At 37.3% G+C, this 231,775-nt stretch overlaps 17 protein-coding genes across 28 annotated transcripts in view; 8 read left to right on the top strand and 9 right to left on the bottom strand.

Moving 5' to 3' along the window:
* Positions 1-31,125: 31,125 nt before the first annotated feature.
* Positions 31,126-41,421, bottom strand: LOC311284410 (uncharacterized protein). Of its 3 annotated transcripts, none has more exons than XM_084399436.1 (17): positions 41,001-41,421; positions 40,089-40,151; positions 39,920-39,984; positions 39,718-39,833; positions 39,569-39,629; positions 39,064-39,265; positions 38,889-38,969; positions 38,548-38,694; positions 38,024-38,463; positions 36,927-37,316; positions 36,165-36,746; positions 35,413-36,085; positions 35,122-35,195; positions 34,713-34,874; positions 32,359-32,519; positions 32,009-32,099; positions 31,126-31,747 (listed from the first exon to the last, which is right to left on the bottom strand). In XM_084399436.1, exons 4-17 carry the CDS (start codon positions 39,736-39,738, stop codon positions 31,653-31,655), a joined length of 3,180 nt encoding a protein of 1,059 aa, XP_084255562.1. In that variant the 5' UTR covers positions 39,739-39,833; positions 39,920-39,984; positions 40,089-40,151; positions 41,001-41,421; the 3' UTR covers positions 31,126-31,652. The 3 variants fall into 3 exon arrangements, with proteins under 3 accessions (XP_084255562.1, XP_084255560.1, XP_084255561.1); XM_084399434.1 differs by having other exon boundaries at positions 40,089-40,132; XM_084399435.1 differs by having other exon boundaries at positions 35,137-35,195; positions 40,089-40,132.
* Positions 41,422-41,983: 562 nt separating this feature from the next.
* On the bottom strand, positions 41,984-44,550 carry LOC311283696 (uncharacterized protein). Its single transcript, XM_084398282.1, has 7 exons — positions 44,293-44,550; positions 44,044-44,188; positions 43,831-43,944; positions 42,860-43,004; positions 42,618-42,766; positions 42,396-42,535; positions 41,984-42,291 (listed from the first exon to the last, which is right to left on the bottom strand). Exons 1-7 carry the CDS (start codon positions 44,390-44,392, stop codon positions 42,137-42,139), a joined length of 948 nt encoding a protein of 315 aa, XP_084254408.1. The 5' UTR covers positions 44,393-44,550; the 3' UTR covers positions 41,984-42,136.
* A 3,533-nt stretch (positions 44,551-48,083) lies between these two features.
* On the top strand, positions 48,084-49,473 carry LOC311283665 (cystatin-B-like). Its single transcript, XM_084398219.1, has 3 exons — positions 48,084-48,372; positions 48,461-48,562; positions 48,726-49,473. Exons 1-3 carry the CDS (start codon positions 48,301-48,303, stop codon positions 48,852-48,854), a joined length of 303 nt encoding a protein of 100 aa, XP_084254345.1. The 5' UTR covers positions 48,084-48,300; the 3' UTR covers positions 48,855-49,473.
* A 694-nt stretch (positions 49,474-50,167) lies between these two features.
* Positions 50,168-52,819, bottom strand: mix23 (mitochondrial matrix import factor 23). The gene is made up of 5 exons (XM_084399139.1): positions 52,431-52,819; positions 51,511-51,636; positions 51,211-51,357; positions 50,534-50,593; positions 50,168-50,445 (listed from the first exon to the last, which is right to left on the bottom strand). The coding sequence occupies exons 1-5, from the start codon at positions 52,479-52,481 to the stop codon at positions 50,395-50,397; spliced, it is 435 nt and encodes a 144-aa protein (XP_084255265.1). The 5' UTR covers positions 52,482-52,819; the 3' UTR covers positions 50,168-50,394.
* Positions 52,820-52,824: 5 nt separating this feature from the next.
* On the top strand, positions 52,825-57,669 carry fam162a (family with sequence similarity 162 member A). 2 transcript variants are annotated; one of them, XM_084399138.1, is made up of 6 exons: positions 52,825-52,900; positions 52,991-53,047; positions 54,612-54,707; positions 55,022-55,133; positions 57,177-57,285; positions 57,371-57,669. In XM_084399138.1, exons 2-6 carry the CDS (start codon positions 52,996-52,998, stop codon positions 57,482-57,484), a joined length of 483 nt encoding a protein of 160 aa, XP_084255264.1. In that variant the 5' UTR covers positions 52,825-52,900; positions 52,991-52,995; the 3' UTR covers positions 57,485-57,669. The 2 variants fall into 2 exon arrangements, with proteins under 2 accessions (XP_084255264.1, XP_084255263.1); XM_084399137.1 differs by having other exon boundaries at positions 52,861-53,047.
* A 1,249-nt stretch (positions 57,670-58,918) lies between these two features.
* kpna1 (karyopherin alpha 1 (importin alpha 5)) lies at positions 58,919-70,051 on the bottom strand. Of its 5 annotated transcripts, none has more exons than XM_084399131.1 (15): positions 69,933-70,049; positions 68,827-68,932; positions 68,601-68,737; positions 67,740-67,853; positions 67,542-67,641; positions 67,356-67,450; positions 65,151-65,282; positions 64,959-65,047; positions 64,783-64,882; positions 64,072-64,235; positions 63,478-63,556; positions 61,944-62,069; positions 61,723-61,850; positions 61,436-61,611; positions 58,919-60,592 (listed from the first exon to the last, which is right to left on the bottom strand). In XM_084399131.1, the coding sequence occupies exons 3-15, from the start codon at positions 68,724-68,726 to the stop codon at positions 60,405-60,407; spliced, it is 1,617 nt and encodes a 538-aa protein (XP_084255257.1). In that variant the 5' UTR covers positions 68,727-68,737; positions 68,827-68,932; positions 69,933-70,049; the 3' UTR covers positions 58,919-60,404. The 5 variants fall into 5 exon arrangements, with proteins under 5 accessions (XP_084255257.1, XP_084255258.1, XP_084255256.1 ...); XM_084399132.1 differs by lacking the exon at positions 69,933-70,049 and adding an exon at positions 69,695-69,926; XM_084399130.1 differs by lacking the exon at positions 68,827-68,932 and having other exon boundaries at positions 69,933-70,051.
* A 1,265-nt stretch (positions 70,052-71,316) lies between these two features.
* On the top strand, positions 71,317-73,140 carry LOC311284216 (thiosulfate:glutathione sulfurtransferase). Its single transcript, XM_084399136.1, has 4 exons — positions 71,317-71,549; positions 72,226-72,348; positions 72,437-72,599; positions 72,722-73,140. Exons 1-4 carry the CDS (start codon positions 71,417-71,419, stop codon positions 72,774-72,776), a joined length of 474 nt encoding a protein of 157 aa, XP_084255262.1. The 5' UTR covers positions 71,317-71,416; the 3' UTR covers positions 72,777-73,140.
* Positions 73,141-74,842: 1,702 nt separating this feature from the next.
* Positions 74,843-92,868, top strand: drd3 (dopamine receptor D3). The gene is made up of 8 exons (XM_084398115.1): positions 74,843-75,392; positions 76,157-76,457; positions 80,362-80,474; positions 81,636-81,772; positions 84,708-84,898; positions 86,135-86,206; positions 89,373-89,730; positions 92,553-92,868. The coding sequence occupies exons 1-8, from the start codon at positions 75,382-75,384 to the stop codon at positions 92,747-92,749; spliced, it is 1,380 nt and encodes a 459-aa protein (XP_084254241.1). The 5' UTR covers positions 74,843-75,381; the 3' UTR covers positions 92,750-92,868.
* A 16,139-nt stretch (positions 92,869-109,007) lies between these two features.
* Positions 109,008-121,017, bottom strand: qtrt2 (queuine tRNA-ribosyltransferase accessory subunit 2). Of its 2 annotated transcripts, none has more exons than XM_084398610.1 (9): positions 120,935-121,017; positions 120,443-120,687; positions 120,000-120,055; positions 116,838-116,914; positions 116,401-116,610; positions 115,214-115,413; positions 113,463-113,632; positions 110,313-110,409; positions 109,008-109,906 (listed from the first exon to the last, which is right to left on the bottom strand). In XM_084398610.1, exons 2-9 carry the CDS (start codon positions 120,640-120,642, stop codon positions 109,669-109,671), a joined length of 1,248 nt encoding a protein of 415 aa, XP_084254736.1. In that variant the 5' UTR covers positions 120,643-120,687; positions 120,935-121,017; the 3' UTR covers positions 109,008-109,668. The 2 variants fall into 2 exon arrangements, with proteins under 2 accessions (XP_084254736.1, XP_084254737.1); XM_084398611.1 differs by having other exon boundaries at positions 109,013-109,906; positions 113,481-113,632; positions 120,935-121,014.
* Positions 121,018-121,796: 779 nt separating this feature from the next.
* On the top strand, positions 121,797-131,692 carry ccdc191 (coiled-coil domain containing 191). The gene is made up of 16 exons (XM_084399376.1): positions 121,797-121,987; positions 122,427-122,465; positions 123,304-123,433; positions 123,532-123,690; positions 124,001-124,403; positions 125,085-125,229; positions 125,491-125,681; positions 125,879-126,122; positions 126,195-126,622; positions 127,177-127,268; positions 128,482-128,564; positions 128,647-128,748; positions 129,237-129,380; positions 129,958-130,110; positions 131,038-131,192; positions 131,313-131,692. Exons 1-16 carry the CDS (start codon positions 121,922-121,924, stop codon positions 131,482-131,484), a joined length of 2,706 nt encoding a protein of 901 aa, XP_084255502.1. The 5' UTR covers positions 121,797-121,921; the 3' UTR covers positions 131,485-131,692.
* A 1,203-nt stretch (positions 131,693-132,895) lies between these two features.
* On the bottom strand, positions 132,896-139,441 carry zdhhc23b (zDHHC palmitoyltransferase 23b). 2 transcript variants are annotated; one of them, XM_084398398.1, is made up of 5 exons: positions 139,143-139,441; positions 138,396-138,573; positions 136,932-137,624; positions 135,376-135,543; positions 132,896-134,187 (listed from the first exon to the last, which is right to left on the bottom strand). In XM_084398398.1, exons 2-5 carry the CDS (start codon positions 138,530-138,532, stop codon positions 133,914-133,916), a joined length of 1,272 nt encoding a protein of 423 aa, XP_084254524.1. In that variant the 5' UTR covers positions 138,533-138,573; positions 139,143-139,441; the 3' UTR covers positions 132,896-133,913. The 2 variants fall into 2 exon arrangements, with proteins under 2 accessions (XP_084254524.1, XP_084254525.1); XM_084398399.1 differs by having other exon boundaries at positions 133,198-134,187; positions 135,376-135,534.
* Positions 139,442-139,968: 527 nt separating this feature from the next.
* Positions 139,969-151,798, bottom strand: gramd1c (GRAM domain containing 1c). Its single transcript, XM_084398178.1, has 18 exons — positions 151,740-151,798; positions 150,989-151,087; positions 150,528-150,663; positions 150,313-150,413; positions 150,058-150,153; positions 149,893-149,973; positions 148,338-148,459; positions 148,068-148,227; positions 147,492-147,651; positions 147,265-147,402; positions 146,225-146,343; positions 145,112-145,254; positions 144,891-144,994; positions 142,894-143,064; positions 142,608-142,677; positions 141,548-141,667; positions 141,358-141,463; positions 139,969-141,092 (listed from the first exon to the last, which is right to left on the bottom strand). The coding sequence occupies exons 2-18, from the start codon at positions 151,076-151,078 to the stop codon at positions 141,024-141,026; spliced, it is 1,986 nt and encodes a 661-aa protein (XP_084254304.1). The 5' UTR covers positions 151,079-151,087; positions 151,740-151,798; the 3' UTR covers positions 139,969-141,023.
* A 1,631-nt stretch (positions 151,799-153,429) lies between these two features.
* On the bottom strand, positions 153,430-162,533 carry atp6v1ab (ATPase H+ transporting V1 subunit Ab). The gene is made up of 16 exons (XM_084399431.1): positions 162,377-162,533; positions 159,493-159,683; positions 158,003-158,095; positions 157,685-157,813; positions 157,366-157,580; positions 157,011-157,148; positions 156,769-156,920; positions 156,343-156,505; positions 156,145-156,253; positions 155,931-156,053; positions 155,727-155,841; positions 155,524-155,587; positions 155,188-155,391; positions 154,949-155,043; positions 154,671-154,842; positions 153,430-154,090 (listed from the first exon to the last, which is right to left on the bottom strand). Exons 3-16 carry the CDS (start codon positions 158,082-158,084, stop codon positions 153,998-154,000), a joined length of 1,854 nt encoding a protein of 617 aa, XP_084255557.1. The 5' UTR covers positions 158,085-158,095; positions 159,493-159,683; positions 162,377-162,533; the 3' UTR covers positions 153,430-153,997.
* Positions 161,721-167,712, top strand: naa50 (N-alpha-acetyltransferase 50, NatE catalytic subunit). Of its 2 annotated transcripts, none has more exons than XM_084399432.1 (5): positions 161,721-162,193; positions 164,972-165,108; positions 165,550-165,669; positions 165,905-165,971; positions 166,160-167,712. In XM_084399432.1, the coding sequence occupies exons 1-5, from the start codon at positions 162,186-162,188 to the stop codon at positions 166,335-166,337; spliced, it is 510 nt and encodes a 169-aa protein (XP_084255558.1). In that variant the 5' UTR covers positions 161,721-162,185; the 3' UTR covers positions 166,338-167,712. The 2 variants fall into 2 exon arrangements, with proteins under 2 accessions (XP_084255558.1, XP_084255559.1); XM_084399433.1 differs by having other exon boundaries at positions 162,039-162,193; positions 164,975-165,108.
* Positions 167,713-168,018: 306 nt separating this feature from the next.
* usf3 (upstream transcription factor family member 3) lies at positions 168,019-177,460 on the top strand. Its single transcript, XM_084398261.1, has 7 exons — positions 168,019-168,120; positions 168,809-168,893; positions 168,998-169,062; positions 169,397-169,428; positions 169,552-169,634; positions 169,742-169,838; positions 170,030-177,460. Exons 3-7 carry the CDS (start codon positions 169,016-169,018, stop codon positions 176,869-176,871), a joined length of 7,101 nt encoding a protein of 2,366 aa, XP_084254387.1. The 5' UTR covers positions 168,019-168,120; positions 168,809-168,893; positions 168,998-169,015; the 3' UTR covers positions 176,872-177,460.
* An 858-nt stretch (positions 177,461-178,318) lies between these two features.
* Positions 178,319-204,085, bottom strand: boc (BOC cell adhesion associated, oncogene regulated). Its single transcript, XM_084399191.1, has 19 exons — positions 203,829-204,085; positions 192,825-192,949; positions 192,146-192,427; positions 188,803-188,949; positions 187,941-188,084; positions 187,568-187,861; positions 186,477-186,749; positions 185,844-186,103; positions 185,561-185,726; positions 184,668-184,727; positions 184,277-184,486; positions 183,185-183,363; positions 182,974-183,073; positions 182,764-182,886; positions 182,466-182,648; positions 182,154-182,356; positions 181,934-182,022; positions 180,886-181,046; positions 178,319-180,560 (listed from the first exon to the last, which is right to left on the bottom strand). Exons 2-19 carry the CDS (start codon positions 192,931-192,933, stop codon positions 180,424-180,426), a joined length of 3,120 nt encoding a protein of 1,039 aa, XP_084255317.1. The 5' UTR covers positions 192,934-192,949; positions 203,829-204,085; the 3' UTR covers positions 178,319-180,423.
* A 25,802-nt stretch (positions 204,086-229,887) lies between these two features.
* Positions 229,888-231,775, top strand: part of LOC311284559 (uncharacterized protein) — a 6,621-nt gene continuing 4,733 nt past the window's right edge. Inside the window, exons 1-2 of one of the 2 annotated variants that reach the window (XM_084399635.1) lie at positions 229,888-230,235; positions 231,513-231,775. The exon at positions 231,513-231,775 is cut by the window's right edge and continues 28 nt beyond it. In XM_084399635.1, coding sequence (XP_084255761.1) covers positions 230,202-230,235; positions 231,513-231,775 — 297 coding nt within the window. In that variant the 5' untranslated portion in view covers positions 229,888-230,201. Of the gene's footprint in view, positions 230,236-231,453 lie in introns of both variants that reach the window. The other variant, XM_084399636.1, reaches the window with a different exon arrangement.

Below are 231,775 nucleotides of genomic sequence, written 5' to 3'. Positions count from 1 at the left end.
GTTTATAAATAGCCTAATTCCTGAAGCAACTTGAGGTTACTGTAAGTGCCATGCTCAAGGCATGTCGTCTGAGGAAAATTTGGAGACAAAATAATTTAATTAAAACACTGATAGAATTCATTATTCTGAATACAAGTCTGTAAGTGCAGTGATTAATATGCTGTTATGTTCCATTTTACACAGTGATCCATCAGAAAGCTGATGTAAACAGCCACTTTCAAATCAGAAATTACTGCAATTAATTCAAGTGAGCTTTTCAACACATACAATCAGCCTTAATTCACACACATTTTCCTGTCATATATATATTAGTGCATGATATTCACAATGTTGTTTGATGTTATTGCCAGCAAAATCATTGGATATATGTTGTAAATATTTATTATTTACATCTGCTGTGTCCAAGTGTTCCTCAATGAAGTTAAACTGAAATTAGAGACAATAATATCTTTCATCTGTGTGCATGTGAGGCTGGATGCAGCATCTCTTGTGATAAATAAGCTCATTTCTGTGTCTCAGAGCAGAACTCATTGTAATCATTTTCCATTTAAACTAACTAAATCACATTTAGAGAAAAATACTCACTGTAATATCTGTGTTGACACTGCTGAGGTTCTGCCGCCCCACTTTTGAATGTTCATTGATTTGTTATGCTTTCTCTCCCATGCAGATAATGAGAAACTGCCATTCTGTGCATGCAACATTTACACTGAAGCATGTTATGCATGTGTGACATCTCATCAAACACAATTTGTGGATCTATAACAGGGGGTTGGGAACCTATGGCTCATTGACAAAAGTCATGTGACTCGCCAGGTCTCTCACCCTTTACCAACAAATGATCGATAAAAAATTAGACACATCATTAGAGATCAGCTTTTTTGCAGAAAAAACAGCCATCACAATTCCTTTGTTGTACTTAAGTTAATGAAAAGTTACTGTTGCACGATGCAATAATATATAACTTTTCCCAAGCAATTTAATGGATAGTATGGAAATGGTACATTTTAAGGTCTGACCTAAGTTTATATGCAAGATCCATCACTCTAGGGTTTTAAGATATTACCGTCACTTGAAAAAGAGAAGCAAATGAGAATCCTAATTACATAACCATTCAAGGGTTGGGGCAGTGAGGGCAGGTGTATTCTTATGCAGATTTTTACCTTTGGATTACATTGTTCTTATTCAGATCTGACTTCAAATGGAAAATTATTTTTAGGCCATAATCTTCCCTTTCTATTGAAAACCCTTGACGTTCGCTATTTCAGTAAATGCAAATATTGGTCCTGGCACTGCTGTCATGGCTGTTCATTTTTCTTGTTGTTAATGAATAGCTATTTTCAAACAAACATGACGGCAGCACTTCCGGGTGGCACACCTAGAAACCAAGATAACAACAGTGTTGTGTCGGCCCAGATCCGGCCGACATCTGGTCTGCGTGGAAATTCACATCTGCCAGATGTGGCCCGGATCTGGGCCGACACTGTGTTGCTGTTTGGTAAAGACCAGTTTTAGATTAGAACTTCAAATTTTGCTAATTAATAGATTTTCTTTTCACTGAGACATTGCACAAAGTAACAAATGTATGATTTTACCTCTTACAACACAACCATATAGTAACAAATAGAAGGCTAAATACAAATGATGTGACACAGGGTGAATTCGGCATAAATACTAGCATATACCTACTCCTCCTATTTCTGAAATAGCTTCTGAAGGGTATTGTGTGATGGTGGATTTTTCAAATTAAGCCCCATCTTACAAAGCACCACATTGTGGCATCGAAACCTTTACAAATCTTCTGTTTCGAATCAGTGATTCAGAGCTTGTATCGAACTTGTCAAGTCATGTGATTTGAGTTTCAAACTTTGGTGGTTCGCCACAGATCATTAGAACTGCACCACTGTTCATATTGCCACTAAAAATTGCTCGGACCCGGAAGCGTGGTTTCTTGGTTTTCGTCATGGTCATTTCATCTTTTCCTCTCGTTCAGGAGACAAACTAATGAAAGGGTGATGTATGTCAAAAGCACTCAGTCAAATTGCTATATCGATGAATTATAACTCACAGGGCTCATGCTAAAGATAGATGAGACTGGCTTCTATTCCCTTGCATTAGTTTTCCATGAAGAGCTCCAACTTCAAAGAAGAGACGTATAGCCTATGTCACTCACTTCTATAGGAAGTTCAAATATGAGAAGGGAAGACTTCGCATTTTAATTGACATGGCCTTTCACGATTATGACCAAAATGTGGGAACAAGATTACTTTCTGGCAAATTTTCTGTTTGCCACATTTCACAACCAATCAATGAAACCTGTTCGGATAAAGTTCCTTTGAGGCTGAGGAAAGTGTGGGGATTTTGAGGTGCAAGACATTTTTTTTCTGCATCTCTGTTATTCACTGAAACGTCTGTTTCCTTGGAGAGTGAGTCAAAATTACACAGAACTTACTCTATAAAAGATCTGTTTAAATCCTCATGGAACGTCATTAGTGAGAATATTTCAAGGATTCAGTCAAAAGTAGCAGGCTTGTTTCTCAAGCTTTCACATGTTTCTATTGGGCATATGTGAGGAAGAAAATATGCCATTCCGTAATTAACAAAGTTTGTTGTGTGCTGGCAGATCATTACTCATTGCTGTGTAAAATCACTCACTGAGACTTGTAAATGGCTTGTAATTTTGCAGTAGGCTCCAACATGCTTGGTTTTAACAATCACTTAATTGTTACAGATTATTAGGCGTCAACTCTACGATCCTGGGTGCGGTAATGAGTAATAATGAACAAAAACTCTTTCACCATGCAGTGGTGTAAACTATCTGATAGAAAGCAGAGAAATATTTTTCACATGGTCTTTTATAGTCTACGTAGTCATGTATTTATTTAGACAAAAGCATAGTGGATTGCATTTTGTGTAAGAACTGTAATATTTCTAATTTCACAGTACATTATTATGCACCAAATAAGAAAATTGGTTAAAATAACCAATTAAACCGAAATAAACAGATGAGAAATTGTTTATAGAGTGAGGTGTGCAAATGATTAAGAAGAGTCCTTGACGGGGCTAAGCCTAATGTGTAATAAATGATTTGTATTACATCTAACCCTAAAATCAATTGCAAAGTGTATAAAAACAACATACTAAAATCAATTTCTATTACCGGGAACATATCAGTCTAGTTCCCTCGCTTATTAGCTGACAAACAATAGACAAGTTAATAAGTATATGGTCATAAGCTCCAGAGACTGAAGAGAAAAAAAAAGAAAAAAAAAAAGGTAATTGTTAATAAATTATTAAAGTACCCCTGTAGTCAATAATTGTATCATATTTAATCACCAAAATGACATTTAAACATTTTTTCCTTGAAAATAAATGTCTTCATGCTGTAAAATAGCTTGAATGTAACTTTACACCCTTGCTTCATTTAGTATACACGGTTCTATGAATATGTAAATTATCCCCACCTCCACTCACTCACACCAGCTCAGAAATCCACTCGTTGATGTTACAAGGTAGTTTGTGACATCAGAAACACCAGCAATTTTTTGAGACTGTCTTTGGTTCAATGCAGTTTTAAGGAGAAAATACTCAGCAATGGTGTTGACTTATGCAAAAACATTGCATAGACATACGTATACAATAAACAAAATTAAAAGCTTGATTTTCACCACTTTTGGTGCAAGTCACATTTATATGGATTTGTATGGTACAAAACAGTTCTACATATTCATAAGGATATAAATCTGTATTTTACTGTAAATATGTATGATAAACAAATTCTAATCTTTTTGCAGGTTACATCATTAAGCCAGTAGGTGGCAACAAGCAACTGACTTTATGGGCCCTATCATATACCCGGTGCAATGCAGCGCCTGGCGCGACGCAAGTGTTTTTTGCTAGTTTCAGCCCAACGCAGTTATCATTTTCACGTCCTGTGCCACATTGTTTAAATAGCAAATACATTTGCACCCATTTGTTCGCCCATGGGCGTGCTGGTCTGAAAACAAGGTGTGTTCAGGCGCATTGTTGGCGCGTTGCTATTTTGAGGCAACTGAAATAGACTGAGCCATTGACCAAATGAAACCTGGTCTAAAGTCAATGGCGCAATATTTATTTTTTGTTATTTAAAGAGCGCGTTAGTAATATGCGCCTATAGTCGGGTCCATAACGCGCGTACACTTTGTCCTGTAGATGGTCTGCTCGTGCGCGAGGTTAAAGTCGTGCGAACAGACTATCTACGGGACAAAGTGTACGCGCCAGAGAAGCGTTCAGTTTTTTTCCGCTTGCAAATTCCACCATGTAAATAGATGAATTTACCCGTCCCGAATGAATAATAGCATCCAAATAGCGAATAGCCAAAACACACCCATTACTCATCACAGTTTTTTTCAGTCGCTGACAAGCGTTTGTCCAACCAGTTGTCACTTTTTCAAAACTCTAAACACAATTAGCACAGTCTTTTGTGGCCATACCATTCACACATTTCATGTCGTTTTCACACAATTTGCAGTCAGTGAACACATTTCCACAATGCTTACATTTTCTTAACAGACAAGCTATACCTCCCAACAAAATTATGGATTGTTTTTGTAGTATTTACGAATGTTAACACACAACATCCCACAATAGCAAAAACAATATTCCAAACCTTAGATACAGTATAAAAACCTCTGCTTCTGCAATGATATCAGTTGCTGATAATAAACAAACAATTGAATAATTGACACACAGCTGATTTATGTTGGGTAAATTGGGCCAACCACAGCTGGCTTAGACTCAGTGGCAGGGGTTCTTTTTTTCTATTACATTGACACTTATACAGTAAAAGGAGGACTTTGAGGAGTGATGTTTTTGGAAACAGAAAGAGAAAAAGACAAACACTGTAATGTCTGGACGAGGAAGAGTAAGAGCAAGGGGCCCAGGGAGAAGAGCAGGCCCAGTGAGAGATGCAGTGAGAGGTGCAGGAGCAGTGAGAGGTGCAGTGAGAGGTGCAGGAGCAGTGAGAGGAGCAGGGCCAGGGAGAAGACAAGGCCCAAGGAGAGGGCAAGGTAGAGGTGTAAGAATGCGTGGTGGTGGCATTCCAAGGGCTGCAAGAACAGTAGTCAGTGATGAAATTCGTGCCACTATCATTGACCAAGTAATCAACCACGGTCTTTCACTAAGAGAGGCTGGTGAAAGAGTGCAGACCAGTTTGAGGCGGTCAACGGTTGCCTCCATTATACGCATCTTTCAACAAACCAACAGGTAAGTATTGCATTTTACATGGATTGTTTCTATTCTTACTAGACATGTCAGTAAGGTCATACAGTAATGCACGTTGAATTTTTTGTCACTCTAAAGAATGCAACGTCTTCCACCCTCTGGGGGAAGAGGAAAGCTCCTCAATAATGATCAAGAGCTTGCCATCATAGAAATGGTTGCAAATAATGCAATAAAACTGCATGAAATTCAAACTAGAATTGTGGAGGACCATGAGATATTTGACAATATCGACAGCATCAGCCTCACAACCATTACGCGGACATTGTCCAAACACAGAGTGCGGATGAAGCAGCTCTACACTGTTCCCTTTGAGAGGAGCAGTGAGAGAGTCAAGGAGCTACGACGACAATATGTCCAGGTATAGTGTATATTCAATTCAATGTCCAGTTCTATAAGCTTTGCACTTTGCAAGTAGGTAACCTACACAGTAATAGGTTACAGTACAGTATGGTATACAGTAATGACATGATTTACATAAACTTTGTTTCAGAGAGTTATGGATAGGCCAACCAGGCCCCTCATGAATTCATATACATACCTGTAGATGAGGCAGGATTCAATCTGGCCAAAAGGCGTCGACGTGGATGAAATGTAATTGGAAAAAGGGCCACAGTTGATGTGCCAGGACAGAGAGGGGCAAACATTACCATGTGTGCAGCAATTGCAAATGCAGTATTACTCCTTCACAGATGTCAGGTTGGACCCTATAATACCGAGCGCCTCCTTGCCTTTCTCAATGATCTCCACCAGCGCCTGGTTCCAGAGCAGGATCAGGAGGGTGAAAACATGAGAACCTTTGTAATTACCTGGGACAATGTGGCTTTCCATCATTCGCAAGCAATAACAACATGGTTTGAAGTCCACCCAAGACTGGTAAGTCTCTTCCTTCCACCCTATTCACCTTTCCTTAACCCCATAGAGGAATTCTTTTATGCATGGAGGTGGAAGGTTTATGACCATCAGCCACATGACCAGATGTCCCTCCCTGAAGCCATGGATGCTGGCTACAGGGACATCACAGTTGATGATTGCCAAGGGTGGATCCGACATACCAAGCGGTTTTATCCCAGGTGCATCGCCTTGGATAATATCAGATGTGATGTTGATGAAAACATGTGGCCTAACCATGAAGATCGCAGAGATTAGATACAGTAATTTTGTGTTTTTTTTAGTCCCACTTTTGTAATGCTTTTGAATGTGAACATTACTGTACATGTGGACATACAGTTCCCAACCAAGAAATTTAGTGTAAAAACGGTGGATTGCATGTTTTGCATGCAAATACCTGTAAAACTGAAACATAAAAGTCTATGCAGTTTTTGTAATGTCAACAATAGCCCGTATTTTGAAACCTGGTGTACTTTGATTGACTGCATGTACCTTGTGAAGTGAAAACAACATTTCATTTTGAGTCAGATTTCCAGTGTGTGCAGAGAAAGATGTGTTCTATTTTGAAATGAACAGTTAGTATATATTTAACAAAATGTGTTTTTGAGAAGAAAATTATCCATTTGGCCAATTGTGTTTTGTAGGAGTGAGTCTGTGTTAAGAGTTTAGAAAAAGTATCTGAAGTATGGGTAAGCGCTTGTTAGCGATTGAAAAAAACTGTAAGAGAATAGGGACAACCCCTTTAGACCATGCGACTACCATTTTTCCTGTCGTTTAACTAACTCACCCAAAGTGCACTTCCGCCGTGTGATGTGGACCATGCACTTAGATCGTTAAAATAGGGCCCTATTTGTGAGTTATTTAATCATTAATTCAACAGATTTGTTCAAAAATGAAACAAGTGTCTATTGCTTAGGTTTTTGAGTGTGTCATTGAATTGTTCACCTATCTGATTCGTCAGAAAACATTAGCTACGTTTACATGGACACAATCGGAATGAAATCAATACGATTGATGAATCCGAACAAGGTGTTTACATGAATGATAAATAAAGTAATCGGGTTGATGTGCGCGTTTATATGTCACAAGTTTCAAATCGGATCTGATGTTTTGACATGCGCACACTGCACTAATATACAGTTTCCCGCTTTTCACGCATAAATATTCTCCTCTATTGGTTCTTTATTTGTTTTAAACAGCAGACGTAATTTTAATTCGTCTCTGGTCATAATTTAGAGCATAACCGTTTTGCCATGCTGCTTATTGATCACGCAGTAAAAATGCCCCTCCCCGTGGCCAAAACCAGACGTCTGTGGATGAGAATCCAAAACAAGGACTGGTGGGACGTTGTCCTGCTTCACTTCACAGACGCGCGTGTGAAATGAGAATTTTAGAATGACGGGAAACTTAATATGACACTTTATTCAACAGGAAGAACAGCTCGTTCAGCGCGTCATACGTCATTATTACGCCAGTTAACGTCATTGCACATGCGCAGTCCTTTCAGTTTCGGTTTTCAATCCGATCAAGTGTTTACATGTTCTCTCGATCGGATTACAAAAGGGATAAACCACCCCTTTCAATCCGATCGAAATTTCATTCGGATCGAGCTCAATCGGATCGATTAAGGTGTTTACATGAAGGTTTTTTAGTCCGACTGACCCGTCAATCCGATTAAGTGTCCATGTAAACGCAGCTATTGATTGATTCAGGAACTCGACTACTGTGTGTTAATGTTGTTCATTCTGCAGTGGCTTTGTCTCTAACTCTTTTCGTTGATAGATCAAAAATAGACAAAGCAACTGACAATACTGTGTCTAAAATTTAAGTTACTGAATATTAATTACAGTTTGAACACAAAAAGCATAAAAGCAATATCTCTGTGCTGTTGGTCTTTTCAAATGTCATATCATTAACCCTGTATGTAACGAGAACACACTGATTTGGAAAAATATTGCATGCATGCAATAAAACATCTGATTCTGTTTTAGTATTGTTTTAAACTTCAGCACCATCAAATGTCTATATATAAATGTATGTATTTTTTTCTGTTTTCTTTCATTCCTCTCTTCTGTCACAGGGATGTGAGAGAAGTTGCAAGCAATGACATTTGTCAATGGCCATAAAGCTCCCATCACACACAACTCACACCTTTAAACAAAATTAGACTGGTTACACAGAGAAACAAACGCAAAGGCCCAAAAATACCACAGAACTGCCACTTTAGCAGAACTTTCAGCCTGTCTATTTATAGAAGTGATTTTATTTGTAGTAAGCACACAATTAGAGCTTAGTGGGCAATCAAGTAACCATAATAATATGTGTTTGTTTACATAATGGGGTTGAGGAATGAGGAGCCACAGGAGACACTATAAACCATCCGAAACAGCGTGCTTTGAAAAACACGACAACCTCGCACTTTACAGCACGGTACTTAATAAGCCTTGGCGGCGTAATGGACATTCAGGGGTGAATATATATTTTTAGAACCCAAGAGAGCACTAACATTACTCAGCACAGTTTGTCTTTATAAGAAAGTGTTGCATAGCTGGAATATTAAGACTGTGAATGTTTGAGACATTTCGTAATATATTAGGTCTACTTTTGGAGAAATGTGCACTTTATTCTACTAAAGCAACACTCATTTGGTTCTTAAACCCTGTCTCAAATTTTAAATAAGCAACACATTATGCAAGTCGGCATGAAACAGAAGTGTGATGTATAGACGAGTGAAACGGCTTCGGTTTGCTATTGCTGTGATCTCATGTGAGTGACAGGTTGTCAAGTTATATTGATTAAAGATTTTGAGGGCACCTGAAAAAAAAAAAATGAAAAAAAGATGTACATGGATAAATCGTTTTTAATAAATACTGCAATATTCCAATACTATTCCAAAGATTTTGCACTTTAAAGTCAACATGAAATGGCATTTGCAGTCCAGTTTACTTCTGTAATCTATATTTCCATGTGAAACAATATTTTCAATGAGATAAATATGTAGGACAGGACTGGATTTTTTCCCACTGGGAAAAAGGTGTTGTCAGTTGTTTCAGAGTCGGATAAGCCATATACTTGTTATTTTTGCAGAAATTTCTTGCAAATGGCAATGTATTGTGGGAATAGTGTGTGGGAAAATTGTTTTGGTTATCCTTAACCTGCATGAAACCTTTTGTTTGTTGATATGATAAACATGAATATTAACCAGGTGTGCCAACACACCTGTGAATCTTGTTATTTGATATCAATCCAAAGCAGATATATAGGTTATATCTCATGCAAGGATCGTGATTCAGAATATATCTCATCCTGGTTTGAGGTCATCTGGTAACACATCAGTCCTTTTTTGAAGTGATGGATGAGGTCAGAAGTGAGAATGATTTTATTCCATGTTGAGACTGCAACACCAAGAGAAGGATAACGCAGTGTAAACAATATCCTACACCTTTCCCAAGAAATGACTAGTAAATAAGTTCAGGTGTCATGGGTGCATCTATTTTATTTCTATACAAAAAAAAAAGAAAAAAAAAAAAGAATTCATAAAAGATCTCCAGCCTATTATTTGGCGACATGTATTTGAAGTTGCTGTTAAATCATTGTGGATTGCAGTCTTTTACCATCCATTCGCTTCCCAGCATCACTTCGGAACAAAAGTGACATCTGCTTTTGACTTTCAAAAAAAGCGACAGATCCTCCCAGAGGTCATTATCCTGCCTGCATGAGAGCAGGACCCCATAGCTGGCGTACTGCAGCATATTGAGTTTTTCAAGGGTACAGGGACAGCATGGTCACAGACCACACTCCTAAACAGTCTATTTATATGAGGCTAATTAAACTACAAAGCCCTGAAGCAGACAGAACCTTTATTTCTCCTCTCTGTGCGTAGCAATGTTAAGGGTTAGAGCATCTGTGTCAGGACCAACCCACATTACTGTTCTACCACCTGGTGTTGGGATCCCAGGGCACACGATACGGCTCCCTCTTGTTCTTGGCCAAATGCGCTAGTTTTGAAATCCTTCTTTTCTATTCCTAAAGTGTAAACTTGACAGGATGCATGTAAAATCAAATACAAATTGTTTGCCAACATGAAACTCGACTGCAGTGGGTTACTTGTTGACTCAATATTTCAGTACTTCCGTAACCTAAAAATACACCTCAGTGTTCACAGTGTTTCGCAACTATTGACTTCAAAAATCCATTGAATCTAACTAGCAAAGCTAAGATTAGCACACAGAGTGCTGTAAATCTAATAGGCCACTTTAATAATAATAATAACAAAACCTATAGTCTTGCTGACCAGAAAGCCGGTGCCCTTGGAGCCGCATTCATGACTCTGAGAACTGACAAAGTGACAGTGTAATGCTGCGATACTGGCAGCAAGACTTAAAAGATTTACTAAAACCCAATAAATCTTAAAAGGCTTCAATCCTGAAAGGTCTGATGTCGACTGAGGGACTACTTCAAGATGACAGGCAGTAGTTTTTGAGGAATTTTGATTTTGATAACATGCTGGGTTCTTAATTCTAAATATAAGTGCTCTTTAAAAAGCTTTACTGGCATGGGATCACACACTTGCGGCACAACAATTTTTATATATCTGGATATAATTCTAGAGATTAGACTGTGGATTAACCACCTTTATTACATGGCTTGGTTGAATTCCAATGTAGAATGCGGTCTGTTATTTCTTGATAACAGACCGCTGCGAAGTATAACACACCGTTGCCGTGAAAAACAGAGCGTTGCTATGGACGCAGAACGGACTATTTTCTTTAGCGGAAGCAAGTGAAGTCAATTAGAAGCTCTCACTTCCTGATGGCTGAGCGTACTGCACAGACTCAAACTGAGCTTGACGACGTAGATGTGACGTGAGCAACCCGTCTGTCTTCTAGTAGCTGTGCCAAGAGAAATCTAAATCATTCCCTCCCGAAACTTGCAGAGACGGAGAGTGTGAGTAGGAGGTGTCCATGAGCTGGAGCAGGAGAAACTTTTGCTATGTATTCTGATTAATTATTTTGTCACTTTGCCTCCACGTCCCTGCGATTGCCCGCAAGCTTCTCCTCCTGTCCATACGGTAATTCTCTACTGTGCGACAGAGAGTCGCGTGGTTATGACGCAATCGTTAGCCTATTTTTACAAAAATTGCTTCTACGGGGCCATAACGGAAGCTACAAGGTAATGGAGCCTTTTATACATTTTCGTGTTTCTTTAGAAATAAATAATGGACAAATGGAGTCTTTAAACGCCTCAGATGTGAAGTTATTCGCTGTCAGAGTGACGCCAAAATATATGGGAGTCAATGGGATGCTAACAGCAGGTGGGGGTCCGCTAGCCAATGGCGGCGCCCGGGGAAACTTCAAAATAATATGAAACCCTGCCCCCCTGGCCTGAAGGGGTTGTTATTCACTATAACAACCGCCTCGCTATACATTATCCCGCTTATTACATGGCTACCTATACAAAATAAATCAATAATTTAACACAAAATATTGATTTAAAAAGGAGTTTATTGATTTAAAAACGATTGTATTGCTTCCGCTAAAGAAAATAGTCCGTTCCGCTTCCATAGCAACGCTCTGTTTTTCATGGCAACGGTGTGTTATACTTCGCAGCGGTCTGTTATCAAGAAATAACAGACCGCATTCTACATTGGAATTCAACCAAGCCATGTAATAAAGCTACTTAAATGTCTTGAACTAGGGCCTAATCCTGGCTTAATCTAAGCCTTGTCTGTGAAACTAGGCCTAGATATTGATACCTAAGCCTCAATATTTAATGTTTAAGATACGTGCAAGAAATATACAAATAGTGTTGTACTCAATTTCTTATCTTATGAGGTATTTTCTTGTATTTATTCTTTTCGAGTATTTCTACTTGTCACATTTCTTTTTAATTGAATTAACTGTTTTTGTCTACTTAATAATCTTTCTCTATGATAGAACTGTTTGTGTGCATTTAGAGTTTAAATGAATTTAAATGGTCACTGCTATGTAAATTCTAGATTTATAAAAAGTGCAAAAAATATTACACCAAAACTGCTGGTTACAATTTATTCGAATATATTTATAACTCCTACTTTCCAAACCAATATAAAATAATAATCTAATCTAATAACAGAAAAAGAACTACAAAAACGAACGGCATCATTATTTTAATATTGTTTTTAGAGGATCAAATGCTTATGCTTTTTATACTTTTCTTTGTGATTAAGGAAATTACTAAAACATACTAAAAGTTTTGTCAGGGAAACAAATGATTGTCCTTTCTTTACTAAGAGATTTTATACTTTGTGTTGGATTTTTCAGCAAACTTTTCTTCATGAGCCTGAAGCAAAATTTACAATTCCAATGAGAAGCATTTTGAACTGTTCAGCACTGCTATTGTTAATAGACGCTGTTGAATATAAATGCCTGCTTTCCTGTTCACGATAACACCCAGACTCAAGCACAAAATAGATGCAAATGCTCTTACCATGAGTAGTGCAAAAAAAGTCTACATTTCACTATTTTATACCAAGAAATGCTGAAGATGATGTTCATTAATCCGAATTATCATGTAGAATGAGGTCAGAGCCTCCCATTGAACAACTCCCTGTCTCATTTGTTCCTCTGTGATCACAACCCCACACAGCAATTTGTAGGAAAATCTCTAGGAAAAGATATAAAAGGGAGAAACAAAACCGATGAGAAAAACTAGAATTATTTCTGTGCTGATAAAGAAGGCCCGTGCCTCAGTATGTGAATATGACACGTTTCTTGTTCGAACACAACTGAGAGGGTTAACACTCTATGAGATGCATGGTGCATTTTCCGTTCTTTAAAAAAAAAATCACATGGGCCTCACATTGAGTCAAAGTAAACTCAATTAACCTTAGAACACTCAGTTTCTCTAAACAAAATGTTATTTTTCTATTTCATCCAATAAAAGGATGTTTCCACATAGGAGTGTGCAGAAAATGGATTAAGACAAGTGGATAAAAGAACAATGAAAGGATTCGGCTTGTTCAGTAAAATGAATTTCTACTAAAAGCCCTTTTGATTGAAGCCTACAATGGCTTTATACCCATTCCAGCTCTGACTGTGAACAGTTAGCCCCTCCAGGCTAAATAAAGTCAGTGTGCCTGTGCCTGCACACAACTCAGTCATTTGCAACACTAAAATAAAATCACTGCTGTCTAAGGGAACAAGAGACTTGACAAGAGGAAAGATTTCACACGCCTTTTGACATCAGGCCTTTGGATTTGTAAACTCCGAATGAGCATATTCTCAAAGGAATACAAAATCGGCCTTTGACTTTGATGATTATTTTTAACTTCCAAACAAATGAATATTTCTGAGTGAAAAAGCAGTTTTTGCATCGTGAAACAAGTGCTGTTGTACCCAGAAAGGAAAATTCTGTCATCATTTACGCACCCTTGTGTCATTTGTGTCACCCGTACGACAAAATACATTTTTCATATTTTTCAAATTTCACAATATTTGGCCGAACTATCCCTTTAGGTTTAAGTCTTTCTTTTTCTAACTATGCATTTGTGTCACGTTTTGGGTTTGTTCTTGTCATGTTTCTGTGTCATGTCTTGTTTCCATGTCTGTCATGTGATTCCCTGTTTGTCATGTGATCCTGCCATGTCTTGTCATTGGTTTATTGTCTGATCATTGTTCACAGGTGTCCCTTGTTTTGTCATTAGTCTGTGTATTTAAGCCCTCATGTTTGCCATGTGTCTTGGTCAAGTATTGTTTCCTGTAAGTCTGCTGTTGTGCATTCATGTTCATGCTCTGGTTTCTGGTTTCTGGTTTCTGGTTTCATGCCACGCCATGTTTTTGTTTTTGTTTCATGTTTTGTTTCAGTTATAATAAACTGCATTTGGATTTTCATCTTTCAACTTGCCTCCAGTGGACCTCTTATTACAATTTGGACATATTTGGCAGCTTTTGAGGCTGTGTTTGACTTCATTCGGATGAAGACAATTAAAATCCCATCATTTGTTCCCTGGACTGATATTAAAAATTGTGCTATGCAATGAAATGCAGTTTACTCAGATTAGACATATGAGAAAAGAAGCACAATTTGGCATTATACCATTCATTATTTAAAACAGGCAACTTCCACAACTTATATAAATGTAAATAAAAGAAAACGGTGATATGACAAAATGGTAAAAGCTCAAAAAAGAATTATCCATGTTTACGTTATAGACTATGGACAAAATAACATTTAATTTGTCGTCGCTCATAACCAATCAATCACTTTTTATCTCTTGCTGCAGACCTGGAGAGTTATTTAAATACAATTTCAATTTCACTCAGGACAGAAATCAGCATATAAATGAAAGACCAAACCATCTGTGGGATCAAAAGGTTGAACATCAACAACATGCATGCATTATATCTTCCATGAAATAAGCACCTGATTCTGTCATGCGTCACCTTTGAGTTTGGAAGCCTAAAAATATTTTCTCCTCTCTCGTATTTGACACGTTTACACCCTGAGTTTTGATGCTGCTGGAAAATTTACATTAAATATGACTCATACTAATACCTTTGGCCAGGAGAAGCTTTTAAAGAGATTAGAGATTTTTAGAGAAGAGTGAATTCCATCAAGCCGTCAGGAGTTTCTCCAGTTGTATTAAACCCTTTTATTAGGTCAAACAGACTCTGGATTTATTGATACAATCTGACACAATATGCACACGACAATCCAAATTAGCTTCGTGATATTTGCCAGGACACTTTAATCTTACTCTCAGGAATAAATAAAACAGCACTGAAGTGTCCTTGTGTGCGTCTGCCTTTGCTCAGTATTATCAGAGATTGTGCCAAGCTCCTACACTGGCAACATGAAAGAGTCACTGCACCCACCACTGCGTCCTTTCACTGCTTGACTCCACAGGGACCCCCACGAGAGTCAATTATAGTATAGCCTCAGAAATTTACTAGTCACTTAGTATTTTTGCAAAGCCTATAAAGGATGATTCATGCCAGGGTCAGTCATCGCTTGCACTAAAAGCACACTCTCCATGGCTTTAAGTATTAAACAAGATCGTTTAGTCATTATTGCAGAACACAAAAGAAGATATTTTGAAGAATGTTTATGAAACTGTTTTAGGTTACACTTCATTTTGATGGTCCCCTTTAGACATTCTGTTGACTATAGTAATGTTGTACCTACAGTGTACATGTCAGCTAACTATCATTACAGAATTAGTTGAGTATTAGTAGAAGGTCAGAGGTTCGGGTTAGAAGAATAATTTGACATGTACTTGCAAAGTCAATTATAGTCAGAAGAATGTCTGTTGGGGGACCATCAAAATAAAGTGTTTGCATATATTAAGTAGACAGTTCATATACTGTAATGACAACATGTTTTTACATTGCTTTAACTCGTCAAAATAAGTTAAGCACTTTTCATCTTTTTTATACGTTATACAAGAATCATCAATTTTTTTTTAAGTCAGTGTAATGTCATGAACCCATAAAGTCCCCCTGTGATGAAAATCCAAAGTGTAATGTTGTTTATATGTCTATGTGGTGTTTAATATGCTTTAAGACAAGCCATGTGCATAAGAGTATTTTCTCCTTAAAACTGCAGTGAACCGAAGACAGTCTCAAAAACGCGGTTTGAAATCGCTGGCGTTTCTGATGTCACAAACTACCTTGTAACCAATCAGGTCAACGTGTGATCGTCTACGAGTGGATCTCTGAGCTGGGGGTGAGTGAGTAGAGGCGGGGCTAATTTGCATATTCATTGAACCACATATACTAAATGAGGAAAGGGTGTAGAGTTACATTCATGTTATTTTAAAATTGTTTTTCAAGGAAAAACGTTTAAATATGTAATTTTAGTGATCAAAGATGAGTTTCAAGGAATAAAATTTACTACAGGGGGACTTTAAACATCCAAGTTGATTGTACTTAAAAATTAAGGCAGCAAATTTTTTTTACAGTGTACTCTACTATTACTAAAGACTGTCTTCACAATTAAAGTCAATAGGGTCTAAAACAATATTGGATGTCATTCTATGGACATATTTCAACATGTCTTCTTTTGGGTTCCACATACAGGACATGCATGAGGGACAGAATATTAATTTCTGGCTGATCTAGACTTTTAAACGGGGTGGAGAGTCTCAAAATCAGTTATCATGTTGGGGGCCCTGATTTATTACAGTATTTACAAATGGATTAATCTACAGGCAATGACATCCTCGCAGTGGGGATTTCTTTAAGACTGTAAGGGAAGCTCGGCTTCCCCTATAATGTCAAAAAATTAATGGTCAAATATGCACTATTGTGTTAACATTTTGACTAAAAATGCGCTAGAAAACGTTCATCTCAAAGACGAGTTCGTTCAGAATCAGCTACATATAGCAGGTCGGCTGACTCAATTTCCTTTCTCATACATTCCCGTAGCGTCACAGTGCATTTCCCTGTTGAAGCCCAGTATGGCAAGCCGTTTATTAATTTCCAGGATATGAATTCTTGATATCAACAATTCAATTTTCACTTGTTCAAATTATAGTTACTGGTATCAGGAATTAGACTTATACTAGTAACAATGTCAATTTTTGATATCAGAAATTACATTTCCACTAGTAACAATGCTAATTCTTGATATCAACAATTACATTTTCACTAATTAAAATGCTCATTCTAGATATCAAGAATTGAATTTCAACTAGTAAAAACTATAATTCTTGATATCTGTAATTGTATTTTCACCATAGTCACCAATAGTCCCCAATGTCACCATAGGCTGCCATTCAAATTCAATTGTTGATATCAAGAATTTATTTCTTAGTTGAAATTCCGAATACACATATCAGCTTTGTATTTCTTACTAGTAGAAATATAATTTTTGATATCAATAATTACATTGTGAATTCCTGATATCAAGAATTACGTGGTTACTAGTAAAAATGTCTTTTCTAGATATCAACAATTGAATTTCAACTAGTAAAAACTATAATTCTTGATATCTGTAATTGTATTTTCACTAGTGAAATGTCACCATAGGATGCCATCCAATGCCATTGTTGATATCAAGAATTGATTTCCTAGTTGAAATTCCAATTTCACATATCAGAAATACAATTCTTACTAGTAAAAACCTTTATTTTTTATATAAAGAATTCAATTGTCACTAGTTGAAATGTCTATTCTTGATATCAACAATTGAATTGCTACTAGTAAAAATTTTCATTTTTGATATCTGAAAATGTATTTCTGATATCAATATAATTTCAGATATCTAAAATGGCTTTCTTACTAGTAACAATCACATTCATGATATCAGAAATTAACATTGTCACTAGTGAAAATGGAATTATTGATATAAAAAATGAACATTGTTACTAGTAGCAATTCAATTGTTGATATCAAGAATAGACATTTCAGCTAGTGACAATTGAATTCTTTATATAAAAAATAAAGGTTTTTACTAGTAAGAATTGTATTTCTGATATGTGAAATTGGAATTTCAACTAGTAGGAAATCAGTTCTTGATATCAACAATGGCATTGGATGCCATACCTATGGTGACATTTCACTAGTGAAAATACAATTACAGATATAAAGAATTATAGTTTTTACTAGTTGAAATTCAATTCTTGATATCTAGAATGAGCATTGTTACTAGTGGAAATGTAATTTCTGATATAAAAAAATTGCCATTGCCATAAATCTAATTCCTGATATCAATAACTATAATTTGAACTAGTGAAAATTTAATTGTTGATATCAAGAATTCATATCCTTGAAATTAATAAAAGTTAAAATGGCTTGCCATAGTCCAGCGTCCATTGACTTCAATGGGGCTGCTTCGAACAGTTTTTTTCATTGTTTCGAAACTGAAAATGCTACGATTATGTCCCACCCACGGACGCTCAGTGTCTCTGGGGGTGAATGAGGAGTGGGCTGGCTTGGACTCCGGGCTTCTGCGTGATGATTGGAGGGTCTGTCGAAAGGCTGCATCTCCTTTTGATTGACAGCGATTTCATACAATAAAAAGTCGCTGCCGCTGAAGCTATTGGAGCTCAGTCCCATCGCGGATTTTTCAACTGTAGTCGAAAGACAAACTGCTGCAACCTATTTCTTGGTATTTGCTTGTCGAAATTGCTTGCCAATTTTCATAATACATTTCACACAATTATATATATACCTTTATTATATTATTTCTTATATTTTTTATATTATTATTAGTAATAACTGAAAAATAATTATTAAAATAATAGTATTATAGTATAGTAGTAGTAGTATTATTATACTTTATTATATTATTATTTATACCTTTATTATATTATTACATTTATACAATTATATTTAACTCTGCTGGCCATTGAGAGGACACTGGTCAAGTCACTGGAAAAGACACCTAGTTAGTACGACTCTTGAAAAGGAGCGTAGAATTTACGTCAATGGACAGTTTTTATGATGTAGGCCGAAAATGAGCTTCCCCTCTTTGAAAATCCAGCAGCCGCCACTGCATCCTCGGTATGTTCGACATTGTGTAAGCATGTTTTCCAGTGTTTCATCAGACTATTTAAGGCAGTATATCTCTGGTTATTGCAGGGACAGCGCAAGCCCCATAAACACAGGTGGTCTGTGCTCTCCTCAAGCTGTTCCGCCAAATCACGAGAATGTGCGCACGTGAATCAGCTGTTTGAAGGTCACATGTATCCAGCACTTGTGTTTATTAAACAGCACCGTCTACGTTCCTTGGCCTCCATTTGATTGTGGTCCTTGGCAGAGAGTCTTAAATGTCTGTTGTGCTCTTCATTGGCGTGTTTCTAAGTGCTGATCAGTCTTTCAAGGCATTCCATGTGAAATTAACATATAGTAATACAAATAAATGATAAAAAAATGAAAGACTTACATCACTCTATTGGTTGCCATCTACAGCAGAGGAGAATTAAGGGACTCTCTCAGCTTCTTAATGACATATTCCATCTGAGAATCAAGAAAAGCAATTATGTCAGGTGATAATTTACCATAGCGTAAACAGAAATAAAATGCTACACAGTGATGATGTGCTAAAATGCTTTTGAAATCCCATCACTTGCTTATGACTCCATTGCATCTTCTGTGAAAAAGAAATAAATACTAATGTCATATTTAAGTGTCACAGACCATTACACGCATGTCAGTTTATCTTCTGCTTAGGCAAATTATAAGAGTGGAGAATGACAGTACATAAATATTTCAGGAAGAAAAGACTTACAGTTTGAAATTCTTAGTATTTTAGATATTTGAATTAACATAATGAACACATTTAGTGAAAAATGTAAACCAATGAAATGCTCAAGCAATTGAAAGTCTTTCACCATTTCCAAAAATAAAAGTGCAGCATCTGTGTAAATATATAGTGACAGCCAATGGTAGTGATTTTTCAAATGGCTTAAAAGGTGTCTTGAGTTCCACATGCATTTTGCAACCTGTCTACATTCTAATATGTCATTTAACATTAACATTGATAGTTGTATGTAAAACAGCTAATGAAACTAATTTAAATTTAAACAATTCCGTTGTGCTTAAAGTTTGATTCTGTATTACAGGATGATTCTGTATTATACGGGATGGTTGGCAACTCTGCTATGTACAGAAGTGTGTAAACGATGCAGAAAAAGTTCACAAAAATGGCTTGAGTTACAGTGCATTCTCAGGAGAAGCACCAACCCATAAACATTTATGGGTTTAATAATTCATAATCAAGCAGAAGGAGACCTCTCTCTCTGTATGTGTATGTGTGTCTGTGTGTATGTGTTTGTGTATATATACTGTATATATATACACACACAGAGAGAGAGAGAGAGAGAGAGATATACGTCAGCATCACATATAGGCTACAAAAGTCTTTGAGCTAATAGGGGGCATAGACCAAACAGCTATAAATGGCTGGAGGAAAAATAGGACTTACATGTTTCAAAGAGCACAGTCCCTTGAGCAATTACTCAAGTTAGCTGTCAAAGCGATTAAAAGATGAGGAGAGATATGAATCTGTATCTTCTGTCCAGGCTGACTGCACCTGATAAAGGCTCAGAGCATTTTACATATGGAGTGATATCAAACTGAACTGAACAATAAAGCACCACCATATCCCTCAAATATTCCATTACATTTGCTTATTTCAAGTCATGTCACAATAGGTTTAAGGTAAAAAATGTCAAATGTTACTGTGTTTTGTAACTAAACTCAATCAATTCAACTGAATGTATATCAGTTAACAAATGCATAATCGAATTGCAAAAAAAAATAGATTTGAGAACTATTGCGGAATAAAAAAACAGCTTAAAATAATATGATTATGGCACACCAGGCTGATATGTCACTTCACATAGCCTTTTTGACCTTGAGCCTTCAGCCCCTGGTAACCATTCATTTTAATTGTGTGAAAAGAGTGTAAAGAGTCTATCTAATATTTCGTAAGAAAGAAAGTCATACAGGTGACAGACATGAGGATAAATCAACTAATTATTTGTCCTTACATGCAAACAGATGAGAAACAGCTACAGTAAATTTAATTTAATAAATTTAATAAAAACAATGTATTTTTGAGTTCAAAACAGTATACATCCAAATGTTCCTGTTATTCTAAATCTGAGCTCTGTTCCTGATCAATAAAAGCTCATGCAGAGTAAACTCTTGGCAGGATTGGAGTAAAAAGATAAAACGAATATATCTGGGAAAACATTTTCATTTCCATGAAGCTTGTCTGCTATTTTTGCTCATCTCTCTTTTGCCGCCTTTGAAATCTCATCACATCACAGATGGCATTAGAGACATGTCTTCATGTCACAAACCCAGATGCCATACAAGCACCTTTCTGAAAGGTAGGTCTGATATCACTGACTGTTTACTAGATAACGTCTGCAGCAGCTAAAATTACTCTAGACCATCAAATGGTTCCCCTGTTGTATTTATAGATTCAGCCTCCAGTAAACAGCTCCTCCTGATGAACAAATGTGCAAAACTCTCAAAGGTGATAAATAGCAACTTGCACAATAAGCACTGTGGGTTGTGAGGATGTGTAATTCATATTAATGTAGCTCAGGGGCATTATGGACTACCTGCCTTACCTACCTACTTGCCTGTGTGCCATATTGGGACAAGGTTTATCTCTTTGGCCTTATTAAGCCAAAATATAGAGCCTGGATTCTAGTACCTCATGCAGAATGCTAACTTTTAGTTTTTTCAGGTTCAAAGCACCGGCCTTGTTACTGTAAATTTCACTCGCACACTTTGTGTTGATATTTTGCATACAATTGGTAGTGCGTAGATTCTAACGGTCACTAGTCACAATGTGCATGCACATACACACAACACCTCAGGCCACACAAAACAGCAGTAGTAAATAGCCATCTGAAGCCTGAAAGCCTTACGTAATAGACAGTTACTTTTATCACTTTCAGAGATTCTGTTTTAAAGCCTCGTGTCTCTTGTTCAACACTAAAAACGTCCCTGTGCCACACACTGGTTAAAAATGTCAGCGTGTTATTGATGATATCCCTGAAGCTTTTACATTAATTGGCTAGTTTACGACAGCAGCGAGAGGGAGGGCGATGGACATTCTGTCCAGAAGTCTGGAAAGCTCCCAGATCGAACATTGCATTAAACCAGGGCACTCAGCCAAGAAGCATTGAAAGAAATTCAACCGCTTTGCACTAAAAGTAGTTTTAAAAAACACTTTAGGATAAAAACACTTTAGAATAAAAAATGAACTAAATGTACTTTTTAAAAAGTTAGACTTAAAACACTTTGCTAATGAAGACTACACTGTTGTCAATGTGGATAGGAGTTTCCATTTATCAAGAATATGAGTGTCTTGATTCCCAGCAGAGTGCAACTAGTTCCTCACTACCACACTTAAATCATTTCATGAGACAACCTATGTAGTTGTGGTTAAACAACGTAATAAGATATTGGCAAAACAGCAGTAGTAAATTGGTAGTAAATTGGCAATATTGCCATTAAACTTGACATGTTACTACAATACTTAAATCAAATTGATGCAATTAAGCTCATAATCATGATAGTAACCATCATAGTAAAATATGTGGCATATGCAGACTTGAATGGCAATAAACAGGCATGTAAACACTTTATGTTCTTTTACGGATGTAAACACTTTAATCACATCTATTCAACTCTGACCAAGGTGTGCATGTGCTTGTGACATCATGCACAAATTCATAAACATAGAAGTAAAGAAGACATCGCATTTTTAGTGCTGAAGAGTTTATGTTGACAATGTTGCGCGGCATTAATAAAGTATAAAGTATCTAAGGACATGAACGTCACGGGTTGCCATCTCGTAATTGCGGTTATGACGTGGCGTGAACGCAGCATAAGCTCATTGTTTTGGTTCAGGAGGAACTGTAAATGGCACTTTTTTTCTCGGTTTATGTAGATATGTACATGTTTTCATATTTAGACCACTTCTAATATTGATACCTATCAGGATGATAGGAGTTGCAGAATAACAAAAAGCGTTTATGAAAAATTGCCTACCCTACCTTTAAAAGGAAACACACCTGACTGTCTGTGATCATTTGTGCTGTGCATTGGGGTATGCATATATATAATGGGGGTAAAAATAACCACAATTCTTAGCAAATAATCAGAATAATGAAAATTGCAAATGCCAAATGCAGAAATAAGAATACGAGAATCTTCCTTACATGGATGCCAAGCATTTTTTAGCTCATCATGGCATGACTAGACAGATTAGATATAACTTTGCACGTTTAAATGTTCTGATTATATTTTTGACATATGTGACCCTGGACCACAAAACCAGTCACAAGTAGCACGGGTATATTTGTGCCAATTATAGCCAACAATACGTTGTATGGGTCAAAATGATTGATTTTTCTTTTATGCCAAAAATCCATGCCAGTAAAGATCATGTTCCATGAAGATATTTTGTAAATTTCCTACCGTAAATATATAAAACATTTATTTTTGTGAGTGAGTGCAGCACAATCGTGACCATAAATGGACAACTTTAAAGGCGATTTTCTCAATGTTTTGATTTTTTTCCCCAGATTTTCAAATAGTTGTATCTCGGCCAAATATTGTCCTATCCTAACAAACCATACATCAACGGAAAGCTTATTTATTCAGACTTTATTCAAATAATTGCAGAAACTGAGGGTCATATCATAGTTATCATAGTTAGTTATTTTCATTAAGTTGCAAATATCTGAATGAACAATACTTCAAGGGAAAAGCAACCAAGGCCATCAATACCTAATTGTATTTAAAGGCTGACTGCATGCTTGGTTTAAATGTCATGTGTTCTGTCAGTCTGTGACTTCCTTTCTAGCGATGTTCATAATAATATCCTTGGCTGAACTTTTCAGAGGCCTTGGGCAACTTGTTAATTAAATATAGGCCTGCAATAACCCATGATAGTGACGGTCACGTCACCGCAAGATGTGATTCATTTTTCAAAGCACCTATAAATGGTGACTTTTTTTACAGGAAGGGTTTTCGTAAACAAGGCGCTAGAGTGAATATGAATGTGCGGGAACTGGAAATATCTCAGCACAACAGAGCAGTTTGCGATCGGATGAATCATGAGTCTAGTGATCTCTGTAATAACAAACTTCCCTGTAGCAATATCGCACACAGGGGAAATGAAAGTCGTTTCACTGACTGTTCACTATTAATAATGCAAAAATCCTCTGTTAATTAACGCCTCAGACTGTCGGCCAAAAGCAGCAATGCAACCTCAGACGACAGAAGCCTTTCTCAGAAAAAAGAACCTTCTAGCATCTGGAAATGTGTGGCTTGGGTGTTAAAATGGAAATATTGATATTTGATATCAAATATTGAAATATTGAACAGGTTGCAGTAGAATATTAAAAAGCAACACAATGTTTTCAACACTAATGCTAATAGAAAATGTTTATTGAGCAGCAAATTAGCATATTAGAATGATTTCTAAAGAATATGGACTCTGTGGAGCTCCTAAAAAACTGTTTTGGTGGAAGCAGGGGAGTCAAGGAGCGCATTTAATTCTGCAGTGAGTTGGTCAGCTGTGGTTTTATGTGTTTTTGGATACAATCCGGGTTAGTACCTGGACATCCCTTTAAGACAGCTTCCTCTTTCATCGACTACGTCCTACGTGGTGGTATGCCGACATTACCCTGGATACCATAGCTCTCGATACACCACAAAGACTTGCTGTCCTGGACACAGATGAGCTAGCGAGACGCGCATCAACAATTTGTCCTCAAAATCTGATATGTCTCCCATTATGTTGTGTGGATTGCAATATTACATGTACGGCTGTGCTGTTGCTCTGCTAATTCAACCTTCACACTCTGCTTACTGATGGAATATAAAATCAGTAAAGATTGGTTATCAGGCCACGCATATATAAGACGTGAAACCTCCAGCACTATATTGGCCAGAAAACTGTTTCAGTTTCATTGGCCAACCTCTGTATGTGTGTGTGTGTATATATATATATATATATATATATATATATATATATATATATATATAACAGTAATAAATATATTATGCAGTAAACCCCAGGCTTTCTCTCTTTCTGCAAAAATGACTTCAGACAGGAAAGGTCAGATTGCTGAAGAATAGAGAATGATGTGATGGCATTTATGCATGTCTACGTTTCTGCCACCTGCCCACTTCATTCCCATGCTTCCACGCATAAGGGGATTAGCTGTACCTGCTGACTAGGATTAAGTGTATGGGAACAATTTCTAGCAAACACAGACAAATAAACGTAGCATAAACAGTTTTCAATATTAGCCACCACGCTTATCAAAAAGTAAATCTAAGAACCAAATCCATGCAAACATAGCCGACATATGTGTAATTCTCAGCCTCTCAACAGCCTCACCCCATATGTGGTGCGGGATCACACCTTCTGTCATTCACCCCGCGGGTGGTTGTACATCAGTGCCGATCACGTGTGTGACAGAGCCATTGAAGCAGGAAAGTGTCTGTTTAGTCTCTCATCCGTTTTCTCAGCATCTCCGCCTGAGGATGCAAAACCAGAGTATGAGTGAACATATTCCAACCCTCAATTGGGACCAAAGAGGTATCACATATAAGAATTTAAATTCACTGTCAGTCACGGAAGCTGTAAGCGTGATTATATCTAGGGCAGAAAAAGCAGGCAGAAAACAATTCAAGTGAAGGGAGGATGTTAGCAACAGTGTGGCTTTTTGCAAAGCTTGTGAACAAGGTAGACTCTGAGGACAGAGAGGGCAAACTTATGCAATGCAGGTAAATTTGAGGAACAGCTAGGGTTCCCCAATCTTATAGCAATTAGCAGTTAGGCTAACATTAACAATTTGGTTTGTTTTAACTACAATTTTGTGTGTTTTAAAAAAAAAACCTGTGCTCACCAAGGCTATTATTTGATAATTACAAATATTATTACAATAAACTAAAACTATTGTAATTTTTTTTTATTCCTGCTGACCTGACAGTCTTCAGTCCAGTATTCTGTTTCTCTTGATCCTTCAGAAATCATTCAAATCTGAATTCTTATTATTACCAATGTTGAAAATAATTCGGTTTAATATATCTTTGTGGAAACTGTGATACATTTTTTTCAGGATTCTTTGATGAGCAGATATTTCAAAACAATAGCATTTATTTGAAATAGAAATTTTAGTAAATTCTTTCTTTATAAATGCATTTACTGTCGCTTCTGATCAATTTAAAGGTAGCCTGCACTATGTAGCCTAACTTTTGGCCCTCTAGCAGCTTTAAAAACAAAACTGCATGCTTTTTGTGGAAGAACATTGTTTTGGTTGTGCTTTGGCTCTGTGTGACTGTGCGGATGAATATGGTATTATCATCCTGCTCATAAAACTTTCACTACTAAGCTTAAGAGATACATAACCAGTTTAGAAATTATCTCAAGCTGATTAGTGGTAAAACAACTATAATGAAATAATACTTAACAATAAATAAGTAAGGAAGAATTGACAATGTGGTAATGCGGCCACGACACAAAGCATTATTTTTCCCCGAGTCAATTAGGCCTCCTCCGCGGTACTACTACACTCTGTGGTAAACTATGGTTACCACATCTCAAAACATTGTTCAAATTATGAATTTCAAGACGTTTGTCAGGTTTTTGTCCTTCAAACGCTCTTGTGTGTGTCTGGACTAATTTCTTACGCATTTCAATTCATCCCAAGCCTCCGTTGTCAATTCCAAAACTTCATTTTAGAGTTAGTAACGGAGATTTGAGCCACTGATAGCAGGCCAATGCAGCTATTACGTATTAAGTAAAGCCAATGTTGGTTTTCATTTTATTACCAGCTCTGTCAAATTCTCTTTTAGAGGCAGTCTTTTTTTTTTTTTTACGGGTGATTCCAGTTTCGATTTCGAGATTTAGCGTGCTCCATGTCAACCTTTCTCGCCGTCCCGCCCATCCGTAAAACCCCAAGTGGACCTCTAGGTTGAAAAATCGTCAATGCAAGTGAATGTGAGAAAAAATTTTTTTTCTGGTCCCGTTTGAATTGTGCCATGAATGTGAACATATGTTGTCTGTGAAATTTTTATATAATTTTTTCATGTTACGAGTTTGACAGTATATTGTATGATTCTTTGGCTAGCAGTTGTGGAAAAGACATAACGAGAAAGACTACATGACGCCTATGTGACGTCACCCCATAACACATTTTCCCTCCACTTGTCAAATCACGGTGCTAATGCTGCGATAATCTATGGAGACAGATCGAGATGCCTGTGTGTTTTGTACCCAAATGTCACCATTCAAACCAAATGGGCTGTTCTTTCTTCAGATTCCCGTCTGATGTAATCGAAAGCAGCTAAGAGTTGTAGTCCACAAAGTGCTCTCACACAAAGTCTAACCGTTACCGTATCAAACTTCTACCCGCTAAATTGTAGCATTCTTCACACGAAAAATTATATAAAAAATTCACAGACAACATATGTTCACATTCATGGCAAAATTCAAACGGGACCAGAAAATAACTATTTTCTCAAATTCACTTGCATTGACGATTTTTCAACCTAGAGGTCCAGTGGGGTTAGCGGAAGGGGCGGGACTTGAAAAATGTTCATACGTGGGCTTTAATGTTGTTTGGACCCCACTGACTTTCATTGTATAGACAAAAACAGTTGAAACATTCAAAATATCTTATTTTATGAAACGATCAATATGCATTAATAAACTAAATAGGCTAAATTGTCATTAATAGTTTGATATTGAAATCAATTGATTGAAGAATGGACCAAAGGCTAGTGGATCTTTTATTTTATTTAATTTTATTTAAGGTTTAACTTCAGATAACCACCTCTGTTTGGTGAAGAGAGAATCATTATTGCAGCTTTTGTAATCTGCACAGTTTGATGTCTGTATTATTGACTGTGAAAATGTGTGATCATTTCTTATTCTCTGGGTGTCTAAGGAGTTGAATGATGCTGTGCACAATCATGATATGCAGTGAATTATACATGTTGTGCATGTAGCTCAGTAATTGACTTTGTTTCTGATAAGAGGTGGGTAGGCTGTATCTTGCTGGCTGGCCGAGGTTATTAAATGAATTTAAATATTTTTTCTTGTCTACAGGATAAAAAATTGAAATTGAGGGGTGTAGTTTGTGCATCACCATAGGGTGCAACAATTGTATCGACAAGGACAAGGCTCATGTCCACTTTGGTCCAATTGCACCAAACAGCAATTGAAAATCAATTGTCATCCTACAATACAAAGTCAGCATTTATCTGTTCAGAGAGCAAAGTATCCAGTGGCCTCAAATATCAAACAGAAACGATATGAAAAATGAAAGTTTGTGATTAAATATATGAGCCGCTGAATGATCTCAAATCCTTGACTGACAAGAAAACATGACATTTATGGAGCAGTTTTCAAATTGACGGGGCAATGAACAATGAAAATGGAAGTTTTTTGGCTTTTAGTATGAATATGTTATCCTTACTTTCACCTATAAGTTAGTGTGCTCCAAAACAATGACAAAATTCGCATTTAAGAAGATATAAGCGATTTCGGTGTTTGAGAAGAAGGTAAAATGTGTATAGATGTAATTTCAAAATCTAAAAACAAGAAGTATTAATATATTTCTTTATTTATTGTTGTTATGTTGTAATGTACATGAAACTTTCTACAGTTGTGTTATGATGATATGTTGTATATGCTATTCATTAATAAAAAAATGTAATGAAAAAGAACACAAAAATACAAAAAAGTCCTATATTTTACTGTTTACACTCACAGAGACTATCACAAATCCATGTGATATGTGGGATTTTTCAACAGTTTTATCATCACAGGATAAAATCATAATAGCCCCCCTTAAAGACTTGAAAAAATATATTTAAAAAACGGACAATTTAAGTCTTAATTTGCTGTTATTTCAATACGACACATTTTTTTGTCAGTGACAACAAAATTATTTGGATGTAAAAGAATGTGATTTGCAGAAAACAAGATCATTTCCTGCAAATGAGGGCTGACCATGTTCGAAACATGAACATTGTTCTGTCACACAGCAAGGGTCTCAGTCAGATCAAAATGTTGCTGTGGTTTTGTGGCCTAAAGCTTCCTGGAACAACAGAACATGAGAGACAAATTTGACATTGTCCTACATACAGGTGTACAAACAAACACAAGCATAAACCGTCTAACACCACACTTCCTCTTGAACCTCATATTCACTGACTTTGATGCATTGCTCTGCTAGTTCACACAACTGTAAAAATAACTACATCCAAAAAAAAAAACAGCAGGTACAAATTTGACTTTTTCCTTAAAAGAAATCAGCTGCAGCACAAAGAGCAGAAAGAATCAGCATTCATCTGGGTAACAGATCAGTCTTGCTAAGTGTCTGACATTGGGAATTTCCTTGATTTGTTCAATGCTGCCAAGTCTGCCGTCGAGTTCTAAGCGACCGCTTTAGTAGAAGAGCCGCATTGTTTAGCTGATTTGATTTTAATGTGTTTAGTTAAAGCTAACAGATGTGTGCAGCACCAAGTGAAAGTCTTTCAACAATGGAAGGAAGTTACATTATAATATCCTTTGATAACGTGCGGTGCCAGAATTTTGCTGTTCATAAAACCATCACACTGCGATTAGCGCCGTCGTAGATATACAGTTCTTGGTAGACAATGGCATACAGAAAAGGAATGCATCATTTTAAACCATTAACTTGTCTAACTAAAGGTTAACAAAGTTGCATGACTTAGTAGTGACATATTAACTACCCCCCCTACCCATTTTAAAATTAAAATGTAGCTAACAAGACAAAACTATGCAAAACTCTCATCTAATGACCCCTTTATTCATTTTTATCAGGATTTTACCCTGCCAAAGTTCTACTTTTTTGGAAATGTTCTTTGGGGAGCAGTGATGGGTCCTCCTCCACATTTATAATTCACCCCCAGAATTTACAACTCACTGTCGCCTTGCGTCTGGTACCCTTTTAGAGCTTCTCTCTACCCTGAACCAAATCCTTCATCCATCTGCACTCAGATTCACTTAGCACCACAAATGTGAGAGCACAGTAATCAATGTTACCAAGCGAGGGAAAGGGTTGCAGCGTTTTAATGCATTAAGCCTAGAGTGCCTCCACAAGCTTATGAAACTACTGAAAACTCAGCAGCTTTGAGTTGTTTTCCCCTTTCAGCCCATGGCTAGTTGTCTTTGATTTAATTTTAGAGTTCCTCAGCAACTTAATTACATTTAGACTGTGAATACATGGAGAAAATACCAACCCAAGAGGCTCTTCATGAAAGCCCTCAGTCCAGATTATAACTTTAAGCAATATTTTGCACACTGAAGAAAAGCACCTTACCTTTTTCATTCAGCTACCCTTGTGGGCCTCTATGACCTTTACAGTGACACAGGAATACCAGATGTATGCATCAACAGCAGGATACAAACATTTGCCATTTTCCAGTTAGCCAGACGCAAAAGTCAATTAGAAATATGGAAAGTCATTCCATTTAACACTGCTAATCATTTAAGAAGGCACTGGTTTGACATGCTTGCTCTTGACATCAAAAAGCTCACTGATGTGTTTATCCAGGAATATACTCATTCCTCTGGGAAAAATGATTCCCTTAAAGCAGAAAGGCTGGATCCACAGGTGGACTTGTGAGATAAAGATAATGAATTGTTGATGCATGCAGCTAATGTTATTTCAGCACGATTCCAAGTGAGGCGGTATATTGTCGACCTTTTCACCTTTCTCCTGATTAGGGATTCAATATGATTAAACTGTAACAAAGTATGACTGGTTTAGTGGTTAACTGAAACTTCTCCAACCTTCACTAAAGATTTGACTGGACAAAGTAATCCTGAATTTACTGGAATTCGTGGTAAACAAACCATTTCTCTTTTTAGGCACACAATGAAAGAGGCTTTTGTGTACACTGGTTTGAAAATCTCCGGAGAAGGATGGGGGCATCTTAACTAGAACCATATGGCTGTTAAAAGCAAAAAATAACGTATTATCTTTACAAACAAAAAGTCTTTCAGTTATCAGTATGACACTCCTGTAAAATATTCTAAGTGGTGTCTTATGCCCAAGGGATAAATTTGTTTAAAGTGTCATGATTTGCTATGAAAAGCTGTTCTCATATTTTTCATGTTGTTCCTAATGCATGTCTGAGGTGAAAAGCATGTTTCATTATTAAACGATAAAAGGTCCCCAGGTCTTTACAAAATGGGTTTAGAGTGAGTGACCAGGGGGAAAAAATGGTGTGCAAAAGTGAATGTTAGACAAAAATGAGAATTAAAGTCTCAAGCATCTATCTGTAAAGATAATTTAAATAAAAACTGAAACATCTGATAACTGTTGGTATCCATTTTGCTTCTTTCAAATAAAATTTTACTTTGTAAAAAAACAAAAAAAAGCATATTTAGAGTGATATGGCAGCATCTGCACCTCACTGCTCTTTCAGAATTGATGGAACATCAAAGGAATGACAAGCTTTAAACACAGCAAAATTCAAACAAACATGTTTCTTACAGGTCTATACATAAATACATTCCCAGATTGGGCTGAGGAAGAGTTCATATCAATATTACAAAAACAAATGCAGTAAAATCACACACACAAGATTACACTGATGGAAACTGTGAGGCTGTTACTAATGAATTGAGTTTTTTTGCAAATAAACAGCACTACTTCCGAGTTGGACATGCAACAGCAATATAATATAGTAAAGGATCTGCTGACCCCTGCTGACCACCCAACACATTTGTTCACAAAAACTAGAGTTGCATTCCGAGAGGAAACATATTAATAAGGCCATGGTTTTGAAAAGCTTTTTTATAGCATCATAAAATCATGTTTTACTGTCTCTTCAATGTTGAAATTTTCTTTAAGCTATTTACACACAAAACACAACTAGCTTTGTTTTTGAGCTTTGCCAAACAACTACATGTGTAAGACTTTTTGAAAGAAAATCTACAATTTTATCTTTAGAAAAATTCTGCAGCTGAATATTTCAAAGGAATCAAAGGAAGCCACATCATGTCGATCCGCTCGTCGTATCAATCGACAGTGTCCTGTGGTAAATCAGCACTGCAGGCTCCTGACACAGGTTGTGGATGCTATACGCTTGTCCTGTAACACAAAAATAAAATAAAATTAAGGAAATCAAGAACACATGTACAAGTAATTTTATAGACACCTAACCCCAGCTGCTCCCGACGAGCTGGATGGCGCCTTGCATGGCTGACACCGCCGTCGGTGTATGAATGAGAGAGTGAATGGGTGAATGTGAGGCTATGTAAAGCGCTTTGGTGGCCATAGGTCTGTGAAAGCGCTATATAAATGCAGTCCATTTACCATTTAATTAATATTTAGTAATAAGTTTTCACTCACCAGAGGGTATCATAAACACTTCTCCACAATTGTAGACTGACTTTACACCGTCAATATTAACACGCACACAACTTGAGATGACGCTGAATACCTTATAAAAGAGAAACACAGTAAGGTTAAAATTGTATATGATGTAAATGTAAACATAAATTACTTGCAGATAATTATTGATCAAACTGGGCAGCTTGGGATGATGATAAAAGTAAAATGGGCAGAAAGGGGTTTTAAACATGTCATGTAACCTTCTCATGAACTTATTTTTACAATTAGATCTCAAACGGCTACAATACACTATTCCGGTTATGCAAATAACTGAGATAATAAAAAATAAAAAAACACTTTCTACTCACAGTAACCATATCACGATCCACCTGTGAGGGTTTCTTCATGAACGACCCCAGCAGAATCTTTCCGTGTGAGAAAGAGTGGCTCTGGAGGTCAACCGCGTGACCTATTGCTCGGCCTCCATGGGAGTGCCAGTGGAAGTCATCAGGACTGATAACTCGTCCGTCTAGAGAGGGAAAAAAAAAAACCTGCACATGAACGAGCTATATAAAACATTTTTGTCATTGAAAATAAGCAAAAATACATGCTGCAAAACGCATATGTAATTATATTCGATACAAACAACTGCCGACAGTATGATTGTGTCTTCGTCTCACATCCTGGGCTTTTATGTTTTATGTGATAAGCATTAAATGTGCTTCGCACCAAACCTCACAGCGAGCGAGGACCAATTATCTGTGTGGTGCACTGCATGACGCATTTGAATCCTACTGAGAATTTTCTACTTTAATGCGCTGTGGAGGAAGTCAAACATATCAAGCAGCTGGACAGCCACAGCATCATAAACAGTAATGACAAGGAAAAGAGAAGAAAAAAGGTCACATGTAAACTCAAATGCTTTTCAAACTACATAGCAACACCCTTTTTATTGACAATTTATCATGGTTTTACTGTGATAACACCAACAGTAGGAATTCGATTAGGGAAGAATACCTTGGTTGTAGTTATAATTTCTAAAATGTGTTTTACTATAGCTGAATACTGTTAAAACCATAGTTACATTGACCAAACAATGGAAGTAAGCCACCATCAATGGACTGATCTATGGTTATGGTATTGGACCATGAAATCAAAATTGACCATTCTTTTTTAGCGCAATTTTCCACCGGACAAAATTGCGATTGTTAACTCATGATTTCTGTTCTGTCTGTGCGCACCAATCTTGCACTTCTATCTACTCCTCAACCAGACCACCTAGAGACTTCGGGTTTTCGGCATTATGTTAAGGAAGGTCTAATCTCGGGAACGCACAAAAAAAATCCAGGAAAAGATATACTATCTCTTAGTGTTGTGATCCCATGACGTCAGAAAATTGCGCTAAAACACTCACTGAGTTTTTATTACTTGTTTGTTATAGAACACTGCAGAATTCATTATAAATGATACAAATTAATGTGCCCTCGTAATCTTTATTCAAAATAATTCCCCCTCCCATTTGTAGCAACATCTCTTCTCTTCACATGAGATCACAGCAATAGCAAACCAGAACCATCCAATAATCCAATCAATTCTAGATGGACAAAATCAAATTCCACCCTACATTTTGTCTAGTTTGAGAAGCTGATTCATTTGGATATATGTCACAATAAGGGAGAAAAGACTATTGCATCTTCTATTTCATGCCGACTTTAAAGATCCCATGTTGTCAAAACTGAAATTTCCTGGCTTTTTTCATGATAACAGAGGTCTAGTGGCTATGAAATTACCATATAAGTTTCAAAACAGTCGATCCACAGACAAATGCACACAGCCTGCATAAAGTAGCTGTGCTTTTTCATGAGCCGTTGTGACTTCCGTATAAATGTAATGTTAGAACTACTCAGTCACCACCCCCACCAATGTTTGGTCACTCGGAAAACAACAGGCCAATCGGTGGAGAAGCTCATGAATATTAAGTAGACAGACCAAAATCGACCTGTTCTTGGCAGAGCTCCTGAGAAAGGAGCTGTAAAAATATATTGAGATGGTTTTTGGTACTTATACCACAAATATATATTCTAAAAGGACATCAAAACCTAAAATAAAACTTCAGAAAGGTGTACAATATTGGACCTTTAAAGTATGGAAGACATGTTGTAAATATTCAAGCTATCACTTTTCATTATCTGTTCTGTTTTAATGCTTCATGTATGAAAAAACCCTGCTGACCATTAGATATTCAAATAGAAGATTTAAATCATTAATAATCTTGATGAAAAGAAAACAATATGTTAAGAGGTAGGAAAAAAAATATTTCCATGGAAGCACATTCCCAACTCAGTGAAGAGGTCCACTCATGGGTATAAGTCCCATGTAAACAAACTGTAATTTAAGTTAGTTTCCAGCATTTTGTACTTCAGCACTTGGAAGTAAAAATCTGTATGGATTTCAAAAGGCTTCTAATGTTTTAGACAATCAAAAATAACTGTTAAACAAAAAGCAAGCATGTTAATTAATGATTGTAGTTATGTAATCAACCAACCACAAAGTTTCCAGGTTCAGGCCCAAACAAGGGGGAGCTCCTGTCCTGCCACTATCGTGCCCATGAGTATGTCATTCAACACTAGGCTGTTCAGGCAATGTGTCCCTGTAACATGGCTACACCTGATATGTAAAATAGTCTTGCGTGTTGATTTATTTGTGAGTGTAATGTCATTACTTTTCGAGGCTGGGGGCCACAAGTGAGAGAACCACACATGTAGGTTGTCCCAGTCTTCATTTTCCAAGACGACTGGCTGCAACGGAGGCCCACAGAGATCACAGTGCGCCAACACCCGTGCAGCCTGTCGCACATGGGGTGTCACCCTAGACGATGGCAAATCTGAAAGAAAAGGAGTTAGTTACAAATCGTGCTGTTAAAGCTCTTAAATTGATAAGTGTAAAAACGCATGGTTCTGTAGAACTTATAATTATTGTTTGTTTTAGAGGCACAACAGAGTAACATTGGCTCAACCGGTCGTATGAGTTTGAACGCTTGGGTGTGTTTGGTAAACCTATTTTGCAATTCCATTTAGTGGCACAGAAATGACACACTGCAGATTTAAAATACATCGCACATGAATTCTCACCAATATCATCATCACCTTCATCATGTTGCTGAAGCTCAAGCATTGATGACGGCCCACTTCTGAAAGCAACGTCACTACACAACAAAAAAGCAAAAACTCAGACCTGAAGCACAGAATTTTAAACAGTGACTTTGTGCACTGACCTCACAAGTTATTTTTATCCCAATGGTCTGGTGCAGGGGTTAGACAATACTGTATATACTGCAAATCTGCATCTTTATTATTAACACTCGGGTGCAAATAGCATTTGTTTAGGCCAGACATACATCTGCATTTTATAAATCAACTTACACATCAGATAAAGTGTTGGGTCCACTGGATACTCGGACACTTGTTCTGTTTCTGGTCCCTGGCGGCTCCACGGTAACACCACTGGTGAAGCCAAAGGAGGCGCGTCTGTTTCTGGTCCCTGGCGGCTCCACGGTAACACCACTGGTGAAGCCAAAGGAGGCGCGTCTGTTTCCCTGCAGCTGATCATCACTTTGGGCCACGTTCTCACTTGAGTGATCTGACTGGTCCTCAAGAGAGTGAAGAAGGTTTCTGCGTCCCTGTTTTCTGCCCCTTTGTCCACTTTTTACCAAACTTTCAGGTTTTTCAGAAGCAAAAATTGCATTCATTGAGGCCAAAGATCGTTTAATTGACTTTGGTGTGTTGATTATGTTTCTTTTTAAGCGATTTTTCGTTTTTTGCAATTTTATTGAATTTCCCTCCTTATTACATGCACCACGAAGAGGAGTTTTTGATAGTTTGGACTTTTGTGGGGGGGGACTGCGAGGTGGTGGAAGACCATCAGCTGGTTCCTGAGACTGCGGCGCCTCCCACCAATTGGACGGAGCTTTTCTTTGTCTTTTCTGTGGAAAGTTGTCTGATGCAGAACTCTCTGGTCTTCTAAGAGAAGAGGAAGGTGGTTTCTGTGCAGAGCCATTTTCTTTTGAGTAAACCCAGTCAAACACTCTCTTCTCACCTGTTTTATTTATCGGAAGAAAGGGTTATTTCAAAAACTTCAATCACACAAAGTAAAAGCTGTTTGGGAATGAGTTTACCTGGTAGGACGTTGTGCAGTCTGTGAGGACTACAGAATTCTGGACTAATCTCATTCGGACAAGCTCCCACTTCCTCTCCTGACACATGAGCTGGTGATGCCACTTGAGGTTGAGTGGCTGCAGATTTTGGTTTCCTTCGACCACCTGTCTTCTTAGCGGTCTTCTGCTCAACTCCAGTATCATGTCCATCGCCACCTGCAATCAACTTTTTCACATCGTTCAACACATTGAGAGTTTTTGGTTTCTTCTGATTCCCCTGGGCAGGCCTGAGAAACTGTGTTTCTTCAGAATCAACAGCAGCTCCTTGCTTCGTTGACATTTTTGTACTGGTTTTCAGCCCTTGTGCCGTACCCAACACCTGCGTTGGCTGAAGCTCTGTGCTACTTTCATTTGGGCTAGAGAGCCACCATGCTCCTGGAGGTTTCCTTTTCCTCTTGGCAAACAGAGGACTGTCTGACGAAATGTCAGATGCAGTTGTTGGTGGATCCTTTGGTTTTTGTTCCCGCTTTTGCGTTACTTTTTTCTTCTGTTTTTTGGCTGGATCCACGGCATCTTCCTTGGTGGAAGATTGTTTATTCACAGCTACAGTGTAAAAACAAAACAGAAAAGATTGTAAGTTTTCCGCAACAAAGGACTGCTGGTTGTCAGGGATGCATAATCTGCGAGTCTGGAGTATTAGATGCCCGTCTAACCAAAATGACATAATTCTGCTTCATAATTAGCGATGCACAGCATAATTAAGCAAAAGCCAGAGGAACTGACCTGTTCTTTGTTCCTCCTCTTGCTCACTGAGGGCAGGTGGAGGTTCACTCTCTTGCTCATCACAGGAAGGATCTATCTGTTCCAACTCTATTTGTTGTTTAGAAATTCTTTTCTTTGTCTTAGAGACAGTTTCTTCCTTTTTGCTGTTCTTTCTATTTTTATTGGATTTCACAGAGTTTGTGGAGTGAAGAGCTGCTGCAGCAGTGACTTTATTAGATTCCTTCTTCGCATTTGACCCTGACCTCTCCTGTTTAGATGATTTTGAGGATTTCTTTGTGTTTCTAGACACAGGAACTGGAACTTCTTGGATGCCACCTGTATCCGTTTCATCTTTGTCAGAAAGTTCAGCTGGCTCAGGTGCTTTGCTGTTTGCCCGTTTCTTTCCTGTAACTATCACACAAAGCAATATTTCAAATATAACGACGTGTAAACTTTTTTCAATATATCACAATCTTCCATTTCCATCAATATTTTATAAATAATATAAATACTTCTCCATCAATGTTTTATGAATGTAAATATAAATGTAGTGATACAGTATATGCACTAATACTGTATCCCCAAAATGTATTTGTGCACTTATAAATGTAATCTTTACGTAAAGTTTTCATAATGTAGATTACACAATTGTTAATTTTCATTTATATGATAAAAAGTCTATAATAAATCAGGAAACTAGATAAGGTGAAATAAAGCATGTGTACGGTTTGTGTTTATAGGTGAAAGTGCTACAATTCTGATGAAATGTAACAATTAAATGTCTCAAATGACAACAATCATTGTGAATTGTGATTACGACTTTAAGCAAAATGATCATTATTATCATCTTAACCATTATGAAGCATGAAGAAAATGTGACTTTGTTTTCATTGACTAAAACTAGACAACTAAAACAGGTCAAGGTTGAATAAATATTATAAAAACTAAAAAGTAAATTTGACAAGACTAAGACTAAATAAAAAAATAGCTAACAAAATTAACACTACACTGCATGTGCACTGGCTGCACTGATCAAGTATACTGCCTTTTTATACATCATAAATCTAAGATTATAATATTATAAGATATTATAAAGATTTGGTAAAAGTGTGATTTACCTGCTTGTACTTCTTTGTGTCCCTGTACAGTTTGAGAAGAGGTCTGATCACAAACCCTGTCCTCATGCGCTTCGGTTACAGGGTCTGCTCCATCCTCTACACCATCAAGAGTCACAGAGTCTTTACCACCCTTTTTTGAAGCTTTTCCATGTTTTCCTTTCGGTTTTTGTTTACCAGACTCGATTTGTGCTTTGTTTCTTTTAGCATCCGTCCCATGCTGATTTTTCGTCTCCGCTTCACTCTGCGGGAGCTGATCTGTGGAGTGCGGCTCTGTAAGAACATTCTCCTTTGCAGTGTCTGCTGGGACAGGTCTTTTGTTCCTGCTGACTTCTGGCTTGCGAGGGATGATGAAAAGAACAGGGGCCTCATCGTCCAGGATCATGAAGTCCTCCTCTAAATCTGCAGGTGGAGGAGCTGGAACTGCTGCACGTTTCCTGGAACTTATCAATGGAATAAGAAATGTGTTACAAGAAAGTAACAACGGCGCATGTGGTTTATGTTCAGAACGTCACATTTAAACTCACCACGGGGATTTAGGCATCATGGCTTTTTTAAGCTTCTGCTGGAAAGACAATCCTTTGCCTGGATCCTCCATCACTTGATTTCTGCATTGAAGTTCTTGTTCACTCTTCCGAACCAAAACAGGAGAAAGCTGACCAGGATCTTTATCCCTTAATAATAATAAAAAAAAAGAAGAAGATTCATTAAGAAATCTGCAGGAACAATTCAGTTTTAACATTACAAAATGTAAGTTAACTTACATTGTTAAGCTTCATACTAACAAATACAATTTAAGGTTATATTTCTTATTATAAAAATAAAAGATGCAGATGTACAATACTGTTGTTATACATTAATAACTGACCTTAAAAAGGAACCCGCATTTGATTTAGCAGTTTTTCTAAACTCAAGCCTTTCTGGTGGTGATGCCAGAGACCCGCTATCCCTTTCAGAGCAGAAAAAAAGAACAGAACAGTTAGGTAATGAAAAAAACAATACAAAACAAACAATACCAGCTATCAGACTCTTTTTATTCTTACCCATAGAGGGATTCCTTCGGCGGTTCTGACTGCTGAATGCAGGACGCCTTGCTTAAGTCTCCACCAATGGGCTCCTCATCCTCAACTCCAAAGAGAAGAGGATCAGCCACAGGTCTGACTCCATCCCCGGACTCATCCCTCTCTGTTGCCAAAGCAATAGGGCTGGACGTCTTTATGGGAGCAATTTCTTTAAATGGACTCTCTTTGTAAGGAATGAAAGAAATATGACAAGAAGGTGGTGAAATATACTGAATTTTTTTACAAAAACTAGCTCTATTACAGGGATCAAAATTAAAGATGTTTTCTGCTTGCCCAGATAGTTCATTTTATTATTTAATATATCTTAATTTATACATGTTTTAAATTACCAAAATTATTAATTTATTTAATTGTTTTTTTTTTCAATCAAATGTTAAACATTCTTTAAAGATGATCGGCAATAATAGCAGGAAATTATACTCACGATAATACAACTGATAAGAGATTTTTGTGGATGTAGGGTTACCTCTGTCAATTATTTCATCCTCTTGAATGCCATTTTCTTGGATCAAAGAACCCTTGTGTACCTGACAATCAGAGTCATCTGATTAACAATCAACATCACATTGTGGCAATGAGAACAGACTGATTTCTGATGATTCACTGCATGCGTACCTTCTTAGATGATGCCTTCATCTTTTTTGGATCACATGAGCTTTTTTTCTGACCATTTACACCAGTGCTTTTGGGCAATGGAGGAAGCAGAGGCAAACCCAGCTCTGAGTCAGCATCTACCAATAACAACAACATGGAATATGGTTTCACACAATGAATGGCACAATTCAAAATGAGATAGCAATGAGGTGAATATAATTACCAATGTCATCGAAGAGAGTGTCAATGTCAGGCAAGGTGAAGACATCCTTGAGTTTAGAATGGGCTCTGAAAATCAGCAGCAACATGTAATGAAATGTGCCTCTTACTTGAGCTTGTTAGGATATTAACCTAATCCAATACAGCTGTTTTGAAAGCGGCACATTACTTACATTTCCTGTTTTTGGAGATAATGCAGTTTCTTTTTGGCTTTGACCTGAAATAATTGATTCAAACTTCACAAGTTCATATGAAGGGGAAAAAATACATAAATAAATAACATACAACACATTAACATTTATCATAAAATCCACACACATATATCTATCCATTTATCTACCATTCAAAAGAGTGGGGGTTTTGAAAGAAGCCTCCTATGTTCACCAAGGCTGCATTTATTTGATCAAAAATTTGTGAATTATTTGTGATTATTACAATTTAAAAATAACTTGTTTCTACAATATATTGTAAAATAAAACGTAATTTATTCCTGTGATGGCAAAGTTGGGTTTTCAGCATCATTACCCCTGTCTCCAGTGTCATATGATCCTTTAGAAATAATTTATGCTGGTTTGGTGCGTGAGAAAAATGTCTTATTGTCAATGTTTAAAACAGTTGTGCTGCTTAATATTTTAGGGGAAATCGGGACATTTCAGGATTCTTCAATGAACAGCATTTAAGTTATATGAAATAGAAATCTTTTGTAGCAGTGTGAACATATTTACTGCCACTTTTGATCAATTTAATGTGTCCTAGCTGAAAAAAGGAATTCGTTTTTTTAATCTTACTGGTCCTAGATTTTGAACGGTAATATACAGTGTATATATATAACAGATATTTTATATCAGTCTGAACTGTCACTTCACATCTACTTTCGTTTCTTACTAGACATTGGCTCTGTCTCAAAACCTAGTGCACTGCTTACTCAGAGAGAATTTTGAGCACCTATGATGCCCAAAGATGCTGTCTAGGTAGGGAGCTCACTAGGTTTTGAACCGCAGCCACTGACAGACTCTGCCACAGATAGTTGCTACAAACAACGATGTTTTGTTCTTTAAGTACACTCGTAAACTAACGTTACTGACCTGCGACATCGTGTTGAAGTCCACCCCCGGTTACAGAGACTGTGTGTCCGCCAGTGAAGCTCATAAACCCGCAAATAGTCCAATTATTCGTTTTACTATCAACATGCCCATTACTGGTACGTTAGCTGACCGCCATTCGCCGATTACATTACACTCTTCTTTGTTTACACAATGTGAAAGTCTCGATGCTAATGTATTCCTGTTACATTTACGATAGTTTTACGTTCAAAACCACAGAGAAATTAATTAATAAAATGTTAATACCCCACAAAAAGCATTAATATCTTTCAGAGTCCGTCACTGTATTTGGCCCACAACAACAACACAAATTCTCCCGCTCAATTTTCTTCCTGTGCGGGAGGAAGACACAATGAAATGCTGCCATCTAGTGCCATGGAGTGTCTCACAGCTACGCTACAGCAAGTAAACGATCAAGGGGATGAAATTATTTAAAATAAATTAATAATTAAAATGGTCACTCGGATAAAATATACCCTCACATATCTCTGACTACATTTTAAAATAATTTTTACATTTCTTAAAATTATTACAAATAAAAATTATCTTTCTTTTTGCCTCCTTTTAATGAAAAAGCAAACATTTAATTTATAAAGATAGAAGAGTATACATTTAATATAAGATTTTCCTAATTTGTATAATATTTTTTTATTCATCAGCAATATAAATATTTTTTTAAACAGATGTCACATGTAAAGATGAGTTATTAGACAATACACAAATGTTTTTACACAGAGCAATACTCAATTAATTCATTTGATTGACATTTGATATAACAGCGTTGTTATGATAGTAACTCTATATTCAATCACCCGACCAGCCTCTTGGAATCTCCTCTAAATCTTTACTATGATTCTCTAGTGAGTTTTATGATTTTATTGCTGCAGAAAAAAGTACATAACAGTGCACAGATCATGGTCACTGTACACCCCCTGCCTTGATAAGACTAATTCATTTTGTGTAACTCAGTTACACACGCTTTGTACTTTATTTTTTATCAAAAGTACATATAAACAATGTACACATTTGGACAATTAAAAAAATAAATATCAATAATAAAAAAGCATATTGTAGGATGATTACACAAATATTCAATTCAGTTATATGAACAGTTCAGATTAAATGAAGATCTTTTTTTGCTTTTCAGCGATTTCCATCGGTGACACGGCCTCGTCTGTATCCATGCCTCTGTAGAGAGGATATTTAATATGCCTCCATATGACCAGCAACACTTTGATGGCAAATAGTGTACAAGCCAACCCCAATAGAACAGCTGTGGAATACAACACACAATATGGTTGTCATGAAATACACTACAGATTAAGAACATAACAGCAAAACTATTATGATGTCAATGCGGCGCTTGTTCTGGCTCACCTATGTAAATGCCATTGCGACTTGGGTCCGCAGAGTTAAAGTTCTTCGTCATGTTTCCGCTCAAAGCCACAATGACAACAGGGTAGACTGTCAGAATGTATCGCAGGTGCTTTTCAAACACAAAGTTCTCAACAATAAACCTGTAGAAATCATTACGCATTAATCTCAAGATTAACATCTTTCATTTATTTCAAATAAGTTATTAGAGTTTTATGGTCTTACCAAGCAATAGCTTCACCCAAAAGAAATGAGAGAGAGACTGTTCCTGCATCTGATTGGGTCATTCCAGCGTCATATCTCAATACAATAGTGAAGTTGATCAAGGTGGCAATAGTTGTCCATGTTGTGTATGTTGCAATGCCATTCTGAACCTGCAAGGTTGAAGATGCAACATTAAAAACTGCATAATGGTTTTAAAATGTACGTTTGAGAAGCTGTCGAGTAATATTTCAATGATATCTCACCAATATCCGAATGCACCAGAGGTCTACTTTGTGATATTTGTTTAACCAGGATCCATATTGTTTGAGGGCATGACAGGTGAAGATGATCAGCAAGTAGTTTGTGAAGGCAATCAAGACAAGGAAAACAAATCCAGCAATCATCTCCCTTTAAATAAATGCAAGGAAATTGAGTTTTTACTAAATATGTTCTTACTGTAGAAAAATGTATGCATAAATTGTACATATATGTATTCAATTTATACATATTTTTTTCTTTAAATATACATGCAAAGAAATTGTATTTACAAAATGTAAAAATAAGTGCAATTACGAATATATATACAGTATATATCGTGAATACATATATATACAAAATTAATACAAAACGACTAATCGCATCTAACATTAAAGTTTTTGTTTACATAATATATATGTGTATATATTACTATAATTTTATGTATAAATACAGACACGCAAACACACACACACACATATATATATAATATATACACACACATATATTATGTAAACATAACAATATATATATATATTAGCAGCCAAAAGTGACCCTTCACCCTTTATTTATATATTCTAAAATATGTGTTCAAGATTTTGTACTCGTATTGCGTAGTTGAGATTTGAGTCAATTGTTTTATTAGTGATAACGTAATGAAACAAGCCAAATCGTGTAGACATTATTTTTTTATTATGTAGTAGTCAATGTATGCTTTTCCCTGTGAGCTTTAGGTTTTTCTATTATTCTTTTGCATAGTAAAATAAAACCTTTAGCTGCAGTTTGCCTTTTTTGCCAAATATTATTTTTTTCAGATAAATACCTTAGTTTAGTGTTTTGTTTTCCCTTTATATTTAAAAATAAATAAAAAAATCCTCATATTTTGATCGTTTAATCAAACTTGTAGGGGTCATAAAAAACAAATATCCCCTACGGACATATACAGTATATTTCAAAATATCAGAATTTTCCTTCTTACTCTCTGTCCCACAGAAGGAGCCAGCCTATATTCAGCAGCATGTTTGCAATCCAGGTGATGAAGAATCCATATGGCAACACAGCAGGACTGCAGTACATTGGACCATAAACAGTCCTGTGAGGACAATATAAATAAATGTCTCATGAACATCAGCATATTATTACATATCACTTTATTTTTGAATATCATTTGATTCTAGCTCAGAGTTCATACCTCCTGCAGGTAGTGGAGAGGATGTAAACATGCATGAGGGACAGCCAGGTGTAGATGACACCCCAGATTGAGAAGGTCCATCCCGAGGGAGTGATTTCGGTATTGTACTTATTTGATATAGAACCAGTGGAGTTCAGAAAAGGACCTGTGGATGAGTAAAACAACATTGTAGCAATATATTCGACCAAAATGTACTTTTGCACCTATCATTTATTTAGAAACAGTATTCAGATTATCTGCTGTCCGTACCTGTTCCCGGTCCAGCAAGTGCGTTGAATACGATGCAAATGATGAACATGACAACAGAAAGGACTATGAGTGCTAAACGGGCAGCGCTGTGATCTCCCATTGTGAGAAGCTGAAGTAAAGAAAATGTAATGCGGTCTTAAAATATTTAACAGAAGCGCACTCGACTCAGAAGCACTGCTAATAGTATTACTAGCCTATTGACTATAAACAAACGCACTAGAGTCGTATCTAACCTACAGCTGAAAACTCCCAGAGTCTGAAACCAAGAACAAAAGAGAGAAGGAAGTTAACATAACACCCTGAGGACTGACAACCACAAATACTGTACTACTCCTGTGGGACTGGTTTTATAATTGTGCGGGTTGTGTAACTGTATGAGTAGGGGAGACCGGGGACGGTTGTAACACTTTTTTCTTCAGCACCTAAAACGACCTTTTTTTTTTAGCTACACGTCTGAAACTTTTAGGCAAAGTACCCATATTTGTCTACTACAAATGGCAACAATTTACATTTCTTCAAATATATCACAGACTTTGTGAGATGATCATGAATACAAGGTGGTCCTTTGTTACAACCTACCCCACTACTGGGGTAGGTTGTAACACATACTGGGGTAAGTTGTAACAGACAAAATGCACAAAAACTAATGGTTTTTATTAACAACATTTTTATTTTAAATCAATAAAATATGTGTGAATATGGGGAATGTATGTGCATATTTTGTGTGTTCTTCTCATCCCAGGTTTGTGGATGCTGTATGTTGAATTCCACCGCGAGTTGATAGGCAAACTGCATCTTGATTTAAGATTTTTTTTATATTTGGACTGGAAACAAGACAAAAATACTAAGTAAGAATTTTTTTTTTTTGCAGTGTATGTGTTGGTATTTATTTAACTTTGACCTGATTTTAAATATGTTATTTATCATTTACAAATTAAATTGAGTTTGCATAAAAGGTCCAATAAAAATTAAGGTCACTTTCAAAACACGTGTTACAACCTACCCCGCCACTGTCACTATTGTTTAACTGTATTAGCATGGTGCTACACCATGTTGATAGACCAGGTTGATACACCATTCTTTACTATAGAAACTACAGTTTGACCTGATATAACTCATACAACATTATCTACAACGGTAGAAGTACTAAACAAAATATTATTTTGTTATGTTTTTTACTTTTTTTACTTTTTTACCTAAAAATGTGATTTTCTGCTGTAGCTTCAGGAGAGATTGCAACACAGACTTGAAAACTTCCGTGTGCGATCGTAAAGGAAGCCTGAGGAAACTGAAACTGCCACATAACTCCTATCTTATCCCTGATTGGTGGAATTGGTAGTGTTACAACTAACCCCGTGTTACAACCGTCCCCGGTCTCCCCTACACGTGCAGAGTGGGCTATGACACAGAAATACATGCGCACAATGGCTGTCAAGGCAACAGGTTTTTTCATTGCATAAATTTCTGATGGTTACGAAAAAGCCTTACATAACTTAGTGACCTTTACTTCCTGTACGAAAAAGAAGTATACTTCAAATTAATTTTATTAAGTATACTTAAGTAATGTTAAAGTATATGTTTAAGTATACTTTATGTAGTAAGTATACTAATATCAATGTGTACTAGTAGAAAACTTGTAAGTGTACAATTTCAATACTGCTTGGGACTAAATTGGCCAACTTTTAGTATGTTTAAGTGCCTACTATAAGTGTAAGAGTACAACTAGGTTTCTCATTTGTAATGCATCTGTACTACAAGTGAACGTATAGTAGTAGTTTACTATTTTAATACAATTAGGTTTTTTTTGTTTGTTTATGACAGTGCACATTATACTGTACTCTCAGTAAACTACTAGTTTAGTAGTTTATACTGTAAGTATACTTGTAAGTTTTCTTTAAGTGAACATAACATCATACTTATAGTTTACTATTTATATATTATTTTTGCACTTGCAGTATTCATATGTTCAAATCATAGACTGTAAAAAGGTTCAAATGTAGATATTATTTTTTTTATACTTGAAAAATACCGTTAAATGTACTTTAATCTTAAAAACATTTTATTAGCTTCGTGCATCCTTTTTTTATCAAGACTTGAATGTCGGTAAGTTTCAAGGCAAGGCAACATTTTAAACAAAAAAAGTTGAGAAAATCACATTTTTGTCAAAGACTACGCCTTGATCAGATTGAACGATGATCAAAACAGATGGAGTAGATCGAGTCCAACACCTCCAAAGCTTCACAGTCGTTTTCTCTTCATGGGTAACGGTTCATTTCATTTGGTAATATTAAGCAAGTTTGATTTACACGCTGTTTAATGTTTGATGATCACGTTATTTTACATTTGAGTGAGCAATCTTCTATCACTTGTTTCAGCTCCTTCTTCTCCTGTGTTTTTTTCCCGGAGCTCCTGCACTAGATGATGTGTCACAGCGCCCGCCTACCGTATAACAGTGAAAACATGGATAGCTGGAAAATTCAGTCAATGGTGGGGAAAAGTAGAATTAGAGTGAATTCCTATACACTTACAGTGGACTAGCCTACACAAAAATTCAGATACGCAGAATTAAAAACATATCTGTTTTATATAAATATTAGAATCAATGTTTTCAAACAATGTAAGTTTCTTAAGACTGTAGCCTATATTAAAAACTATGTAAAAAAAGTATATTTAATAGGCTACTCGAGCTAAAGAGTTAACACAACTACAAGCCAAGTATACTTTGAATACTTAATTATACTTTTAAGTATATCTCGATCAAAAGATTGAGTACAAGTACTGGCCAAATATACTTGGACTTTTCTCTCAGTATAAGTCAAGTACACTTAAGTATAATTTTAAGTATATTTCTGAGAAATACATAAAGTATATTTTTGAGAAGTATATAAAATGTAGACTGAAAGTATACTTTCTTATATTTAGTTTAAAAGAAGTAAACTAATAGAACACTTGAATGAACTTCTTTTTCGTAAGGGTTTGCACACTCTGAAGAAACTAAAATATTAGTAGGCTAATAGATGGAAGATGGGTTTTGTATTTCTTTAAGGTTGTTTCTTTAGTTTCTGAAGTAAAAAGTAAACTTTTATCAAAGAGTACATGAAGTAAATGTTCTTTAGATAACATATTGTATGGCTTAGTCATTAACCATGAGTGTTATGTCTTTGACAGTAAAGGGAACTGGGAGGGGATGAATGAACACATGGATGGACACATGATGTTGAGTAAATAATGGATAGACAAAAATAGGCAGAACAATTTCTCTAGTCAAAATGGGAGGGATATCTATTACAAAATGAAATGTTAAAATATGAGTTGAAAGAGTGATGTTGCCATTTCTATACATTTTAACTATCACTATCACGCTCCTGTTAGTGTTAGGTTATAACCTGTTATGTTTTCTTTTCTTTTTTTTCTTTTTTTGAGGTTTGGTTTGAGCTTGAAAATTGCTGATTACCTAAGAGAACCTTGCAAAACTGGTTTGTGTGTTTGGTTTCATTCAAATTAACGTTCAACAGTTTCTGAAAGTAAATTTTCCCCCCAGTCATTTCAATGGCAATTGTGTCTCAATTTACCTATCGTACCTTATCGTTATTTTAACTATGTTGAAATAATTATTTAAATTTAAAATATTTCATTTTGTAAAAATGTCAGTGTAACTATCCACGCCCTAATCAGTAACATGTGCGGTAATACGAGGTTCAAACCACTTTACGGGGGTGATGAACCATGAACAGAGATACATTAACATAAAGAAGATCGATATTTTATATTTAAAGTTAAATAATTATAATGTTTAGATATATATTTAAGCACAACACCAGATTATATACCAGGTCTTTCTCTGTTGATACACTACATCTCTTTGGTCTATTCCACAAAAATGGTCTCTTCCAATGTCTCGTGATATCCAGGAAGTAAACTTTCCAGTCAGTAAATCTTGTTGTGAGCATCATTGTGAGCAGACGTTCCCGAGTATTTTTTTATTTTTATTAACCTTCTGTATTAAAAATGCCTTTACTTTGTGGCGGAACATCCGAGGCGAAAGATGCCGATGAAGAGGTGCAGAAAATATGCGATGAGGTTAGTAACTTTACATTGCAGAAAAACAGAAATAGTGATGTGATGTGTCATACAGCGACATTCACTGACAACTCCCGTTTTTCCTCAGATAAAGTCTCATGCCGAGGATAAAGCTGGCCGCAAGTTTGACGCTTTCACCGCCAAATCTTTTAAAACGCAAGTTGTTGCGGGGCGAAATTACTTTATTAAGGTAAAATAAATGAATGAACTTAAGGCTGAAAAGTTCATTCGTAAAACCACACAGGGTTAGGGGGGACCCTGTTAATATACTGATTATATATGTAAAAGCAAGCACTTACAGTCCTGAACTATAATGGTTTTTGAATGTACTGTTCTAAACGATCTGTTTTTAGGTGCATGTAGGTGAGGATGACTATATTCATCTGCGTGTCTACAAAACCCTGCCCCATGATGGAGAAAAACTGGAGCTGCACAGCATACAGACATCCAAGGCTCATCATGATCCCATTGAATACTTCTGAAGTGAACCTCCAGAAAGATCAAATCATCATGAATATTGCCCAAAATACTCATGAATCCCACTGTTACCAGTTTTACACAGTAAATGTTATACTAACATCTGAAGATGAAACATGTTAACTCGTGTATTACATGTGATGATCTAATCAATAATTGATTTCTTGACTAGTGTGTAGGCTATAACTCATTGTGAATTAAGCATTCCTTTAAATGCACGTCTCCATAATATTTTTGACATAGTTGTACAATAACAGTTCATTTTCCCTCCCTTACACTCAAAACATCAATTAACTCACATCTAGTTATCCATGCTAGTTTGTTCTTCACATTTTGGGCTTTGTACTTAGTGATACTGATGCAGTAAATCGTAGTTTTATACTCGATTGCCTATAATGTATTGTATTTACATAAAATGCATTGATGGAAAGTTGTAAATGTTTTTTTTTTTTTTTTTCGCATAGTGGACTTTTGGCATGTATGGATTTGTTATACAAGTTATGAGTGCTAGGGAGTCCATGAAAAAATCTAAAATATTTTGATTGAATTTTTTAGAAGATTTTGGATTTAAATAAAAATAAATCCATATTTTGATTAATAATAATGATTAAAATAAACATGTCAGTCTAAATATCTTTTTTAATTAAAATTAATGTAACTGAATAGAAACTAAATATTTTGATTTAAAAGATTTTATATAATGCTAAAAAAAAATTATGATTTAAATAAATTATAAATAAAAAATAATTTAAATGTAATGTAACTGAATATTTAAAGTAAAAGGTTTTAGATATAAATTAAAAGTTTAAATGTTATAATGTAATGGAATAGACTAGATATTAGATTTAAGAATTATTTAAAAATATATTTTAATTTAACTCATTTAAAAAGAATTTGTCTAAATAGACTAAACATTTATTTAATGTAATGTAACTGAATTGAAACTAAATATTTAGATTTAAATAAGTGATTAAAAAAAATATGATTTTATTAACTAATTAAAAAAATATAAAATGAATCTAAATAAATACATAGACTAAACATAGTAATGTAACTGAATAGAAGCTAAATCTTTTCCAAATAATATTTTGACAAATTTATAATATGACTTTTTCACAGTATATATAGGGTCTTTATACTTTTACATTTTTAGTATGGGGGTCATTGTGTGGGGGTCCGTGGCATATAAGAAACTGAAAACCCCTGCTTTAACCTTTGACACAAGTGCGCATGTCAAGGTCTGAGAACAGATCAAGAAACGTATCCTCCTCTTCAACTGAACATTCATCGCTGTGTTGCAAAGCAAATAACATTTCAGTAATTGGAAAACATTTCATTTTTAATAAAATCTTTTGTACAGTATTTATACAAAAAGGTTTACAGGACTAGGGCAACGGTAGTGTTCCTTCACTGTAGAAACACAAAGCCACAGACAGCACACTGGCGGAGGAGGGTTTGTGAGATGTTTGGGGTCAATGTCCCGGCTCAGCTCCAGGTGTGGTCCTCAGAACACTGTGTGGTTCATGTTGACAACAGAACTATCATTCACTTGATCTTGGGAGGGGTGTAGTGAATCCGGCACCTTTCGTTGAAGGCCTAGGAGGGAAATGCCATCAGGGACATGTTTCTGAATGAAAACGGCTCATGTTCAATAGAATCAATAGAAGACACTCAAAAACCTCACCTTCAGACTCCGGTCATTGACCACCTCTTCGACATTCAGCTCAGACTGCATGATTTTTAACTGTAGGCAAATTGAGAAGATTTTAGAAGATTTCGATTTCAGCCATTTGTGAACAGACTTCCACACAGTGCTATTTTAGTTTTATTATAGAACTATTAATATTTTGAATTAGCATTTATTTTTATAGTTTTAGTTATATTCATTTAAGTTTAATTTTGAGAAATTTTGTTATGTGCAGTTTTCATTTTATTTGTTTTTAAAATACTACTGCTATTTAGGTTCAATTTGTTTTTATTTCAGTTGATTTTAGTTTTATTCATTTCCACTTAATTTTAGTGCTTAAATTTAAACATATTTCAGTTTATTTCCAAGGCAACACTTTCTAATTTTCGTTTAGTTTAAGTTTTTTATTTTATTTAACAGAAATATTTTTACTTAACGATAATAACCCTTCTTTCAAATTACATAAAAGGAAATTAACCCATAATGCAATATAATAATGTAAACAAAACTTTAAGCAACCTTGGATTTGGGAAGCACACAGATTCACGTGGTTCCGCTTATTTTCTGTTATATATGTAAGTTGGGCAACCTCTATTGCTTTGGTTATGAGTCAACAGATAAAACTACATAACACTAGAGTTCATGGGTCCCCTGGTGGCAGACAGTGGTATTACCTTAGTTTGTTCTTTCCTGAGTTGCTTGATAATTGACAAGTTGTCACTATCTTTTGCTCTCTTTTCACGTAACTGTCCGACGACAGCAGAGGTCTCTGTAATACATGATTTTATTGCCTTATCTCTGGACAGATGGGCTTCCATGAGCTGAAAGACAGAAAATACAGGGAAAAAGCTTGTAATTAAACATCACATACTGGTGACAGTTCACTAAAATAAGTCATACATCAATCACAGAATTAGGGTATCTCTAATAATCATTTTAGATTATTTGAAAGCACTTTGTAAGGTGATACATACAGATTCATAAAGTTCTTTGCAGGTCTGTGTGGCATCCACTTTGCCTGAAAAGGACACAGTGGGCACAGTGGTATTAAGGGCATGGACAATTCTGTCATCTATGGTGCGCATCCCTTTTAATACTTCCTAGAGGACATACGGAGAGATAGAAAAACAGCAGAACATTTACTGTAACTGTAAGCAATGCAATCATTGTTGTTCTGATGCCTTAATAATAATTTTCTCCATTTAAGGAATATTAATATTACTGATTACTAATTTATCTTAAAGTAAAACCCCTCCGTATTCATCACACATTACCTTTACAATGTAAACAATAGAACTACACATGGATAGTTGACACCATTTCAAGCAGAGTCCTGCAGTGTGACATGTTATAGTTCATCTAAAAACCCATCTTTAAACTACGTTAAGTTCTCGTATAATTATTATATATGCAGCTTTATAAGCTCATATTAACTGAGGGACACATACCGCAGACATAATTGAAATAAATCGTACAATTGAAATGAAATAAATAAGAGGTTATTAAAAAATGATTCAAAAAGGGAAAAGTGTTACAACACCTAAAATTTCACTTCACCTGAAAAAAGTTCACGAGTTCATGCTACCACATTTTACACATAAATATGTACTTAATAGCTTTAATAAAAGAACGTTTAATTTCTGTATATTGTTTTTGTGTATAAATTTTAGGTCATTTAATGCATACATTTTTATTTATACTTATAAAGAAAAGCAGTGTCATGTTTGCTCTGCTACTTATTGAACCACACGACTGCGTGCATAAGACCAGAGGGTCATACATTTGTACATCTTTTCCTGTAAACATCATAACACCGTGCTCATAAAAATCAATGTGCGCTTACGAATCCTGCATAATTTTTTATCCTAACCATTGTCAAGTTCGCTCGTTTTACCTGAAACATTGAAAAGTCCTCACAGTTCAGAACTCCACCGGGCGCCGCCATACTGGACTCTGAAGAGGTCCTGCGCGCCGAGGGTGTCCAAATACTGCCTACATTATACTTACTACAAAAACTATCGTCTTTGACACTAACTAAATAATGTTACAGATAATTACTGAGTATTTTTCATACTAGTGTGAGCCATTTTAACAGAGATTATGTGATGTAATTATTTCTCACTATAATCAGGATTAAACGTGAGCGTGTAAAATCCACAGGTGCTTTATGCGAAATATTTTGAAGAACTTCAAATATTGTGCATATAATCTTATTTAACTATGCTTTTTACAACCACATGCGTGTTACGAACACATACGTATGTCCTTAACAGGCGCTCCTATGAGCTGTTTAGACTTCTTAGGGTCCTTCAGTGTTCAGCTCTGCGCTCGTTCAAGTACGAACTCGAGCTGACATTCATTCTGGTAGGTAGAGTAGCTAAACCTAGCGTTGTCTTTTAGACACGCTTTCATGCCTTAAATTTGGTCTTTTTCTATCATTATATTTTTCTTCAGAAGTCATGATCTTCAACATGATCCGCGGGCCTCGCGCTGCCTTTGGCTCTTTAATAGGTCAGTATTTTCCATAAGTTTGTTTTGGACGCAGCATGTGATGAGCTTTGGCATTGGGCACAGTGACAGTGGGCATTCTTGACACACTTATTAGCACAACACTAAGCACTGAACACATGATTATAAACGTTTATAAACGATTATGACGTAGTTTAACTTTTCGATACTGGCATGATTGGATTCATGAGGTTATTTAAGGTTATTGCATGGATTTGATCATTTTAATTTATGTTTTATCTAATACGTGAAAAGAGCCACACCTCTTGTGAATGTACGATCTTACAACTCTACCTGATCTCTTTACTATAGTAAAGAATTATTAGTAACAGCTGTGATATCTTGGTATAGCTCAGTATGTCATCAAAAAAAAGAAGAAAAGAATTGGAGCTCTATATCTAATCTTAAAACTTACAAATTTACAAATTAAATATACAAAATACAACAATACATTTACAAACTTTTTTCATATATTAGTATGTATTATTAATATATATGTAATTGTTATATATTTTATATATATATATATATATATATATATATATATATATTGATCATATCAATATAATAATATAATATACTAATAATATATTAATATAATAATTGTTATATATAATATTAATATATATAATATTAATATATGAAGAGTTCAGATGCAAGTGCCATCTGAAATTTTCTTCTAGAATTATCATTTTTATAAAGCTTGTATATTTAAGTTAAGTAATTTCACTTAAATGACAATTAATAGGTAATTTGCATTGCGATTTAAGTGAAATTATTGAACTTGTATATACAAGCTTGATAAAAATGATCATTCTAGAAGAAAATTTCTGATGGCACTTCATATATACTCTTCATATATATATTTATATATATGTTCAAACTATACTCAAAAATTTGAATATAGTGTCTTTCTATATTTACTTTATTCAAACTGTATTCATACTCACCATAGCAATTATAGTTTCTGCCAAAATAATACAGTTACAGTAGTATTAATGATAATGACCCGAAAAGATTGTGAAAGCTTGTTTGAAGAAGATTCCAATAAATAACAGGTTTACTGTAACTGAAATATTTTGCCAGAAACTATAATTGCTATGATGAGTCTGAATATAGTTTGAATGAAGTAAATATAGAAAGAAACTATACTCTCATTTCTGAGTATAGTTTGGACATTTAACATTTACAAAGGTAATGTTTTTATGTATGTTTATTTCTAACAAATTTGAAATGATAAATCAAATGTTCAAATTATCCAATAATAAATAAAATGATTTAAGCAGCTGCTCAAATGAGAAATCAAATTCTTAAATGAAATTTCATGTCCTCATTTGGGGAACAAAAAAAAAAAAGTGTCTTGGACTCATAATCAGTGCAAATGTAACAGGAAATAACATATTAGTTTTGTATATAAACATCATCATACAGCCAAAATTGATCACCATGGCAGCCTTAAAAGGACAGTTCAGCTAAAATTGTCTTTATGTTCCACTGAGGAATGAAATGTTGACAGAATTTACATTTTAGGCTGACCTATCCCTTTAATTGTCCCTTTCCCTCATAGGGCAGTGGCAGAGAGGCGTGACGAACACAGGGAGCAGAAGACTGTGCATCAAGCCTCAAGAAGGGGCATCTACACCCCAACAGACCACAGAACCGGGTCAGTACTCTAAATATCCATTCACTTCTACCTGCCTGCATTAGAAGGTGTGGCATAGGACATGACACAGCACTCAGAATGACACGGCACTTTGATGTGCTGAATGAAATACGTCATTGCAGCACGTTTTTTCCCAGCAAAGCAACAATGCATGTAGGCACGCAACCGCGTGATTACCTTGTAGAGCAAGAGAAGTTCCTGTTCTGGCTGTTCTACAAGGATCGGATTATACCAGAGGGAATTTTATCTTTTTCCCAACAGACCAACTTCTCCTCACTAACACCTTGTTTCTCATCTCTCGGTGTTGCCTTTAGCTCATCGGCTTGGGTTTAAAGTGCCAGGCTACCGCCCAACAGACTGGGATAAGAAGATCCTGATGTGGTCCGGGCGATTCAAAACCGCAGAGCAGATTCCAGAGTTTGTGTCGTAAGTGGGCTATTCCTCTTTACATTTGAAGAAGCCCCCAGTTTCAGGTATGAAACGTGTAGTTGGTTAATGAGGTCATGTGCCAGCTTATTGGTGGAACACAAGAGCTGTCTGCTGTAAGGTTTAAATGAGATTTACTCCCAGTGTAATGACAGGTAATTAGTGTAATTCATGGTATCTGGAGGGAGATCAGAGTGGACTCTGTTTGTGATGGTTAGATGCGAAACAGAACAGGCACGTCCTTTGTGACCTTCCATACACACAGTTGCTTTTAGGGTTGCAAAATTCTGGGAATTTTCAAAGATGGAAACTTTCCATGGGAATTAATGGGAATTTAAGGGAATTAACAGGAATTTATGGGAATAAACGGGAATAAACTGGGAATTTTCAAAGTTGAAGGTTGGCTCTTATAGGGAACTTAAATATAGTTGAGGAAAGTATATTTTAGCATAATCTTGACTAAAACAAACAGATGCCATTCAAATACACTTGAATATCCATCACATGTACAGAAGCCCAAAGCACAAGACTATTGAAGGCACACATTTGAGCCTGTGGACTAAACAAAGTGAAGTAAGTTTTGATGATATTATGGGGAAATATATTTATTAAATGTTTAAATTGCAAATATCACATACAAATGTATTCATCTAGTAGATAGCAAGCTGATAAGTTAGATGCTAAATAAGCTAGCATAACTTTATTTACCACATAAGTAGGGCTGGGCAGTATGACGGTATATATCGTTACCGCAGAAGAAAATGTCAACCGTAACAGATTTTTTTATTCCATATATACCACAACATGTAAATAAGTAGGCGTGGTTAACTCACGTGCAGCGTGCGTGAGACTGAGACACTGATATTTGTCAAAGAAACATGAAGAAAGACCAAGAGGATCCACAAAAGGAATTACGTTTTCAAAATTAACGTGATATTTTCAGGGGGAAGGCGCAGAAGTCAACTAGAGCAGTGCGGCACACTGAAAGTTTAGAGAGACGCACATGCTCGCAACGGGGCTTACTTGACAACAAGTTCATATATCAATATTCTAACGAATAGAAATAACCTTAAATAATGTATCTATCCGTCTCTTATGTGTACAGTTACTTTCAGAGTGGACGCGCAAGCGGTTGCCGTGGTAATGAATATTTCCAAAATTCCCCAGCTTAACTTCCCATGGAAATTTACCGGAAATTTACTGGAAACTTTCCGGAAATTTACCGGAAATTTTCCGCCCCTTTGCAACCCTAGTTGCTTTTCACTAGGGATTGGTGAATATAATGATTTATTGTTTAATCGTGATATTTCGTTTTAACCCGATTCTTCTCTCTTTTTTAGTGTATGACTATTTTTAGTAGCCTTGTGAGAGAATGTATATGTAAAGGCTTGTTCACACCAAGAACGATAACTAATACCGTAGCGTCCACACACCAATGGACAATAGCGCTCTTGTTTATTATAAGTGTGCGCTGCAGTGATGTCATCTGCCGCTTTAAATGATTGGCTGTCAAGGTTTTATCGTTCATCAGCTGGGGTAAAAAAAAGTTTTGACAGTGATTCCAACAATATCATTCCTCTGTGTGGTTATTGTTAAAGGAATAGTTCACTTAAAAATGAAAATTCTGTCATCATTTACTCACCCTCAAGTTGTTTCAAACCTGTTTGAATTTCTTTCTTCTGCTGAACACAAAAGAAGATATTTTGAAGAATGTCGGTAACCAGAAAGTAGATGTACCCCCTTGACTTCCATAGTAAAAGAAATGACTCTTGAACTTGTTCTTTTTAGTGAATCAAAAACATACAGCGCAAATGTCAGCAAAATGAATGACCTCTGAATGATTCATTCAAACATAAATAAAGTTTTTTGGGGTATTAGCAATTTAATTGAAATCTGTAAATATGCCCTGCTCTAATCTTTCAGTGTTTTTCTTTGTAAAATCACAGCATTATACAGTAGGACTTCACTTGTTTAAACATATATTTGTGGGTGTACTATTTTATGCTAATGCCTACACTAATGAAAATACTGTGCTGTTTTCAGTTTTGAGATGATTGATGCTTCCAGGAACAAAGTGCGCGTGAAGGCCTGCTATGTCATGATGGCACTGACCATCCTGGCGTGCCTCGGTATGGTTATCTCTGGCAAACAGGTAATAAAACAGTGTATAAATGAAATGGCGTCTTAGGTTGTGTAATATGGCTGTCAGATCCTTTAATAAATATTTTCTATGACAGGCGGTAGGTCGGCATGACAATCTGACCACTCGTAACATGGAGAAGAAGGCTCGATTGAGAGAGGAAGCACTGAAGGAGAAGGAGGCCGCTGCACTTGCAGAGAAGGCCCAGTGATATGCGTTCAATCGAACGCCCAAAAGCCCATCATTCACCATCCAGTTTTTCCAAATATCACATGCAACAACCCATGGGAACTCTAGTGGAGGTGGTACAGATGTTCCTCCACGACTTCTATAGTGTATAAAATAAAGATGTGATTTTTGTATATATTCACAAAAAATAAAATACTTGTCCAATGATGTTTATTTGCTTTACACCCATCTTTAGTCTCATTGTGAATGTCTTTTGTTTTTGTAGCTAATATTTAATAGTAATAATGCCAGAATTACATGTCATGAAGGTAAAGATATATCAGCCGATATTAGAAATGAATGTCCATATTGGATATTTCCTATTTTTCTATTCAGATTAATGTAACTATTATAATTTAATAACAATATTAAATCTTCTATTATTTTTTCATACTGTACATTATAATGTTGTGATGGCTAAATTAAATTGAAGCGTTTAATGAACTTATTTAGTGCTTTATTTTTAATCAAGTTATCCTGTAGCTCAAACAGAGGAGCATGGCACTAAGGTCATGGGTTTGATTCCTAGGGAAACCAAGAACTGATGAAGTTACCATGAATGCAATGGAAGTTGCTTTGGATAAAAGCATCTGCTAAACACAAATGTTAAACATGATCACAATCACCTTTTTAATATCGGTGCATCCCTACATGAATCGTCTCCCTAAAGCTTATGTTTATTATCTGCACTTGGTTAAAATAAGAAGTAAAATAGCAGCTTGTTAATCTGTTTGCTCACAATATCCCTAAATTATATAGAAAAACAATGAGTAGATGGTCAAAAAATAGGTTGAGAAAAACATAAGCTAAACGGAAAGCCTGTCCCCCAACCCAACCCAACCCAACCCAACCCATTTTTATTCAATTTTACAAAACAACAGTAAAATTACAATACTAACATATATCTTTGTCTTCATTTAAAAAGTTAAACCATTTTGCTTTTATTTTGGCGGAAAACCACTGGAAGACCTAAACGCTTCTCTCTGTTGACAGATTTATAAACGATTCTCATTATGAATTTGGGAAGATGGTTGGTATGTTCAGCTCTCAAATGCAAATTATAAGCGACTCAAAGTAGCACTTGCAGAGTGGCATTTACTATAACTTAAAGTGAACACAGCGCTGTGCTTTACTCTGAAACATGCAGCTCTATATATTTTTATAATTACATCACAACCGTTGCGTTTTGATGATCGCACTAAGCCATATCACATTCTACAGTAATCAGGCCCCAACCAAACCATTTTTTTTCTCGGATTTAAGCAATTCATGTGGGTCATAAAACACGTAAATTCTTCTAAATACGGGTAAAATCCCATCCTTGATGTCATAACTGGCCCTTTTTAGAATGAAGCAATGATGAATGAGTCTCCTCAAGAACCAACAGATTTCATAGTAAATCACTTGACCACTGAGCTTCATGAAACAGCATTTATGCAAATGGCGTAACAGAGAACAGTTACACAATCTCAATACAACAGCAGTATTGAACAAAGAGCTGGTCATCTCTTGGGAAGAATCTGACAACGAAATAAGAAAAACAAAGTAAACAATCATATCTTGCGCTAATACCCATTGAATTTTATGTTTAAATGTGTTGATAAGTTTTTAGTCTTCTTTAAAGTCCATTTGTTTGTCATTTTCCACCTCCTTTTTTTAAATGAGGATTATGGCACCTTCGGTATCAAGATATTCTAACCCTCACAAAAACAATAAGATAAAACAGAAAACCAAAAAGTACTGAACAACTTTCTGCTCTGTATTTTGTCTTATATAGTTCTAGTCACATATGTTGTGTCTGAATGTGTGTGCGGTGCGCATTCACCATGATTAGACAATTAATATTAAAGTTTTCTCACAAACATCGGAAAGCTAAAGCCTTTCATCTCAATTTTCAACAGCTTGTTAAAATATGGTGGAAGCTTTGAAGGGGTCGTTTTCTCAGCACTCTGAAATACTTAGTGTTTACTGTAAATGAATCCCGTAATGCAGATACCATTCCTCTTCACCTTGATATCCTGAGAAGCGTTTCGAGGGACTAAAACTGACTATAGATGTTTGAATCTAAACAAAGGGTCTGTTCTGAACGTAAAGTGCTGATGAAGATGATGCTCATGTGAAATTGTCCTTGAAGTATCAAATGGTTTTAATGCACAGGATACAGGACCTGTCTTTATGTCTGTCCAGCAGTCTCAGTGAGCAGGAAGACTCCAACTCCCAGAATTCCAAAGGTGCAAATGTGTAACCCTAAAAGGAGAGGCGGAGCCTGTACAGTTCAGTCATTGTCGGAATGTTCAATGTGTGTCAGTAAAGCAAAAGACAGTCTGACTGGCATTTTCAGTCAGAAAGCCCGGACCCCTTAGTCCGTCGTTGAGTTGTCTGGGTCAAATGGGACAGCAGACGTCCTTCGGCGTACATTGGCCGTCACTTTTTTTGGGAGGGAGGGGGGGTGGGGATTTTGGAGACATGCAAACACAGTCACATGGTCAGTCCAGTGTTTTACAATAGATGAAAAGTCAATATTGCAGTCACGTCACACAAGCTGTGCTTTTCCAGCTTCTATCAACTCATCGCTGGATGCAGTTTTCCTGAATCGGGACTGATGGGATACGCGTGCTTTGAAGGGCTGAATGAGAGTTTAATGAAGGAAGTGGGTTACTTTAGTCATATGTAAATGTCTACTGGTCATGTTTTCTGCATGTCGCCATCGTTCCGGATCGGGCCAATGACATCAGGGAAGAAGGACAAGAGGGGGGAAATGGGTTGACCGGCAACACACGCTCTTGTATATCACACTCTAATTGAAATGTTCATTTGTTAAATCCTTCGCTCTGTTGGGTCAGTGGGGCGTCTCTCACCCTACAGGGTGGATTGCTTGGAGAATAAGGGAGTGAGTGGATGTGTTAAAGTTGGAAACCCTCCATGGGAGCCTCACACTGCTGGAAAAGGAACTGCTGCTGCTGGAGGTCAACGGCAGGTGCCAGAGCCGGATCTTCATCATCTGTGCTGAAGTAGCGTTCGATCAGGTCAAAAGCCTTTTGGTAGATCTCCTGGTTCTCATGACCCTGTAAGAACTCCAGTTTGTCCAACCCTGATTGAAAGCAATAGAAACATTTTATCATAGTTTGTCTTTTTTTTTGTCATATGTCTGGTCATATTTATTTTTAAAAGTAATTTCACAAGGAGATGCAAAAAATAAAACAATATTTATTTTACCTTTTATATATTAATATATGAACATCAAAATTTAAACATGAAATTACTGTATCTCCTAAAATCAAGTTTTCATTTCATTAATGACATTAAGATTTACATTGCTTAACCTTAAAAATCATTTATTGTTGAAAGTTTGGGATTTAATGAAGCAACTGAAGACCCAAGAGACCAATTACAGGCATTTGATCAGTTAAGGACAAACAAATATGGAAAACTCTTTCTTCCCCCCCATTCAATAGAACGATACGTCAGAACACCGGCTCAGTTGAAGAGCTGGCCAATAATGAGCCGGCGTTCTGACATAGAACCCGGAGGCGCTGCACTGTGTTTACTAGGGTAAGGTAAGAGAATAAATTGTTGAATAAAGTCTTTTTTTTTTTTTTTCTCGCACAAAACGTTCTCATGGCTTCATAAAGGTTGAACTCGGGGGATCAGAAAGCTCTCAGATTTCATCTAAAATATCTTAATTTGTGTTCCGGAGATGAACGAAGGTCTTACGGGTTTGGAACGATATGAGGGTGAGTAATTAATGACAGAATTTTTGGTTGAACTAGGCTAATCCTTTAAAGCTCAAAGTATGTATACAGTTCACATTTCTTCATCAGCATAGTATGCGTGTTGACATCAAAACTGAAGTATACTTTGGTGTTAAACCTTCAGGTTTAAAAATTATTCATAAAATGAATTCATCACGTTCAAAGTGTGACGGCTAACATACCATATGCCTCCTCAATGAGCGCGCAGTAGGGGTTGATTCCTCCTCCTCGTTTAGCTTCCAGCTCACCCAGTCGTAGGATGTTCTCCAAGCCATTTAGGGCCACCTGTACGATCTTTGAATCCATCAGCGTCAGGAGGTCACATAAGGGCTTGATGCAACCAAGCTCAACAAGATGCCTAAGAAGAAGATCAAAGCATTATAATATAGCCACCTTGGTTGTTGCTGCAGGAAGTGAACCAATCAAAAATGACACGTTAATACCAGGCTTAAGAAGTAATCTGTCTCACCTGATCTGCTCAGCAGAACCGCCAGATGTGGCGTTTGTGATGGCCCACGCTGCCTCCTTTCTTGTGCGGAACTCAGCTACTTGCAGAATACTTATCAACGGGGGGAGCAAATCTGCATCCATCACCATCTACAAGTCGCAAAGATCAAAAGAAAGAGTGTGAGAGAGAAAACGACACTCAAACTGAAGTTTATGTGTTGAACTGTTCAAACATGCATGCACCTGTATTTGTGCACGATTCCCAGCTGTGATGTTGGAGATGGTCCAACATGCCTCTTTTTTAATGGACTCTTTCGGGCTACTCAGCAGGTGAAGCAGACTTTGCAGGGCAGAGCAGTTAAGAATCACCTGTGCATAAGAAAACAAATGAAAAGTTACATCTGAAGTATGTATTAGCTACAACATTACAGCAGAGGTAGGGATTGCAGTATCTATCAGCTACAATAATATCGTAATTGCTGTTTTAACGATGTGGAAGCTGACATTAACACCTTGAGAGAGCTTTTACTGCATGATGTAGCCTAGTTGAACGCAGTTAGAACGCCCCAAAATTCGCCCGTGTGAGTTTTTGTTTTATAAATACTTTTGATATAGTTAAGCAATATCACAACCAAACCAAACGAAAAAAAATTAAATCCACATTCGAATGCAAAACCGGTGCATTAAATTTTAGGTTTGCGTCAGATGCTGTTTGAACACATTTGGCCACATTTGCGTCTACACAAGGAAATCAATCCGGGCGAATGCATTTTCGACTACCTCTGGAAGTGGTGGAAACCGGACATAAAACGTTTAGACCCCATTTACATCTGTATTTAGCATTATACACTTGTGATCGGATTGATGAAAACGCTTCTTAATACCAGGTGTAAACAGGGCCTAGGTTACATCAACCCAGTAATCAAGCCATTCACACAGAATGCATTTTCAGCACTGCTTTTCAAAATAAACATGCTCTAGATGGGCATCTTTGACTGTTACACTCTCACACAAGAGAGTCGCATGTTCAGAAAGCCATCTAAAGTTAAAAGAAGTTCAACTTTAAAAAAAACATGTCTCAAGACTTTTCTTTCGAGTGATTTTACACAACAGCTCAATAAACAAGAAGTGTTTTTGCTCTATTGCGGCAACAAAAATTATTCCAAAGCCACAGGGGATCTGTTGAGTCTCAGAGCAACACACAGTGGAGTTTAGTTCCTGAATGAATGAGCGTTTTAGAGCGAATCAATGATTCAATGATACATTCATAAAGGTGGTCACTTGCTTCGTTCCTGAATGAATCAGAAATAAATTACTCAATGACCTTCATTTTATTTTCATATTTAGAATTTTAGTTCAATATTCAAAATAAATTACATGACATTAATTTCACAGCATTATTTATGAAATTGTAACTGCAGTGTAAATACATCCAAATACTTAAGTTTAGATGGAGCTTATGTGCTATTGATACTGATTTCATTTGATTGGTAAAAGCCTAGTCTTAAAACTCTAATTGAACTTATTGATTTTGATTAAATGTAAGAATTTCACATGATGCATACACCTAATAAATTTAGAAATAATTGCCCATATAAAAGGTAAAACGTTTTTTTTTTTAAACCAACAGGCCTAAACCAGCCAAGGTACCAGCACAACAACAACAAAAAAACAGCAAAATATTGTCTAACTATTGTTATCAACAAAATCCCAGAAAATATTGAGATATCATATTGTCAACTATAAAAAAGGAAAGGAAAAAAGCTAAATATTTCACCTGAGTCTGTAGGTCATCTCCTGTGACAATGTTCCCCACGGCTCTTAGAGCAGGGGACACCACCTTATATTCTGCATGTCTGCAACACATGAAAACAACCTCAGAAAACTGTTTTCAAGTATCGACAATAAAAATACAAAGAAGAAAAGCCCTCTTAAAAGACTAAGCCAGTGGTTCTCAACCCGAAGGGACTGGGGCCCAATGCAAACTTCCAGGGGACCTCAAGATGAATTCATCAAAATGAATAAAAATAATATGAATCATCATTCAAATCAGCTAAAACCAAGATATTTCTCATTTTCTTTTTTCTGTAAAGACCCCAGTCTTGGAAAACCTGGATACTGTATATGAGGTAGCCTAATTTTCAAAAATGAATGAAATACATTTATAATATACATTTTTATTTTTGGTTATGCCCAGCTCTAAAATAATTATTCGGTAGAAATTGAGTAAAAAAGAATAGCTCTAATCCATTTGTAAATCACAAATGACTGTGAAAGTCAAGTCGACAATGGAGGACCTTTAAATCACAAAGGTTGAGAACCACTGACCTAAGCTATTCATTATTCGTCCTATCTGTATTTCATGTCTTACAGCAGCAGCTCCACTAGTCTGCGACAGACTCCTGAGTCAATAACAGCCTGGATCTTTTCATTGGGACCGTCGGACAGATAAGAAAGAGCCCAGCATGCATCAGCCAGAATGTCAGTATCGTTCACAAAGAGCAGCCAGGACAGAACGCTGAGACACGGTGACACCTGCATTAAAAGACAAATACAACTTAGGCCTCACCTTAAGTTTAAAGGCGTGTATAATCATGTGACTTAATCATGTTTCAATAAATTACTCAATAATTAAGTTAATATTGATTTATATTTTAATATGTTAATCCACATCAATACATCATAAAAGAAAACAAATTACTGTTGATGATTAGTTAATGATTAACTTAATCAAGATATTTAATTAACCATAATTATGAACAACATGTTCTAGTTTAAGCAAACATGACCATGATGACACACTCTAAACACTAAAGTTAATCACTTTAAATATTTCAAGTGAGCCTGGACATCCCACATTATAATGTACAGAATGAAAAAAATGGATATTCATTTTGAGACTATATTTTAACAGTGTACATTATTAGTGTTTTCAAAATTAGTGTTAGATGATGGTAAAAATCATCAAAATGTAAAGATGAGCTTGGCACAATTAAATAATGATGCAAATAATATAATCATTTTTTAAAGCACTATAGAAATGAATTGTTTTTAATTGTGAGGAAATAGAAGGAGATTTTACCTTGGCAAAATCTGGGGGTGGGTTTTTCCCTCTGCACAGGTTGGACAGAGCCCAGACGGCATTCCTCATCATAGTCAGACGATTTTGTTTAGCCAATAACCTGCAATGAGAACCTGCATCATTAGAACAACCATTCAACAGTATGGTTGTTTTAAATGAATGCTTGCATGACTTACTGTACTAGAGAGGGTAGAATATTGCAGTCCAGAACGTAATCTCTGCACTCAGTGCTGTCCCCTGCGATATTGCCTAAAGCCCACACCGCCTGGAGTGAAAACAAAGACAATCACATCAAATTAAGTCCTATTTTATTATACCTAACTGCGTCTATTTGTGCCCCTTCAATGCAAATGTGTACAGATGCTTACCTGTTCTTGAACATCCTCGAAATCAGAGCTGAGCATCTCAATGAAAATGGGCACCGCCCCAGCCTGGATGACCACACGTGTCTGGTGGGATGTTCCTGATGCGATGTTAGTCAGAACCCACGCTGCTTCAAACTGCACAGAGACAGAGTATGTGTCACCATACTGCAGAAAAGCATTCACTAATGCACCATTCAAAAGCCGAAGAGGATTAAATAAAGATACCTATGAGACTTGCAAAATATACACATTCCAATAGTGCGAGCGTGTGCTGGGAGAGACTCATGCCGGATGACTCACTGTCTCACTGCTGTGACTTGGGGCCTAAGACTGGCAAGTGGTTCTTCTGGCACTAGACCGCATAGTTCATTTTAATTAGGGACGTGCACCATGACTAATTTCCATAATTTCCAGAAATTTTGTAAACGACTGGTCGTCTAGACTCTAGTCTAAGAAACCCCCAGAGGACTGTCAAAAAACAGTGTGTATAACTAAGCAATGCATTTGAAATGGGCTACTTGATCTATAAATCAACCAGTCAAATGATGTACTGAATGCTGGTGAAAAATAGGTCATATGCTGTGCTTGTCTTGCATTATGATACAGCGTTAACTTAAAGGTAGGGTAGGCAATTTCAGAGTGGCTAGCAATAGCAAGTTAGCTTTGAAAGCATGAGATCCCACCCTCCCTTCAGAGAGCTCTTCAAAGAATAGCTCCAGGTAGAACTTCACGGGTTGCCGTCTCGTAATTACGGTTATGACAGCATGAATGCCGCATAAGCTCATTGTTTTGGTTCAGGAGGTACTGTAAATGGCAGCACAACGTCATCAACGCATTCACGTACGCTGTGCAGACAGAGCGAGAATGGCAGGCAAACAGTTGTTTACGTTCGTTATTGTAGTAGTGCTACTCACTGTACTGTAAAGTTTTCTCATCAGTGAATGACACATGATGTAATCCAATAACGTTGTCTCTGGTTGTCTCGCGTCTGGTCTGTGCATGTTCATGTGTTTTAGAGGAGGCGTGGCTTTGGACAGCAATTTGCAGGGAGGGTGGGATCGTATGCTTTCAATGCTAGCAGGCTAAAGTTAGCATTTTCCAGATCACCTATTGCACCTTTAATATTTAGACCACTTCTATTATTGATTGACCTTTAATCAACGTTAGCCAATATAGACATATTTCTTAAAATCAACAATCAATTGGCAGTGCAGAACCAATAATTACAAACTCAATATTATTAACAGAATACCTGAATTAACAGTTAGTTTCTGCAAATAAGCAGAATCGAAACTAAAATAATCCTCATTAATCCAATGAAATGGAGCCAACCAACCCCGTGATGTCACTGGTTGTAGAACTGCAAGAAGGCAGCACCCTTGCTACAAAAGCTATAAAAAACATATTTTGGTCACACTTTAGTTTAGGGTCCAATTCTCACTATTAACAACAACTTTTGCCTCAAACTCCTAATTACTACTTATTAATAGAACAAGGTTGTTGCTAAGTATAGGTATTGGGTAGGATTGAGGGATGTATAATATGGTTATGCAGAATAAGGCATAATATGTGCTTAATAAGTAATAATAAAGAGTCAATATCCTAGTAATATGAATGCTAATAAGCAACTAGTTAATAGTGAGAATTGAACCCTAAACTAAAGTGTTACCAATCTTTTTTTCTTTTAAATGGCTACATTTATCGTGTTTGTTATATAATTTTTGATTAGAATGGAAATCCATTTACTAAATAATGTTAACCTGACTGACTGCTTCATTTCCACTTTAAGGGTATTCTATTCATTAGGATACCAATATAGGATCTGCTGTTGTCAAGTTTCATTCATAACGTTTCCCTTATAAAATTTCATACCAGTATTGACCCTTATAAACGGTAGTATAACAAGCCTATAAGCAAGCTTAATTGTTATACAGTTTGACATAACCAACACAATACTTTTCCGTTTTCTTCCAAGTCAAAATACTACCATACAACACATGCAAATCAATAAAAAAAATCAAATTAACATGACAGTAATTTGAATGTAGCCTTTATAAAAAAAAAAAAAGAAAAAAAAAAGAGATAAAATGTGTAAACTAAAAACAACTAGCATTTCCAATGTCGACTAACAGCAGCAGTATTGTTTAGTTGAATAGTCTCGCAAATCCCTAGTATTAATATGACCCAGATACAGCTTATTAAGGTCACCTGTAGCGTGCAGTTCTCTCTTCTTTTCAGGAACTCAACAAATCGCTCCACGACACCGGGGGTGGCAATGACCTCATCAATAGGGGGATTAGGCTCTAATGGAGAATTACAAAGATGCAATTAGCATCCCTTTATCAAAAATATGATTATGTAAATGCTAGTATTTTAGTCTTTGGGATCTTTCACCTTTAGATAAGAGTTTTCTGAAGCGCTGTGTTCCTATGAGCTGTTGTTCTGGGGAGCTAGAGAAGATCATCTGTATCATGTCCTCAGAAATAACATTTCCCTATAAAGAAGAAAAGACAAGAGGGAAAAAATCAATAAATTTTTTTCATTAGTTAGTAAAGACTATGATTAGGCTAACTAATGTTTTAACTTTCTCACTGTGATTTGGTCCATATTGTTGGCCTGTGATTCCAGGTATCCACTGTCTGACATCCCATCATCCTCCAGTGTTCCATCCTCCTCCACTGTGGCCACATTTCTGCGCTTGAACAGCTGTAAGAACACACAAAGTCTCAGATCACTGTGCTCGATAAAAACAACAACCAACATGTGCCGCATATCAGTCCTAATGTTGCACTTCTTTCTTTGGGAGAGGGAAGTGGGTTTTTTTTTTTTTTTTTTTTAAGTTCAAAAATAATCTCCAGCAGAATCAACTAGAAGTAAGGCATTTGTAGGCATATTTGCTACAAGCATAAATATTGTGGAGCTTTTAAAACTGTTTGAGCATCCTCACCAGTCTGACACAGCAACATTGTATAAATGATAAAACATCAAAGTATGCAATCTCTTGGATTTTTCTGATGTAGTTCAGTTCAAATAGTTAGGTCTATAAGTCTATTATGTCTATAACCCCTTCAACTATAAATTAATAAACACATTTGCTGGAAAATGATGGCAAAATATGGTTGGTTAATAATTTTCAACCCATTCTGACTGATGATACAAAGTTTTTCTTGCAACTTTGACAAATCACATCTATGTTAAGAAGCTAGATTGTGTCACCTTCATTTAATTCAGCTCAATCATCAACAACAATACCTAATTCAATACAAACACCTAAACAACAAATGTTTAATTTTTAAAAGACAAAAACATATGTACAAGTTCAATGAATCTAAGATTTAATGACCACGGCACCTCCCTCAGTCCATGCTCTCATGTTTAGTATCATATTTACCTTTATCCTAAACACCTAGAGAAGAATGAAATCATATGAACTCATATCTCCAATTCTCTTACTTGTTCATCTTTCTTTTGTTTGCGAAGTTGCAGGCCTTCTTCCTCCCTCCTCCTCCTCATCTCATCTGTGTTGAGTGATTTGTTTTTATAGCTTTTGAGACGTGCATTGTCCTTCCCCTGACTCATGATGTTGCCTGCTGGAAAGACAATCAAAGCAAGATGAGCACAAAAGGAATCACCAAGAAATAGTGGCTTGATATCAGCTAGATGACAGGCTTTGACAGACCTCTTCAAAAGATCATTTAACGTCACTTGTTTCCTCAGCTGTGGACAAGTACACCAATCACAATGCCATATAAGCATTAATATCCACCGTTTGTGGCATAACTAATCTGACAAGATTAAGAAAACAAGCAAAATACACAGTTAAGGGTTTATTATTATATATTTACACTTTATTCATTTGCATCTGTAGATTTCAATTACATAATGTTTAAAGGCTATTTTCTCAAAATGAGCCAGAAATCTCCAGTTAAGTAGCACCTGCATACTTTCCAGTTTTTATTCCTACTTATACTCTTAAGGTTTTTAAAGAGGGGTTTCTTCATATATAATTTGCCTGATTTATTTAGCACTTTATTCCTATTTGTCTTGGTTGTTTTTCTGACCGTATTGTCTTATTTATGGAGTGTAGCATGTTAACATAATGAAACAAGACATTTGAACCTGGATTTATCCAATGTTCAGATTTCTGTTCAAAAAATGTATGCAAATTTAATTAGATATTGCCTTAACTGCGTTTAATATTTATATTTAACATATTTCAGACGATTTAGAAATACAAAGCAACTGATTTAAACGTACAATGATTAATCAACTGGGGAAGGTTGTTGATATATATTATTTAAAATTTTAACCCCATTCACTTGTGTTGTTATGCCTTAAAATATTTTTAAAAAATAAGATAAGAAACAGTCAGATTGGAACCGAGCTGGTCATGGGCAGTGGCGCTTCAGCCCGCAGTGAAGGGTAGCGATTATCCAACCATCTCCACCAAAAAACACCCCGCCAAACACAACAATCCAACCGTACATAACGCCTATGAGGCGAAGACGGTCGATTCAAGTCAATAAAACGTAATTTTAGGTCCTCACAGGGCAGTGATCATCGATTGAAGAGCAGGTTTGCTGGTAATATCGTCTTAACGCCAGACTCGCCTCTCCCTCCCAGATCTGCGCAGCAGCCTCTGTTAGCTCCCCTGCTAACCTACCCAATAAGGTTATCCGACAGCTGCTTTATATTTATGTTTTAACATTTATATCTATTGAATTTAACATCATATAGGAGTAATAAAACCAGTCACACACAAAAAATCCACATTGGCGTACTGACCTGTCAAAAAAGTCTAGTTTATCCCTGTGTCGTTTAAGCTCTACCGTTCAGCCTCCGCCGGTATAGTGATACTGCGCATGCGCACTGGCAGAGGACATCGTGTGCGTACTGAAGCGCATGTCTAGTTCTCGGTGTTGCCAGTTTTGTGTAACGAACGGGGTTGCCATGTCCACTTTTTATAAGAACCTGGATATTTTTATTTATTTAATAAAGGCGCTTATAAACACGGCCAGTAGCAGGGTGCAGGTTTTTTTTATAGCTTATTTACAAATAACAGTTGTATTTGGACTTGGTAATTATGACCTATTAGCCTATCACGCCCTTAATGAAAAAACACAACAACAATAAAACAGTACAATGACAAACTTGCTCTTTATTAAACAGAACGTTTATTAACGAAATGAATCAGACGAATTAGCCTATATGGTAGTAGCCTACCGGACTTGGTTGTAACAAATAAATGAAAGGTCTTTAGATTTTTGCCCAAATTTGTGGTTCATTATTATTTTTCTGATGAAAACACAACAACAGTAAAACAAACTCAATCATATTAAATGAAGAAATGCAACTTTTACTAACAAAAGTTATATTGAGCTTTTGCCTCCTCCATCGTCCAGTCATCGCGCCTCACTCTCGTCACGTGACTCCAGATTTTATTTTTTATAAAAATGCAAAACGACGGTTGGGCCGGTGGCGAGCAAGTAATGTAATCGGTCGGACATAACACCGGTAATAGAATATTTCCTCCAGTTCCTTCAACTGTCAGATATCCTCACCTGCTTCAAAGGCTATAGTTTTTGAAGCAGGTGTTTTTCCAGCAAGATCTGGCAACACTCTGGTTAACGAGGTTTAGTATTTTTTTTTTTTTTTTTTTTTTTTTGCGCTACACTGTAGGTTATCATGTTAAATATTTCTCTTTTCACTACAAGGATACTATACGAAGATAGCAGCTAATGGTTTAACCAAAATCTCCGTGTTTTTGTATAGCCTAGGCTACAGATTGCCTAAATTAAGTGTAACATGAAAGGAACCATTTAATAGCATAGCCTATATAAAAGAATAAGCACACTATTGCATTTTACAGCGTTTAACTTACTTACATTATCGATATCGATATTTTATCTAACCAATTTAGAAAACAATCATTGGCTAGTGACTGATGGCAACCAATGAGATAATGCGATGCGCAACACTGTTGTTGTTGTTGTTGTTGTTGTTTTACCTCATAAAAACCTTATACGCTGTATCGTATAGACATCACATCATAGGCATATTTAATGACCAGGCTTAACGGAAGCACCCTAATATAGTCTCATTCTTCGTGTCATCCAGGTGTCGTTTAACGTTACCTGGACACGGTCCTGACGCTAGAGGGCAGCGGATAATCTGTCTTGTCTTCCCGGACCCCAAACACACAGGCAGGTTACAGACAGATCAACATTTCATTTTCAGCACCAGTCACTGTGACTGTGCCCAGGTTAGAGATGTTATCTTTTCAGGTTTTACGTCGTTTGTGCCTTTTTGGAGTCACCAAACCGGGTTTCCATGGTAGAGTGATCTCAGCATGTGGACTGAAGACTTCCACCGTCAATCACAGTCACGGACAACCTGATCCAGGTATAGAGCAACAAAAGAGGCACTTATATCCTCACAAAATAGGTGGATTTATTTTTTCTGATATATATATTTTTTTACTTTGTAAATTTTTTGGGAAGATATAATAACTTTTAGAGGCTGTATTTCATTTAATCTGCAATGTCAGGTGAGTCATTTATTATAAGAACTTTGAACTTTGGTCCATTGCCTATTATCTACTTGATAAAAAGCAATGATATTTAAGGAAAACACACCAAAGTATTCAATCTCAAAAGTGTATGCCTACATATCTATTGTCATTTATTGGGATGGTTATATAATTATAAATATAATTTCTAATAGCTGTTTTCACTTGGTTACAATGCATTATGCAGCAATTTTGAAAATGACTAATTTAAAGGAAGAAACATGACTACTTCATGCTTTAAATTGTGGCTAATTGTACTGACTAAACCACTTAGCAATTGGGGTTTTTTTTGTTTTTTTTGCTGATTTCAGCAAAATGATTGTTTGGCTCATCTTTTGTACCCCGTCAGCCAAACAAGCAGCTTTATGTGTATAAAAACCATGATTAGCAGAATTTTTTTAGTAAAATGTTTTGTTTTTTTATCTTACATGATTTTCACTGACCTGAACATTATATTAATTGACAATAATAGAATTAGCAACTAAGATCAAATATGATCTTGCATTTCAGTGTCAGTTGTGACATACGAACAGCTCAAAGCTATGCTGGCCAATCACAGCGTACAGCTATTTGACGTCAGAAATCCAGATGAATTCCAGGCTGGTCGGATTCCTGATTCCATCAACATTCCATGTAAGTCGTTACTGATAGAATCAGTGTTTTTTTCTTTTCTTTTTTTCTCAGTGTGCACTCTAACTCTCGGTTTTAATGTATCTCTCAGTGGGACAGCTTGAGGAGTCACTAAAGCTCCCACCACAACAGTTTCAACTGCAGTTTAAGGTGAAAGCCCCCCAAAAAGAAGATGATAACATAGTTTTCCATTGCCGAAGTGGGAAAAGGAGTTTGTCTGCTCTCGAAATTGCTCATCGTCTAGGATTCTTAAAGTAGGCTACTGAAAACACACACACACACACACATACACACACTGATCTCATTATAAACCTATACATAATATGATCCAATTAATTTAATTAAGGTACTACTTGTTTTCTTCTTCTTTTTGCAGGGCACGGCATTACGCAGGCGGATACATTGATTGGGAAGAGCATGAGAAAAAGTAGCAGTACTAACTGGGCAGCATTTTTAATTAAATCAACTTCATATTACTGTAATATTCATAGATCTGGACCATTAATCTGGAAATAGAAGATAATATTAATTACTGAAACTGATAAAACTGACAGCATATTTTGATGTGCATTTGAATGACTTAATATTAGTGTCATTATTAATATATGTTTAATGGTTCATCTATCGTTATTATTAATCAAACTTAATAAAGCCGAATATAGAATGGATGGAGCAAAATACTTTGAAAATAATTGCTGCTTCAGACTGAATTAGAAGAATTTAAAAGGCATTTGACTGTACAAACCAGTGTGAATATATATTTACAAATCTGCTTCATTAAAATATTTTTTAAAAGACCTTGGACATTTCTTAATACATCTCACTGTAAAAAAAAAAATTCCACCTGTTTCAACTTATAAACTTGCTGCCTTCATTTTAATCAACTTGGTTGTACAAGTCATTTCAAATTGAATTATATTAAACTGACTTGGTTCTCGAATAAAAAAAAAGTTGCCATGACTTACTGATCATGTTTTAGTTTGCCCTTCTGCATTCTGTGGTTGTTACCACTTGGTGGCAGTAATGCAATTAGGCAAAATAAGGGAGCATTTAATGGCCAGCAAGCAGGGTTTCACGGTCATGATGCTCATTTCACTGGTGGCTATTTGGATGTGGTCGGCTGCATCTTAGTAAATAGCTGTCAGACTGATACTGAACACAGATCAAGGCTGGCACATTTTTCATTGGACTGCAGTGCAATCAAATCAACACCTTCCTTCATCCATCCTGGAGAGAATTACTTGAGTGTCAACTCATAGAGCACTGTTATTGAGGAGTTACAGGTAACAGTAATTGGTAGTTCATCAGATGTAAGCAATAGCTGTCCAGATATTGGATTTGGCACACGAGCCTCAGCCTTGTTCTTCCCTGAACGATGAGAACAGTATGATAAATGTGGCCGTGCCACTTTCACCCCAGCCATAATGGGCTCCACACCACTGAGCCGGTTTGTAAAATAAAAAAATCTAAAACTAATTTTCTTTGTTTGCCACAGGGGACCTAAATATGCCTGGGGTTTATCTGCTTTCACGTTTTCTCCATATTCCAAATCTCGATTTCATTTTAGTTTCTCTCCTTTGCTCTTATTCCTGATTTTCTGACCTCTTTGCTTGCTAAAAACCTCCCCCATATCAAATCAGTATAAGAGAAGATACTGAGAGTGGGGCAAGTTGTCACAGCGCATTCTATCTTAGTAACTAAAAAGTTTTGCAATTTCACAAATGTGTTTTCTAGCAGTGGTTTTGTATGCTGGTTTTAAACACCAAGGTGAAAACCTTTTAAAATTCAATTTTAAAATATGTTTTCGAAGGGTCAGCTGTACAAATTTTAACTGAAGTGTTGACCTGTGTTATCAGGAGAAGGGTATTTGTCAATAATATTTGGTAGGGGTAAGTTGTCACATTTTAATGAAGTTATGTGTTTTAAATGTTATACGTTTGTACAAATTAATAATGAATTACAATAATTGTTGGCCAAAATAATAGTTTGATGTTTTAGGTAACCCTTTTTATTTTTTGCTGTTTATTTATTTGCTGTTTCTCTACAGCTTTTTTTATGTAGGCTATTATTTGTTGTTTTGTTTAGGTTTAATGGCAGGTTCCATTGTGACAAATTTCTATTTGAGATTAATAAACCCTAATTTATATCTTAGTTATAGCTTTTAGGTATTTCTCTGACGGTCTGACCTAATAATTGACAGGTTAATGACAAATTACCCCATATTGACAACATGCCTATTTGGAGCACATTGTGTTTAATGAACAGTATGTTTTTTTTCCCCTCTGGGCAATAACGGTGAAAATATGTAATAGCTTTTTGCCAAGACTAAAGAAAATGCTTATAATTTACTTTCAATAATAAACCTATACCTTGAAAATATTCACTAGTAAAAAGTGCGACCACTAGTCTCTCCAAAATCCCATTTGTTTCTCATTAAGAAATTAATTTGAACGTGCTATTATCAGGTGAACTCGGTGTGGCTCTTGTGCTGTTTGCTGAGTCTGTCACAGGTAACTGCTATTTTCAGACAGTCGTTATGATCACAGCCTGAGAGGGAAGCGTGTAGGCTATATACATCCTTCGAATCGTCAGCGGGACGCGAATACCGTTAGAGCTATGCCATGATTTACAATTGGGATTTTTGAGATGTTGTTTTATTCTTTCACCTACCTGGATTCACTTCAAAATATATTTGATCTGCCATCAAGCACTGAACTAACGAAAGCAGATGCTTCGTGCGTAAAAGACCTCTTGGAGATGGAATGAAGCTCGTCCCTCGGCTGTAACCAACCATCCGAATCAAGCTCTGTGCGAAACCATTTGGGTGCTGGTTATTCAGTGAACAAAAGCAACGAGTGGAAGTATTTATTGGAGCTGTGGTTTAATAAGTTTCACATATTGCGCTCGCCCGGTGCGCGTTAAGGATGGAGTCCCTTCCTCAGCATCAACGGCTTGCGCGAAAAGCGACTGGACGGATAACTTTAATCTCAGGGAAAGTGCATTCAGAGGTGGTTCTGTTTCGGTTCTTCGCTGGAGATGCCTAACAGGTAGACACATTGCAAATCGTGTAATCTGCCTCTGGAATGCAGCACATAAATGGATGTTATCCATGAACTAATTAAATGCATGCGTTAACATTTGTGCAGATTATCACCATTATTTTTTTTTCCCCCTTGGCTTCAATGAATGTGCCTTTATGAACCAACATTGCAACCTTTAGATTTTTTTTTAATCTGCAATGCATTTTGGAACATCACTTATCATCCATGTTTAAGATTTAGTTAAATTTCGAGATTAGAATAGAATAGTTTATTATAGCTATATTTCTCTGACCTTCATAAGATTTAACATTGATCTAGACTGACTATTTTCTACTTGAATATATTTTCTGTATTATTAGACATAATTTATTACTGAATTCCAAATGTAAAGGGTTGCATAATATGAGCTGGATGAGACTGGATGAGCAGGTGTACATTGTGGCAATACAAGTTAGGCTATAAAGCATGGCTCTCCAAATGAGCCTTCACTATATATATATATTACGATATCTTGTCTTTTATTGCTGCAATCAATAAATAGAAATTTCAAAGGTATAAAAGCTGCACTGTGAAGACACCAAGCAGCCTGTCATGTCTCAAGCAGTGAAGCGTTACCAAGTCTCTTTGCAGAATATAACATTCAGGGATGTCAGCATATAAACGCAAGGTTTCAAAGAGTATCAAGTCTCAATAGACACCGTAGAGATGCTACAATACATGTTGTCTATGTTTTTGATTCCCAAAAGTGAAAAACTGTTCTCTCTTCCCAGATCTTCCACACTCATGGCAATGTTTAGCAGCAGTGAATGGCTGTGGAATGAGTCAGAACATTATCTAACTTCTGGAGGAAACTACAGCCTGGTATCAGGTGTTGAAGATGGGAAGAGGAATTACTATGCCATGCTCTATTCCCTACTTATCCTGGCTATTGTATTTGGGAATGTTCTAGTGTGTATTGCTGTGCTTCGTGAGAAGGCTCTCCAGACCACCACCAACTACCTGGTGGTCAGTCTGGCAGTTGCTGATCTCTTGGTTGCTTCACTGGTTATGCCCTGGGCCGTCTATTTGGAAGTGAGTACACCAGAACCTGCTGTAGCCTAGTTCAGGGTTTTTTTTGTTGTTGGTATTAACAATAACAATTACTAAATGTAAATGTAGCTGCGAGCTATATTTCAGGGTTCGAGCACTTTAAGGCCTTTAAGCACATTCGTAAAAAGATATTTTGTTTTATTTAGCAAGCATGTAACCTCTTAGATCATATGGAAAAGACCATTTACAGCCAATACAGGTAATTTATTAAGGAAATATATGTTTTAAAGCTTTTTAACAGTTATCGACTTTGAGCCAAAAACCTAAGACTATAGTTTGCATAATTTCCGATATTTAAAGGGGTGGTATAATGCCCTTTCCACAAGATGTAAAATAAATCTTTGATGTCCCCAGAGTGTGTATGTGAAGTTTTAGCTCAAAATACCCCACAGATATTTTTATAGCATGGTAAAATTGTCACTTTTTGAAGGTGAGCCAAAACGCACCGTTTTGTGTCTGTTCCTTTAAATGCAAATGAGCTGCTGCTCCCGGCACAGAGGGCGGAGCTTCAAGAGCTTGCACTCACACAGACATGCACTGAAAATTTCAAAAACTTTTAGCCTTTTATGTTCAAACCGGATTCAGACAATGATTGATAGACTCAAGAAGAAGTGACAACATGTAGAATGCAACAGGACATTTCTGAATGGTTAGTTGATTAATTTATGTAGCTTATGTGTAGTTTTCTTCTTGTCATTGCTTAGCATATTCTGTCTTGATAATCTATAAATCGCGTTCCTGGGGGCGGGGTTTATGTAAATGATAGGGTTGGTGATGTCACTAACCATGGAGGAATGTCATGTAGTCCCTACCAGCCGTTTGTTGTAGTCCTTAAAAAGCAATTTCTTTAAAAGAAAATATCTCCCTTTGCTTTGAACTTTGAGCATTGTTCCTTTGCAAATGTTGTTTATGCTCAAACAGCACACTACACTTAGTGTTACACACTAACTAAAGTTAGAAAAGTTGAACCACAATCAACCACAGGTTTAGGTATTGTAGTAAAAGTGGCCATACCCACTTCAAACGTTTTGGCATCCTGTCGTGGATGTGAAATTTTGACTTTTTTTAAAAATAATTATTGACAAACAGACTCCAGAGAATCTTTCTGCACTGGACAAGTGCGCAATAGTTTTTTAGAAAAATCCCAAATACCAGAAAATTTTGCTACTTTTGCAATATAAGACACAGCCTGCGTCGAATGGTTTAGGAGTTATGAGCCAAATGGGGTGGGTACTACCGTCCCTCAAAAGTTTCAAGTCTCTACGACTTATGGTTTGGTCTGTCCGATCACTTTTAGGGGAGAAATTCTAACAATTATAATAGGGTTTCAGTGCAAAGTGCTTGAACCCCTAATTAAAAGAAACTCACCAAATAAATTAGATAAGGTGCTTTTAAGTATTGCCTGGTAACTTAATGACATGTACAAGGAAATAGACTGGAATTTCTTGGGGAATTTCTTGTAGGCATTGTTTGTGGAAATTAACTATTCTTTTAAGCAGTTTTTTGATCGAGTGAGTGAATAATGTCAATTTGGGTGACAGTGTCAATCTTGAACGGGTAAATTTACAGCGAGTTGAAAACATATTCCAGGGACTCAAATCTGTGAATAATGTTTTTATTCTGTTCATTTACATGAACCATCCGAACAAACTGATTCACTAGAATGAATCTGACTTTCCACCGTTATATGAGACATGAACATTTAGGATGAGCCGATTCACTAGAATGAACCAGACTTCCCAACGTTGCATATGAGACAGAGGGCTGTTTAGGATGAACCGATTCATTCCCTCAACTCAGAAATTAAAAATACAGATGTAGTGATCGAGATCCACCAAGCGTGGGAAACTCTATACTGGAAAAGTTAAAGTATTTTAAAAACAGTTTTTTCATCACCATCACTTTGTGCCTTACACATAATGATTGAATGGACAAAGCCATGTTATGGTGCCATCACATTCGTGAAATTTCATTGGCAAAACCAGGACAATTGTCTATTGTCAATAGTGTAGCGATGTGAAGCTCACACAGAAGTCACTTTCAAACCAAGCAGCTTTATGTTGGTCAACACGGTGAATCGTTGTGAAATCTGCTTGGGCAAATCTTACGTCCTCAAGAGAAATTACAGATTGTGAGGATTCCTGTTGAAATGATGTCCATGTCCATGAAAATTCGCCAAACAATTAATTAAAAGTAATAAAAAAAACAAAAAAAAAACTACAATTTATTTCCCACTGTCTCCATGTCTCCATGTCTCATTCTCCATGTCTCATTCTCATTCACAGTTCCATGCTGGTGGAACACTCTCCCCACCCTCATCCGGAATGCTGAATCCCTGACAACATTCAAAAAACAGCTGAAAACCCATCTCTTCCATGAGCACCTAAACTCATAAAAAAAAAAAAAAAAAACCTTTCCCTTAAAATCCCACTTATCATGCTTATGCTACTCTGAATAATGCCTGAACTTCGTATTCTGAACACTTCTTGCGTTGTTGTCTTTTGCCTCTTCATGATGACTCGCTTAATTTAGTCCTGATTTGTAAGTCGCTTTGGATAAAAGCGTCTGCTAAATGACTAAATGTAAATGTAAATGTTAAGGGACACAAATCTGTGCTATAATCAGTTAAGACTTCCAATTATTTTCTTACATCAATAGTTGATTACTTGACACTGACACAAGAAACGAGACTTAAATCAATATTATCTGAAAGTTTATAGACTGGAGAGCAGCAGATAATGGTTCTCAAATCTGTCAAGTCATACTTCATTCAATATGTCCTCTAAGTCATCAATAATTAGTTACCCTTTGCTTTGGTCAAAGGGTTAAACTCTTCAATCCATCAGAAACATTAGCAGTTTTACTTTCAGAGCTACAATTCATTAAGCATTATATATATAACATTAAATGTTAAATTAAAGGGATAATTCACCCCAAAATGAAAATTATGTCATCATTTACTCACCATCAAGTTCAAACCTGCATGAATTTCTTTCTTCTGTTGAACACAAAAGAAGATACTTTGAAGAATGTTGGTAACCAGAGAGTTGACTGTAGCCGTTGACTTCTATAGTATTTTTTTTTCCTACTATGGAAGTCAATACCATCCACTGTCTGGTTACCCATATTCTTTAAAATATCTTCTTTTGTGTTCAGCAGAAAAAAGAAATTCATACAGGTTTGAAACAACTTGATGGTGAGTAAATGATGACATCATTTTCATTTTTGGGGCCCAAATGAAATTGGCAAATCCCTTTAATTGGCAAACGTTACACCTTTGGTTTAAATATGACTTAGTATGACTAAATCAACCTGATTCATTTTACAGTTACAGCAACTACACTATAATTTTCACAGTGTAATATCAAATTCCCTTCACTCTTCCCTGGGTTTGGTGGTTCACAGTTAAAAACATTCATTCAGAGACTGCATTCCTACTCGATTAAATTTGGCAGCACATGTTGTGAATGGCTGCAGTTGGAGGCATTGTGGCGCTCTTGATTAGTGCCAGTAAGGGAGAAAAGACGATTCTTCCTGTCGTGACGTTCTACACATACCTAGCAGTCTGATTCAGGAGCATGCAGCCCATCCATTTCTGCCGGAGCTTTATTATCTCCCTTGCCACCCGGATGGGCACTATAGTCGTAGACCCTCTGAGAGATGGACCAAGAGTCTGTTTGACTGTGGAGCACTCATTATTTGCAAAGGGAGTTTGGGATAAAAGCTGAGACTCTCAAAAAGAGTTCTCTCCTTACTTGCGTTGGAGAATCAGTGAGGCAGTGTGGGTAGAAGTCGCTTAGTTAGACATATTTCATATGTATATCCTTTTCCTTTCAATTTTTTTGTGCATCTAGTCCCTTAATATGACCATGTTGTACCTGTGCAGGTGGTTGGCGGAGATTGGCTCTTCAGTCGCTTGTATTGCAATGTCTTTGTAACCCTGGATGTGATGATGTGCACTGCAAGCATTCTCAACCTGTGTGCCATCAGCATCGACAGGTAGGGGGATCAAAATAAATGTGTACTTATATTAAAAGAATATTCCAGGTTTTGTGAATAATATATTACGGCCCTTAACCAACTTTAGCTAGTTTAAAACCGACAAAAGGTAAGGACCGAACATATAAAAAATCACAGACGATTGATTGCATGTCTGACGTAAAATCACGCCATAAGGTTTTAATAGGAAAGTCAAACGAACAATAATTACACATAAGATAATAAACAACATCAAAGATTAACATTCAGATATAATCAAATACCGGATCGCTCCTGTACGCAGAGGAGAGGCGGTGAGCGATCTCGCCATGAGGCGAGATACACCCAGCAAACAAAGAGGAGAGAGTGAATATTCATTTTTGTGGTTATCAGCAAATGCTGTTCCAGCTTTTAACCCCAAAATGTTCCTTTAATATGGTATCAGCAAATCCCTGCAGTGACAGGTGCGTCATTAACACCTTCATAGATAGAGCAGGTAGGGGCCTATGTTTTAATTTTGACTGCATGGCATGAGTGTGAAAACATATAGAAGTTTAATTAGGTTTTTTTGGGGGGGGGGGTATGGGTAATGGGCTGATCAAATTTGACGAAATGGAAAGGCTGTGAGAAAACAATTCAGTAGAGAAGACAAAAAGATGTATGATACAGAGTGCAGGGAAATGTATTCAGCCAGGGGGAGAGAAAGGCATATATTTAGGTTGATTATGCCTTTCAGACTAGCCTGGTTCTCCCCCCTCTTTTCTCTGGTATTCTACTTCTAAAAGCAGTGTGCTGCTGCAGATATAAAAAAAAACTATTACGAAAAGCTAATACAATTGCATATCATCCTGCTGATAGGGGTCGAGCATAATTAATCTCTCTTCGTTACAAAGATGTTGCACGTTCTCTTTCGTCCTGACTTATTAATTTTTAATCAGATATTTTCTTTTTAACGCTTCGTGGCAGATCCAGAAAAAAAGCATTGGAGTGAAAGCTTATCTGAAATTGACTTTGATATTTTCTTTCATATCAGAACGGATGTATATTCAAAAATACTTTGTGGGGTCATTTAAAAGTTTTCATTTGATCTCATAACTCACACTTTCGTGCTTCATTGAGTGTGACCTTTTCCTGATCAGTATTCCCAAGACTTCTCTGAGATTAATTCTTCCTTCTGTAAAGGTATACGGCTGTGGTGATGCCCGTGCTATACAACACCACTCACAGCTCCCGCAAAAGGGTTTCAGTTATGATTGCCACAGTTTGGGTCCTCGCCTTTGCAGTCTCCTGCCCTCTACTGTTTGGATTCAACACTACAGGTGAGCTCCAGGTCAACTGGTGGGCTGTGACTCAAGGGTCATTGGTGCTCTAATAAATAATGCTAAATAAAATGCAAACACATGCAAATTACCATATCATCATTCATAGTTAGCTTGCCAAATACAATCTGCTTCCTGAAGCAAAACCAGTTGAGAACCACTGCACTTGTCCAATAGTGTGAAATCATTGCTTCCATTGCTTGCAGGAATGAAATCTTGTACAGGCCTAATTCATAGCAAATGGGGTTGGCTATATACAGCTGTGGCCAAAAGTATTGGCAGTGGCATCAATTTGTGTTTTGCAAACACTGTAAAAAAAAAAAAGGTTGCTGCCTTCAATTAAGTTCAATCAACTTGAACGTTTAAGTCATTTCAACTTAAATTACATTAAACTGACTTAAAATGTTTAATCTTGTATATCTTATAAAAAAAGTAAAAAATTGCTTAACTTATTTTGATGAGTTAAAGCAATGTAAAAACATTTGCCATAACTCATTGATCATGTAATTTTTTACAGTGAAGTTTGCTGCCTCAGTATTTGTAGATAATTTTTTCATGTTTCTATAGTAGGCTATATATACACGATATTGCTTGACAAATGCACTTTTATCCTTGATTTATTGAGACAGGAAGGAAGGAAGGAAATCATTTATTTGATCAAAATTACAGTAAAAGCAGTAATATTGAACAGCAGTTTTCTATTTAAATATATATTAAAATGTAATTTATGGCAAAGCTGAATTTTCAGCAGCCATTACTCCAATCTTCAGTGTCACATGATCCTTCAGAATCATTCCAATATACTTTTTAAATATACTAAAATAAAAAAAATATTTTCAATTGTAATAATACTTCACAATATTACTGTTTTTACTGTATTTTTGATCAAATGCAGCCTTAATTGGTGAGCATAAGAGTTTAAATGCATTTCCAATTTTAAGTTCATGGAGTTTTTAAATAGCTTTAGTCTAGTTTGCATCTTGTCTTTAATAGTTTGTAGTGTATCTTTACACGCTTTTAGTGAGCTTCCATCAGATGTCAATAAATTAGTTTGCGAAGAAATGAATCATCCATTTAATTAGAGTAATCAGTTAATTAGTTTCACGGTGAGATATAATGAATGTCATCTCTCACACGCAAGCCTCCTAGATATGCATGCGATTTGTTCTGCTTGGGCTGCATGTACTGCAGATGGGAGGGAAGGACTTTGAGGGTCTAATTATGTTGGCGCAGAAACAATTTTATACGTCGCCGATTACTGCAGATAAGAGTATTGATTATACTGACACAGCTGGCATCATTGCATACATCCACACTATTTATTATTTCATATCTGTGATATTCAGTCTTAATTACATTGCTATACAATGGAATATTTTACAATAACAGCAAACAAAAGAATCACAACAAAATTCAAAATGTATCTACTGTTGCGTCACTATCACGGAATGGTGGAACATTCACATCCAACACAAACAATAACAAGGGCTGAACAGAACAGGAAGAATACACATAGTAATTGAGGAAACTAAACAGGAACAGCTGGACAAAGATGAACTAATCAGTAACCATAGAAACTAACGAGAACTACAGACATGACAGGAACAACTAAACAGAACATAATCGTGACATTACGCCTCCGTCGGAAAGGTGCGTCCTCGCAACGTATAAGTCCAATAGAGGAGGGAGGGGGCTTTGGAGGTGGGTGTGGAGCTGGTGATGGACAGGGATGAAGTCGGAGACAAACACCATGGTGGAGCCGACAGGACGAGCCAGGGTGGAACTTTGGCTGCAGGGCTGGGCGGCGGAGCAGAGAGGCTGAAGGACCAGGGCAACATCCACGGCTCGGAAGCCCAAGGTGAAGCTGCTGGCTCGCGGAGACAGGGACTCAGCTGACCAGGGCGGCGATGGAGCAATCGAATACGATGGAGAAGCCAGAGGGAAGGAGAAGCCTGGTGGAGCCGAAGGGATGGAGGGTCAAGGCACAGCCAGAGACCTGGAAGTCCATAGCGGAAGCTGATTGCCGACCGACTGAGGCTGATCCAGATGGACGAGGGAGCCCAGAGGAGTCCTACGGCAGACGGGTCATGGTGGAGATGAGGAACGCAGAGCCGGGACGCAGCCGACGGGCTGACAGGCCAAGGTGGAGACGGGGACTCGGCCTCATGCCGAGCCGGTCGAGGAGAAGCCAGAGACGAAGCTGACGAACCGCAAGGAGCTAGCGGCAGGGGCAGAGCCGAGGAACTAGACGACACCAGTGGTGCCGACGGATTCAGGGGACAGCGGAGGAGATGGGATCAGGTGCGAACATCGGCGGAAGAAGATTATCTCCGGACGGGAACGAAGAAGAAGACGAGGATTCGAGGGTGGGGACTTGATCCGAGGACCACAGATCTATAAGGTTTAGGTCCGCTCCTGGCTCTGAGATGGACTGATCGGCATGCGTACACTCTGGGGCTTTGATGTTATCCGGCTCTTGTTCTGGGACAACCTCTGTGGCTGCATTGGGTTCGCAGGCTGTGAGGGAGAGGCCGCCGTGTCGGAGCATCCAGCTCAAATACCCCAACATATTCCGGTTGAGACGCAGTGCTGTTGATTCCATAGTTTTTTCTTTTTACTCGTTTTTAAGTGGTCGGTTATTCTGTCATGGAATGGTGGCTGTAAAAAGCACACACACAGTCTTTAATAGCAAACTCAGGAGTAACATTCACATTCACACAAACAATAACCGACCAAGGGCTGACCAGAACAGGGAAAACATATACACGTAGTAAAATGAAGGAACTAAACAGGAACAGCCAGTCAAATATTAACTAATCAGTAACCATAGAAACTAACGAGAACTCATAGAGACACTACAGGAACAACTAAACAGAACATAATCGTGACAGTCGCACTTTGCAGTAATGATGTGTTGCATGTGTGTTTCTTGCAGATGACCCTGCAGTGTGCTCGATTTCAAATCCCGATTTTGTGATCTACTCCTCCGTGGTGTCGTTTTACTTGCCGTTCGTGGTGACCCTTCTGGTCTACGTCCGCATCTACATCTTTCTCAGACGAAGACGGAAGAGAATCACCTTCCGTCAAGGTGGCAAAGTTCAGCCAGCATCCGCGCCACCATCAGCGGTAAGAGTAGATTTTCTCACATTTCACATCTATACATAATCTCCTCAAGCTGTTCTGGATTCTCTACTCTACTTAAAACACACATAATCCACCAATAACAGTGCATAATGACTAGAAGTATCTGTTACCGGTCCGGTGGTAAGTATAGATTGGAAATGCATTTAAGCTCCAACTCTGGCTATCTTGGATCGAAACACCGCATTACATTTCACTTAAATTCAAAGAAGCTTGGAATCCAGTCTGTCTTTGTTAGGAAACATTACTGGGTTGTTTTATTCAGTGAAACAACATTCCAGATCAGCGGATAAGGCCTTTGCATCATTGGCTTCATGTGAAAGTGAGATGCACATCAGGTCTTTGGAAAAGTTCCAGCAAAGCCATTCTGCTGCGCGCCCTAGGAATTTTATTGCAAGATTTAGTTCCAGCTAACTGGAGCAAAATTTGATATGGAGAAAAGGCTTTAGACTGCCCTGAATATTTTTCTTCCTGTTAAAAAGACTGTTATAATCTTTTTTCCCCGTCCTATCTAATTTTAATAAAGAAAATTAAGTCCGAGCATAGACTTAAAAAGTATTTGAGCTATAAATAAAACTTGATTGATTTTGTACCATTGAGATTTTAAATGAAACAATCAGCTTTCAGTTTTTTTATTTTTTTATTAAAGAAATAGTTCTCTCAAAAATGAAAATTCTGTAATTTACTCACCCTGATGTACAGCAGTTCCAAACTTATGACTTTCTGTGGGACACAAAAGAATATATTGTTTGGAAGACAAACACTGGACAAACTTGAAAAATGTTAATGGGGCCCAAGGTTATGTAAAACCATTAAAATACAAAAGGTTCATGGACTTTATAGGCATAACTTATAATTAAACAGATGGACAGTACCAATGTTCAAATAGTTTCAAGGTTACGGTTGTTATTGTTAACTAAAACTAATTAAAATTGTTGTCAGCAACTGAAATTTGGATGAAATCCATATGGATGAAATATAAAATAGATGATTCATTCCAGTCATATAATGAGCTTCAGTGATGCGTCACAGCCTACTGTTGGAATCCAGTGAAAACTGATTATTCGGATTCTTTTTCCATAGTGCCCTACTACATTTTCCCTTGCTTCATGCATCTTTTCCTGTCTTTTTACATTTATAAAGCTGCTTCCCAAATTTGTTTTGCATGCTTTTGCATTGCCTTTGTTTTCCACCCGCTGACTCTTTAACATCTCTCCACAGGAGACGTGTTTACAAGATGGCACTCACAAAGAGAAAAGAGACCTTTCCCCCATCAGGATCAATGTGATAAATGTGCGTATACCATTGTGTGCCTGCGTGCGTGTATAGAAATGTGTGTGTTTACTCTAATCTTGCATGAAATGAGCCTTCTCAGAGCAAAAGACTCTGTGAAGAAATCCTACAAGGTATTTTGAGATTGCTGGCAGCATTCTCCTTCCTGATTTAGCATAGCGGGTGTGTTTCTGTAGACGTGCCTCCACAGACTTATCCCTGCTGGCTGTAAGCTATGAACTGGAAATTTGTGGCTCTGACGTTTGGCCCCCAAGTTGTTCTGGCTGGTGCTTTACTCCGTTCACTGGCACTTCTGTTTGTTGAAACTGTATCCACAAGAGTCACTTCAAAGTTAAGGAATAACAAGCTTTAGTAGAGAGCCATAGGAAATGCTGTCAGTTCGGGTGCTTTTGTTCCGAATAGCACAAGTGCAAATGTGATGTTGATTTTAATAGTTCAATAAATAAGGAGTAAATATTGTGTTATGTTTTAGACACAATATTGTCTGTTTTTGCTCAATTTTGCCAACAAAAATATTACCTGCTAAAGCCAAAGCAGTACTGTTGTTCTCCAAGCAACACAGCAGTGTTTTGTTTCTGAATGTATTAGCTTTTTGATCGAATCAATTGGGTGAACCAACGATTCAATGGTCCATTCATAAAGGGTGCTTCTCAATGTCCCTCCTCGTCTCCTCGCCCCTCCGTCCTCCATCCTATGACCCGGAAACCGATCGAGCTCAGCCATCTTGAAAAACATCTAAATTCTGGAAAGTGCACCGCGAGGAGGAAAGGATAGAGGAGTGAGGAGGCTTCCTGAGGAGTCATGAGCGAGGATACACGGGTGTTTTATCGACTAAACGTGATGCACGTATAAATTCCCCTTCCCCTTTCACATCGGTCACAATAATTGTAATTTATACTTTACCTTTGCAGTTCATATAAACCACACATCTCACATATTTCAACAGGGTATCTTGCTTTATTAATATTTATTATGAATTTCTTAAATAACCAAACTTTAACAACATAAGGGCAGATCCTTCAAGGGGTGATCAAGTATTCCAATGTATAAAAAAGCTTTCATTCGATTCCTCCGTCCTCATTTTCTTTCCCTTCCCTCGTATCCTACAGGGGGTGGAGCTGAGGCGCGAGGAAAGGAAACGAGGATGCACAAATAAGAATTGAGAAGCACCCAAAGAGAACCATTTAGCCTACTTCATTCCTGAATGAATCTGTTTGAACGAATCGAATGAATGACTCAATAACTTAAGCCTACTCATTTAGACATTTACCACCACCTACTGGCAGTTTTAGTTTCTTATTTAGAGTCTCATTTCATTAATAATAATATCATAGTTTGCCCCAAAATTCTGTTTATTCTCACCCTTATGTTGTTTCAAAATTGTATAACTTTCTTCTTTTGTGGAACAGAAAAGATGATATTTTAAAGAATGTTCGTAACAGTCCAAACAGGTTTGGTCTATAAATCCAATGCTATCTCACGACCAATTAACGAGTGAGTACGATTGTACGAATTCATCAGATTTGTCTAAACCTCAGTGATGTCATTGATGGGTAGGTTTAGGGACGGGGTCAGGGGTAGGTAATTCGTACGAATTCATACGAACTGGGTAACTCGTAAAATATGTACGATTTAGCAAAAAATCGTACAAATTCTTACGAGTGAGGTCATTTGAATTCGTACGAATTAACCACCTCGTAAAATACGTACGATATGCTGTGAGATCGGGTTGATAAATCTACATGGCAATTCAGATGCACCTTCTGATGAAAAAAAAGAAAACATGGCCGTTGTAGACTAAAAGTTTGTGTAATTATCACAAGTCTTAGAATTCAAAGAGACTTGAAACAGATGATTTCACAAAATATTGCTTTAATAGGAAACTCAGATACTCAGGAAGAAAGCGGATAACTTAAACACGACTAACATAGAATGACCGACCTCAAACCGAACCAAACAGGAAGTATTTATACACAAGAAAAAATTATGGAAATAAAAAGGAACAGCTGGACAAGTTTAAGATTAACTTATTAAATGACAACAGGTGAACGAAATGAATAATTAAACAAACTCAAAGTCCATAATCATGACATTATTAAATTCTATGTTAATTAAATAATAAAGATACTTTTTGTAATGTCTATTTGATGCTGTTCTCATTTAACACAACAATGACTTGAAATTATCTTTTGGGGATAATTTCTCAGCCAAATTTGATGTGTGAATAATTTATGATTAATTAGATGAATTAATTGGCACATCATGTAATTAATTCGATTTTAAAAATATAATCGCTTGACAGCCCTATTAAAAATATATAATAGAATAATATAATTTATAATTAAATAATAAAAGAATTTAAAGAATTAAAAAGTTTAATATAATATTCAGAAAAAAATGCCTTAAAGTGACTACATTTCTTACATGTATGCTTAAAACAAAAACTATTTATCATTAGGATGTGAAAAATTCAATAAACCCAATTTATTAGGAAAAATGTAAGATATATCTGAAGTCAATTTATCTTGTTTTAGAGAGGTGTTAATATTTTTACTAGAAAACAAGACAAAATACTGATTAAGAAACATATTTCGCTGTGTGGTTTGTTTATTTGAGAAAGACAAATGGCCACAAAGATATTTATGGATAAAGATTTGTTCAACCAGTTTTTTGTTTTATGTTTTTCAACTAGTGCAGTTAATATAATTGTCCATAACACAAATCAGCTGAAATACTTTCTATCCACTGGGATTGAAACTCAAAAAGCCTTTTAAACATTTAAAAAGTCTAATAATAAAAAAAAGTAGTGTATTACTCAATACTGCTTTATATTTAATGCCAATGCTGTGTTATAGGAAAGTACATGAGAGAATTTAATAAAATATGGCTGTAAAAACAACCTGAAGGTTACTGGCTCATTGCCCTTTCTTAAGGAATTGCAAAGTCAAAAATAAAAGTGATCCAAAACTACTGCAATGTGTAAGGCGGTGTGAAGTCAGCTTTGCATTGCAACAAAAATACTCAGTAGTCCTTGAGACGATATCATTCTATTCGAGGAAACGAGGACAGCATACCTCCTTGTGCTAATTAATAATAGAACAGACATGCTAGCAGGAATAAAGATGTTTAGCACACCTTGAAGAATTTCATCTCCCTATGTGTTCAGGAAAGCACGGAGCAGGTGATGCGTCCGCGGCTCCTCTCCAGCTGCCTGCGGCGTAAGAGGCCTCAGACCGCCCCTGCCGAAAACTCACTGCTGCCCCCTGTGATCACGCTCAACTACTGCAGTATTAGCCAGGCGTCCTTTGCTCGCACTGAGCAAGATGGAAACCAATTGGAAGAGGAAGGTGGGGACGAGGAGCAGGTGACAGTTAGGAGTTGTGAGGTGAAGAAGTTGTCAAACGGACGAACACACACCACACTGCGTCCGCCCGGCAGTGTCATGGTGTGTCCCAGTCAGGTCCGGTGTAGAAGTATGCACTCCAAGGAAAAGAAAGCCACACAGATGCTGGCCATCGTTCTGGGTGAGATGTGATTCATGTACAAAATCCAGACTCCATTATTCCAGACTCCACAGTGTTTGGTTTTTCATTTTGCAGTTATTTGCATAATAAAATGTCATTGTTGTTTTTGTTTTTTACTTCCATTTGTCGCCCCGAGCATCAAAACAACAGTAACTCAATTTATGCAGAACCTGAAGACTGTCTCACTTTACATTCACCTTGTTACATCGTGTTTTGGCCCAAAGCCATTTGTGTGCATCATTTGGAAGGTTAAACACATCTGTTTTACCTTGGTGGCCTTGGCAAGATCATATATGTATTATATAATACATTGCAATGAATTATCACTTAAAATTAAAAGGTCAAAGATACACATGAAGAGCTCGCTTGAATACCATTAAAAATGTTGGGGTTGGTAAGGTTTTTTAACGTTTTTAAAAAAAAGTCTCATGGTCACCAAGGCTGCATTTATTTGATAAAAAATACAGTAACAACAGTAACATTGTAAAATATTACTACGTTTTCTACTTTCATATATTTTAAAATGTAATTAATTCCCATGTTGGCAAATTAGAATTTTCTGTATCATTACTCCAGTCTTAAGTGTCATGTGATCCTTCAGATATCAGTTTAATATGTTGATTTGGTGCTCTAGAAACATCTCTTATTATCGTCAATGTTAAAAACAGTGCTGCTTAATATATAAATCAGGATTCTTTGATGAATAGAAAGAGCATTTTATCCAGTGGTTGAATCCCAGGTTAAGGTAGCATTTGGTTGCATTTTATTTTGTAATTTCATTGACTTGATTAACTCGACCTCTGTCGTACGTCATTATCAACACTGATATTAATCCCTCTCTCACGTCTAGCAGATGACGAGACTTTTTCATGGACGTTGAGACAGACAGCAGCAGAAGTGAGAGGAAGTGGTGGGGGACGGACACGTAATTTAAGAAATTCACCGTCTTGCTGATTGCTTTCAGCAAATTGATTTCGCGATTTTTATCTTCACTATTTCAAAACTGTTTTCCTTTCGTATTGGGCGTCCTTACAATTCCTCCAAACCTCCCACTCAACCCGAGCACATGCCACCGTACTATTTTTTCAAACAATGATTCACTTAGTTTTTCATTTGACATTTTGAAAGTGGGTTGCAGAGTCGCTCCATGGAGCTCAGTCAGTCTGTGCCTGGCATGTGCAACAGTTTGTCAGATTGCAACCTGGGGAATAGTGAGGACTCTGATTGCCAGTAGCTTTATACAACACCTACAGAGTACAGTTGGTCTCCAACATTTTAGTTTTTATAAAACATCAAGTACCAGACAACCAATTAGGCTCTATTAGTGTCAATTGATGACCCATGAGTCAGCGTTCTGTAAAGTGATAAATGACAGTGATGGTAATCTGAGATGTCTGCTTAATTGAGGAGGAAATTAAATCACACTCATGGAGACAGATGTCTTAGATCGAGAGAGTGGCTCAGCTGCCTCAATTGGTCAGGGTTGTCACATGACCATTTTGTCTGTGGTCAGTTCAACAAAGCTATTTGTCATTTGCAAAAATTCCTACATATAAAAAGACTTTATAATTAGAGGTTTAATGAGCCAAAAAGGCTTTATTTCTTCTGGGCAAAAAAGCATCACAAAAATCTGCTGAAGTTATTGAATAGTTTTATGTGAGCAACAGACCAAAATTTACAAGTCATTATCTACTGATACAGTTTGCCACTGCAACCGGTTTCATTGAGTCAGTGAGAACTCAAAAAAAGAATCAGTCTGATTCTAAATGAATCATTGGCTGCGTCCAAAATCAAATACTCTCTGAGTAGGTAATTAGGTCTAGGTCATCCAGGTAGTTTTTGCTACTGCTCTTTTACTACTCTTACTGTTTTTCGCGTATATGTGATTTCGTAAGAAGCCATTCAAACTACTTTTGTGAACTGGATCAGCTGATTCATTGAAAAGATCTGACTCAAAAGAACAATTCATTAACAAATGAATCAGTGTTATTTTAGAATTATTTATATACACTATTATAATTATCATTAAATATATGAATTAGCGTTTATTTTTATATTTTCAGGTTTCAATTGAATTTAAGTTTTAGTCATTTTGTTTTGTATTTATTTTTTTATTTCTATTTGGCTTCAATTTATTTATTTTTATTTTAGTTTAATTTATTTCAATTGTCAGAGCAACATTTCTAATTTCCCTTTAAATTTTTCATCTAATATTTATAATCTATTTCAGATTTATTTTAAACACAGTAAAGGATTTTTAGTTAGTTTAGATAGTTTTAGTTAACGATAACAAAAGTGAATTGCTACCTATTTCATGAACTCCTTAATATGCCTAAAACGGTCTGTTTTTACAGAGCCCCTAAAGGGACATGGAGGTGGAATAAAAATATGAGATGGGAGGAAAAATAATAAGTCAATGCTTTTGCTTTCTCTCGCAAATGCTTTGCGTTCCCCCGAGAAATCTTGCGTTCGCTCGCAAAACGTTTTGCGTTCCCCGAGAAACTTTGCGTTCAACTCTCAAAAAGAGCTCATAAGGTTTACCAGCGAATGCAAAATCTCTCTGGGGAACGCAAAACATTTGGGAGAGCTCTCAAAAGCACTGCCACTGACAATTATTTTTTCCTCCTTCTCATATTTTTTCCCTTCACCATGTCCCTTTAGGGGCTCTGTATGTTTTTCACACAAAGCTTTGCACTGGTTTCAAAAGTGATAGACACATTTATGATATTTCTGGTGCATGGAAAAGATCGACCAGCACCCTCCTCAATTTCTCCTTTTGTACTCCACTGAAGAATGCTTTTCTTTTCTTTTTTGTCTCGCAGGGGTTTTTCTTATTTGCTGGCTTCCCTTCTTTGTGACCCACATCCTAAACACTCACTGCAGAGCTTGCCATATTCCTCCTGAGGTCTACAGCGCCTTCACTTGGCTCGGCTACGTCAACAGCGCTCTCAATCCAATCATCTACACCACGTTCAACACTGAGTTCCGCAGAGCCTTTATTAAAATCTTGAGCTGCTAAAACCATTGGCTCCACTCCCATTATAATGCTCAATGCAGCTTCCAGACGTTATGGATTCCAGTTTTGGATGCAAACTGCCATATATGCAGAGGATATGAATAAAGGCCTTGAATAATCTGAATGTGTTCAAGGTTATTTTACTTTCGCTACAAAGTACATTACGCTTGCAATTGGTGGATTAGCATTCATCCAAATTCTAGTTTACTTTTAGAGGATGGACCAATCTGGAGTTCCAACTGCGGCTTCACGTCAAACAAAAAAGCCTAGAATACATTCTAGACCTTAATATCCATCTCAACACCTTCTCGCATGCAGGCGAATTCTGAGGTCATCATGCGATTGCATGATTGAATTAAGCTGAGTTGAGTTTTGCCTGAAACTCTTCAGTTGTAAAACAGCTAAGAAAACAAAGGCTAGTGATTTGTCAAAGGGAACATAAAGCAGGTGGACCAAAGGAGCGTGAAGTAGGTAAAAGATTGAAGACTGTGTTGTACCTTTAACGGTTTCTCCCCTCTAAGGCCGGCCGGCGTCGTGATCCAACTGCATACCAGGAGAGAAAAGAAGAGATGGTCATGATTGTTATGGATGAAATATGGTTTTGTGCTGTGAATTAAAGCTACATTGAATCTCCATGAGCCCTGGTGTCATCTGAAATATATGCACAGAAGCATTATCAATTTTGCATTTGATTTGTGATAATAAATAATATAACTATACATAAATACAAATACACATACACTAATGTTTCATATGTTTGGGGTCAGTAAGATTTTTCTGTTTTAAGTCTCTTATGCTCACCAAGGCTGCATTTACTGGATCAAAAATTCCGTAAAAACTATTTTAAATTATTGTAATTTAAAATAACGTTTCTATTTTAATAGATTTTAAAATGTACGGAATTTTCAGCATCATTACTCCGCAGTCTTCAGTGTCACATGATCCTTCAGAAATTATTCTAATATGATGATTTGCTGCTCAAGAAACATTTTTTATTATTAATTTTGTTGCACTGCTAATATGTGGAAACCGTGATGCATTTTTAATGATTCTTTGATAAATAGAAAGTTCAAAAGAAAAGTATTTATTAGAATTTTTTTGTTGTTGTAACAATTAAAGTATTTACTGTCACTTTTGATTAATTTAATGCATCCTTGTTGAATATAGTGGTAATATGGATAACTGTGTATTTGTATATGCAGTTATTCAAATCTCATAAGTCTTTACCATACCAACAAAACCTGTACTACTAGGAAAAAAACATCTTGCACTATATCACATAGTACTGAAGTAATTTAAAAGTGATTTTTCGTCTACCCTCATGTCTTATTCATGCCTAAGAAAAGAAATGTGCCAGGACTACAATTGATGCCCCTCACAGGAAAAAAAAAATAGATGCATGGCGCCTTTATGTGAACAAATACTGGATTGGAAAGATAAAAGAGTATACGAGAGGTTGAAGGAGAAATATGAAGAACATAACCCAAAGAGATGAGTGTGTGTGAAAGCAGATAAGTCAGTTTGTTGATTTGAAGGAAGTGAGTGAGAGAAAAAGTGCGAGTGAATTGAAACAAGCAATTTGATTGGGTGAGAGCTTGAATGACAAAGCTTTGAACAGACAAGGGGAAAAAAGACGCTTTCAATTTCAAGCAGCATTGATGGAAAGCTCAGCTGGAATCCAGATAATTATTTGGAGAAAAATGATGAGAGAGAGAGAAAAAAAAGCGTCATGCTCAAGTGTGGCTTGACCCAAATTGTACACACATGCGTGTGTACCCTAATGAGTGTCAGTGAGAGCTGGTTCAATAGAATGACAATGTGAGTGATGGCCTCTTCTCACTAATTACTAAATACTGGCGAGAGTCCAGGCCTCTCCTGAGCTCAGGCTTTAACGGTTGTGATTCGCGCGCACACAGATTCACGGCTCTAACTTGCTGTCAGAGCGAGTGACAGCTAAAGAATTCAAATCGGCGTTCCTCTCACAAAATCCAGTCCTCTTTTGTTCCTTCTGTTCTGGACCCCTTCGTATCTGTCGAACACACTCACTTCCTGCTGCAGATCCTGATCCGGCTGCATTGTGCGCACAAAGGGGTCCTGTCAGTTTGCAAATTGTTTCTTTACGAGAGAGTGTGCGTATACATGTTTTTGTGGCTGAACCCTGCAGGCATTCGTTCTAAGCTAAGCTACATTCAATAACGGCTCAAAATGGAGGTGGGCTTTTGGAAAGACGTGTGCAATGTTATATCAGCTTCTGACTTTCACAGTATGCCTCTGTCCACCCACCAGCCCATCACTCAAGAGTAGGCTTTTTTTATATATATATATATATATATATATATATATATATATATATATACTGTACAAACTGTATGTTCTATAACTTAACCCTAATCCTACCCATCACAGAAAACTTTCTGCATTTTTATAAATATAAAATAAAAACATCACTTGATTGAATGATTTATAAGCTGTTTTCCCCATGGGAACCAAAACATTGTCAAAAAAAAAAAAAAAACTTTGGTAAATCATAAAAATAAAAGTCATTATAATGAGATAAAAAGTCGAAACTATGAAAAGTCGAAATTACGACATGAAAAGTCATACCTATGACTTTTACCTTATTAATTTGATGATTTTTTTTTTAATCTCAACATTTAGATTTTTTGTGACAATTTAAATTTTTTATCTAAATTTGACTTTATCTCCTAATTCTTATTTAGTATCAAATCATTTCAATGTTTTTGACCTCCTATATCATTATGATATTACTTTTTTTCTCATATGGTGGAAAACGGCTTCCATACCAATTCACACCCTAACCCTAACAGAAAATTTGTTGCATTTGTAGAATAATAAAGAAAATTTTACTTCATATTTATAATTTAATTAGTGCATGACGCAACAATATACACTGTAAAAAAATTCTAACCTCCCCAACTCAAAATTTTCTAGTGACTGGTCACATCTAAATTTTTCAATTGGCCCAAGTGAAATTCTGTGAATTGAATTTTTATAATTTACAGAATTTCACTTGGGCCAATTGAAAAATTTAGATGTGACCAGTCACTAGAAAATTTTGAGTTGGGGAGGTTAGAATTTTTTTACAGTGTACAAATTCTGGCTGATACGATAAGCCAATAATTATCATCATCGATAAACGCTGATATTAAAATTGCATACAATTTTGTCTAAATAAACTAAAACATTTAAATGCTACAAGTCAATTTAATAATTCAATAATTTTGATTACCAATATGGTAGAAATAATTGTGCATTAATTTTAATTATCTAATATTTAAATCCCTAACCCTCAGTATGAGCAATAGTAATAAAAGAACAGCATATGTCAAAAAAGCACTTGACATTTTGACCGAAAAAGAATTCAGCCTCTAAAGAAAGACAACATGTCTTCATTACTGTGTGGTTTGATTTAGCATTAAAACAGACACACACAGAGGATTCATCTCACCGGTGGCAGTTAAATGACTATTGGATTTATGATCCCATGGTGCGTTTATACTGTAAATCTGCCCAGTTGGGAGACGGGACTCTGGTCGTTCATTACCGTTATCTGCAGCGGCAGTGTTGTGTGAATTCTGATAATTATGCAAATCTCATGCCAATCCCCAGGAAAACTGTGAATGCCTATAAATAAACTCAGTTTGATGCCCTTGTTAACCCGAGAGATGCACCTTCACGACCACACCATCCGTCCCATTATCTGTCCCGCTTTATCCTGTATCTATCCTGCGATAAAAAGTGTAGAGAGTTGGAACTATACTTTCCTTCCGTGACTAACATATGAAGCTCCTAAAACAATGCATTTAAAGTGATTCATTGGTAGCCGAGTGGAGGGGAGAATTTAAGGGCCCATTTATCTCTGCCTCAAGGTCTTCTCTGACAAACCACACTGACTGCAGGTTCTGGTGAACATACACCCTTGGATTTACTACCGGCATAATGATCATGTTCAGGTCTTCGCCATAGTGCGTTTTATATTGGCCATTACGCATTTGGCATAGCTTGAAAGGATCATTTGCAGATGAAAATGTATGTTTTGCTGACAAAAGGGAATGAAATGAGATGCTGTCAAACACAGTTCAGCTCCAAACTAACAGCCCCACAGGCTCTTTTCCACGCACTGCAGTTCTCAATCAACCTCCTTTGCAGATCCGTTTAAGCGTTGCTACTGCAGCAAATAGATCTGCATTAGAATTGGCTCAAGTAATTATACTCCAGGACTAAATGCCCTAAGAGTATGGGAGGGAAATCATCAGTCAGCTAAAGAGGAAGTGCAGAAAAACAGCAGGTTTTAGCACTGCAAAAAGTTAGTACCATGGTAAATGAATGGTATTTAAAAACAAACTCTTTTAAATCCCACATATTTTCCACTTTTTCTTATTTTGCTCAAAACACATTTTCTGCCCAGTGTAACATTGCAAAGCATGCTGGGGACTGGTGATTCCTTGCCTGGACGAATTATTCATGTAGTCCCAACACAGATAGATTATGTAAACTAGAGCTATATTTTACAACGTACAATGTGATCGCATGCAATGCAGTTAAACTCTGAAAGACACTATAACTTTTGGCGAAGAGGAGTCTGGAGTCAGACTGAGATGTTTTTATATTCAGGCTATGGTTCATGTTTGATATTTTGAGCTGATTTTATGACACATTGTTTTTGTTTTTGTGTTTCCTAGCAACAAGCGCATGTTTCTGCATGAGTTTGCTCTGTTCGGAGCAACTTGAAAGTCTATGGCCAGATTTTTCTGGAACCATTTACAATGTCTGTTGTAGAAGTAGCAACATTTTTTTTTTTTTTTTTTCATGCATGGCAAAAAACTAACATCTATTTTTCAAGTCTTTCTGGAGGAGTTACATTAAGACTATCTTTTCAACATTTTCTTTTTAAGGCTTGGTTTCACAGACAGGGTTTAGATTAAGCCAGGATTAGGCCTTAGTTCAAAGGACATTTAAGTAGCTTTTATAAACATGCCTTAGAAAAAATAAAATAAAATTACTAGTGTGCATCTTAAGACAAAACAGTAGCACTGACATATTTCAAGATATGTTGTAACATGCATTTTAGTCTGGCACTATAGGCCTTGCCTGTGAAACTGTCAAAAATGTTGTAATATTTATACATGCTCTGTTAACAGAGTAGCACGTTCTTCACCCTTGGTCCTAATTTCCTATGCTAACCCTCATTCTGTCAGTACATGCACCTTCCGAACACCTCTGTCTTCCATGTGAACATGGAAGGATCAAAGGGAAAAAAAGGAAAGAAATGTGTGTTTGCATATGAATGTAGAAGCAAATGCATCTTTAAGCAGTTCTGACGAGGTCCGGCACTTTCATTTTCTCACCTATCTCAAGTCAACAAACCATTCTTCATTTTTTACAGGGAACAGAGCGAATCCATAACTCAGGTAATTACCATGCAATCATATTCAAAGTTTTCATAATGCTGTGTTAATTACTCCCACGTTCATCAATCATCATGATGAGCCTGTCATTGCTCTGACAGGAAGAGTTTTATTTTACGAGTCATGATGATTCTACCATACAAAAGCTTAAACGCTAACAATCTGTTGATATAAAAGTATATATGGATAAATATTCATGGACAGCATCACAGCTCTGAATCAGCAGTTGCAGGTTATTTGAGGAGGTCAAAGGTGGTATAGTTTCTTCAGACTGTCCATTCTGAAATTGTATTTATTCCACGTCAGCATATTGCATTTTTAAATGACAATATAAAAAAAACCTACTTTAAATTCAACCTATTGTTTCAAAGCCAACTGTAAAAAGGCTAAGCGTAAGTTCAGCCTGTCTAGACAGACCATTCTGAATCTGTATCCATCAGTTACTGTGTAACAGTTTATCTAAGTCTATCTGCCCTGTTGTTCAAGGCCCTGCTGGTTTATGGAGAACCGGGACATTGTAAAAATACAAAGTGAGTTGATGAAATGTGGAAGAAGATCAACAGATAGTGATAAAGCACCTCTCTCTCTCTCTCTCTCTGAGGGATGATTGTAAATGGAAGTTGTAGATAAGGACAATCAAGGTCTGGAAGTAAATCAACTGATCAGCAGCTCTGATCACACTCTTCACCATCTGCAATAATCTAATTATAATAGATCAGTGCCATCTCAGTGCACCCAGTTTTGGGTCATTCCCAATTTAAGGAATTATTTCTAAAGGAATTATTTTCTTAAAAGGGTATTTCAGAAATGCACCAGACTCAGGCACTTAATTAATTAGAGCTCGATTAATTAAACAGGATGGAAATAAAGAGCGAAAGTTAGTTATGTCAATTTGATATTCCTTCTGTAATTATTTTTTCAAACAGGATTGAATGTTTTAAATTGAGGCAGACACATTGATACCAAGTACTAAACTAAAACCAATTAATAATTTTAATAATTTTCTCATAAAAAATTATATCACTTCCTGAGGGACGAAAGGGTTATTACGGGATGGCAAGTGAAATTAAGGATGCAAGAAAAATTAATGAAGGATAGAATGTTTTTTTTTATATTAAAAAAATTCACCCTTGAATTGAGATATTGTGATTAAATAAAACTAATATAATTTTAAAATGTGAATTCAATATTATATACGCCACAGTACAGTAGTGGGCAAAAGTGATGTAAGCCTAGGCTTATAAGCCTAAACATAATAAATGTTTTATACGTTATCACAAATAAAACAACAATTATGTTATATTCCTATATAGGAAACTTGACATTTTCACCTTTTATTAGTTGTGCTTGGTGTTAATTGTTTTATTTGTGATAACGGAAATGAAACATGCCAAACTGTGTGGACATAATTATTTGCCAGGTTGTCATACAAAGAAATTATGAAAAAAAGAGAGAGAACCAACAAAATATTAATAAATGATTATGTTGTAGTAGTCATGGTATATTAAAAACCTTTGCCTTTTTTTGCCAAGTGTGTTAGATAAATAAGGTTCAGTGTTTTCTTTTCCCTTTACATTAAAAATAATTAAAACATATAAATATTTTCTTCATATTTTGATTATTTATAATTGAACTTGTAGGATAAAAAAAAAAAAAAAAAAATCCCCTCCGGACATTTTCTTTTGGCCACTTCTATTGTTTTTTATATTTAGCTATAAATTATATAACCTAACCCTAACAGAAAACATTTTATTTTTATCAAAAATGTCCCCACATGGAAAAGGATATTGAATATTGCCCTCTTTGTGGGGACATTTTGTCCTCATAACGGTAGGGTTTACCACACACACACACACACACACACACACACACACGCACACACACACACGCTGTCTTGTTCTAATTTTCACTGCTCCCTGTAGTCAATAAGTCTCTCTAGCGCTCTCTTCTTCTGTCCAGGTAATGGAATCTTACAATTCCAGGCCAGTAAAGGAAATTTACATTAATCTTTATTCTAAGGATAATGGAGGTAATGCTGAGTGAAGCACTCTAAGGATGAAATTACTGGAGCACGAGAAGAAGATATTGCAGGTATTTAGAAAAGAAATGCTCAAAAGAGAGATCATAAAGGTCTATTTACGATGACACTAACAGAAAGTGTCATGTCAACACAGCTTATTTAATTTGACACAAATGAAAATGACACTGTGAGGAACCGCTGTGCACAGTTCAATTATATTCAGCCAAAGAATTATTTTGAAATTAAGATGAGGGCAGCAGAAACACATACAAAAAGATGGTATAACGCTAATGCAGCAACAAGTCAAACAACATACAATGCACAATTTTCCCAATATATTTCCAACTCACAACCAAACATTCACCTGCGGCATTTCATTTCAGATTCAGTTCATGCCTGTCCTCATAAGATTAAAGTAATGAGGTGAGCATCAGGCTGTAGGCAATAGAGGATTTAAGTCTGTCTATCAGGCCGACTCCAAAACAGAACCAATAGTCTGTCCTGCTCCAGCTCCAGCTAAGTAACCCCATATACTGTAGTCCTACATCACTCACTTCAAGTTCATTCTTTCCAAGATGAATGAGGAAAATGTTCATCCCTCCGATGACCAGGGAGACATTCATTAACTGGCAGATTAAACTGTTATGACACAGACACGTCAGACTTTACTTGATGTTTTGCAAAACAATCTTTATATGGTATGAGTAAGATAAGGGACATTAATGCCTATTTCAATATATTTATAATATTATAGACTCAAGTAATTTAGTAGTCTATCTGGTTCCACTTTATTTCGATAGTCCACTTTAGACATTCTACTAACTATAAGTAACTTTGCAACTACATGTCAACTAACTGTCATTAGAGTATTTGATCACCTACCAACCAGTAAGAATTCCGGCTCTCACAGACCTGTTAGTTTTTCTTTAAGAAGCCCTCCTGTTCTCCACTCATTACCTGTATTAACTGCACCTGTTTGAACTCGTTACCTATAAAAGACACCTGTCCACACACTCAATCAAACAGACTCCAACCTCTCCACAATGGCCAAGACCAGAGAGCTGTGTAAGGACATCAGGGATAAAATTGTAGACCTGTACAAGGCTGGGATGGGCTACAGGACAATAGGCAAGCAGCTTGGTGAGAAGGCAACTGATGGCGCAATTATTAGAAAATGGAAGAAGTTCAAGATGACGGTCAATCTCCCTCAGTCTGGGGCACCATGCAAGATCTCACCTCGTGGGGCATCAGTGATCATGAGGAAGGTGAGGGATCAGCCCAGAACTACACGGCAGGACCTGGTCAATGACCTGAAGAGAGCTGGGACCACAGTCTCAAAGAAAACCTTTAGTAACACACTACGCCGTCATGGATTAAAATCCTGCAGCGCACGCAAGGTCCCCCTGCTCAAGCCAGCGCATGTCCAGGCCCGTCTGAAGTTTGCCAATGACCATCTGGATGATCCAGAGGAGGAATGGAAGAAGGTCATGTGGTCTGATGAGACAAAAATAGAGCTTTTTGGTCTAAACTCGCCGTGTTTGGAGGAAGAAGAAGGATGAGTACAACCCCAAGAACACCATCCCAACCGTGAAGCATGGAGGTGGAAACATCATTCTTTGGGAATGCTTTTCTGCAAAGGGGACAGGACGACTGCACCGTATTGAGGGGAGGATGGATGGGGCCATGTATCGCGAGATCTTGGCCAACAACCTCCTTCCCTCAGTTAGAGCATTGAAGATGGGTCGTGGCTGTGTCTTCCAGCATGACAACGACCCGAAACACACAGCCAGGGCAACTAAGGAGTGGCTTCCGTAAGAAGCATCTCAAGGTCCTGGAGTGGCCTAGCCAGTCTCCAGACCTGAACCCAATAGAAAATCTTTGGAGGGAGCTGAAAGTCCGTATTGCCCAGCGACAGCCCCGAAACTTGAAGGATCTGGAGAAGGTCTGTATGGAGGAGTGGGCCAAAATCCCTGCTGCAGTGTGTGCAAACCTGGTCAAGAACTACAGGAAACGTATGATCTCTGTAATTGCAAAGAAAGGTTTCTGTACCAAATATTAAGTTCTGCTTTTCTGATGTATCAAATACTTATGTCATGCAATAAAATGCAAATGAATTACTTAAAAATCATACAATGTGATTTTCTGGATTTGTTGTTTTAGATTCCGTCACTCACAGTTGGTATTTTACCAATTTTAAATAAATGAATAATAAAAAAACAATTAACCATTTCATTATTGAAAATTGTCCAATAAATGTGAAAAAAAAGTCTATAATTTACATTATTTTAATTTTCACACTGCATCATCCCCATCTCCAAGCAATTAAAAATATAAAAGGAATTAATGATTTGAAATAGTAACTTTATTGATCCATATGGGAAACCTTGCTATAGCATGCTGCAAATTTACTAAAGCAGTATGCCATGTCTAATCTATTCACAAGAACGCTGCACAAATCAAAACAGGGTCTTACAGTCCTGGTTTCAATTTTATTAACATCGTCTAGAGAATTTCCTTCATGCTTTAGTTTGGCCAAGTACCATGTTTCCCTTTCCCTTGTTCCTAAATCCCTTATTGACCCTCTTAAACTTGAGTGAATCTTTTCCTGTCTAAGCCCTTATGAATAACATAAATTCACCTGTTCTGCCAGATAAAAGTAGTGAGGGGATTATTTCAAACTCATTTTCTATTCATAAAAACTCAAGCCAATAACTATCCCTCTCCCTAACTAAACCTTTGGTCCTTTGGTGTTAAAAATCCCACAACAGGTGAACAAAAAGAAGAGAGGGAGAAAAAACAACAGCAGAAAAGTAATGTAGAGGACTTATAGTGGAGAATGTACTGTCCCATTTAATTGCAAACACAAGTGGGGCACTTCCTACAAAGCTTCAGTTTCAACATTACCCCTATCACCCCACTGTCTCACAGGAAATGTGTCCAACTTCACCTACATTTTAACTCTTCTATGTGAAATCTATTCATGGCAAGTGACTTGAAATATCCCAAGCCTGGGATATTTCAAATCACTTGCCATGAATATGTCACAAAATAGGGCTTCTATTCAATAAATATACTTCAGCAAATGGGCAGTGGAAGGAGGTGATTTATTTTACATTCATTAATTAATTAACATTGTTAATTGAGAATTTTTAATCGCTGCAAATGGTCAAGAAGATCAAGACCTCTGATGTAGGACAGGCCAAATTTCACCATTTTAAGGGGGAATACAGACATCTAATGTGTGTAACTATCTAGATTAAGTTTGTTATAGTTCAACTAACGCTATTTTAAAAACATCTGACTCTAATGTACGAGCAATGGATGGAGACATCTATTTGTATGTGAGAACAGTGTTGCCCTTTTCAAGGTGCCTGAGTGTGCGTGATGTGAAAGAGATTGAGTCATTTCCAAGACAACATCCATTGCCTAAATAATTATCTATATTTTCTGCCTGGACGAACCGCTGATGGTGTTTAACCAAAGCATCAACATTAGTGGCCACAAAGTCACAGACTGACTGACCTTTTTTGATAATGGTGTCCTTGCAAAAATTAAAACTGGCCCCGACAAACCAGCTGAATTTCTGAACAAATATACAAAATAACTCACTAGAGGACATCAACAGAGCTCTCCGCCAACCACGCCATCTGAAGACTACCATTTTTATTTCATGCCTAAATAAGTTAGCAAAAAGACATCAGAACATCACCAAAATTATTTCAGAGGTGGTCATAATTTTACTCAACAACTCTCTTAGACACTCCGAAGGACATAAGACACATTTGTTACCTGTGGAAGTTCAGCGTTCAGCACCTGTTATCATTTAATCAAAAGGAATGTCCTGAAAACTTGCAGGCTGGTATGATAAATCGTTTTTGCACCAAATAACATTAAGAGATGAATGATGGATTGAGAGAAGGTCATTTCTTCCTGTTAGACCTTTTTCAGCAACACAGACGACAATGACCTTTACCTCAACTTTCCCTAACCTTCCGGTCTAGAAACAGAACATCATGGGAAAGTGAGACAAGCAAAAGTGGAACAGAACTTCTGTAACACAACACTTACTCTGGAATACTCAATTTGGCATCCATCATTCCACTCATCTGGCACTTTCACAACTTACTAACTAACTTCAGCTATAACTAGCATCAACACCAGCAGACGATATCATTCTGGTTATTCTAAGCAAGTGATGCAGGTTTTTAATGTAAAAAACCCCTCACTGTTCTTGACTGAATATAACTTTAATAAGGATTAATCGTTTAATTTATACACAGTGAAGACTATCCAGTGTTATTTTACATTTGATTATTAAATGTATCTAGGCCCTACTTGACAACTACTCTTAGATCTACCTGAAAAACCTACCTGAAAAGCAATTTTTATTTAATTTGCATCATTGCATTGTTTGTAAAATCATTGTATTAATTTGTGCCATTGCTTGTAATTTGATTATTTGTTTTTATTTTATCCCTGTCTGTTTACTTGTCTTTAATAATGTTTGAAATGTATTAGTTAGGCTGGTAGTTTTGAAATCGGAAAAGAAAATTGTGAATTTTCACTGGTGTCTAAAATTTTGGTGTCATAACTGACAGTTTGATGGCCGCTTAAAACTCTAATTGGCAGCTGGTGTGGTAAAAAGTTAGTTTTAGGCCCTGCTCATAATATTTAATCAAAATAAGTTCCCCTCCATCTTGCAGTGACATCTCTTCTCTGATGATGTGTTTACTGGCGTGAGGGCGGGACAACCTGCCAATCACGTGACATCACAGCAATAGCAAACCACATTGATCCAATCAATTCCTGAAGGGCATTTTTTTTCTTGTTTTAGAAGCCGTTTCACTTGGATATACGTCACAAAAGGGAAGAGAAGTCAATAATAAAACTATCTCTGGAAAAGACTATTGCAGCTTCTGTTTCATGCTAACTATCTGGCACTACTTTAATGTCTCTTGTATCACACTACGAACTCACTCTGGCTTGTTTAATAAATGCGATATCTCTGTTATTGAAGTTTATTGGTGTTCTGTTTATTGTGAAAATTACTTCAGTGCATTTCAGTATTAACATTACTGTAATATTGGTGTGGTGTTTGTCTTGTTGCTAGGTCAAATGTTTTGTGCATTGTAATGGACTATCATTTTAGCTCAATATTTCATGTCCACATGTTTTTTTTTTTTTTTGGTGAGTAGAGAGATAATGAACAGTGAGGCAGTCATTAGCACAAAATATGTGATCATTTTTGGATATTGACCTTCGGACTGTATGACCTTCTTATCCCATAATAGGCTATCTGATTGAATAACAATGGATTAAATAGACACTTGAACTGGTGAAAAAATTGCCTTCTCTCCACTTTTCTTATAAAATTCAGTGAACTCACAAGTAATGTGAGGTGCCATGGGATCACTTCATCCTAAAATCCCTATGCTACAGTTCTCTAACCTCTTCAATAATTAAATCAAACCCTTAAATATACAGATAGAATTTAATTCCCACTGACACTGCTCCTGATAAAATATGTAGGAAGAGACTGAATTTGACAAGATATGAGGTGAAGGGAGAATCTGAGCAATGCTTTAGAATAACTGCGTTAGCTCTGTGCCGTCAATTTGACAAATATATGTAACATCATAAGCCTTCATATACTGTATAATTCAAGAAACAAGCCATGTGGGGAGCCAGAAGACAGGATTTGCACTTAATCGAGCAGTTGAGAAGACTGAAAGGTCAAGTTTTCCCACAAGAATAACCCTTCAGTTTCATTTCATAGCTGTCTCTTTGCTTTTGAAGTAAATCTGACAAGGATCGCAACTGCCAATCAACAAAAAAAAAAGAGCAAGATTATAGATTGAGACATACTGAACACTGCATTAGATCACTGATACTTGAAGACAAACAGTGAATTTCAAACACGATGAGATTTGACTGGAAAGAAGCTCTAATACTCTCACAACCTCTTCATTTTGTACATACTTGAGTGACCCTTAAAAGGGCACAATTCTTCAGGAAAAATCACCTTGGGTCTCAACAAAGCCGTGGAGAATCCATCGCAATCAAGCAGTAAATCTAAAAAGAAATTGAGTCGGGATTCTCAAGTTAAGGTTTCCCAAAGTCATTTCAAACTCTCCTGCTATACTAAATGGGTCACAAAAAATACACAAAAAACATGTTTAAAAAAATATCAAAAGGTACAAGAAGACTACATCTTAATGTATTGGTTCGGATGGTCTATAAAAGGCTAATTACGCAAAGCTTAAAAGCTGGCTGTCAAGTTTATGATTAATAGAGGAGACTGGGGCTAGTTGTCACACTTTTTACTCCAGTGAATACTTTTCTATTATTGAAAGTCCTTTTTAAAGTCTTAGCTACATTATCTTGAACATTTCAACCATTTTTGCTTATAAAACCACATTTGTGTAATTGACTTTAGCCTCAAACCCTCTGAGATAAAGCCCTTGTGATGAGTGGAAGCTGGGTTGGGATAAAAGTGAAGTCTAAATCAAGTGCAGAGACTAGCAGTGGAAAGTAGTCCAGCAGCTCAAACTTTTTTTAATGACCTCTCCTGGCTCTTCGGAAAAGGTAATTGGCTAAAACGTGGGGAGGAACCACCTGCTGGGAAAGTGTCGCTCTGCTTTTAAATGGAAATGCATCTTGCAGTCACTCATACGAGCACACACACCGGGTTGATGTTCAAAAGTGAACGCAGGGTGCCAAACACATATAGTGGGTTTCAAAAATATGGGATCACACTGGAAATGTAAATCTGGAAATAATCATTATAAAGTTACATAAATTAGATATTCTGAAATTCATGTTTAAGAGGACCTATTATGCCCTTTTACAAAGTCTTGATTTTGTTTTTGGGGTCTACTAGAATCAGTTTTCATGCTTGAATGTAAAAAAAAATGATAATAAATTAAAATATTTTTCACGTATTTTATATTATTGCAGCACCTCTCTTCCCAGTCTGACAGTAACGCTCTGGGGGCATAGATTGTACCGAATGTCAGTTTGCTTATTTTGCTCAAGATAAAGATTTATTAAGTCCACGTCATGCAAAGAAGATTTTCAAGGTTGTGAGCTTTCGTTTTCAACCACACAACTTTGCTATGCTGTTTGTGAATGTTCATTGGAACTATGGTTTTTAGGAAACACAGACTTGTTAAACTATGCTGATATCGACAGAAATTGCAACCATAGTTGGCTAACAATGCTTTTGGGAAACACTTAAACAATGCTTGGGAAACAATGCTTTTGGGAAACCCATTTATTTTCTGTCTCTATGAAGCCTCTCCATCCGAAAAGAACAATATGCTCTCCTCTTTTTTTGGTTTTGTCTTGGGCAGAAATTATTTTAATGAGGATTGATGAATATTGTGATGTGTGTTCCTGGAAGAAATCTCATGATCGAGGCGTTTCAGGGAGTTCAGAAACAGTGCTTACTTTGAACAACTCCCTGGAGTGACTTTGCGCTTTGTAACTTTGCAGATCTTTTTAATGCTCAAACAACAACTACACACTAAAGAAGTTAAAAATGTAAAAAAGTACAATGGGTCCTCTTCAATGCTGATATTATAATTTGCATTGAAGAAAAAAAATAATTATGTCAGACTTTTGAGCCCCACTGTTTCTGTATATGGGAAACAATAGCTTTAGTTAGTAACATTGCAAACCATTTATTCCCTCTTTGATTTCCAATTTCTGCAGCTTGCACCTCACCAAAGATTTCTCACTTTAATGCTTTAGCACAATCTCACTCCAACACACTCTCCCTTAAAGGGTTAGTTCATCCAAAAAATAAAATTCTGTCATTAATTACTCACTCTCATGTCGTTCCAAACCTGTAAGATCTTCGTTCATCTTCAGAACACAGATGAAGAGCTTTCTGTCCCTCCATTGGCAGAAACGTCATTGCAACTTTCAAGGCCCAGAAAGGTAAAGACATTGTTAAAATAGTCCATGTAACTACAGTGGTTCTTAATATTACGATGCGACGAGAATACTTTTGTGCGAAAAACAAACAAACAAATAACGACATTATTATGATATTACTAATGACGTTGTGTAAACAGTGCAGCGCTTGTGGGTTGTACGTCAGAACGTAGGCTCACTATTGGCCGATGCTGGTCATGTGTGTGATGCTGGCCAATAACGAGCTGACGTTCTGACGTAGAACCCAGAAGGGGGGGGTTTGCACACAATAAGTATTCTCATCGCTTCATAAGATTAAGGTTGAACCACTGTAGTCACATGGACTATTTTAACGATGTCTTTACTACCTTTCTGGGCCTTGAAAGTTGCAATGCCGTTGCTGTCAGTGGAGGGACAGAAAGCTCTCAGATTTCATCAAAAATATCTTCATTTGTGTTCTGAAGATGAACGAATGTCTTACGGGTTTGGAACAACATGAGTGTGAGTAATTACTAACAGAATTTTCATTTTTGGGTTTAGTATTTAAAGGAATATCCTGTACTGTTGCTCTTTTACACCTACATCTCAGTACTAGATTGTACATGGTCAACTTTGAAACTTTGTATTGCTCCACTTATGTTATTGTCTCCTTAAGAATTGCTTGTTGCAGCATTCCTTATTTGTAAAAAGGTCTACCAAATGAATAAATGTTACAGCACTCACTTTTTAAAAATGCATGCATACATCCTTAATTAGGTCATAAAATAACAATTAAAATGGATTGATATGACCCTGGAACCTGATTGGTCAATACAACATTTTAGCAGTGCTAAAATATACACAGACATAACATTAAACTGCAATATAAAAGCAATAAGGCACTTTAGGCTGTGTTATGTTGTGGATATAGTCACAGCTAAAAGGTTTACAGGCACTCTGCTTTGCATTTATTGCAAAGTTAAAAATACATAATGAATGGGAATGTAGTTGCTGAAGAAAGTTGTGGTTTAAAGAAAAAGGTTTATAACTTAAGGGCAAAATGTTAATATAATCTAAACATCACAATTATATACAATAATAATAATGCATAATAATAAATATTATTATACAATACCATTATTGTATGAAAGAAAGAAAAAAAGAGCAGCATTTTTCCAATATTAAATGTGTAACTCGTCAGACAAATTTGTGCTGAGCAAAACAGCAGGTGGCCATTTTTTCAGGGCTTGAAAAAGTGAGAATCTGAGCATGTGCTGCTCTTTTAAAAAGATAATTTCACCATTATTTATGCTCCTTCCAAGTTAAATGGTTCATTTGATGCAACAGAGGGCAAATTTAAAATCCATAAGAGAACTGTGTTGAGCCATGTGAATTTTAAAAGGTTTGCTGTGTCACTCACAGTAGCACTTATAATTTGCATGGCAAGAGCATGTGCATCAGAATCCAGCTTTATATTCATGAGACAACATACTCAGAAACCAAAGCCAAAGTATGCTCTGATGTAGGGGTTCTTTTGTTCATTCTTTTTTGTTGTTGCCTGAAGTCCTTCAATCATTTCAATCACCTTCTGTGCACTGAAGCACTCTATTTTTAAAGTCCTGCAGACGTTCACTGGCTATTGCCTCCCGCAGCGCTTTGAAAAAGCCTAGGTAATGTGCCATGTTGTGCAGCATGAGTAAAACACCAGCAAGCAGCTCGTTGGTCACCAGTAAATGATGAACATATGCTCTCATGTGCTTTTTACAACAGTAGCAGCCACAGCCTTCCACAAGTGGGCGGAAATCATCTTGATACCTGAAAGTCAAACACAGTGTTATTGAGCTAATTTTCACACTAGGGAATCTGCATGTTTAGGGATTTTAAAGGATAAAAATTAAAGGACAAATAAAAGGCAGTGGTTTGAGACATGGCTGTGGGGGTTGGAAAATCCTTTTGTTTAATATCCTTCATCGCTCCTTTTACCACTAATCTGATCTGACTCTTGTGATAGGAGCAATATTATGGAAATGCCCTCAGAAGCGAGACTGAATTACTGACATATAAAATGTATTAATCCTCATATACAAGCTGAGGAGATTGAGATTATGAAAGATGTGAAAAAGCATTAGTAGCCTCATCTGATATGAGCAATGAAAACATGCATAGCTGTATGAGGGCTGATAGAGTATGTCCTTGTCTCCCTTCACACACACACACGCACCTTTTATCTTTGAGGTTCATTTCGAAAGGTGTCATATTTAGATCTCCATTTCCATTCATCTTCTTGACAGCAGGCATGTCTCCATTGAGTTCCAGCACTGGGTCAAACATGTACACATGATTAAACATTCATCAAAAGGCAAAACCCATTACATATACATTTCATGACCAGATAATGAAAGTGGTGCATTTTTCATGTCTTGTGTGTACATGACAAGGAAATGTAATTTTCAAATTGAATGAAATTCTGGTAGTCTAAATGCAGTGGCGTTTCTATTAAAAGAACACCAGGTCTCATTCACTAATAATTACATGGATTATATGCATTTAAATGCACAAGAGCGCCTCTCACAAAAGGTTTCAGCTAAATTTACAAGAATTTTATTCTTAACCTCATTCTAATGTTAATGAATTTGTATTTTTGTAATTTACATAAAACACGCCCCAAAAGTATCCATATATGGGCTTTCCACACAACCGTTCATCACTCTCTAAAGACATGCTCTTGCCCAAGCAATGCCAAGTGTGTCATCTTCAAAACCAGTTTAAACTAAATAAACACCTTTTATAAAGACCAAGATTATAGACCTCTCTGCTCTAGTATAAAGCACATTTTCTGACTATTTTATTGTATACATGTATAATGAAATATTTATTATGAAAATCTCCTATACATTTTTATTTTAACATGTTTATAAAGCCACCCAGAATAATTTCAGGTGTTCCTATATTTTTTTTTGTAAATTAAGAATTAATTTTAATATGAAAGATTAATCATGATTTGTTCTTGAAAGCATTTATATGCCGATTTCACGCACAAATTAGTGCATATGCATGGTTAGTGAATGAAAGACTGAAGGCCTTTCTCCCTTAAATTCTAGTGATGAAAATAAATATATTTTTTACAACATAATAAAATAATATTATCATCATGAAATCACCATGAAATTAAAATTAAATCTTAAATAGAATATTACATTTATTTGTGCACATAATTATTGTTTTTAATTCATGTGCCCTCCAAATCTTGAATCGAAATAAGTTCCCCTTCCTCTTGCAGCAACATCTCTTCTCTGATGACGCGTTTACTGGTGCGAAGGCGGGACAACCTGTCACTTACATGACATCACAGAAATAGCAAACCACAATCATCCAATCAATCCCCGTTGGACAAAATCAAGTCTGTTCCGCCCAACATTTTTTCTTGTTCGAGAAGTCGTTTCACTCGGATATGTCACTCAATAGGGAATAAAAGACTAACTGCAACTTCTGTTTCTTGCCGACTTAAAAAAATTAAAAAATGTTTTTAATAGGCTATTAATATGACCAGAATGTGAGTGATTTTAACCATTTATTTAACCATTAGATTTTAAACATTTTTCAGAAGTACTATAGTGCAACTAAAATTACTGAGTGCACGTTTAATTGTATATAATTATAGTAAACGCGTCATCAGAGAAGAGATGTCGCTGCAAGAGGATGATGCCTTTCATATTCTATGAACAAATAAAATAATTCAAAATTTGCATAAAATATGTATAGTGATGTATATGCAAAAAATTTACTTGGAGCATGACGAAGAGAAAACAGTAAAAAGAAAAGAAAATAAGGAAGTAAAGACACATATGAGAGAGAAAGAAGAGAGCTGTAGAGAGGGTGCGAAAGACAAGAACGGTGTGAATTAAAACTTGTGACCTGTAGTGACAGAAGGCGGCAGATCAGGGTGAGGTTATGGCCAGTCCCCCTGCAGAACTCTCTAAGTGGCTGAGAGGATATCTCTTTCTTTCTTCCCCCTGCAAGTGCCTGTCCTGAACTCTATTACCATCCTAATACATCGATTAGCTTCTTAGAACAGACTGCTGCACACCTAACAGCCCAAATCAATTATTTATGCCCTATAGTGAATTTTTTATGCCTCTTTATGTGATCCAGATACTTGAATACATACACTTGCATTGGTTTTCTCACAGAATATGCTTTTAAAAGTAAAAAAGCAACACCAAATTGTGAGAAATCATGATAAGGTTTGACTTCATTCAGTTAAGGTTTGACACTTGCTGACAGTGAAGCTGGCAAGACGGATTCCCAGGGCTCCGGTTCCGTTAGAAACGAGCCAATTATTTAATTTGACTGGGGCCTGAACAAACACACTCTCTCTCGAAGACTTCACTCTCTTAAATCAAACTTAATTATCTGAAACGGCTAGAAGAAGCACAGCTCCACTTCCACCAAGCCATACTGTGAAAAACAGCCTCACATGCAGCTCATTGTTCCTGCTGACACTGATCTGGTAGCAAACACTTGAATTATGACTTTATTCATTCATATTATTGTTCTAAACAGCTCGTTTATATATCACAAGATGAATCTGAAACAGTCTTCTCTTGTTTCAGTGTTAAAATACTTATCTATTATAGCAGTTTAATATGACATACAAAGGCAAAGTGCAATAACTATGGCAATGTTGAAACTGGAAAATGCAATAAAATTTGTATTGATTTATTATCAGTTCTCAATCTCAATGTTCTCTACACAGAAGCTGTTTAACCATGTAAAGCCTGACTTTTAAATAGTCAGAAAATGGAAGAGTTTAATTAACCTTTAGACAAAAAAATTAATAAATAAACGAATAAAAAGATTTGCATGCGTGTTTTGAAAAGTGCAAATTTTTGAAAGATCAAGCTTTTATGGCTCATATAGTATGTATGATACAGTGAGAATGTGGATCTCATACTCGAGGATGAAAAAACACCTCAATTGTATTCAGAAGGCCAAACTATGTGCAATTTGGTGCAGTTGTTGACATTTAAATGGCAAAAATGTAAGATGAAGTTGCTTCAGTTCAGTAAGCGTTCATCTTCAAATATTACTAACAACATAAGTTATATTATTACGTATAAGATTCCCCATCAAAAAGAAACATGTACAAAAACCTTTTTTTTATTATACTAAAAAGGCCTTTTACTTGCTAAAAAAGTATAAACTATCAATCAGATGCCAGTAGGCATGTAATAGATTATGTACAACAGGTCTTTCATCAAAGTTTTGATCATGTGTGTATCAGATATGATACAGTTGGCTTTACAGGGTTAAGAAAGTGTAGGAAGCCTGTAATATCTTTTGAATAGTGTAACTATGGGCTTCTGCACACCTGTAGGAGCTGATGTACCTGCCGTCTCAGGGTCGGGATCAATGGTGTAGTCGAAGGAGAGCGCGCAACCCCGCTCTGTCACCTGGAAGGGGAAGAAACTCTCAAACAGGTCGACTCCTGCTTCAGCACAGCTGATGACCTCATCAGGACGGCCAATCCCCAACACCAACCTGAAATAAACGGCAAAAGCTTAGATGGAAAATCTTTTTTTCTCAAGCTTAAAGTACAAAATACCAGTCAAATACAATGCTTTTCTTTGCCTTAATGGGAGTTATTATTGATAAAAGGTTAAATATAAATGTTAATTAAAGGTCATAGTTGTCTTTGCATGTTAAGCTGAGATAGGAGAAGGTATTTAAACATTGAATAAATTACACACTTCAGCAGGAACACATAATTCTAAAGCTTTGGATCTCACATTTTGGATCTTTCTATTGGTTAGCGAACACTTTTCTCAATGTTCCTGAGAAAGACAGATTATAGTAATAAATCAAAGCCAAGTTCAGCCCAGGGTAAATCATTAAGTATTAATACAAAACATAAAGGTTCAACAGAGATCCAAAAGCTATCTCATAAATACATAGAAAAACTCATGCAGTGAAACACAAATTGTTAATTGGTTAATTTGGGAGTTTGGATAGTTGAAACAAACAAATGAGGACTATTAAGCACATCTACAAAAAACAAAAAGACAATTACATGTTTGTGGGCAGTTATTAATTTATTTTTTGTCTCTTAAATTCATCAAGGCTGCATTTATTTGATCAAAAATACAGTAATATTGTGAAATATTATTCGAATGAAAAATAACTTTTTTTTACTTTAATATATTTTAAAGTGAAATATATTGTGATGGCAAAGCTGAATTTTCAGCATCATTACTCCAGTCTTCAGTGTCACATGATCCTTCAGAAATCATTCTAATATGCTTATTATTATTATTATCAATGTTGAAAACAGTTGTGCTGTTTAATAATTTTGAGGAAATCACAATTTTTTTCTTTGATTAATAGTTTAAAGTTTAAAAGAACAGCATTGATTTCAAATATAAATATTTTGTAACATTATAAATGCCTATATTATCACTTTTGCTTATTTTAATGCTGAATAAAAGTTCAAACTTTTTAATATATATATATATATTTTTTTTTTATACAGTGTATATATATATATATATTATATACTTATTTATATTTATATAAAACAGCATATATACTGCAGCACAGAAACATCTTGTCCTGCTCTAAATCTAAATTATGTATCCTGTCCTCCAGCCTCCTCACAACCTTCTCCAGCTCCAGTTATTTGTGACCTGAGATACACCCAAGGGAAATGTCGGTTTCTGACTGTACAAGCCCAGTGGGAAGCAGCCCTCTTAAGACCCCGCTGAGTCCAAGGACGCTTCCAGATCCACACTGCCTTACTTTCTGCCATTGTCTTGCTGTTTTGTGATTCTGTAACCTCCCCATCAATCTCCAAGAGAGGGAGATCAGAGAAATCAATCATTACAACACTAGGAATTTAAGATGAAGTTTCTTCCTGAACCATTTCTAACCCCAGCACTTCCATCTCTCCAAAAGGGATGAGGTGGTTGCTATGGGCTCCTGGTGGGATGGAGTGTTGCTATGGCTGCTGAGAATCGAGGTGCATAATCAGAGAATGATAAGATGGGGACGATTTATCCTCTCAATCTCCAACTGAAGAAATGTCTGAGCCTGTGAGGCAGAAATTTAAATAGACTCCTTTTTTACCTGGGTTTTTCCTGGGGAAGTTCTGCAGATGTCGCTCTAATCAGCTGAGCCCTCACATCCTGGTCCATGGCAGCAGAATGAAATCCATCCAGTACAAACCCGCCCACAGGACGCTTGGCAGTCTCTCGTGCCGACCGGAGCCTCTCCTCCATGATGTCTCCACCCTCCACAACCCCAAATATCTCTGCCTGTTTTAATTCCTGTGGACAAAGACAGTCTGTTTGCAAATAGTTTATATTTTAGTTTTAATATAGTTTCATGAATTAGCTTTTATTTTTATATATTTTTTTATTTTATACATTATATATTTTTTTACATTTAGTCTTTACATTTTTATTTATTTCTAGTTAACAATTTGAGTGCTTCAACATAAACTTATTTCAGTTTATTTCCAAGGCAATGTTTCTAATGTTTGTTTCATTTTTCAACAAATATTAAATTTTTATTTCAGCTTCATTTTAATTAACAGAAATTAGTTTAATAGTTTTAGTTATAAATTATATAATGATACGTTTTTATATATATACACTGTATAAATTTATATATATATATATATATATATAAAGTTTGAACTTAAAAAAAAAAAGTAATACTTTTATTCAGCATTAAAATAAGCAAAAGTTATAATATAGGCATTTATAATGTTAAACAATATTTATATTTGAAATCAATGCTGTTCTTTTAAACTTTCTATTTATAACTATATATATATATATATATATATATATATATATATACACATACACATACACATATTACACACACATGCATATAATCATCATAACATCATAAAATGTATGCATGTACATCCTTACTTTTTACTTTCCACTACATACTAAAGCGACTGAGACGAACCATGAATATATATAAATGATGTATACATACACATTATTACTCATGTAATAAAATGACATTGCATGTTATTGAAAGGTCATTTAGACTAACATTGACCCTAAAATGGAGTTTCCAACGATTGTGTGCCACGTTTGCAATGTAAAGTCAGATTTAAAATTATTTTGTAAAGTTTCTCTTGTCTGACTTTGTTCTGTTGTTCTCTCTGAAACACTAAAGTTGAGCCCTGAATAGTATAGAATATGAACGATGTGGCATTTGCCAGTTTCATTGGAAATGTATCCTGCAGTCACTGACAGGTATTCAGAGCGCAGTCTGTGTTTTTGTGCACTGACCTGTGATTTCTGGTGCAACACCAGACATTCATCCAGATGGGCCAGAGTCCTGTCCACTGCTTTACGGACTCTCTTGCGAGAAGTATTGGCCTGCCAGGTCTCTCCGTCCGCCATGCTCTGATAGCAGTCCGGCTGAATAGCTGCCTGAATTGCCATGAACCGATTCGCCGTCAGCTCTATCCTTCCACCGCTGCCCCACACCGACACTGTCTGTTAAATCACAAACAAACCATTAAATCCCTGACAATTAACAATAAAGGGATGGCATAGCTTTAGAGGACACAAAAGCTCCCTCTCTAAGCCAAAATGGAGCAGTTGAAAACCAATTACATTTTACTAAATTGCCCTTTTAGACTATTTGTAATGATTTAATTGAATTTCAGTCCATCTCAGTGACAAAAGAGGTTGAAAACAATCATTCGACATAGTTCACTAACCTTGTTGGTGACGTGACCGGCAGGGCTGGTGTTAGCAGAATCATGCAGAGAGCTGAAAAGCACAGTATCATGAAGACCTGCGTAAGAAAACCACGTCAGAGTGATAGCAGATCAGATGTCTGTTGTAATCAGCACAACTCGAGAAACTACTTCGAATCAAAAAAGATGTCATTCATCTAAAATTAATCTAAAAAGTTAGAGGTTTCAAACACCGCAATCTCAGAGATATAAATGGTGCCAACACACAACATATGACAAACTGCAAAATACACTATTGTTATTCATCCATCTAAATCCTCAGAAGTGATTGGCTGCATGAGAACAGTCCAATGCAATCAGGCAGAACACTTGTTCTTTTTGGCAACACTGTTTACTGGCGAAATAAACAACCAAGTGCTCAACTCATTATTCTAAAGATATAAAAATGCATTTATATGGAGATTAGGACAAATTGGGGCAAAAGTATACATTTGCAGAGCTTGTAAAAAGTAATTGCCAACTGTAGATAAGGTGAACATGCACATGTACAAAAGGAACATGAGGAGGAATCTAAATTCGGTGGTACTGTGCAGTGGAAATGATGGAGGTGAACTTTGGTGACCAACATTATCATGTACACCAATTTTCTTTTTGTAATTATCCAAATGGAGCACTTGCAGCCGCCTCAAGTCATCCTTTGAAATGTTTCACGGTCACACATCTTAATACTGTAAACACAATTACCTTTCTCATTTCTGGTTGGATTGCAGAAGGCAGTGACTGAAACAGTGCCCTTCTTTTCGTTACGGTTGCAAAATGAAAACTGAAAACAATTTTTTTTAAATGCAAAATGGTATGCAACCAAGAATGAATGCATAATTATTTCTAAACAGTCACTTAGTAGTCAGTGAGAGGAAGAGAATCTGTAAACATGCCTTCAGAACTAAAAAAATTAAGACAACACACTGGGATTTCTTTTTTTTCTTCTTTTCTTGGTAGAAAGCTAAAAGAATATTAAAACAAAATCAATTTTATTTGATTTTTTTATATTTATTTTATTTTATTATACAATGATTTAGAATTTTTGTAATTTCTGGATCACTAATGGCACCAAATGGAATTGCAATCTGTTTGAGCAATAGATGTGTGCTTAAAACCTTCTTAAAGCTTATTTTTGCAATATTTCACCTTCAAGAGGAATTAAACCATAACTCAACTTCTAGTACTGAGAAAAGAGATATAATTGAATAAAATCTTTAGTCGCCATTAAAATAAGTTGTTATAATTTTTTCTTCCCTATTGGGACGTATATCCGAGTAAAATGGCTTCTCAAACGAGAAAAAATGTAGGGCGTGACTTAGTTTTGTCCATTGGGAACTGATTGGATTGTTGAGGTTTGCTATTGCTGTGATGTCATGTGAGTGACATGTTGTCCCACTCCTCTTTGACTTTTCAATGATCTTGAACAAACTTCTAAAGTGACAGTATAGGTGCTTCTCAATCAGAAGGTTGCGTCCTAGTAAGGCTGCATAACTCATCTGTCACATCATTAAACTCTGTCAAAGGACTTCTTAATTTAAAGGATCCTTTGAAGGCAATCATTTCGCATTCTTCATTCGGCCTGTTTTGAAGAATGCATCAAGCGTATTCTTTGCATCCTCCAATCAACCACAATCCTTTGCACACATTCCAATTCACAAAAAAGAACGTGGAGAAAATTAATCGGCACTAAGCTTGTCCAATTTCGCTACGTAATGAAAGACAAAAAATATATATTTTGAAGATAAAAGGAACGTGTGACGTAGCCATGCGCACACTGACAGTTTAATGTTGAGGAGGACTCTAGACTACAAGACCAAAACTATTTATCAACAACTATCTTCAGTTAAAGGGGTGGTTGATTATGATTTAGTTAGTGTGTAATGTTGCTGTTTGAGCACTGCAAAGTTACAACGCTCAAAGTAAAAAAAAAAAGGTGCTTTTTAAGGACTACAACAAACGGCTGGTAGGGACTACATGACATTCCTCACGATTTAGTGACATCACCAACCCTAGAATGTACATAAACCCCGCCCCCTGAACTCGATTTATAGATTATCATGACAGAATATCCTAATCAATGACAAGAAGATAACTACAAATAAGCTACATAAATTCGTCAACTAACCATTCAGAAATGTTGTCTACATGTTGTCACTTCTTCTTGAGTCTATCCATCATTGTCTGAATCCGGTTTGAACATAAAAGGCTAAAAGTTTTTGAAATTTTCAGTGCATGTCTGTGTGAGTGCAAGCTGTTGTAGCTCCGCCCTCTGTGCCGGGAGCAGCAGCTCATTTGCATTTAAAAGGACACACACAAAATGACGTGTTTTTGCTCACCCTCAAAAAGTGACAATGTAAACATGCTATTTAAAATATCTGTGGGGTATTTTGAGCTAAAACTCTCTCACACTCTGGGCTGTTGACACTCTGGGGACAACAGAGACTTATTTTAGATCTTGTGAGAAGGGCATTATACCACCCCTTTAAAAAAAAGTCCATTTCACACTTAAAGAATTCAGCCATCTGTACTTATAATGAAATAGTAGTGATATATATTTTGCTTAGTGTTGTGATATTTAATTATTTATTTCATATACACACGTAGCAGGTTTTAATGGCCATCAAGGTAAGAAGATGCTTTTAGAACCAGATGGCCATCAGAAACTAAAAGAGCCAAGATAAAGCAACCAAACATTGATCCCTTGGGTCCACTTAACTTATAAATGTGATATGTTTAAAGAAAGACATTATGATTGGTGCCAGCACAAGCTGAGATATTATTACAGCCACGCTAACCCATGGAAGCTGGTTTCCACCACAGAATAAAAAAGTAAAGATAACTGTGACTTTTTAATCTAAAAATTAATTTTTTTTCCTCACAATTACAAAAAAGTCAGAATTGCAAGAAATAAACTCGCAGTTGCTAGTCATAAAGTTTGAATTGCGACATATAAAAATCACAACTGAGAAAAAAAAGTCAAAATTGTGAGATATAAACTGAGAAAAAAGTAAATTGTCTGATAAAAAGTCACAATTACCTTTTTTTTATCATGTGGGGGAAACAAGCTTCCATACAACCTACCATCTTTTAAACCAAGAGAAAGCAAGAAACAAAAAGTTAGCAAAAGAGTGAACTTCTAACCTGCAAACTTTCTGACACCCTCTTTGAATTCCTCCAGAACCTCTTGATGCTCTGCACTGAAAAAGAAAAAGAAAAAGGGCTGAAGGACTTAAACTGCAGAAAAACTTCAGAGAACAAATCACACCATTTCAGTGTGAAAAATATTTGCAGAACTTAAAGCGAGATTCTTCCATATAGCAATTTAACAATTATATTTATTTTATATTATACAGTGCCTTAGAAACTCAAGGTCACTTTAAAGATGGCAAGAAAAATAATCATTACTCTCATACTTCCATCCACTATGAAGATTCAAGTTGTCACAACATCAAATGTTGTGAACCGAACCCAGATCTGTCAGCAAAATATGCCATTTTACAGACCGACATGTTTAGCTTAAAAAGTAAAACTATTTGCCAAATATTTAGTGAATCCCTGACCTGAATGTATAACTACAATCTTACAGGCTATCCACAGACACTTGTGTGACTGAAGGCAGGTCTCTTAAAGTGTGCAATGTGTCCTGGGTCAGATGGGGAACAGTTGCACAGCGAGTGTACAGGAGACAGCCAGGCAAGTCTAATGAGTGCTGCCCTGATTTTCCCAATCCAGTCAAAATCCCCAAGCGACATCCCTGAACCACTCGTGACAGTTCCAGCTTCATCCCACTTGTGGAGCTGTAGCGTCCTAATGTGAAGGTTTCTCAGATCTAAAGGGAGAAGAAATGACAGCTCGTTAACAGCAGAAATAACACGTTCATCATCCTTAATATTCTCCCATTTTCCAGACGGATACAGTGCTTGATATGCAAATATGAGTGAAATTATATTAGACATTACTGTCTAGTTTTCATACTTGAATGTAATTTTCAATATATATGTAAGCAAGTACACAACACAGTCAGAACAGTACGCCGCGACAATACATAAAACGTTGTAACAGGCTCTCAAGCTTACCAATTTGCTCTTAGCTGCTTCAGAAAGCAGGACATGTGAGAACTTCAAGTCGCAGAAATATTTCGTAGGCTTTGACTTGCGTCTCACATTTACGACGTCATAACATTTCTACAGCACAGAGTTGTTCATTTGTGATTTACATTTTTCATTCAAGAGAGCTTGTAAAACAACGCATTCAGATCAGGGTTATTATAGTTAACTGATAGTTAACTAAAAATTACAATTACAACCATTAAAAAAACAAAACAAACAAACAAACAAACAAAAACCATATTATTATTATTATTATTATTATTATTTTATTTTTTTTTTTGAAAGCAAACGTTAACTGAATGAAATGAAATGAAATGAAATGAAATGAAATGAAATTAGCTATAGTGGCCAAGGCAACGTTTTCATTTAACTTGATGTAGCCTATTAAAATAAATAAAACTGAAATATTACAAAAAAATTACAAAAAACATACAACAAAATGACTAAAACTTTGAATAAAGTTAAAATGTTAACGGAAAAATATAAAATAAAAAATAATTCAAAATGTAAACTATTATTGTGGACTTATAAGCAGCTTAATTTACTGATATGTTATTTTTTATAAAGGATAACATTTTACTTGTCATATATAAAGATGAAGATGAACATGTTTAAACACGCTATTTATCAGGCCGTGGTTGATCTGATAACACGTAACAACTGTCTCCATGGTTTCAAAGTAGACGCTTCAGTCCTCATCAGCTCTTGTTGGGATAAGTAGTTCTTTTTAGGGACCAACCGTACCAACTCATGCTACGTCACTTTGCGCAAACTACAAATCCCACAATTCCATTGCTGTGTGAAAAGTTTCTCACTGAAGTACATGAATGTTTTGATGAAGCTAAATTTTTTATAACCCATACTGTAAATTGCTGCTATATATACTTTGCAGACATGTTATAAAATATATTATATTATCTTACAATCCAAACGCATGCCCATGTACAAAAGACCATGGCTCTCAGACCGGATATTTTTCGTTGGAAAACAACAAAGACTAAAACACCAAGCAGTAAAAAGGCGAGTAAAACCTGCTTCCTCTTTGCTCACACAGTTCTTCACATTTAGCTTCTTAGTGGTGTTTCCATTTTTACAATATTCAGCCAGAGGTATTAATCTAAATAAATGTCACACTCGGGTTATCTTTGGTCATGCACATTGGTTATTAGTAATGGAGGAATGTATTTGTAGCTCAGCAAAAGGATTTAGCTCAAATGTGCAATGCAAACCCATTTAGGTCTATCCGCAATAGAGCCAGTTTAAGGTGAGACGGCATATTATTAGTCAGGGATTAGATGTGTGAGGCCAGTGTGACAAAATATTCAATTTATGTTAACTTCAGGCATCAACCAGGCTGGAAACCTCTTGATTCAATGATCAGCTTATGATACATTTTGATGACTCAGTCTATTTTGAATTGAAACAATGGTCATAGCTAAATTCATATTTTATATTGCAGGTGCAGCTGAATGAGAATGACATAAAACAGTGGGTGAAGGTACATTTCAATCATTTAAATACATGTAATGCAGAAAATTAGTGTGTATATGTATGCCATCCCTTGTGAAAAATAAGTGTTCTTGATTATATTGAATGTGTACTTGCATATAATATAATATTAATGAAAATCACATCAAGGGATAGTTAACTCAAAAATAAAAATTCTGTTCATTTTCTCACCCTCATGTTGTTCCAAACCTGTATGAGTTTCTGTCTTCTGCTGAACACAAAAGAAGATATTTTGAAGAATGTCGGTAACCAAATTGACACCTGAACCCCATTGACTTTCATAGTATGAAAAAAAAAAAAAAACCACTATGAAAGTCAATGGCTACCGTCAACTGTTTGGTTACCGACATTCTTCATAATAGCCTATATTCTTTTGTGTGTTTTGTTTAAATGTACTTAAATAGGATGCACTTTCATGGCTATATTTCTTAACATACCCAAGTACACTTTAAAAAAGTGCCCTCCGTAATATTTTTGTTTCAATTGCAATTAACATTCCAAAAGTGTCCGAAAGCATCACATTCAGTTTGCACTTAAGTATATTATTTTAAAGTAGGCATGATTTTGTAAATCGGGAATCGATTGGATCATTGTCATTTGCTATTGTTGTGATCTCATGATGCCACTATCATGCCAGCAAACACATCATCAGAGAAGAGATGTCTCTGCAAGATTATCTTAACTTATAGTATATCATTTCTGTAATAAGCACTCTTTTTTTTTTTTAAGTATGCTAAAGTGTACTTCTTTTTCACAAGAGATGCAGTGTCTGTGTTTATGTGTATATATTGTAATTAAAACTTTTTTTGTATTCTTATTCTCCTCAGAGGGTGGAGATGGCTTCAGAGTTCGCTGTAGCTGAGGTGTTTTCCCTGAAGAAACCACGTGGTGGTAAAAACAGTATGGCGCTGCAGAGCGTAGAACAGCTACAGGATCATGATGATGCATACAGTGAAGGTGGTCTTTAACTTATTCATAATATTCAGCACTACACACATATTCAGATTTTTAAAATCAGAATCATACTGACGTGTCCTCATTCTTGTATTCCACAGCTCAGTCTATTCTAAGTGAATGGATGAACCAGAAGTTACGTCTGGAGCTTGAAATGGATGATGACGAGGAGGAAGAGGAGATGAGTTCCAGTAAAAAGGATGATTCAGAATCCAAACAACTTGTTAAGACTTCACAGCCTAGTTATAATAACTTTGATGGTACAAATGAACAAATGATCTGCCTTGTTTCCCTTGAAGTTTACCTTAAAGATCCTAAATCTAAACCAATGTTATTTTAGTATTATTTATTTACTATTAGTGTATTTATATAAAAAAAAAAGATTGGCTTTTTTTTCCAGAAATTTTGTTAGGTCCTTTTGTCATTATTTTAATTTATATATAGCTTTAATTTATTTGCATTTAATTTTTAGTAAAAAAAATTCATCTAATATTTGTATTTATACAGAAAAGTTTTTTCATAGTTAATAATAATTTAATACTAATCTGGAGTTTCTCTTTTGTTTTTTAGACATGTACTTTCACCTAGCGCAGGAAGAGGACAACTCTGTAGTGCACAATTTCCTCCAGGACCTGATGGACACAGAGGTGTTGGACTTTGGAATAATGGAGAACCTCAAATTAGACTCTGACCTGAGTAAGAAGAAATGGAGTAACCCTAGCATCACTATGGAGGTGCGTCACAAGCAGGTAAAGGAGAGCCGCATGCGCCGAGATGCAGAGCGTGACAAACTGCGTAAAGAGAAGGAAGTGCTAAGGGAGGCGCGAGACGAAGCCTGGCAACTGGAACAGGAGAAGCAGAGAAAGAAGAGACAGCAGGCTCGCAGACAGGAAGAACTGATACAGCAGGAGATGATTCGCTTGCGCAGAGAGATGGAGGAGAAGAAGAGTGTGGAGCAGCTTGCACGAAACATGTACAACAATCACAAATGTATTTGGACACCCTAACCACCATTAAAAATGTATGAATGTCAACATATCAAACAAAGTGGCATCTGCAAACAAATCTGAACCCTTTCTCAACTAACTTTAACGCTCACACAGTTATTTTTTGTGGTTGTATGAAGTCAGTTCCCCTTAAGTTTATACCAGGGTCTGATCAAAGGACCATGGGGCTTTAGGGCACAAATGTCCCACTATATCCACTGCAGTTGTTCCATAATATATGCATGATTATATAATTATTTAATGATTATTTTCCTCAATTGAGGTTTTAGGACAAAAACCGGTGGTACATTTAAGGAGAATAAATATCTATATTTCTCACTGCTTGGGGCGCCTTGGAATCTGACGCTAACCAGAAAGAGTCTAAATACATTTGTTTTAATTTTAAGTGCAGTATTATAGTTTAAACCCTTTTTTTATATATATATACTTTTGATGTTTTATCTTGAAGAGTGCGCTTGTACTTTTTTTTAAATAAATGTCACTTGGTTTGATATTTCTTGCTTAATGAAATGATATGAATACATTTTTAAGTGTGTTTTAAGTGTCCTGATACTTTTTGGGGCCACTGTATATAATCTTCCAATTGAAATGCCATTTAAATTTTTGATGAGATGATTGCATGACATTTTTATTTCAATCTTACACAGGGAGAGGGAAAAGCTTCAGAAACAAAGGGTCACTGAGTGCTCTGTCATTTCAAAATGTCATAATTCCGCACAGAAGAAACAGAACAAAGACCTACAACTTAAGCTGAAGAACCTGGAAGCCAAAGTTCACCTTCTCAATTTGCAGGTTAGAAGATATTACAGTTCAATTATATTGTATGCAATGAACACTTATGTTTTCTGGGTAGTACTTTATTTTACAGCCCTATTCCACATGGACATACTATGTACTTAGTATAGTAATTACTGGGTAATAACTAGGTACTAACCCTGAACCTAACCTTAACCCATGTAGTTACCTTGTATTGCCCACTACTTTCTAAGTACACTGTAAGTGCAAGTACTGGACTGTAAAATACCGTTTTTTGACTGGTTGCATATGTTTTAGTGCATGCACAGGCATTTTACGGCATGGTACTCTGTGATAATGGAGAGGAGGGTGCGTATGGGCAAGGCAGCGGCGCTGTGTGATTGGAGGAGGCAGCTGAGGGCATGGCGGGCATGGCGGGCTCTTGTTTGGGCCAGAAGAGAGGAAAAAGAGGCTGAAAGGACTGAAGAAGAGCTGAGACTGGAGCACAGGCAGGAGAACTCAGTTTATAAAAGCCTGTCCTATAGGGCTTGATAAACATTTGGAAGAAAAGCGATGGCTCTTTAACTAAAATTTTAGACTAAAAGAGCATATTAATTGCTTAATTAAAGGTTAATTAAAAGCTTTCATTCATCTTGGCAACCTTGGCAGTCAGACTGGTTTTAAGTCATATCTGTCATTCCCACAGGCGCTGTCAGCAGGCGGTGGAGAGTGACCGCAGGAGGCTTTTGAGGCGCTGCCTCAGTGATTGGCTTGTGTGGTGTCGGGTAGAATGTCATCGCAAGGAGCTTCTCCGACAACAAGAAGAAACCCGATGTAAAATGGCTGCCTTGATCAGTGCGGCTGCTTCTGGGAAACTAGGGGCGGAAAAATCTCCACCAATTACCAACCCACCTGAAACACTCAGTCTTACGGAACACATCAGTCATCAGGTAAGGAAATGTACTGAAATATTTTTTTATTCTGATGAAAGTATTCCACAAACTCTCTTCATCCCACCACAGGAAGTGTCAGCAGCTCCAGAAAGCAGTTCACCCACTGCACAAGCCACTAAAAGCACTGGGCGTTCAGAGGCCCCGCCCACCCAAGCATGGCAGGTAACGCGACGTCATGCCGCTCTCTCATCGGCTGAGCAGCGACGGGCCCTTCAGGGGCAACATCAGAAGACCACCCGGAGGGGAGGCGCAGAGCTTAGCGGTGGACAGATCAAACACGGCCATGTGGCCCTGCAGCAAACCGTAGAAGAGCAGAGGCGCCTTCTGAAAGAGCAACAGGAGCATATTCTGCATCTGCAAGAGAGACAGAACATTCTGGAACTGAGACACGAGGCAGAGAAATCAGCACTTTTAGCAACAGGTCCTCCTGAAGCTATAAGCACATGCTGTCCACCTAAACCCAACACAAAGACTGCAAGAAGTACAGAAAAACCAAGGTACCCTCATATGTGTGTGGCATATTCCCAAAATCAAAAGAATTGTTTGTTCGTTTGTTTTTTGCATAAAGGGAATCCAGCGCTGGAAAGCTTCTAACAATAAGTGATTCTCTACAGAAAACATTTGTTGTTATGCTGGTTGAAAGTCTCCTCATATCCTGATAGCATTCACTGTGTTAAGCAGTCTAAATGTATTTTTATGATTGGCTTCAAGTGTGTTTTGGTGCTCGGTCCGATTCACTTTTCAATAGCGTTTTTAAAAAACCTGCACCTTTAAAATAGGCTTGATTTTATTTATTTTTTGTGAGATTATTATTTGCAGGGAGAGGACAGAATAAATATACTGTGAGAAATCCACCTTAGACACCAGACTGGATCAGAATGTAATATTTTCTTATTTCAAGTGCTTAATGTAATCCCTCTAGATTTTACCAAAGGGTCACTTCCCACTGCTGTTCTGTCCGTATGTGTGTGTGTGTGTGTGTGTGTGTGGGAGGACAGAATGTTTGTTAGTCACAATTTCACAAAGATATTCATGCTCCATACAATCTCAGAACAAAGAGTGCCTCAAGAGAAAACGCCAGCAGCCACAACGACCAAAAATCATCTCTGCATCGTTCAGCGCCTCCCCATCCTACAGTACAAGGTCAGTCGTACACACACACAATCAAGCAGTTTGAAAAACTGTCACTATGATGGTTCCAAGCATGGAATATTAATCTCATGGCCATGCCCTAGATTTAAACACTCTAATGCTGAATGCACTGAATACAGATGCACATAATCGCTATACACTCATAATCCACTTTGCAAGCCCATAACAATACCAAAACCGCACAATACCTTTCCCATGTGCTAAACCTCAAATTTCATTGTTTTTGAACGCAAAGTCATATTTGTTCGTTAATCAGGGTTGTTTGAGAATCTGAGTGGGTTGGCGCACATGTCTGCGTGTCTCAGCGGGAGGTTGTCAACAGCCCCCACAACTCAACATTCTGCTGAGTAAAAGCCCCTGCCGACATCCAACATTTATGAGATTTTTTTTTATCTGTGAGGCTGACTGTCGTGGCCTTGGCGCAACAAGATGACCAATGAGATTTTTCTCACACTGAAAAACTGACAAGTTATTGTCCTGCTCAGGGGTGCATTTCCCAAAAGTATCGTTAGACAAATCTGGTCCCAAGTTCCATTGACCTCTGTTGGTAACAACGAAACTTGCGACCATTGCTTTTGGGAAACGCACACCAGATCTGATCCAGAATGTTCCTCGGCAAACGCAAGGCCTTATATTCCAAACCCAGACTTTTGTACATGGTAATTGTGTTACCAAATGTTTTTCCACCTCCTATACTTAAATTAATTAAACCAATTTTTTTTTATAAATGACAATTTTATAAGAAAAGCCCATTTTGTTGAGTATAATTTTTTTAATTCAACTTTGTAAGTGTCTCATTCTGGTGAACTTCACATTGGTGAGCTTGTATATTCAAAACGGATATACTCCGTGTATAAAGAGGGGAGTAATTTCCCCCCCATATTTTATATATCTGGAACATTTTTGTCAATTTTGTTGGCATTTTTGCTTCAAGCCCTGGTTAATTTCTGATTCTGGTTGCAACACGACTTGAGACACTAGAAATGAAAGTGAGATTTTGAGCAAAGTCGGTTGGTGTGACATGGAATACCGCCTTGAGTACAAATGCAAGCAACACAAACAAACTTGTACCAAAGAACCATACGATCAGAAGAACATACTGCAGAACTTCACAGTGACCCTTTAATCTCGCCCTTAACTGATGTCTCTGTCACCCCGCCAAACTCTGTCTGTCTCTCACCTTCCTTTCTTACGTTTCTTTCAGCCATGGAGGAACGAGCACGCCAGCGTGCCGAGCGCAGGAGAGAGATTGAGGAGCAGAGGAGACAGAAGGAGGAGGAGAAACTGGTAAGACTTGCTTCTCTTGAAGGATGGAAATAAGTGTGTATGTGTATGTGATGACACAAACCTCTCCTTTTTTGTTCTTTAGGCTCAAATGAAGACAGCTGAGGAGGAAAGGCTCAGAGCTGAGGAAGAAGAGAAACAAAAGGAGGTAGAGAGGAAGAAGGAAGAGAAAAGGCAGCAGAGGAAGGTCTGTGGCGAAACACATTATCATGGATTTATAGGCTTTACATAATTAGATTGTTATTATTAATGGCGATTATTTAAATGGTAGCTGCTCTGCATGTGTTCCGTACATGAGGGACACCTCAAATCTTGCGGCTTGTTAAGGAGAGGTGCGTTTTCACTTTTCTACAGGTAAATAACTGTAATTCAGCTCGTTCAGGTGATTTTCAGCATTTAGGGATGATGGAATTTGTGAAAAATATCCCAAGCCTCATCTAGGGACCAGAATGCCAGTGTGCAACCAACCGGAACGCCCTAGCAACTGATTAGAGTATGCTAAAAACCATTCAGAATAATTTAGCCACATTCAACATAGCCAACGAGTTTTGCATAAACAAGCGCATCTAGAAAATGTAAACAAAAATGTATATCTAATTTATTCATCATGTTTATGCACACAGCTTTTTAGTTTATTCGTTTTAAGGAACTGTGTTTGTGTTTATGTGAACTTAGAAGGAGCTTGAGAAGCAGAAGAGAGCAGAATGGGAACAGGAGCTGTCAAAGCGGGCGGCCCAGCACTACCTCAGAACCCTGTTACTGCACCGAGGCCTGGCACCATGGAAACTCCTGCTGGAGCAAAGCCATGTCAACACACAGGTCAGCGCTGCTGCAGACACACACGCACACACACACACACACACACACATTCATGCCCTACAGTAACAATGCAGGCTATTCGTCTGCTTTCCAGACAGATACTCACACGCTCAATTATTCATCCAAAGAGTTATGGCCGCTCACACACAGACAAGAAGACCAGCTGTTGCATTGCATTAACTCTTGGCCCATTCCCCAAATTTTAATGATGTTTACAGTATACTGTTGCGTTTCCACCTGGCTAACCACCTGTTTTCAAAATAAATGACCAGAGCGGATATCTGAGACGCAGGATGGAGCGACTGAGGGGGAGAGATTGACGAGGAAAGACAGATGACGGAATGGCTTTGAATTCCGAATTTGCATTGTTGTTTAGATATTGATTCACATCCATGAGAGCAGAAACCTCAAGGCCCAATTAGTTGCATGTGCCTCTATCTTTACAGTTCTCATAGGAAGTTAGCAGGGAAAGTTTGCGAACCATATAAACCATGGGAGTGCATGAGATGATGACACTGTTAATTAAAGCTGACAGTTATTTATGTTGGGGTGCTTTTGGCTTTTCGGTCTCCTCCAGAGAGCGGCGGATCATTACTCTCTGGCTCTGCAGAGAAGCTGCTTCTGCTCTTGGCGGCAGTGTGTGGATGAAGCCCACGCAGAGAGAGAGGCCAGTGCCAACCAGCTGTATCACAGGATCCTGCTTCAGAGGGCCGTGTGGAGCTGGACAAGGGTGAAACGCCACACACACGCATTACCTGTCAATGATTAGAAAAGATTCAGATTTTAAGACAGCCTAATTTATGATAGCCACAAGGTGTATATATATTATATATTATAAATAAATAATTTAGTTGATTTATAATAATTATGTATTATTTATCCATTACTTTGATATTTATATAAGTCTTATCGATTTATTATACATTTATAAATAATTCCTAAATGTATTCATTCATTATTTTAATATTAATATTTTTTAGACATAAATAAGTGTTTTTTTAATAATAAATTATAATAAAATTTGGTACAGCCACAGTGTCTTATCGTCTTAGAACTTTATTAAAATGTTATTTTATTCATAATAAATTAAATACATATTTATTGTTTATTCATTTTTATATTATTTTAAATGTATTTTTTAGTTTAAAAAGATAGGCATATAAATAATTTTATTGTTTATAATAAATAAAATAAAAATAAAAAGTTTATAATAGCCAAAAAGTGTATTATCAACTTGTTATAAATATATTTAAATTAAATATTTATTTATTAATTTTAATACGAATATTTGTTTGTTGCAAATATATATTAAACTAAATATATATATATATATATATATATATATATATCTTTATAGATCATTTATATTGTATTATTTGTAATAAAGAAAATTAAAATTATTATTAATGAAATTAATACATAAAAAAATCTAATGTACTATATTTATTATCTTTACATTTTCTGAAGAAATTATCACCAGAACTCACGAACAGGGGAGCCATGTGGTTACTAATGTTTTCTGGGTGGTTTTGGCCCAAGCCAAAAGAGCTCATCGCATATTTATGTGCCTAAGTTTAATATTTAGGGTTAGTAATATTAATAAACCCCTACCCTTAAGTATGAGCAATTCTCTGCCTTTGATTTCAATACTTACCAGTTAAAAGATCTGCGCTGTATACTGGAAGCCCGAGCCGAGCGGTTCCACAGGATACACACCCAGAGGAAGGCGTTCACGGCACTGCTAGATCACGCTACAGAAGGGCGAATAACAGCCTGGGACAACGAGCAGCGGGCAGAGGAACACAACAGCAGGTCTTTACCTCGTATTTGTGCGACCGTTTACTGCACCATAAGGCCAAATCTAAAGATGAACTTGTGTAGTTATAAAATAATTTAAAGTTTGCTCTGACTTTGGTTCTCTGGGCTTTGTAGGAGAGCTGTCAAGAAGTGTTTTGCTAGCTGGAGAAGTCTTCCTGTTGTCTTGCGAGAGGAGAAAGAAAGAGAGGAACGCAGAGATCAACTCAGACGTAAAGTCTCGGAGATTTTGCCTGACTTCCACGCCTCCCCTATTAACTCCCTGTGGCGTTCCGTAAATCCTCTTTAACCAGCACACAGGCTGCAACTACCAAGCTTTACATCACATCATTAAATGACACTGACAACATCTGCAGCTTGATGAGCCACCGTGTTTAATCTTTTTACGCTCGTTTACTTTTCCATGGTAGTTTGATTGAACAACTTTTAGAATGAAATGCATTACATTATAAAACCGTCTCACATGAGACAAATAAACATCCGGATTTTGAACAGCTTCTTTATCTGCTTCTGTGCTTAGAAGGCATTTAATGGAAGGAAACCAACTTTGATTCAAAAACACTGAAATGTAGCAGCATAGATTTATTCTCAATTGAAGCACAAGATAAAGCTTGAAGAGCTCTATACGCCATTAAGAAAAAAATCTTTGAAAGTGTAATTCAGCCCATTGCGCTGTATGGAAGTGAGGTTTGGGGTCCACTCAGTGATCAGAGCTACACTAGATGGGACAGACATCCAACAGAAGCCCTACACACAGAATTCTGCTAAATTATTCTAAAACTACAAACGAAAACACCCCATAATGCATGTAAGGCAGAATTAGGCCGATTCCCATTGATTGTTATTTGTTAATATGCAAAAAAGATCAAGTCCCACAGAATTGCTACATTTTAAAGCACTTCAGTTCAAACCCAAGAACTGAACACCGAAAAAAGTCCCCTCAGTCAGCTGGTTCTGAGACTGACTAACCTGACTAACTCTACTAACACTAAACAGTCTCAGACCAGCTCTGCTTCTCACAAACATCAAAATAAACCAAATTATCAAACAGTCTAAAAATACATATCTGGAACATTGGGATCAGGAAACTAAAACACATAGTAAATTACAATTCTATCGAACTCTGAAATCAAATTATGAATTGGAAGAATATCTCCAGAGTGTGAGAGACACAAAGCAGAGACGGATCCTGAGCAAGTACAGGCTGAGTGAGCACAGCCTAGACATCGAGACCGGCTGGTTACCCCGAGAGCAAAGGGTGTGTGTTTGTCTGTAGGACAGGAGAGATCGAGACAGAGACGCACTTCCTCCTTGACACAAATACATTTCAATCAGCGACCTCAATTTAAACAAATTCACAAACTTAAAGAACTTTACAGCCATGACTGAAGTAGAACAGATAAAGATCATACTAGGAGAGGGACAAACAGCAGCACTTGCTGCCAGATACGTGTGTGTGTGTGTGTGTGTGTGTGTGTGTGTGTGTGTGTGTGTGTGTGTGTGTGTGTGTGTGTGTGCCACAGCCTGAGAGACAGCAGGTGAATGTGTGTGTAATGTGTGTTTGACCTCAATGTGTTTCCCTACTGTCCACCACAGTGACCCTCAGTTATATGTGTGTGTGTGTAAATGTTAAAACACTATGGTATCAAATGTTCACACATATTTAAATTTTTTACACTGTTAATTTGTAGAAATAATTTAATTTGTCCATTTAAATTTATGTTATATTATTTTAATGTCTTTATAATTATTCTATGTATTCCAAGCTTTGGCAATATTGTATTATGTACAGTCATGAAAATAAAGGAGAGAGAGAGAGAGAGAGAGAGAGAGAGAGAGAGAGAGAGAGATAGAGAGAGATGTTCAACAACAAACATGAAGCTCAACATAAAAGATTCATACTGAGATGACAGTAAAGCTGTGTGATGTCTAGATATAGATGCATTGTTGCATCACTTTGGATGTCCCAAAAAGGCACTAAAAAATGTTTGACATTGAATGTGCATTCACATATTGGAGTTGAGAGATCAAATATTAGACCGTGCAATCCATAATTGATCCAACTAGCAGTGAATGCAATTTGTGGTAACACTACACAATAAGGTCTCATTTGTTTGCATAGCTAACATGAACTAACAACGAGCAATATATATTTCTTTACAGCATTTATTCATCTTTGTTAATAAAAAATACATTTGTTTACTGTTTGTTCATGCTAGTTCACAGTGCATTAATTAATGCTAACAGATCATTTTGATTTTAAAATTGTATTTGTAAATGTTGAAATTAACATTAACAAATTAAACCTTATTGCAAAATTGTAAAAACTAAATAGAAATTCATGTTTCAAATAGATCCTTCTGAGTGAAATGACTAAAAAGAAGAGAGAAAAAAAGTATTTAAGGAACTTCACATATTATCTGTAATGTCAAGTCATGTGTAAACACTATCCACCGCAAATCATCTCCACGCCTGAGTAATGAAGCACTCGATGCTGAATTACACTAATAGAGATGTATTATACTACAACACTGCCATCTACTGATCCACAACATTCGCCTGACTCTTGATGAGACCTTGACCACAACGTTTCGAGCCATAAAACTGACTCCGGAATGGATGTTGAAGGCATTAAGTAGCACAACATTATACTTCACTGAGTGATAATTCACTTTAAAGACAGACTTTTCCCATCAGCAGACACTGCCAGTTTAATGTCTACACCAGATCTGATGGTTTATAGTTTGACAGCTCTGAAGCCTTGCTCATGGTTAAGAATTCAGTCCAGTTACTCCAGAAACCTCGGGAGTAGGTGCCGGTGTCGGTGACCAGACCCCAGAGACGTCTGCGACCGGTTTTCTCTCTCGCAGCCAGGCGCGCCTCACGTTCGGTCACGTTGAAGCTGACGTTGATGAGCTGTAAGATCAGCAGGTGCAGCAAACCTCCCGTCACAAGACTGCTGTACCAGGCACAGGTGAAACACAGAGCAGAACTGACCAACACAAAGACATACAAACGGGTTGATTATTATTAATAGCCTACCTTAAATACTAAAAATGCTGCTATAAATCTTTTTTTTACATTTTTTATGGAATATATGTATTATAAATGAATTTATCCATGCACAGATTGCACAGCTTTTTTAAAAAGTCATATACCCTCATTATCTTTAATCAAAATAGCTTCCCTTCCCTCTTGCAGCGACATCTCTTCTCTGATGGCGTGTTTACTGGCGCGAGGGCGGGACCACCTGTCTTTTCTTCATTAATGATAACTTAGAAATCTTAAAAGACAGATTGTTGTGAGCTACGAGATTGTTAATCAATGGTATTAGCTTCTGTTGAAGCCGTCAGCCCATAATTATATATATAATTAGTAGTTTTAAATTTCTCCATTGTTTTTAATACTCAGGTACACAGTCTTGTCCCTTTGTATTTTTGTCCAATTTTCTAATGTTTTTTTGCTTCAGATCAAAGTTCGTAATGTTGTAATTCACCTCGTTGCTGGTTGGGTTTGGTTCATGGCTTATAGCTCGTTAATTTGTGTAATTTGTTCCATGTTGTGTTGTAGCCTAATTGTTATTGTTAACTATAACTAATCCTAAATTATTACAAATCTTTTTTGTTAATTGAGATACAATATAAAAATTAAATGAAAAACAAACTTAAAAAACGTTGACAAAATTAGAAATGTAGAGTTGGCAAACAACTCAAATACAAATTCATTAAGTTTAAGTTGAGAAGTACTAGAATTCCTAAAACTGAAATAAAATTATAGCTAAATAGAAAAGGGGAAAAAAACTAATATAAAAGCCTTTAATTAACCTTTAATTAAAATTTAAATAAAGAAAAAATAAAAAATAAAATAAAAGCCAATTCAAAATATAAATAAATACTATTAAAGTATATAAAAAAAATAATCATACGTATTTGGGAAAGCCAGATTTTTGTTCTCTTAACCCTCAATGATTCTGCGAAACACTGATATGGTGCATTTGGAGCAGTTTACACACACAGAAAGGCAACAAAATTCCATTAAATTGACTATTTTAAAGTGACTTTCCAGAAAAGAAAATCATCCTTTTTCATGAATAACTAATGAACTGGAAGGAATTGAGGTGGTGAATAGAAAGGCTTAAACAGCAGAAGCATTTGTGTGTGTTTTGTTGTTGAATCCACACCTGTGCTGCTTGTAGACTTCAGGACAGTAGAGCAGTGCCGTCATCACACTCTGATGGGGACACACGCTTCGAAGAACCAAACTGATCCCGTACAGCGACGTCAGCAGAAAGAAAACAAGCATCAGAAGGAAACTGGGGTGATTGGCCTGTCCCACACAGCTGTTGATCCTACCACAAAAACAAAATGACCGACAAGACACCGAACTGAGACCTGGAGATTCAGTTACACATATCAGTTACACAGAATAAGAAGAACGCAGATCAACTCACTGTCTCCGTTACACATATGTTTACATGAAGAACAAGATATTTCACAGGAACACAGAACCATTTTTGAACACTAGAGGGGTAATAGGCAAAACAAGACACACCTGGGAATGATCACAGAACTAATCAACTAGAAAAACTACAAAAGGACTACGAAAAAGACACACGACAGGGAACAGGAACAGAACCATGTCAAATGCAAACTAAAAGTCCAATTAACAAAGCACAAGAAACACAAATCCAGGTAATACATAATTTCTCAAAATTCTGGTAATGCTAATTTTGTATTTGATAGGCTTGAAAAATATTGCATTAAATTGTACCATATTTTGGAACCATTCACTTTTTTGCATTGTGACATTATTTTCATGTGAAATGAAATTAAAATATTTTTAAAAATTCTTATTACATTTAAAATGTCTTTTTTTTAAAAATATTATAATTATATTTGATGAATTGCAAAAACATGTTTAAAATTAAATGTAAAATAAAACGTATATTATATGTACACAAACATTACAATCAGCATAAATTAAAGGCAGAAGCCAGTTTTATAAATACAAATAAAATAAATTACTAAATTTTTTAATTAAATGAAATTAAATGTACAAATTACTAAATACTTATTTTTCCATTTTTGTAGTAAAATTATATCTTTTTCATGCTGCAATAATGAGAACTTGGGGAGAAAATGTGTTTAATTTTGTTTGTGTTTAAAACATCATTTTGACATTATTTTCATGTCAATTTAAATAAAAATATTCTCATATTTCTAATTATACAATTATTATTAATTATAAAAATTATTATAATTATATTTGATGACTTGCAAAAAAAATATTTTTAAAATTAAGCATAAAATAAAATGTATATTATACGTACACATACATTACAATCGGCATAAATTAAAGGCAGAAGGCAGTATAATAATACAAATTAAATAAATATACACAAATTAAATTACAAATGTTTTTTTTTATTAAATGTACAAATTGCTAAATACTTTAAATGTAAAAAAAAGCACTTTAAATAATATATCTTATTTTGTTGCAAAATTAGATCTTTTTCATGCTACAATAATGAGAATTTTATGTTTGTGTTTAAAATAATTTAATGCAAAAATACTAATGATGATAATCATTATTTTTTATTTATTTTTTATCAATTTATTTTCTTTATGCTTAGTTTTGTCTTTTGATTTCTGCATGAAATATGACCCAAACATGTTACCTGCAGATGAAATTTACCCAGATAATAATAACCTAGACCCTCTTGAATAAGGAACCCACCAGACGCAGTGGTGGTCCAGACGCAGGATGCAGACTCCACAGATCCTGCAGTGTCCGGCTCTCAGGGGACGCACCACTTTGCATACTGTACACCAGTTCCTCCTCTGAACACTCTCCAGTGCTGTCCCAGATTCATCAGTTTGTTCAGGAGGACCGGCGTGATTGGCTATCACCACCTGGTGCTGTTCTCCGTTTAGATAGGCAGCATCTACATCAGGTGGTGGTTTGTGATAAGTCACTGTACTATGAGTGTCAGATGGACAAGGCCTGACGTAGCCCGGCCCCCTCTTGGTGATTATGAGAGAAATGACCGTGAGAGCAACACCCGCCGTCACAGCGCACAACTGAAGATGATTCACATCACCGCGAGGGACGATTTCAGTGATGAAGAGGTAGAACATGTAGAAGAGGGAGAAGAGGGCAAGGCTGAGGAAGAATAAAGTGCGTCCTTTCTTTCGGTGAGTAAAGTAGTAGTACCAAATGACCATGATGGGCACTGCTGTTAGCACTATAATACCCAGCAGGTAGTGCAAAGCTGCAATGTGCAAAAAAACAGGAAGGAGAATAAGAGGAGGGATCAACGATAGATCAACTTGTCGGGCACCAGATATCCAGGGCACCCGCAGACGATCACTGATCGTAGCAACTACCCGAGACAGAGAGCCTGGATTTTGAGACTCCTTCTTCATCCATCTGGAAAATAAAATTTAACACATTTTACTATATCTAACCCTTTAAGGGTGTGTTCACACTTGGCAGGTTTGGTTTGATATAAATGATCTCTGGTGCGATTGCTCTGACAGTGCAGTTCATTTAAATAAGCATTAAAAGCTGCCATCCGAACCTTGGCACGCACGCAACAAGTGGGCCGAGACCCACATTTTCAGGGGTTCCAAGTGAACTCTGATGCAGTTCGACTGAAATATGTATATAACATGGACCAAAGACACTCTCAAAAAAACGAAAACAGGACGTGATGTCACAAGATGCGTCCCTACAAAGGACAGAGTGCTCGAGAATATCAGGTTTTTCTCGTAATAAGAGCTACGTGGCCCATTACAGTTTGGTACTACAGGAGTCAGGAGTACTGCAACAGATCTTTGTGTGTGCAATGGAGGAATTCCTGCCGCTGTTTTGACACCTTTACACATTTTATAAGCTAGTTTGTTAAGATGCCATCATATAGGCCATACAATGAGTGCATTAAACCCAGAACACAGCATTGTTTTGGATGTTCGGAAAGTTCTGTCTCAAATATATATCATAAAATCTGTCCAATCAGGTTGTGACCGTATCCTTAGTCCTTTTGATTAGATCTGATGTTAAAAAATTACAGTGTGAACGCTAAGCAAACCAGGTATATTTTCTTTTTGATTGAAACAAGAGAACCGAACTACAGGTGTGAACAGACCCTAAGTAGAAATCTATGAATCCAAAGTGCTATTTTAGTGGCCCCTCGCTCACCTGTCACAAGCCTCATCCAAATCCTCACAGTCACAGCAACATGCTGCCATGTGACTGCGCCCGCCATGGCGATCAATGTACTCACAACAGCACAGAGGATCATCCTGATCTAGTGTTCGACGGGATCTCTTCGTCATGACGTCAACTTAGAAAACATAGGTGAGGGCAGGTATCATTCCTGTGAGGGAAACAAATTTAACATTTTAGATCTCATGTCAAGATTTATTAGACTTAATTTCCACATGCTTTTATCCAAAGCGATATACGGGTACAATACATACAAGACCTATTCAAGTGATCTCTTCATGCATTCACTAGGGATTGAACCCATGACCTTGTACTACATACATACATACATACATACATACATAAATAAATACATAAATGCATACACACATACCCACACATACACACATTCACACACACACACACACACACACACACCATAGACTGTAAAAAAAGGATACATATACATACATACATACATACATACATACATAAAGAAAGAAAGGTTTGGCAGTACATTTTGAATATATTCTAAATATAAACATTTAATGAACACATTTTTGTACGCGCAGGTTACGAGAATGGAAAGTTCGTCGAATGTAAAGCGATGGTGTTCTGATAAACGACACACTGGCCGTCTAGAACACGCCGAACAAAAGCACTCACTATAATACGTAAATAAACTAATAGGGACAACGTTATTAAACGTAGCATATGTGGCATGCGTTGTTTCGTACTTACAGCACAAAACAGTCATATTGTAGAAGTAGTTCCTTTCGGAAGTGCTGTCAGTATAAGCGCCAGCTGTAGTCTCATTCTCGGTATCGGAACGTTCTAGTCGGTTTACCACTCTACTGGCAAGCCGTTTTAACATTTAATCATTAAAAGAAGCTGCACAAGAAACACTAAAGCAGTCCAAATCTACGAAGAGCACCAGGAAGTAGCGTAGCATACACAGCAACCGCGAACAGACAGCACGCGCTGTGTGTGTGTGTGTGTGTGTGTGTCGAATAGACTGCCTTCATCTTCCTGACGTCAGTGCAAACTTTTAATTTCCTCTGATTATAAACGTTACTTAATGAACACGTTTTAAACAACAAAATATGACTTTACTTTTACCCCCCACTTTTAACACATTGAATTGAAAATACAAATGTTGAAATAGAGAATCGGTCTATGGGCTATTATCAAGTCAATCTTTTGTTAAATGCCTCTCGACAAACACAATGCAACATATTTTTTTTATTTTAATTTTATTACAAGTTCATTGACAGAATATTTACGTCGCGTGACGTCACAGAGGACATCTGCACATCCGCAGCCTTTTAAAACACAAAAAAGCTAGTTTTCTGTCATTTAATTCAGCACACATGAAATAAAACAAACTATAAAGTAATTTCAAATGTAAACGCACAGTTCTTTGGGCATGTTGTCACAGCCTATGGAGTAAGACAGCATCTGTTTAAAGGCACTGTTTTGAGATTAAGTCAATGAAATAATGTTGTGATATTTGATGTTACCAACAAGATCAGTAAAAATAAATCAATAAAAATGTAAACTTCACAAATTGAACATTTGAATTTTATTTATAAATAGTTTCAGAAGAAATGTCAGAGAAAAAATAGACATCTATACACAATCATCCACCTAATGTTTTTCTGTTTGGAATGCTTGAGTATTACCACACAATTTTTTATTTTCCCAAGTAAACATTTACATGAATGCGTCACAAATTTATTTTAGAGACAATACAGTCCCTAAAAGCTGTTGAACAACCAAAAGTGGTAGGCCTATTTAAAGACGTGTAAACAATTTACAGGTAAAACATCACTCATCATTTACAGTAAATGTCAGAGATTTTATCTTCTCCATATGAACCTGTACTGTAAGACATTATTAAAATCCTGATGAACATTCAGAACTTCAAACATTCTACAATTTTAATATGCACAATCATTTGTCAGTAGTGATCCCTGCATTAATAATGTTTTAAGGTGCAATCATTTACAAATTCTTAGAGGTATCTAAAGACAAGAGCGCTGTCTAAATCAAGACAAAAAAAAGCCACATGAGGATATTTTAGGCAGATCTTTAACATGTGAACCGGAGGCAACGGGCCTGCATTGCCCCCTCCATAATCAAAATGAAGGACATGTGCAACTGCACTGAATCCATTACATATCTGAGAATTAAGGCTTTTGTTGTAGTCCAGAATAAAAATGGACATTAAATTAGCATCCGGCAGTTCAGAACACGATCACGAGAACCCTTTGTGTTTAAACCTGCTACATTGCTGTTACCTTCACTTCAGCAATATCAACTCTGAACGATAAGCAAAAGACACTTTTCTCCTACAGCTTCAAGTTCAAGTTTGCAAATTCAAGAGGAAACTCGCAAGATTTTGTGTGCTAGTGCGAAGATCCCATTCAAGATAAAAACAGCTTTGACAACTTAAAAAAACATCCAACCACAACAAAAAAAGCCCAGAGAGATGACGAACATGGCTACGAGTCTGCCCTGGGGTGACTAGCCCCATGGCAACACTCCTCAGCGAGGACAGGTCTTCTTTGGACATGGACAGGACATACCCTTGTGTTGTCAGGTCGCCAAACCCAATGCCATTTAAAGCTGAGAGGAGGACCTGTTGTAGACCTGAAAGTTCTGCTGAAGCACCATTAGAGAACTGCGTAGCTGTGAAGGAGGAAGCAGCAGAAATATAAATAAATTACATAATAGACCTCTTAGCCAAAAGAGATGACATATGTAAATGTAACCCCTTCATATAGCAAGTTTTGACTAACACCATAAGATTGACATTTCTGGTCAAGAACTGCCAAATTAGACATGAAAGAAGTCTCACTGATGATGAGTAACTGTGAACAACCACAGTTTGTTTTGCATTTATGTGTCATTGAAGGATGGGTTTAATAAGAGACAGTATGGCACCCAAACATACTTGTTCAAGAAGGTTAATGGAGTCCTGCAGTACTGCTTTCAGTAGTTGTGCTTCCTCTCGACTTCTGTGTGGCATACCCTGTCTGGGCCCTAGGTCAGGTGCCAACCTACATAAAATCAGTTAGTAAGTCAATGTTGTTCGTAAAAATGTACCAAAAACAAAATATAATGTCTTTTAAAAGAGCCTTTACCTAGACACTACTCTCTCCTCCATTCTGTGCTTGGTGTTCAGATACATACGATGAGCGACATCTTCCATGGCCCAAAGTTTAAAGAACAGCCCCAAGTTCAGAACCACCAGAACGAAAAGTCTGAAAGGCAAAACAATGTCACATTCATAAGCACATTATGTATTTGTCTCGTACATAATTCTAAATGACCATGGTTGAAATTAATAGTCTTCCTTCCATGTTTCACACCGCAGATGTAAGCAGTGCATATTTATGTTAACAGGTTACAGAAATCTCAGATTCTCTATTTCTATGCAGATAACATATAATATATAATTGTATAGTATATAATCTCTCGCAATATATGCTAATGTAGTGATGGATTTTTTTTTTTTTTGACAATATATCGGAGATACACAGTGAAAGTTTCTGGAATTTTGGATTTCAAACAAACACTTTCTATTCATTAAATCTGACTGAATCTAGATTGTTTAAGCTGTTTATCAAGTTAAAGTTCTGTTCCATGTAGATTTTTTACCATTTAGGTGTAAATGTGGTCCCCTTCAAGTTTTTAATAACTCTCAATAGGCAAATTCTAATAGCCATTTAAGGATTTTAGATTTTTATTAAAGAAAAACTGTAGTTATGTACAGTAGTAATGTTTTGTAGCTCTGTTACACAGCAGAAACAGTGTTAGTTTCAGAGCTCTAAATCCCAAAGCATACCTTTCTTTACACATACGCAAGTTGTACGCATAGCCTTTCAAAGTATACTCCATTTCACGTTTATGCTTACACAGGCGGTCGACAAAAAAAAGGCAAAAAATTATTAAATAAATTCTTTAACTACCTTGTGAAATGATGGCCCTGTAGCACTGTTGCCACCATGTGGGCAAAAGAATCATTGCACATGTGTGTGCGTTTAGAAAAATCAAGCTGCGCATGTATACGCATACTGTAATGATATGGTATTTATGTCATGCACACTGTACACAAACCCTAGAATACCCGTAAAAACAGATTAATCTTACACTGCTTATGTATGAGGTGTGAAACAGGCCTTAGAGTAAATGAAGCCTTACATTAAGCTCATCCAAATTACAATTGAAGTGACGTTCCATCTGTGTGGTGTGTTCTTTATGTCCATGGCACCTGTAATGTAAAATGCAAGGCAAACAGAATTGTTTTAAGTCTAAAACACAATATATTCATGTTTGCTTGAATATAAAAAAGCATAGACCACCAAATGAGTACATCTGATTAGTATGAGTATCTGTTTTTAGGGTTTATCAGTATTTTATGGCCAGTAGCAGAGATTTTGGATTCAGATATTTAAAAAAATATATATATAGATAGATATATTTATACCCATGGTGCCGCCTCTCTGCTGATCAGAGTCTGCGCTGTACTGCTTCCCCGGCTTCATGTGTTCCGGTAGGGTGCGACTGTAGGTTCTTCGCCTCCTGCGCAAACCACTCGTCTTCCCAGCATCTCCGCTACCTTGAGTCAACTCTGCCTCCTCTTCAAGCAGCTCTGCCTCTGGGATGTGCATTGTGAGGTAAAGATCATTGTAATTACATTAATATGAGAGCCTGGAGGTCACTGGATTGGTTAGGGATCTGGCTTTTGGCATCCCTGTAGTTTTGCAATTAAATGGAGAAAATGGCCTTGCAGGCAATGGAGCCAACTGATGCATTTCACCAATAGGAAATGGACACATCCATGCTGCTAATAGTGCTCCCAAGACACTCAGAGCAAGTCACTAATGTTCATTACTCATTTGATTCCCTAATCCAACATCCCATGGCACAGAAGCGATTAGCCAGCTTTCTTTTCCCAGTCGATAAGAAAAACATTGTGCAGTCTGCTGTTCTGCTCACTTTAATGAAACAAGAAACACTTATATATAGATTTATTTAAAGTCCCCCTGCTGCAATCAATTATTTTATCCCTTAAAACTCATCTTTGATAATCAAAATGGCATATTAAAAAAAAAAAATCCTGTGAAAATGTATTTTTATGCTTTAAAACAGCTTGAATGTAACACCCTTGCTTCACTTCGAATATGCAGAACCATGAATATGCAAATTTGGCCCCGCCTCTGCCATTCGGTCAACTACAGTAAATGCCACACAATGGCAAGTGGAAATATTGGTTTAATTTAGCCATATACGTTTCAACCAGGAACTTGATTCAGAAGAAGAATAGAAAGAGCTAAATATACAGGGTCGTCTACAAGTTGATGTAATAGAATGTTAATGTGTTTTATACATCGCCCTCTACAACGTCAGGTTGATGTGATTAGCCTTTGGCTAGACTACATTATCAAACAGCTGATAATGTGTTGCTAATGTTACACAAACCATGTTCCCGTTTGCCATCTCAGAGTCACACAGCTGCCTTCTAAAAATCAGCATTCTTAGAAACGCTTTGAACAACTTAGAACATCAGTGGATCTTGCGCTTTTGAGGGGCCAGGTGTGAATGTTGTGTTTACCAACAGTAACTGAAAATCATGCAGAATGCACCTTTAACTAATACTAAAACCATTAAAAATAGTTTTGGTAACTGAAATAAAAAAAATATATAAATATTAGTTTAAAAATAAACTTTCAAAACTTAGAAATGATAAAAGCACATAAACAAAACTACTAAAATGTAAACTAAATTTAAAGGTGAACTAAGTAACTTTTTTACCTTAACTGAACAGCTTCGGAGTCATTGGAATGGTTATAATACTTATTTCGGGTTGAATGGTGGTCGTTTCGCACCCCCCTGGTGCCCGTGAGCGGAAAATTCGCACTTGCAACTTTGGGGTGGCGGGCCGCTGGCCGACGCGTCAGGAAGTATCGCGTGATATCAGGTCTCGCGATGTAAACAACTGCTTTACGGCCAAAAGAAATCTGCTAAAATGCCGTCATTATTGCGCTCCCTCACGCTGTTCGAACCCGAATGAAGAAGACGTTTTAAAGAATGTCCCATCTGCTCTGATGTCGTCGATCTACTAGCCTCTGGTGTCTGAGAATAGCCAACGAGTTTTTACAACAGTGTTGTCAAATATCTATTCCGAAGCTGTGGGGGGAGCTCTAGAGAGAAACCTGCGAGCAAAAAGCGAGAATACAGCGTAGAAATCCCGAAGCTACTGAGTGCTTCTTTAAAGTAGGAAACGGGTTCAAACCACATTTTAGAGACTGTACACTGCAGTTTTAAGGAGAAAATACTTAGCCATGCCATGGGTTTGTCTTAAAGCATATTGAAAACACCACATGGACATATAAAGAACAATAAAAACTTGGTTTTCGATATATTTTTTCAAAGAGGTAAAATAGAGTGTTAGGGCGAGTTAAAAAAAATCATCATACTAACCAAGATGTCTAAAGTAGTCTTCAATGCCACTCCAGGAGTTTTTGGTGATAAAGGATTTAACAAGACCCCAGGGCTGCTTTTTGTATTTGACATCAGTGTAAATCCTGAACAGAGAGAGATCACAAGTTCAATTATTTACTAAATGGCTCTCACATCAAGAGATTTCAGTGCCATAGCCAAAACGAAAGAGGTTAGACACACAGATATTAAGACCAGCTCACCTGAGTCTGCACTTGTGCTTGGAGTTACGGATGATACAGAAGCGATTCTGAGTGTAGAAGTAGTCATGATAAGGGACATCATGTGTGTAGACCTCCGCATCTATCATGTAGTACTGACCCTCTCGTGACTCTTTATATAGCGTCTAGAATGCACAGAAATCAGAAAATATTCCACTTACACACAGAGGCTGCATTCACACAGCAGCACAATACAGCTGTCAGTCCTGTTTGGATTGTTAAATATGGTTCTGTTCATACACGGTTAGGAAAGGCCAGAAATACAATATCTCTTTTAAATTTTGGATAAAGTGATCCTTAAATATTTATGACTTGCAAATAAATATATTTCCAAATATAAAAATGTAATCTTTAAAGTCACCTGTATGTCTAAGTCTATATTTACTAGCACTATCTGTCACCATGTTTACATTCATTGTATGAATGTAGTCATTAGGCCAGTCACCATTATTGCATTGTGATTATTCAATCTAATTGACTGCATCGACTTTAAAGTGCAATCAACTCAGTCACAATTAGATCAAATAATTGGAAGAAGGTGGTTTTGTAATTACGGTCATTTTCTTATAAATGTTAATTGTTGCATAATACAATCAAACCAAAAACTGTCTATTGCCTAATTAACTGTCTTACAGAGAACAGAACAGTAGTTATATACTTTGTCATTCTATGCGTCACAGAACAAGAGCTGAATACTCTTTGCAGTGGAAATTACACTGGCAAACTGCTCTATAGTTTTAAGTTGAAAAAACTGACAAAACACACACAACTAACTTGGACGTGGCGGTTTGTCAGATTTACAGGAGTGACAGATGCTAATATCACAAAAATAATCAAAGCACCCGTAACCCCTCAGAACTTGACAACCACAGCTCCTTCCTGCCATCCATGTCTAAATATAAATGTGGCATAACCAAATACTGCACTTTAACTGATAGTGCAACCAATGAAATGCAGCCTTTCAATATGGTTGTTAAACCGATTTTTAAATTAGTTTGACCACAAACTGGTCACTTTTGAGGCTCCTGTGTAGGAAGTAAATAGTGGTGCAGCTCACTAGGTTTTGTGACAGAGCCATACAGTGGCGAATCTAACCTGGTTCTCTGTGGCAGTGGTGAACTTTCCGACAAGGGGGTTAGAAATAGTGATGGTGTAGTTCAAAGTCCTTTTCATACCGCCAGAGGCCTCTCTTTGCCAAGAGGTAGAGCTTACACCTGTCAGGCGATATGCTTTTGTTACTATAAACAGTATGCCAAAACAATATGTGAAAAATCCATTGTTTGTTATCATTACAGGTGCACTATGCAGGATTTATAAACTCGTACAAAAATAATGCCTCTCAATCATTACTTATGGCCCCCTAGAAATGTGTGGTGTTTGTATCTATAGATCTGCATTTTCATATTTTCTTCTTGAACTGCTATGCTCAGTACATTTCTGGGCTGCAACCTTTGGCCAGTGGGTGTGTAGCCCTAATTAATAACGTTGTGCAGAGCAAGTGAGGGCGGGACTGTATCGTCTGTGTCTGAAGCTTGGGAAGTTCTGTTAAGTTGTCGTGTCTCAACACAAAAACAGTTCGCTAATGTTGCTACTGACTTATTGACTACTATCTGTAACTTGACAGATTACTAGGCATTGTAATTACATTTTTGTGATGACATGTAATTAATGTTTATTAGCGAGCTAGACTGAAGATGGCTAAATTTGCTCGCAAACAACAGCCAGTCATCTAACTATTAGCATAACTGTTCTTTCATATAATACACAAAAAAATGCTATTTACGCATGATGATAAGCACAATAATTGAAAAAAATATTTGCAAAATAGCTCATCACTCATTTTCCTGCTGGTAGTTTCTTGAGTCAGTTGGGCTGAATGTGCAACTGATATTAGGGGACAGAGCTTGCGCTTTTTGAGGGGCCAAGTGTGAATGTTGTTTTTACCAACAGTAACTGAAAATCATGCAGAGTGCACCTTTAGCTAATACTAAAACCATTAAAAATTGATTTGGTAACTGAAATAAAAAAAATATATAAATATTAGTTTAAAAATAAACTTTCAAAACTTAGAAATGATAAAAGCACATAACAAAACTACTAAAATGTAAACTAAATTTAAAACGAAGTAGGCCTACCTGTGATCTTCCTGACATCCATAAACCTCCGCATGAAATTAGAATCGGAGAAAAGCAGGTCAAACATCTTCTCAGCACTGATGTGATAGACCCGGTTCACATACAGCCTTCCCTGAGACACAGTCTCACATTCTTCCACTACAAGAAATCAATACTAATGTAAACTAAAAATGCATCAACACAGCCATGGAATGAGAAACAGGCAACAACATACATACTCATCTCACCCTCCTCCAGGCTGTCAGATCTGCTGTTATCAGAGAGCTGGTCTTCATTGGCATTTAGATCCAGAGAGAGAGAGGAGCGTTTAGACACTCGTTCAGACCCCGAGCGGTTTAATGACAGATTTGGACTGCGCTGATGGGACGGGGTACTGAGAGAGTCGTCCTATTGAGGGTTTAACACAAATATCAACAACTATACATGTGCTCTACTTTAAAGACTTTGCTATAAAATCTACTTTTCTTTCTTTAAAATAAAATAAAATGCTGACTACATAGCTTTATGTTCAACAATTTAACAAGTTGACCATTTGGTAGGGTTGGGTAATATATATAATATTGACAATATATTCACAAAGACTTTTCTGGCAATATAAAATTAAACAACATCAAGAATATAAATTATTTTTTTGTCTTTTATAATGATATATTTGAAGAATTTAAGTTTCTTACACAGCAAGTGAAAAAAAAAAAAAAAAAATATATATATATATATATATATATAACCCAGCCATATGGGTCATTAGACAAAGCATTTTAGGAAGAATCCATCAGCCAACTGAACTATATTTATCGACGTACCCCTCCATTTGCTGAGAGCATGCTTTGCAGTCCAACTGAAGACTGTGTGTCGTCTCCCTGTGTTGTGGTGGCCTCATAAGAATTCATCTCCCCTTGGGGAAGACGAAGCGATGTGGGCCTTTCTGGCCTCCCGGTGTAATCTTCTCCACGCATATTCAGACTGCAACAGAGAGATGGGACCTGAAACCCAAGTAACTGATCTCTCATTTGTCTAAACAGCTGTTGACATGGTGTGTGAACAGATGTGAATGGGTGTGTGTAGTAGTTAACCTGGGCAGGGTAGGTGTGACAGTATCTGATCTTTGAAAGCTTTCCATTTCATCATGACTCAATCCTAAATCGTTGCCATAATGCTGCTTTATCATCTGCAACAGCTCCAATTTGGTCAGTTTCTGCAAGAGAGGAAAGTTACATTGAGCAACATACACTTACTTATTTCCGTCCCTCCTATGTGCACTTTTTGTCTTATAAAAACTGAAACTATTCACTTAAGCATTTCTATTCAAGTTCCTGCGGTGATATTAATCTAAACCAGCACATAAAACAGCCCTAACCTGCTCCACACCTCACTGACCAAAGATCAAATCTGTTGAAAGGGCAAATGACAAGCAACAGTAACGTGAAAGATAAGAGATTTATGAAGAATATTTCATGATAATGTATGGTTTCGCAGTAGCAACTAACGTTATAAGTTTGCAGAAAACTACGGTTACCATAGAAATAAGGCGTAGAGACGTTTCAGCGACATGTAAATAGACAGTATCAGCGGACTTAAGCAAGAGTTTGTTCGCCAAAAAGCAACCGGAAAACTTCAACAAAAGCCATATGAAAAAGATATTCATATAAAAATTCTTCAATTCTCAGCCGCGTCGTGTGAAAAAAGTTTTCAAATAAGCGCAACGAAATTCAAAACAATGTTTCAAGGCCGTATGGCACGGACACAATCACACAACAAACCGAAGAGAAAACATTTTATGCATGTATAAACCTCCAAAAAGCCCCCACCTATTTAGAATTACATCAAATATTCAAAGAAGCATCTAAAACTAGAATATGTTCTTTACTCATACGCTAAATTATACAGTCAGTAAAGGCTCCGCGTAGGGTCACCTACCTGCTGAACGCCAGTAACCTGTGCGCTTCCAGCGAAAGACTGAAATGCTGAAATCAGGAAGCTACGAAAGGCCACCAATGCGCCGCCTAGTGGTGAGCTATTCATTTACTTTAACAGTAGGACTATAATGGTTTTAGTCGTTTATCTCCATACTAATTTTCCTCCTGTCATTTCAGCACTATAATTCCGCGTGTATGAGAGGCAGCATTTTCTCTGTGCAATGTTTTCAGACGAAGAAAGTCACGCTTCAATGGAGGTCAAAGAACTATATGTTCATGCTGCCTTGTTAAGTGTACCCTACTGGTTTAGGCTGTTTACACTGAAGCACATCCCTGAACGTAGGTCTATAGGGTATTATTCTGTCTGTTTTCCTCACATGGTATTAATATAACACACTATTAATCACCCTAGGCTACCTAACACAAATAAATAGTTTGTGTTGGCTATGAAGACTCACTGAACACTGAAATTGATAATGGAAGGGTTTTTAAGAATGTGTTCTTAATTTTTTTAAGCTATTTTATATCTGTTTCAGATCATATTTGAGAATAGGCAAAAATAGTTTTGTAGAGTAAAACCATACAGTAATTTACAACCAAGATGATATGCATATTTTAAGGAATTATTAGCTAACTTATCTGTCACAACAACACATTTTTGAACAGTGATAGTGAAGTTAAAAAGGAAAAGAACTAAAAAGAAAGAAATTACCTTCTCCATTAGAATATTCTGCCAAAGCCGAAATATACACTGGTAACTTTTCTCCCTTGCTGGGAATGAGCTGAAGAACAGCTGTGGAAAATTCCAAAATAAATTTTTCCGTCTTCATAAACACGACAAAATTAAGATTTAAAAACATTGATCGCTGAACTTCACCTTTTCTGAATTAGTACTGATCTGGATAGCATTTGGTATCCATTTCGCTGTCTTCTCTCTTGACATTGAGATGACATCCTTCATATTTACCATGATCTAAGTCAAAATCAGGTTTATTGTCATTTTTTGCAGAGCAATGGAATCTATAAAAGAAATTCCTAATAAAGCATCTCAGATATGCTCACTATATGTATATAGGTAGGTAATGGCATGATAATAATTCATAGATTGACAAAGTTTTATTGCACAACTCACTTTTGTACCACGAAAAACATGACTGTAGAAACAAAAACAATTCTCTGTAAGGTAGACGCGGCCTTGTAACAAGATATCCTTCTGGAGAGCACAGGTGTAGTCTAGGAAAAAGATGGATCATTCAAATCACATCTAATATGGTTATACAAATATTATATTTAAAAAAAAAAAATGTGTTTGTTTGTTTTCTCTCTGTCTCCCTCTATCAGTCTTACCTGCAATTAGTTTCTCAGACTCAGGCACCTCTCTGAATAATTTCCGAAACTCGTCACTCCTCTGTTTATAACTACTGTAAAGCAATGCTTCAGTTGACTGAGGTGCAGCTATGCCCTGCCCACTGACTTCTAGACCCTGTGAGGTAAAATCACAGCAAGTAAATATATAGCAAGTAAAAATAATAATAATATTGTAATATTATAATAATAATAATTGTGAATCTGTGTAATACATACTGTAAAAGCAGCAATAGCTTACAAATATCTCACAACATTTAGCAATCAATGCCAGTTGCGTAATCTCATCATGATACAGTGTCTGTAATCTTTTGCAGGACAAAGTACAGCAAACTGTACAAGATAATTCTGCTTAAGATCATATCTATAAATTGAAGTTAATACAGTGTTGCCATGGGACTTCTACCAATGTAATCAAGTAAAAGCAGCAAGTTCAATCTCACCTCTTTCTCTTCTGTCCATCTGACTTCCCCAGACTGACTGTTGTCCTGTGTGAGCTCATTGCCCATCTCTTGCTTTGGTATTTCGGTCATGCCTTTCGCCTGCATGGTGAAGTAAACTTGAAGGTAATGATGTTTTACCAAACCACTTTGAATATATTGCATAATTGAATAATAATGGTCCGATTGATCTACCAGCTTTTAGTAAAACCAATAAGCACACAAAAGTATTTTATTTGAATCTGCATTACAAATGATTTAATTATTTAAAGCTTCATTCTGAAAAACAAAACCGACTATTGTGTGAAAAAAGTTTCCTTTTTTAGACATTATTCACTGTAAATAAATAAATAAAAAGTTGCTGCCTTCAATTTTTAAGTACAATCAACTTGAATTAGCCTACATTAAACTGACTGAAAACGAGTTGAATCTTGTATAACTTATTTAAAAAAGTTGAAAACTGCTTAACCTGTTTTGAAGAGGCAAAGCAATGTAAAAACATGTTTTCATAGATCATAAGTTCCCCAACGAAGCTTTAAGTGAACAGTTCTTAAAAGAATATTTTAATAATGTGAATCCTTTTTCTACTATAAAGAACCTTTTGTGCAGGGGTTCCATGGATGTTAAATGTTCTTGGTTGGAACCATTGATGCCAATAAAGAACCTTTATTTTTAAAAGTGTTGACAGAAACATTACAGAACATTGAATGTATAAATAAAAGACTTCAGAAGCTTGTTCTCATAGACAAAATACCTGAGAAGGTCGTGTTTAGTATTAGTCCTGGTTACATCCAGTAAGAACGTTACCATAAGCTTCAACCGTCGCCGATATTCCAAATGCTCGTAAACTTTCGACAGCAGTGTGTCGTCGGCGTGCTGCGGTCTTGTTGTCTGTCTCGTTGTTGAGAGTGAGACCGTCCTACTCACACCTGGCAACCTGTACAGTCAGATTCCACCAGCTCGACGCTGAGAACAAGCACACTTTTGTATTTACATATTTTACGTATGACATAGGAGACTCCTTTTTTTGTGAAGTCAAATTCTAAGAAAGTTTAAATTAAGCATAACGCTTAAACTGGGACTCTGTAAAAAAGGAGTTGACAAAACATTACATTTAAAATTATATTTTATTTCTTTACAAATTAATACAAGTTTAAATGTAGCCTATCATTTTTTTATTAGTCTTTATTAGGCCTACTTTAAGTTATTTGTAGTGTCTGTTCAGTTTAAAATGCATATTTAAGTAGGCTATGTTTCTGTTTGAATTCACCTATTACAGACACTATAGCAATTTTGACCGAACTGTTTGTTAGTAGGCTAACCTTCTAACCTTGTAGGCTAATCAAGTTGAAATGACAGAAACTGGCGTGACATATTTTCATGGGTGATGGATAAGCAAACATAATGTGGTGTAACATTTTATAGCGCTTTTGCCCCGGTTGAACAGTTTTATTTTAGGCAACAATTTTAATCATTAAAAGACCAAATATTATAGAATTTCTTTAATTAAAAAGGTTTATGAGGTTGAGGCACTTTGGACCTCTTTATTAATAAGGTTAGATTTACCTGTGGCATTTGATATAAGCTCTAACAAGATAGTAAAGTCAAACCTAATCATATAGACAAGTTAGTTATGGCTATTTATGTAACACGTGGAGATAAGACTGGAAGATAGAAAGTGTTAGAAATGTATCGACAAGAACTCAGGGCAGGGAACTAAGACGAGAAAATGCAGTAAGACCAGTTATACAAACTGACATCACGCATAAGTATATATCCTAAAGTAAATATGGCATTGTAAAAGAAGACACCTCTGCTTAAACATGACATTCAACCTTTGAGAAACTTGAAGGGCAAGAAATTGCGCGAGTAACATTGCCAAGAATACTGATCCATCAATATTTGGATGTATTGTATAGTTCTTATCTTAAGTAATGGCTACATTTGTAACCTACACGTTAAAATGGAGTTTATAGGAGCAAGCGGTTTATTTTACCCTATAGAATGGACAATGATAAGGCATTTCATATCACACCATATGAAAATGGTAAGAAGTGCATTGTTCTTGGCTGCACAGTGACTTGCACAAGGCTAGAAATACTTGATGAACTACTCCCTACAGAGTGATGCAAACACAACACCACCCAATTTATTTTTAAAGAACTATTATTTACACAGTACATACTTCAAAACGTGTGTAAAATGATGACTGCCTAAAAACCTTCCATGAGTAAGACGAGGGTGATAGTGGCAAGGAATATATTTTCACATATTTCATTTTCAGAGATTATCACTTGTAGCCATGATAATCTTTCTTGCTCAAGTTTTATTTAGCAAAATGGCTAAAAGGCTTAATTTTCATTAAAAGAAACTACTACAAGCATTCTATTTGAACATGCAAGACCCAGAAACGCAGCCAGAAATACTGTAATTCACAACAATACTTGTAAATTCATTAATATTTATTTCATTTTTCAGGACTCAAACACATTTTCATGTGAGCAGTGAAGAGGAAGTGTACTGCATCCTCCAAAAAATATACAGGACAATACTGCGATAAACAGCCTTACCAAATTTTGTAAACCATTAAAACTGTAAATATACCAGCTTTAAATATATCGAACCTCTGAAGTCATGTCTTTCAATCTTCTGTACAGATACAAATATAACAATAATTACATCAAATTATTTAATAACATCTATATCTATGGAGAGGATGGTAATATATATAAAGAAGAACTTGGGCAGAGCAGAAGATTTAAAGAGGAAAATACAGATTGCACATATACACAAATGCACACACACACTCACACACACAAACCAAAGGTATTGGGCGGTACCTCAAGAACACTGGAGGCATCTATAACACTACAAGATGAATGTAAAGCAGTGGAATGTATTAGACAGAGATAAGGGACACTGACTGTGGGTGTGTTGTGCGTTTGGGGTGGGGGGATTGGTGGTTTCTGCTGCCCTGCCCTGAGAATGATGGCTAAGACAAGACTCTTTTTTTTATTCTTCCAGTGTACGGAAGGAGTTCTGCATGTCTTCATGGAGTTGGCCATAATCAGCTTTGATCTTCTCCTCACCCTCTTTCACAGGGTCCTGAAATGCAGTTACAGACTTTAAAAAACATCTTGAAAATGGAATATAATTAATTTTTTTTAAACTAAAATAAAACAATTTAAATATATAGAAAGAAACAGTCTTTTAAATTGAGTCTTGTTTTTATGTTTTATAAACAATTACAATTATTCAACAAAATAATGACTCTTTCATAGTGGTTTCTCTAACAGTCCAAACCAGTGAGAGCTTTACTTACAGTTGAAAGCATGTTAAGCTTGGATAGCAGAAAGTATTTTCAAATAATTTAAAAATTTTAAAAATATATTTAAAATTATTTAAAATAATTAATATAATTTTAATATTTTAAAATAAATCACTTCAGCTTAAAAAAAACAAACAGATAATATTCAACCTCTGGCATGCAATTTGATTAAATTACACTGTTTGGCTTGTTCCTGATACTTGTGAATAATCAGCATAAAAGAGGAACCAAACTATTGACAAACCAAGATAACGGAAGTTCTAATAAATCAAGTGGCACAGACTATTTGGATACATTTAAGGTGAGATTTATTTCATCTGGGACGGCTCAAAAACAATCAGTGTTTACAACATGTACCTTAAATTTCATGGCACTGATCCTGTAGAGAATTTCTCCCATGTGCTCCCGGATCATGGACCAGGTGATCTTATTGTCGCTCTGTGCAGTGGTCTCTACGGCATGACGTGCCATATCATAGAACGCAATCATGTTGGACAAGATACCTACTGTCTTATAGAACGGACAGAACCTGAAAATGAAATCGAATGTTTTAGTTCCACACTATCCCATTAACCCGAATGCGACAAAGCTAAATAATCATCAGCTTATACACATCACAAGCATGTGTTCACTACCTGTCATAAGGTGTGTATCCATTTTGCTGTAGGAAATCATCCTTGATCAATTTGGCAACTTCCAGTGTGATCTTATCAGTTTCAGCCAATGATGCCTATAATATAAATAACATGTGTTGTATGTTCCAATTTAACTGACTGAGTAATAATAATAATAATATTACATAATAATACTACAAAATCAATCAAGTGTAAGCGATGTGTACAAACAGTAAACACACATGAACCCACAAACTCACCTTCCCCACAAGCTGCACAATCTCAGCCAAGTCCTCCTCTTCCTGCAGGATCTCTTTGGCTTTGGTACGCAGTGGCACAAATTCAGGGAAGTGCTTGTCGTAGTACTCATCCAGAGCTCTTGTGTACTTGCTGTAACTAATGAGCCAGTTCACTGAAGGGAAGTGCTTTCTCTGAGCCAGCTTTTTATCCAGACCCCAAAACACCTGAAAGACAGAATAAGAGATAATATGAACTTTGAGACGGTTTACCTCTAGAAGAAAAAAAAAAGTTTGTTTTTTTCACCATAAGAAAGTATTTAGAGAGCAATGAGAAGAAAATCTAAAATCTTCACTTACTTGTACAATACCAAGTGTAGCAGAAGTCACAGGATCTGAGAAATCTCCACCAGGGGGAGACACACTGCAATTAAAACAAAAAAATGGAGCATATTAACAGTAACATATTTTGTTAAAAATATATCAAATATAAAAGAAAAAGAAAAACTTTGCCAAAGTAAAAAAGCAAACGAAGAAGAAAAAGCATGGAATCAAGTACTTACGCTCCCACAATGCTCACACTGCCCTCTCTCTCTGGGTTACCAAGACATTTAACTCGGCCGGCGCGCTCATAAAATGAGGCCAGACGTGCTCCGAGATAGGCAGGATAACCGCTATCTGTGAATGAGAGCACACACACAAACACAAATTTAGTTTATAATTTATAATATTTTCCGTGTTGGTTGAGATGGTCACAGCACACATACCAGCAGGCATCTCAGCCAGACGACCAGAGATCTCCCTCAGAGCCTCTGCCCATCGAGAGGTGGAGTCAGCCATCATGCTCACATTGTAGCCCATGTCTCTGAAATACTCAGACAGCGTGATTCCTAGATGGAATAAACACCCAGAAATGATGAGAACACAGCCGCTACATTTAAAGTGCACATTATTTCTATATCAATCAAATATTCTACAAACCTGTGTAAATAGAAGCTTCTCTGGCAGCCACAGGCATGTTGGATGTGTTGGCAACCAAGCCCGTTCTCTTCATGATGCTCTCCACCTTACCATCCACCTCCATGGTCAGCTATAGGACAAGAGAACTGTCAATCACTATACTGAACCTTCAATTATAGATTATGTGCTGTTGGTTCAATAATAACTGATGCTCCTCACCTCAGGGAAATCTCGAAGTACTTCAGACATTTCATTACCGCGCTCCCCACAGCCCACGTAGATGATGACATCACTGTTGGAGTACTTAGACAGGGACTGAGAGATCACAGTTTTACCACAACCGAAAGCACCAGGGATGGCTGTGGTTCCTCCCTGCACACATCTGTCGAATCAAACAGGGAAAACTAAAAGATCTGTTGAACCAAAACTTCTACTGTACTTAATTATTTAAACCAAATATTTAACCACTCCCATTTCTGTTGATTGACATTTATGACGTCTTTCATTATTGTAAATAATAATAATAATAATAATAATAATTTGAGGAAAATTGGGCTAGATCCATGATTTGTCCATTACTTGTCATTTCAAAATTATGGAAATATTAACATTTAATATTGAATTATTTTATACAACATGACTCACGGAAAAAGGGCGTCCAGTACTCGCTGACCAGTCAGCAGAGGGTGATTTGCAGGAAGCTTCTCGGTGACAGGCCGGACCTGACGCACGGGCCACACTTGCACCATGGTGAACTTTTCTTTCACTCCCTCAAACTCCAACTCCAACACCACATCCTGACAAACACACACAAGCACATTGACTTCCATATCCAAATAATTAACATTTTACTGTTCTTCACAAATTTAACCTGTTACTAGGCTCACCGAGACATCATAGTTTCCAGGTGGAGCCACATACGAGACAGTTCCTCTGCTTTTTGGCGGTAACATTATTTTGTGTTTAATAAGAGAGTTTTCAAAAACCATTCCATAGATGTCACCTCCGGTGATGTGACTGCCAACCTGTGATGGACACAGAAACAGCTTAAAATCACTCAAACATTTGATCACCTGACAGCACCTGTTGGAGCAATTTTAAAGTGGTCAAATCATATATTTTTTTGAGTTCCACTAAAAATGTTATTAAAGTATATTTGTTTTTCATATTTCACATCATAATATTGTGATGCCTCCATAATTCAGTTCCTTAACTTAAAACTAAAATGAATCATTCACTTACACGCAAGCTCTTGATTGGAGTGAACTCCCATTTCAGATCACGGTTAAGGGCACCAATGTTGACTCCTCTGGGAATGTAGATACTTTGAGTGAGGTCATTGATGTCTTTGAGGGGACGCTGAATACCATCAAAGATTGAACCCATGATTCCTGGTCCTAACTCCACAGAGAGAGGTTTCCCTGTGCGCAGGACAGGGTCACCAACGGAAACACCAGCTGATGAAAGCTCAGGAAAACAACTAAACTATATAATAGATTCTACACACCGCATAACAGCAACCGTAGAAAGTGTGTCCTTTACTAAGGTAAGAATAGGATACATGTCTCTTCATAGACCTGGATGGTGGCCATGTCACCCTCCAGCCTGATGATCTCTCCCACAAGCTCACAGTGACCCACTCGCACCAGCTCGTACATGGCAGCTCCTGCCATACTGGAGGCCGTCACCACTACAACACAATTAGAGAGTCAGTAACAATAAATGGAACATTCAAAATGACTTATGGACAGTTTAACAATAATACAAAATTAAATACAATAGAATAAAGCATCAAAAGCTCTGTTTAGTCGTGACATAATAATACAAATAAAATAAAACAAAATAAAATACAATTTAAGACATCTGAATTTCTACTAACCAGGTCCAGATACACCATGCACATATCCAAATTCTCCCTCCCGCTCCTCATCTTGGATCTTGGACAGCTTGGAGAAATCCATTTTGAGTGTGTCTAACACAAAATAATGTCAAAATTTAAATAAATAAAAATACAATACAATCAAAATAAAAAAATTACAGAGATTACTATCTGGATTATTTCATTACTTTCTTAATTTTTTCCGTCATCTTTTTACATATTTATATCAGAATAATTTGCAGTATTTATGTTATCCTGTGTAAAAAGCCCATTTATATTTATACAAGCAACATTTATATAGGCATACTGTGAGACAAAACATGTAACAGCGTCACATGACCAAGGGCACATGACACTGACTGTAAAAGAAACCATGCGAGGAAGTGGGGAAAATAGACAGTTGAGCAAATTTGGAAAAATTGTGTTTTGCTGTGCCATTTTTGGACAAACTGAACAAATCCTTTTTAATTTGAGAACTACAACTAAACACCCCAATTGGTCTATAAAAATAATGCATTACACTGACACATTTATTCATAAAAATAGCCATCGATTCCTGTTATTAAACGCCTCAAGAGGAACCAGTCGAACTTCCAGGTTTTTGTGAATTTATAATCACATGATGCTCCTATGACATCTGGGATTATTGGGGACGAATGATCCATTTAGTATGAAATATGTTCTCTATAGCATTCACAGCATATATGAGCACAACATTGAGGGGAACAACTATGAATTTGAGCAACAATCCTGCATAATAAATAGGATATAAAAAAAACAGACAGAGCAGACTTTTGAAATCATGAAATAATAATAGTAAAGTACTGTCAGTAAAGAAAAAAGAAAATTGGTCTGCAAACATAGAATGCTGTTGTTGACTGGAGAGATAGAACAGCAGACAGTGGTTGTCTAATAGTCAAAAACAAAAAACCTCTGCAGAGATAAAGATTTGAAGATTAAATATTAAAGTATATTAATATTCTATAAACATTTTAATGCTTGTAGCTGTTGTATGTAATGGAGATTGCGCTGCGAAGAGATGCTGCATGATCACATGATCACGATGCTGCTGTTACGATTTGACCTTTGCTGAAAATCTAAGGTATTTTTTTTCTCCCAAAGCGCTACAAAATCTTGATATTCGGAATCCCGTGAGGAAATCTATCCAGATGATATATTGAAATCCCCCACAATTTGTTTAGCATTCAAGTGGGATATTTCCCAGTGCTGCAGGGGAAAATAACATGTCACGAGAGATGAGGTGCACGCAGATCCGAAGCGAACAGTGATTCAGCGACACAGTGTAACGTTACACAACAGCACAATAAACTGTTAAATAATGGTTATTAAAGAATAAATAAATGACTAAGAAAATCTCAGAAAAAAAAAATCTTATAACCATATTTTCAGCTTGCTTAACATAATAAGTACGGTATAATGCGGTCTCAGCACCAAAAAAAAAAAAAAAAGATAATAATTTCCAAAAATACCTCAGATAATGAGACGGTCCTGTGTCCAGATCCTTTGGTGAGAGATGAGACGAGAGAAACGAGAAAAGTCAGCTGACTTCATTCAGTTGAGAGCTGACGTCACGGTACGTTCTCCCTCTGCAGAGTGAAGAGTCTTTGCTTTAAACTTCATATCGCCCCCTACTGTGTGCGCCGTTGCTTTCTATTGTTCTCTGAGTCACAAATATACATTATTTTATTTCTAAAGGAATTCTTCACTTGAATCCAGCAAAGTAAACTAAGTGGTTTCTCTTATTAATACATTCCTCCGTTTTCTCACTGTTTTCTTTAGACTATGCAAGAAATCAGAAACTAACACATAGTGTTCAAGCAAAATGTTAAATCTGTTCAGGGATCATTTTTCTTGGCACAAATCTTTACTTGAAATATATGGGTTCTCAACTCTGGCACTCAAGGTCCACTTTTCTGTAGAATTTTGCTCCAACACTAATCATACACAGTGTAGATTACTTACTGTAATCCATTACTGAATACAAATTAGCCTATATATGATGAAATTATATATGATGAGCCGCCTATATGCTGTTTATTTTTTGCTCAGATTCTATACTATACGTAAGTCTCAAAATAACAAAAATATAATTATATAATATATAAATGTGTACTACACATTCAAAAAAGTCAGTCATAATGATTGTGGAGTTGTGTGCAACCATTTTATTTTAAGGGATCACAAGGCTGAAAAGTCTAGGCTAATTGCTGAACATCCAAACAGTACGTCAACGTAATTCAACTAAATTTACTGTAACACTTAAGTATTACTTAAATATGAATGCTATTATGAGGTATTTGGTACTTGATATTCTCACATTATCACTATTATGTTCGTCTTATGTGAAATCTGGTTGTTAATTTATTACATAGAGTGCATTGCGAAGGTATTCATACCCCTTACATTTTCCCCCAAATTTAATGTTGCAGCCTTATGCTAAACTGTCATTATGTGGTGTGGAGTGTAGATTTATGTGGAAAAAGATCATTTAAAACAAAGCAAAACAGATTTGTGATAACTTTGCGAATTTATTAAAAATAAAAAACTGAAATAATTACATGGCATAAGTAGCCTTTTCTGGGACACTTGAAATGCAGCTCATGAGCATTCCAGTTTCACTGGATCATCTGAGATGTTTCTACACTTCAACTGAATTTACCCTTTGGCAATTTCAATTGAATGGGCACACTCAACACACCTGTCAATAAAAGGAGCAAAAACCAAGCCATGAGGTCAAACAAACAGCCTGTACCGTTTGGGAAGACTACAAAAAAAATCTGCTGCATTAAAAGTTCACAGAAGCATGGTGTCTCCACGATATTTAATGGAAGATGTTTCGAACAACCAGGACTCTTCCTAGAGCTGGCCTCCTGGTCAAACTGAGCAATCGATGGAGACAGGCCTGGGTTAGAGTGGTGACCAAGAAGCTAATGGTCACTCTGGTTGAGCTCCATGATTATATAAGATGGGAGAAACTTACAGAATGACAAACATCACTGCAACACCCAAACTCCATCGGTGACAGAATAGAGAAAAAAAAAACTTGGGAGCCAATCGCACACTACAACACTTAGATTTGTCCACCTTTAAAGGTTTCGGTCTGTGACTATCCTGCAAAAAGAAACTGAAGTGCACGGTTAACCTTCATCCTTCATCCTTCAACCTTTAAACATAACACTATTCTAAAGTTGTTGATTTTTAAAGACTTTTGTGTCACAGTCCCAAACCCTTAACAATCCTGATGGCCGTCAACAGTGAAGGATAGGCTATGCTCTTTCTTTGCACCCAGATGGTGTGGTTATGGCATCTAACACCAGGTCTAACAGGGCTATGCTAGTCAAACCTCGACCTCTTGGATGTATCCATACTTTTGAGGTAGTTTTCACCTTGTAATACTGTGGTTACTGTGTAAAATTGAATTTATTTTAAATGTAAAAGTCACCTTGACGTAGAGTTCAAATATAAACAGTAAAATGTTTCCTTCAATTTCTTTTTTTAACACATGATCTTATTAATTTGTGTATTTTTCCTATTCTTAATGTAATTAATCAACTGGGGAAGTATAATGGTGATATCTATTAGTTCGTTTTTTTTTTTTACCATATTCACCTGGGGCGTCTTGCCTTAAGAAACATTTTATTTTGTCGATACATTATTTTATTTGGATTAAAATAACAAGGGCGGGACTTGTATTTTCAGGGCACAAAATTACCTAAACGTAATTTCCCGTTTTTCTGTTTCCTGTCGCTTGTTGTCAGTGGTGAAAGTTGACAGCAGCAGCCTCCCAGAACTAGCGTTGCCAAATCCTCTGTTTCGACTAGTCACTGATGTGAGATCGTAAGTGAATTTCCAAGGATTAAACGCGTGCTCATATCTATCTACATTACATTAACTGTTATAGTAAATTAGGAATATTTCAAAACAACTATAAAATCTTTTAATTTGGTCGTTATCCTGATTTAAATTGTTTGCGGCGATTTACTCGCAAAGATCTGGCAACCCTCGGCCACAGCACAGAGGCAAATGCGGACTGCTTAGCTAGTGTGCTAGCAGCATACATGTGGAGGGGATCACATCCCAAACTCTGCCCAAATTCCCCTTTAGACTGCCAAATACCGCCAACTGCCCCTGTATCCCTCACAACAAACGTGTTTTCTTCAACATGAAAGGGTGAGTAAACAGCTAAGAAGAGTCTATTCATTTCAAGTAAAGTTTTCCCCTCTATTCTCTCTTTTTTCCAGTAGGGGGGCAGTGGAGTTGGTCTAATGCTAGCTGCTAGCTCTCTGCGCGCTTAATGTGGAGAAGAAATATTTGCGCCGCATTTTCACACCCAGCCTTTAGTCATTGCCTTACCTTTTTCACCAGTTGTCCGAAAACGCCTTATAAATCCCTTATATAATCTAGCGTCAGATTTATCAAAATGCCAGTACAAATGGCACGAGTTAAGTCCGTGCCAAACTGGATCGTGTGTCGAATCTAAATCCGAAAATGTTGAGTCAGTCTTCAAGTTGCTATCTTGGTTAGCCAGCCACGCTTAAATATTCCTCTGAAATAAGCTCTCATGGATCATGAGGCCGTTAGTTTGACATTAAAGCTTGTTGTCATGTTGATTTCTTTCATATATGTGAATATTTTGATGTAAAAATTGAGAGATGTGACACACGTGATGGAGTGAGCTTAGCCACATAGCATATCCTCTTTGAAAATGACAGAACACGTTTAGAGGGTTTTAATCACTTAATGAAGGCTGTTACTTTAATTTTGGTGGATGAAATTATTGTAATAAATATATAATGTTGCGGCATGATAGTTTCACTGAAGTGATGCTTTGATCATGTATAAAGAAAATTGATGACATTGCCTTTCTAATTCTCTTTAAATACTTTTCATTTTAAGTGTCACTTTTTTTCTTTCTTTTTTTTACATTCACATCTTAAATACAGTGGTACCCAACCCTATTCTTGGAGGGCCTCCAACAGTAACTTACACACATATCTGACACACCCATTACAGGTCTCTGCTATGGAGCCGATGAGAATCAGGTGTGTTTGATAAGAGAAACATCCAAAAATGTGTATTTTTAAGGGAGCCTCCAGGAACAAGGTTGACCATGGCTATAACAGTCCCCGATTATGTTTAGAAGGTGATTTGATGGTATTTGAACTGTCATTCTTGCTTAGTGACAAAATGGGAGACTTTATCTTCACTCAAGCTTACTGTTTGAAACCAGTGCACTTTGATGTGATGTTTGGGAATCACAAGGTTTTGTTTTGTGATAGTAATGGTCATCCACCAGTATGAGGTGACAGGAGAAAACATGGACACTAAATATGGGTTACATATTTAGTATCCATGTTTTTCTCCTGTCACCTCATACTGGTCGTTCAAGTGGCAGCGGTAAGCATGTGACCAGCAGCTGTTGTGTTGGTGCTGGGCTTCAGCATGCTGCCTTCCTATAAATACCTGTTTTATACACTGCTGGTTTACAGTGATCATACATTGACCCAATACATTTTTGGTCAGACTTTAGTTTAGGGTCCAATTCTCACAATTAACGAACTATTAAAGGAATAGTTCACTTAAAAATGAAAATTCTGTCATCATTTACTTACCTTCAAGTTGTTTCAAACCTGTTGAACACAAAAGAAGATATTGTGAGGAATGTCGTTAACCATACAGTTGTTGTACCCCATTGACTTCCATAGTATTATTTATTTTTTCCTACTATGGAAGTCAATGGGGTACAACAACTGTATGGTTACCGACATAATTCAAAATATCTTCTTTTGTGTTCAGCAGAAGAAAGAAATTCATACAGGTTTAAAACAGCTTGAGGGTGAGTAAATGACATCATTTTAATTTTTAAGTGAACTATTTCTTTAAATATGACTTTTGCCTCAATAAACTCCTACTGTTTGTTAATAGTAAGGTTGTTAAGTTTAGGTATTGGGTAGAATTAAGGGATGTAGAATGTCGTCATGCAGATTTAGGCATTAATATGAGCTTAATAAGTTCTAATGAACAGCTAATATGCATGCTAATAAACAACTAGCTCATAGTGAGCATTGAACCCTAAACTAAAGTGTTGATTTTTGGTGGGTGCACTGTTTGGATGGCACCAATAAAAAAGTAAAAAGAGACGCACTGATACTAAGGATGCTTTCACACTGGCAGTTTAGTTCGAAACGGGGCACGGTTCACATGAAAAATCGGTGACTGCTGTCATGTGGTTGTGCTGGAACTGTGGCGTGATTTGCATGAATGTAAAAGTATTTCAGACTCGGCTGAACACTTGTTTAGGAAGTTATTCTATACGGTTTAAAAAAAAATAAACGGAATAAATGAAAAATAAAACGCTAAATAAAACAAATCAGTCGCTTTAGGCATCAAAACATGATAGAGTATGCAAAGTGCATATTCATATTTTGAGATATGTTGAAGATTTAACACTATTATTGGTGTTTTACATTTTTATGGCAGCATGGTGGCTCAGTGGGTAGCACTGCTGCCTCACATTGAGAAGGTTCCCGGTTTGAACCCCGGCTGAGCCAGGAGTTCTTTCTGTGTGGAGTTTGCATGTTCTCCACGTGTCAGTGTGAGTTTCCTCCGGGTGCTTCAGTTTCCCCCACACAGTCCAAAGACATGCAGGTTATGTGGATTGGATATGCCAAATTGACCATAGGAGCGTGTGTGAGTGTGTCCCTGGGTTGCATCAGGAAGGACATCCGGTGTAAAACCTGTGCCAAATCCAATGTGTTTGTGTGCGTGCGCTGATAATTCTGATGAAGCAGACCTTATATATATATATATATATATATATATATATATATATATATAGTAAAGCTATAATACAGATATTTGTAGAGACTGAATGCTTTCCTGACATGTAAAGAGATGGAGTTAGTTTTTTTTGTGTACAGCTAGTTGACCATTCTGCTTTTGTTCTAGTAGCCGGATTGAGTTGGGGGACGTTACACCCCACAACATTAAACAGTTGAAGCGTCTGAACCAAGTGATCTTCCCTGTCAGCTACAATGACAAGTTCTACAAAGATGTTCTTGAAGTAGGAGAGCTCGCCAAGCTAGGTAAGAAACAAAGCTTCTGTGACTTCCTAATGATGCTCTTTTGTCATTATATGTAAACTATCGTTCTAAAGTTTATGGTTTGTAAGATGTTTTTATTTTATTTTAATTTTTTTAAGTTTCACAAAGATTCTGCTCCCCAAGGCTGTAATTATTATAAATGAACTATTTTCTGTTTGAATATATTTTTAAATGAAATTTAGTCCTGTGATGTCAAAGCTGAATTTTCAGCATCATACTTCAGCCTGATAAATAAAAAGTTCAAATCAAAAGAATAACGTTTATATGAAATTTTTGTAACATTTATAAATGTCTTTACTGCCACTTTTGATCAATTTAATGTATCCTTGCTGACTAAAATGATTAATGTCTAAAATCGTATTGGCTTAAACTTTTAAACTGTATTGTAAATCGATTCCCGCCAACCATTTGAACCTTCTACAGCGTATTTCAACGACATCGCAGTTGGTGCCGTGTGCTGTAGAGTGGATCACTCTCAGAACCAGAAGCGACTCTACATCATGACACTGGGTTGTCTAGCACCTTACCGCAGACTTGGCATAGGTAAGATTAGTTTTCTGACCGTTTTTAGGTGCTTGTGTGTCCTCAGTTATTTCAAAGGCCATTCAGGAGTCAGATTCCCTGCGATTGAATGCATGGTTGCATAATCAGATTATTGTCTTTGAGCGATGCCTGACATGAAGACTTGTGTAGTAATCCACTAGAGCGGTGATGTTTGAATTTTGTTATTTGAACATGTTCCAGTTACTGATATGTATCTTGCCATGTTTGTTTGAAGGAACAAAAATGCTGAACCATGTGTTGAACATTTGTGAGAAGGATGGCACTTTTGACAACATTTACCTGTGAGTCTGAAAACGGTCTTGTGCTTTATTTGTTGTGAAACATCCATCTGTGTCCCATTCATATAATGTTTAATGTTGATACTTGAGTAACTATGTAAAGTCTGCTGCAAAATGAATCTCTGAATATGTAAAGAGTCTTCTACATACTAAAGTCACATGGTTTCGGTTTCTCTTTCATGTCTTCACAGTCATGTGCAGATCAGCAATGAGTCTGCAATTGACTTCTACCAGAAATTTGGCTTTGAGATCATTGAGACAAAAAAGAACTATTACAAGAGGATAGAGCCAGCAGATGCCCACGTTCTTCAGAAAAGCCTGCGCAGCCCATGTGCGCCCCCAGCAGGAGAGCTGCAGAAAGCCAACTAGGGGTCGAAGCGCAACACCACATTGGTTTCTTCCCCAAATGGAACTGTAACAGATGCCCCAGGGTTGACACACTCACCACTTTCTTCAGAGGACATTTTAGACAGAAAAAAAAATCAATGACGTATTTGCTGCATTTATTGTGCAAAAACTTTAGTCCCCCTTCAATTTTTTTGTTTTTGTTTTCATCATTTAGAGTTGAAATTACATGGAGGTTTTCAAGCAGAATTCATAAGTGCTCCAAAAAGCTGCTGACTTCTTATTGATCTGACATGGTGAAGGTTGTTTTCAAAGCATACTGTTTGCATTTTTTTTTTTTTTTTTTTGATTTGTTTAAGATAAGGGGACATCGCTTTGCTTGGACAAAACAATAGAACAAAAGAGGTAAAGTCTTTTTAAAATATGACTCGATACGCCCCAGCTGGCAACCTTGGAGGGATTGTTTGAATCGTCTTAGGGGCACTTGGAATCCGCAGAACTCAATCACCCCGCCATCTGAGCCCTCGGACACGCGGCAAGGGGATCTGCAGGTAGCTGAGACCTCCTGTTTCACCATACAGGCAATATGCAATGTCGGAGGGTTGCATGTGATGCAATGTCTCCTTGTGATGTCAGCCGCGCCTCAGTCTGCGTTGAGGCTAACCCAGTGAGGAAATGGAGCGTAGAGCCCCCTCGAACAAGAGAGTGGTACTGTTTTAGTATGGAGGAGGTTAAGGGGAGTAAACTCCACTTGTTTGTGAATGTTTTGTTTTTCAGCCCATTATTTAATATCCCCATCTTTCTTTTTTAATTTGTGGATTGAGTCTGGGCTTTTTCTGGGGTTTACAGTGATGCTGCCTGTGAGATGTTACAGCTTCAGATAGCAAGATATGGCTTTTTATAGGCCTTGACGGTTGCATTGTTTATGGTGGATGTGGTTCTCAAATAATTCTTAATCCACCAGGACTTAAGTTAGAGTTTAGTAGTTGTTGTTGTTGTTGTTGTTGTTTTATTTGAAAGAAGTTTCATTTTCCCCACTCATTACCTGCCTGACTGTTTCTAAATTTAAATCCCAGCTTCTCACTTGTTAACGCAGCAGAAATAAATCCTCCCACAATGCAACAGTTACATTTCAGTGATGTTCACTGACCACCACCTATTTCCCGTATACAATGTGGGAGTGTAAAAGGTTAGTTCTACAAGTTATTGTATAGGACTTACAGAACCAGATCCCAGGAAAAGCCTTGACTCAGTGCATGCCCAGGGAGACATGCCCTCTCCATTGTAGTAAAAGCATGTTTTTTGTTCCTCCTTTCTTTGGAAAATTTTATCTTTTTCTGGAGCTCTATATTGTATGACTTTTAAACCTCTAAATAAAAAAAAAATACTATTTGCATTATTTTTCGTTTTTCATTATTTTTGTGGACAACTGGGCATAACATTAATCGTTACGCAATATACTAGTAAAAAATACTTTTTGAATTTTATTTTTATAAAATAAAGCTTTATTTTATTTTACAAGGTTACAAAGTCCACTATACTGGGGGACAATAACAACAAACAGTCATCTCTCCTGCGTTGTGTGCTTTTTCCGATGACCTCATCAACAATACGCCCCTTCAGCACGGACTCGTGATCTGATTGGATGCAATCTCATTCGTCTTTACTGTGATTGGACAAAACGGAAATCCCGCCTCACTGTTTTGTGACTGGCAGTTTTATGCTAGGTCAGAGATGGAGTAATTTGGTCAGGATCAACAAAGTTTTGACGAGGATATCGTCAGCTCAAAGAATGGACAAGCAATCGGTAGGTCCTTGACAGTTGACAGAACTGCTGACATGTTGTGTTAAACAGATTAGTGATGCAGGTAATAATCGAAAACCATGGTGATGTGTTAGCTGTCGTGTTAGCTCAATGCCAGTTAACCACTCAAGCTATCTTTGTACCTTAAGGGCGTGCAAAAGGAGACACTTAAAAGAGTTGTGCCGTTATGTGTGTACAGTCAGCTATATCTTCATCAGTCTGTGTTTTATTTATTCAATCTATTCAGGCTTTGAGCTCAATACATATTGTTTAGGTTTCAAAGCTAACAAGCTAAGTCTGTTAGCCAAGTGTTAAAGAGCTTCACATGCTCGTGGTGACAGGCGAGTCAAACGGGCTTTCTTGTACTATATTTACATGTATTACAATTTAGATTTAATAACCAAGCTCAGCTGCCTGCAATCTGTTGTTTATGTCTGTATTGCTAACCTCTGACCTCAGTCAGATTCCTCCTTACTGCTTTGATGACTTGCAAGTAAATACAGTGTCCATTTCATTTCATCTAAATGCGTGTAACCTTTCTACATATGTCAAAACTGTCAGTGAAACTCTACATAATATAGTGAACAAGAAGTTCATTGACAATGCCTCACAATCCTGTAATAGTGTTTGATGTAAAGTTATGTCATAATTTAGTATTAAGAGCATTTATTTTCCCTCTTCTTTACTACAGTTTTTTATGGAGCATAGAGGTGCCTGGATCTATGGTCTTCAACATTGAGCTCACACATACATAGCTGCATGCTTAGTGCTGAAAGGTAATATTGCATTTACCTCCAACCACAGCATATCCCCTTACATATTATACTACGAGTTGCATCCTTTTCAAATAAGATTTTGTTTATGTGTTTTGGTATAACAGGCTGTACAGTGTGCCAGGATGCCGGAGATAGTACAGAATCAAACAAATAACCCAAAACCGCCACGGTACTGATCAATTCCTGCTTAAAGAGTATATTGAATGTCGAAGTAGTTCTGACTGAACCCAATTGTTCTTTCATTAAATTGATCATTTTTGGGCTATGTTTGTTTTATAGGTGACACTTTACAATAAGGTTCTATTTAATGTTTAAAATACTTAGATTTAATTATGCGTATGTATTTGCTAATTAATAAATTGTGTAATACAGTGTGATTTAAAAAAACATTTTTTAAATGTTTTTATTATTAGCTAGGTAGAAGTGTGCTAATGTGGACTGTTATTTCTTATTTACTTGAGTTCAAGTTGTATACCATTTATTCATTTTCTGTGAAATGTTAGGCGGAAGAAAAACAAGGAGATTCATAATGCAGGTGAGAAAGTTTTATGGTAAAAAACAAAGTATGAGTGTGAGTAACTGTTTTCAATCTTTGTTTTTAAAATGTATTAAAAAGTAATATTTTTGTATGTTATGCCTTGTTTCCCTAATACATCAGTGGAAAGACATCGTAAAGAGAAAATCAATGCTGGTATAAATCGGATTGGAGAGCTTTTGCCTTGCTCTCAGGCCTTGAAACAGGTAAACCCATGTAATAAAAGTATAAACTAAGCACAATTTTTAAAAGCTGTGTTTTATTATTGTTCTTACAGAGTTCTCTGTCTGTAATATTTTGCTTTTCCTTATAGAGTAAAAATATGATTCTGGGAGAGGCTTTTCGTTACATCACTGATCTAAAGCGACAAAGTGATGAAATGCTGCTTAATGGAGGAGACAAAGTCCAAGGTGAGCCATGATCACAAAATGTACTTGTATAACTTGCGTGAATTTACATATGATGAATTAACATTTTACTTATTCCTTATGGGACATGGTTTTATTAAGACAAGTGTTGAATTAATTTCCTGCCCATGCATTCTTTGTAGGCTTTTGTGCAGTCATTAATTTTGATATCTATGTTAAATATGTCTCTGCAGCAGAGGAGATAAAGCGCTTACGGCACCAGGTGGAGGACCTACGCAAGGAAAGCGCTCATTATATTGAGCTCCTCAAAGCTAATGGCATTAATTTCCTTGATGACCCCACTATACACTGGAAAGGGAAGCAGCGCAGTGCAAAAGTAGCCAAAGTCACTCCGACGCACTTAATGTCAAAGGGAATAATCGTATACTCCAATGGCAACAACTGTCCAACAAGCAAAATCTCCATTCCACAAAATCCAGTTTCTCATCTTGATAAACAACCGGCAAATGCTGTAACAGTCCAACCATCATGTGATATTACATTAGGCACAGGCCAGACTGTTGGTATTATGAATGGAGCACCAGTCAACAAAGTTGTAGTCACTTCTGCATCTTCCCACATACCTGTAGCAACTATTATTCCTGCTGTATCCAAGTCATGTCTTACAGTTGTGGAACAATATTCTCCTCTGGCACCTACTACTCCATTAAACCCTCCTATGAATTATATTACTGTTCAAGGTTTATGTCCCCAGCCTGCTGTCAGCACCCCACTCCCTCCACAACTTCAACCAGATAACCCAACCCCCAGTCTCACTTCTGCTACCTGTCCGGCCACGCCTCTCAGACTTCAGCATATGCTTAACCTATCTTCTCTGCCTCAAGTTGTGATCAGTAACTCAGTGGTTCCTGTTGCTGCAGCCCCCACCATGCTCTCACAGAATTCTGAAATCCAATCTGTTAGCACTATATTACCAGCAAGCTCTACCCTTCTTAGAACCAGTCCAACTAGTAGCACACAGACTACATGGACAACACTACAACTGGCAGGAAATACAGTGCAACCTGTCTCCCAGGCACTCATCACAGATGGTGCCAGCATTTCACATAACCCTCAGCAACTTTCTGTATGTTCAGTGGGGACAAAACACCTTGATGAGCCCACTTCTATCCATTTGCAACCACAGGCTCCTGTTCAAGTGCAAGTCCCAACTTCAACTTGCATTCCTGTTCAGCCATCTGGGCCAAGACCTCCTCAGATATATTCAGCGGTTGTGCCGTGCCCTCAGACAGCCATAGCACAACAGTCATCAATTTTATCGGTGCCAAGCATTGTATCCCAAGCTATAGTGGTCCATCAGCCATCTGTTGAAACACAGACAGCACAGTTGACCCATCCACAATCATCTGTTCGAGTGCAACCTGCATTATTACCAAAACCTCAACGCAGCTCAGCTCTAATGACCACCTGCAACCCCAACCGGCAATCTAAAACTCCAGTTCAGCCTGCTCTGCCATGCCAGCCTCATTCTCAACCGACAGTGGTGCCCCAAGCCCAGTCTGCCGTTGTGCCTCAACTGCATCTCAGTGTGGTGCCTCAAGCTCAGCCAATCATAAATCCACCAACTCAGCCTGCCCTTGTGCCTCAACCACAAGCTGCCACACTGCCAGTGTTACAGACGATGCAGTTATTGCAGGTGAATTCTGATGAAACACCAGTTGCTGTGACCTCCTCTCCTCCAAGTAACTCGCATGTTGTTATTCTGCAACAGGGAAGCTCATGTTCAGCACCACAAGTTCTCAGAGAGGATGTCACTAGTCAGACACCCTGCCAGCACATTGTCATTATTCAGACACCTACTATGACTCCTGCACCACAGAGTCATCACACTGCCATTGTGTCAGCTGCAACCCCGACTTTATCCAGTCAAACGACCACTTTGAACCCTACCTGTACAGCTAGCATGCAGCCCGCTGGGACAAAGCAGTTGGTACATATTCTTCCACGTCCCTCAACCCAATTGCAAGCACAAGCACCTCAGACTATCACTGTGAATGGACAAGTATATGTTTTGCAGCCTGCAAATTCACCAGAAAAGGGAGACTCTCAGTCTGGACAAAGTGTAACTCAGATCCTTCAGCCCACCTGTGAGGAACCCACGGCCAATGTTGCTATGAATTGTTTAGGTGCTCTAACTAGTCTTAGTCAGAGCATTTCAAAGGTTTCAAGTCAAAGCAATGTGCAGATATACACCATTACTCCACCTTCACTCAGTACTGTGCAACCTCTTCCAACGTGTGCTTCAGAAGTCAGCACTCCTACTGAAACTTTTCTTTCTTCCTCTGTTCCTGTACCATCAACTGCTGCTGGCAGTGCAGTTAAAATTCTGCCAAAGAAAGGTTGTGGGACCTCTGGAAATCAAACCAGACAAAATTCAGTCAGGAGAACCAGACTGGTTAAACGAAAGGAACCTAAACCTGGGCGAAGTTTGCGTAGACTTGCTGTCAAGAGTAAGGATTTTGTTGCAGATGATACTTGTTCTGAGTTATCAACTGCAACAACGGGTGTTAATTCTGTAAATTCTTCAAATAAAGATACGGTTAGTCATGATGCTAATACGCAGAGGACACCTGCCTCCGATAGTGTTATTTCCACCAGCAGTAGCCCAGCAATCGTTAGTATCAGTTCCTCCAGTGAAAAATCAGCAGACAGTTCTGTCACGGCTTCAGTGAAGGGATCCATTGTCAAGTCCCCAGTTGATGGTGGAGAAATTTTAAAGACTAAAGCAAAATCTATGGATGATGTCAGCATGCATAACAATGTAACAGTTAGCAGTGTATGTTCAGTAAGCTCCACTCAGGGTAACGTGGTCGTTTCTACAAATTGTGGCAGGATGAGTAAAGAAATCTTTACTCCAGATATTGGTCCCCAGCTTAACTGTTCAGCGGTTAGTGCTGATCTCTTATCACAGTGTAGCTCTGTGGATACTGTTGTAACTATGTCAGTTGCACCATCAAAAGTTCATGTTAACTCTTCATGCAGTGCAACATTTTGTAGTGAAACTACTGGTCAGAACAAGGCGAGTAGCAGTAATGTTTGCACCAGTAACGAAGGCAGATTAACAGAATCAAGACCCAGTTTTACAGAGAGTTCCACTCTGCTGACCACTGTAACCTCTATCCAAAACAATTCAAAAGTTAAATCTGTTAATTCGCACCCAGTACCAAGTCATATATCCACACTAAGTCAACCATTGGGCATCAGTACTAATTCAGTAGTGAGTGGGCCAACAGTTTCCATCATGCCAAGTCAGGCCATTTCACAAACACAAGATAAGTTTGCTAGAAGAGAAGAATTGACCGACTCTCCTCAAATTCAGGCATCATTTAGTGTACCCTCAACGTCAACTCCTGGCTCAAACACCTCTATGTCCACTCAACCTGTTCAGCTTCCAGAAACTTCCAGGATTTCAGACCCTTTCAAGTCCCTAAAACGACCATCCTCAATGAATTTGTCAATGGCAACCAATAACCAAGGGAACTGTACAGACTTCAAGCTGCCTGAATCAAATATGAACACACAACCTGTCAAGGATGGACAGTCTGATGGCACCACAGAAAAGGCTGTGACAGGAGAAGGTGCTTTTGCTCAGAAAGTTCATCCACAACAAGTATGTACATTGGAAAATGATTCTTTTGAGCCTCCACTGGGAACTAATAGACAGACCGATTCACCTCTGGCAGGAGGTTCAGGTGGAAGAGGGTTTTCTGTTGCATCATTGCTTCCAGCAGGCCACAACATCAGTGCCTCTTCAAGTACATTTGGTGCATACACCTTCACTTCTGAGCAGGCAGAATTATTAGCAATGGCTGCAAGAGCCATATTTGAACAGGACAGTCCAGGCAAGAGGGCTGCTGGATGCAGTGTTGACAACCCAACAAGTACTGCTGCTACAGGGTGGGACCTTCCAAAAATGCAGCCAGCTCCTTCTAACAAGGAGATTGTGACTGACCATCTGGTAAAACTGACAAAGCAGGCTGATTTGCCCATGTCAAAACCTTCATCTCAGGTCTCTACTCGAGTTCCTCAAGGTGAGCCTTTAGCCAGTAGCACTGCTGGCATCAGACTTCCTCAGAGCATAGCTTACTCGCAGTCTCAGCCTAGTTCTGTCACTAGCCTTAATGTTAATAACCTCATCAGACCAAGCTCCAACCAACCTTATCCAGGATCGCCCAATCTTGCACAGCAGGTCTCTACTCCCTCGTCAGGAGTTTCTGCTGTTATGGTGTCTCAGTCTTCCTCACAAGTTCCCCAAACCTGTTCTGGCCCTTCTCAGCCTAATGAATATGCACCTTTAAAGAATGCTCTGATGCGAACCCAAATTGGTGTTGGAATGGTTGAACGTCATCAGAAGGAAATGTCAAAAAGGTCTGCCCGAGATGACCTTGTTCTTCCAAATAAGCGTTCAAAACAGTGCCCAGCAGGGAATGTTGCAAGAGTAGACATCAAGGCTACAGATCACGTGCAAATGATGATTAATCAGATGCCCTCAAGTACTTCTGCGGTTATGCCAAGGAATCACTCTGATGGTGTTGGGGCTCTGTTTTCTGGTAATACATTCATGAGCACTGTGCTCCGCCCTACAGAAGGACACTGTTCTATTCAGGTGCCAACACATGAACAAACTCAGCCAAGTGTGGTGCACCTGCAGCAAGGACACATACAACATAATGCTCCACAGTCTGGACAGAACTTGGGCGGAAACCCCTACCTCAAACATCAACAACAGCAAGAACAAAGACACCTTTACCAGCTTCAGCATCACCTAACACAAACAGAATCTCAGATCCATGGCATTCATCAGAGGAACCTGCTGCAAGACCAGCATGTGCAAAAAAAGAGAGGAGTGGTACGTGGTGGGCAGACAGGACCAAATATTGGTTTGCAGAAGCAACATCATTTGGAAAAGAGTGGCGTGCAGCATCAGCAACAACAGCCTCCTCAGCAACACCAACAGCAACAGCAACAGCAGCATCCACAACAATCCCAGCAGCATCAACAACAGCAGCACCATCAACAGCAGCAATCACAGCAACAGCAGCAAAAGGCACAACAGATTCAACAGCAGCAACAATCACATCAACAACAGCAACAGATGCCACCACAGAACTCACATTCACGTCATCAGCATCTTCAGCAGCAGATTCAGCAGCAGCATTTTGGGGCTAGACAGGACAAAAATTGTGAGGCTCAACAGGCAGGTCAGAGGGCACATCAAAACAATCATTTGGGTCAGCAGGAGCGTCCACCTGGACAGGATCATGGGGCTATGCAAAGGCTAATGGGGTCTCGTTCAATGGAGCAGCAGTTGACCTCTCAGGCTAGCAATTCATCACGTCAGGAGCGACACCGTCTCTCTAGTTACTCAGCAGAGGCTCTGATAGGGAAGTCTCCTGCGACTGGTGAACAACGTATGGGTGTGCACCTGCAAGCACCTCGAAACAATGCACAGGACCAGTCAGAATTACGAGGCTATGTAGACTCGTCACGTAGTAAAGGTAACATTGCTCATAATTCTCAGAGCAGGCTACCACCTGATCATGCTAATGCCACGGACACCCAAAGAATATCAGATTGTGGACCTTTCAAGGCTTTGGTTAGTGGGCATCAACTTAGTAACTTTGAAGTGCAAGTGTCTCGAAGTGGTGATATGTCCAGTAAGTCTGTACCTCAAATCCAGAGAGGTCCTCAGCAGCAAACAGGATTCAGAATGGGTACAGGGCCTACAGGGGATGTGCGTTCACGTGGGGCATATTCAGGTCCACATCCTGTTTCTCAAGGCGTGCACATAGGAGCAGGACTGACAAGAGAACAAGAGGGATGTCACCAGAGCTTTATGCAAAGTCTTTTGGCACCTCATATTCCTGAACAAAATGTGCACCAAAGGGCAGCCCAGGGCTGTACCCCAGGGAGTATAGAATACAACTGTGTTCCCGGGACCTCTGCTGGAGAACTTCAGGCTAAATCTTCTAGTCCTAATTTGCACCCTGCACAGAAAGCTGCTCCCATACGTCTAGGGGACAACAACAAAGGCCATATTTCTCAGGTCAGTGCAAATTTGCATGGTCCACCTGTGAGAACAGGTCCACCCCATCCCCCAACACCACACAGCAGTTCAGACACAGGACGCACTCAAGGCTCAACCAGGTCACTCTCTGTTAGTCAACGCCCCCATCATATTGGACCAGATCCACAAAGCACAAAGATTCGTCCAGGAGATCGACCCCGGTCAGGGAACTTGAGACCTGGAAATCCCTTTGAACCAGAAAGCTCTTTGCCTCTTCCATCAGGTGGAGGTGTGATACTTGGCCGTACTCAAACAGGAAGTGAAGCTAGACGAAGTAGCATTGTGCGCTTCATGGCAGATAGTGCACAGGTCAGCAGTGACAACAGTTTGGTGTCTGATCGCTGTGCTGTGTCTGATCTCACCCAGAACTTTGGCTTTCCTTTCATTGCTGAAGGAGGAATGAACCCACCACCCCCCATTAATGCCAATGCATCATTCATCCCACCGGTCACACAGTCCAGTGCCTCTCGTACCCCAGCCCTCCTTCCTGTGGAACCTCAGAACACTCTGCCGTCATTTTACCCCTCATATTCCCCTGCAGCTCATCCTAGCCTTCCAAGTGATATCCCTTTACAGTATTTCCCTAACCAGATGTTTACAAGTCCAAGCACTGACAAGAGCGGCAGTGCACCCCTGAACAATCGCTTCGGTTCTATTCTTTCTCCCCCTCGACCTGTGGGCTTTGCACAGGCTAGCTTCCCGCTTCTCACAGATATGCCAATGCCAATTACAAACTCTTCAGGCATCACACCTCATTTATCCAACTTCAACCTGACCTCTTTGTTCCCTGAAATTGCCACAGCAATGCCTCCGGATGGCTCGTCTATGCCAATGTCACCTTTATTGTCTCTTGCCAACACTACTTCCTCAGACTCAAATAAACAATCTAATCGCCCAGCCCACAATATCAGTCATATCCTGGGACATGATGGGACCTCTGCTGTTTAAGATTACAAAAATTAGAAACACTTTTGTGTTTTTCTGAGAATTTTATTGCCCTCACCTTGCCATAGATTTTGTAGTAGATGGCCATGGTGTAAAGGCTTTTAATTCCTCAAAGAAAAATAAAGCGTGGAATGTTCTCAGGTCCCAAGTTAGGATCACTCTGTGAGGAAAGTAAAATATTGCATTATGTCTGTTAGCCTTTAGTAGGTCTCCTTTGCTTGGGTTTTTTGCTGATAGTTTGGTCTGTCATGGTTCTACATGATGTATAACTTTTCTTAAGAACAGCTCCCATTGTTTAATAGAAAAATGAATAATGTGTCTCTAAGTTTTTACACTGTAGCAACAATAATAATGTTACAGCAAAAAAGTTTATAATTTTGCATTTAATGCTACAGTAGATATATCTGAGCTGTTTTGTAAAATATCAGTTGTTTTTCAAATGTTTATAAATATTTTCCTTCTCCTGAAGAATACAATTCTTCTCCTGCAGAATATCATTCCAGAAGAATTTTTGCTTATTTATGAAAATGGATATGTGGTCTGTAGATATTTGTAAAAATGAAAAGCTATTAAAGTTTCTATCTAATCTAAGAAGTTGAAATGTGTTGTTGTTGTTTTTTTGGTGCGTCTGACTGACTTTTGTGTCATTGATTTGGAGGTACTTTTTTTTTCTCCCAGATGTCTTGTTTTAGCACGGTAAATCCACCAGATGTCAGTGCCTTTCAAAGATTTTGTCATACCTTTGATTTTAGGCTCAAATAAACATTCCTTTATGTCACTAGATTTAAACTGCTGCTTTTAAATGCGAAGTTCTGTTCCAAAAACGAAATAGTTTTCTGCACAGTTAACAATTCAAATGTGACAAAATTTAAATGTCAATTTCTTTAACTACATTCTGTGGCTCCAAAAAGGCACTGGACACTGCATTTAGTTAATACGATGAAATACACCAGCGGTTATTTTTCTAGTTATTCTACTCCTGTGAATTTGAAGGGAGCACGACCTTGAGAACAGCTGATTACCCACATTTTTTTATATCTAATGCAATTCAGACATTTTTAATTGTGACTTAATGTGTCCAAAAGTTTTGGGGGGAACACTACATTTCCTTTTATAGCTTTTGGACAAGCCTTTGATATTTAGGAAAGAATTTACACTATCTCAAGCAATTTTTTAAATTGTTATTTAGTTCAGAGACCATGTTGGTGCCCTAGACAGACAATAGACATGGATAAATATTTGTGTGTGGGTTATGTATATGTTGATCTTCATATGTTATGATTAATGTTTGTTGTGCCTGACTAAATTATCCAATTTGGCAACACATTACATTAGAATTATAACCATAGAAAAATACGCATCTATTCTACACAAACCATGCTCAAACAGTATGCCTTCAAATATGCTATTAGACGCACAAACATAGAAGATAAATACGACAACAGGAAATATGATTTCTTTAGCTTTATTTACAGGCAATAGTGCTCAATCCATGTAACCATGCAGCTACACTTCTAGAATATGTTAGAGATTGGTCGTTTCCTTCATATTTCATGTTTATAACAGTGGGAAGAAGCTAATACTGATGCAGGAGAACTGCAGGTCTCCAAAAGTAAAAGTACAACTATACAAGCTGACTACATCAAACCAGATTAGAATATAAAAATCAGCATATTCCAGGTAGGCGTGTTTATTTAAGAATGTCTCGCATCCAGGCTACTGAAAAAAAATAAATACCTACAATATGGTCTCTTTTTCATAGTCAATATTACTACACACAGAAAGCTTATACTTTGCATATATTTGTTAACGTTTTTGTTAATGATGAAAATAGATAAATCTTAGTAACATATGTACAAAGCTGTAACACACTGCATCTCCATTCAAAAACCGTTACAACTGAGGACGCATCTGGAACAAGTTACAATCAAAAAGTTCTAAAACTGTTTATTTGTTGTGTGTATCTGAGTGTTAAAACCTCACAGTAGCATCTACATGCCATAAAGCTATTAAATGTTATACGCGGATACAACATACTGTGCATAAAATATGTATACATATAAAGGAGTACATATACACATACACTATATTGCCAAAAGTTTTGGGATGTCTGCCTTTACAAGCACATGAACTTTAATGACATCCTATTCTTAATCCGTAGGGTTTAATATGGAGTTGGCCAAGCCTTTGCAGCTATAACAGCTTCAACTCTTCTGGGAAGGCTTTCCACAAGGTTTAAGAGTGTGTTTATGGGAATTTTTGACCATTCTTCTAGAAGCACATTTGTGAGGTCAGGTACTGACGTTGGACGAGAAGGCCTGGCTCGCAGTCTCCGCTCTAATTCATCCCACAGGTGTTCCATCGGGTTGAAGTCAGGACTCTGTGCAGGCCAATCAAGTTGGAAAAGGAAAGGGCCATCCCCGAACCGTTCCCACGAAGTTAAAAGCATGAAATTGTCCAAAATGTCTTTAAGCATTAAGAGTTCCTTTCACTGGAACTAAGGGGCCAAGCCCAACCTCTGAAAAACAACCCCACACCATAATCCCCCCTCCACCAAACTTTACACTTGGCACGATACAGTCAGGCAAGCACCGTTCTCCCGGCAACCGCCAATCTCAGACTCGTCCATCGGATTGCCAGACAGAGAAGCGCGATTCGTCACTCCAGAGAACACGACTCCACTGCTCTAGATCTTAATTTGAAGGCCACACAAAGTTTGGAGGTCTGTAGCTATTGATTCTGCAGAAAGTTGGCAACTTCTGCGCACTGTGCGCCTCAGCATGAGCTGACCCCGCTTCTGTGTTTTTACTTGGCCTACCACTTTGTGGCCGAGTTGCTGTTGTTCCCAATTGCTTCCACTTTGTTATTATACCACTAACAGTTGACCGTGGACTACTTGTGGAAGGAAATTTCACAAGTGGACTTAATGCACAGGTGGCAACCTATCACGGTACCACGCTTGAATTCACTGAGCTCCTGAGAGAGACCCGTTCTTTCACAAATGTTTGTAGAAGCAGTCTGCATGCCTAGGTGCTTGATTTTATACAGCTGTGGCCATGGAAGTGACTGGAACACTTGAATTCAATGATTTGAAGGGGTGTCCCAATACTTTTGGCAATAATAGTGTACATCGGCGTACAAATAATTTTAAAGTCAATTGTCCCAAAGCACGGCAAGTTACAACATTCTTAATGAATGGATCATTATCATAATGCCCAAAAAGCATTACATTTCCCACCAGCTGTACTTCAAACATCAAGAGATGCTTGCCAGTGGAAAACCTGGAGCTTATTACTGATACTGTATGATGTTGAGGTGTCAGGTTGTTCCTATCTCACATGAGGATCAATTATACAGCATACTTATAAAAACGTCCTGGTGGTAACAGACAAACATACCAAAATATGTATAACATCTGATATAAACAACCAATATATACATTCTAAAAAAATGTACTATGTACAAACACATAAATATATAAATATAGCATCTGTTATACAAAAATAAATATTTTCTCCCCCCCCCCAAAAAAAACCCGACTGTTTTTCTACAGTTTCATCCATCTTTTGAATCATCCCTGGTCCCTTGTTCCTCAAGCTGCTTCATGTTCTGTGTCGTTCCCACTTCCTGTTGCTCAGCATATAGGAGCAACTGGTTTATGCCCGCATCAACTGTTGTTAACAGGGGCAAGTCTGTGGGGAGAAATGCATTCAGATTACTCATCTACTCTCTAATAAAAAAAATATTAGGTGTATTTTCGAATGCTAAATTTGATCATGTTTGACAATTTTCACCCCCTGCATAATTATCAATTATATGCATTTAATTAAATAATTAATGTACAACAATTTTTCTATAACAATCTAAAAAGAAGAGTGGCGAACGTGTGTAGCTGCAGGGTGCAGCGGCCCGGGCCAGATAGTATTAAATCATTCACCTTAATTCATTTAGTCTCATTTTAAAATCACAGTTATTTTTGACATTGCCTTTGTTGTAACACAAAATAACCAAACGCACCAGCAGTGACCTCCCCTTCCAAATGAACTGCTTCAGTCAGGGAGTGATCGGCCTGCATGGAGTCAGGACTCTGAGATGGATATGTAGGTCCCGATAAGCTGAGGACCTGCAAGGGGGAACCATCAGACACATAGCATCCCTCTTCAGGACAACCGGAGACCCTAAAAGTAAGAAAAAAAGACTTAAGTTGAAATTTAATTTCAGGGTTTCCCTAAAAAACTTAAAATGTCACAGTATAACAGACACCATGAAACAGCATTTTGACTCCATAACGTGACAAACGATCAATATTCAATGATGAATAAAAATGTAGGACAGGACTTGATTTGATCTATCAGGAATTTGTCAGATCAAAAGCACGTATTTTGCTTTTTTATTGTACCTTTCCTTTAGTGTGTAATATAGCTGTTTGTGCATGTAAACGATCTGTAAAGTAACGAAGAAGTTAATCTTTCCAACAGAAAACACTTGCTGCCTCATTTGTAGTCTTGCCGAATTTGTCACACATTTGCATACTGCCCGCCAACTTGCTGCTTTGGCCCGCCCTCAAAGAACAAGTTGGCTGATTTCGCTTTGTCTTATTATCGGACTCTGATACAACAATACGGACGCCACAGTTACCATAGATATAATACGGTTTACAGCTACTCATGAAGTCTCAGGAGCTGAAACTCGATTATGGTAAGTGGTTGACCAATCACAACAGACTAGGCCAGCTGACCAATCAGAGCAGACTGGGCTTTTCGGAAAGATGGGTTTTAAAGAGATACTATCTAAAACAGAGAATTTCAGGCAGAGGGTTGAAAGAGGTTCTGCAGCAATGTACAGTATGAGACAAATTTTCTTTTAACCGTTTCCTAGTTTCACAGACAGGGCTTAGATTGAGCCAGGATTAGGCCTTAGTTCAATTAGGACATTTCAGTAGGCTTCTGTGAAATGTATTCAAGCATACCCCAAGAAATTAGATTATTACCTTTAAAAGAGCACAATATGGGCACTTCAAAGTGGTGATTTCTATAATAAAATGAAGCAATAGTACAATTCTTACCCGTTACAGTAATTGTGGATATGTGGTTGCTGATTGGGAAGTTTCTGAGGTAACAATGCATCACACTCCAACTCATTGTCAGCATCCTCCTACAAAAGAGACAAGAGATTGAACATCAACGCAATACAATACCTTCCTTCGCTGGTCTAATACAGCAGGCCAAGAAGTTTATTACTGTGCTGAACATCACAAAACATTAAAAGTCAAAGTGAAAACTTACCCGGTGTCCAGGAAGGCGCTGTGTAGTGTATTTCCCATTGGGAATGTATTCTCCTTTAGGAGCGTAGACAGTGTGGGCAGATATCAGGTGGGGGTCTACAGGACAAGGCCGACCTAGAGCCAATCCTTGCAGGGGTACCATGGTGTACTGGCATGGAGAAACTGTAGCTGCCAACGCTGGAAAGCGCATGTCTAAAGTTTGTTCTGAAATAACGAGAAATACAAAATTCATCCAGGGTTCCTTGTCTTAACATATCTTTGAATCACTAATGAAGATCTTTGACTGTTTTAATGTTTCTAAAACGGCACTCACTTTGTTTGGCCCAGACTCTCCACAGACAGATAGGGATGAAGGCTACGATGATGAAAACGAATGCTCCGAGTACCACACCCACAATGAGGTAAGGCAGATCACCAGGCCGAGGAACAGGGTTTCCTGGATGGTCGGGTCTGGACGATGAGGTCTCTGGAGGTGTGGTCCTCTGGTGAAGGCGAGCTGTGAGTACACACAGATGTTCACACTTAAGATCTGTGTTGTCAGAAGAGATCTTTGTTCTAGAAAATGGCTGAGGTGCGGTTCGGAATGTGAGAGTGAGGAAAAGGAAACGAACCTTTCGTTTCTAAAATGACGACATTTCCGAACTCGCTCTCGCCCCCTTCGTTGAAACACTGCATCTTAATGTCGTAAGCCGTCTCAGGCTGTAGGTCAGTGATGGAGTGCCAGTAGCGGTCACCTAAAAAGAGCGCCAGACCATTACATTTTATATTCCTTTAATATATAGCTGAGAAATTAAAAAATAAAAAGGAAGGACACGACTAACCTTCCACTATATCCTTTTTGTAGTCACTGTCATTGTCGCTATCGGTGGGTCGGTAGAAGATGTAGAAGCCATAAATGGGGGTGTTATTGACTGCTGTGTACTGCAGAGAGAAAATAAATATTTATTTCAAGGTCTGATAATCTTGTGACAACAAACAGGTCGCATTTCTTGAATTTGACAATGTAAAAATGTTTAGTGAGGAAGTGCTTACCGTCCATTTCAGGATGACTGTGGTCTCATTGATGGCTTCAGTGTAGGTGATGTAGGGTCCGTCGATAGGACGTCGGTTTGGTGGACCACTGCCCACCACTGTGTAGGCTTTAGAGGGAGCGCTCGCTGGACTCTCTCCCAACACGTTAACGGCCAAAACTCTGAACTTGTATGATGTTCCTGCGATGCAATGGAAAGAACAAGAAATAAGTCAACTGCAAGTGAATCTCAACAGGTTTTTAAGATCATGGGAAACATGAGTTTGGTCTAGTGTGGTAAACTAATTAGGAAAAGCTACTTGCCAAAGTCTTTTTTTATGTGCAACTAATGCTTTGTTTAAAAAAATGAGTTATTTAAAGTGACAGTTCACCCAAAAGTAAAATTCTATCATTAATTACCCTCATATCGTTTCAAACTCGTAAGACTTTAGTTCATCTTCAGAACACAAATGAAGATCATTTTGGTGAAATCTGAAACATTTCTGCCCCTCCATTGACAGCTACTCAACTAACACTTTAATGCTTCAAAAGTTCATAAAGAGATTGTAAAACTTATCCATATGAATTGAGGAGTTTAGTCCAAATATTATGAAGAGACTCGGTCGCTTGATATGATGAACAGACTGAATTTAGGCTTTATTCACATTTAAACTAAACCTGCTTGACGGGCAAGAACAAATCTCATTGGTTCTCGCATGTCCAGCAAACATGCTTCAGCTTCCGTTTACCACAACTGATGTGCGAGTTAATGAATGTTTATATGTGAATAAAAGCCTAAATTCAATCTGTTCATCATATAAAGTGATTGTGTCTCTTCAGAAAATTTGGATTAAACAGCTCAATTCAAAGTTGTAGTTGTGTAACTGCCAACAACAGGTACAGAATTTCTTTTGGGTGAACTATCCCTTTAAAAAATTTGATTTTGTTACATTTAACTAACATTAAAAGTTAAACAAACCTTTGTTTGTTTTTTATTACATTAAACTAACTTTTAAAACAAATTAAATAAACACTTTAAAATAAGCCGATTTATTTGACAATTTTAAAGCAATATATTAGTGTGACACTCCTGATTCACCATATTTTTGTCATACCTTTCTCCAGGCCTGTTATCTCGACTGAGAGGCGAGAGGGAGGGATATTGTTTACAGCCACCTCCCACTCTCCACTGCCTTTCTTCATTTTCTTGTACTCCACACGGAATGACTGGATGGGGAATCCACGGTTCCCTCGAGGGATCCACGTCACATAGGCTGAGGTCTCGGTGGCCATGGAAACAGTGGGTCTGTCTGGAGCTTCTGGAGCTGAAAAGACAAAAAAACAGTAATGTTAGCATAATTAATAATCATAATATTATTAATCAGAACAATGAATGACATATTTTAAGCTGTATTTAATGTTACAGTTCCTCAGTACTTTACTGCAGCCTTAAAGAACTACAGCAAACTCATTATATCATAATCACAGGGGCAAACGTATACTCACGTGTGAGACGAGGTGGCGCATCTGGTGTTTTTGGAGGCCCTACGGGTCCTCCTCTTCGCCCTGCAGACCAAAATTAAAGAGACACTTTAATTCACCATTTCACTCTTTTTTTCATACTACAGCTCAGATATTTAAAAAAGTGTAATTTATTACACAACTCTCTGAATAATTGATTCTGATTGGTCAATCATTCTGAGGGGAAATATTTGTGTATAATGACCACTAAATTGTAAATGATTAATATAACTGACTACCTTTGTAAAATGTGCAACTGACTACCTTTTTATAACAAATTAAATGAACAGTTTTATATATGCATATTTATTTGTCAATTTTAGTGGTTTATTAATTTTACAGTTACATTTGCTCTTTTACATACCACTATCTCTTGATTATGGATCCTGATTGGACAATGATGGCATTCTGCAGTGAAAAATGATTGCTAATGCTACTAAAGCACTACTTTAAACAAATTAAATAAACCGTTTTAAATATTCATTATTCATTTTTAAGCAATAAACAGTTGAAATATGTCTCTTTTTTCAGTCTGATTAACTTATTTACATTTTATATATTTTTCTTATAAATAAATTGATAATTGCTCTTTTTCATACTAATATCTCTGGAATACTGAATTCTGATTGGTCAATCATAGCATTAGTCGGTCAAATTAATTTCAAACCCATATTTCTTGCTAATTAATTTTGTTATAACTTAAGTAGACAAGTATTAGGTGGGATAAAATGGGTCATTATAGAAAAAATAAATCGCTTCAAGAAGATGCACCTCCTCTAAACGTTTGGGTCTTGACCTTGAGTTTATTTAACATTAGAAACACAAATTTTCAAATGTTGATGCAGAAAGGTAATCTTAAAGTAGCTGTATGGCTATACATTTGCCTGTTCTAAAAGTCATCATCGCGGGCTGCCCAAGTCCAGCGCAGTTCTTAGCGGCCATCTCCACTTCATAGAGGCTGGCAGGCAGCAGTTTAGTAAGAGTCAGCTTGTGCTGGAAGCCTGAAATGGTGTTAGTGGTCCACTCTCCGGGAGATTCTCCAGCCTGCCAGACAGAAAGAAATACACACAATGAATCAGAGGAGTAGAATCACATGACAAACAAATTGTAGAGTGAAACGAGGCAGATCACACTGTACAAATGAACTGGGCAGTGTTGTACCTTTCTGTACTTGATGACATACTCCAGCACAGGTGTTCCTCCATCATGACGGGGTTTCCAGGTAAGTTCATAGTAGTCGGCCTTTCCTGTGCGTGGCTGACTCAGGATGACTGGAGCTTCGGCGGGAGAGACTCTGACCTCAGAGCAGTCGAAAGGCAGCACTGCACTGGTGGCCACAGGCTTCAAAGGTGGCTGTTCCCGCAGCACTTTATCTGGGCTCATCGGTCGAATCATGGGCAGCTTACCTGACCGTGACGGCACTGAAATAAATAACAAATTAATTAATTAAAAATGGAAAACACACACAAAAACATGATTTTTATATATATAAAATGGGTTATAAATTAATCAAATTAAATACAAATCAATTAAATAAAACTGAATAATAATAATTATTATTATTATTATCATTATTGTTATTCCCTTTTATTATTTATATACGTATATACTATTTTATATTTATACTTTAATGTTATTATATTGGGGATTATTCTATTCTATTCACTTTTGTTTATTAATTATAGCATAATAAATAACTACTACTATTATTATTAATAATAAAAAGACAAAGGTCACTTTTTATCTATATAATAATATACACATTTTTATCATTTTCAATGAAGTGTTTTATACCTGTTGGGACAGTGAGAAGTCTTGTGGCTGCCTGTGAGCTGCCCACGCCATTCTCCGCCATGCACTGGTACATGCCATCGTCCTGCGGCCCGACGTGGAGCACGCGCAGCACCTGTGAGGACATCCGATGGCGTGGTGACGGGCTCAGGGGCTGAGCGTTGTGGAGCCACACCACAGTGGGAGTGGGCTTGCCACTCACCTGACAGCTTAAACGCACCGTGTCGCCCCATGCAACGTCTTGCTGCTGCAGCTCGACACGCACCTGAGGAGGCTCTGAAAGACCAAAGAAGGGAATTTCAGAAAGATGTGTCAAAACATCAAATAAATTTGAAAAGCATAAAACAACAAGCATTTGAATGGTTTAACAGCACAAAACATGAGTGCTGTTTGTGATGGCATGCTGCTGCAGAGGAGTCTGGGATAGACTGGGTTCTCACCCTCTCCAAAAACTTGATGGTTGGATGCTAGTGAATCAGCTCGAGCTCATTAGAGCAACAGCCAGAGCGGCTTAATTAATCACAGCTGCCGTGAGACGAGCCCACAAAAACAACCTCATCAATGTCTCAGAAACTCAATCCTTCTCACACACACACACACACACACTCTTTCTGTTCAGTAAATGTACTGTGGGTTCTTTTAGATGCTTATTATCACATTTATTCACTAAGCCCTCTGGTTCTGATACACGCTTTTTAGCTTGAAGCAGGATTAAATGACTGGAAATCGAAATTTCCACACACGTAAAATGTTCCATCACTGCCCTGGTTCCTGCTTTTCAAACCCCACTACACTTGAACAAATAATCAAATAAATAACCTAAGGGCCACTAGCCAGATGATGTTCTGCCAGTTGAACGGTTACAACAAATACAAATGTTTTTTTTAAGAACCAAGAACATTTTAACATTATACAGTTATTAGAGCAATTATACAATATTTTAAATGGATAGAAAAAAAATTAAAAAGACTTAAGAATTGGTAACAACATTAACATTATTTAATGCACTTTTGAACTTTCTATTCATCAAAGACTCCTTAAAAAAAAGTATGATGGGCCATACACAACTCTTTCTCTCTTGAAATCCTACTCACCAAACACCTGCACGTCGTACAGCACCCTAGCAGAACTCGCAGAGTCAATGCCGTTATCAGCGTTACACACGTAAGTGCCCGAGTCGCTCTCGCTTGCTGCATCAATCAACAAGTTGCTCAGTAAGAAGCGGGTGTTGTTGAGATTTCGCAAGTCCAGACCGTCCTTAGCCCATGTGACCTGTGGAGTGGGAATACCGCTGGCCACACACTCAAGCACAAGTCGCTGGCCTTTGTTCACCATAATGGACCGAGATGCAGGTGGATAGATGATACGTGCGGCCTCAGATGTTGAACCTAGACAAGATAATACGTGTCAATCGTATGTCAACAAAATTGACAGAATGTGTTCATTTTATGCTTTGTGTTCACTTACGTCGTATTCGGAGACGATCGGTAGAGGTGGAGGTTTTAACTTCCTGGGTGACAGGGTTGTAAGCAGCACATATATAGGGACCCTCATCGTCCTGTGTAGCATTAGCTATTTGAAGGTTTCCTGATGGCATGATCAGGTAATTCCCTAGGACACAATCAAAGAACCAATGATTAGCATCTTTAGGCCAGGCTAGTATTTTTCAACAGAATTTAATTTAAGAATCTAGAACATTCCTTAAGGTAATTTCCTTAAATCTAAGCTGTGATCTTCCCCATCATTAAACTGAATATTTGAACAGCTAGAGTAATTGCAAGAAAGACAATCATGCTAACAGGCAGCGCTTTGTTGAGTGGACAAGACCAGACAACACACAAAGACTTGATGTCTCTCAACAAGACAAGAGCTGCCAAACACTCAAATACCAGAATCGGCTTGTGTGCATTTAAAAAATTTGAATAAATAATTGAAGCAAATCATATTTGAATTCAAATGACGTGGCTCGTAACAGATCCAATGATGTAATGATTAATGATGATAACAGTGGGCTTAAATTTTAGCCATAAATCAGGAGAGACCGAAGCATACTTTCTATATAGTATACTACAGAGTTACAATGTCTATGCCAAGCCAATAGCTACCGCAGTACTACTTAGCTCAGTAGTACCTAGGTAGCGAGTTAGAAACATGCACAATTCTAAAACTTATTTGCTCAGCAAGATCAGTAGTTAAAATAAAAGAGAAAACTGACTGCACAAAGACATTAATGGCCATTACATAAAATATTAAGCCATCTTGAAGTGGGCTAAAGTGGGCCCACTAGTGGGTCACAGGACCCTTGGTTGAGTATGTTTGTAAAACACACCTTTAGATGTCTCCAGCCACTCCTGTTTGACACTGTAGCGGACCTGAGCTTTAGGTTGACTCTCAGGCAGATGACACTCGATCACAGCTGTGTTCCCTTCATCCACCTCAATTTCCTGCTGGTCATCTGGCTCAAAATCTCGCAGTTCTGCACGGAAACAAACAAGAGTTATCATACAAAGTTTCTCAAACATATAGCATATTTAATAAAATAGGAAAAACAATGGAAATCTCAAACGTCCAAATGCTGGTTTGGAGCGTTTCAAAGCTGAAAGCCTCTTTGTATTCCATTCAGGAAACTGAGAAGCTTTAGAGTGCATATGCTTAGGACTTTTACTGGGATATCGAATGGGCAGACACCCAATAGCTCTGAAAAACAGAGACAGAAAGTCTAGCTTCCTTAAGCTCAAGTCAGCCCAGGCTAAAATGAGGTCAAAGGCTAAAGGTCACCCATCTCTTGAGTTTCAAGAGAGGAAAAGCAGACTGGATCGCAATAAAACAGAATAACTCTGTCTAAGCGAGTCTGTGTGTCATTCTGTGAAGGGAATATTTTCCAAAGGCAGACAGGGAAAATTGCTCAGCGCTGTTCTGAAAAACCCCGAACTTAATCAAATATCTCCCCAACTGTTCATTACTCCTCTCACAAATCAAATTGTTTCATTGTTCTCCAGAGTTTAGTTATATTCCTTGGCGTCTGAAATGTCTCTAAGTTATGTACAACAGAGCCAAAAGATCCGTGAGGTAAAGATTAAAAAAGCTCTTTGTAAAGTATTCCTGGAAGCAAAGACAGACAATGATGGATGAGAAGAGCACTTAAATAATCAACATCTGATAAACTCTCTAACACCAGCTGCATCTGTAATCTCAAAGTCATAATCGCCTGGTTTTTTGAAGTGAAATGGTTTTTGAAATCATTTTTTGGGGAGATGAGAATTCCAGGATCCATTTGCTAAATCAATCAGGGTCTTTTTACAGCCCACCGCCCCAAACCTCTCTTAAATTCCTCAGTGCACAGCTTTTACCCCTCCTCTGACTGACTCCCCCTATTTACCTCCTTCTCCTCAAAACATTCCTCCTCCCTTCAGGTGTGTGAGGGGGGAAAAAGGAGAGGAAAAAATAGGGAGAAAACATTTAATTAATACAGCTTTCCTGTAGCTCAAACAGTAGAGTGTTGGTGCTAGCAACGCCAAGGTCATGGGTTCGATTCCCAGGGAAAGCAAGAACTGACAAAATGTAAAATGTCTACCTCGAATGGAATGTAAGTCGCTTTGGATAAAAGCGTCTGCCAAATGCGTAAATGTAATTTAATTAACATCTTGTTAAGTTTAATGTAATAAAAACTAAATAAGCCATTTACACTTTGGGGTCAGTAAGTTTTTTAATACTTTTATTCAGCAAGGATGCATTAAAATGATCAAAAGTGACTGTAAAGACATTTACAATGTTACAAAAAAATGTATATATGTAATCATAGAACATCAGAAGACTTGGAATATAGCACATGAGTCAAATGGACTACTTTTTTATGTTTTATGGTGAACGAATGAAATAAATTGAAACAACAGTGGCAGACTATAAGTAAAAACTATGAAACACACGTTTATATGTTTCTAATATGTTTGTATTTATATGTGAGGAGGTAAAGGGTGAATATGTGAATATGTGTGCGGTACATTATACGTCTCCTGGAGGCATGGAGAGCAGGGAATGCTGGGAGCTGTGCAGAATTAATAGTATTTATAAAATAGATCAGACGAGTTTCCAACTCCAATGCATGCTGCACGGTTACTTAGCATTCATCATTTTTATGTCTGGGGCCGCAGAGCCTGTGCGTATGAGCGCTCATGTTTATATGACATTTAAAACTCATACTGCGATGATACAGTAACTATTGTGTGGAATATCACTGGTCAGACTACTCATAGCCCCTAAAAGATGATTAAAAAAAACAGGTTCGGCCAAGAGTTTATTGAGAATTTGTTAAGCCATGTATTAAAAACATATGTGAAGAGGTGTGCTTTTTGTGTGAGCGAGAGAAAGAAAAAAGAAATGGGAGAGAGAGAAAGTGCCGAAGGAATGTTTCTTGGCTCGAAGGACACGGGAGGCTCGCTTGTCTTTGGAGGAATTCAAGAGGAGAGTTTGAAATAATGCTCAGGCAGGCAACGGCCTCCCCGGTGGGAGACGCTTCAGACAGGATTCCTACAGAGACGGATACCAGGGAGAGCCAAGCTCTTTCACAGAGCAAAAACAAATGGGCAGACCTTTGAAATATGGAGACATGAGACAACTTCAGGCTCGCGCTCACACGCAGCGCCCTCCCAGAAGAACCGTCCAACCCCTGGCAGACTAAGGGAGGAGGTCTTTATTAAATTAGAGTGAGGGGCCAACGTGGGATCATAAGAGACGAGGGGCCCCAGCTAAGAGCTTGCATCTGTAAAGCCCCTAGCTCTTGACTCCCAATTCATAGACCTTATCAATTACATCTCACACATGTACGAGAGTCAAAGTAAAACAAGGCTGAAAGTTAGAAAAAACAAATGAGCAGTGAGAGGACTGAAATCCAATGCACCATTAAATGCCATGAGTAGAAACTCAGATAGTGTGAGAGAGCAAAGTCAGGGGGGTGAATGATGTCTGCTTTGTGAGGTGAAAATGGTGTCAAGAATCTCATGTCGCGTCTCATCTTGACAGAATATCCTGCCTCGACTAGTCTGCCAAACCTGCGCTCCTCATACTATCACACAAACAAAGTTCTTTAGAATCTCGTGTGTGGCACATATTCACAAACTGAAAAAAAAAAAGTAGTTTCTTTGTACAGACTTTGTACCTCCATTTAGGTTCAAGACGTTCTTTGGGTCGTTCTTAAATCATGCTGGAGAACATGACATCATAAGTCATTCAATTTACTGCATCCTTGCTGAAAAGTATTTTGAACGGTAGTATATGCATGCACAAACTCACATTCACCTCATTATACTAACAAAAAGTTGCTCAATGTTTCTTTTTCTGTCTTTCTTTTTCCGTTATGTCTCTGTGTAAGAAGACAGAAGCAGTGGAGAACAGGGAGGAGGCCCTTCATTAATGGGGCCCGTGGTTTCACCCGTACACACACGCACAGGCATTATGGTGGGTCACATTACACACCCCTTCCCGTGCTCCAACACTGACTTAGGACAAACACACACACACACACACACACACACACACACACACACACACACACACACACCAGCAGAACTTGGCCTGGAACACAACCGCACACTGTAAAGCCCTTTGAATTCAGCACAGAAAATTTTCAAAGTTCATACCAAGTGACTGGCGCTTGCTAAAGTGTGTGTACTCACTAGCTGCAGTAACGTTGGCTGGCACACTAGCGCAGGACCCGACGCTGGTGGTGGCCACACACTGGTATCTGCCTATGGTGAGGTTTGTAAGGGAGGGGATGTAGAGAGAACCGGGCCACACCAGCACTCCCAGCTCCTCGTTGCCCCCAGCTGGCAGCTCTCGACCGTTTAGACGCCAGCTGATGTTGGCATGGTTAGGCAGGGCGCTGCACCGCAGGGTCACGCTGCCCCCCAGTTTCTGTACCACAGAAAAAGGCTCCTCTGTGAAGACTGGGACATCATCTAGAACAGAAAGTGGAACACAAGTATGGTGAATATATATTTTCATTTTACATTGCTAAATGATTAAATGTAGATGCTTTTATCCAAAGCAACTTACAAATGAGGAGAAAAATAGAAACAATCAAAACAACAGTAGGGCAACAATTTGTAAATGCTGTAATGTCCCAATTAGTCTAGCACAGTACATGTAGAACCACAAGGTGCATTCACTTAAGTCTGAAGTAGTGAGTTTGGGTATAGGGGTGCAGAGCTAGTGGTTGCTCTGTAGGCAAACATCAGTGCCTACAGAACAAATATATCAGTTATAATAGGTGCTGGATCGGAGTCCAGCTTGTTCCGGCTCAAATTAAGCTTTATAAAGTTTTAATGAAGCAGAACCAAGGTGTCAGAAACCCACCTCTCACAGCAGCACTATCCTGCAGGCAGGACAGCAGAGCACCCAAGGCACACAGCGCTCGAAACTTCCGCTTTCTTTCCCATGGTATCCAGTCCAATATCCCAGACATCTTCCATGCACTACCCCTGCGAGAGAGAACGAGAAAGAGGTTATCAGCTGAAAATGTCGTTGGTGTGACATTATATTGCGAATAAGGAGAATATAGTAGTAGTGAGCCAACAACACATACACATTCATATAGTTGACAAAACAAAAGAATAAATTCAGAGCAAAATCCATTTAAGTCAAGAATGCTATGCATTACGTACTTCAAAGGCCAATGCAATTAAAGTGAGCACTTTTCAGGGGAGCACATTTGGAGCACTCTACATGGAGACACACACCAGTTCAAATGTTGGGGGTCAGCTAGTTTTAGTTTTAAGGAAATTAGTATTTTTATTCAGCAAGGACACATTACAATGTTCAAAATGTTACAAATAAATGTTATTCTTTTTATTAAAAACTTAATCAAATCTTTTTCTTTTTATTATGTTTAACTTTTTATTAAAAACATTATGGAAAAAATTTATATATATATATATATATCATGGTTTCCACAAAAATATTAAGCAGCACAACTGTTTTCAACATTGATAATAATAAGAAATGTTTCTTGAGCAGCAAATCATCATAATTACAATGATTTCTGAAGGATCATGTGACACTGAAGACTGGATTAATGATGCTGAAAATTCAGCTTTGCCATCACAGGAATAAAAGGCATTAAATATATTATAGGCTAATTGAAATATTTATTTCAATTTGTAACAATATTTCGCAATGTTATTGTTTTCACTGTATTTTTGATAAAAGTAAATGCAAACAAAAAAAATTGACCAACCGGAAACTATTGAATGGTAGTGAACATGGCTGATCACAACACTGATCACTTCTGAATGAAATGCAGTGACTCTGAATAGCAAAGTTTACCTTTAAACATCATACAAATTTAAGTTTACAGCTGTTAAAATTGTTGTGAAAAATATTGGTAAAAAATGATTCCCTCTAGGTACTCTTTCAGGGAGATTTTAAATTGTGCACCGTCTCAACAAAAAATAAGAATTTCTAGAATTTTTTTTTTATTTTAAAGGACCACTTCCGGTGTGTTTTAAGATCCTATGTCAGGTCTTAAGGTTTAAATGAATATCACTCAGGATCATATGATCATTAACCGCAAAATTACTTTCTCAACGTGATGGCGGTCTGTACACTTAAAGCAGGGCACTTTGTGAAGGGATTCTCTTGCTCACTTTCATTTGGAATGACCCTATGAATAGCTTTCCCATTGTGCCTTTAAGAGCGCAAAAATGGCGTTCTGCTACTCCTGAATCAATCTTTCCTAACAAGCTCACAGAACTCATGCTGAAACACACATCCGCTGGAACCCACATACAGCAGGTCGAACTGTTGAGACGGGTGCCCGGATAAGAAGAGGGGGAAATCTGAGCCCCCTCACTCAGGTGTAACCGATACCGGCGGGTTCAAAAGAAAAAGACCTGCACACAAAGAACAATGGGGTGGGAGTGATATCATTTGTATTTTCTGGAAATATTGAGTAGTGTGGTGTGTTCTCTACAAAGACGCAAACCGAGAAAGAAAGAGAGCGAGTGGAGAGGGAGAAAAAGAGTAATGGTTAGTGTATTAACAGTTAATGCAGGAAAGGGAGCATTTCTCTCCCTCGGCTCTCATTGCCAAGTTTCCCGAATTCTTTCCTGTCAGGTTAAACTAACAACTTCCCGTCAGGAGGAGGAGGGTGGTCCATTGCTCCCAGACTGCAAATCTCTCCCTCTCTCTCTCACATACACAAACACACACACAACTCTACTCCCATCAATTGTAAGTAATGATTAATGAAAGCTCACAGAAAGATTGAGAGCTCAAACATGGGAGGGAACCACACGACGCAACTCTAGAAAAAAAAAAGAAAAAACTCTACAAAAATAAATGAAGTCTACGTCTTGGGATTCAGAGTTGTTTTCCTGGAGCTGGTAGGTACATAGCCGTTAGCTATTAGCCAAACTCTGCTGACGGAATAGAATGTGTGCCATTTACAGACTTTGGGGTTGGCCCTAAACAAATGTTTTTCCCTTTCCAACACCAGAAATAAACAAGTCTTGCTGTCTGAATAACGCTGCAGAGAGATGTTATTTAGTCTGACTGATCTGGAAATGTTGGACTAATCATTTTAATTACTGTATGTGTTAAAACGCTGATGGATTTTGCTGTCCGATACAACATTAGCCTGTTTGTTTTTCATCTCTGAAGTGGAAAGGGCATGACGCTGATTCCAGGCACACCGGGGAACCTCACTGGGTAGCTAAGATCATCCTGACCTAAGCAAACACTCAACAACTAGTTTCTACAACATTAAGTGAGCACTCAAGTTCTCTATGTTAAGTTTATGCTCTGTCACGATTCGTCAGCTTTAATCAGGTCAGTGGTTGGCTCATATCACTGCTGTTTTTAATATTACAGCTAAAATGAACGTCTGATACTATCAAACTTACTAAGATTAGTAATACTACAACTCGTGACATTGCTATGAATACTACAACTACATCTATTACTACTTCTGTAGGTGCAGACGATTGTTTCAGTTGTGTTTTGACCCACAGTGACTGTGAGGGATGGAAGTACAGTCAGTTGCTAAACATTCAGCCAATGAAACATTGAAAATATGTCTTTCTACAAACTTCCAATGGACAAACACCCAGACAAAACATAAATAAATATTTTTTTCTGATGGGCTGCTCAAAAACTTCAGAATCATTCAGATTTGTAATTGCTCTGCCAATATTTGCACTAGCACAAAATAAATGAATAAACAAATAATAAATGAATACATTTTAGCAATTTTTTTCAGAGAGAGATTTTTTCTTTGCAAATAACTTGCTCAAAGTGATGACCATGAACATTATTCTCACAATAAAATTTTTTAAAAAACTCATTTAAGTTAGCCAGATATAACATTGCCTTGACCACATATTTAAATCCATAGTCAAGTTCTGTTGTGTAGTTCAGATTTATAATTACCCAATGCCCAGCCAATATTTTTGTTAGCTAAATAAATATATATATATAACAAAATGTGTGTATGTATGTATGTATATATATATATATATATATATATATACATTTATTTATATATATATACATTGACACACACACACACACACACACACACACACACACACACCACAGAACTGACTCGATTAGGCAAGAGAGCTCTGTTATCCAACTTGAAACTCTGGGCCATCCTTATTGATGAGCTCTACTGAATTGTGGAAATTAGACTAGATGTTTGCAGCAAAAAAACACTAGAACTACTCAGACTATCAGGCTCTTTGCAGCCAACTAAGCTGTGCTGTCAACAGGAACAGGACAGCTGCCCTATAGGTTTGGAAAAGGCGACAATAGTCTCTCCTTGGCTGTCAAGCCACCTGTCTCAGGCGTCAGAAGTTATCCCCTTGAACACACTTGCTTTATTCAGACACACATGCGCAATCCAGCTCATGTCATCGTCTTTGAGACAAACACTTCACATTCATATCAAGTCGCAACTGTAATGGAAAATAATTTATAGCACTGCCATTTTTTTCTTTCATTCTTCACCAAAGGGCACAGGGGCAGGGGGAGTCAAATGATACTGTAAGTGAAAAATGTGATGCTGTGTAAGTATGTGACCCCTTTAGAGAACCAAGATCGCATTGATCTGAGCATCTGGATAAGGGCTGTACAAAGGCATGTGCATTTAGACTGTTTATAGGAGAAAGAAAGAGAGACAAAAAGCATAATACTGAAGTGACTTCATAATGCCTCTTTGTCACTAAATGGAGTCCTTTCTTCTAGGGCCACTCTGGTCACTATTGTCCTCTAGCCTGTGTGAAATTCATTTTGACAACCCTACTAATTGGATAAAACTGCTCTCTGCCGGCTGTGGGCCTCCTTCATACCGTTCACATTCCATCTGCTTTCCACACAGAGGGAGGAGAAGAGTAACGAGGAGGTGAGGGGAGGAGGTGGGGTCTAGCTCCTTCTGAATATTTATCACCCCGCTCCCTTCACCCTATTTATGTCCTTCAGACCCCCCCGACCCATCCTCGATTCTCCAAACATCACAATACCCCCCCTTTAGATAAACACATGCGGTGTCAAGTGTGAGGAGTGCTGGGTTCAACTGCCCGCGCGGGCCCATGGCCCACAATGCCACAGCACATATCTACCATGCGGGAGGCCCGTTGCTCTAGGCGACGGTAACAGGCAGAACGCACCTTAATAGAGTGGAGAGTCATTGTAAAGCAGTGAGCCGGCGCACGGACAATAACCCCACGGCCCCCTGTGAAAGGAGAGACGTTTCTCAGAAGGACCAGAGGAAGAGCTGATGGGGGCTGCTCAATGGACAAGTAAGGGCTGCAGTTTTGGGCTGGAGGAGGAGGAGGGGGGGGATAGCCAACAGTGGTTAGTGGATATGGGGGTGGGTGTAGGGGGAGATCTAAGCTTTAGGGATCCAAATTAGAGAGTGGATGTCAACTGGTGATTGACCGAAGAGGGGGGAATTTGAGATGGTGGATAGTTGAAGTTTGCTGGCCATTTGGCTGAAGTAGCCAACATGGAAAAAGTACAGTTCAGAAGGAGAGCACACTGAAATGATGGCTTCCCAACAGATTAACAACACACTTAGCACTAGGACTAAGCGGTACAGCTAAAAATGTATCTTTCACTATTTTACACCCTTTTATATTCTGTACACAGAACATCTCAAGAAAGATTTATGCTCTGCATTGGCAGAAAATGGATATTTTTCCAATCAGAGGAACCACCATTTTGACCAAACTTCCACTGATGTACAAGAGTTCAAAAGTTTGGAGTCGGTACGAATTTTTTGATGTTTTGAACGTTTTTTTCTGCTCATCAAGGCTGCATTAACTTGATCAAAAATACATTAAACAGTAATATTGTGAAATATTATTGCATTTTGAAATAACTGATAAAGTGCTATTTATTCCTGTAAAGCAAAAAGCTGGATTACTTCAGTCTTCAGTGTCACATGATCCTTCAGAAATCATTCTAATATGCTGATTGGTTGCTCAAGAAACATTTCTTAGTATTGTCAGGTTGATATTTCATATGATCACTAACTATCTTAATATTTTTGTGGAAACTATGATATTATTTTTATTAGTTTGTTTGATGAATGGAAAGTTCAAAAGAACAGCATTTATTAAACTTTTAAAACATTATAAATGTCTTAACTGTCACCTTTGATCAATTATGCACCTTTGGTGAATAAAAGTGTTCATTTCTTAAAAAAAAAAAAAAAAAAAAAAACGTTTGAACGGTAGTGTAAGTATTTTCATTTAAACATTGAAACTAATTTTAAAAAAGACATGTTCCACATTTGTTTTCAGTAAATGAACAGAAGAATTTCATTTCTTTGAGTTAATCTAAAAAAACACCACAAACAGTACTATATACATATTTTTGATGATCCTAAATCATTGTAATAAATGAAAATGTAGTTTAAATCATTTAAACTGATTCACAGAAATGAATAATTTTTTTATTAAATCAGGGACACAATTAAAAGACAAAGAAGGACTGTGAAACTAATCTAACAGCACGGTCTTTGGGAACTTTATAGCCAAATAAAATGTGCATTGAAATCAAGTGCTGATTCACTGTATGTCACCAGCAGATTCATCATGAATATCCTTAACTCTGGGCACAGTTCACCTGCTGCCAAAGCCATGACTTTACCTTCAGGGCTCTTCACCATCACTAATCTTCTGGAACATTCTCATGCCTCTCAGAACAGATTAACAGGTGTAAGCAAAGTAGAATCTTTTCCAGTGCTGCCTAGACTCCCACAATACACCGGAGAGACATCAGTCGTTCCCATGCCGGAAAATTAAACATCAAAAGCCACTAACAAGGCCAATACCCCCGCCATCACCATACCCTTTAGTGTATTAATGAGCAACATCCACCCCTGCCCAAAAAATACAATAATGAGACCCACTCAAGGGATTAACGAGCAAAAGATGGAGCCAAGTCCAGGGGCTCTAATCAATTAAGCACCCTGATATTTGCATAATTCATATAACAAGGCAGCATTAACTAGCACACGCTAATTATTGAGTTCGGGCACTAGGATGTGAGCAGGATGGTCACATGACCGCATACCTCCGTTTGGCCAGACGATGGGAACTGTCAGTTAGGATTAGACTGACTCTGTTTTCATGCTGCTCCCCACCAAGGCAGGTATTATAAGAGGTTCAGTTCACAAAAAAAATCCATTTACAAAACTGCCTTGGAGATGCTTATTAGAAAATATTGTCAAGTCAGGCAATCAGTAAACAGGTTCAATGAACTTAGATCACTTCACACGCATCTTAATACAAATGAAAAAACAGTTGGTTTTAACAAAATAGCTAAAAGTTGATTGTGCCTGTACAGATAAACTCCTGTGTGAAGGAAAATATGCCATGAGGATATATCAGAAAAAAGAAACGTCATTGATGGATCTGGAATAGATGCACAATTATGTAATAAGGTGTGTGTGTTCATGTTTTTCTATCCCGGTGGGGACTTTAACCTAAATGCACACTGACTCATGGGTACTTGTGTCACCGTGGGGATCTAATGTGAGGTCCCCATGAGGAAACAAGCTTATAAATCATACTGAATGATTTTTTTGAAAATGTAAAAATGCAGAATGTTTTCTCTGATGGGAAGGTTTAGTGGTTAGTGTAAGTGTAAGGGGATGGAATATACAGATTGTACAGTATAAAAAAAACATTAAGTCTATGGAGAGTCTCCACAAAAATAGTGTTTGTGTGTTGCTCTAATTTAAATAAATAATCACTTTTATAACTTTTCAATAGCTTAAATACAGACCAAACATATTCAAAAATCCAACATAGACCTTCTGACTTTTCAAATTATGACCAAAAACTTCACAGGGGAGGACAAATGTTCTGGCTCCACAAACACTATATAAAGTTCTTTACAAAATAAAGAACAGCTATTAATACAGAACATATTTTCTCGTAAAATCAGACAAAGCTTGTAGCTGTGCAGATGAGCGGTCTGAAGGAGAAGAGAGCGGAAAGAGAGAGAGAGAGAGAGAGAGAGAGAGGGAAGAACGGAGGGGCCCCTGTTGCTCTGGCAGCTTTTCCATCATAGTGAATGGAACCAATTATAAATCTAAAGCAATTTCTCCACATTATTCAACAGGAACTCAGTGAGCTTAGACTGCCTGCGTGCTCGCCAGCAAGAGTCCAGAGCCAAAGATCGGGAAAAACAGGCAGACAGGGAGAGGAAATTAAAATATGTAATGAAAATCAAATGTAGGCTACTAATATTGTTTGTAAAGTACTTGTGCAATAATGCTCTGTTGCTTGAGTGAATGGCTGTAAACAGCACTGATTCATGCAAAACAGTCGATAAGCAAACAAAATAGGACATTTGAAGCTGAAAAGTGTCTAAAATGCCTTTTAAAAGGTTTATTATGGTTAAGGGTCAAAAGACTAGGACTTTCAGAGCCATAGGTCTGGCTTTGGCAGAGGAAGCCCTTGTCAACTGTAAACACCTGCAACATTCATGACCACACAGTTTGCAGACACATCAGAAGAAACACCAACCACATAATAAACAAACCCTAAACTGCAAAACAATACAGTAGCCTTTGGATTTTGAAAATGGTGTCCAAAAATCATGAAGATGAAGAAACAAATGCTTTTTTTTTTAAAACTCTAAAAACTGCTGTGCTGACGGACGCGTCACCGGCATCAGATACGCAACTTTTCAAAAGTTTGGGGTTAGTAAAACGTTTGCTTTTGAAAGAAATTAATACTTTTATTCAGCAATTCAGTTTTGCCACCACAAGAATAAATTACATTTTAAAATATATTCAAAGACTAAACAGTTATTTTACTCTGTTTTAGATCAAATAAATCTTGGTCAGCATATGAAAAATGTTACCGACCACTTTGAATATTGCAGGGCAAAAATCATAATGCACAAGTATACAGCTCTTTTAAGGCCTCCCTATGTTAAACAGACTTCAAAAGTATATTTTCAGATTAGCATTTTGCATCAAAAGTGATTTTGACTAATTTATAAGAGTTATTCAGAACATGAAAGTGGCGTATAATCTATACTCGACAGATAATGAAGACAACTAACAGAGTCTGTGTGTGTGTGTGTGTTTCAGAGCATGTGTGTGACTGACAGTGAGCTATAGCTCTCTGAAGGCGAGTTATCGAGAGAGTGTGAACGGTCTTGTGAGAGCGTCTCCATTACTCCGTGCTTGTCAAACGATCCTTAATCTTTGTACAAATATCAGCTTTACACACACTGAGCTGTTTGTCTGCAAACAGTCGCTGCTTACTTACCAGGGTCTGGAGTTTATCAATGATCTCACCGCCTTGCAACAGACACACTGACACAAACAGCAACGTGCCGCTATGTTTGTGCGTTTCCTTGATGTCAGAGACAACTCTGGTCAAACAAGCGCTTGACACGACACAGTTATAACAATGACTGGTGAAATGACAAGGTAACACATTAGCGAGATTTCATAGGTTTTAGAGTAAAATTAAACGTTCCAAGAAACATGAGAAAGTGAGAAAGCCAACAAGCCACTAGGACGTCCAGGTGTTATCATGGGCCTAACGGAATGGAGAAAGCCCTGAAACTGCATTACCTCGGCCAGGTGCGGTCCCAAAAGAGACTTTATACTTTAGAGGCAATTATTCTTCACTGCGGGCTAAAAATTGCCTCTTGACAGCTGCCATACTTTTGAGCTTTGGATAATTCAAAGAGCGTTTGGAAATAGCAAACTGACACCCTGTGCATTCCACTATGAGAAGATAATCCTGATTGGAGAGCATCACACACACACACAAACCCGCAGATTGTTGCCTTCGGGCTGTTATGACTGCATGAATATACCCGCTGAAACAGACATGAAAGCCGACCTGAAGGAGTTTTTTTTATTACGTAGCCTTCTTCTGCAAATTAACAGAAAAGTTACACCCTTTAAGCAAACAATAAGTCGGTCCAAAAACCTCTGAGGCAACAATAAACTTTCACGTCCAACAAGACTAATCAGCTCTCATTTGGTCACACACTAGAAATCAGTTCCTTATGCTGATGATGTCTACAGCCTCGTTGTCTATTTTCCTATGAAAACAAGACATATGTCACATCCCTGACATCTCTACCACGCTTGATACCCGATCAGCCTCATCCCTCCCATCTAATATGCCTTTATCAAGCTTTACAAATCCCCAGACGGGCCTCTCTGGCTCAGCTATGGGGATACCTGTTACACTGAAAGAATGCGGAGCAGTGAGGGCATGTCATCTGAAATCTGTGCATCCATCTGTGCATAGCTAATAGGCCTTCCCAGCATTATAACCAAATAAGGTCAGAGGCACTATGAAAGCCAAAAAGATAATCAGACTGGAATCAATTATGGAACAATTTTGATCCACCCGACCACCAATCATCTTGAGCAAAAACCAGCTACCACAGTTTTTCCTCAGATTGAATTCTTGGCATCCGATTCTGAGCAGAGCGATCTGGCTCACAAGAATCTATCAAACTAGTTTGAAACAAACGCAAGGTCAGCCAGCATTCCTCTCAGTTGGCCAGTTTTCCTTCTTTTTCGAGAACAATGCAGCACCTGGGCTCAAACATTTTGAGGCGCTGATGAACTTTATTACCAGCATTGTAACTGTATTGTCTTGTTATGACTCTATGACAACCTGTATGAAGTTTTCCACCCAGAAGAGGTGTGCACAAATAAATGAGAAATCAAACCTCTAGTGGTTCATCTCAATTAGGTTTGGTTTCATTCCCACATTAAAGCACACACTGAGCTAATTACATTTTACAGACTAACATTATAGTTTTGTATGGCCTATGTTGATCATTTTCATAATAACCAAATCATTAGACTACTAGAATAAAACACAATATGCATTTGGGAATATTTTGTTAAATATTATTTATGCATTACCATTTATTTATTATGCATCTATTATGTGCTTATTAAGTTGTTTTGCAATCTAAATAGTGGCAATTTTATTTTTGTTCTAACAGTTAGCTATGTCTGACAAATTGATAACAGATTAAGAAGAAAATATCGGTAAATAATATCGGTTAAAAATATTTTAGCCCTTATGAAGTTTGTAAATAATTCTATGTAACTGCTACAACACTGATTTGTAATTGTTTACAATGATATATTTGACCAACAATCATCAACATTAAAAATAGGAAAATCTGAAAATAAGATATCCAGACGTCCAAATATTAATAGAATATCAAAATATATAGAATACTAAACTTTTTAGTTATTTTTTCAGTGTAAAATTGCGTTGAGCACAGTAAAGTCAACTACTACACAGCTGAATGAGGCCTGTAAAACTATGCCAAAAGTTTTCATGTAGCGTAGAGATGCTCTTACACATCATAATACTGACAATAATAGCAATAATACATCGACATAAGCACACAATATGATCTCATAAATACAGACAAATACAGAAATTTGCCTATGATTAGCATTGGGGAACAATGAATATTACACCCGCATCCAAAGCCCATTTAACTAACTTTTTACTGAAATACCGTCACAAATACGATTACTAAACCATTTTCATAGAAGAAAAAAATAGCAAACGTAACCTCGAATCTATTACAGCAATCTGATAAGAGTACGTCGAAACAAAATAGCTATTTTGCTAACACCCGCATGCTTTTACAAAAAATATGTAAAAATGCATCTTCTTGAGATTAACAACACGCGTTCATTTCTACAGGTAGAGTGTTCGCAAAAGTACAAAATGTAGGAAATTGTATGCAAAGTGAAGAAAACTCGAGAAATCTATTAGAATAGCATGGTGGGGTTCCTAAAAACAAGAGATGTTTTGGGGGGAGGAGAGAGAGACTTACCAAAAACGTGCAGTAGTTTGCAGTTGAATCCACTAGTTTTTCGTTGGTCGACTTTTCCCAGCGGTTCTCGCCGTTTAATCCAAGAAAACTGCAATTCCTCTCCTCCTTTTCTCCGCAAACCGCTACTGCTTTAGTAATTTACTACTGCAGCAGCACCGACATTTTCTTCGGCTCCCCAACTTCTTGCATTGAAAGGACGTTTTTGGATGACTGAGTCCTGGAACAATTCTCCCTTTTGCGAGCAACTTTTCGGGTCCTCCCACTTCCCAAGAAGGAGGAGGGATCAGAACAATAAAGATTCCTTCCCAAATCTCAGCGCAGTTCACGCTTGTCTCGCCTAAAGAAATACGTTTTAAAGCCTGAGTGGAACGTTCGTAACGACAACTTTGCGTTATCTTGCGTGCGAAACCTAAACGTTCACAAAGTTACGTGCGCAGGATAAGGAGCCCCTCCCCCTCCCGTTGCCTTCTCCCTGATTTGGTATGCGCTCGTACCCGCAGGGCTCGCATTGACCCCAGTCTATTGAAGCGACAGTCCCGCAGGCGCAGCTGTGCCGTGTTGTGCGGGAAAACCTCACCGTGAAACGTGAGGACCCCCGTATGGGTCTCTCAGAGCCACTGGGTTCATTAATAACCGGCCATTCGGGCACACATCACACGAGAACAGACAACAGACGCGGTCGGTGGTAACGGCACTAAAAGACCTCCCACACTATTTACCTGAAGGGGCATTTCAGCATTGAAAACTATGGCAAACAGTTTTAGTAGGCTAGTTATTTCTCAAAACTGAAATTATAAATAATTATTACAAATGTTAGGCTTACTTATAATTATTAGTTTTTAAAATGACTACTGTAGATAGCCTCTTCTTACTGTAATATTCCTATAGTTCTAGGTCTTATTAATGAGACACAAGTATAGCCTATCCCAAAGTAGCTTAAAAATCACTTTACAACAATCAAGTTACAATAGCTTTTTTCTAATCAAATAGCTTAAAATCACAGTTTAAAAATGAATAGATATATTTAAAAAAATAGACTATTTTACTTTTATAGACTAGCCACTATTGGAATAAGTAGCATCTAATGCATTATTATAGCTTGAATAAAACTGAAAAAGATACCTCTGTATTTCACTGTAAAAAAGACATGATCAATTAGTCATGATAATATGAATTTACATTACTTTAACTCATCAAAATAAGCTAAGCCATTTTAAACACATTTTTTAAATGACTTACACAGCCATGTTTATTGTACCTAAAAAGTAGTTTTTTTTTAACAGTGCACTTAATCTAGTAACAAGATACTACAAAGTAATTAAGTCTAAAAAAAAATACTAAATTCCTTGTTTGCGTGTCACCTGTTGCTCCTCAGGTGAAAGTTGACGTGCATGAGCCTGTTATATGGCGATGTGTGTGGTTGGTCTTGCCTGGTTTTTTGCATGCCATGTCAGAGCCACATGTTTTTCTTTTTGGTTTGCTTGGCATGAGAGCTGGTGTTATAGCAGAGGATGAATTAGACTTGCATGCTTATTAGCTGTGCAGGCTCTCTGCCCATGTGGACACAGCTGCAGTTGACACACCAACAATCAGACCCTCTCCAATTTACACACACACACTGCTGGCATGCACACATGCTGTAATTGCTCCAGTAATTACAGGAACCTCAATACTGCTCATTGTTCAAATCATGTCATCAGTCTTAGTATGCAGGTGGGTCTAAGCTGTTACCACTAATAATAAAAAAAAAGTATTAAGGACCTATGTGTAATATACTATGCCTGTCTGCCATAACACACAGTTTTTAAATTCAAGTTACTGTGGTGATAGAGAACCCTAGTTTCATTTATAGCCTCACAAGTCATCTCTTGATTAAAAATAATTGAAAAATGTAGTACACAGTTATGAGGAGTTGGATTCTAGACCAATGAGATGTCATAGTGGGCGGGGCTACTCACAATGACTGCAAAAAATGAAATTAAGCAGTCAAAAGATGTGCTATAGTTCAAATAATAGAACTAGAAACTCCAAGATGGGGGATTAAATACAATACAAATATATAGGATAAAGTGTCTGCCAAATGCATAAATGTACATTGTTCCAAAGTTTTTTGGCATGGGTTCCCACCGCAGCCTCAAAACTGTATTTTATTTTATTTCACTGGTTCCCTCTGAGAACATTCATATAATTTGAATATAGCAATCAAAAGTTCAAATGAATACGCATCAGTACAGAATTTAGGATGCAGTGATGAGAAGCTTGCTGTCCTGTTCGGCTAATTAGATTTGTCTCAGGTAACTTTTAATATGAGATATCTGATGTCATATGTAATCTGTGATAATGTCTAATGTTTGGCTGTTTTTACATAAATAAATCCACAACTGAGAGGCAGCCATAAAAAAGGGATGGCTGTGGCTTGTCTTTTGTGGTTTTTTGTGAAGTTTATAGGTGATGTACACGGCTCGGCTCTCTGACGCTGGAGATGCGGATGTTTGGAAGTGTGTACGTTACACTGCAATTTATGGTTCACGTTCGGCATGTGCGGATTCATTTGGCACAGTCGCAGTGCAAATACATGTGGGTGCATCTGTGGCCTGAGGTTGTTTATGCAAAGGATTACAACATTTGTATATATGCTGCTGTATACACAAATCCTATGTATTTATTAGTAAAATGCAATGTATTTATTATTTTCTCCTGTATTATATAAATTACATTAGCAAAGGGCTCATTTTAACATGGCTGCAATATTCCTCTAAAAGGTTCCCCATCCCAGAGAGAGGTGCAGGGAGGATTTTAGGCTCCGGGTGCACTTTCCCTCCTTGCCCTGTGCACCATAGGCTGAATTAGGCACAGACAAAAGCCTTTGTGGCCCAGCCATGAAAGGGCCATTAACCATGCTGCTGTTTCAGAGGCCAAGCCTGCAGGGGAGCTCCTCCCAGAATGCCTCTGGCCCAGCATGCATCATTCCCAGCATGCATTGCTCCCCTCTCACCAAAACCTCCATCAACTTCACAGCTTCATAATAAAGACCAACAGATTGATATGTAGATGATTGCAGTGATTATAGAGGATATGTTTAAAATAGCAGGGCTCTTGTGGCCTAAGGCTTTTCACACTTGTTGCTCAAAGAATTGGTATGTAAGGCAGTTGTGTCTTATAAATGTGTGTGTGTGTGTGGGTTCTATTTGTGTATAGAGGAGCAGTACTCACAGTGTGGAAGGTCTGAAAGTGTTTAACACCATTTGATTGTGTGTATTTGTGAAGTGTGCATGTGTGTGCACGTGTGCCTTTGAAGGAATGCTAAGAGTCTCAGGGTCTAACCTTATTACTCGACACGGGCGCCATGACAACGACCCCCGGGCACCGTGTCTACCGCTGACCTTAGCAGCTGTGTCACTTCCTCAGTGTGACAAAACTAAGAATGAGTCGCTGTCACTGCCTACATTTAGCGCTTAAACAACACTGTTTACTAGTACACCACATTTAAACTCACATAATTATGATAATTGATCAAATAGTGAATTAATTAACTAAATAAACCATATCGAATAAGCATTCACTCTAAAAAATGCTGGGTTGTTTTAACCCAATGTTGGGTCAAATATGGACTAACCCAACGTTGGGTTAAAAAATGCAGTTTAAAAATGGACAAATTGCATTTTGGACAAAATCAAAAATGGACAAAAATGCAATTAAAAAATGGACAAATTGCATTGGTTACATTAAAAATGTAACCCAACGGCTGGGTTTGTCCATTTTTAAATTGCATTTTTAACCCAACGTTGGGTTAGTCCATATTTGACCCAACATTGGGTTAAAACAACCCAGCATTTTTTAGAGTCATGGCTAAACTCCACACTGCACTTAGAATAGTAAGTTTCATTCATTCATGCATGCATGAAATCTGTGTGCTAATGTTTTTACAAACAAATTATGATTACATTTTGTAAGGAAAAATAATACTAATACTATTTATTTCATCACATACACTACCGCTGCTGAAAATTCAGCTTTTCCATCACAGGAATACATAAAATATATTCAAATAGAAAACAGTTGTTTTAAATTGTAATAATATTCCACAATATTACTGTTATTACTGTTTTTTTCATTAAATAAATGCAGCCTTGGTGATCATAAGAGACTTCTTTCAAAAAATATTCCAAACTTTTGACCGGTAGTAAAAGAAAGTGCATTATCGCTCAAGCAGAACCCACGCCTATTAGTCGAAATAGCTCAAATATATTGTATTATTAAAGCTTAGAAAGGTTATGTAAACAAACAAATTGTGCAAATGTTCATGCACACACACACTACTAAAACATGTAAATCACAATCCTCGCAGCGAAACATGTCACGAAGCCACATTTCACGCTGCTACATACACAGTACGGCCTGCACAAAGCTCTGTGATCCTGTGCCCTGGCCTCTGCGACTCTTCATTTCCTGCTGTATTATTGCTGTTATTATTTTTCTGGATGGGAGAGTTTATGTGTGTGCGTGTGCGATATGCTTTTATTGTTATTATTCCTTGTGTCGTCAAAACTGGGGCGTGTGTTGCCTTGGCGCGGTTGGATTGGATCGGCCTGTTAACTCGCTCCAGATGCGGCCGACTGCAGTAATTGGACCTGGAGCCGTTCAAATCCTAGCGTCGCTCCACTAGACTCGGAGCAGAGGAATGGGGGAAAGCATTTCAGAATGGCTGACCCGGTCTGCCCTGGACTTAACCTGGGCTAATGACCTCTGGATTTTTTTCATGGAAAGGTGGTATTTTCATTTGCAGCCTAGTTGCAAAAAAAATAATGATGTGGTTTTAGTTTTTTTTTTATGTTGCGTTCATCAAGTGGTACTTATTTGTTATTGTGTCTCCTACTGTGTTTTTATGGGATTTTTTATTATAAGCAACAAGGGCTTGATTTTTAGACAGAAATCGTTAAAAAAACACTTTGATATGTACTTCAGAGATTTTGAATTTTATTCTGCCAATGCAAACATTTAGAAGAACTAATAACTAAATAAAAATAGTTTTCAGTAATTAAAATAACGTTCAAATAAAAGAAAAAAATATAAAATGTATAGACTATCATTTTTAAAAATAAACAATAAAAAAACTGAAATAAGCTGAAGTACTAAAATGACTAAAATTAAAACTGAAATAACAAAATTAAAGCTAGAAATATTTTTAAAACACACAAAACACTAATAAAAATAAAAGCACATAACAAAATATAAAAACTAAAAGCTATAAATTATATAATAGTATATAAAACAATACTAAAATAACAGGTTATTTAGGTTCATAAATACATTTAAAAAATGTCGCTGTTGTTTTGGATCCAATTGACTTTTATTATGTAGGCAAAATCAGAAACATTCTTTCACAGAAAAACAAAAGTCTTACAGTTTTGGAACAACATGAGTAAATTATGAGTTGTAATTTTTTGTAAACTATCCCTCATAAAATGTAACATGTAATATTCAATACTGCTGTTCAATAAAAAAGAATGATATTTGAACAATAATTGATGGTGTTCGGTGTCAAGGGGCTGTGATAGGAGAATAATGTTTCGTCTGTGATGGAAGAAGTCTGGTTTCCAGGTTGGATGTCTGGAGAGGTTGCAGTCTGGCAGATTTAAGGTGGACTGCAGAATGTATTAGAGGGGAGTAAAGACGACATATGTTGGAGATTTAAGGTGTCTTTTACCCTTTTCCATTGACGCACCTGGTTTTATCATCCACATTCCCTGCCCTCCTACACAGAGCTCTCTATCTTGATTCCTGTCTCTCCTGTGCCGCCCCTCCCTGTCTTACCCTCACTCTTTCTCTTCCATTCCTCCCCCCTTCACACTTCCTGGACCCTGGGCTTGCCAGACGGTCATAATTAACGAGGAAAACGATAGTCCCCATGGTCCTCTGGTTCTCCACTACACTGACGGTCCACTCCCAGTGTGTGTGTCCTCCTCGGTGAATAAATGTAGCCCTGTGTCTGTGTGTATGGTTGTGTACCTGAACAAGTGTGTGCGCAGACCTCTGTAAATCTACCTCTCTTCGTACGTGTGTACCTCTACTCTTGGATAGGTTTCTTTTTTACTCAATGCCTCTTTATGTTCAGTGTCAGCAATGGAGCATGATCTCATCCGCTACAAATAACAGGCTCGGAAAATGACTTCTCACAGAGCCTCACACACAACCTGGGAGCAATGGCTCACACGCAAGCAAAATTACCTTCTTGACAAAGCATTCAATCTAAGTGCAGGCCATATGCACCCAGGGAGCTCGTAGACTGTTTATTTTACAAATGTGCGCACGATGCTTTAGCTTGTAACAGAATATGCACAAGTGAGTGTTTCAATGTTATTTTTTCAAGCATGGAGTTACAGTTTGTAGGTAATCTACATATTTAGAATCTGTTTTGAATATTTATGAATTGTGAATGTTCCTCTGTGTTGAGATATTTAAGTCTCTGCACGGAACTCAGTGAAATACCATCATAATAACATCTTGGCACGACTTCCCGAGGCCCGGCATTGTAGAACAGTCTGACCATTCCAGAGAAACTTGACTGATAAGAGCCCCTCTGATCTCTATCTGTCACTCATAGCCAGAGGCAGGGTTACCGACAGAGTCACTATAGTGAATAAACAGATGGAAACAAACTCCCATTTCTTCTACATTCCCTGTTTTTGACTTTCGCTCTCTTTTTGCAGTGCACGCACTAAAAGCATTTTGATGAACATACAGAGACTATTAGAGAGAGAAAGACTGGCTGAATAGCCTGAAACACTTCCTAGACAAACATTTTGACTGATTACATTGTCACCAGAATTATTTGTTTCTCATCAATTCTCTTAACTTGTGGGGTCCCACAGGGCTCAATCTTAGTACCAATTTTGTTTTGCTACCCGCACACTTTAAGACCATTTCATAGATAATTACAATATCTTTGCTATCATTCTCACTGATTATGTTGACATTTACAAGGGTGGTCTTGGTGGATTTTTCCTTAATAAAGCTCTTAAAATAACACACATTTTATTATATTGCCAAATACAACAGCGCATAATGTTAAATAGCAGCGAAAAATTCGCTCTTGTTAATTACTCCTTTTTAATGCTGGAATCATGAGTAATTTAATGATTTTGCTTTCCTAATGTTCCTAATGTTAACATTAATAATTATTTGATTACTTTTATGAAATAAATATTTGGGGAAAAATGTAATCCATTGTTAAATTATGAGATGTTCAATAATGAATACATTTAGAACAACTCTTGCAAAATGTGTTAACACAGAGTTTTGGATGACTTTTCATTGTCCTTTCAAAGGCAGCATAAAGTATTCTTATAACCAAACAACAATACTGAACAAACTAAAAAGTTTGTGTGTGTTTGCTTCACTAAAAAGTACCGCATCAGATGTTCATGAATCGGACTACCTGTATTCCAAAAGTATCGAATGCCAAAGTAGATTGTAGAAACCATTGGCACCAATAGTCTAAACAATCTACTTGTGCTTACGATGCTTTTGGGAAACGCTGCTCTGGTTGCTCTGTATGGATTTGATTCCCTAAAAAGAACTGGCTCACAAGAGTCGTTCATTTGGGAATCGGACTGCACTGATTGAGCTTTTTTAAAGGCGATATTCCACATGTGAGAACCATTAATTAGAACTGAACAACATTCCATAACATTCAAAGCTCAAACCTATTTCATTAAAGTTTTACGGTGGTTTTAATAAAAAACACATTTGTTAAAACAATGCCAGTCTTTCCTGATAAATCTGCACTTAACCAACTCAGGCACACACACATAAGAGGTTAAATTCAATATGAAATAGCATTTGCAACGCATTTTGTTGATTTTATGCTGACTTTAAATATTGATGTGACATTAATTAGCAAATTAATGTTCATATACAACAGTTCTTCTTCATCTCGGCCACAGTTAGAGATAGAAAACAGAGAAAGAGAGAACGGAAGAGAGAGAGAGAGTTCGGGAAGTGAGAGAAAGAGAGAGAGGTGTCTAATATGATGTAAACAGTGATGTAAATATTGTGTTGTGCTCTAGTAAAAGCTCCTTCCTGAAGGCTAAGCAACAAACAACTCAACTGTTTATTTTCCCTTCGGACGGACGAGTTCTTATCAAATAAGCAGACTGAGTTACAATGCGCTGTCCAACAACAGGCTTCACACATGCTCTGGCTTTGTCCCTGACTCCACCTCAGTGTCACAAATCAGTGCTGCTCCCCAAAACCACACAGAAGCCTATACTCAAGACAAATAAACACATGAACTTACATACTACCAATTCTGGTACAATGGAGCGCAATACCAAATGCACATGTGCCAAGCATGAAGTCACTTACATTACTTTAAACAGTGACTTAAATTAATGTTCTAAGTTATACTTCAATGTAAAAAAGTAAAATATGAAAATAAAATTGGATGTAAAATATGGGACTCTGGGAAATTAAGTGTTTTTCCACCATGTATAAACAGATAAATTTTTATAGTTGGATTTTCAGACATTAATTATTAATATTATGCAATGTTTTTGGGAGATACAGATGTTTTCCCCATATTTTAAATTACCCATTGTATTGTGTTATGTTTTGTATTGTTAATGGAAATGTCCGTGAACTTCAGAATTTGTATTTCATTCCATTTTAATTCATCATCCTTAAATTCAAATTCAGTTCTGCATCCTTTTTTCTATCTCATTTCAAATACATTACATAATATTAATCATCATGTAATGACATTTAATAGACTTTTAATAAATGAATGACATTTAATAAATAACTTATGGGAAACAATATTTGATATGACTTTAAATGTGGTTTAAATGTGAAGCTTACAGATAAATCACAGTCAAACATATAGTCATACTTTCACGTTATTAAAGTTAAACCTTTCTGCACAAACAAGTTGTCATCAAATTAGTTTATAGAACATCAGAACATTATTAGTTATGAATTAAACTGAAAAGAACCACAACAACCAAAACTTTAATTAGTCCTCTGTTGATATGTACTAGTGTAATTCTTTAACCACTGAACTCTAAAAAATAATCATCGTCATGCAGTCCGTATTTGTCTTCTAATTAAGGGACAAGGATTACTGAAAACAGCGCTTAAAAATTACACAAACGACCCAGATCTTTAGAACTCAACCATCATGCCCTCACACACACTGTGGTTCATCAAACCCTCTCAACACACACACACACACAATTTGGAGGATATGCGTCAGTGCTGTCACAGTGTGAGACATATCAGGCCTTTCCCATGTAACCACTGCAATCAGTGTAGAAATAACAGTATGATAAGGGATGAGAGCTTGGAGGAGGTATTTATGAGCCTATCAGGGGAGCTGCCTGGAGTTTGATCTATGGGCTACAAAGTTAAAAGGGAGAGTTTTAGACTCCTTTCCACAATTACTCCCCCCTTTTCTTGTCTTTTTCTGATAGGGGTCCTAATCAGAAACACCTGGCGCACAGTTTCCCTTCTTACAGGCTTGTAAAGGAATTCACACACGTCAGTTTTTCTTTTAGTCTCAATAAAGGAATAACTTGTTTAAATGTCTATCAATCCAACTGAAATCTTACCATTATGGGTTTTGCGAATCCTGTCATAAAGCATCTTTGGATGTAAATTAACTGGATAAACGTATTCTGTGTTGTGCGGAGATATGGAGACTCGCAAAAAATTGCTGTGGTTTAATTATAAGTGCAACAGTGCCCATCTACTTTTTTAACGGCCTTTTGCTGCGTTCCATTTACCTCGGAAGAGGGATGTCAGAGCTGGGAATGATGTCACACCCCAGCTGACCTCAGGTCGGAAAACTAAGATAGACGCGGTAAACCTTTGTTATGCTTGCTCTTTTGGAAAACAAACACATAAAAAGTAGTATTTTGCACAGTAATGCCGAAGTGTTATGTCCACAAATAGAGGTTGGAGAGTAATGTGTGCACCACTGAGTTTATTGAGACACACACAAACAGAAACTATATATTATACTGTTTGACTATGGTTGAGGCTGAAGCTGCTGTGCTGTTGGCAACAAACAACGAACTCTTGTTTGTACTATTGTGTACTGTACGTACTGTATTTTTTGTGCTTCCTTGTCTGCGCTTTATTTTTTGTGAAGCATTATTTTGTTGCACTTCTGCTATGATAAACAGACATCTACTCTTGGATTGTGTGTGTAACGGAGGCCAGCTAGTGAGAGTCGCGCTGACGATTGTTAGTGGGTCGCATGCGGTGGGATCGGGATTCGAGACCTTATCGAAAGAGGGCGGTTAGGATTGGAGAGTGAGTTTTGGAGGCGGAGCAATGAAGAGAGGGGTGTGTTTGTTTGGGTTGATTTTAAATATCAACAATGTCTAACAGTGTTTTTGAAATATCGCTTACCCCACCTTTAAAATCTCCTACTAGGAAACTAGAAATTTCCCATTTCCGAGGACAAATGGAACGCACAATAAAAGTTGCGGAAGTCTTTATCAAATACATTTTTCCAATAGGGATTTTTTAAAAGTATACATTAAAGAGTTATAAGCGATGAACGAAGCCAACCACAAGACAGTATACATTTGAAAGGCTTTAATGAGGGAAAGAACTGTCTTTAAAGGTTTATAAGTTGTATCGCTAAAAATCAATTCCCTTGTGAGGAAAATAAATATAATTTTTATTTCCGGAGCCGACTGTTGTACTCGATATAACTTCATATCTCTTGTATCACTACATAATAAAATCATTTAAATTTAAATCTATATTTAATGTTCATTCGTTTATTTATTTGGTAACCAGCCATTAAAGTACAGTCTTTTTCATAAAATATTCCTCTACTATATATTACCCCCATCTAATATGTTTAGATGTGTGAATGCAAAGCAACAAGACATTTTTAATCAAGGTTAAAGAGTGTATGTGTAGGTAAGAAGGGCCAGTACACGGCGTGTTTGTATAATCATGTTCAGTGTGCGTTTGTGTATTAACATACACACACTAAGTTGTGAGAATAAATAAACACGCCGTAGCCATGGCTCACGTGGCTGTATTATCTCAGAAAAGACAAACTGTTTTTTTCCACTGGTTTGATTCATACTACAACTCACTATGACCCACCACAGCAACATCCCCCCTATCCAATCCACACATGGCTCCAATAAGAAAGTTATTTTTAACAGTTTGCAATTTATTCCAGAATCTGATTACGGGTTTTGCATCTGATAGGCGCTCTGGATTTATTTGGATGGAACATGTATCCACAAACACAAAGCAACAACTTTATGGACTAACACTGTTTACTCAAACACCTCGTCATCCAAACTGGCCTTCTGTGAGTGTGTGCGGGTTTATGTGTGTACGCATGAGCATGCATGTCGGTCGTGTTGCTTTTTTACTGTGGAAGCAAGATTGCCGTCATGTCCACAACAACCCTGTGATTGCGAATGTTTCAAAATGGCGAGCGAGCAAGGCAAACACAGGCACTTTGTGGATACAGTGACTTTGAAGATAAAAAACCCTCACAAAAATAATGTGCGGTCTCTGGAAAGCCAAAAGAGAACCACACACTCACATACACACTGACTCAAACTCTCTCTCTCTCTCGGTCCCTCATTCTCTCCCACTCTTTTTTTTTTTAACTCTCAAGTGCACACACACACACACACACACACACACACACTCATTAATCTAGGCAGACTCAGGAAACCGCTCCACTGAGCTCAGTAGAGGCCCACAAATGGGGGGGTGGGGGGGATCAAAGCCAAGACAAGAGCAGCAGACTCACTGAAAAGAAACAGCACAAGGAGAAAATGAGAAGAAAAGAAGGTTTGGAAAAGGAAGAAAAGAGAAAAGAAAATTTTCCTTTGCTCCTTGAATTGAACACAAGGAGAGAGGATCTTAACCATCAAAACTTAATGAACTAACAGTACGTGTGTGACAGTGGGAGCGAGTGTGTTTTTACATCCATAAGGTATGAATGAAACGGAGGCGAGTGTGTGTGTGTGCTCTTGTGTCATCCTCTTGGAAATATGACTAAGCTCCATGTGTCCTCAATAAGTTTGTATTTGAACAAGACTGACTTTAGTTTAAAGCACACGGCAAAAAACATGTACATCGAATATATATAGGTGCTGTCAAATCGATTAATTGCGATTAATCGCATCTAACTTAAAGTTTTTGTTAACATAATATATGTGTGTATATATATTATTATATTTAAATATTATATTTGTGTGTGTGTGCATGTCTGTGTGTATATATACACATACACACATACATGTATGTATAATATATAAATATATATATGCACGTATATTATGTAAACAAAAACTTTTACGTTAGATGCGATTAATCGCAATTAATCGATTGGACAGGACTAATATATATTATATATATGTGTGTGTGTCGCCTATATATGTCATCAAACACACACACACACACACACATATATGTCGCATATACAGGCTAAATATATAATATATATGTGTGTGTCTGTGTGTGTGAGCGCAAACACACAAACACACGCTTGCAAGTACATATTCATACACATCTCTTTTTCCCCTCTCCTTCCACCAGACACACACTCACAGACACACACCCTCTCCTGGGAGCCCTTCAAGGAGGGTCGACAGTCCTTAAGAAAATATTCCCCAAAGCTCTAATTAGAAAAACGATGGTGCTCGTTAATAGCGCCCCCACCTCCCCTTTCCCCCGTCCAACCTGGAAAAAAAACACGCGCACACACACACACACACAAAACAAAACCCAGAGAAAATCCCGTGGAGCAGAAGGCCTGCTGTTCCAATGACTGGGCCCGGGTCAGAACTCTATTTACCTACCGCAGAACTACCCACCCGTTTCCCGCTCCCTCTCTCCTAATTTCTCTCGCTCTCTGCTTCTCACTTTTAACACACAAATACACACACATTCTTTCTTAATCTTCTTCGCTTGTCTCCCTCTGTATTACCCTGTCTCTCTCGCTCTCTCTCACTCGACGTTTTAGTGCCCCCCTAGTAACCTGAGCCCTCGGGCCCAGGAGCTGCATATGTTCCTGCTTAAGAGGCTTGGGCCCAAAAGTGAAACTCAACCCGTGCTGCTATGCCTCCCATTTCTCAAGACTTCATTAAAAATGAGAATAAAAAATGCTGGCGTCTTTTTTCCTACTCCCCTTTTCTTTCCCCCTTGCTCTCTCTGGGCCTAAAGAAGTTGTAGAGCAAAAAGAAAAGAAAAAAAGGAGTCGAGAGCCTCGCCAGGAGATTCTTGTGGCTTGTTTTATTTTCTTCCTGGTCCTGTGCCTGGATCCGTTGGAAAACAGAGAGTGAATGATCACAGCCAGACTGAATCAGACTGTGTCAGCTTATCTGTGGAGAGATATCTCAATGAATTAACATAGCGAGTCACTCCTTCCTTTCGTCGAAACCGATGCCTCCTTCTAGTGCCGTACCCCATAACCCAACCAACCATTACTTTGCCACAGAGGCTCTCATTAAATGTATATATAGTTATAGTACCAGTGCCGGAGATAGTTCAAGCTGTTTTTCACACACACAAAAAAAACGTGTAATACTCCGATATGGAGTAAGAACAGCATTCGTTTTGCTGAGGTGGATGAACTGTGCCCAGGTACTGATGTTTCCGATTTCCCACGAGTGGATAAACATAGTTGACAGAACACAGAGTCAGAAACATTGTGGCTCAAACATGTGCATATGTACAATACGGAACAGTCACAACTGGTCACTTTCAGCACAAAGATGCTTTAAACAGGTTACATACTAAATTAACACCAATAATTAGATCATGTGTTTGAATGGGTTAGAGCTCAAACCTGGGCTATATCAGAGATGGTATAAGGACGTGACATGCCATTTGTTGAAAAATGAAAGGAAAAAATCACAATTCTCAACAAAACTGCAAAAAGAAAGGAAACCCCGCCTTAAAAAAAAAGATCGTCATGTTGGAAAAGGCATTTGCAACCCATATGGAATTTTGTTTTCTGGCCTAAATGTATTTCATATATGCTATGTTGAAAACAGTGTGTACACAGCTTGGCTTTTTAAACTAAAATACATTTGGATTAAACCTTCAAATATCAATATATATTACAAAATTACTTGAAGATGCAAGAAAATACATTTCCAATCATGAGTGAATGTATTGTGTGTGCATATACTGTATATATATATATATATATATATATATAGCTAAAGGACTAGTCAGACCCCTAGTTGATGTTTTCGACATGACAAAATTTGCACTTGTGCTTGCTTAGTTTTCAGTAATTTTTTTTATATATAATTTTTTTTTTTCTAGATATACTCCCAATAAGATGGCTTTAATTCGGTGAGTGGATCTCCATGGTACTTCATGAAATCGCACCTCAGTAGATCCAGAGCGGTCATCACGGCTAACGCTATCTGCATGTGTATCATTTTTTCTCTCAGCCCACCCTCCGCCTCTTCTCTGTGGTGATGGCTCATTAGAATGTCTCACTTAGGCTGACAGTGTTATTTCTGTGTTTGTAGGCGCTCATGAGAGCCTCTTTCTGTGGTGTTCGTCTTGTCGGCTGCATGAGGGAGCAAGAGAGAGAGATGGAAAGGGTGAGAGGAGTAGAGTGACTTTCCAGATGTGCTTTTATGGGCCTGTTAAGGGTGGGGTAGGGGTTAGGGGTTGGGGGGTGTAGATAAGGGAGTAGGAGCCAATTATGGTGCCATGTGTGTACATGTTTGTGTGTGTGTGTGAAGAAGTAGGACAGAAATTACTGGCATAACGCACTCCGTTTTATAGGTTCAGGTGTATGGAGCATCTGGAAGCAAAACTAGTAAAGAATGAGACATGCAAGCTCCTGCAAAAGTGTGCAATTGCCTTCATTAGTAGCACCTCAGATCTGTATGTGTGTATGGCTGATGGTTAATGTGACTATTGTGTTTTTAACCTTAACTGAACCAGCTTTAGTGAATTTACACAATTAAATTAAGTTCGTTTGACTATGACCAGGCAGGCCCACATGGAATCTGCACCCGGAGATTTCCGCACAATCGGAATGCCATTCCCAAAGTTCCACACATTCCATTGTATGTTTGCTTATTAAATATTTTGTATTTCAGAAACCAATACAAGTGAAGTAATCTCAGCTCCTTTTGAAGCTGGAGTGTTTTTTCATTGTTAAAAAACTTTCTCTTATCATGTTATAAGTAAGCCATTAGGCTGATTTCCCCAAAATGTGAGAACTGTCACTGTGGTGTTATACATTACTCTGTTTGTTTAAGCATCCCAGACAGATAGTCCTTCCCCAAACACATATCATTGGTTGAGCCAGATCCCAGTCCGTCTGACAGCAAGTTGGCAGGTGGCTTGGCATCCGGCTCAACCAATGACGTGAGTTTGATAAAGGACTATCTGTCTGGCCGACCAATGGCAGATAGAGGATTGTTAAGGAAAACCTTTTGGAAACAATCATTGTTTAACAGTCCATTTCATGGTGCTAGTGATACAATAATTACACACTTCAGCTTCAATCTATTTTAAACATTTAAATAAGTTCTGCATAATTTACACAGCTTTACCCCCCAAATCAGCAAAGAAAATGCTAATAAATGCAACTTTGTTTTCCCATGTATTGACAGACAGCTCTCCTGTCCCGATGTTGAGAGAAATCGAAAGTAAGTGCAGAGGCGTTGTGTGCGCTGTGTGTAAACATGACGGTTATTGTAGTTCAAGACTAAATGTGAGCAGGCATTTACTCATCTCACTTGCATAAAAATACATTCAGTATTCCTCAAAATTAATAAAAACTGTGAAATGCAAACTCAGAATACCTACAATAATTAAATATGTTAAATTACACACTTTATGTATTTAATCTCACTTTATTAGCCAATGCTTTTGAACTTAAAGCATAATAAGCAAAAAAAAAAAAATCACAATTTTGTTTTATTTTTATTGCTAAATTAAGATTGTGAAACTTTCTTCTCCCAGAAGGCTTATTCATTTCACTTTTGGTGTGAAAGAGCCTTTACATTTGGCAAAAATTTAACTTTGGTTTATTTGTTATTAAAAATCGAACTAGGAGGCCCAGCTCAGGTGAGAAAAAGTAACACAAATGTAACTTAATTAGTACGCAATTCGTTTTTGGGGAGTAACGCAATATTGTAATGCATTACTTTCAAAAGTAACTCACAACACTGACCAATGTGCGTGAACGCATAATCGCATAAATCAAACAAATCGTGTAAATGCGTGTCTGATCTTTAACAAACCTGCATATGCTTACCGTATGTGTGCAGGTACATTAATGTTTGATCTTCAGATCTGTGAGGGGGAATGAAATAGTGCTTTGGTCTGTGAAGAATTAGCTTTAGGCATCCATGAAAGAGCACGCACACATGGCAATAGACAAGCATTAAACAACCATGAGAATGTGCATCAGCCAGGCCTGCAGCTTGTTAGTTACGATCGTTAATAGTTGCTCGTTTTACTGGCAATGCCTTCAAAGCGCTGCCACGTCGATTTATCCAGGTCTCACCTGCTCTCAGCTCCGACCGACGAGGAAGAGGAGAAAGATCAAGAAATTCCCCGCGAGCACATGCCACCTTCGGCCCTGACTTTGACACTGAGAAGTATGTGACCCTTTCCCTTTCTCCCCTAAACCCTGAGAGCCGGCTGAGTGTTGCATCAGAACCAGATGTGTCCCCATGAGTGTAAGTATGCATCTGTGGATAAGACCGTTGGGCCGGTGGGGCCAGAGTGACCCCCCGTGACCTCAGAGCCCGCAGCCATGCCGACAGGAAGGGCTCGCAATTGGCTTCAGCTGTGACCCGCCTCCTCAGAGCTCATTAAGACAAACTGTTTTTAAAGTCTATATGGCTTACGCTATCATCAGCGCTAACACTCTGCAGCTGAGAGAGTCGGGGGAGGAAGGGGAGGAAGGGGAGGAAGAGAAAACCGGGGTACTGAAAGGCGAGAAACAGCAGTGACGAAAAAACTAAAAGTGTAAAGAAGGAAGAAATGGGCTAAAGTAAAGAGAGGAAAATCTGTGTCAGTTCTAAACATGCAATAGAGTGCATCTCAAACCTACTGTGTCTATCCTTATCTAGATGGATATTAAAGGAACACTCCACCGTTTTTTGAAATAGGGCTTATTCACCTTCTTTCCTACATTTAGATAGGTGGGCAAATGCATTTTTGTCTCAGTGCATACATTGTTTTAGTTTGACAGGGTCGGCGCTAGCTTAGCTTAGCATAATGAATGGAATCCTTTGTTGCCAGCTAGCATGTCCTGAGTAAAAGTGATATATATATTTTAAAAAAACCCACCTAATTACTTCTTGTGGCCTGCGTATTCACAACGAGTACAAATAGCGATGCAGATTAACACTAGGCGATTTCCTAGGCAGATATTGACTTATATATTAAGGACTATATTAGGGGGAAGCACAGGCGAAGCACTGCTACTTGGGTGTGATATCTCTGCGCCCAGGTAGTAGTGCTTCGCCTGTGCTTCCCCCTAATATAGTCCCAAGTCAATATCTGCATAGAAAATCGCCTAGTGTTAATCAGCATCGCTATTTGTACTTGTTGTGAATACGCAGGCCACATTAGGTGTTTTTATTTTATTTTTTATATCACTTTTACTCAGGACATGCTAGCTGACAACAAAGGATTCCATTCATTATGCTAAGCTAAGCTAACGCCGACCCTGTCAAACTAAAACAATGTATGCACTGAGACAAAAATGCATTTGCCCACCTATCTAAATGTAGGAAAGAAGGTGAATAAGCCCTATTTCAAAAAACGGTGGAGTGTTCCTTTAAAAGAAATCATTTATTTATGGGGAGCAATATTACAATAATAGTTACCTGATCAGGATAGAAACATCCAAACTGTTTATTTTCCAGTGCATTCTGGGTAACCACAAATGCCACAGTACGCTATTTGTAGGCTGTAAATGCATGGATTGTACACTGTTTATGGTGCATTTTCAAGTATGCATCTGTAAATGCTTATTCGTGCAAAAGAAGAGGAGGAATTTGTGACTGTTCAGCTTTTCAAAAATATAGCACATAAATATGTACAGTAAAATGTGTAATATTGTGAAATATTATTACAATTTAAAACTGTTTTCTATTTTAATGTTTTAGTAAAATCAGATCCAAAGCACGCACATCCACAGCAAAGCAATATGTTGCTCAAATTGGGTGCTCAACAAGGAAATTAATAGAAAAGGAAAAAAGTCGGCACACCACGGCTCCAGAAATGTGAAAAAATTAATGATAGACTCACAAACAGGTGGTAACGTTTCGAGCACATCGGCTCTTCGTCTGACGAAGAGTGTGTGAGTCTATCATTAAATTTTTCACATTTCTGGAGCCGTGGTGTGCCGACCTTTTTCCTTTTCTATTTTAATGTTTTAAAATGTAATTTATTCCTGTGATGACAATGATTTTTAGCATTATTACTCCAGTTTTCAGTCTCAGTGTCACATGATCCTTCAGAAATCCTTCTAATATACTGATTTAGTGATCAATTAACATAATGCTGAAAACGGATGTCCTGGCTGCTTGATATTTTTGTGGAAACCTTTTCAGGATTCTTTAATGAATAGAAAGTTCAAAAGAACAGCATTTAATTTAATTATTTTGTAACATTAGAAATGTCTTCACTGTCACTTGGGATCAATATAATGCATCCTTGCATAAAAAAATCTTACTGATTTCAAACTTTTGAATGTGTGTGTATACATTTGTATACATATATAAACAGTGTTGGGGAAAGTTACTTTTAAAAGTAATGTGTTACAATATTGCGTTACTAGTTACTTTTTGTGGAATACAATGTTATGCTACTTTTGCATTACTTTTTCTCACCAAGGCTGGGCTTGCTTGTTTGTTTTAACAAACAAAAACAACAGTTCTGCAAATTTGAAGGCCATTTCACACCAAAAGTGAAATGAATAATAAGTAACTTGCGTTACTTATTTGAAAAAGTAACTCAGATATTCCGTTGTAAATTTAAAAGTAATGCAATACTTAGTTACTTGAAAAAAGTAATCGGATTACATAACTCATGTTACTTGTAATGAGTTACCCCAACACTGTGTATGTGTGTGTGTGTGTGTGTGTGTGTGTGTGTGTGTGTGTGTGTGTGTGTGTGTGTGTGTGTGTGTGTGTGTGTGTGTGTGTGTGTGTGTGTGTAAAACAGCCACAGGATCCAGCGTTAACATGATCAAACATACGTTACATAATTTAAGAAAACAAGTTTTGGTTTTCATTGGAACATTGTCCAGAGTCTGGTTGTGAGGAATCAATGAGAGCGAGTATGTGTGTTTGAGTACATACTCCTGCCATCACTCCTTTTCTGCTCTGCCATCGCTGGTTTTTACCACAAGTTCTCTCTTTCATATGCCTGTCCGTTCATTTTTCCATCCTTTCCACCCGTCCTTCTCTTTCTCTTTCATCCAGGATGAGAAGCAGCTCCCCTCTGGGCTTATAGAGTGTGTTTTTGGCAGTTGTGTCCAATTCGTGTATGCGAGTGTGTGAGTGTTTGTGAACGCAAAAAAGAAAAGGAGAAAAAGAGAGAAAGACAGAGAGTTCTGAGCAGAAGAGCCTGCTGTGCTAGATTAATACTGGACGCTCGGAGGGGGGCTTCCCCCATTCATTACTGACTGATGCCCATACCAAATTGATTTATGGAAGCGGCCCTTAATCAATTATGTGTGGAGAGAGAGAAAAGAGAGAAGAATGCAGGGAGAGGGCAATAAGAGAGCACAGAGAGGTAAGATAAAGTAAGAGAGGTGAGGAAAAACGGGGCAGGGAGGTGTTGATGTAGTTTGCCCCTGGAGTGCACCATGGTGGGTGAACTAAGCGGTGTGGTTTAGAGCTGGTTAGCAACATTGTGCGGTTGCGATGTGTTGCTGTTTGTGAGGGGATGTTATTTTTTAGAGGAGGTTTGGAGTGTTGTGTTGAGTTTGCTCTATATAGTGGTTTGCAGTAACTGGCTATATAAACAGTGTTGAGGATTACACGTATCACTCCTGAACTATGTGTTTGTGCGTCAAGTGCTCAAGGAAGCCAGTGTTGGGATGTCACAGGAAGCACTTGAAGCTACAGGTTTGAATGGTGTATTTGATGAAGGTCTGTTTACAGTTTGACAATTTCACAATGTAAACTAAGTTTTTACATCTTTTGAAGGAAATGCGAGTGACTCACCTCACAAAATTCTGGGGTGTTGAGGGTGTGTTCGGTTGCTATGCTGTGTCCTTGAAAGTTGCTAGAGTGGTCTGTGAGGTTTCTGGCCTGAGTCAAAAGAGCTGATGATCCGATAGGGCACACATATGTGCTCTGTAGAGGGGGAAAAAATGTTGAAATGAAAAATTGTGTACAAGTGTTTGCCTTACAAAAGTTGCAAAACTGTATTGCAATGAAGAGTTATGAATGATTTGTAGCGCACTACTATCAGTGCTGGGTAGTAAATGATTACATGTAATCTGGATTACGTGATCATTTTAACCATGTTTTACTGTCTATGGAAGGATTTTTGTCTTTCAAACACATTAAAATGTACAAATGTATTCATTTCATTATTTACATGAATTAAGTCATTTCATATTTACATACAATGCAGGGATTCCCCAACATTTTTGTCAACTGAACCTCTTTGATATCTTAATATATTTACTTGAAGTAACCCCAGAGATTTGAAGTGAATAAGTTCGGTCAATAATAAAATTAGGTCCATAATCATAATAAATAAATAAAATTAAGTTAATGGTTCTCTGATGGTCACATGACATGCAGGTAAACAAATAATTTAAAATCTTTTTTAGTAAGTGTTTTATTTTGATTGTTTATTTTAATTTGACATTTTTATGATTGAACTAGTTAATAGCTTTTCATTAAACTCACAAACCCACTGCAGTTCCATCACACACCTCAGTTTGGGAAACCCTGATGTAATGTAATATTTAATGCACTTCATGATGTTGATAAAAAAGAATGGAATTTTCTCTCTTTTTGTATTTTTATATCATTATAAGATTATAATATTCAAATAAATGTGATAGGCTAAACGAGTTAGGTTAAAAGTAATCAAAAAGTAGTGTAAAAAATGTGTAATGTAATGGATTACATTATTAACAAGTAATCTACCCAGCACCGACTGCTATGTGGTCACTAACTGTGATTCCCTTTGCATCATGGGAATTTTCTGCGACGTCAAACACCACATACAGAGATTTACTGTATTTTCTTTTTAAATGTATGTATATTTCTATATTTACCATAATGGCCTCTTTGGAGCCAATGCATTTTTTTTTCTCATTTTTGACTTGGGTCCCTCATTCGATGTAAGGCTTTTATTCACCCGGTTTTTCGGTCACCGCGTGTAAATCTTCATTCTAATAATTTCTAATCGCATACACCTCATGCACACCACAAGTTGCATGCTTTTAGTTATCTTTCATGTCTGTAATGCATGCGCATGACAAGTTAAATGCTAAAGTTGAATGCGTTTGTTAAAATCCCCCACCCTGAGTATGTTTAATTGTAATAGTGATGCTCACAATCAGAAGACTTTACAAAGCTCTTGTCAAGCTAGCTGTGTTGTGCATAATATGATATAGTTATAGGGTTTGTGTGTGTCCACATTTGTGTGACAGACAGAAGAGTGGAGTGTATGGAGTGTTTTAAAAAGCTCTTGTCATGCTGCTTCTATTGTCTGCTGGAGAGGGCAAGGGTGTGTGTGAGGAGGGGGCCGTTCACGCTGTGAGCCCGTTTCTCCGGCCTGTCAGAACTCTATCTGAGACTCAGCCGGAACTAATCAACTCCAATAGGCCTCCCCACTACCCACAATGCACCGTGCCTCGCTGGGGGCCGGTCGGTGGGAACAGAAGGAATGAGCATAAAAACCCCTCCTTCCTCTCACACACTCCTGGTCTACACCCCCTTTTCGCTGGCCCGCACGGCACACAACACTCCCACTGTCTCTCAGTGCTGTAATAATAAACACTTGCAATAATATTTTCACAGCAAGCAAAAGCCGGCCTCAGATCACAGCTCCGCACAGCTGCGGCGGACACTTGCCTGGACACACACGCAAATTCATGCACTCCTCTCACACACACAATCAGATATGGAGTAAACTGTACGACATATGCTTCTGGGTACAAACATTACACAATTCAAGCGTCTCTGTTTGGTTTATGATATCTATAACGCACAAGCTACACTACTGAAAACAATTTGTTTGTTCATGCATTAAGATGGTTTACAAGACTTATTAATATTAGGAAATCATTACATGCGAACTTTATACAACAGATTTTACAAGACCACAGTTCACTTTGAGGCTTCTGATTGGTCAATACAGAGTATCTGTACTGCTAAAACTTTTGATGTTGTATACAAACACCTTCAGGACAGAACATTAAAGAGCATCTACACAAATCTTCACATGTAAACAAGAGGAGAAAGTACAATTATAAATAAACATGATTTTAAATATAATATCAAAATCAGTATACTGATAAACCCCAAAAATATTGAAACACTTGAAACACCTGTTGAACAAGTTCTGTAACGTCAAGAACTATCTTCAGACGGAAAGATATACTTAATTTTAATTTGATCAGAACTGTGAAACACTACTATTCAAAAGTTTGGGGTAAGTCATTTTTTAAAAGACATGAATGCTTTTTTCAGCAAGGGTGCGTTCAATTTCTCAAAAGTGACAGTAAAGACATTCATAGTATTAAAAGATTTCTATTTCCAATATTAGGATTATTTCTGAAGGATCGTATGACTGAAGACTGCAGTAATGATGCTGAAAATTCAGCTTTGCCATCACAGGAATAAATTACATTTTAAAATATATTAAAATAGAACATTTTTATTTTCAATTTTAATAATACTTCACAATATTACTGTTTTTTTCTGTGGTTTTATCATGTAAACATAAGAAATCAATAACATTTAAAATCTTAATAATTACAAACTTTTGAACAGTTTTGAGCAAAATGTTGTTTAAAATTTGTAATAGATTAAATATACAGCAACTTTCCGAAAGTATTGTTAAACATTTGGAACTGAAGACTGGAATTAAATGCAAACTCATGACTTTGACGTTGCTCGCGCCATTTTAATGTTTGAGATAAAGTAATGCTTATATCATACCACCTACACAAATACAAACGATAAAGATAATAAGGGACTAATAAAACAAACTCCTCAAGGTGAGAGCATGAAAAAAATTAGCAAAATTCCCCTTATAAATCACATGCAACGGTGATTGTCCAAAAGCACAACAGTTTCTACCGCCCTCTTCTGGCGACTGACATTAACTCTTAAAGGGATAGTTCACCCAAAAATGAAAATTCTGTCATCATTTACTCACCCTCAAGTTGTTCCAAACCTGAATGAGTTTCTTTGTTCTGCTGAACACAAAGGAAGATATTTGGAAGAATGTTTGTAATCAACAGATCTCGGTCCCCATTGACTTCCATATAGGAAAAAAATATACTATGGTAGTCAATGGGGACCGAGATCTGTTTGGTTACAAACATTCTTCCAAATATCTTCCTTTGTGTTCAGCACAACAAAGAAACTCATACAGGTTTGGAACAACTTGAGGGTGAGTAAACAATGATAGAATTTTCATTTTTGGGTGAACTATCCCTTTAATATTCAGACTGTCACCATCATGATGGGAATAAGAGCATTGACAGAAAGACAGAGGGAAGTGAGAGTCGAAGAGATCAAATAAAATCTCTCTATTAATTCTCACAAACTATACATTATAGCCAAGTCTGTAAATGTTTAAATTTGTAATGTTTAGTTGTACACATTAGCATTACCATGAAATATGCTAATGTTGACAAATCAGGCAAAATGTCAAAGACCTCTGCTCCTCCAAGCTCATATGACTGACCAAATATTCCATCAAAGTTTCCTGTGTGTCACTCTTGCCACAGAGGATATTGCGTCAAGTGCTGATGAAAGAGAAAATGTGAGTGAATGTGCTTCATTGGGAAGTGAGAGGGTGTTGTGGTGGCTCTTCATGAAGGTGAAGTGGGTGTAGATTTAAATGTGTTAAAGAAGAACCAGTCAGCCCCATCCCCCCCTACTCATTATAAGAGCTCCTCATTGTTTTAAACAAGTGTGCCAATGAATGCGTGGGTATGTGAACATGAATGAATGTGTATTTAACCCTGCATGGTTTTGAGTGTTTGAAAATGGGAGGTGAAGGGTGTTACTGAGGGCACAAGTTTAGGAATTCATGCGTTTTCAGGAGTGAGAAATTATAAAGACTAAAATGTGTTGACTTTACCATGTCATTAGGAGCTCACTTGTTTTTAGGATTAATAAAAATGATTATATTGAAATGAATATTGCTAATAATAATTTATCAGTTATTATAATGAATTGTAAACACACTTATGTGTGCATATGTTCATTTATATGGACTGCAATGTTTTTTCAGTGTTCATGAGTGCATGTGTGTGAGTGGAGGTTGGGGGTGAAGCAGACCTATTTACTCCTGAATGGATGAAATAAAGACCAGCACATGGGAATGAGCTCTTGGCTCTTGGTGGGAACGGAGCATTGAGATGCACTGGTGTGGGATTAATCCTCCATTCAGCCTCTCCTCCACTCGACCGTTCTTGCCACAATGGGCCCCACCCTGTGTATGAAGGGTTTCCGTGACGACCCCTAACCTGGCATTTTGCACTGCTATTCCCAACCACTTTATGAGAGCACACAGTTACTTTGTTCAATATTTACTCCTCCTCGTATCCCTCAGATACCCCCTCCCTTCCAAAAACCACTAGGACATATTGCATAGGGTAGTGATCAGTGAAGTGCCCCCCTGGTATAAGGCGCAGTGGAAGCTGTGGGATATTGATATTAAGCTGGACGCGGAAATGGATCGTTCCTAAAGCACAACATGCATACAATCAAAATTATGTAACCATTACCTGATATTTCCATTCAAAGTGATTAAAACAGAGTAGAGAACTCCTCTCAATCACCACAAAGAGCCTGTTTAATGTCATATCCCATGGACGCCGGCTTTTTTTTTTCCACATGAAAAAAGTGTTATATCGCCATTACAACACTGGGACATTAGGAACCACATAGACCACATGGGAAGCGCCCCCTGCTGGCCTCACCTGTTCCTGCAGTCTTCTTCACCGGTAGATGTCTCAGCTTGCATGTTAGCACGGCTTAGCTTCAGTAACCAATCGAGAGCTGCAAGGAAGTGTTGTTTTAGTATTATTTATGTATTATTATAGAATTTATTAACATTTTAGATTAGCTTTTATTTTTTATTTTCAGTTTAAGTTTTAGTTAATTTTGTTGTACTTTTGTCATTTTTATTTTAGGCTATTAAGTTATTTTTATTTCAGTTTTCAACTTATTTATTTTCATTTAGTTGCCAAGGCAGCATTTCTTGTCCATCTAATAGTTATATTTTATTTCAGCTTTATTTCAATTTTAAAAGTTAACAATCACAATGCTGTAAGGTGATAGTTGCTGACTAAAAAGCAAAATATTAAATATAAAAATATACACAAATGTTTTTGTATATTGGTAAATTGCTTCATGCGTTTTAAACGTTATAGCCTAAATGTATGCATTGTATTCATTGCAATATTATTTGTTTGTAGGTTTACTTTTTACAGTTGAATGAATTGTTTTGTTTCATAAATAATTGTTTTACAGTTTACATAAAATAGGCGATATATATTATTGTTTCTTACATCATAGTGTGACAACATGCCCCGCAACATTCAATGTGTTCATAGTGAACTGTATTTTATTCCTAGGCAATAACAGATTATATAAACTAATATTATAAATGAAAGTTAAAGAGTAGTCACGTATAATTAAATATTCAACGTTTCAGTCCTGAGACTGTATCATTTAATCTCAAAATCAGACTCTCCACTCAAAAACCCAATTTCAAAATGAATCTTTAATGAGCGTGGGAGCTGAGATTTTAACTGTTGATCAGTAACTGTTGATTATGAACATGAAACTTTGTAGAATGACTTGATTCAGACTTGAAGCTGTCACTGGCCGCTCACCACTTCCAGGAAGTGGTACACTGAGGAACTCTTCGAGGCACTTCATGAAAAACGTTGGCGTTTAGCCGATGAATTGATTAAACTTTAAGTAGGCCTATTTCATTTTTATTTTTACATAGAGAGCGAGTGCGTTTGTCATCGTCGATTCTTCTGTCTCAGCGCGTCAGGATTCTATCAACTGAACCGACATGGATAAATCGCGTGGAATATGAAAGTGAAACATTTGAATGAACTTCTTATAGTTTGAAGATGAGTTTCAATTATGCCCATTAACTATTGTGATGTCTTCCTCACCTGAGAGACCCCACAGTTCGGGTAAGTTTCATGTTGATACTGTTGATATACTGTTGATAATCTATCTATCTGTCTGTCTGTCTGTCTGTCTGTCTGTCTGTCTATCTATCAGTCTGTCTGTCTACTCAGAAAATTGTGCATAAACTGTATTTTTATATTATTTCATTATTTTCGGAGAGTAACTATAAAATTATTATTCCTTAAATTATTATATAAAGTTGTTTCATATATATATATATATATATATATATATATATATATATATATATATATATATATATATATATATATATATATATATATATATATATATATACACACACACAGCCATGTTTATGTGATTTGTGAAGACATTCCATAGGCGTAATGGTTTTTATACTGTACAAACTGTATATTCTATCCCCTTACACTGCCCCTATCCCTAAACCTACCCATCACAGGAAACATTCTGCATTTTTACATTTTTAAAAAAACACTGCTTAGTATGTTTTTAAAGCCATTTGAAAAATGAGGACCCCCAAAATGTCCTCATAAATCACGTATTTTCCCGAGTGTCCTCATTTGCAGGTGTGTTATCATAAAAATGTCCTCAGTTGTCATGAAAACAAGTACACACACACACACACACACACACACACACACACACACACACACACACACACACACACACACATAAGGGCGTTTCTTCAACTAGGGGCACTTGTGAAGTTGAATAAAAAAAACTTGTTCTATATTTTGTATAAAAAGTCATATTCATAGTGGTCTCACATTAAATACTATAATGTATTTTAATTATTTTACTAGTGCTTAATTCAGGTACATCAATAGTTACCAGATAAGTCATATTTTTAAACTGTATTTTCATTGTTGAAGTTAAAAAGTCTGGGTGTGCGACAAGGAGAAAACAGTGATTTTGACACCTATAAGGAGGTTGAAAAGTATGAAAAAGTTTTTAAGGTGGTTTTATTGTTAGTTTGACAAAGAAAGAGGAATCTGTCCAAAATTATATGTATTTTTAAAAATATGACCAAAGAACATAAAAGTGCCCATAGTCTAAGAATCACCCATATATACTGTATGTGTGTATATATATATATATATATATATATATATATATATATATATATATATATATATATATATGGACCAGTATATCTATATAAATATATATTTATATAGATATACTGGTCCTGGAGAACTTTTAAAGTTATATGTCTGTCTTATCATTTGAATTGATAGGAACCATTCTGAAATCTAAGGGTAAAAAAATGGCTCATCTTACCCCGCTCTCCCTGCAGGACCAGAGGAGAAGCCAGCTGTGAAGGCCCGGCTCCTGTCTTCACAGATGCTTCTGGTGGATGCCCTGTATCAGCTGGGTCCTCTGTTAGACTGTGTGATATCTGTAGGGCTGCTCTCTAGAGAAAACTGTTATGAAATTGAAGCTGAGCGAACGCCGCCCAACAAAGCCCGAAAACTTCTAGAGATTGTTGACGCTCAGATGGACGAAAACGGTGCCTCTAGATTCATGGAGTGTCTGAGGAAATGCAGGAGATATTACCCG

This window comes from Rutilus rutilus, assembly GCF_951802725.1.
Source record: "Rutilus rutilus genome assembly, chromosome: 24".
Taxonomy (NCBI): Eukaryota; Metazoa; Chordata; class Actinopteri; order Cypriniformes; family Leuciscidae; genus Rutilus; species Rutilus rutilus.
This window is presented reverse-complemented; position numbering and strand designations above follow the sequence as displayed.

Coding starts and splice junctions, on each gene's coding strand:
- atp6v1ab (XM_084399431.1), bottom strand. CDS start 158,084: ATGGATTTCTCCAAGCTGTCCAAGATCCAAGATGAGGAGCGGGAGGGA. Junction 156,921..157,010: donor CTGGAAACTATGATGTCTCG/GTGAGCCTAGTA, acceptor TGTGTTTGTCAG/GATGTGGTGTTGGAGTTGGA. Junction 154,091..154,670: donor TCAGTGCCATGAAATTTAAG/GTACATGTTGTA, acceptor ACTGCATTTCAG/GACCCTGTGAAAGAGGGTGA.
- kpna1 (XM_084399130.1), bottom strand. CDS start 68,726: ATGAGTCAGGGGAAGGACAATGCACGTCTCAAAAGCTATAAAAACAAA. Junction 63,557..64,071: donor AGACTAGTGGAGCTGCTGCT/GTAAGACATGAA, acceptor CATGTGTTGCAG/ACATGCAGAATATAAGGTGG. Junction 61,612..61,722: donor GGTTCTGCTGAGCAGATCAG/GTGAGACAGATT, acceptor TCTTCTTCTTAG/GCATCTTGTTGAGCTTGGTT.
- zdhhc23b (XM_084398398.1), bottom strand. CDS start 138,532: ATGACGAAGAGATCCCGTCGAACACTAGATCAGGATGATCCTCTGTGC. Junction 137,625..138,395: donor TTGGATGAGGCTTGTGACAG/GTGAGCGAGGGG, acceptor TTTATTTTCCAG/ATGGATGAAGAAGGAGTCTC. Junction 134,188..135,375: donor GAAGTCTACAAGCAGCACAG/GTGTGGATTCAA, acceptor TGTGTTGGTCAG/TTCTGCTCTGTGTTTCACCT.
- ccdc191 (XM_084399376.1), top strand. CDS start 121,922: ATGGCTCTCAGACCGGATATTTTTCGTTGGAAAACAACAAAGACTAAA. Junction 122,466..123,303: donor ACATAAAACAGTGGGTGAAG/GTACATTTCAAT, acceptor TATTCTCCTCAG/AGGGTGGAGATGGCTTCAGA. Junction 129,381..129,957: donor AAAGCCATGTCAACACACAG/GTCAGCGCTGCT, acceptor GGTCTCCTCCAG/AGAGCGGCGGATCATTACTC.
- mix23 (XM_084399139.1), bottom strand. CDS start 52,481: ATGGCGGCGCCCGGTGGAGTTCTGAACTGTGAGGACTTTTCAATGTTT. Junction 51,358..51,510: donor GCAAAGAACTTTATGAATCT/GTATGTATCACC, acceptor TCTGTCTTTCAG/CTCATGGAAGCCCATCTGTC. Junction 50,594..51,210: donor TCAGGAAAGAACAAACTAAG/GTAATACCACTG, acceptor ATTTGCCTACAG/TTAAAAATCATGCAGTCTGA.
- drd3 (XM_084398115.1), top strand. Junction 81,773..84,707: donor GTTTGGATTCAACACTACAG/GTGAGCTCCAGG, acceptor TGTTTCTTGCAG/ATGACCCTGCAGTGTGCTCG. Junction 84,899..86,134: donor CATCCGCGCCACCATCAGCG/GTAAGAGTAGAT, acceptor ATCTCTCCACAG/GAGACGTGTTTACAAGATGG.
- LOC311283665 (XM_084398219.1), top strand. CDS start 48,301: ATGCCTTTACTTTGTGGCGGAACATCCGAGGCGAAAGATGCCGATGAA. Junction 48,373..48,460: donor TGCAGAAAATATGCGATGAG/GTTAGTAACTTT, acceptor GTTTTTCCTCAG/ATAAAGTCTCATGCCGAGGA. Junction 48,563..48,725: donor GGCGAAATTACTTTATTAAG/GTAAAATAAATG, acceptor ATCTGTTTTTAG/GTGCATGTAGGTGAGGATGA.
- LOC311284410 (XM_084399434.1), bottom strand. Junction 36,086..36,164: donor ACTGCACAACGTCCTACCAG/GTAAACTCATTC, acceptor TAAATAAAACAG/GTGAGAAGAGAGTGTTTGAC. Junction 32,520..34,712: donor GTGGCCCCCAGCCTCGAAAA/GTAATGACATTA, acceptor TTCCCTCTCTAG/ACGGACGAGTTATCAGTCCT.
- boc (XM_084399191.1), bottom strand. CDS start 192,933: ATGTCTGGGATATTGGACTGGATACCATGGGAAAGAAAGCGGAAGTTT. Junction 186,750..187,567: donor GTACGACGTGCAGGTGTTTG/GTGAGTAGGATT, acceptor TTGGTCTTTCAG/AGCCTCCTCAGGTGCGTGTC. Junction 185,727..185,843: donor ATGTCATCAAGTACAGAAAG/GTACAACACTGC, acceptor TCTGTCTGGCAG/GCTGGAGAATCTCCCGGAGA.
- usf3 (XM_084398261.1), top strand. CDS start 169,016: ATGCCGGAGATAGTACAGAATCAAACAAATAACCCAAAACCGCCACG. Junction 169,429..169,551: donor CAAGGAGATTCATAATGCAG/GTGAGAAAGTTT, acceptor CTAATACATCAG/TGGAAAGACATCGTAAAGAG. Junction 169,635..169,741: donor GCTCTCAGGCCTTGAAACAG/GTAAACCCATGT, acceptor TTTTCCTTATAG/AGTAAAAATATGATTCTGGG.
- naa50 (XM_084399432.1), top strand. Junction 165,670..165,904: donor TTACCGCAGACTTGGCATAG/GTAAGATTAGTT, acceptor GTTTGTTTGAAG/GAACAAAAATGCTGAACCAT. Junction 165,972..166,159: donor ACTTTTGACAACATTTACCT/GTGAGTCTGAAA, acceptor ATGTCTTCACAG/TCATGTGCAGATCAGCAATG.
- fam162a (XM_084399138.1), top strand. CDS start 52,996: ATGATCTTCAACATGATCCGCGGGCCTCGCGCTGCCTTTGGCTCTTTA. Junction 53,048..54,611: donor TGCCTTTGGCTCTTTAATAG/GTCAGTATTTTC, acceptor TTTCCCTCATAG/GGCAGTGGCAGAGAGGCGTG. Junction 55,134..57,176: donor CAGATTCCAGAGTTTGTGTC/GTAAGTGGGCTA, acceptor TGCTGTTTTCAG/TTTTGAGATGATTGATGCTT.
- LOC311283696 (XM_084398282.1), bottom strand. CDS start 44,392: ATGGGAGATCACAGCGCTGCCCGTTTAGCACTCATAGTCCTTTCTGTT. Junction 42,767..42,859: donor TCTGGTGCATTCGGATATTG/GTGAGATATCAT, acceptor TCAACCTTGCAG/GTTCAGAATGGCATTGCAAC. Junction 42,536..42,617: donor TTGGGTGAAGCTATTGCTTG/GTAAGACCATAA, acceptor TGATTTCTACAG/GTTTATTGTTGAGAACTTTG.
- LOC311284216 (XM_084399136.1), top strand. CDS start 71,417: ATGTTATCTTTTCAGGTTTTACGTCGTTTGTGCCTTTTTGGAGTCACC. Junction 71,550..72,225: donor TCACGGACAACCTGATCCAG/GTATAGAGCAAC, acceptor CTTGCATTTCAG/TGTCAGTTGTGACATACGAA. Junction 72,349..72,436: donor TGATTCCATCAACATTCCAT/GTAAGTCGTTAC, acceptor TGTATCTCTCAG/TGGGACAGCTTGAGGAGTCA.
- gramd1c (XM_084398178.1), bottom strand. CDS start 151,078: ATGACCGAAATACCAAAGCAAGAGATGGGCAATGAGCTCACACAGGAC. Junction 148,228..148,337: donor GTCACACCTACCCTGCCCAG/GTTAACTACTAC, acceptor TCTCTGTTGCAG/TCTGAATATGCGTGGAGAAG. Junction 147,403..147,491: donor ATCTGACAGCCTGGAGGAGG/GTGAGATGAGTA, acceptor GATTTCTTGTAG/TGGAAGAATGTGAGACTGTG.
- qtrt2 (XM_084398610.1), bottom strand. CDS start 120,642: ATGAAGCTGGAACTGTCACGAGTGGTTCAGGGATGTCGCTTGGGGATT. Junction 116,611..116,837: donor CCGGTCACGTCACCAACAAG/GTTAGTGAACTA, acceptor GTGATTTAACAG/ACAGTGTCGGTGTGGGGCAG. Junction 115,414..116,400: donor TGTTGCACCAGAAATCACAG/GTCAGTGCACAA, acceptor CTTTGTCCACAG/GAATTAAAACAGGCAGAGAT.